This window comes from Phyllobates terribilis, unplaced genomic scaffold, assembly GCF_046119375.1.
Source record: "Phyllobates terribilis strain yellow unplaced genomic scaffold, ASM4611937v1 Scaffold_8__6_contigs__length_399053987, whole genome shotgun sequence".
Lineage (NCBI taxonomy): Eukaryota > Metazoa > Chordata > Amphibia > Anura > Dendrobatidae > Phyllobates > Phyllobates terribilis.
Window position 1 is genome coordinate 54,436,016 of NW_027362768.1, and position 288,358 is coordinate 54,724,373.

Sequence of the window (288,358 nt, forward strand, 5' to 3'; positions counted from 1 at the left end):
CACTTTTACATAAAAGCAATTTTATAGAAAAAAATATTTTTTAGCATAGCTTTATTCTGAGAGCTATAACTTTTTTATTTTTCGGCTGATGGAGCTGTATCGTGGCTTGTTTTTTGCGGGACGAGATGACGTATTCAGCGGTACCATTTTTATTTATATTTGTCATTTTGATCGCGTGTTATTCCATTTTTTGTTTGGCGGTATGGTGATAAAGCATTGTTTTTTGCTTCGTTTTTTTTTTTTTTTTTTTTTACCGTGTTCACTGAAGGGGTTAACTAGTGGGACAGTTTTATAGGTCAGGTTGTTCCGGACGCGGCGATACCAAATATGTGTACTTTTATTGTTTTTTTTGTTTTTTTTATAATAATATTTTATTGATGGGTACATTATATTTTTATTTTTGGTGGATTATTTTTTTTATTTTTTTTTAAATATTTTTACAATTTTTTTCATTTTTTTTTTCACTTTCTGATAGTATTAATACTTTATTACTTTGTCCCACTGTGGGACTTTCACTTTTTTTTCTCTGATCGCCTGCATGGCACAGGAATGCAGCACCATCCCTGTGTCATGCAGGCTGTCAGCGCTGGACAGGGAGAAGATTGTTTGAAGATGCACTGCGCATGTCCAAAAAATCTTCCTGCTGTCTGTTGACCCGGATGTTGTCATGACAACATCGGGTCATCATGGCAACATCCTGGATGCCACGGCAGTCAGCGCTGGAAGCCGGAAGAGGAGGTGAGTATCTGCGATCACATCCCCTTGCCACCGCAATGCTGCGATCGACTTCGATCGCAGCATCGCGGGGGTTAATGTGCTGGGAGCCGTGCAGGACCGCTCCCTGCACATAGTACCGGGTGTCAGCTGTGACAATCAGCTGACACCCGATGGCGATCACGCCCGCACAGCCTGTGTGCGCGCGCGATCGCCATAACATACTAATACAGGTCTGGCTCTTAAGTCTCAGGGCACAGACGCGTATTAGTACGTCAAATGTTGTTAAGGGGTTAATAATGGGAACAACAAAGCATAGCCGACTGCTGGCCCTTTAAGAATAGTAAAGGCCGCCTGATGGCCCTTTAAAAATAGTGTTTGTGACTTTCAGAGTCCTTCCTTCATAAATGAAACAGGATGTGTCTGATGATGTCTCACACACCACATTGCCAGATAAGGTAGTAAAATGTTAAAATGACATTTCCTGGTGAATGCATTTTTCACCATTGAAAGCAATGCAAAAGTGCCAAAAACGCATCAAAATCGCTACGTGTGAACATAGCCCAAGGTGTGCAGGAGCATTTTTGTTTTTGGTTATTTATTTTGCCTTATATACAAGTCATTACCCTGGAAAGGATGTTCCTTAACATTTTTCCCAGGAAAATCCATTTTAGTTTCGTTTTTGTATGTTTTATTTGGAGTCCATAAAAGTGGCGTAATACCTCTGACAACATTGTTGACAGCAGTGACCTGGGAGTCAGAGATGCTTCCAGGGGTTTTCCCCATGCAGTTCCCATGTCATTTGAGCACTGTTCCCATCGATTTGGCCATTTTTTTAGGCCCTCTGCAGACCGCCGGGGAAGGAGCTGCCTGAAAAATGCTAGAGTTTCCCATAGACTTACATTGGGCTCGTTACTCGGACCAAGCACTTGAGTATTCTAATTTTCTCGACTCGAGCAACGAGTATCCGAGCATTTTAGTGCTCGCTCATCACTAGTCATCACTCATTTGCGATTTTCAATCTTATGATCACGTGACAACTAACTTTGCTTCCTGCTTCTCTCAGTTTTTCACTATGAGAGAATTAAGGAGAGCAGCTTGTCGGCACGTGACTAAGTCTGCAAATCGCATATGTGCTTGGGGGAAGGGAGAGGGGGGTGGCATGAAAACGGGATTCTTGCCCTGGGTGCTGGAAAACCTAGATACTGTTATGATCTGCTACAAGCACTAAGGAAAGACAGGAGATATGTCCCTACAATAGAACTAAACTGGATCCCTACGATGTAAAGGGGAACCTGATCCTGCGATCAGACCCGCTAAAGTCCTCGGCTAGTCTGTACGAAGACCTATAGATGCAAGGGAGGGATCCCTACAAGAACTAGGGACTGGGATAAAGTTGGACACCTCCTAGCAGAAATTGTAGCAGTAAAAGACAAACACACAACATAGAACATAGAGATCAGAAGACTAGAGATGAGCATTGTTCTACTCGAACTGTTCGCCAATCTCAAATTCGAGCTGTTTTGGGCGGTGTTCGAGCCGGTCGGCGAACACGAACAATTTGAGAAAAATTCGGCTGTTCGAGGTTATGTTCGATAACTGTTCGTGCACCAAAATCATAACTGGATTTTTTCTCAGTAATGATGAAAATTAATGTTAATACGCAGTTTGAGTGTACAGCGGGGCGGGGGGAGGGGCAGGGGATGGATCTCTGCAGGAACAATGAAGATCTCCATTTTTTTTTCTCTTTCCCGCATTTGCAGTGGGGAGGTGCAATCTGTCAGCCTATCAGCAGCGCACACACGGAGCGAAGTGCTTTTTTTCACACAAGCAAGGGCATGTGTGATTGGCAGTGTATGTCACATGTCCTTGCCCTATAAGACCAAGCCATTTTCCCCGTCGCCACCATTTTCTCACTGCTGCAGCTGCGTGTTAGACGGCACCGCTGTTGCTGTGTGTGCTATACCTTGTTAATTTCAAGCCAATTTTCGCACAAATATACAGATAGCTTGGGAGTAGGGAATAGTTGTGATTGCAGTCCTTTTAAGGACTAGGTTACAGCATTTCCTACGACTTTTATCAGGGAGGTCTGTGCTCTTAAATAGATAGGTTGTGGGAGTAAAGACTAATTGTAATTGGAGTCCTTTTCAGGACTAGGTTACATCAGTTCCTATCAGTTTTTGCCAGGCAGGTCTGTGCCAGTGCTGTGCAAGTTTTTTTCACAGCATTTGGCTGAATCTAGCAAAGCTAATCCTTTTTGGCCTATTGCAGAGTGTGTTAGTCAGTGGAGTAGCCTATCTGTGTTGCAAGATATAACACCTGTGTATAGAATACCAATTTTTTTACTGCACCTAGTGAAGTAAAATCTTTTGGGCATAGCATCATTCTATTAGTCCATCTATACTGACCTCCATCAGGTTGCAAACTGAATATAATTTTTTTCTGCATCTAGCTCTGAAAAAATATTTGGGCTTCTAGCGGTGTGTGGGACTTGGTCTATTAGTCCATCTATACTGATCTCCATCAGGTTGCAAATTAAAAATAATATTTTTCTGCATCTACCTCTGAAAAAATATTTGGGCTTCTAGCAGTGTGTGGGACTTGGTCTATTAGTCCATCTATACTGACTTACATCAGGTTGCAAATTAAAAATAATTTTTTTCTGCATCTAGCTCTGAAAAAATATTTGGGCTTCTAGCGGTGTGTGGGACTTGGTCTATTAGTCCATCTATACTGACCTCCATCAGGTTGCAAATTAAAAATAATTTTTTTCTGCATCTAGCTCTGAAAAAATATTTGGGCTTCTAGCGGTGTGTGGGACTTGGTCTATTAGTCCATCTATACTGACCTCCATCAGGTTGCAAATTAAAAATAATTTTTTTCTGCATCTAGCTCTGAAAAAATATTTGGGCTTCTAGCAGTGTGTGGGACTTGGTCTATTAGTCCATCTATACTGACCTCCATCAGGTTGCAAATTAAAAATAATTTTTTTCTGCATCTAGCTCTGAAAAAATATTTGGGCTTCTAGCAGTGTGTGGGACTTGGTCTATTAGTCCATCTATACTGACCTCCATCAGGTTGCAAATTAAAAATAATTTTTTTCTGCATCTAGCTCTGAAAAAATATTTGGGCTTCTAGCGGTGTGTGGGACTTGGTCTATTAGTCCATCTATACTGACCTCCATCAGGTTGCAAATTAAAAATATTTTTTTTCTGCATCTAGCTCTGAAAAAATATTTGGGCTTCTAGCAGTGTGTGGGACTTGGTCTATTAGTCCATCTATACTGACCTACATCAGGTTGCAAATTAAAAATAATTTTTTTCTGCATCTAGCTCTGAAAAAATATTTGGGCTTCTAGCGGTGTGTGGGACTTGGTCTATTAGTCCATCTATACTGACCTCCATCAGGTTGCAAATTAAAAATAATTTTTTTCTGCATCTAGCTCTGAAAAAATATTTGGGCTTCTAGCAGTGTGTGGGACTTGGTCTATTAGTCCATCTATACTGACCTCCATCAGGTTGCAAATTAAAAATAATTTTTTTCTGCATCTAGCTCTGAAAAAATATTTGGGCTTCTAGCAGTGTGTGGGACTTGGTCTATTAGTCCATCTATACTGACCTCCATCAGGTTGCAAATTAAAAATAATTTTTTTCTGCATCTAGCTCTGAAAAAATATTTGGGCTTCTAGCAGTGTGTGGGACTTGGTCTATTAGTCCATCTATACTGACCTCCATCAGGTTGCAAATTGAATAAAAAAAATTTCTGCATCTAGCTCTGAAAAAATATTTGGGCTTCTAGCGGTGTGTGGGACTTGGTCTATTAGTCCATCTATACTGACCTCCATCAGGTTGCAAATTAAAAATAATTTTTTTCTGCATCTAGCTCTGAAAAAATATTTGGGCTTCTAGCAGTGTGTGGGACTTGGTCTATTAGTCCATCTATACTGACCTACATCAGGTTGCAAATTAAAAATATTTTTTTTCTGCATCTAGCTCTGAAAAAATATTTGGGCTTCTAGCAGTGTGTGGGACTTGGTCTATTAGTCCATCTATACTGACCTCCATCAGGTTGCAAATTAAAAATAATTTTTTTCTGCATCTAGCTCTGAAAAAATATTTGGGCTTCTAGCAGTGTGTGGGACTTGGTCTATTAGTCCATCTATACTGACCTCCATCAGGTTGCAAATTGAATAAAAAAATTTTCTGCATCTAGCTCTGAAAAAATATTTGGGCTTCTAGCGGTGTGTGGGACTTGGTCTATTAGTCCATCTATACTGACCTCCATCAGGTTGCAAATTAAAAATAATTTTTTTCTGCATCTAACCCAGCCAATAGTTTTGGCCTAATACCACAGTTTGGCCACTCAGCTCTGCTCGGTTACCATCCATTGTTTTTTTGTGCAAACAACTCCAGAGTTGTGAATTAGTTAACCACCAAAATGAGTGGAAAAAGGCCTGCTGCTGGTGGAAAGGGGAATAGGCGTGTTGGGAAGGGGAAAAAAGGTTGTGTCCGTGGGGTAGGTGCAGAAGAAAGACCATCTTCCAGCCAAACTAAAATGTCTACTTCTTTTAGCGGACAATGTGATAAGATCCCTTTCTTACAGCCACGCCAATCGCTACAAATTCCAGATGAGGCACAAAAACAGCAGGTGCTTCAACGGATATCAAGTGCTCCTTTAAGTGGGCTCTCCTCCACATCAACTTCAACATCACAAATACTCCAGTCCTCAAAGGTGTCACCCAAATCGCACTTGCTTCCTCACAGCTCCCAAATCTCCAGCTGCCCGTCTGAGTGTGAGGTAGAACAGATGGTTGAGTCTGCAGAGCTGTTTACTCATACTATAGCCTGGGAATCAGAGGTCGACTCCAGCGCTTCTGTGAATCCAGACGAGGAAATGATCTGCACTGATGCCCAGAATCTTTATGAGTCGGATCCAGGACCAGACGCAGAAGGTTCTGACCATAATATAGACCCTCATTCCCAAACTGTAACTCCTGTTGGTGGAGACAATGAGGAAGACGATGATAAGACTCAAATACCTGATTGGAGCGACAACTTTAGTTTTTTGTCAGGGCAGGAACAGGTTGGCTCTGAGGACGACGGGTGTGATAACGCACAGGGTGATGATGATGAGGTCGGAGATCCCACTTACTGTCAACCCACAGTCAGCCAAGAGATGAGGTCAACAGAGGAGGTGGAGGAAGATGCTAGTGACGACGAGGTCAGGTTGCGCCTTCCTGGACAGAGACGTAGTACTGGAAGCACGTCAACAACTGCATCCTCAAACACAACTCTGCCTCTCACCACAAGTCGTGGTGGCTCTTCAGGTCGCATGGGTGCTAAGCCTTGCATAGCCTGGGCATTTTTTCAGATCGATAAAGATGACCCAACTCGTGTTATCTGTAACATTTGTCAGCAAAAGCTAAGTAGAGGCCAAAAAATACATAGTTTGAGTACTTCATGCATGAACCGGCACATGGACATGAAGCATAAGTTGCAGTGGGAAGCTCAGTGTGCTACAATGCGGCCTAGCCGGCCGGGCCAATCACCGTCTGCCATATCTTGTGCATCCGCGGCCTCTTCATCCTCTGTGACTGGGGGAACAGCAGTCACACCTGTTTTGGGGCGCAGACCTGCCACCTCTTTACCCGCAACAGCCAGCGTGATTGGCAGGTCATCATTTTCTTTGGAGGTGGTAACACCAGCTGGTCTTGAGCGCTGTCCGACATCGATAGCACCACCTTTGGATCAAGGCAACCTAACATGTCCGCCTGCATCTTCCTCACAGACCGGCAGTTTGCCGGGGACACCCTTATCAACCCCGTCTAAGCACAATAGCCAGCCCTCAGTCCCTCAGATGTGGACAAGTAAAAGACCATTTCCTCCTAGCCATGAGAAAGCTAAGAGGTTGAATTTCACCATCTGCAAGCTCTTGGCTACAGAAATGCTGCCTTTCCGCCTGGTGGACACAGAGGATTTTCGAGACCTTATGTCCGTCGCAGTGCCCCAGTACCAGATGCCCAGTCGGCACTACTTCTCAAAGAAAGGTGTGCCTGCGCTCCACCAGCATGTCGCACACAACATCACCGCTTCTTTGAGAAACTCTGTGTGTGACAGGGTGCATTTCACCACAGACACTTGGACGAGTAGGCATGGACAGGGGCGTTACATGTCGCTGACTGGGCACTGGGTAACTATGGTGACAGCAGGACAAGGGGCTGCTGTCCAAGTCTTGCCGTCCCCACGAGTTGTGCGTCAATCCTCTTTATGTCAAAGTTCCTCCACTGCTTCTGCCTCCTCAACCTCCTCTCGGTCTTCCACCTGCACCCAAAGCCTGTCTGGTCATGCCACAAGCTTTCTAACTGCGCAGAAGTGATCCTGCACACCTCCTTACTATGCTGGCAGTAGGGCTCAACGTCATCAGGCGGTTTTTACATTGAAATGTCTGGGAAATGTGAGTCACACAGCTGAGGAGTTGTGGTCAGCTCTGGAGAACCAATTTCATGAATGGTTGTCTCCACTTGACCTGAAACCAGGGAAGGCCGTGTGCGACAATGCTGCAAACCTGGGTGCGGCCCTTCGCCGGGGCAATGTCACACACGTGCCTTGTATGGCTCACGTGTTGAACCTGGTTGTCCAGCAATTTTTAGCCCACTATCCCAGACTAGATGGCCTTCTGCAGAGGGCACGGTCGCTGTGTGCTCACTTCCGCCGTTCGCATCCCGCAGCTCAGCGACTTACATCTCTACAGAAGTCGTTGGGCCTGCCACTTCACCGGCTAAAATGCGATGTGCCTACCCGGTGGAATTCAACTCTGCACATGTTGCAGCGACTGTGGCAGCACCGACAAGCCCTGGTGCAATACGTTCTGACGTATAGCCTGGGCCAACGAGATTCAGAGGTGTGGCAAATCACGCTGGAGGAGTGGTCTCAGATCAGGGACCTATGCACCCTTCTGCACAGTTTTGAAATGGCGACGAAGATGTTTAGTGCTGACGATGCCATTATCAGCATGACTATTCCGGTGATTTACATGCTGGAGCACATGTTAAACAGAATTCGGAGTCAGGTGGTGGCACAAGAGGAGGTGGAGGAAGTAGAGGAGGAGGAGTTGTATGCGGAAGGGCTAACATCTGCAAGGTCCAGACGGTCGGCAGCACCAAGGCGGCAGGCATGTGAGGGTGGGGGAGATGATTTTACCAGGGCGCATGGTAGCAGCCAAACTAGTGAGGAAGGTGCAGGAGCCCAGGAAGAAGTGGAGGACGAACTGATGGAAGACTCATCAGATGAGGGAGACCTTGATCACATTTCTGTTGTGCGAGGTTGGGGGGAGAGGACAGAGGAAGGAAGCATGATTGCTACCTCGCCACCAACACAACAGGGACTTGGTGCTCCTGGATGCGCAACACACATGAGTGCCTTCTTGCTGCACTACCTGCAACATGACCCTCAAATTGTGAGAATTAGAAATAATCCTGACTACTGGGTTGCCACACTGTTAGATCCCCGGTACAAAAGTAAATTTGCAGAAATTATTCCTGCCATAGAAAGGGATGCACGCATGCAGGAGTATCAGCAGAGACTGTTGCAGAATCTTACATGTGCTTTTCCACAAAATACCAGTGGTGCACGTAGTGAATCTCACAGTTCCAACTTGCCAACCGTGGGACCGTCAAGTGTTCAGCACTCAAACCGTAACAGAACCACAGTATCTGCTGGTAACATCAATTTTGCGGAATCATTTCACCACTTTTTTAGCCCATCCTTTGCAAGGCCACAGGAGACAAGAAGTCTGACACATAGTCAACGCCTAGAGACGATGGTACAGGAGTATCTCCAAGTAAACATTGAAGCCACGACTGTGTCACTGGACCCTTGCTCTTTTTGGGCTTCCAATCTGGATAAATGGCCGGAGCTAGCCACTTACGCCTTGGAGATCTTGTCATGCCCCGCAGCCAGCGTTCTGTCTGAACGTGTGTTCAGCGCTGCTGGTGGTGTGCTGACAGATAAGCGCACGCGGCTCTCCACTGATAATGTAGACAGACTCACGTTCATAAAGATGAACAAATCATGGATCCGAAACGACTTTTCTACCCCTGTGTCATCCTGGGGAGAGTAAAAGCTTGATGATTGGTTAAAATCACCCTACCAACCGTTTTAAGCTTTCAAATTACTAATCATGTTTATCTGTATCTTGACTGGAAAATAATTTGGGCTTTGTAGCAGTGTGCAGCACTGATCCTATTAGGCCATCTATACTAAAGCTTCACCAGATTTAAAATTAAAAATAATTTTTAGCTGCATCTAGCCCGGAAAATAATTTTGGGGCTCCGAGATGCGCAAGGCACATAAGTGCCTTCTTGCTGCACTACCTGCAGCATGACCCTCATATTGTCAGAATTCGAAGTAATCATGACTACTGGGTTGCCACACTCTTAGATCCCCCAAACTTTTCGATCAACCTTTTCATTTTAATAAAGACCAAAAAAATGGTCATTTTTGAAATTATAAGCATTAGCAGGTTGTTAGAAACTGAAATCAAACAGTTTTCAACTCAAAACTTTATTCTAGGTGATGTTACATTTTCACATAGGACCCCTTGTTCGAAAGGAGCTTCTGAACTCTCTCGTCCATTGAATTTTTCAGGTTTTGGATGGTTTCTGCTTCAATTGTTTTGCATGAGGACAGAATACCCTCCCAGAGCTGTTGCTTAGATGTGAACTGCCTCCCGCCATCATAGACACTCCTTTTAATGATGCTCCAAAGGTTCTGAATGGGGTAGAGGTCAGGGGAGCATGGGGGTCACACCATAAGTTTGTCCCCTTTTATGCCCATATCAGCCAGAGATGCAGATGTTTTATGTGCAGCATGAGATGGTGCATTATCATGCAGAAAAATGATCTTGCTGTGAAATACACGGTTCTTCTTCTTGAACCATGGCAGGAAGTGCTGTTTGAGAAAATCCACATACATTATGGAGTTCATCTTTAGCGCCTTCAGGGATCCTAAAGGGGCCGACAATCTCTATCCCCATGATTCCAGCCCAAAACATTACTCCACCTCCTCCTTGTTGGCGCTGTAGCCGTGTTTGCGTGGGGTGTCCATCAACCAACCATCCTCCACTCCATCCATCTGGACCATCGAGCGCTGCACGGCACTCATCCGTGAACAAAACAGTTTTGAAATCAGTCTTCATGTAATGTTTGGCCCACTGGAGCCGTTTCTGCTTGTGTGAAGTGGATAGAGGAGGTCGACAGGATGGCGCATGCACAGCTGCAAACCTCTGAAGGACCCTGCATCTTGTTGTTCGGGGGACGTTGGAGGCACAAGCAGCTTCAAAAACTTGTCTGCTGCTATGACAAGGCTTTTTTGCCGCTGCTCTTTCAACCTGACGTAATTGCCTGTAGGAAAGAGTCCTCAATTTGCCCTTATCAGCACGCACACGTGTGTACTGTGAATCAGCTACATACTTCTTGATTGCCAGGACACTTCATCCTGATCATCGCACAATGTTGATTGTAGTCATGCCTTGACCTAAACACTCCACAATTTGTTGCTTCTCAGCAGCCGACACATCCTTTTTCTTTCCCATTTTGGCAGAAAATGTAGGCTGCTTAATAATGTGAGAGAGCCTTCTTAAGTAGTCTTGCCTTTCATTGGACACACCTGCCAAACTAATTAGCACAGGTGTCTGCAATTGCTTACAGTGATATAAAGAGCCCTGACACACATCACCATCAATGAGTTTAACTGACAAACAAACAAATTCTTCCCTTATCACTCCTAAACACTTTTTGTATAATAATTTGGAACGCAGTGTACATGTGCTTTTCCACAAAACACCAGTGGTTCACGTAGTGAATCTTACAGTTCTAACTTGCCAACCGTGGTCTGTATGGAGTTGTTCAATAAAGGGCCCAAAATTAAGATAACATAGATGGGAGAGGTCTCTATGAATAGGAATTCCTAAGTATTTGATACCCTGTGAGGGCCAGGCAAAGGGAAAGTTGGACTGGATGGAATCCTATATGGATTTGGGGAGGGAGACATCGAGGGCCTCAGACTTCGCTGCATTGATTTTAAAATTTTACCATGTAACAAAGTGATCTATTTCAGCCATAACAGCATGGATGGATATATGTGATTGAGTGATATATACTAGGACATCATCAGCAAATAGAGAGCACTTGTACTCGGTGCCTCCCACCTCAATCCACCTAATATTGGGGTTATGGCGAATTGATGAGAGCAGGTGCTCCGTCACTAGGATGTATAAGAGAGGGGACAGAGGACATCACTGCCTTGTCCCATTGGTGATTGTGAAAGGTGATGAAAATGTTCTGACGCACCCCCTGGGCCTTGGGACACCCGGAGCCGGACCCTTTTTGGTGGATGCTGGTGGTTGTAGTCTTCGTGGCGGCGACCCAGTTCCGTGGCTCAGGGCGGTCAAACCAGTGGCGGAACTATTTATGTGGTTTTCATGTTTAAATGTCCGACTACGCCACCCGTGGATTGCGGTCAGAGTAAACCGCCGCTACAGGGCAGACCACTGAGGCTGGTGTTGTGGGTGCAGCAGAGCGTAGCATAACTCCCCACGGGAGGAGTATAGCCTCAGGGCAGTGTATGCGGAGGATGGGGGTGATGGTGCAGGGCAGCAGCAGTAACGACACGGAGTCAGTGATGCAGTTCAGGGCCTTTACTCACAGTTCTTATTATCCAGACCACGTCTGCAGGTAACGGCTGCCCACGTCGTACTGTGCTCACCAGGTGAGGGGCTCAGACAACTCCCAGATAACTTTGGAGCACTTCACAGGACCCCCTTTGTGTGTCCTTTGTCTGGCCTTTCTTACCAACACTTCTGTCCGGCTGCCTCGGGCCTCCTCTTGGTAAACTTGGCGCCAGTTTCCCTGACCCTATGTGGTGCCTTCCTAGCGGGTGTAGCGAGGGGCTGCGCCACATAAAATGTCAGAGCCTCCGGTTTCTAGCTGAGGGTCGTTTCCTGCCTCCACTAGTTCGGGGACCGGTCTCCCCCTTTGGCCTGACCCCTCCACGCAGGTGGATTCGGGCGTGCGGTGGCGACTCGCCCGTCCGCACCCCTGGGATCCCTTCATTCCTCGTTCCTGGAGCCTTCTCCGCTCCTCTTCCTTCCTTCTCCCTCTTCCAGGCCTGGGCCTCTGTTACTAGGCCCGCCTCCGGAGCAGAGCTCATGCAGAGCCCCTGCTCCCTGCCACTTCTGCTCAGACTTCTCTGCACTGAACTAAGATGGTGCCCACCTTTTATACTCCCTTCTCAATGCACCCAGGAACTGCTTCCTCCCTGCTCCTGCACTACAGGGTTCCCCTTCCTCAGTGTTCCCTCCCCCCACTCCAGCCAGGGACAGGGACTGTCGTGCCCATCTCAGGGGCATATTGGTCGCCCTGCCCCACGGCAATGTGGTGTAATGCATGCAGGTGTCGGGTCCTGATCCACACTCCATCCTTACCTGAGAGTGAGATATCACACCTCTGGGTGAGGTGCAATACGTCTTTAGCAACCGAGCCCTCAGGGTGCTACAGTTCCATTTATCTTCAGCCTAGGTGACGTATTGCGATACAGGGCCGTGATTTTGGCTATAAAAGGGTCCCCTAGACCCCTACCCCAAGCTTTTTAAGAGAATCATATATGGCGTGCCAGGAGACTCTATGGAATGCTTTCTCAGCATCCAACGAGAGTATCTAATTATAAATTTTTAACTGCATCTAGCCCAGGAAATACTTTGTGCCTAGTAGCAGTGTCTGCTAGTAAGCGGATTATCCCGGCTGTTAAGCAAGCTGCACCACCTGTAGTTTAGACACTTAATTTTTTCAAAGGAAATGCTTCGGGACCATGGGATACTTAGTGAAGAGCATCAGGAGGCACCCCAAGGCATAGGGGCTGGGACTGGCAGTAGGATGCCTTGCGGTGGACAGCCGAGCTCGATCCTTATAAAAGCTTTTTAACTGCAGCAGCTTTAGTGGACGCTACTGGAGCTGGAATTACCGCGGCTGCTGGCATGAGACTTGCCCTCCAATAGATCCTTGTAAATGGATTTAAAGTGTATTCATTCAAATTAGAGAGACAATTTAAATTAAAAAGCTTAGAGCTGCCTCCACCACAGGGGGGCTCGCTCGACCCACCAGCGGACAGGCACCAGTATTGGGAGAGGGGGGCTGGCCGTCAGGGTTCACCGCGGCTCTGGCACAAACCCGGCGACACGGAGGTGGCACGGGCAGGAGCGGACTGGCCGTGTCGGCTTCTCACTTTTTGGATTTTAGAAGGGCATGACATGCCTATATCTGTGTCTCCCCCTCCTTTTACTCCTCCACCTCTTTTATTTTCGCATGACTATATGTACTTGTCACTTTTCCATGTGTTAGTTATGTCTTCTGAGCAGTTTGTCAGCTTTTGGACACCTTTGAAGGTGTTTTCTATGTGTTTCTATGTGTTTTTGTTTGCCTGCCATTGGTTTTAACGGTGTTCGAAGGTGTTCGACGAACAGTTCGGCGAACACACGGGTGTTCGACGAACCGAACCGAACTCGAACACTACGGGGGTGGCTCAACACTACAGAAGACCTAGCAAAACTAACAGAGAAAGGTAACAGAGTACCAAGCTAGCTCAGGAGTAGAAAATACAATGAAGTCCAGCAAGGCCAGGAGGGCGGAGCCGGATTAAATAGGCAAAAATGGTCATGTGACCAGCAAACTAGAAAAAACCTAACAGGAGAGTTCTAACAGTACCCCCTCTTCTAAGAGGATCCTCCGGATCCCCTAGGACCGGGCTTATCAGGAAACCTCCTGTGAAACGCTCTGACAAGTCTGGAAGCAGAAACATCATCCGCCCTCACCCATGAGTTATCCTCGGGTCCGAAACCCTTCCAAGCGACGAGATACTGCAAACTCCCTCTATACCGTCTAGAATTTAGGATGCGGGAAATTTCATATTCCCCATCCTCCACCACCGGAGGAACAGTGGCAGAGGTGTCACCAACCGACACATCAGCTTTTTTCAACAGAGAAACATGAAACACCGGATTAATCTTCCAGGAGGTAGGAACCTCCAACCTAACAGCAGATTGGTTAACTATCTGAAGCACCTTAAAGGGCCCTACAAACTTGGGACCCAATTTTTTCGAAGGAATCCTCAATCGCAGATTCTTAGAGGACAACCAAACCATGTCACCAATAGCAAACGAAACCTCTTGCCGTTTCCTATCAAAGTACTTCTTAGATTTTTTGTTAGCCTCCTGAAGATTATCACGCACATCCGTCCAAACTCTCTCTAAATCACCGGAAAAACTCTCCTCCTCAGGCACAGCCGATACCAATTTGGAGAATGACCCAAAAGACGGATGTCTCCCAGAACAACAAAAAAAAGGCGAACACCCAGCAGAAGAGGATGTATGGTTGTTAAGAGCAAATTCAGCAAGTGACAGAAACTCAGACCACCCCTCTTGATTGTCTGCCACAAAGCAACGCAAGAACTGCTCAACATCCTGGTTCTTTCTTTCTGTCTGGCCATTAGACTCAGGATGATATCCGGATGAAAACGACAAATGAACTCCCAACCTGTCACAAAAGGCACGCCAAAAACGACCCACGAACTGAGGTCCCCTATCAGAAACAATGTCAGTAGGAACGCCATGTAGTCTGACAATTTCCTTGACAAAGGCCTTAGCGAGTGTCTTAGCGCAAGGCAGTTTGATGAAGGGAACCAAGTGACACATCTTGCTAAAACGGTCCACGACCACCCAGATGACCGTGAAACCTTCAGAGGGGGGAAGGTCAGTAATAAAGTCCATAGCCAGATGTGTCCAAGGTGCACTAGGAACCTCCAGAGGGCAAAGCAACCCCGCAGCAGGAGCATGCGAAGACTTAGATCAAGCACACACAGTATATTGACGCACCCACTTAATGACTTCCTTCTGCCATCCAGGCCACCAAAAACTGCGACCCACAAGTCTCTTGGTCTCAGAAATTCCTGGATGACCTGCCAACCGAGACTCATGACACTCCACAAACAAATCTCTCCTAAAGGCACAAACAACCTCCCATGGGGAGTGTTAGATGGGGCATTCTCCTGAACTTTAAGAATCTCATCCTCCAAAACGGAGTCCAAAGCAGCAATCACAACACCTTCTTGTAAAATGCTCTCCTCCTCCTCCTCAGCACCGACCATGGGAGAAAAGCTGCGAGACAAAGCATCCGCTTTAACATTCTTGGTACCCGGGATGTAAGTAACGGAAAAATTAAACCGCGAGAAAAAAAGTGCCCACCTAGCCTGACGGGCATTCAAGCGCTTGGCAGCATCAAGATAGATCAGATTTTTATGATCAGTGAAAACCTGAATGGGAAATTCAGCACCTTCCAAGAGATGACGCCAGTGTTCAAATGCGAGTTTAATAGCCAGCAATTCCCGATTACCAATATCGTAATTAAGTTCAGTCTCAGAAAATTTTTTTGACAAAAAGGCACAGGGATGTACTCCATCCTTGCTTTCCTGAGACAACACCGCACCGACCCCCACAGAAGAAGCATCAACCTCAACCAAAAACGGCTTAGTCACATCAGGCTGCATAAGGATGGGAGCAGAGGTGAACCTCTCCTTTAGAAACACAAAAGCTTCAATGGCCTCAGAAGTCCACTGAACCGCATTAGCACCTTTCCTGGTGAGATCGGTCAGTGGTTTGGCAATAATAGAAATTTTTTTAATGAATTTTCTGTAATAATTGGTGAAACCCAAAAACCTCTGTATCGATTTCAAACCAATAGGCCTAGGCCATTCCTGAACCGCCTGAACCTTCACAGGGTCCATCTCAAAACCTTCACTGGAGATAATGTAACCCAAAAAACTAATTCTCTGTACAGCGAACTCACATTTCTCCAGCTTAGCAAAAAGCGAATTGTCCATTAATAACTGTAATACCTCACGTACGCTCCGCCAATGAGACTCCAGATCAGGCGAATAAATCAAAATGTCATCCAAATACACAACCACATTTTTGCCGATCAAAGGTCTCAGGATGTCATTAATAAGATTCTGAAAAAATGCTGGAGCATTGGTAAGACCAAAAGGCATAACCAGATTCTCAAAATGACCCACAGGAGTGTTAAAAGCAGTCTTCCATTCATCACCCTCCTTCATGCGCAACAAATTGTATGCCCCCCGGAGATCAATTTTAGAGAACCACTTGGCCCCCACTAACTGGTTAAACAAATCAGGAATCAATGGCAGTGGGTAAGGATTGCGTACAGTAATTTTATTAATCTCACGAAAGTCCAGACAAGGACGTAAACCGCCATCTTTTTTTTTTACAAAAAAAAAATCCAACAGCCACAGGAGACTTGGAAGGCCTAATGTGACCGGCGGCCAAGCTTGTCTGTATGTATTCCTCCAAAGCCTTTCTCTCAGGAATAGTAAGATTAAATAAACGACTTTTAGGAAGAGTCGCTCCAGAGACAAATTCAATGGTACAATCATAGTCTCTATGGGGAGGCAAAATTTGTGACTCCTCCTCAGAAAAAACTCTCCAAAAATCCTGAATAGGTACAGGTAATTCCCCTTTTTCCACCGCATCAATACGTCCGTTACAACACTTGTCATAACATTTAGGGCTCCAGGACTTAATTTCATTGGTAGACCAATCCAGTACAGGATTATGCAATTTTAACCAGGGCAACCCCAAAATTACTGGAGAAGGCAAATTATTCAATACTACCAAATCCAAATTCTCTTGATGAATACCATTAATAGTGAGGGGAAATTCACAGACCTTGTGAGTAACACTCTTCAAGGGAGAGCCATCAACAGAAACCACAGCAATAGGGGATGACAAAGGTTTAGGTTTTAATGTAAGTTTTTCCAAGAATCCCCCATCAATCACATTCAGAGTAGAACCACAATCCACAAATACCCGAAATTCAATTAATTCTTCCTGAGCAGCGGTAGTAGCAGATAGGAATACTCCCTTAGTATTTAAACAGGTTATACGGGCATAACTCACCATTTTTTTTTCTTTGTTCATACGAAGCACACAGTTCTTAATAAAATGACCAGAATTTCCGCAATAGAAGCACAAACCTTCAGAAAGCCTGCGGTCTTTTTCCTGAGAGCGGGGTGTCATCGCCCCAATCTCCATCGGCTCTCCTTTGTCAGCACAGACCCTCTCAAGACTCGGAGCTGACATAGCAGAGGATTTGCTCTCATTAACCCTTGCACGCAGTCTCCTGTCCACCCGTATAGCTAATTGCATAGCCTCCTGCAAGTTTCCAGGTGTGGGATAAGCAATCAACAAATCTTTAACCCTTTCACCTAGCCCCGCAAGAAACAAACTTTTCAAAGCTGAATCGTTCCACCCCACCTGGGCAGACCACCGACGGGAGTGAGAACAATATTTTTCCACATTACCTGGTCCCTGCCTCAAACGTCTCAATTCAGACTCAGCAGATGAGACACGATCAGGATCATCGTACAACAAACCCAAAGCAGAAAAAAAACTATCCACTGATCTAAAGCACGGATCACTCTGTTGGAGAGAAAAAGCCCATCCCTGAGGATCCTTGCGCAAAAGTGACATTATGAACCCTATGCGCTGTGATTCATCACCAGAGGATCCAGGTCTTAAACGAAAATACAATAAACAAGCATTTTTAAAAGAAAAAAAATCTTGTTGTTCACCAAAAAATAGATCAGGCAGACATACCTTTGGCTCCACAAAATGTGCTCCAGAACAGCTACTCACGTGTTGTTGGAGCTCGGCCACCTCCAGAGAGAGTCCCTGCAAGCGTTGAGCCAAATCTTGAACCGAGACCATGATGGAAACTGGAGGTCTTTCCTTAGAGAAATTTTTTGGGCTGGACTTACTGTTATGATCTGCTACAAGCACTAAGGAAAGACAGGAGATCTGTCCCTACAATAGAACTAAACTGGATTCCTACGATGTAACGGGGAACCTGATCCTGCGATCAGACTTGCTAAAGTCCTCGGCTAGTCTGTACGAAGACCTATAGATGCAAGGGAGGGATCCCTACAAGAACTAGGGACTGGGATAAAGTTGGACACCTCCTGGCAGAAATTGTAGCAGTAAAAGACAAACACACAACATAGAACATAGAGATCAGAAGACCTAGCAAAACTAACAGAGAAAGGTAACAGAGTACCAAGCTAGCTCAAGAGTAGAAAATACAATGAAGTCCAGCAAGGCCAGGAGGGCGGAGCTGGATTAAATAGGCAAAAATGGTCATGTGACCAGCAAACTAGAAAAAAACTAACAGGAGAGTTCTAACAGATACACCTCTGTACATATGTACATCAAGCTGGGGCAGATTAAGAGTAGTTAGGGCCCCGGACAGTTTAGAGAATGTGGACCTCCCCCTCCAGCTCCGATTTATCACTTGATTTGTCACATAATTCACTTGAGATATCATGTGATGTGTCATGTCAAAGATACACAGCTGGGGGGGAATCACAACGATCGCACCGCTGCCACCAATTTGTCACTAACAGTCTTCTGCTGCCCCCTGTCAGGACAATTACACAATTGACCAACTATTAACGGAGGAGGCCGCAGCTGTTTCCACTATTAAGCTGATTGGGGAACTCACAATGAGCGTATTGTATGTATACAGCCAATTGCTACACATGGAATACATATATACCTCGATACAGTCACTGCCAACTCCACAATAACCTATGTAAGATTATTAGCTGCCACCACCAATTGTTTTACAGGCCGATTGGACACCCATTACAAGTATGGTATGGTTTTGGGATGTGGTTTACAAGGCAAGAGGAATAGAGCTATTAAATTTTATATTTAATCCAGAAAGATAGGCAGTGTTTATGAACAAAAATATACAAAATATTTTACAAAGGGGACAAAACAATACAGCATATACAATTACATAAAATTAAAGGATAAACAAAAGAAAATTGCTAAACCTGAAATCACTGCTATGGCTTCAGATTTATGGAGGGAGGTACTCCAGAAAGAAAATGGACTGACAATGGCCAATAATTGGTATTTTGCCTTTTCTTAACACAAGTTACCTCCTATGTGGTGACTCATAACAGGGTGAGTCATGGGATTTGACTTCAGTTTCAGAAAATTATGAGATTCCCAACTTCCAAGATATCTCTGCTCCTGGTGGTCACAGACGGGAGATATTACCATCATCTTTCCTATCATGATTTTATCAGTTCATAGATAGCTGACAATAGCCATGATTCCTTTCTGGCCAATATTAATTTGAGGCTGATAGGCATGTCTCACAGTGCATGTGAACAATATGCAATATGCATGTTCTTCCCCTCTTAGTCCCAAAGTTGAAAATGTGTATCCCATCAATATCGGATCGATACAGAAGCCAATATTCCTATCTAGACAATGGAGTCGGGCTGGCTACCACAGATTCTTTCATGAATAGAAGCTCATCCTGGAGATCACAATTCTCCTCCCTGGAACAAAGGAACACTCTGCTTCTTGAATATACAAATTTTAGACTCTGTCTTTTCCCACAATAGATATCCTGTTTTAAGCACCTGTCCACAGCAAGGAGTCCCGTCTTCAAAGGGTGTTTTAATGAGTTTTTCTCACTTCCCAGCTAGACGTAATTTACTCTCTACCCCATTTGTCCAATGAGGTCTATTTCAAAGAGTTTGAAGTGTAAACTCTTGTCCTAGATGTTCTATGAAAGGCCGGGGTGAATACCCCTTCCCTGGAGATGTCTTATGGATTTTAATCCTTCTCTATGACAGGTCAATAGAGATGAGTGAACCCGAACTGTAAAGTTCAGAGTTCATACTGGACACCTAATATCCGATGCTGAATTCTGAACATGGACTTCTACTGGAAGTACGTTTTAGAGAGCGGTAGCGAGAGAGAGAGACTGTCGAACACAGCAAATCTGAACTTCCATGGGTCCACTCATCCCACATGACTATCACATAGGTGCTTTGGTGCACACCTGCAGATGAAGAACGACAGACAGCGTGGACAATTTTTTTAATAATATAAATAAATAATTAACATAGCACTATACCTAATAGAGGACACTATGTAATAAGAAATGGTACTATATAATATGGGACAAAGCATTCCCTTTTGTTATGTATAGCTATGTAATAAGGGACAGTGCCATATATAACAACAGGGGATGCTATATAATATGGGACAGATCTCTCAGTGAGTATCGTTTAAAGGTGTGGTTTGAAACAATTTCATTTTCATCCTAAATCTCTGTCTATTTAATGTCATAATCTTTTTTTCTATTGACAGGGATGATTATAGAAGCAGAGAGCTGGTGCTGCACTTACCTCTCCCACAGTTTCCATCACCCACGATCCAGGACCTCTTCAGAGGGGGCAGCGATGCAAGAAACTATTAAGTTCCTGCAGGGCTGCTTCCTGTGACATCTGTTCAAGAAGGGGCAGTGGATGCAGCAGAAAGTAAGTTTGACCCCAGCCTTCTGTGAAATCACAGGAAGTGCAGCAAAAAACTCTTTTATGTTTTGGGTAGATAGGGAGAAGTGTAGGGCATTGTGTAATAAAGCAAATGACAAAAGTGGTTACGGTGTAAAGATAGCTAGAAAACACATTGTAGGTGCGCATGCCTCAATGAATTTGTCACATATTACTCCAGTGCACAGTTTAGCGAATCTGTTGTGCAAAATGCCAGCATTGATAAATTGGGGCCACAGTTTTCTGTGTCTCCAAGTAAATTTAACAAATGTTTGCTAGAAACATTCTTTAGATAAACCGAGGGGCAGTGGCTCAAAAAGCCAAAGGATAAATCATCCCACTACTCTAAATTTACAATATGAACCGAAGACGGAGGTGGGGGGGCGCAAAACACTCTCAATAAAATATATATTTTTATCAAATCTCATTAAAAATGGCAAAATGTACACAGACACAAAAGCCAGGGTGGTGGGAGGGCCAAAAAAGTACATACAGAAGTGTATTGCACATAATAATGTAACTGTAAGGAATCACAGATAAAATTACATATGTACTGAAGATAAGCAATGTCAAGTCAGCCCATGTAGAGTACCAAATAGGTGAATGATGGGTGAGTCTATGCACACTTTTATTGCCCCTCTGGGCACCTCTTGGAATCCTCACATCATCAGGGCACTATTGTTTTTTGCCACAGTGACTTTATTAACTCTTCCTATTTGGTACTTGGATTTTTAGAATAAACATACCAGGTTTATACGGTCTAAGAGATTTATTAAATAATATATGCAGTTTGTATTGTGAAATTAGCCAACAGATCCACTTTAAAATTTATTGTAATTTATCAATCTTCTGATCATAGTATAACAGTAACATAAGCACAAAAAGAGTGAAATGGGTTGATATAAAACTGTATATGCGGCACAGACTTTCTGGCTCTATCAGTCACTTCATCCATTCACATTTTGAGAAGTAAACCTCAGCCTCTGTGCAATGTTCATTTGGACACATCATATTTGAGAAATAAAGCACAAAGTATAGCTTTAAAGAAATTTTTATTTTAAATGAACCCCTTTAAAACAAAATGGAGGAGCAATTACATTCGCTTTATAAAAGCAAAACACTTAAGTTTCTTAATGAGATTTTTCATAAGCAGGAACATTTTTAATACAATTACATATTTTACATATTGTCATCTCATTTGCCCGTGTTCATAAAAATCTATTAAATCAAGTATCACAGTGCAGTTTTACAATACATTTTGTACAATCTACATATGGAAGAAGATCAGAATACAAAATCTTACAAGAATAGATTTTGTTGTGAACAGAGTATACAAACTTAAGGTTTATGACCATAGTATATTATTCCTTTCACAGTGTTGTGAAGGGGGCATGAAATATTGACTATTGGTCCTTAAAGGGGCTGTCCACTTTCAGGAAAGTGGTTCCCAAAGGCTGTAAAATATCTAGAATGACAGACACGGCAGAGTCTCCCCCTTACTGGGTCCAGCTCCAGCTGTCCACCACTGCTCCAGCTGTCCACCACTGCTTTGGCTATCCACCACTGCTCAGGCTGTCCACCGCTGCTCTTATCTCCGTGTTTTGACTGCAGCAGTAACATCATGTCGACAGTTCACATCGGCCCTGTAGCTAATCACTACAGTTTCTGAGCCAAGGTTGAAGGCATGAGCAAATGAGTTAGTGATTGGTTACAGCAGTGATCTGCTCCATCAACAGGATGTCACCTCTGCAATCAATGCACTGAGACTGGAGCAATGGTTGAGATCCGTCACTGGATCAGGGAGGGCGAGTACTTTATGTTTGTTAGCTTAGTTAATTTACAGTACTTATTGTCCAATTTCCTGAAAGTGGACAACCCCTTTAATATTACAAGGAACCTGCAGAGACTGAATAATGTACATTTTGATTTACATATTATTCCATTCTCTATTTAGATCACATCTCTGTAGCGAAATCGGAATACTGTCCAATTTGATCATAGACTTAGATACTCATCGACTTGGGAGCGATTATGGTAACTAGTCTCTGTAGTCAGAAAGATAAACAATCAACAGCCCCAACAGTATACTGTATATACAGATGCCCTTATAAAGGATTAAAAAATCCATTTGAGTAAATATACACTTGAAATCATCCTATTAAAATTCACATACAGAATAAATAATTTCAATGCACTTTATTTAACTTTGTTGCAGTTTTTCTTGCTTTTCTACTTCATTTGACAGTATGAAATGTTTGAAAAAAAGTTTTGCTGGAACCTATAATCTAGGTAAAAAAATAGTTTTCAGAGACCATGGACTGTGTTACTTTGATAGGGCCAAGGTGCAATACCAGGCATAGCCTTTGGACAAGAATGGTAATGCGTCCAGGAAGGGAAAGAAAGCCGCCCTCTATACCACACATGTCAAACTCTGGGCCATGGGTCAAATTTGGCCCTCACGGTCATTATGTTTAGCTCGCGATGCCATATGGAGGACTATGTGGGACCATTATTCTGTGAGGCATCATACTAAGTTGGGGTCACCATACTTTCCCAGGTGAGTTGAGGGGTGGGTATATTAGGGTCATCATACCATATGTGTGGAGGGTACTGTGGAGGAATTCACTATCGGGGTTTCCTACTGAGTTTGGGGGGCACCCTTGTTGCTGAAAACATAGCAAATGCAAGAATAAGTTTTTTAAGAAACCTTGTTCACATGTTACATGTTTTAACAGCAAATTTGACATGAATTTACACTATAATCAGTTTCAAAATTCACAGGTAACAAATATGGATGAGTGATTTTAAAGGAAAGCTCCCTGTAATATAACACGTAGGACGTCTGAGAATTCTAGGTGGAGTATAGGTAACTGGGGATCTGATTGCATTAATACCAGACCATAGTTGTTATAACTTCTGTTAATTATTCTTGATATTTCCATCTTTCACAGCAGCTATATCACAATGAAAAAGGTCTGTTCAATTTGAATTGAAGTTTCTCCTATAAGTTATTTTATCATGTTACTTTAGCTTCTTTCCTGTCCTAACTGTCCTTTCTTCCTAAATATATTATCAGAACTCCCAAATGGCAATTCCCCAATTTGTCGATAAGTTGCTTCCATTATTTATTTATTTTACTCACTTATACAGCCCCATTAATTCCACAGTGCTTTACAAACATTATGGGTACTGTCCCCATTGGGGCTCACAATCTATATTCCCTATCAGTATGTCTTTGGAGTGTGGGAAGAAACCGGGGAACCTGGAGGAAACCCGTGCAAACACGGGGAGAACATACAAACTCCTTGCAGATGTTGTCCTTGGTGGAATTTGAACCCAGGACCCCAGCGCTGCAAGGCTGCAGTGCTGACCACTGACCCACCGTGCTGCCGTTATGAATGTTATCTGAAAATGTAGAAGTGCAGCAAAAGGAATTGTAACAGTTCCACAATTGCCACAATTTGTCAGCAAACTATAAGCTGCCACTAGTGGAGTCTTCAGCATTAAAGGGGTTATCCAGGATTATAATTTTTTTTTACTGTGGACCTAAGAAATAACAGGCAGGCAGTTGCTTTCTACCTGATTGTTGTGCGTAGTTGCCAATCTCTGCCGGCACAGAGCGGTCACTGACTGCTCCTGCCAGCAATCCTGTTGCTTTTTGCTGATGTCACGTCAAAAGAGCAGCAGCTTCTCTTCCGCTTTGCTCTGTTGTCTGGGTGTGAGGGGAAGCCGGCTGTCAATCAGCATGATGTCAGCACTCACGCCCGTCGACAGAGCTGCCTGGAAGAGAAAGAGCTGCTCGGTTGAGGTGAAGCAGCTGAATCACCTGCAGGAGCAGTCCATGACTGCTCTGAGCTGCCACCAGATAGAACAGGCAGGTAGTTAAAAAAAATAATTTCGTCCTGGCCAGCCCCTTTAATGGGGTGTCCGGTGCTGCTCACTTCTGCACACCCGATTTGGAAGTGAGCGGCATTGGACAACTCCTGTAACCATAACAACAGCAATTGTTTTCACTAAGAGCATGTCCATACTAGTCTAAAGATTGATTGCACTAGTCATACACTAGTCTAATGCACAGAAGATTTTCCATTTTTTATATTACATATTACAATGCCAGCATTTAGGATAACATTTTACAAAAACTCATCCACCCGCTGCTGCCGAGACAAGTCACAGCAGAAGTTTTTTAGCTCTGTGGATTTTAAATTTATCAATTTATGCTGCAGATTTTCACTGTGGATTTCACACTTTGGTTCACAAAAGTAAAGTTATATTCAACTTGCTAGAACTGAAAGGAACATATTTACAGATCTTGCCCAATAATTATTCAATGCAAACCGATCAACCTGAACATGCGCCAAATTTATCTAAGTGCCTCATGCTGCATGATACTTTTTTTTGCATCTTTAGACACTTTTGTTTAAGTTTACACAATCTATTGGCTTATTTTGGGCCACTTTTTGCCTATATTTAGGCACATGATGTCACATTTTAAGTCTAAATTGTCCAAGACTCACAATATAGATCTAAAACTTAATGAAACTTTAGGCACAAAGTACAACACATTTTTATGCACCACATTTCTCTCAAAGGTTTAGGAGCAAATTTATTAGTACATCTGCCCCAATGTTTGCAGACGGCTGGCTGGCAAATATTAATGGTTATTATGTCAGCAACAATAGGAGACTTCAAGCATATTGGAGACTGCAGAATACCTTAATAGAAGTCTGCGGTTTGTATTTATTGTAAGCTCGGATATTTTTTATAAAAATATATTCACCCTCATAATTATGTCTCTCGATTCTTAAACTCTTATACTAATAGATTTGGAAGTGTAATCGGAAAAAATATATACTCAGAACAAAAAAATAGCATTTTCATAGCCAAATTAAAAAACTATATAACCTATGATTTGTTTTCACAAAACCTCTGGCTTACATTGTACAATCTATTATACATAAATCTATATATTTGCATATTTCACAGCCCACATCATTGCAGTTCTTATTCTTCCCTAATTCATCTATGTATGTACTGTACATACAGAAGCTGGAAAATGAATTACTGTATAATATGGGGTGAGTGAGAGTTTGACATCTTGGGAAACGTTCTGTTCCAAAAGTACAGCATTTTAGAATGAAAAGCCTTAATTAACTCGACCATAGACATAAGCATTAATCTAATGTAGAACTTAATCAATATCATGAAAGTGAGTAATAATGGAGTACAACACCAGGCCGGGCTTCATCACAATGTACCGAGCTGTACCTGGCAAACAATGAAGAGACATGACACCTACTGGAAAGTTGCGGCCCCTTTATTAGCTAATCATCCATTGGGGGTCGTTTGTGGAGTGATTAATATTGGTGACATATCCCAAGGATCGATCATTATCAAAGTCCCAGAAATGTTAATGTAAATGGGAGCAATATATTTAAAGGGGATCATCTCTCAAAAAAGCTGCCACACTTTATAAGAAACTTGGATAACAGTTTTGCCTTTTAGTATAATGAGTATTCATTGGAGAAGAGTATGTACACGAAGACAGGACATTATCAAAAATGACGTATTAGGAGTAGCGGCTTCTTACAGCATGGGCTACTGGATACATGAGGATTGCACAGTCTACTTATTTGGGTATGTTCATGTGAAGTGGCCACATTTAGTTTTTCAAAAAAAACACAGCAAAACAGCATTACTTGAAGTATGTGACACAATTTCACAGGACTCATGGCAACAATAATCACAAATTAGTCACACTTTGTGACCATATCCATAACCCGGTTCACATGTCTGATTTTCACAAAAAAATAAAAAGTGGAGATGTTTCCGAGTTTGGTTCAATTTGCGAACCAAACTCATACATTTCACTTATTGGGTCCATAATATGAATGGACAGGACACTGATACTGTCCATGTTGCATCTTTGGGCTGTCAGCTACAAACAAGGATGTGTGAATTCAAGCAAATTCACAAGGTTGTAGTTAGAGACCAGATCAGGATTATATAAAATATTTTTTTTTTGTCAAAGAGCCGATTAGATTTCATAAAGTTCTGAAAAATCATCTATTGATTTAATATACACAGTGGATTACAGCTGTGAACACCCCCAAATGCTTCATCCTCCCCTGGGTTTCTCCATTGTGTTTTTATGGCATCAGCAGGAAGGGAAGTCATAAATGCCTATTGAACATTATTGCCTCCATACATACGTTATATCAGGTCCATGGTATGAGACAATGAGGTCCTCCTTTGGACATTTCATATTAGAACATGACTTGATATAACCATGCATGGCCTAACGTGCAGATGTAGCCATTCCAGATATGAAATAGGTTCTAAGTGATGTCAAGATCACCTGAGACTGTTTTCTTCGGCATTAGCAGTCTGGAGGCTACTAAACATTGGCAATTGATTTCTAATGCAAAATTTTCAGTGCACAATCATTGGTAAGATGGGGAAAGGTTCAGTATAAAGATAACCGAAAACCAACACAGGTAATATCGCATGGAGATCCAGTATTATACATGATTATATTGCATTTTATTATTTAGGTTTCCATTTTTTGCTTCAACAAGAGAGGAAGCCTAGGTTTAGGACATCAAGCCTCTAGCTCAGGACTTTGATAGTTGAGTATGGTGAAGAGGACAGTATGTATGGAGATCCCCGGTCTGTCAGGCTGTCACCATTTTATAACAAAACTGCAGCTAATTGGCAGTGATTTATAAATATGCAACATTCAAGAACAAGTCTTTCAGTACACAGCAAAAATGAAAATGCACAACAAACATAATACACAAATGTTTATTTTAGTAAAATAAAAATATTTATATATAAAAATGGGGAAAATATTAAAATGGATATGAACACTTATGTGCAACAAAGTCACCAAATTTTATTTGGAGAAGAGAGAACAGGCAGGTAATCCCCAAAACTGCTACCACGTGTGGAATAACATCACTTTTGCCACCTCTCAAGCAGTGCAGTGCCCTCTTACTGTTTTCTGGCCGAAAAGTGTCGAAATAACAATCTGGAAGGATAAGAATCTCCTGCTACAGAATATCAGCTTTTTCAGATGTCAAGAAGCCTTGTATATGAGAAATAAAAGCATTTGCTAGTTACAGAATTGTAGTCTTCATCATCAGAACTATAGGTCAATAGATCATTGTGAATTGCATTCTTCTTCCATATGATTTAGATCTCCTTGCCATAGCTTGTTTGGTAGAAAATATCCAGTGGGTTGTACGTCATAAAAGATATTTACACACTTTCTGCTGCATATGATATTCATGTAATGTCCTCCTCTTCTGAGCAATAATCTCGACCCTTGAAAACAACAAGAAGTTTACAAACGTGTTACTATGAGATACAATTTGCACTTACCATATTAAAGATCTACATCCCTTTAACAGCTGGAAATTAGACTACATACATTATATTCTATTATGTCGTGAATTTTCTAAGTCTAAGGCATCCTCCAGATCTTACATAACCTCGGTATTGTGTTTAATTTTAAACTAAAATTTAAAAGAAATATGGAGGTTTTTGCACTGTTCAAAAAGTTGTAACACAGCTGAAGATGGCTTTGGTAGCCGCTTAGATACACATGTGCAAAGGGTTTTAATATCAAAACAGAATAAGATTTATTATCTTAATAGCTTCATAGCTCCAAAAAGAAAAGATCCTTCCTTCAGTACAAATGCATAAAATTAGTCCTTTCTTCTGGTACAATGAACAAAGTAAATGCAATAGCCTCACCAATCTTAGTATTCCAAGCAGGATTAGCCCAAGTATTATTAAACACATTCACCAGACAAACACACCTCTGTTCTGCTCCAGCTCAAACTCCACACTGCTGAGCTAACCCAGCTGCTGTTATTAGGCCTGTCAGCCGAGGGCTGGAGTATGGAAATAATCTTTTCCACCAAGACTCTTTTGGTTGCTCCTAAATTCCAGACCCAAAATTCAGTCAAACTAAAACTCTTAGTAACCTGCTACTGGTACACACTTTACATTACCGAGGTCAACCATCTCGGTGACACATATCTGCCATCCAGGACCTTACCTCCTGCTTCTCCATTTACAATATATATATATAGAATACATGTATGTATATATATATATATATACGCACATAATATATACAGTACAGACCAAAAGTTTGGACACACCATTTAAAGATTTTTCTGTATTTTCATGACTTTGAAAATTGTACATTCACTCTGAAGGCATCAAAACTATGAATTAACACATGTGGAATTATATACTTAACAAAAAAGTGTGAAACAACTGAAAATATGTCTTATATTCTAGGTTCTTCAAAGTAGCCACCTTTTGCTTTGATGACTGCTTTGCACACTCTTGGCATTCTCTTGATGAGCTTCAAGAGGTAGTCACCGGAAATGGTGTTCACTTCACAGGTGTGCCCTGTCAGGTTTAATAAGTGGGATTTCTTGCCATATAAATGGGGTTGGGACCATCAGTTGTGTTGTGCAGAAGTCAGGTGGATACACAGCTGATAGTCCTACTGAATAGACTGTTAGAATTTGTATTATGGCAAGAAGAAAGCAGCTATATAAAGAAAAACGAGTGGCCATCATTACTTTAAGAAATGAAGGTCAGTCAGTCCAAAAAATTGGGCAAACTTTGAAAGTGTCCCCAAGTGCAGTTGCAAAAACCATCAAGCGCTACAAAGAAACTGGCTCACATGAGGACCGCCCCAGGAAAGGAAGACCAAGAGTCACCTCTGCTTCTGAGGATAAGTTTATCCGAGTCACCAGCCTCAGAAATTGCAGGTTAACAGCAGCTCAGATTAGAGACCAGGTCAATGCCACACAGAGTTCTAGCAGCAGACACATCTCTACAACAACTGTTAAGAAGAGTCTTTGTGCAGCAGGCCTTCATGGTAAAATAGCTGCTAGGAAACCACTGCTAAGGACAGGCAACAAGCAGAAGAGACTTGTTTGGGCTAAAGAACACAAGGAATGGACATTAGACCAGTGGAAATCTGTGCTTTGGTCTGATGAGTCCAAATTTGAGATCTTTGGTTCCAACCACCGTGTCTTTGTGCGACGCAGAAAAGGTGAACGGATGGACTCTACATGCCTGGTTCCCACCGTGAAGAATGGAGGAGGAGGTGTGATGGTGTGGGGGTGCTGGTGACACTGTTGGGGATTTATTCAAAATTGAAGGCATACTGAACCAGCATGGCTACCACAGCATCTTGCAGCGGCATGCTATTCCATCCGGTTTGCGTTTAGTTGGACCATCATTTATTTTTCAACAGGACAATGACCCCAAACACACCTCCAGGCTGTGTAAGGGCTATTTGACCAAGAAGGAGAGTGATGGGGTGCTACGCCAGATGACCTGACCTCCACAGTCACCAGACCTGAACCCAATCGAGATGGTTTGGGGTGAACTAGACGGCAAAGTGAAGGCAAAAGGGCCAACAAGTGCTAAGCATCTCTGGGAACTCCTTCAAGATTGTTGGAAGACCATTTCCATTGACTACCTCTTGAAGCTCATCAAGAGAATGCCAAGAGTGTGCAAAGCAGTAATCAAAGCAAAAGGTGACTACTTTGAAGAACCTAGAATATAAGACATATTTTCAGTTGTTTCACACTTTTTAGTAAAGTATATAATTCCACATGTGTTAATTCATAGTTTTGATGCCTTCAGTGTGAATGTACAATTTTCATAGCCATGAAAATACAGAAAAATCTTTAAATGAGAAGGTGTGTCCAAACTTTTGGTCTGTACTGTATATATATATATATATATATATATATATATATATATATATATGTTATGTATATACATATATATATATACACACACACACACATACACACACACACACACACAGAGTCATGGCCGAAAGTGTTGGCACCCTTAAAATTGTTCAAGAAAATGAAGTATTTTTCCCAGAAAATTATTGCAATTACACATGCTTGTTATACATATGTTTATTTCCTTTGTGTGTATTGGAGCAACAAAAAAAAAACTGTAAAAAAGGCAAATTGGACATAATTTTACAAAAAAGAGGGCTGGACAAAATTGCTGGCACTCTCAACTTAATATTTGCTTGCACACCCTTTGGAATAAATAACTGCAGTCACTTCCTATAACCATCAATAAGCTTCTTACACCTCTCAACTGGAATTTTGGACCTCTCTTCTTTTGCAAACTGCTCCAGGTCTTTCATATTTGAAGGGTGCCTTCTCCCAACAGCAATTTTAACAGCTTTCCACAGGTATTCAATGGGATATAGATCCGGACTCATTGCTGTCCACTTCAGAACTCTCCATTTCCATCCATTTCTGGGTGCTTCTTGAAGTATGTTTGGGGTTTTTGCCCTGCTTACATGACCTAGGACGCAAACCCAGCTCTCTGACACTGGGCACTACATTGCAACCCAAAATCCTTAGGTAATCTTCAAATTTTATGATGCCTTGCACACCGTCAAGGCACCCAGTGCCAGGGGCAGCAAAACAACCCCAAAACATCTTTGAACCGCCACCATATTTAATTGTAGGTACTGTGTTATTTTCTCTGTTTTCTGTTTTTGGTAAACAGTAGAATGATATGCTTTACCACAAAGCTCTATTTTGGTCTCATCTATCCATAAGACACTTTCCCAGAAGTATCTTGGCTTACACACGTACATTTTGGCAAACTGCAGTCTATCCATTTTATGTGTCTGTGTCAGCAGTGGTGTCCTTCTGGGTTTCTTGCCATAGCATTTCATTTCATTCAAATGTCGACAGATAGTTCGTGCTGACACTGATGCACCCTGAGCCAGCAGGACAGCTTGAATTTATTTGGAACTTGATTGGGGCTGCTTATCCACCATCTGGACTTTCCTGCATAGCAATTTTTCATCAATTTTTCTCTGTCATCCACGTCCAGTGAGATTATCTACAGTTGTAAACCTCTTGATTATGTTGTGCACTGTGGATAAAGGAACATCAAGATCTCTGAAGATTGATTTGTAACCTTGAGATTGTTGATATTTTTCAACAATTTTGGTTCTCAAGTCCTCAGACAGTTCTCTTCTCCTCTTTCTGTTCTCCATGCTTAGTGTGGCACACACATGCACACAATGCAAAGATTGAGTCAACTTCTCCCCTTTTTATCTGGTTTCAGGTGTGATTTTCATATTGCCCACACCTGTTACTTGCCACAGGTTGAACAAGCATCACATGCTTGAAACAAAGTTGTTTACCTACAATTTTGTAAAAGTGGCAACCATTTTGTCCAGCTCATTTTCATGGTTTTGTGTGAAATCAAGTCCAATTTGCCTATTTTTCTCAGTTTTTTTGTGTTGCTCCAATATACACAAAGGAAATAACCTTGTGTGTAATAAAACGTGTAATTGCAATAATTTTCTGGGAGAAATATTTCATTTTCCGGGAGAAATATTTCATTTTCTGGAACAATTAAAATTTCATGGGTGCCAACACTTTCAGCCATGACTATATATATATATATATATATATATATATATATATGTATAATAAATAAATACATATTTATATATACTACACACACATACATACACCCACACAGTATTTCAAAATGCTGCAAAGGAAGAATGCTTTCAAGAATACAAGTATTAATAGTTTAGTTTTTTTTTTATCAATAAACAAAATGGACAGTGAATGAATTAAAGAAAACTCTAATTCATATCAATGTTTGGTGTGACCATTTGTCTTTAAAACATCAAAGTACCAATTTTTCTAGATACACATGCACACAGATTTTGAAAGAGCTCAACAGGGAAGTTGTTCCACACATCTCGGAGATCTAACCACAGATCTTCTGTGTATGTGACGCGCCCCTGGGCCTGTGTCGCGCTGCGTTGCGCACGCGGGAGCCTACCCTGAGCCGGATCAGATGGGGGTAGTAGTCTCGTGGCGGTGACCCGGTCCGTGCCCAGGGAGTCAGACTAAGTGGCAGTCTATTAGCAGTAGATGGTGGATGACTACGCCACCCGTTGAATGCAGCTATGGAGCTGCCGCTGCAGGGCAGACCGCTGAGGCCGGTGGAAGGATGGTGCAGCGTGGATGGTATAACCCCCAACGGGAGGGGTATGGCCTCAGGGCAGCCGACGTGGATGATGGGGGTAGCAGGAATCACTCGGAGACGGTACTGTGTAGTTCAGGGTCTTTACTGGTGACAAAGATAGACCCTCCCGGAGTACTGGCTAGCGATTGGGGCCTGGTCAGTCCTTGAGCAGATGGGATCCCCCCTGGCCAGGCGGAGTTGTAGGCCTCCCAAACTAACGATACTCTTCTGGCTACCTTGCTAGAGGCGGGTATAAGTAGCCCACGTCCCTGAGTGTACCGTGTGGTGCTCACCCGTATGGCCGGTGACTCGGGGCCTTCGGGTTTCTGGGCCAGAGGACCTGCAATCCCCTGCCGGTCGGTTTCTGCTGCTGGATAGGAGTTAGTCCCCACAGCCTCGGACTCCGGGTCCGGTGATAACTTCTCAGTCAGGGCGAGCTCTGCAGCTGCCAGCCCCTGACTCCTTGTAACACTGCTCCCACAGAGCTCCTGTTGTTTCTTCCTATATTTGCTTCTCTTCTCTGCTTCTTCTCTACTCACTAACCCTGCCTCAGCCCCAGGTTTATATAGGGGAAGTCCTTCCCCTTCCAGGACTGGGCAGGAGGTGTGGCATGCATAGGATTCCTGACCAAGAGACCTCCCACCTCCTCTCAGACATAACATTGCTGTTACTGTGGAAACCAGACCCCTGGGGTGCCACATTCCCCCCTAGTGAAATTTAGTACTCCGGGACTAAACATATTTTAGAAAAACATAACAAGATATAACAATAACAATACAATAAAGAAACACATAAAGGTGGTCACGGCATGTCCGTAACCGGGTGCAGTCTTTGAAAAAAGCAAGGTGTCCATTTCACCAAAACAGGGAGACGTAACCAGGTAGGGGTCTGTCCTGCCCCGAGTCCTTAACAGTCTTTAGTCCATCCTGGGTTACGCTCCAACTATGTACAAAGGATTCCCGGTAAATCCACCAAGGACTCCTAAAAATAACTAGAAACACATAATTATTTACAAGTAACAAGAAAAACAGGTAACCAAAAATAAAACAATTTATACATTTCAAATCCTCCAACGTGCGGGTAACTGGCCTCTAGTGGCCCTAGTGGACCTACGGAGCTGACTATCTAGCCCTGAACTACAGGGTGTAGGAGCTGTCAAGGGTAAACTGGGCAGCTGTCTACCGGCTCTTTGGCTCACTAGGGGTACGGCAGGCTCACTATAAGCAGAGGGTTGATCCTCCTGTTCTGCTTGTGTGGAGTCTTCTGCCTCCTGGACCGGCTGCTCTTCCAGCTCTACCTGTCGCTCCGTAAGTGCTTGGGATGCTGGTTGGAGGAAGGCGAGTACGGGTACCACAACTGCGCCATTGACTTGAGTCCAAGACCGAGGGAAGTCTCCGAGCACAGTACTAACCATGTCTTCCCTTTCCTCTACGGGTCGAGGGTCTTCTTGTTCCTCTTCAGGGTTCCGTAGCTGTTCGGGACACTTCTTCAGGTGATCCCGGGATACAATGGTTGTGGTTTCCCCTCCGTCTTTACTGATGGTACAGACCTTTGGGTTGTCGTGGCTTGAGGGCAGTACGGTGTACGGGTCCTTCTCCCACTGGTCGTCCAACTTGTGGAGCCGTCTTTTTCTCTTCAAGACTTGCTCTCCGGGTACCAGGGGAACAGCGGGAGCATACTGGTTGTAAGTTTTCTCTTGCCTTTCCCTAGCCTGACAGAGACTTCGCTCCACGCTCTCCTGTACTCTCCGGTACTGCTGCTGCCTTTCTGTGTCCCAGTCTGCTTCTGGTGAAGTGTCCTCGGGTGTCAGGACTCCCATTTCCAGGTCAACAGGTAACTTACCAGGTCTCGCCCTCATTAGGTAAGCCGGGGTACAGTTGGTGGAACCTACCGGGATGTGGTTGTATAGGTCCACCAGATCGGGCAGCTTCTCAGGCCACAGACTGCGTTCTTCCAGGGGCAACGTTTTCAGAAGATCCATTACCACCTGGTTCATTTTCTCACAAAGTCCATTAGTTTGCGGATGATAGGGTGTTGTCCTTATATTCCGGCAGCCATACAGAGTGCAGAATTCTTGGAAGACCTCCGCTTCAAAGGCAGGTCCCTGGTCTGTCAACACTTGGTCCGGGTACCCGTGTGGACGGCAGAAATGCTGCTGGAAGGCTCTAGCTGCTGTTCGAGCTGTTAAGTCCTTGACAGGGACGACAACCAAGAACCGGGAGTAGTGATCCACGATGGTTAGTGCGTAGACGTAGCCACTTCTGCTTGGGGTCAGTTTTACATGATCCAAGGCTACCAGTTCCAACGGCTGCCGGGTGACGATGGACTGCAGGGGAGTCTTCTGGCTGGCACGGTCCTTCCTTCTTAGGTTGCACGGACCACAGTCTCTGCACCACCTCTCGATGGTTCCCCTCATGCCTACCCAGTGGAACCGCTCGCGCAGCAGGAACTCCAGCTTCTTCCATCCGAAGTGTCCAGCCCCGTCGTGGTATGCCTCCATCACCATGGCTGCGTCTCTTCGTGGCACCACTACTTGCCAGATTAGTTCATGCGTCCGGGAGTTAACCATTCTGCGGCACAACTTCCCCTTGTAAAGGAACAGTCGACTCTTCTCAGCCCACAGTTGCTTGGCTTCCTCCGGAGCGTCTGGGTCAAGGCGAGCCTCTGGCCGAGTCAGCATCTCCTTCACCAGCCGGACGGCAGGGTCACTGTCTTGCGTTTCCGCCCAGTTGTAGTGAGGTAAGGGGTTAAGCGTAGCGCCTTGCTTACTCCTTACCCGATGGGAATACTGGATAGTCCCATGACGGTGAAACGCGGGGAGTTCGACTTCTTCCAGTCCCTCTGGATCTTCTCCTACGTCCGGTAGGTTTGGCATCCTGGACAGGGCGTCCGCGTTGGTATTGGAGCGTCCTGCCCGGTATTTGATGGTGAACTCGTAGTTGGACAGGCGGGCCATCCATCTCTGCTCTAGGGCACCGAGTCTTGCCATGTCCAGGTGTGTCAACGGGTTGTTATCCGTGTACACGACGAACCGGGAAGAAGCGAGGTAGTGCTTAAAGCGTTCGGTGACTGCCCACACCACTGCCAGGAACTCTAGCTTAAATGAGCTGTAATTCTCAGGGTTTCTCTCGGTGGGTCGCAGTTTTCGGCTGGCGTAAGCGATTACTCGTTCTTTCCCCTGCTGGATCTGGGACAGCACGGCTCCTAGCCCGATGTTACTTGCGTCAGTGTAGAGGATAAAGGGCTGGTTGTAATCCGGGTACGCCAGGATTTCATCCCCCGTGAGGGCCATCTTCAGCTGGCGGAAGGACTCTTCTTCTAACTTCTCCCATTTGAAGGGCGGCTTCTGGTTCTTGGCCTTCCGGGACTGGCCTATCAGGAGGTCCTGCATAGGAGCTGCCTTCTTGGTGAAACCGGGTATGAACCTTCGGTAGTAGCCTACCAACCCGAGGAACTGCCGCACTTCCTTTACACTGGAGGGACTTGGCCATTCCTTAATTGCGGTGATCTTATCAGGATCGGGAGCCACTCCGTCAGCGCTCACCACGTGTCCCAGGTACTGCACCTTTGGTTTCAGGAGGTGACACTTGGAGGGTTTCACCTTTAGGCCGTAGCTTGCCAGGGCTTCGAACACTTCCGCCAGGTGTTTCAGGTGGTCCTCATAAGTCTTAGAATATACGATGACATCGTCCAGGTACAACAGGACCGTCTCGAAGTTTCTGTGGCCCAGACAGCACTCCATTAATCGTTGGAAGGTTCCTGGTGCGTTGCAGAGTCCGAACGGCATGCAGGTAAACTCGCTAAGTCCCATCGGGGTGGTGAATGCGGTCTTCTCCCGGTCCGCCTCTGCTACAGGAACCTGCCAGTACCCACTAGTGAGATCCAAGGTAGAGAAGAAGTTAGCAGATCTTAAAGCAGCCAAAGACTCCTCTATCCTTGGTAAGGGGTACGCATCCTTGTGTGTGATACGGTTGATTTTCCGGTAATCTACACACATCCTCATGGTGTTGTCTTTCTTTCTGACTAAGACTAGTGGAGCTGCCCAGGGGCTACAGCTATCCCTGATCACCCCAGCCTCCTTCATGTCTCTAAGCATCCCCTTGGCGTGTTGGTAGTGTGCAGGGGGTACGGGTCGATACCTCTCTTTTATGGGAGGATGGTCTCCCGTGGGGATGTGGTGTTCTACCCCCTTGACTCGCCCGAAGTCTAACGGGTGTTTACTAAACACTCTCTCATACTCTTGAACCACCCGATAGACTCCCTGTTTCTGGTGTGAGGGAGTGGAGTCAGTACCCAAATGTAGTTGCTGACACCAGTCCTCCATTGTTTTCTTAGAGCCGTTACCTTCCTCCGGGTGAGATGGAGGCAAGGGTTCCACAGATTGTATAGCATTTTGGTTAATGGTATATAATTTGGCTAGCGTGGCATACCGGGGCAGGTACACTTCCCTCTTCCCGATATTGATTATGCGAACGGGCACCCTCCCATGGCGTACATTAACCACCCCCCGTGCTGTCAAGATGGTGGGCCTACTGTCTGAGTAAACTGGTTCTACCATTGCCTGGTAATCTCTACCTCTCAGACCAATAGCTGCCCGGCACCAAATCATCATTTCACTTTTTGGGGGCATGGCAATAGGGAAAGGGTCACACATTCTCACGCTACCAATTTCACCGCCGGAGAGTTCCACCTGTTGCCGTCGCATCAGTGCCCGGATCTCTTTTTGGAGCACTCGCTGCTCGCCGGAGCTGGCGTTCTTGGCAACCTGCTGTAAAAGGAAAATCACCTCTGCAAGACAATTTTCAATTACATTAGTTCCTAGAGTTATCTTTGGGTGACTCTCGTGTTTGTCAATGTCTACAATGATCAGTCCCTGTGCTGCCAATTCGACTCTACCGATTTTAATGGTCACCTCTTTAAATCCAATCTGTGGCACGGGCTGACCATTGCTGGCGATGATACTCAAGTCGTCGTCAGGGTAGCGGGTGATATCCGAGTCATTCCAGTACTGCTTGAAGAGCACGTACGGGATGGTGGTGACCTGTGACCCGGTGTCCAGTAGGGCACTCATAGGAATGCCATCCAGTACCACGGGTAAGACTGGACGTCCTCCCACATATTTGTTGCGCCAGTTCGATGGGCCTGGTGATCTTTTTCCTGGGGGTTGGCCCTCTAACCCAGGTTGTGCCAGTTTAAAGGACAGTACCTTGCCATATGTCCGGGTTGATTGCAGCGGCGGCAGATGGGTCGTCCGTCCTCGTTGTATCGGTCGCTGGGTCTTCCTCTGGCCGGTGGGGTCCTCCTTGGTCGACGCCACGGGATGTCCTCCGGTCCGGATGCCAGCTGGATCTTCCCTGGAGTGGAAACCTGTAAAGACTGCACAGTTCGGGTTAGCGCAGCAACGCTTTTAGCTAGCTCTTGGACCTGATGGTGCAGGTCTGGAGCCGAGTCATTGTTCAAAGCCTGCGCATCAGCTCCCACAGGCACTGCCGACAAGGGCGCCGCCTCCTGGTGGTAGGTGGTAGTGGGGCGTCTGTGGGTCACAACGCCACCTGGTGCCGGTTCTCGGAGCACCCGGATGGCTCTGTCCTTGAACTGTGCAAATCCCAGATGAGGGTCCTGTAAGGCCATTGCCCGCAACTGGGTTCGGTGGGCATTGCAATATAAACCCTCTATAAATTGTTCAGTTAACAGCCTGTCCTCGTCTCCCACGCCGTCAGGGTCGGTCTGCTTAATGGCTCTCAGGGACTCTTGTAGGTTCAGGGCATAGTCCCTTATACTCTCATGTGCCCGCTGTTTGCACCCGTAGAATCTAAGCTTGATCTCGGCTGAGGTGCGGGTATCAAAGGTGTCCCTCAGCCGGGTTAGTATCCCTGCGACAGTCCTCCCCCCAGGTGGCCAGGACTTTACCTCCCTTTGGGCTGCCCCGGTTAATTGGGCCACCAGGATGCTTACTTTTTGCTCTTCTGTGAGGGGGTACACCTGGAAGAGGCTATCCAGTTTTTCTCTAAAGTCCTGCAGGGTATGTGACTCCCCTGAGTACTGGGGTAGCCAGGCTGCCCCCGGGATATAGGGCATGGTGAAAGGCATGACCGCAACAGCGGTGGCGCTGGCGGGGGTTGGAGCGGTGAAGCTGTCCTCCGTATCCGACATCCTTCTCCCCCCTAGTGGACCGTGGCCTACCTTGCGATGATCCTCTTCCGTAGGCCGCGGCTCCGCAGTGGATCGTCAGGGTTGAGGACCTTCCGTCGCGCTCCTGTGACGTCGGCGTCTGCTGGGCTCCTTCCAGGACCTTACGCAACGTCAGGACGTGAGGCGGGGCTTCAGTTCTCGCGCGTTTTCGGAGTCCACGCCCCTCTTCTTCCCGCGCGGCGTCCCCAAGATGGCGTCCAACGGCGGGAAAACTCCACGGATGGCGGGAAGAAGGCTGAAGATGGCGCCGGATGGCGGGAAAACTTCACGGATGGCGGGAAGAAGGCTGAAGATGGCGCCGGATGGCGGGAATCTTCACCGATGGCGGGAAGAAGGCCGAAGATGGCGCCGGATGGCGGGAATCTTCACCACAGGTAAGTTTTAAAAGTCTCTTTTTCAGGCACGCAGTACCCGGTGGTTGCGGGCACGAAATCCTGCCGACTACGCCAAAAGTTGACGCGCCCCTGGGCCTGTGTCGCGCTGCGTTGCGCACGCGGGAGCCTACCCGGAGCCGGATCAGATGGGGGTAGTAGTCTCGTGGCGGTGACCCGGTCCGTGCCCAGGGAGTCAGACTAAGTGGCAGTCTATTAGCAGTAGATGGTGGATGACTACGCCACCCGTTGAATGCAGCTATGGAGCTGCCGCTGCAGGGCAGACCGCTGAGGCCGGTGGAAGGATGGTGCAGCGTGGATGGTATAACCCCCAACGGGAGGGGTATGGCCTCAGGGCAGCCGACGTGGATGATGGGGGTAGCAGGAATCACTCGGAGACGGTACTGTGTAGTTCAGGGTCTTTACTGGTGACAAAGATAGACCCTCCCGGAGTACTGGCTAGCGATTGGGGCCTGGTCAGTCCTTGAGCAGATGGGATCCCCCCTGGCCAGGCGGAGTTGTAGGCCTCCCAAACTAACGATACTCTTCTGGCTACCTTCCTAGAGGCGGGTATAAGTAGCCCACGTCCCTGAGTGTACCGTGTGGTGCTCACCCGTATGGCCGGTGACTGCCGGTCAGTTTCTGCTGCTGGATAGGAGTTAGTCCCCACAGCCTCGGACTCCGGGTCCGGTGATAACTTCTCAGTCAGGGCGAGCTCTGCAGCTGCCAGCCCCTGACTCCTTGTAACACTGCTCCCACAGAGCTCCTGTTGTTTCTTCCTATATTTGCTTCTCTTCTCTGCTTCTTCTCTACTCACTAACCCTGCCTCAGCCCCAGGTTTATATAGGGGAAGTCCTTCCCCTTCCAGGACTGGGCAGGAGGTGTGGCATGCATAGGATTCCTGACCAAGAGACCTCCCACCTGCTCTCAGACATAACATTGCTGTTACTGTGGAAACCAGACCCCTGGGGTGCCACATATGTAGTTTTTGAAAATCCTTCTGTCTCTTCACAGACTCGATGATATTTAGATCAGGGCTGCGTGGGGCCATATCATCACTTCCAGGACTCCTTTTTCTTTTTACCCTGAAGATAGTCCATAATGACTGTATGTTTGGGGTAATTGTTCTGCTGTCAAATAAATTTAGAGCAAAACGTCTCCCTAAAGATGCAGCATGATGGATAAATATCTTTTTTGAATTTCTCTGCAATTATGACACCATTATCTTGACCAAATTCCCAACTCCATTTGCAGAAATGCAGCCACAATCCTGAAAGGAACTTCCATCATGATTCACTTTTGCTTGCAGACACTCATTATTGTACCACCCTCCATGCCTCCGACCTTCTATTACATTACAATGAAATACTTCCATTCAGCCCAGAGCACCTCCTGACTGCCATTTTTTCTGCACCCCAGTTTCTATGTTTTTGTACATAGATGAGCCACTTAGCCTTATTTCATGGTTAAAGGTATAGTTTTCGGCTGCAATTCTTTCATGAAGACCCCTTCTGGCCAGACTTCTCCGAACAATAGCTGGGTATAGCTGTGTCTCACTAGTTGCTGCCACTGAGCTGATTGCGTCACTGGACATCTTTGGATTTCAAAGTAAGCATTATCTGTCTCTCATATGCTATGCTAAGTTTCCTTGACTGACCACTGCATCTACGGTCCACAAGCTTTCAAGGCTGAGAACTATGGGCAGATACTTATCCATCATGCACTATCATCAGGTGGGCATTTCATTGGTTCCAAATTTATTTTGCAGCAGACCACTAACCCTAAACATGTAGCTAATGTCATTAGGAAATATCTTCAGGGTAATGAAGAGCAACATCCTGGAAGTAATGATATGGCCCCCACATATCAGACAGATTTACACAAGTCTATATCTACACAAGATCTGTGGTTAGTTCTCCAAAATTTTTAAGACAACCTCCCATCCATGTTCCTTCAAAAACTGTGCGCAAGTGTATCTAGAAGAATTGATGTTGTTTTGAAGGTAAACGGTTGTAACACCAAAAATTGATTTGTCTTTTGTTGATTGATAAATACAAATTTAACACTTCTGTTTTTGAAAGCATTCTTATTTTGCAGCATTTTTTACACATCTGTCTAAAACTTTCACACAATACTGTGCATACATATATATTGGACAGGCTTGAGAAATAAGTGAGAATAATTTTAACAATAGAAATATTAATAGTTTATTTTTATTAATGAAGAAAAATGCAAAGTGAATAAACAAAAAATAAATCTAGACGGCTGAACCCCAATAGTATGACCACAAAGTGGAAAGGCAGAAATAGATTCCAATAACAAAAAGAGGACCACTTGCTATTGAGAATAAATTGCTGCAATGTAAAATGCAAAGTATTTAGATGATAATACAACAATAAGGTTTAAATAGCTAGGAGACATTGCGGCAGGAGCACCCTGGTTTTCACCATTGACGTTGTTACTTAGGTATTGAAGGAGCTTTACTCCATGCATGAACTGTGCACCGGACCTTGGGGGTCCCCACAATTCAGCTTGTATACACCAGCAGGAGCATCTTTTGACACAGGACGTTCATCATCAAAAAGTGGATGCTGCCACACTATCTAGACTTTATTGTTTTGTATGCCGCCCAAGAAATGTCTCCAGGAATTTCAGGGACCCATACTGGGAAATTGTTCAGACCCCCTTGAGACTCTGTGCAGGCATCACCCCAGCTCCGTATTTACCCCTCAAACCTTTCACAGTCCCACCGCCCACTTTTGGAAAAACTCCACTTCTGCACCATGTCCTCATTAATCACACACTAACAGTTCCAATCGAACAACAGATCACATACATAGAAAGCAGCTTTTGTTTTGACCAAAAGATTTTTTAAGCCGCCACCACGACAAGGTAGAACCTTTTGACCGGGCGCTACAATAACCTATTAAAAATGGCAGGCAGCAGACAGAGATGGCCTCCAATTTCACACTGTACGAGCAGGGTGGGAGGCACAAGAAGAGTAGCGGGTGGGTGGGCCAGCAGGTGGGCGAATGGGAGGTCGGATGGGGGAATGAGAGGTCAGACGGGTGAGTGGGCAGGCAGGTGCGTGCACATCATCACTTTTGGGCTCTCAACTCCTGCATATAATGTGTTGCAAGGGCCCGGGATGCTTTGGCAGCTTAGAAACAGAGGGTGGGCCAGCAGCATCTGATGTCACTGGTGTCAGACACGGCCGACCCCCCTCTGCTGCGGCCATATAATGTAAGTAGCTGCGGCTGTGAGTGACTGGAGCCCTGGGGCTTAATAAAGCAAAGAAAAGTAATTAGCCCGGGCTCCAGTGTGCTACTCAGTCTGCCAAACCGTTTATACAGTGGCTCGGCTGTGCTGCCTTAGCGCAGGCTGCGCAGCGTATCTCACCCGATCCGGGTCCCCCTTCTTTGCTTCTGCACACCGGGAACCCATACAACAGTAATGGCAGTAATACACTGTTGGTGGCTTTGTCCCGCCCAATATGGATTCAATGTGTATTGATTCTATTTTGTGGACGTATCATCTGAGTATACATTGTATTTTACATTGCAGCAATTTATTTTTGTGCTAGTGGAATTTATTTCATCATTTCCATTCTGTGCTCATACTTATAGGGTACAGCCATCTCACTTAATCAGTCCAGTGTATTACTGTTACTACAGCAGTACCTATTTATTGAATCCTATTGTCAGCAAATTTTTACGAACCATCATACAGGGGTTGTTTAGTTTGCCTGCATCTTTTAGTGCTTTACATCCATATTCCAATCAGTGGGTGCTAGTGTCTAATATCTCGTAAAAAAAAAAAACCTAAATTTTAGGTGTTACTACCTTTGGGTATGCACACACTAAATCTTTTTGCTGAGTTTTTGGAGTGGAAACTTCAAAATCTTGAGTCAAGGATTTACAGAGCTTCCGCTTAGTTTCAGCTCCAAAAATGCCTCAAAAACTCACTATGAACAAACTGTACCATAGCTTCAAAATTATACCAATTCTTTTAGCACAAAGTCAAGGATTAAAATAGGATTATAGTCAGGTGAGAGCCCTGATCTCATCATCGAGTCTGGGATTACATGAAGAGTCAGTAGGATTTGCGAAGTCTAAATTCACAGAAGATCTGTGGCTATTTCTCCAAGATGTTTGGAACAACCTCCCTCCTGAGATCCTTCAAAAACTGTGCAAGCACCTAGAATTGTTGCTGTTTTTAAGGCAGATGGGTGGTCACACCAAATATTGATTTGATTTAGATTTCTCTTTTATTTCTTCAATTTGCATTATGTTATTTGATAAAAATGAACTATTAATATCAGAGAAAAGTTATCAATACTGGGAGGCGCTTGACCAGACGTTTATATTTCACTTTTGTGTTAAAGTCATTTACAATGAAATTAAGGCTAGTTTCAAGCATTAATTTTTGTTACTTGTACTATAATTACTTTAGAAAGTAGATCATGGACCCATTATAATCCATGTGCCTTTTCAGATGTTTGCTTTTTTGTGTGGACACATTGTCTGTAAAACAATAAAAAAACCAGAGACATTTCCTACTTGGGTCCACGCAGAGAATCAAACTCGCCAATGCAAGTCTGGCCAAGTGAAAAGAAAATGCATGTGCTGCCTGTATTTTACTGCTTAAAAGGCGTTGTCCAATACTTTTATATTGATAGGTCATCAATATTAGGTTGGTGGGGATGCGACACCCAGCACTCCCGCCAATCAGCTGTTCTTGGTGCTGGCTGGACGTGATCATTTACGGAGTGGAACAGAATAGCTCTATCAACTGTATAGTGACCTATCCTTAGGCTAAGCCATCAATATAAAAGTACTGGAAATCACCTTTAATGTGCAGAAAAAGCTAAGAGATTCTTTTTCACAAGTGTAAACCTGATGAAAAAAAACGGTTGTAAAAAAACCCTTTCAAACATAAAAAAAACAAATCAAACATGGGTTCAGCACACTGAAAAAAAACCAAACCATTATTCAGGTATGAAAGAGAAAAAGGATGCATGAAACTGGCCAAAGAGCATAAAAGCATTAATTTTGTAAAGAAAAGTTTTATGGAGGCAAATATATATATATATTTTTTTTCAATAGACAGAGTCAGGTGGATAACAACTACACAGAGCACAGATGGGTAGCCAGAACATTTCTCTATAGACACTGCCTGTAGGTCATTGAACTCATGATACACTTATATCTTATCAATAATTACTATTGGATGCATTCTATCCATTTTTTCACATACGGTACAAGGTAGTATACTTTGCAGAGCACCATTTACCTCTCAATATTAAAATCCCATCGTTCAATATTAGATCATTTTGTTTGCTTAAATTTACCTTTTCGATTTTTTCATCCAGCATTCTGAAAAATTCCTGCTGACTTTCAGAGATGTGTATGCTAAAAAAGAAAAAGATGTAATTTTATTAACTGTAATATATTAATAAAATTCAATTCTTTATTTCAAATTGAAGCAAGTAAGAAGATTTGGGCTGGTAACATTATATACACTGTACAAGGCAAAAAATATGTGAGTCTGTGCTTGATGTGTTCATCCGTTCAATAAAATCAAGCACAGAGCAGTAAAACCTCTGGAGACAAGTGGTAAGGTCATATTAATATCTGCTGAAATTATTATAGAGCTTATGTATAAAATAAATATAAAATATATGTGGATTGCTTCGGAAAATCTCAATCACAGCATGGTGCACGAGCCCTAAAAGGGAGCAACATGAAAAATGCTCCAAAACCACAACATTTAATGTAGTTCATTTCTTACTTTATTCGTTGTTGGTTCCCTGGTCCTGGAGCTTCAGTGCTATTTCTAGATTTAACGGTATGAGCGGCACTCTTCTCCTGCGATACAACAAACACACTTGTACTTATAGATATATAGCAGTTTGTACACTAATGTGTATCGAAATCATGTAGTAAATAGGGTTGAGCGAGTATGTTCTGTCCGAGTATGCTCGGGCCGAGCTCCGAGTATTTACAGCTGCTCGGTGATATGGTTGAATCACTCCCGTGTGCACGATTTGCAACTGTTTGACAGCTTTATTACATGTGAGGAATGTGTAAGAAATAGACATTCCTCAGATGTAATAAAACTGTCAAACAGTCACAAATCATGCACACGGGAGCGATTCAACCATATCACCGAGCATCTGTAAATACTTGGAGCTCGGCCCGAGCATACTCGCCGAAAGGGTTAATAGAACATACTCACTCAACACTAGTAGTAAGCATTACTGGCTCATAATTACATGCAAAAAGGTAGAAACCAAATTCACAAATAATTTAAAGTATAAAACGATTGTTTCACACAAACTAGAATTGGGTCAACCAAAGATAATAAAATAAACACATGAAAAAATGGTGATTATGAATATTTAACTGTGGAAAGCATGTTCTAATCTGCAATCATTGGATCTAATTTCCACGATCTACCCCCTGGCCCTCGCTCCCTTTTAAACACCACATTAAAAATACTAGGATTTGTTGCAATTAAACACAGAAATATTTTGGCTGCAGTTGATGCATTGCTATTAATAATGAAGGCTTTTCTGGAGATCTTTCTCTTTTCTTCCATCACAAATATAAAAGGAATGGTAAGAGACCACTATAACTCCCCCGAATCATCAAAAATGTGAAACATTTCTGTGATCAAATTCTTCATCATCTGACCAATGGATTTTTCATTCCTGTTAGGATATGTGCACACTTCAAGTATTTGTTTCAGACATTTCTGCATCAAAAAAAGGTTCTCTTGGCAGGAAAAATGCTGCATAAAAAACATGCATTTTTGCATGCATTTTTTGTGCTTTAATGCAGTTTTTTTGCACTCATTAGAATTGGTGAAAAATGCTGCAAAACACTGAAAGAATTGACATGCTGCAGATGTGAAACTGCATCAAATCTGCAAGGAAACAACAAGCAACGTGTGCATGAGATTACAAGAATCTTATTCACTTTGCTGGGACTAGGAAATGATTTCGTTTTTGTGAAAAAAGTGTACGGAATAAATGCGACAAAAACACAGGTAATTTTGACTCCTAATACTATCAATGTATCAGAGGAGGATTTTTCTACTGATCAAAAATGAATGAAGACACACCTAATAAGCTATATCATTGCTCACCAAAGTGCACTGGACAGTGAAGCTGAATGCGTGAGTTTACGTCCCTAACATTTTATTTTTTTATGAGCCAAATACTGTATGTATTAATGATTTTGGCATATGTTTTTGTGCAAAAAGTCAATATCTTTTTAAGCGTTTGCTATAGCTTAGCATACAAAAAATCTTAGGCTATGTGCCCACGTTGCATTTATGAAGCAGAAAATTTCTGCTGCATAAATGCAAGTCCTCTCCCGGAAAAACGCATGCGGAATTCCGCACGCGTTTATCGCGCGTTTTTCGCGCGTTTATCACGCGTTTTCCACATGCGGAATTGCCTTGCGTTTTTTATGCATTGAACAAAGGCAATTCTGCTTGCGGAAACGCAAAATTAAATGACATGCTGCGGATTTTTGAACGCAGCATAAACGCTGCGGAAAAATCCGCAGCATGTGCATAGAACTTGCGGAATCCCATTGGGGACCATGGGGTGCGTGTTACCAAGCGTTTTTCAAGCGTTTACGCTGCGGAAATTCCGCATCAAAAACGCTTGAAAAATGCTACGTGGGCACACAGCCTTATGCTATTACACTATACACAGTTGAAACCAGAAGTTTACATACACTATATAAAAAGACACATATTCATGTCTTTCTCAATATCTAACATGAAATCAGAATAAACCTTTCCCGTTTTAGGTCAATTAGGATTACCATCATTTTTAATAGTTGCCAAATGCCAGAATAATGAGAGAGAGAGAATGTTTTAAGGCATTTTTATTACTTACTACAAAGTCAAAAGTTTACATACATTTCATTAGTATTTGTTACCATTGCCCTTAAACTGAATGACTTGGGTCAAATGTTTGGGATATCCTTCCACAAGCTTCTCACAATACTTGGTCGGAATTTGGGCCCACTCCTCCTGACAAAACTGGTGTAACTGATCCAGGTTTGTAGGTTGCCTTGCTCGCACCTGCCTTTTCAGCTTTGCCCATAAATTTTCAATAGGATTGAGATCAGGGCTTTGTGATGGCCACTCCAAAACATTGACTTTGTTATCGTTAAGCAACTTTGTTACCATTTTGGCAGTATGCATCGGGTTATTGTCCATTTGGAAGACCCATTTCCGCCCAAGCTTTTACTTCCTTGCTGATGTCTTGAGATGTTGCTTCAGTATTGCCACATAATCTTCTTTTCTCATGATGTCATCTATTTTGTGAAGTGCACCAGTCCCTCCTGCAGCAAAACAACCCCACAACATGATGCTGCCACTCCCGTGTTTTACAGTTGGGATGGTGTTCTTAGGCTTCCAAGCTTCTCCCTTTTTCCTCCAAACGTAGGATGGTCATTATGCCAAAAAAGTTCAATTTTAGTTTCATCAGACCACAGAATATGTCTCCAAACATTAAATGTATTTGTTCCTGTGTGCATTTACATTAATCTGGCTTTTTTATGTTTTTTTGGAGCAATAGCTCCTCTAGCAAAACAACCTCACAACATGATGCTGCCACCCCCGTGTTTTACAGTTGGGATGGTGCTCTCAGGCTTCCAAGCTTCTCCCTTTTTGCTCCAAACGTAGCAATGGTCATTATGCCCAAAAAGTTCAATTTTAGTATCAGACGACAGAATATGTCTCCAAACATTAAATCTAGTTGTTCCTGTGTGCATTTACATTAATCTGTCTTTTTTATGTTTTTTTGGAGTAATGGCTTCTTCCTGGCAGTGTGGTCTTGAAGCCCATGTTGATACAGTACTTATTTCACTGTGAATATTCACACAGTCTTACTAGCTTCCGCCATCATCTTCACAAGGTCTTTTGCTTTTGTCCTTGGGTTGATATGCACCCGTCTCCTTTCTGAGTGGTATGATGGCTGGACATTCCCATCTTGTTTGTACTTGCGTATAAGTGTTTGTACAGATGAACGAGGCACCTTCAGTTATCTTGAAATTGTACCCAAAGATGAGCCAGACTTGTGCAAGTCCACAATTCTCTTCCTGATATCTTGGCTGATTTCTTTAGACTTTCCCATGATGCTACACAAAGAAGCAGTGTGTTTCAGGTGTGCATTAAAATACATCCACAGGTGTGTCTCTAATTAACGCAGATGTTGCCAAAAAAACTATCAGAAGCTTCCAAACACATGACATCATCATATGGGCAGTCCAGAATTGTTTAAATGCATAGTAATCTTTGTGTATGTAAACTTTTGACTTTGAGGTAAGTAATAAAAATGCCTTAAAACATTCTCTCTCTAATTATTCTGGCACTTGGCAAATATTAAAAATGATGGTAATTGTAATTGACCTCAAACGGGAAAGGTTTATTCTGATTTCATGTCAGATATTGAGAAAAACATCCATATGTGTCTTTTTATATAGTGTATGTAAACTTCTGGTTTCAACTGTAACCCACTGCTGTACATCTTTATATTTTTGTCCTGTTTTTTGTCTTTTCTTATTCTGAACTAAAAGCAGAAGCAAAGTCATCTGAAGTGGCATCTGTACATGTTTTCTATAAGTTTTGCAGTTCCCACAATAAATATAACCTATAAATATACGGTAGCTCTGTACCCATGTTCACCAACAATTTGAAATATGAAATATATTACAGTGCATTTTTTTCACATCTCCAAATTTGAACACACTTTATAAATTCTACTTAATATCTAAAATTAGACATTTTGAACACTGACTGGTCCATGTATCATTACCACTGTGCCACCTTGAGCATGAAGAGAAAAACTGACAGTCACCTTCACAAGGGAAAACCCTCTACATAGTACAAATAGACATACTAGGGAAGCACGGGAGGACATATCATTGGTGCAAGAGGTAAGGAAGCCACTGCCACCTCCAAAGCAGGTGGTATTGTGGATTATAATGAGATATAGAACTGAATGGGCATAATATACTATATCTCTTTCAAAACTTAAAAACAGCGCTATTCAGATGTTTAGGAGAGTCAGTATGCTTTCACATAGCATTTTGGCAAATGTTCAGTGGTCCCGTAGGGGCTTATGTCTGAACCCCCCGCAAAAGGGATTTGGACGTATGCGCAGACAGACTCATAGACTATAATGGTGCCGGCAGACCGAACGTGTGCTCTGACGTGCATAATTTTCATGCACGTCAGAGCACATGTTCACTCTGTCGGCACCATTATAGTCTACGGTCCCTTCATATGTCCGAATCCCATTTTGTGGGGGGTTCAGACATAAGCTCCTATGGGACCACTGAACGGGTGCCTGAATGCAGTGTCCAACCCTTTTTCTCTGGGAGGTCGCGACAACACATCGTGTGGGATAAGTCACCCAACAGAGGGAACCACAAACCTTCCATGTGGCAGCCCTCCCCAGCAAGCAAGGCCATCCATCTGACTGGTAACTGACTCTTACTATCTGCTTATGTCTTTTGCACCACTACTATTATGTTTGCATCTCTGACCATTATGTATGTATAACCCTTATGTATATAGTGTATTGTCTAGTGTGCACTTAAGGCGATTAAATATATAATTTAGCCTTGGGCTACTCTTTTGTCTCGAACCACTAATCCACACATGTTGTTTGGCTTAATTTCCATGCTACTGCGGCTGGTTTCTGGCCTGATATCATTCCCGTTACCTAATAGAAACTGGTGGTGGCTCTACCAGGCTGATAAGGTTCTGTTTCACTGGGGTCAGTGAGGGGGCCTCTCAGATGTGTGAGCAAGTGTGGTGCCTCATCAGTGACCGAGTGGGCCACCTCTTCTCACTCCCAGTACCTTCCTGTACCCGTGCGGACATGAGGTGTCTGTGTAGAACTGTACCAATCTGACCTTACGTGTCCCGGAGGTGGTGCGAAACGTCATGTTGGTGCAAAGTGCAGATCCGTATCACGTAATCCATCTGACGTAGTTGTGACGTTAGGCAGGTGGCGCGGTGGGGATCCTTCAGAGTTATATACTCTGTGTCCATACATATACTGTAACAACCATATGACAAATCAAGGGAAGTGCCACGAGCTTCATGTGAGAGAATGTTGTTTGCATGAATGCATTTTTGTAGGAGACATGCCCCAATAAAACATCTTCCCTCTGAATAAAATTATCTGCCTACAGTGTGCCCTAAATAAATCCTATGCTGTGTCCCTGAATAAATAATTGTCCCACTTTGTGCACCTTGCACAAAAAATGAACTATAATCACTCTGTCCCTTTTTGACTAATATTGTGCTCCCTTATGAACTACGACCTCCACACTATCCCCACTTCATGCTCTACTTTTCTTTACACTGTTTTCCTCCACGATGTCCCATATTCACATTGTCAACCCCACTGCTCCTCATACTGTGCCCTCACTCTCCATAGTGATCCCTCATACTCTCTACTAGTGTTGAGCCACCCCCATAGTGTTCAGGTTCGGTACCCGACAATTTACAACAGAAAGAACAGAGCTTAACACATAGATTAGATAGATAGAAACATGTCAGTCACATATATAAGAAGTACAGTGACAGCGTTGGCGACTGTACTTGTCATTTAGTGTTAAAATAAAGGATTTATTAAAAAAAAATTGGCGTGAGGTTCCCCGTGTTTTAGTCTCTAGCGGAGGTTAAGCAGACGGCTGGGGCAGATGTTTGAAGCCTGGGAAGGGAGTAATACCCACGGAGCTTCCCAGGCTACTAATATCAGCCCCCAGCTGAATACCTAGCCTTTACTAGCTATTAAAATGGGGGATCTCCCCAAAAAAATGACGTGGGTCCCCCTATTTTAATAGCTAGCAAAGGCTAGGCAGACAGCTGGGGGCTGATATTAATAGCCAAGGAAGGGTGCCATGAATATTGGCCCCCTCCCAGGCTAGAAACACCAGCCGTCAGCCGCCCCAGAAATGGCGCATCCATAGGATGCGCCAATTCTGGCACTTAGCCTCGCTCTTCCCACTGCCCTGTAGTGGTGGCAGTGGGGTAATAGGGTTGGGGTTGATGTCAGCTTATATTGCCAGCTGACATCAAGCCCAGGTTAGTAATGGAGAGGCGTCTATAAGACACCCCCATTACTAACCCCATAGTGAAAGTTAAAAAAAACACAAACACCCAGAATAAAGTCCTTTAATTGAAATAAAGACACAATTTTTATTGTTCTAAATTAAACCATACTTACCGTATCACCCATTCCAGCTGAAACCAACGATCTCCTGCAATAAAAGAAAAATAATAAAGCAACATCATCCTTACTTTTCCATGGTTCCCACGCAGCTTCAGCTCTGCTACATCGAAATGACAGGCTGGATCGCAGCAGAAAGCTGCCATCCAGCCTGTCATTCTGCAGACACTGAGAAGCACAGGCATGCTTGCGCTCCTCAGTGTCTCGCTGTGACGGCATCCAGATGAGCCGAGGTCATGTCCAATGAACTCGGCTTACCTCATGTACGTCACTGACAGCGTGGGAAAATTCTCCTGCACTCAGCGCTTCAGCGTGAGAATTTTCCCACGCTGTCAGTGACGTGCATGAGGTGAGCTCATGTCCAATGAACTCAGCTCACTTCATGCACGTCACTGACAGCATGGGAAAATTCTCCTACACTCAGCGCTTCAGCGTGAGAATTTTCCCACGCTGTCAGTGACGTGCATGAGGTGAGTTCATGTCCAATGATCTCAGCTCACCTCATGCACGTCACTGACAGCGTGGGAGAATTCTCACGCTGAAGCGCTGAGTGCAGGAGAATTCTCCCACGCTGTCAGTGACGTGCATGAGGTGAGCCGAGTTCATTGGACATGACCTCGGCTCATCTTTATGCCGTCACAGCGAGACACTGAGGAGCGCAAGCAAGCCTGCGCTTCTCAGTGTCTGCGGGATGACAGGCTGGATGGCAGCTTTCTGCTGCGGTCCAGCTTGTCATCTCGATGTAGCAGAGCTGAAGCTGCGTGGGAACCATGGAAAGGTAAGGATGATGTTGCTTTATTATTTTACTTTTATTGCAGGAGATCGTTGGCTTCAGCTGGAATGGGCGTGATGGTGAGTATGGTTTAATTTAGAACAATAAAAAATTGTGTGTTTATTTCAATTAAAGGACTTTATTCTGAGTGTTGTGTTTTTTTTTAAATACTTTACTAGAAATTCATGGCGGTCATGTCTAATATTGGCGTGACCCCATGAATTTCGGGCTTAGGGCCAGCTGATAATACCAAGCTGGCCCTAACCCCTTTATTACCCAGTGAGCCACCGCACCAGGGCCCTGGATGAACAATAAAGAATTGTGTGTTTATTTCAATTAAAGGACTTTATTCTGGGTGTTTGTGTTTTTTTAACTTTGACTATGGGGTTAGTAATAGGGGTGTCTTATAGACGCCTCTCCATTACTAACCTGGACTTGATGTCAGCTGGAATTATAAGCTGACATCAACCCCAGCCCTATTACCCCACTGCCACCACTACAGGGCAGTGGGAAGAGCGAGGCTAAGTGCCAGAATTGGCGCATCCTATGGATGCGCCATTTCTGGGGCGGCTGACGGCTGGTGTTTCTAGCCTGGGAGGGGGCCAATATTCATGGCACCCTTCCTGGGCTATTAATATCAGCCCCCAGCTGTCTGCCTAGCCTTTGCTAGTTATTAAAATAGGGGGGACCCCACGTCATTTTTTTGGGGGTCCCCCATTTTAATAGCTAGTAAAGGCTAGGTATTCAGTTGGGGGCTGATATTAGTAGCCTGGGAAGCTCCGTGGGTATTACCCCCTTCCCAGGCTTCAAACATCTGCCCCAGCCGTCTGCTTAACCTCCGCTAGAGCCTAAAATTATGGGGAACCCCACGCCAATTTTTTTTTTAATAAATCCTTTATTTAAACACTAAATGACAAGTACAGTAATCAACACTGTCACTGTACTTCTTATATATGTGACTGACATGTTTCTATCTATCTAATCTATGTGTGATTCTCTATTCCTTCTATTCTAAATTGTCGGGTACCGCTGCTGAATTGCCGGCCGGCTTTTTTAAAGAGACGGTGCATGAAAACACTATTATTTTTTTTTAATAAATCCTTTACACTAAATGACAAGTACAGTAAGCAACACTGTCACTGTACTTCATATATATGTGACTGACATGTTTCTATCTATCTAATCTATGTGTGATGCTCTATTCTTTCTGTTCTAATTTGTCGGGTACCGGTGTATGCCGCTGCTGAATTGCCGGCTTTTCATGTTTCACTGTGAGCACTGTTCCCATCGATTTGGACAATCACTGTAATGCCACAACCACCATGGCTGTGACATTACAGTGAGTGGCAGACAATCCCTGCATGATTGGTGCTCTAAATAGCGCCAGACATGCAGGACACGCTTTTGGTGCACGAACAGTTATCGAACATAATCTCGAACAGCCGAATTTTTTGCAAATTGTTCGGGTTCGTCGAACAACTCGAACACCGCCCCAAACAGCTCGAATTTGAGATTGGCGAACAGTTCTAGTCGAACACCGCTCATCTCTACTCTCTACACTGCCACCCATACTCTTTCTAGTGTTCTCACTATACTGTGCCCTCACTTTATACTGCCCCATACTGTGCCCTCACTCTGTATAGTATTCCCACTATACTGTGCCTTCACATTACTACCCCCAGACTGTGCCCTCACTCTATACTGCTCCCTTCATACTGTGTCCTCACTCTCTATAGTGTTCTCAATATACTGTGCCCTCACTCTCTATACTGCCCCCATACTGCACCCTCAATCTCTATACTGCCTCCTTCCATACTGTGCCCTCACTCTCTATACTGCCCCTATACTGTACCCTCACTCTATACTGCCCCCATACTGTGCCCTCACTCGCTATAGTGTTCTCACTATACTGTGCCCTCAGTCTATACTGCTACCATACTGTGTCCTCACTCGCTATACTGCCCCCTCCATATTGTGCCCTCACTCTCTATAGTGTTCCCACTATACTGTGTCCTCACTCTCTGTATGGCCCTTTCCATACTGTGCCCTCACTCTGTATAGTATTCCCACTATACTGTGCCTTCACATTACTGCCCCCAGACTGTGCCCTCACTCTATACTGCTCCCGTCATACTGTGTCATCACTCTCTATAGCGTTCTCAATATACTGTGCCCTCACTCTCTATACTGCCCCCATACTGTGCCCTCAATCTCTATACTGCCTCCATCCATACTGTGCCCTCACTCTCTATACTGCCCCTATATTGTACCCTCACTCTATACTTCCCCCATACTGTGCCCTCACTCTCTATAATGTTCTCACTATACTGTGTCCTCAGTCTATACTGCCACCATACTGTGTCCTCACTCGCTATACTGCCCCCTCAATATTGTGCCCTCACTCTCTATAGTGTTCCCACTATACTGTGTCCTCACTCTCTGTATAGCCCCTTCCATACTGTGCCCTCACTCTCTATACTGCCCCCATATTGTGCCCTCACTCTATACTGACCCTCTCGAATTGTTCTCACTATACTGTGTCATCACTCTATACTGCCCCCATACTGGGCCCTCATTCTCTAAAGTGGTCTCACTATACTGTGTCTCACTCTATACTGCTCCCATACTTTGCCCACACTCTGTATACTGTCCCTTCATAGTGTGCCCTCACTCTCTATACTGCTCCCATACTGTGCCTTCACTCTCTATAGTGTTCTCACTATACTGTGCCCACACTCTCTATACTGCCCCCATTCATACTGCGCCCTCACAGTCTATATTGCCCCCATACTGTGCCCTGACTCTATACTGACCCAATACTGTGCCTTCACTCTCTAGAGTGTTCTGACTATACTGTTCCCTAACTCTATATTGCCCCCATACTGTATCCTCACTCTCCATACTGCCCCACTTCACACTGTGCTCTCACTCTCTATTCTGTCCCCCTCCACACTGTGCTCTCACTCTCTATTCTGTCCCCCTCCATACTGTGTCCTCACTCTCTATTCTGTCCCCCTCCATACTGTGCCCTCACTCCCTATTCTGTCCCCCTCCATACTGTACCCTCACTCTCTTGCTGTATTTTAGGTTCTATCTTACCTGCTCCTGGTCCTGCATTTTTTCCTCCTCTGCTGCGTTACAGAATGGTGAGGTGACCACATCGCGCTGCAGCAATGTGCGCAGAGTGAGCACACCGCTGCATATTGGTGTAGGAGCTGATTGGCACTCCTCTGACCCTGGAAGAGCCAGCATGCCCAGAGATTCATTTTATAAAAGCAGAAGCAGCTAATGCAGCAGTCATTTTGTGGTGCAGCTGGATAGCGAAAGGACATCACAGCTCACAACTTAGCTTTGATCAGTATGGCTATAGAGCTCATGCAATTCAGTTACACATTTTTTTGCTTCTTCACTTTCCAAACAACAAACCTGTTCATTCTGAAAAAGAGAACACTTTTGGACAGTTTATTGAAAGCTAATATTTCTTTACGGGCCATTTTGCCTTTGTGCAATGGACAAGAAATTTTACACTTTGTACTACAATAATGTTATTGCTGCCAAACAAATGTTCAAGTTTGTCCCTATTGCTGAAATAAGTCACGATGACTTCTTCAACCTCTTGTATCGCCCATTAAAACACAAGTTTCCTCTTATTATTTTCAGTGAACCTGTTACCTCGCCCGCCCCCCAAAAGAAAGCATTATGATATATATGCCCTATGTTATAATTATGGCTATGTATATGAGCTGTGTGCTGTCTGTGTTGTCTGGGCCCCAGACTGGAGCTTCTTATTGCTTCTTTATTAGCTATGCTGCCGGTACCGTAGCATTTCACTATTGTTTATTCCACTTACAAACAAACATTAAACGTATTACTACTCAAAGGGGTAATTAATAATTTTATGTCGGCTAAAAGAAGCTAAATCATTGCTTCCTTAGTTTTCCAACACCAGACCTGTTGCTACACCCCAGAATGTGATAATTTTTGGACTTGTTGAAAAGCCATGGCATATTCTGTGAACACTGCATGTGTACAAGCAGCGGCCAGGCATCTGCTCTCAAAAAGGGATCAAATTTGGAACATATTTTAATTTTAAAAAGCATAAAAAGTCAAAAAGTTCAGTGTGTTATTAAATAGTGGTTAAACACTGTTTACCATCCATTTACCCATAGCCATATATGAGGAGTTCTCTTTGACATTAATAAGACTGCTTGCAGTAAAACGCTTTAAAAGGGGTTGGATACAGTCCTAGTAGTCCACTGAGTATCATACGCATCTTTTCAGGCAATTGGATGATTTTGAGCACTTTAAGGGAATCTGTCAACAAGTTTTTGCTATTTAATGTGAGAGCAGCATAATATAGGGGCATAGAGCCTGATTCCAACAATGTGTCACTAACTTGTTGCAGTTTCAATAAAATTTGTGTTTTATCAGCAGGAGATTATCACTAGAGAACTAGTTGTCTTGTGCCACGTAGTCCAGATAATTGGTATTATCCTGCCATGGGCAGAAAGCTGCCAATCAGTGGCGTGGGGGCGAGGTTATACAGAGCTGATCATTCTGATCACTGTTACATCTGCTGCAGAGAAAACAGGGATTTTATCAAAACTGCACCAAGCTGCCCAGTAAGGTTATGTGACCATGATGCAGAAATGCTTTGGTTTTTTTCTGAGCGTTTCTGCATCTCCCTGCGGCGCATGCGGATTTTACATGCGGATTGTACATGCGGATTTTACATGCGTTCTTCCTGCCAGGGACAAGCGGAAGAGAAGTGTTCTTCACATGCATTTCCGCATGCAGATTGACAAGCGCTTTCCAAGCGATTTTAGCATCACTTGGAAAGTGCTTGACAACTTGGTCACACTATATAAATCCATGCAAACGGCATGGATTTATATAGTCTGACCGTAAAGAATGGTAAAAAATAAAAAATAAATATTATACTTACCTTCTGATGGCCTCCGGTGTGCTCGTCTCGGCTTGCTGGCAGCTCGCGGTAGACTAAAGAACCCGCCGACGTCAGCGGTCGCGTGACCCGTCACATGACTAAATGACGTCCTTCCAGTCTACTGCGAGCTGCCGGCAAGCCGAGACAAGGACACCGGGGGCCATCAGAAGGTAAGTATAATATTTATTTTTTATTTTATTCTTTTTTTTACAGTTTCTATGGTACCCGGGTCCGGAGGAGAGTCTCCTCTTCTCCAAACCTGGGTACCATACGCACATTGAAACGCTTGGATTCCACATGTACAGATCCAGTGATGCTGAATCCAAGCGTTCCAATGCAAGTCAATGGCGACAAAAACGCAGTGCTTCCGCAAAATAATTGGTAGTGCTGCGGATTTTTTCGCAATGATAATCCGCAGCGGAAATTTCCACAGCATGTGCACAGCACATGTGGATTATCATTGGGGAACATGGCAGACCTTCTACCAAGCGTTTTTTAAGCGTTTCTGCGGCCTAAGTGACACATCGATGGAATCAGGGTCTCTGTGCTTACATTATGCTGCCCTTAGATTCCATAGCAAAAACCTGCTGAGTGCTGACAGAATCTTGAAAAAATAAATTTAAGCGTAGCTGGCGACTTTGAATTTCAGAGGATTTGCTCACCTCTAATCTTTAATAGTCTGAAGCCAAACTGCAGAAATCATTTATGAAGATTTTCACATTGAGAATTTTGATTATTATTTTTTCTTCATAGGACTATTGGGCTCATTTAATGTCATAAATGTTGATTGAAACCACTGAGTAATTTAGGTTAAGCTCAAAAGTGTGCAATCTATGCTTAGTCTGAATGCAAGCACATATGAATTTTTATAGCAGGCTTTTTTTTGAAACACAAAAAATACTGTGCTTGAGAAAAGGGTTTTAAAGAACATCCGCTCCAGGGTTAATACTTGACCTCAAGTACTATGTTTTCCATCTAACTTTAGATAGCAACTGACCATATCCCAATAAATACATCAAGGTCTCATTTCCTTTGATCTCTTTGTCTGTAAAGTTCTTTTCTCTGCCTGCCCTCAATTAACCTTCATGGGCTTTTTGGTGTCTCCTCACCATTTTCCTTGCTTCTTTTGATAAAACCACTATTGCTCCTAACCTTTTACTTGAATCACTAGAACCTAAGTGCAGTAAAAATGACAGAGATCCTGCTCCCCCGAGGAAGGAAGACGTGGCCAGATCGATGAAGAGTTTTTACATTCTAATGAAAATGAAAGCATAACCTCTCATGTAGTAATTTCAGACTCATTTAGACTGTGAATCCGTATATTTGGAAGTCAGCTAAAGCACCAAATAAATATGTTTTTGTGTTTGAGGTATGGATATAAGTTATTATGTAGCTCCCTACTGTCCTTATGTCTCTGTATTCCAAAGGCCATGACACATTACCACTTTTTAAAGGATTCTTTGGACAGTATTGAATCTGTCACCTACTCAGAAAAAATGAGCTGATTTAATTTTTGTTTTCTAGCATGGAAAGATTCACTTAAAATATAACCTTTAATAGTACATTTAAAATCAATAGTTATACCAGACCCTGGACATAATAATAGAAACAAATAGAATTTTTTTTCTCTAGGTCCAGAAATGGGTTTTAGAGACTCACATTAATAGTCAGAAGGACCTATAGGTACTAATTATAAAGTATAGACACTCCTAGTCCAAATAGCATATAGCAAAGAATCTTGCTTACAAATGAGGTCACCTTAACAATAAGTACCACAAATAAGTAGGACAAATAATAAAGTGTCACAGTGCATAAAGGAGTGCAAAAAAGTGTCAATCTCACCCATTTGGTCCATAGAGGGTTGTCATGTAGGACAGGTTCTTCTGGATACTCTGGGGCAGATGTGTAGGTCTATCCTCCGTGTCGTGCCCTCTGCAGATGCTCCCGACCTGACAAGGGCAGTACCCAAGTATGGCCCTCAAAAACTATGTCCCATAAATTTATTTCCCCGTCTTATTTCATTTTATCATTCATTGACCACTCTTCTCCTATGTAATGTTACATATAGCTAGTGATGGCTGTTGCTGGACCTTACTGGCATCAAGCAGAATAATTAGTTCCAACTGAATGAAGAAAGTGCGGTTAGACTCATAGGGCCCAATTCATCAAGCAGTTTTTACTTTAACTCTTACTTGAAATGTATTGAAATATTATACAATTGTTACGCAACTCAAAATTGTTTAAAAAGTTTGCAACTTTTGTGTTTTGTGACTGGAATAAAAAATACCAAAAGTTCACCACCGGCAAAAATGCTTGGAAAAAAAAATGTCTGGCCCAGAGTAAAATCAAAGCAAATTAAAGTCTCCAGCCATATTGGATTAAGACTTAGTCATTTTGTTGCAACAACTTCAAAATTTCCAGATACATTAAAAACGTGGCATCAAGTCATAAATCAACACATTTCGAACATGGCAGTGTCCTTACTCATGGCAAATTTCAATGTTACAAATCTGGCTTAAATAAAGAAACTATCTAAGGTCACGGCCCCACTATCAGTATTTGGTCAGTATTCGGTCAGTATTTTTTCTCAGGAGTTTGAACCAAAACTAGGTGAGGAACAATCAGAGAAAAGGTATAATAGAAACAAGTCACCAATTCTGCATTTATCATCCACTCCTGGTTTTGGCTCCCACTCCTGAGAAAAAATACTGACCGAATACTGATAGTGGTGCTGTGGCCTAAAAAGAAGACTCTTCACCTCCATTTGAAGCATCACAGATGCTTAGTTGCTCAAATGGTGTGATGAAGTGTGTACTTGGAAATCCACCCAGCATCGCATATAAAATATTTGCTTATAAATATAACTTGTCTTGATGCTCATCCTGATGTGACAGACGTACTGGAGCTACTCTCATCACTCAGTCTTTAGAAAGGTTTCTCAAACACCGCACTCATCACTGACACATTGTGCAAATGCCACGTAAGCCAGACACAAATGTAACCGCTGCTGCCAGTCACAATGTGGAGGATACATACTGTCCATTCTTATTTGCTGAACAATGCTGCTGGATCTAGCACATCACCCAGTACGGAGCTGTCTTGGCCGCTAATTCTAATTCTTGGCTGACATAGAAAAATCAGTAAAGGGCAAAGCCGAAATCTCCGAACATATACAGTAAAGACCAAAAGTTTGGACACACCTTCTCATTTAAAGATTTTTCTGTATTTTCATGACTTTGAAAATTGTACATTCACACTGAAGGCATCAAAACTATGAATTAACACATGTGGAATTATATACGTAACAAAAAAGTGTGAAACAACTGAAAATATGTCTTATATTCTAGGTTCTTCAAAGTAGCCACCTTTTGCTTTGATGACTGCTTTGGACACTCTTGGCATTCTCTTGATGAGCTTCAAGAGGTAGTCACCGGAAATGGTTGTCACTTCATAGGTGTGCCCTGTCAGGTTTAATAAGTGGGATTTCTTGCCTTATAAATGGGGTTGGGACCATCAGTTGTGTTGTGCAGAAGTCAGGTGGATACACAGCTGATAGTCCTACTGAATAGACTGTTAGAATTTGTATTATGGCAGCTAAGTAAAGAAAAAAGAGTGGCTATCATTACTTTAAGAAATGAAGGTCAGTCAGTCAGAAAAATTGGGCAAACTTTGAATGTGTTCCCAAGTGCAGTTGCAAAAACCATCAAGCGCTACAAAGAAACTGGCTCACATGAGGACCGCCCCAGGAAAGGAAGACCAAGAGTCACCTCTGCTTCTGAGGATAGGTTTATCCGAGTCACCAGCCTCAGAAATTGCAGGTTAACAGCAGCTCAGATTAGAGACCAGGTCAATGCCACACAGAGTTCTAGCAGCAGACACATCTCTACAACAACAGTTAAGAGGAGACTTTGTGCAGCAGGCCTTCATGGTAAAAGAGCTGCTAGGAAACCACTGATAAGGACAGGCAACAAGCAGAAGAGACTTGTTTGGGATAAAGAACACAAGGAGTGGACATTAGACCAGTGGAAATCTGTGCTTTAGTCTGATGAGTCCAAATTTGAGATCTTTGGTTCCAACCACCGTGTCTTTGTGCGACACAGAAAAGGTGAACGGATGGACTCTACATGCCTGGTTCCCACCGTGAAGCATGGAGGAGGAGGTGTGATGGTGTGGGGGTGCTTTGCTGGTGACACTGTTGGGGATTTATTCAAAATTGAAGGCATACTGAACCAGCATGACTACCACAGCATCTTGCAGAGGCATGCTATTCCATCTGGTTTGCGTTTAGTTGGACCATAATTTATTTTTCAACAGGACAATGACCCCAAACAATGCAACAGTGCAAGGCCCCCAAATAATTCTGCACACAGTGTACTGTCTTTACTTATGGATATCTGTTTGGGGGCCTTGCACCCGATATTTTGAAGATATGGTGCTGTTCCAATTTTGACTGTCTCTATATCTATAGATTTATATATATCGCAACTTTATGTAACTGCACATTATGGTTGAGCTCCAATGTCTATATAACACATATGCTTATATATACTGTGTGCAGAATTATTAGGCAAGTTCTATTTTAGAGGATTATTTTTATTATTGATCAACAACTATGTTCTCAATCAACCCAAAGGACTCATAAATATCCAAGCTTAATATTTTTGGAAGTTGGAGTGTTTTTTTTTTAGATTTGGCTATCTTAGGAGGATATCTGTTTGTGCAGGTAACTATTACTGTGCAGAATTATTAGGCAACTTAATAAAAACCAAATATAATCCCATCTCACTTGTTTATTTTCACCAGGTAAACCAATATCAGTGCACAAAATTTAAAAATAAACATTTCTGACATGAAAAAACAAAAGCAAAAAAAATTAGTGATGAATATAGCCACATTTCTTTACGATGACACTCAACAGCCTTCCATCCATAGATTCAGTCAGTTGCTTGATCTGTTTTCAATCAACATTGCATGCAGCAGCCACCACAGCCTCCCAGACACTGTTCCGAGAGGTGTACTGTTTTCCCTCCCTGTAGATCTCACATTTTATGATGGACCACAGGTTCTCTATGGGGTTCAGATCAGGTGAACAAGGGGGCCATGTCTTTATTTTTTCTTCTTTTAGACCTTTACTGGCCAGCCACGCTGTGGAGTAGTTGGATGCATGTGATGGAGCATTGTCCTGCATGAAAATCATGTTTTTCTTGAACGATACCGACTTCTTCCTGTACCACTGCTTGAAGAAGTTGTCTTCCAGAAACTGGCAGTAGGTCTGGGAGTTGAGCTTCACTCCATCCTCAACCCAAAAAGGTCCCACAAGTTCATCTTTGATGATACCAGCCCATACCAGTACCCCACCTCCACCTTGCTGGCGTCTGAGTCGGAATGGAGCTCTCTGCCCTTTACTGATCCAGCCTCTGGCCCATCTATCGGGCCCATCAAGAGTCACTTTCATTTCATCAGTCTATAAAACCTTTGAAAAATCAGTCTTAAGATATTTCTTGACCCATTCTTGACGTTTTATCTTTTGTTTCTTGTTCAAAGGTGGTCGTTTTTCAGCCTTCCTTACCTTGGCCATGTCCCTGAGTATCGCACACCTTGTGCTTTTTGATACTTCAGTAACGTTGCAGCTCTGAAATATGGCAAAACTGGTGGCGAATGGCATCTTGGCAGCTTCACGCTTGATTTTCCTCAATTCATGGGCAGTTATTTTACGCCTTTTTTGGCCAACACGCTTCTTGCAACCCTGTTGTCTATTTGCCATGAAACGCTTGATTGTTCGGTGATCACGCTTCAAAAGTTTGGAAATTTCAAGACTGCTGCATCCCTCTGCAAGACATCTCACAATTTTGGACTTTTCAGAGACCGTCAAATCTCTCTTCTGACCCATTTTGCCAAAGGAAAGGAAGTTGCCTAATAATTAAGCACACCTCATATAGGGTGTTGATGTCATTAGTCAACACCCCTCCTCATTACAGAGATGCACATCACCAGATTTACTTAATTGGTAGTTGGTTCTCAAGCCTATGCAGCTTGGAGTAGGACAACATGTATAAAAAGTATCATGTGATCAAAATACGCATTTGCCTAATAATTCTGCAAGCGGTGTATGTAGCACTTTCTCTTGCTATATATACTGTAAATATGTATGTGTACACAAATATACCTGTGTAATATATAGTAGTATATATATCTATGACATACACGAACATATATATATGCGTGTGTATATATATCAAGAGAGTGCTACATATAAATGTATTATGTAGACTGAGACCCAACCATACTGTGCAGTTACCTAAAAGACCACTATCTCTAGCTTTCTCTCTCTATATATAATGTATACACACACACACGCGCATATATCTATAATATAATGCTACAAGCGTCTCTCTGTCTGAAGCCTTTATAGACAGCGCAAGTGCGACACGCCTACGCAGTCTGGCTCCAGACAGAAGAACACATGGAGCCGTTACAGGTAAGAGGAGTGTATGGCGCCGGAGATCGCGGTATGCGTATGCACTCAACTCATACCGCTATCTCCGGCGCCATAATTACCTGACTGGGAGGAGCGTTGCCGCGGTGCCTCTCTTTTCGCCGGAGACTGGGGTAGCAGTGAAGGCGTCGGAATTGCCGCATGCGCACAGCGCTATCCGGCGCCATTTTACTGAAGACACATTTGCAGTGTGTCTTCAGCAAAATGGCATCGGACAGCGCGGCATGGACACGCGCATACTCCGGCGCCACACTCCTCCCCCGGCCTCCGGCAGAACAGGACGCAGCAGCGCTGGATCACAGGGAAGCAACGGTGAGTAAAAGTGTTTTTTTTTGTATGTGTGCAGCGTGAAATGGATGAGGGGTGCCATACATACCAGGATTGGGTGGTGAGGGGGCCACACATACCAGGATTGGAGGATGAGGGGGCCACACATAACAGGATTGAGGGGTGAGGGGACCATGCATACCAGGATTGGGGGGTGAGGGGTACCATGCATACCAGGATTGGGGGATGAGGGGTACCATGCATACCAGGATTGGGGGGTGAGGGGACCAAGCATACCAGGATTGGGGGTGAGGGGACTATGCATACCAGGATTGGGGATGAGGGGTGCCATGCATACCAGGATTGGGGATGAGGGGTGTCATGCATACCAGCATTGGGGATAAGGGGTACCATGCATAACAGAATAGGGATGAGGGGTACCATGCATACCAGGTTATGAATGTGGGGTACCATGCATACCAGGATGAGGGACGGGGTGCCATTCATACCAGAATAGGGATGAGGGGTACCATGCATACCAGGATTGGGGGATTAGGGTACCATGCATACCAGGATTGGGGAGTGAGGGGACCATGTATTCCAGGATTGGGGATGAGGGGTGCCATACATACCAGGATTAGGGGCTGAGGGGTGCCATGAATACCAGCATTGGGGATGAGGGGTACCATGCATACCAGAATAGAGATGAGGGGTACCATGCATACCAGGATAAGGGATGGGGTGCCATGCATACCAGGATAAGGGATGGGGTGCCATGCATATCATGATTGGGAGGGGTGAGGAGTGCCATGTATACCAGGATAGGGATGAGGGGGCCATGCATACCAGGACTGGGGATGAGGGGGCCATGCATACCAAGATGAGGGATTGGGTGCCATGCATACCAGGATTGGGAGATGAGAAGGTTATGCATACCAGAATTGGGATGAGGGGTGCCATGTATACCAGGATGAGGGATACCATACATACCAGAACAGGGATGCAGGGTACCATGCATACCAGCATGAGGGATGGGGTGCCATGCATACCAGGATGAGGGGTACCATACATACCAGGATGAGGGATGGGGTGCCATGCATACCAGGATTGGGGGATGAGTGGTGCCATGCATACCAGGATTGGGGATGAGGGGTGCCATGCATACCAGGATTGGGGATGAGGGGTGCCATGCATACCAGGATTGGGGAGGAGGGGTGCCATGCATACCCGGATTGGGGATGAGGGGTGCCATGCATACCCGCATTGGGGATGAGGGGTGCCATGCATACCAGGATTGGGGATGAGGGGTGCCATGCATACCAGGATTGGGGATTAGGGGTGCCATGCATACCAGGATTGGGATTAGGGGTGCCATGCATACCAGGATTGGGATGAGGGGTGCCATGCATACCAGGATAGGGATGAGGGGTACCATGCATACCAGGATAGGGATGTGGGGGTGCCATGCATACCAGGATAGGGATGTGGGGGTGCCATGCATACCAAGATTCGGATGAGGGGCCATGCATACCAGGATAGGGATGAGGCGTACCATGCATACCAGGATAGGGATGTGGGGGTGCCATGCATACCAGGATTCGGATGAGGGGCCATGCATACCAGGATAGGGATGAGGGGTACCATGCTTACCAGGATGAGGGATGGGGTGCCATGCATACCAGGACAGGATGGGGGGACAGGATGGGGGCAGCACAAATGCCAGGATGGGGGCAGCACATACCAGCATGGTAGACCATATACCAATAAAAATGCTCGCTAGAATGGGTTCAATAGCTATTATATATATATATATATATATATATATATATATATATATATATATATACACATACAGGGTGGTCCAAAAGTGGGTGGACAGAAAATAATATAATTTTATTTTTAAATCAAAATAAATGTTATTTACTAACACAAGCATAACATTGACAATTAAATTTTATTTGAACAATAATACAAAAGCCCTTAAATGTTATCAACGCAGGTGCTCAAACTGTTTTCCATTACAATTTGCACAGCTTTGAAGTCGCCTCTTACGCTTCGAAAAGCGTTTTTGCACAAGTCTCTTTGGGTATTAATTTCTTGAAATGCATCTCTTATGTAATTTTTCAAATCACTGACACTTTTTGGTTTTCAACTATAAACTTTGTCCTTGAGTACTCCCCAAAAGAAAAAATCCATTGGGGTAAAGTCTGGTGAACGTGCCGGCAAATCAAGTGGGCCTCTTCGGCCCATCCATTTAATAGGAAATGTTTCATCAAGATACTCGCGGACTACTCTTGAATAATGTGGAGGGGCCCCATCTTGTTGAAAATAAAGGTCATTTGAATTAGGCTGTTGCTGTAACTGGGGAACAACTTGATTCATTAGAATTTCGAGATACTTATCTCCTGTGACTGTTCCATCAAAAAATATTGGTCCTAAAACACCAAAACCTGAAATACCACCCCAAACATTGACACCAGGCTCTTTTAGTTGTTGCTCTAATGTTAAATGCATGTTCTCATTATACCAGTAAATACAATAATTTGAAAGAAGCTTCATCACTCCATATAATGTTATCTAAAATTACTGGATTTTCTTCAATTTCGTTAAGCATAATCTCACTAAATTGCAGGCGCTTGTCTGGATCATCCTCCAATAAACCATGAATTAGACGTGGACGATAAGCTTTCCACCCAATAGATATCAGGATTCGCATGATAGAAGCTCGTGAACTTCCCAATTCCAAAGAGGCTCTTCTGGACTCTGAACAAATGTTTCAACAACAAGTTGTTTATTATCTTCTGTACAGACTATTTTGGGTCGACCAGTTTTTGGAGCATTAAGGATTGAGCCAGTGACATTGAATTTGTCATGAATGCGGTAAATAGTTTGTCTCTTTGGGGCTTGAGTACCAAATGTTTCAACCCAATTTGCTCTAACGGTTCCAGCATTTTGAGATTTCCAATACTCTGTTAAAATCCATTTTCTTTTATCTGTATTTAAGTTATTTGCCATTATGTGTTATCTGAATTATCTGAAAAGAAAACAGATTTGGGGGAGATCTATCTGTGAAAACTAGATCTGTGAAACTGGCTCAGTTGCCCTTAGCAACCAATCAGATTCCACCTTTCATTTTCCAAAGAGTCTGTGAGGAATGAAAAGTGGAATCTGATTGGTTGCTAAGGGCAACTGAGCCAGTTTCACTTTACACCATGTTTGATAAATCTCCCCCTTCATAACATTATTAAACTTTCTGTCCGCCTACTTTTGGACCACCCTGTGTGTATATGTATATATATATATATATATATATATACACAGTATCAAAACTATGAATTAACACATGTGGAATTATATACTTAACAAAAAGTGTGAAACAACTGAAAATATGTCTTATATTCTAGGTTCTTCAAAGTAGCCACCTTTTGCTTTGATGACTGCTTTGCACACTCTTGGCATTCTCTTGATGAGCTTCAAGAGGTAGTCACCAGAAATGGTTTTCAATTCACAGATGTGCCCTGTCAGGTTTAATAAGTTGGATTTCTTGCCTTATAAATGGGGTTAGGACCATCAGTTGTGTTGTGCAGAAGTCAGGTGGATACACAGCTGATAGTCCTACTGAATAGACTGTTAGAATTTGTATTATGGCAAGAAAAAAGCAGCTAAGTAAAGAAAAACGAGTGGCCATCAGTACTTTAAGAAATGAAGGTCAGTCAGTGCGAAAAATTGGGAAAACTTTGAATGTGTTCCCAAGTGCAGTTGCAAAAACCATCAAGCGCTACTAAGAAACTGGCTCACATGAGGACCGCCCCAGGAAAGGAAGACCAAGAGTCACCTCTGCTTCTGAGGATAAGTTTATCCGAGTCACCAGCCTCAGAAATCGCAGGTTAACAGCAGCTCAGATTAGAGACCAGGTCAATGCCACACAGAGTTCTAGCAGCAGGCACATCTCTTCAACAACTGTTAAGAGGAGACTTTGTGCAGCAGGCCTTCATGGTAAAATAGCTGCTAGGAAACCACTGCTAAGGACAGGCAACAAGCAGAAGAGACTTGTTTGAGCTAAAGAACACAAGGAATGGACATTAGACCAGTGGAAATCTGTGCTTTGGTTTGATGAGTCCAAATTTGAGATCTTTGGTTCCAACCACTGTGTCTTTGTGCGACGCAGAAAAGGTGAACGGATGCACTCTATATGCCTGGTTCCCACCGTGAAGCATGGAGGAGGAGGTGTGATGATGTGGGGGTGCTTTGCTGGTGACACTGTTGGGGATTTATTCAAAATTGAAGGCATACTGAACCAGCATGGCTACCACAGCATCTTGCAGCAGCATGCTATTCCATCCGGTTTACGTTTAGTTGGACCATCATTTATTTCTCAACAGGACAATGACCCCAAACACACCTCCAGGCTGTGTAAGGGCTATTTGACCAAGGAGGAGAGTGATGGGGTGCTACACCAGATGACCTGGCCTCCACAGTCACCAGACCTGAACCCAATCAAGATGGTTTGGGATGAGCTGGACCGCAGAATGAAGGGAAAAGGGCCAACAAGTGCTAAGCATCTCTGGGAACTCCTTCAAAATTGTGGGAAGACCATTTCCGGTGACTACCTCTTGAAGCTCATCAAGAGAATGCCAAGAGTGTGCAAAGCATTCATCAAAGCAAAAGGTGGCTACTTTGAAGAACCTAGAATATAAGACATATTTTCAGTTGTTTCACACTTTTTTGTTAAATATATAATTCCACATGTGTTAATTCATAGTTTTGATGCCTTCAGTGTGAATGCACAGTTTTCATAGTCATGAAAATACAGAAAAATCTTTAAATGAGAAGGTGTGTTCAAACTTTTGGTCTGTACTGTATATATATATATATATATATATATATATATATATACACACGCATATATTATATATATACACACATACATATATATATGTGTGTATATATATATGCGTGTATGTGTGTATATACATATATATATATATATATATATATATATATACACACACACAATACATATATATATATATATATATATACACACACACATACATATACATGCACACACTGCATACAGGTATACAGATACATAAAAATACACACACTGCAGATATATATATACACTTACACTGCACACATATATACACATAGTGCATATATACACACAGCATATATGTTTACATGCAGTTCTCAAATGCACCATACACGCCTGCATGCACTTTTCACATCTATGCAGACATTTCACACATGTATACACACAATTATACATACACTGACCATATGAAGTAAATAACACCCCTCTTTTCTGGCACGTAACTTCCTCAGCGTTTAGTTTCTGTGGCTGGTAACATCTTTCTCCTTTCAAGGTGCTTGTGGTGACAGTGGGGGAGGGGCACAATCACTACTCCAGCAGGCTTCATTGCTGGACAGTGTGAGCAAGGGAACTGGGAGGTGAAGGAGGAAACCGGAGAGAAGCCTCCAGCTCACTGCCTGGTGAGTTATGGAGCACAGCACATACCCACATCCAGCTCAGTCACAGTGCTGCACGGGCTCAGGCAGACTGCGAGAGTGACGTCAGCACAGCAGAGAAGGGGGAATCGCCTGGCTCAGTTGAGTGGAGGCTCCTGCCAAGAAAGGGAGTTTTTCTCCCACTTGCTATATGCCTTGTTTATAATGTTTTGGTCAAATGATAAATGTTATTACATCTGTATTTAAGTTAAATAATAAAAAATTTAGTGATAGGTGCGCTTTAAGCTATATAAAAGTTAGTATTCCATTATGGCAACTTAAATCACAACTGTCACTTTACTATGTTGCTAAGAATTGCCCATATGCAAACAATGTGCCAATGTATTCTTTCAGCACTCCTAGTAGCCAAACAGCATATTAATTATCGTGCCATTTTTGCTGTAGGAGCATGAAACTGTAGCTGTAAGGGCCTGTGCACATGCTGCAGATGTGCGTTTTTTTCTGTGCAGATTTGTCGCAAACCCTGAAGGGTCTCCTGAAACCAACAAAGTGAATGAGAATCCTGAAGTCTCATGCACACGTTGCTTATTTTTTCCTGGTTGATTTGGTGCTGGTATAAATCTGTTCCATGTCATTTCTTTCACCCATAGTAATGAGTGGGGAAAAATCTGCACCAAAAATGCCAGTAAGGCTGCGTGCACGCGATGCGCTTTTCATGAGTTTCCGCAGCAGTTTCCGCTGCGGAATTTCCGCAGCGGAAACGCTTCAAAAACGCATGGTAATCCGCACCCCATGGTCCCCAATGGCATTCCGCAATGTCAATGCCCATGCTGCGGATTTTTCCACAGCGTTTCTGCAGCGCTCATAAATCCGCAGCATGTTCATTAATTTTGCGGAAGCGCAGCGGAAGCGCCGCCATTGACTTGCATTGAGACGCATAGAATCCGTGTCTGTACATTTGTACAAGCGGATAACATGTATCTCAATGTGCGGATGGTACCCAGTTCTGGAGGAGAGGAGACTCTCATCCAGACCTGGGTACCATTGTACCTGTAAAAAAAAAGAATAAAATAAAAAATAAAGTTTATATTCACCTGTCCGGCGGCCCCTGCAGCGCTTACCTTCCAGGACCTGAGATGACGTCGTGGTCATGTGACCGCAGGCTGTCTCGCGATGTGCCGGCAACCCGGAAGAAGCCAGGACGAGCGCTGCAGCACACGCCGGGGCATCGGGGGTGAGTATAGCTTTATTTTTTTTATTTTTACGGTCACACTATATAAATCCATGCCGTTTGCATGGATTTATACAGTGTGACCTAGTTGTCAAGCACTTTCCAAGTGATGCTATCGCCTGGAAAGTGCTTGTCAGTCCGCATGCGGAAACACATGCGTTAACGCATGTGGATACGCATGTGAATCCGCATGTATTCTGCAGGAAAAACGCATGCACAATCTGCATGCGTTTTTTCTGCCAGGGAGATGCAGAAATGCTGCAGAAATTTTCTGCTTCATTTCTGCATCGTGGGCACATAGCCTAAAAACGCAGCAAAAAGCATCTATTTTACACTGCATTTTTCCTGCCAAGAGATGTAGAAATGGTGCAGAAATGTCTGCATCAAATACTTGATGTGTGCACATACCTTAATACACTGCCCCTACATAGGTAAGCATTACTCTGACAGATAAGATTTATTTTTGCCATCCCATTTTCCCCTTACAGACATCCCCTGTACATGTACGGCGCGCGTCAGTAGTTGGTGAGCTCGCCCCATACCTAGCAGATAATGGCTGTGACACACAGTCAGGGTCTACCTCTAACAGCCACAGGTGGAGCAGAGCTCTGCCCACAACTGTTAACCTGTTAAATGCCACTATCAATCTTTGAGAGCAACATTAACAGCGTGCTGGCGTAGCGGCATGTCATTCTATGTGCCCATCAGCACCGATGGGTTGCTATGACAGCCAGGTGTGTTTTGAAGATCTTCGTGCCTGCCATCACTGAGCTCCTTTGAAACAAGGCCTGTGGTTGGTCTTCAAAGGAGACTGTTAGTTTTGCTATATGCTGCATAACTGTGGTCCTTAAGCGGACAAACAAATACAGTAAAAAGTAAAAAAAATAAAATAAATAACCTTAAATTCCAAATCACCCTGCTTTTCCCCCCATTAAAACTAAAGATAAAAAAAATAAAATTAGACACATATGTGGTATCGTTGCATCCAGAAAAATTTGTTGTATCAAACTGTAAAAATAATTAACCCAATTCCCCCCCAAAAAAAAAAAAAAATTCAATTTTTTTCATAATTTTACAGCTCATGGAATTTTTTTTCTCGCTTTCCAGTCCACTATGTGCTAAAATGAATGGTGTCAAAAAACATCACAGCAAAAGATAATGCCTTACCAACACCAAGTCAGATTACCAATGCACTGCAGGATGCAGCAAGCCTCCATGATAAAGGTGGGGGCAGCACATGTGCAAAATACTGATGCAGACAGCCACCCACCAACCTACCAATTCATGGAGGGGATGGCTGTGTAGACGTTAAGGGTCCTCATACTTCCGAGTCCTAACACATGAGGACCCTTGATGTTTGAGTTGCGAGCTTGTGTATTTTGGCCAAAATATTGACCAATACTTCATGTGGTGTATTTATCTTATTTTTCATCTTTTTTGCACATTTTTTTGCAGGATGTGGTGAGGCCTCTTTAGTGTTGGCTGGGTGAATTGGGGCGTCTGTCCTGTGGGTGTGCATGTATATAGTGCTGGGCAACCCACCTGATCTAATAGTATGGGCGTCATCAATAGGCTGCTAGCTAGACACTGTGCACCACACATATCTGTGTGACTGGTGCCCTATACAGACTCCATCGATGTGCATGTATAATACTACACAACCACCCCCTCCATGAATTGGTAGGTTAGTGAGTGGCTGTCTGCATCAGTATTTTGCACATGTGTTGCCCCCACCTTTATCATTGAGGCTTGCTGCATCCTGTAGTGCATTGGTAATCTGACCTGGTGCTGGTAAAGCATTATCTTTTACAGTGATGATTTTTGAAATTATGACCAATGTTCACCAAAATGAATGGTGTCATTCAAAAATACAAGTCATCCCGCAAAAAAAAACAGCTTTCATGTTTATGTTGACACAGAAATAAAGTTAAGGCTCTTGGAAGAAGAGTAGGAAATGCAAAAATGAAATTGGCCATGTCAGGAAGGGGCTATACATAAGTCAGAGATAATATCATGCTTCCATTAGAAATCATGCAGGTGGATAACAATTAGCGATGAGCGAGCATGCTCACTACTGCTTGGTGCTCGCCCGAGCATCTCACTGCTCGAGATGCTCGGCGCTCGCCAAGTATTTCCAGGTTTCTCGGGCGGGAACTCGGGTCCCCTCCCTGCATGTTTGGTGCTCTTTAGAGAGCCAATGAACATGCAGGTGTGGCACCCTGCTGTGCACAGGTACCACAGGACCAAGGGTGCATGGACGGACTTCTCCACAAGAGGCCCTCATTACATACAAACTCCTCCACCCTTCCACCTCATACCACCAGAGGGAGCCCTGATAGGGATATATATGGAGGGTGGAGCCAGGCAGCTCAGTTAGTTCAGTGAGAGTAGTCAGACAGAGGGAGTCTGAGAGTGTGCTGACGCTGAGAGCAGCGAAGATGCAGAGCGTCTGCTGCTGAGTTCTGAGGGCCCCGAGTGTGGCCGAAGGCAAGAAGAGAAAGGAGAGAGGAGTTGAGGGGGCAGAGGAGCATCATAGGCTCACCCCAGTATACAAACCGGACACCGGGTCCGCGCCTACAGGGTCCCTTTATACCCAGTAGGGACCACCGGCATTCCAGGAGGACTACAAGTCCCTGGCAGACCTGAAGCTAGACCCACACAGGACCAGGAACCACGAAGGCCCCAGCGTTACCAGGGATAGTGGTTGCCAGCAGAAGGTCCTACTACCGAGTGACTGGTGAAGGAACAGCACGACACATAAGCTAGGCCCAGTTGCAGGCTGGCCAGGAGCATACAGAGAGGCAGACACGGACCAGGAGGGCTTATACCCGCTCACTGGGGAGAAGTCCTGAAGTGCACCCATCCTACTGAGTACCCTGAACCGTACCTGACATCCGCACCAGTAAAGGTATTGAAGCGAATCCCCTGTCTCTGTCAATTACTCCTGCTGCGCCATCCGCTTGCACTACAAGTCCCAGCATCACCACCCACAAAACTCCACACTGCCCCCGGGGCCCCGCTCCACCTGTGGGGAGCAGAAACACCTCAACTGCTATCCCATCACCCCCTGGAGGTCTGCAGCAGCGCTGGTAAACCTTACCAGGCACCACAGGTGACGTCACAAACTATTTATTTTATTTTTCCTATCCAAGTTACAATCCCCCTTTTTGGTTGACCGCCCTGGGACACGGACCGGGCCAGCCACTGTGACATACGCCCCCACAAGCATCCATAGGCCCGGCTGCCGAGTACCCCATTGCCCCGGGGGCGCGTCACAGGGATTGCCTGCCATGCACTGTAATGCCATAGCCATGTTGGTTGTGGGCATTACAGTGATTGGCTGGCCGCACAGAGTCATCAGGTCTATGTCAGACCTGGCGCCGCCATGCTCGTCACAGTCACTCCGGATCAGACAATGTAGGGAGAGCTGCTGCTGAGCTAGGGAGAGATTTGATTGTGTATTAGGTAGTGTAGGGCGAAAAATCGTACATTACACATATCCATCTTAACAAACAGTCCTTCTGAGGACTAATCCATCTGCAGAGCTATCAGGCAGGCAGGGTGTATAGGCAGGCAGTATATATAGCAGACTGCAGTGCATATAGCACAAGAGGCTCCATTCTAATTCTGCCTTCTGCTGCTGTTAGATATTTTTATACAAAGGCCCAGGTCTCAGGGGCCAGGAATACTTTTCCTTGGATCTTAATCCTCATTATTTGGTTAAAAAGCAATCCAGAGAACACCATTTTTCTGCGCCATTTGCTTGTGTAGGGAGAGGTGCTGCTGCGTCAGGGACAGATTTGCTTGTGTATTAGGTAGTGTAGGGAGAAAAACCGTACATTACACATATCCATCTTAACAAACAGTCCTTCTGAGGACTAATCCATCTGCAGAGCTATCAGGCAGGCAGGGTGTATAGGCAGGCAGTATATATAGCAGACTGCAGTGCATATAGCACAAGAGGCTCCATTCTAATTCTGCCTTCTGCTGCTGTTAGATATTTCTATACAAAGGCCCAGGTCTCAGGGGCCAGGAATACTTTTCTTTGGATCTTAATCCTCATTATTTGCTTAAAAAGCAATCCAGAGAACACCATTTTTTCTGCGCCATTTGCTTGTTGGCACTAAGGAATACAGCCAGGTCCTTTCCATATTAGAGCGCTAGAAATCCAGCTACTTAAAACTATATTTTCTCCGTCAAACGGATCACATATACTTTGTCAGAAAATACTGCCATTTCTGGCCTCCATTAAAAATTTCCTTTAGTGTGTCAGTGAAGCAATTCACAACAGTTTGCTGTTCAAACTACTTACCTACAGGCCAGGTATTTAAAACTCAGTTTTCTCCATCACATGGATCACATATAAGTTCGCTCCAAACTCAGTCATTTGTAGTGAGCGTGGAAGATACTGTCCTCCATTTAAAGTGGGCAAGGCACGTGGCAAGGGACAAGGAACTGGACGTGATGGTAATGGTGCATGCAGAGGCCGAGGACAAGGCTGTGGGCAAGCCGAAATTGTGCCACAACAAACACCCACATCTTCTCGCCTGACCTTCCTATTCCCAATTTATAGGGGACCGCAGCACACCACTATTGAACCCAGAATAGTGTCAAAAGGTTGTTGGTTGGATAGTGGATAATGCTTCCAGTCACTTAGCCACCACCACCCTGTCTTCCACACGGTCAAGTCTCAGTAGCCGTAAGTCTGGATGGCATATTCCTCACCCTGATCCTCCTTCCTCCCACCGTGCCGAGTACCCAGAGACAACTGATCCAACACTTGGATACTCTGAAGAGCTGTTCACTTTTCCATTTATACATTCGGGCCTCTCGCCGAGTCCACTTGAAGCTGGGCAAGAGGAGATCGCGTGTAGCGATGCCCAAATATTTGAGCAGCCACGGTCACACGAAGGCGACGGTGGGAAAGTGTCACAAGAGGTGGATGATGATGAGACACAATTGCCAGAAAGTCAGGAGGAGGACCAGGGTGTGGAAGTGGAAGACGAGGTGGTGGATGATATAGTAACTGACCCAACCTGTCAGGAGGACATGCAGAGCGAGGACAGCAGCACACAGGGGGAGGAAGGCAGAGCACCCCAACAGGCAGGAAGAAGCAGTGTGGTGGCCGCAGACAGAAGGCAGGCAACCGTTCCCCGTAACACCAACACGAAGGAAGATGCCAGTACAACTGTTAGGTCTTCCCGAGTCTGGTTGTTTTTTAAAGACTCTGCCGATAACCCCAAAAAGGCCATTTGCACCACCTGCCAGGCCAGCATCAGCAGGGGTGGCAAAACGACCAGCTTGACCACCACCAGCATGATCAGACACATGGCAGCAAAGCACCCGACTTTGTGGGCCGAGCCCCAGGGTCCAGGAACAGTGTCTGCGGGTGGCACCATTGCTTCTTCCGCTGTTGTGCATGCAAGCCAATCCCCTGTCCATGGTGCTTGCGAAGACGCCTCCTGCCCTGCACCTGTCGTTGCACGCTCTCAAGTAGCAGCATCAGGAAGCACGTCCATGTCATTGTCCCAGCGCAGCGTTCAGTTGCCAATACCCCAGTCCTTGGAATGCAAGTGCAAATATGCAGCCAACGCCTCACAGGCCACACTACTAAATTCTCACATTTCACGACTGCTTGCGCTCGAAATGTTGCATTTTAGGCTCATGGAGACGGAAGCATTCCGCAACCTGATGGTGGCGGCCGTCCCTCGGTACTCTGTCCCCAGCCGCCACTATTTCTCCCGGTGTGCCGTCCCCGCATTACACAAGCACGTGTCCCAAAACATTAGCCGTGCCCTCAACAACGCAGTTACCGGGAAAGTCCACCTAACCACGGACATGTGGACAAGTGCTTGTGGGCAGGGACGGTACATCTTGCTGACGGCACACTGGGTTAACATAGTGGAAGCCGGGACGCAGTCGGGCCTTGGGACGGAACACGTCCTTACGACGCCAAGGATTGCGGGCCCTAGGTCAATCAGGGTTTCCCCCACGGTCTACAGCTCCTGCACCTCATCCTTCTCAGCCTCCTCCTCCTCTTCAGCCTCCATCTCCGAAATGACCACATCAGTCACAAGCTGGAAGCACTGCAGCACAGCCTCGGCCAAGCGGCAACAGGCTGTGCTGAAGCTAATATGCTTAGGTGAAAAACCGCACAATGCTGAAGAGTTGTGGACAGCTCTGAAAGATCAGGCAGATCTGTGGGTCACACCGCTGAACCTACAGCCAGGCATGGTCGTGTGTGACAATGGCCGGAACCTGGTGGCGGCTCTGAGGCGAGGCGAGCTCACACACGTACCATGCCTGGCCCATGTGCTTAACCTCATGGTTCAGCGGTTTCTCAAATCCTACCCGGAGCTGCCGGATCTTCTTGTTAAAGTACGCCGCCTGTGTGCCCATTTTAGAAAGTCAGCTACAGCTTCCGCCGCCCTTGCAGTGTTTCAGCAGCATTTGCAGCTTCCGGCTCACAGACTGGTGTGTGATGTCCCCATGCATTGGAACTCTACACTGCAGATGTTGGGAAGGATTTGTGAGCAGAAGAGGGCAGTTGTTGAGTACCAGCATCAACAAGGCCGTCGGTATTCAGTTCAGACTCCACACATAAGACCTCAGGAGTGGACATGGATGTCAGACATATGTACCATCCTCCAAAACTTTGAGGACTCCACCAAGATAGTGAGCGGCGATGACACCTTAATTAGCATCACCATCGCGCTTCTCTGTCTTCTGAAAAGCTCTCTGCTCACAATCAAAGAGGATGCATTGCAGGTGGAGCAAGATGAGATGGAGCAAGGAACCATACAGGGTGATTACACAAGCCAAGCCTCATCTCATCCCAATGTGGAATGGGTGACAATGAGGAAGAGGAGGAGGAGGAGGAGGAAGGACAGGAGCTAGTTTCATACACTATAGACGGTACTACCTGCACAGCTGTCATACCGTCTGTTTAGCGTGGATGGCCAGAGGACAGAGAGGAGGAGGAGAGCATGGTCAGTCATCCTCTTGGTGAGGACACGGAAGTCTTGCCTGTTCGTAGTCTGGCACGCATGGCAGAGTTTATGTTACGCTGCCTTTCCCATGACCCTCACGTTTTCAAAATTTTGGGTGACAGTCATTACTGGTTGGTGACACTTCTAGACCCATGTTTCAAGGAGAACTTTATATCTCTTATTCTTGAGGCTGACAGGTCTACAAAAAATAGGGCTGTACCAGAAGGCCCTTGTTGCGGAACTATTAAAAAAATTCCCATCTGAAAACGCTGGGGGCAGAGGGCACACTTCGTTGGACAACCAAGGAGTACAGGCGAGAGAAACACAACTTCAATCCAGCAGAGGCAGAGGAACACTGTCAAAGTTCTGGGAGAGTTTTCTCAGACCCTCCCATCGCACAGGCCCTGAGGCGCGGGGTACTCTTACAAGGAGTGCAAAGTTTGGGAAAATGCGGGAGTACCTTGCCGACTGTACCAACGTCCTCCGTGATTTCTCTGTGCCTTATAATTATTGGGTATCCAAGCTGGATACGTGGAATGAACTGTCTCTCTATGTCTTGGAAGTTCTGACCTGCCCTGCCGCCAGCGTTTTATCAGAGCGGGTTTTTAGTGCCGCTGGTGGAATTAGAACTGATAACCGCATCCGCCTGTCAACTGAAAATGCTGACAGTCTGACTCTTATAAAAATGAACAAGGGCTGGATTGGGCCAGACTTCTCAACACCACCGAATCATAGCAGTGTAACAGAAACTCAAATCTAGTGTCTTTTCTTGGGAGATGTATTCTCATGCACCTTTTCACATCCACACATGGGTATACGCTTCCTGCTTTTGGCTATTTGCTCTTGTCCTCCTCCTTCTCCTCATCCTCCACCACCATATCACCAGGGTGACCGTGGTCCGTGATGCAACACCCACATAATTTTTTTTAAAGGGTGTTTATGATGCCCGTAAAAAAAATTTTTTATACAGTATGTTCATGTATACCCCCCAGGGGTAAATGTTTGTCAGCCCATACACTTAGTGCATGGGCATTACAAGTATAGGAGGCCCGCTCCTTTCTAATGGGAACATTTTTTTATGAGGCCCTCCTCCCTCATCGAGGGCTGACTGCTGGCCTTTTAAGAATAGTAAGGGCCGTCTGATGGCCCTATAAAAATAGGCTTTATGACTTTCAGAGTCCTTCCATCATAAATAAAACAGGATGTGTCTGATGTGTCACACACCATCACATTGCCAGATAAGGTTGTAAAATGTTAAAATGACATTTCCCGGTGAATGCATTTGTCTTAAAAAATAACGTAAAAAAAACAAAACAATAGGATCTTTCTTTAGTATAAAAAACAGCGTCACCAATTTAACTTCAATGTAATCACATTGTTCAGCTCATGCACCTCCTCCCCCATCTCCACATCAGTCACAAGCTGACAGCACTGCAGCACTGCCTTGGCCAAGTGGCAACAGGCTGTGCTGAAGATAACATGCTTAATTGACAAACTGCCCAGCGCTGCAGAGTTGTTGAAAGCTGTAACACAGCAGCCTGATCTGTGGCTCTCACCGCTGAACATACAGCCAGGCATGGTCGTGTGTGACAATGGGCGGAACCTTGTGACGGAGAAATGACAGCCGGGATAGATACGGTTTCCCTCTATGCCAGTCCTTTCACCGAGCTAAAGAATATGGCTGTGGTGAAATACAACTCCCACTGAGAAGCTGTTTCAGATTGAAAAACATTGTGCTCACCAGAGGATTTGATTCTGAGGGATAACCTTTCTCACCCGCTCAAGAGCCCCATAGCAGCTGCAAAGTTAGTGCTATCATGAACTCTCCTGAGGTAGAAGCCAAGGCACACCAGAGGACTCTCTGGTGGGACCGTTCAACCCTGCCGAGAAGCAGTCCTTGCTAAGAAAAGTGTGTGGGACGGTACCCAGACACTCTATTTTTACTGAGGAGAAAACACACGCAAACATGGGGAGAACATACAAAGTCCTTGCAGATGTTGTCCTTGCTGGGATTTGAACCCAGGATCCCAGCGCTGCAAGGCTTCAGTGCTAACCACTGATCCAATGTGCTGCGGTTCACCCTCTAATATCTAAGAGGCTGGAGAAACTTGCACCTACTGCCACTCTATCTTCAGCTCCTTTGTGAGAAAATGTATTTGGGCTGCCACTCAGTCTACCAAATAAAATTCCTGAGAAGGAAATTGGGGATGGCTTCTCTACTGGTACTGGGGGCACTGCTAATACCATGGCGTCGTACCATAGTTTGCTGGAAATATTCCAGGCTGGTAGAAGGCAAGCAAATTCCCACAAAAAGTACCAGCAGTAATGTTCAGGCCACATTTCAAGTGCAAGCAGCTTTAGAGGACATCCTGGTAGAAATGACACACAGAGTAGATACGGTTTCCCTCTATGCCAGTCCTTTCACTGAGCTAAATACAACTCTCAGCAAAAAAAGTTGTGGACTGGCTCCATACCGTCCCTGGCCACATTCACCTGTCCACATGTTTGTGATTAGGCGGTCCTTCCCAGTAAGTGCATTGGGGAGGGCACGGGTAATGTTGTGGGACCCGTGCTTGTGGAAGGCGGAGGCGACACCGGGAGAAACAGTGGCGGCTGGGGACCGAGTATGGATTCCCGGCCGCCACCGGCATGAGGTTGTGAAAAGCTTCCGCCTCCAAGAGCTTAAAAGGCCATATTTCAAGTGCAAAGAGCTACCCAGAAATCTGGCAGTTTAGTGTTGCAGCCTGTGGGTGAGTGGGTGGCTGGCTGCATACTTGCACCTGCATTCCAAGTAACAGAAAACTAAGCAGATGGTGGCCTCTATCATCATCATGGCCTCACCTCGTCACTATGAACTCTCCTGAAGGAGAAGCCAGGGCCCGCCGGAGGAGTCTCCGGTTCTCTGGTGGGCCCGTCCATCCCTGCCGAAAAGCAGCCCTGGCTAAGAAAAGTGTGGGGGAAGGTTCCCGGACACTCTACACTCTATGGCTGCTTTTTTAATGTGGATCGGCCATGCTTATGCATGTTATTTCTCAAAACGCATTACAGATCAGGCCATTGACCAACTCTGTATACAAGAAATTAAATGCCCAAAGAAAGATGTGTGTGTGTGTCAAAGCAGCACCGACAAGTGCGAGTTGATGTTGGACGGGCTGCCATTGCTTCTGCAACAAGTTCAATTACAGGACTTCCTGGGAGAAATGACATGCAGGGTAGATACGGTTTCCCTCTATGCCAGTCCTTTCACCGAGCTAAGTGCAACTCTCAGCAAAAAAAGTTGTGGACTGGCTCCATACCGTCCCTGACCACATTCACCTGTCCACGTGTTTGTGGTTAGGCGGTCCTTCCCAGTAAGTGCATTGGGGAGGGCACAGGTAATGTTCTGGGACCCGTGCTTGTGGAAGGCGGAGGCGATACCGGGAAATATAGTTGCGGCTGGGGACCAAGTATGGACACCCGGCCGCCGCCGGCATGAGGTTGTGAAAAGCTTCCACCTCCACGAGCTTAAAAGGCCATATTTTAAGTGCAAAGAACTGCCCAGAAATCTGGCAGTTTAGTGTTGCGGCCTGTGAGTGGGTGGATGGCTGGCTGCATACTTGCACTTGCATTCCAAGTAACAGAAAACTAAGCAGATTGTGGCCTTTATCATCATCATCATGGCCTCACCTCGGCACTATGAACTTTCCTGACGGAGAAGCCAGGGCCCGCCAGAGGAGTCTCCGGTTCTCTGGTGGGCCCGTCCAACCCTGCCGAAAAGCAGCCCTGGCTAAGAAAAATGTGGTGGAAGGTTCCCGGACACTCTATGGCTGCTTTTTTAATGTGGATAGGCTATGCTTATGCATGTTATTTCTCAAAACGCATTACAGATCAGGCCATTGTCCAACTCTGTATACAAGAAATTAAATGTGCAAAGAAAGATGTGTGTGTGTCAAAGCACCACCGACAAGTGGATGTTGGACGGGCTGCAATTGCTTCTGCAACAAGCTCAATTACAGGACTTCCTGGGAGAAATGACACGCAGGGTAGATACGGTTTCCCTCTACGCCAGTCCTTTCACCGAGCTAAATACAACTCTCAGCAAAAAAAGTTGTGGACTGGCTCTATACCGTCCCTGGCCACATTCACCTGCATGAGGTTATGAAAAGCTTCTGCCTCCACGAGCCTAAAAGGCCACATTTCAAGTGCAAGCAGCTGTCAAAAATTTGGCAGTATAGTATTGCAGCCTGTGGGTGGGTGGCTGCCTGCATACTTGCGCTTGCATTCCAAGGAATGGGGTAGGGACAACTGAGCGCGGCAGTGGGACAAGGACGTGGACGGTGATTGTTGCAAGTCTGCAATGACAGGTGCATGGCGGGAGGCATCTTCGCATGCGCCAAGGATCACTTATGATGGGCACACTTTTAGGCAGTGACCTGGGAGTCAGAGATGCTTCCAGAGGTCTTCCCCATGCTGTTCCCATGTCTTTTCACACTGTATGCATGTGTCTGATGATGTGTCACACACCACATGGCCAGGTAAGGTTGTAAAATGTTAAAATGACATTTCCTGGTGAATGCATTTGTCTTGGTTGAAAGTAATGCAAAAATGCAAAAACGCATCAAAAACGCCACGTGTGAACATAGCCCAAGTTGTGGAGGACTATTTTTGTTTTTGGTTATTTATTTTGCCTCATATACAAGTCATTACCCAGGAAAGGATGTTCCTTAACATATTTCACAGGAAAATCCATTTTGGTTTCGTTTTTGTATGTTTTATTGTGAGTCCGTGAAAGTGGCGTAATACTCTGACCACGTTGTTGACAGCAATGATGTGGGAGTCTGAGATGCTTTCAGGGGTCTTCCCCATGCTGTTCCCATGTCATTTGAGCACTGTTCCCATCGATTTAGGAAATTTTTAGGCCCTCTGCAGACAACTGGGGGGAGCCGCCTGAAAAATGCTCGAGTTTCCCGTAGACTTACATTGGGCTCGTTGCTCGGGTCGAGCACCCGAGTATTCCAATTTGCTCGACCCGAGCAACAAGTACCCAAGTATTTTAGTGCTCGCTCATCACTAATAACAATCAATGGATAACCAACAATAAATGTCTACCAAATTTTCTTGGTTCTTTTGCACAATTTTCTGCTCTTCTTCCTCTCCATTTTTCATGTACTTGACTTCTTCAACTGGTTTGATCCTGTATTCATCTGTTAAGATAAATGAACAATAATTAGTTTGGTTCTATAAACATTGGGACACGGAATTATCATCTAGACATTGCATGGAAAGTGTAAAATTGCTTTGTAAATGCTTGAAATATGTTTTCATTGATCTCAAGCTAAACTCAGCTCTCAAGCTCTCATTTGTATCGTGTCTTCATATCAGAGACATGAAAGATGTTTTGAAGAGATTCCATTGATTTAAAATAGGTCCTGACAGGTTTCCATTGGAGTACTGCCATGTTTGGTGGAAAAAATAATGCTGCATACTATGTTATTATTGATATTAAAAAATCCATAATCCTGCTGAAAGAAAAACAAAACAAAACACCACAAGCTTCTCCAGGGGCATTTGTGAAATGAGTATTGTGTGTCTTTGGTGGGCAATAGTGATGAGCGAGTATGTATCATTAACTGTTTCGGCGAGCATGCTCGGGTGGGCGCCGAGTATTTTGGTGTGCTCGGCGTTTCATTCACTGTCGCTGTGCCTGTTAGACAGCTGTGACACTTGCAGAGATTGCTTGTTTGACAGGCGATTCCGGCAGCTAAACAGGAAAGGTCTGTACGATTTCCTCGATACACATAACATTGTGGGTTACAGTTAAATTAGACAAAATGTTACACCTATAGTAGTACGTTTAATACGGTAATTACATAACTAGTAATATAATTAGGTTTGATCCAGGGTTCTTGGACTGATCGCCTTTTGTTGGGGTCAAGAAGGAACTTTTCCCCTGTGACACAAATTGGTTGAAGGTGTCCTGGGATTTTTGTCTTATTCTGAATCATCAGTGTAGGCATAGGGATTTTAGTAATACCATTATTAGAATCACAAGAGTAATACAAAATATAAAATGAATTAAAACAATTTAATTATAAACGGGTATATTTTTAATTGTAATAGTGCAGCAATAATAAAAATTGTAATAATAATAATACTACATTGTGAGGCCTAGTCTCAGTTAGTTAGCAAGTTAGTGTAGTGTTAGTGTAGGGAGTACAATTGGGGGAGGAAGGTTGAACTTGATGGACCTAGGTCTTTATTCAACCTACATTACTATGGTTATATGGCCCTTCCCAGCATAATAAGACCAGCTCACAGCTATCTGCTTTCCCCTGGCTGGTTATTAAAAATAGGGGGAACCCCACGTAATTTTTTTCATTTGTTAGCTAAATACATGTACCAGGGTCGGACTGGGGTGTCTGGGGCCCACAGGGGAAATTGACTCTAGGGGCCCACTCTACAGCTATATGAAAATACCTATTAGCCATTATCCCTGTTATAGCGGAGCGTCGACTGTAAAACACAGGTGTCTCTTGCACATCTACTGTGCGCCACCATAATTGGGATGTACAATTATGCTAGTTTGCATTAAAGGGTTCTTTGATGAAAATAATATTAGGTAGGTGATATTTTATTTATCAGTGTAATCCGACCATTGGAAACTGCATCGATCGGAAGATTGGGGAACTCTTATCCCTGAAAGGGCACTTTTATCCCCATTTTAAAATAGAGCAGCAGATGGGATGTCTGACCACAGCTCCATTCATCCTCTTTAGGGACTTTAAGAAAAAGCCAAGTGCGATCCCTTAGGGAATGAATGGATCGGTGGTTGAATCGCACATGTCATTCCATACTAATGAAGATAAAAGTTGCACATTCTACAGATTGATGCAGGTCCCAGCAGTCGGACACCCACCAATCAATAACTTATCATTTATGCTTTGGCCACGTTCACACGTTCAGTATTTAGTCAGTATTTTACATCAGTATTTGTAAACCAAAACCAGGAGAGGAACAATCAGAGGAAAAGCATAATAAATAGTGTTGAGCGAGTATGTTCTGTTCCGAGTATGCTCGGGCGAATTCCGAGTATTTATAGCTGCTCGGTGATATGGTTGAATCGCTCCCGTGTCAAACAGTTGCAAATCATGCACACGAGAGTGATTCAACCATATCACCGAGCAGCTATAAATACTCGGAGCTCGGCCCGAGCATACTCGGCGAAAGGGTTGATAGAACATACTCGCTCAACACTAATAAAACATGTCACCACTTCTGCATTTATCACCCACTACTGGTCTTGGCTTACAAATACTGAGGAAAAATCCTGACCAAATACGGAATGTGTGAATATGGCTTTAGGATAGGTGATTAATTGTTTTCACCGTAGAACCCCTGTTTAAGTGCATATTTGCTAAGGTGTACTAGTCACATGACAGGGAGGGGTTAATCATTCAAGTATTTAATCTCTATTGGAAATCAATAATCTTCCCCTTATTGATATTAGAGAAAACAAGTGACCTCCATACACAACATAATCCACTATACCAAGACCAATAATACCACATACAAGGAACAAATACCGCCATAAAGTGACCAAATAATACCACATACAAGGGATAAATACTGTCTCACCATGACCAGATCACATATTAACACCACATAGTGACCGAATAATATCACTTACAAGGGATAAATACCGCCAGGCTGTGACCAGACCACATATTACCACCACATAGTGACCAAGTAATACCACATACAAGGGAGAAATACCACCACAAAGTGACCGAATAATACCACATACCAGGGATAAATACCACCACACCATAACCAGCTCACACATTACCACCAGATAGTGACCGAATAATACAATACTGATCATTAATAAAAATCACAAAGCTAATAACGCTAATATTACCACTGGTGACATTATACACAGGAGCTCTGTATATAGTTTCAGTGTAGAGGTAATGAAGTGATAACCAGTGACATTATACACAGGAGCTCTGTATATAGTGTCAGACTACAAGCAATACATTGATCATCGGTGACATTATACACAGGAGCTCTGTATATAGTGTCAGTGTACAGATAATACAGTGATCACCAGTGACATTACAGCATATACAGAGCTCCTGTGTATATAGTATACAGGTAATACAGTGATCACCAGTGCCATTATACACAGCAGCTCTGTATATTGTGTACATGAACAGGACCCCCATTTTGTTACCGCCATTAAAGACAGTATCTTCAAAAGTAAATTAAATTACAGCAGAAATAGCTCAGAAACCGACTAATTCTCGCAGTGCAGGGTGTGCCCTGGGGGACTCAAAAGTCTGCAGCCACACAGAGTAACTGCAGACTTATCATTTTAGATTGGACAGTATAGTCCTCCATACAGAATTATGGGCACCACATAGTTCTCCATACAGAATTATGGACCCCATATATTGCTCCAAACAGAATTATGGGCCCCATATATTGCTCTATACAGTATAATGGCCCCACATAGTGCTCCATACAGTATAGTGACCCCATGTAGTGCTCCATACAGAATAATGGGCCCCATATATTACTACATACAGTATAATGGCCCCATATAATGCTCCGTACAGTATTATGGGCCCCATATATTGCTCCATGCAGAATGATTGCCCCATATATTGCTCTACACAGTATTATGGGCCCCCATATTTTGCACCATACAGTATAATGGCTCCATATATTGCTCCATACAGTATATACTACGCCCCATAAATTGCTCCATCCAGTATAATGGCCCCATACAGTATATAATGGGCCCCATATATTGCTCCATACAGTATATACTGGGCCCCATATATTGCTCCATACAGTATAATGGCCTCATATAGTATATAATGGGCCCCATATTTTGCTCCGTACAGTATATACTGGACCCCATATATTGATCCATGCAGTATAATGGCCCCATATAGTATATAATGGGTCCCATATATTGCTCCATACAGTATAATGGCCCCATATAGTATATAATGGGCCCCATAAATTGCTCCAATGAGTATAATCATCACATATAGTGTAAGTGTATAATGGGCCCCATATATTGCTCCATACAGTATAATGGCCCCATATGCTATATAATGGCCTCATAAATTGCTCCATGCAATATAATGGCCCGATATAATGCTGCATACATAAAAAAAATCAAATACTCACCTGCCCCATTCCCCGCAGGTCTGGTATACTCAGTGCGTCTTCTTACTCTGCAGTGCTCAGTACAGAGGGTGCGCTGTAGTGACGTCATGGCGCCCTCTGCCCTGACATATCAGAGTCAGGAGATGCTGAAGACACTAGAGCTGCGGGGAACGAGCAAAGGTAAGTATTTGAGATGGGGGGAGGGGCCTAGGGTAGGGGTGACCCCAGTGGCAGAGCAGGCCAAATGGCGTGCTGTCACTCCATCCTCCCCAGGTCACACTACTTGTCTGCGTGCATGGCGTGGTGACGCCGACCATGGTCGTTGCGGCGGGTCAGGTCTTCGTGCTTCTGCATCCTCCTTTTTTGAATTACCCGTGCCCCTAAAAAAAAAATGTTTTCCCTTTTCCTTCTCCTCTCTGGGGCCCACCGTGCATTTCACTGATGCCCCGCCAGGCCAGTCCAGCCCTGACTTGTACAGTAAACTACACATGCACAGAACTAATTATATATTTCACGGACATCTATCGTATCTATCTATCTATCGTATCGTATCTATCTATCGTATCTATCTATTTATCTATCTATCTATATCTGTATATAAGATTGCTTTACTATTTTGAAAACTAGCTTTCAATTACATAGAGAATTACAGCAAGTAAAAGATGATGTGAAAAACCCATTGCATACAGATGTCATACGGATGATAGTTGAGAAAAATTGCATTGTAACTAGTGTTGAGCATTCCGATACTGAAATATCGGGTATCGGCCGATATTCACTGTATCGGAATTCCGATACTTAATTCCGATATTTTTACAATATCGAATACCGGAATCGGAAGTTCCCATAATGCCTGCGCTCTGCAGTGTCTCTGAAGGATGACAAGCTGGATGGCAGCGCTCAGCTGCGATTCAGCCTGTCATCAGAATGCCATCCCAGCGTGGGAGAATTCTCCTGATTGTTTAAAAGCCGGCGGGCGGTAAAAAGCCGCCGGCTTTTAAACAATCACACAGCCCCATACTGCTTCCCCGCAGCCTCCCACGCCGATCCTCCGCTCCCCCCATCCTGATCGTAAGTTAGGACCAGGCGGGGAGTGCAGCACCAAGGAGCGGGGAGCGAAGGACCCGGGCGGGGAAGCCGGCAGTGAAAAGACTTCACCGCCGGCTTTCTCGTTCTGTGCTGCGCTTTCCTGCCGGTTATTTCAAATGAACAGCTGAGGTATCAGGTGATGCCGATCAGCTGTTCATTTGAAGTAGCCGTGGTGCCCTCAGAGGGTTCATGTGAGTTCATTCTTGACTGCATTGCATGAACTCACATGAACTTTCCCACAGCCGCACAGGTCAGCCACACCTCGCAGACCATCAGCCCGTCATGATTAGTGTGTGCGCGGTGTGTGTGCGATGTCTGCCGGTGTGTGCGGGGTGTCTGTGCGATATCTGCGGGTGTGTGCGGTGTCTGTGCGATGTCTGTGGGGGTGTGCGCGGTGTCTGTGCGATGTCTGTGGGGGTGTGCGCGGTCTCTGTGCGATGTCTGCGAGTGTGTGCGGGTGTGCGCGGTGTCTGTGCGATGTCTGCGGGTGTGTGCGGTGTCTGTGCGATGTCTGCGGGGTGTCTGTGCGATGTCTGTGGGTGTGTGCGGTGTCTGTGCGATGTCTGCGAGTGTGTGCGGGTGTGTGCGTGCAGGCAGACATAGGCCGATGTGACACTACTACTCCCATCGGCCTATGTCTGTCCCCCGTCCACTCGTGCCAGCAGGATCATCTCGATGGGAGCAGTAGTTCCCATCAGCCTGATCCTGCTATTTAAATTGCCCTACTGTGTCCCCAATAAATTTTAAATACATGTCATTGGTGGCCAGTGGTTACCTAAAATAAATTAGTTCGTATATTACCTGTCCCCGCCGATCGCCACCTAAAATAAAGTAAAAAATAAAAAACTACACCTATACTCACCTAGACACCTAATTCCCCGAAGCCATCGATCTCCTGTAATAAAATGTAAAATAATAAACCACAACCTTATCCTTACCCCTCCGTAGTAGTCCACGAGTGTCCCACGATGATCTCCAGTTTAGAGCAGCCACATAGAATGTGACCGCTCTGAACCGCTGCCGCCGCTAGAATGATGGGGCCGTAAAGCAGCATGAGCGGGTTCGCCGGAGTTCAGGCAGCGCTTCTCCGGTTAGCTCTTTTACGGCCCTGCTGTACCGTGAGAAATTCCCACGGTACAGCAGTGCCGTAAAGGAGGTCTCCGGAGCATCGCTGACTGAATGCACTCCGGTGACCTCAGTCAGTGGCTCCCGCGGACGTGTTCCCGGCAGCGTGAGCTTACAGCAGCCATGCACAGCTGTCACCATCTCCAGATGTGACAGCTATGCATGGGAGATCAGCGCAGGAACGTGGACAGGTAACTATTTTTTTTTAGTAAACTAATAATTAAATAAAATGGTGTGTTTTATTTCAAATAAATTATTTTTTTCTGGTTGTACTGTGTATGTTTTCTTTTTAACACTTTGTAGGTTAGTAATGGGGGTGTCTTATAGACGCCCATCATTACTAACCTGGGCTTCATGGCAGCTGGCGCTGACATGAACCCCAACCCTATTACCCCCTGCCACCGCACCAGGGCAGCGTGGAAGAGCGAGGCTAAGTGACAGAATTGGCGCATCCTATGGATGCGCCATTTCTGGGGCGGCTGACAGCTGGTGTTTCTAGCCTGGGAGGGGGCCAATATTCATGGCACCCTTCCTGGGCTATTAATATCAGCCCCCAGCTGTCTGCCTAGCCTTTGCTAGCTATTAAAATAGGGGGGACCCCACGTCATTTCTTTGGGGGGGGGTCCCCCATTTTAATAGCTGGTAAAGGCTAGGTATTCAGCTGGGGGCTGATATTAGTAGCCTGGGAAGCTCCGTGGGTATTACCCCCTTCCCAGGCTTCAAACATCTGCCCCAGCCATCTGCTTAACCTCCGCTAGAGACTAAAATTATGGGGGATCCCACGCCAATTTTTTTTTAATAAATCCTTTATTTTAACACTAAATGACACTTGAGGAGTTAATAAAGATGCAGTCCCTAAATTATTATTTATTTTTTAATTAATTTTTCCCAAAAATGTTGACTTGGGCTTTGCCATATTTTTGTATGCCAGCCAGGTACAGCATCCAGGAACGGGCTGCCCCCAACTCCCAGCTGCCTAATTGTACCTGGCCGGACACAACAATATAGGGAAGCCCTTTTTTTATTATTATTTCATGAATTTCATGCAATAAGTTAAAAAAAAAAAAATATGTGGGGCTTCGCCCTATTTTTGTGTCCAGCCAGGTACAACTAAGCAGCTGGGGGCTGGAATCCACAGCTCAGGGAGGCCCAAGCTTTGTGGGCCCCCCCTGCTGCGAACTGCAGTCCGTAGCCACCCCAGAAAATGGCGCGTTCATAGAAGGGCCATCTTCTGGCGCTGTATCCAACTCATCCAGGGCCCTGGTGTGGTGGCTCACTGGGTAATAAAGGGGTTAGGGCCAGCTTTGTATTATCCGCTGGCCCTAAGCCCGAAATTCATGGGGTCATGCCAATATTAGACATGACCGCCATGAATTTCTAGTAAAGTATTTAAAAAAAACACAACACCCAGAATAAAGTCCTTTAATTGAAATAAACACACAATTCTTTAATGTTCTAAATTAAACCATATTTACCGTCACGCCCATTCCAGCTGAAGCCAACGATCTCCTGCAATAAAAGTAAAATAAAAACCAACATCATCCTTACCTTTCCATGATTCCCAGGACAGCTTCAGCTCTGCTACATCGAGATGACAGGCTGGATCGCAGCAGAAAGCTGCCATCCAGCCTGTCATCCTGCAGACACTGAGAAGCAGTGTCTGCTGAATTGCCGGCCGGCTTTTTTAAAGAGATGGTGCATGAAAACACTAATATTTTTTTAAATAAATCCTTTACACTAAATGACAAGTACAGTAAGCAACACTGTCACTGTACTTCATATATATGTGACTGACATGTTTCTATCTATCTAATCTATGTGTGAAGCTCTATTCTTTCTGTTATAAATTGTCGGGTACCGGTGTATGCCGCTGCTGAATTGCCGGCTTTTCATGTTTCACTGTGAGCACTGTTCCCATCGATTTGGGCAACCATCTCCCCCAATACATTCTACATTATTCTTAGTTGTTTTCCTTCATGTAGAATTAACCTACAAGGAAAGAAAGGGTTTATTTTCATTCCGATATTTGTGTCCCATTGACTTGCATTGGTTTCCGGTATTGGAATCGGCGATATCCGATACTTTTTGGGTATCGGCCCGATCCAATCCGATTCGATATTTCCTGATATTGGAAGGTATCGCTCAACACTAATTGTAACCGCATGACACTTGTCCTACTTTTCTAGATCAACATCAGACCGATTTTTTATACCCTAGTGTGACTCCAGCCTTCAAGTGACTGTAGGGTGATCTACATATTGGAAAACCCCGAAAAGTGATACCATGTAAGAATGTCACCCTTCAGTACTGTGTATATCTAAATGTGGGGAACAGAGTGCACAATAGGGTGATACCCTATGGAGGGAGAGTAAGAGAGTGCTGGTTACACTCACCTGATGGAGTTGTGACAGGCACAAGTCCTATGAAGGCATGAAGAAAAACAGCTGCTGCTGCCCCGTGGCTGGAAGATAAATCCTCCCGGAGATATTGGATCCAATTGGATAAACAGGTAAGAATATCACCCTTCAATACTGCTATCAGGTAGTTTGTTAACCCTTCAGGTACTTTTCATGAATTAATACAAGGTGCAATGACAGTAATGATAATGATATATTACTAAAATGTTGCAAACTTGTGACGTTCTGGCGCCTGCGCACAAGATCCCTGCAGTACAATGACCATAGACAGCAGGAATAAATGCGCCTTGTGTAAAAGGTGAAGTGCTCAGGTGCGGGATCTGGCCGCGGCGACTGCACGTTGAGGGGAACTGTGACGTGCAGGGGAGGGGGGAAACATTGTAATTACCATCAGAAACTTGATTGAGTAAAAAGACATTTCACAGCAGCCAGACTACTAATATGAGGTATACAGGTAGGTATAGATTTACATTTCTATCACCTGTATGCTCATATTACAGGTCAGATAGGTCCCAGGGGGTGACAGATTCTCTCTAAGGGGTTCATAGTCTTCGAATGGATAACGTCCTCCCAGGGTAGATAACAGGCAAAGACATCAATCCACATTGTTGTTTTTTTTTTTTTTACTTATGCCATATAGCGATGGTACAGCACAGCGCAGTGTAAGGACAGGATCGCACAGCAGTTTAAAAAATTGTTCAGTTTCATTCAGAAAAGTAGGACAATTTTTTTCTCACTTGTCAATGTAATCTGTGTATAGTCCGTATACAATCCGTTTTTTTACTGCAGCAATTATTAATCATTTACAAGACCATTTAAAGGGAATCTGTCACAAGCCTTTTCATCTGAGAGCAGCATAATGTAGGAAAAGAGACCCTGATTCCAGCGATGTGTCACTTAGTTTATTAGATGCAGCAGTTGTGACACAATCAGAGTTCTTAGATATGGAAGGCAGCAGAGCTGAAAAAGCTAACCCCGCGCACACTTTGTATGTATTCTGTATGTACATAGTCTATAGACAGTGAGCTGCTTATCACAGGATGGGACAGAGTTGGACAACTACTCACAGGTTCAGCAAACCTACAAAGAATACTTCCATACAAAAACCTTATTTAAATAGTTAATCTTTATTTGTATACAAAAACATTATAAAAACAGGTAAAAAAGATATACTGCAGAATGAAAACATCTGGTATACAAAACCTATTGTGTCACATGCATAGAATAAATTCAGATTAAATACCATATAAATATGTTCACTTATATGCAGAGAGACCTATATGCACACACATGCCCCCTTAATATATATAGGTAAATATAAATAAACCAATATAAATACGACATCAGTAGAGAAAAAGCATGTATATTAATGGAGATTGTAACTCTGCTATGCAGAAGAAGGTCACTTGAACATTTTGCCTAGGTATTTTAATTTAGTAAAAAAAAATGCAAATGTAAGTATAAATAAATTCTAAGGCAAACACAAGTGCTTCTTGGTAAAGCAGATAAATATATATGCACACATGTGAGGAGGTCCACACTATAGTTACCAGACATAGCCCTCTAACGTACGTTTCCCGTATACGCCCTTTCTCTCTGCATATAAGTGAACATATTTATATGGTATTTAATCTGAATTTAATCTATGTATGTGACACACATAGGTTTTGTATACCAGCTGTTTTCATTCTGCAGTATATCTTTTTTACCTGTTTTTATAACGTTTTTGTATACAAATAAAGATTAACTAAATAAGGTTTTTGTATGGAAGTATTCTTTGTAGGTTTGCTGTGTTTTGCGCTTCCAGCTAATATTTGACCGTTTAGGTTTATTTCACAGGTTCACCATCCTGGCAGTTAAAATGTCCTGGTGATAAAATGTTCATTGTATGGAAAACAGCACACAGCATAATACATGACACATCACTGAAATCTGTGTTTCAGCCCCTACCTCATGCTGTCCCCAGATTGAATAGCAAAAACCTGCTGACACATTACCTTGAGGCTATGGGCCCATGATGCAGAAATGCTCCGGATTTTTCCTGAGCGTTTCTGCATCTCCCTGGCAGAAAAAAACGCATGCAGATTGTACATGCGGATTGTACATGCGTTTTCCTGCCAGGGACATGCGGATGTGAAGCGTTCTTCACATGCATTTCCGCATGCGGGTTGTCAAGCGCTTTCCAAGCGATTTTAGCATCACTTGGAAAGTGCTTGACAACTTGGTCACACTATATAAATCCATGCAACCAGCATGGATTTATATAGTGTGACCATAAAGAATGGTAAAAAATAAAAAATAAATATATACTTACCTTCTGATGGCCCCCGGTGTCTTTATCCGATGCGTCCTGGCTTGCCGGCAGCTCGCGGTAGACTAAAGGACCTGCCGACGTCAGTGGTTGCGTGACCCATCACATGACTAAATGACGTCATGGCAGATCCTTAAGACCATCGCGAGCTGCCAGCAAGCCAAGACGCATCGCTAAGGACACCGGGGGCCATCAGAAGGTAAGTATAATGTATATTTTTTATTTTATTCTTTTATTTACAGGTACTATGGTACCCGGGTGCGGAGGAGAGTCTCCTCTTCTCCAAACCGGGTACCATCCGCACATTGAAACACATGGAATCCGCATCTTCAGATGCAGTGATGCAGATTACATGCGTTCCAATGCAAGTCAATGGCGGTGAAAACGCAGCGCTACCGCAAAATAATTGGTTGTGCTGCGGATTTTTCCGCAATGATAATCCTCAGCGGAAATTTCCGCAGCATGTGCACAGCACATGCGGATTATCATTGGGGAACATGGCAGGCCTTCTACCAAGCGGTTTTTAAGCGTTTCTGCAGCGGAATTGCCTTTGCAGAAACGCTTAAAAAAACGCATAGTGGGCACACAGCCTGAATGTTTCTTATGTTACAGAATTGAAATGTAACCATCAAAATCAGTTGCTATTCTGTGGCTCCATATGGCGTCCCATTTTTTTGTGCACCCATAGACTTGAATGTGTAACTCATCTGATTTATGGAGGAAACTTGCGCCTGCTGCGATTTTTTTTTTCACACACCTATTCGGTCAGTGAAAAAAAACGTTCATCTGCACTGCCCCATTGAATAACATTGGTCCGAGTGCCATGCATTTTTTTCACGGACATCACTCTGACCGAAAATACGGCCATGTACACAAGCCCTAAAGGACATTTTACACACACTGGCTGGCAGCACTAAATGACCACTGTTCAGCAAACAATTACAGATCGGTAGTCATTTAACAGCCTGAGTAACAGGCAGACCATGATAGAATATGTGCACTGAGCGATCTGTAATAGACAGTTCTGTGCACATAATCTGCCATTGTTCTTAGTAGCACGAGTCCTGAACAATTGTTTAAGCAGACTAATCACTGTTCAGTCAACGTAGGAGTATTTTACTAAATTACATATTGCCTTGGAAAAAAGAGCCCCTAAACTAAAGATCTAAATAAAAGTTAACATTTATTATATCAATTAATAAGAAAAAGTGCATATATTATTAAAAACACATGAACTTTGATAGGTGTCTTCCAATATAAATAGTCTTAAATTATAGAACATAAATCACCATTATATCTTCATAATATGTGGCCACAGACTACAACAGGATATATTAATCCCTAGTTCAAATGTATTTTCATAAATCTATCATCGCCTATGCAATTAAGGAACCATTAACCTAAACATGTTTTGCCAAACTGGCATCATCAGGGGTATGAGGTTATATTTAGCTTTAGTTTAGTTTTTTTTTTTGCCTAGGCAATATAGTAATTGTCGAAAGTGGTGGCACCCGTGAAATTGTTTCAGAAAATGAAGTATTTCTCCCAGAAAATTATTGTAATTACAATACACACAATGCAAAGATTGAGTCAACCTGTCTCCTTTTTTATCTGATTTCAGGTGTGATTTTCATATTGCCCACACCTGTTACTTGCCACAAGTGAGATTGAACAAGCATCACATGCTGGAAACAAAGTTGTTTACCCACAATTTTAGAAAGGTGCTAACAATTTTGCCTGGCCCATTTTTGAGGCTTTGTGTGAAATTATGTCCAATTTGCCTTTTTTTCTAATTTCTTTTGTGTTGCTCCAATACACACAAAGGAAATAAACATGTGTATAACAAAACACGTGTAAATGTAATAATTTTCTGGGAGAAATTGTTTATTTTCTGGAACAATTTCAAGGGTGCCAACACTTTCGGCCATGACTGTATGGAATTTTCTGAACGATTGTTTTGCTCATTCATCGGGTGATCGGCAGCCTGTTTACACTGAAACATTAGTGTGAAACAAGTGTTCTTAAGACTGCTTGTTCACCATAATCTTTCAGGTTAAATGCACCTTTACTGCTTCTGTGAATCAGTAAGATTTGCCAAACCTAGTATACAACTGTAAAATCAAGTCTTTATTTTCCAAAGTCATTTTTATACTCATAGCACCTTTAATAACACAAAAGTAAAATCTTGTGGCATACTTAGAGTCCTCTCTGATCCACGGTTTTGCCTTTTGGGCTTTTTCCAGAACATAAACAATAGTATGTTTTGGGAGACACACCTGTGTTACCGAGAGCACTGGTTATAGTGGTAGCATCCTTGTACCGAAATAAATTCAAAATACCAGAATAAAAGAAAAACCTGCTCTCTAGCACTAAAGCCTCCTCCACATGTCAGTGTTTCCAGTACATGTGTTTTCACACATACTGGAGACACTTACACACATAGACTCATTCAAATCAGTGGGTCTGCGCACATGTCAGTGTGTTTCCACGGACCGCGTGTCCGTGTGCAGAACACGATGATATGTTCGTCTTTTACCAACGGATCCGGCCGCAAACGTCCCACACACATGCACACTGATGACACACGGATCACATTCGTGTGTCATCAGTGTGACACATACCAGCACCTGGGAAAAAGCAGTACAGTCAGTGCTGTTCCCAGGCGCCTGGTGCTGAAGCCAGCTCTCATCATTATCGCCTGGTCTCCCTGCGATTTGCGCGACCAGGCGACGCTGATGGGAGTTGGAGCCTGCACCCGCTGTGTGTGTATATTGTATATTAAGTATATAAATTAATGAATCAATTAATTAATTTAAAAAAAATGGGGTGCGGTCTCTCTTTATTTTCCTAACCAGCTGAGGGAAAGACGATAGCTGAGGGCTGATGTTAATATTCTGCAAAGGGGACAATAGCCATAAAGGTTCTCACGGTGTGATTGGTGATGTCAGTAAGGTTACCATTGTTCATAGGCCAGCTCACACTGAGCTGACTGTGGGAAAGCGGCTGCTTGTGACCGGCGGTAGCCTCAATGACGTCACTGCTGGTCACTGAAGCTGCGTTTTCACGCTCAGCTCAGTGTATCCTGGATGCAGGGCTGAGCGGTCGCCTCATGTCACTGCTCAGCAATGCATCCTTACGTAGTTGGGCTCTTCGTGGGACATATGGATTATCGGCAAACAGGTGAGGATTTCTTTGTTTTTTTTAATTTTTATTTGAATAATAAATGGGTAAAAGAGGGTTGGGGAGTTTTATTTTTCAAATAAAAGACTGCTCTGTGTGTGTTTTTTTACTTAAACTTATGGGGTTAATAATGGGGGTGTCTGATAGACGCCTCTTCATTACTAACCCCTGGGCTTGATGTTAGCTTACATGACATCAAGCTGGAAACCCCACTTGCCACCGCACCAGGGCAAATGGGAAGAGCCAAGGCTTAACGCCAGATTTGTGCTTTTTGTTTTAATCATGTGTCAATAAAATATTATTATTAGTATTATGCTGTGAGATCCCCGTTTTGTTGCATAGCTTTCTCTTGTTGTTCAACTTTATGCAGGAGATAGCGGGCACAAAGTTTCTCACACGTTTCAGTTTCACTCAGCATTATCAGACACAGTTCAATTTCCCTCTGGGTCGCTTCAGATCTAATTGGGCTGGTGAGTCCCATTGCAACCCAGTTCAGCGTTAAAGCATACATCATGATGGTCACCGTCCTTCCCTGCAGTCCCATGTCCAGTCTCCCTTAAACAGGTCTACTTATATTGATATCTCATGAGCTGTACTTTTATCTCTGTGGTTTGTCCTGAGAAAGAAGAAGGTGTGCTTCGAAACGCGTTGAATAAAAACCGCATTTGAATTTCTGCGTTCTCTCTCTACATTTGATACTGTTGGCAGCGCGGATTTACCCCCACTTTTCCTCCAGCTTCTACATGGTATACTATTGTGGATCTGCAGCAGCCTATACCTTTCCAAACTTACACTGGGGTTGTGACTTTCACAACCCTGCCAGGTGAGCATTTCTTCTTCCTTTGATCTTCTTTTTAACCTGGCTAAGACCCTATTGCGCTCTTTATCTTTCCAGATTCCTTTATAATCGTTAAGAGCAAAAATTGACTCTACAGCCTTAAATTCCGCTGTTAGTTGACTAGCCTGGACATTTGTTTGAACACCCAATGCCACCCTCATGATATGATTGTGGGGTATCGATGGGTTGCTATGGCAGTGCAGCATGGTGCAGGGCAGTAGGCGTGGGTGAGGCACTCATCTCCTCCTGTTACACCCTGGTGCGCTACATGAGAGAGTGGGTCCTGGCTGGATTTTAGTGTTGCGAGAGTCTTGCGCCCGTGCAGGCTGGCTGTAGCTGGTGGTGTGGGCTGGCCAGGACCATAGGTTCCACAGTTCAGTAAAGGAGACTGTTGTTCAAACATAGAGGCTTTACTGAACTATATCTTGGCAAACAATATGTACAAGGCAAGGGCACACATACCACTGGTGAAGACGGTGCAGCTGCACCACAGATTGGAGGTGGAGGGGGGCCCTTGCAAGGTGGTAATAATGAGGGCAATCTGGCTTGTTTCTCAGAGCCAGAGTCTCTGGGGGACCCATGGCCAGATTGCCCTCATCATGTGCGGTGGGCAGGGAGCGATCTCTGCAGCTCTGCTGCCTACAAGAGAAAATGGCATCGGAGCGTCAGGAATCCATACTCTGTTTCCTGCCCGGCGCTTTCTCCCTGACACAGGCGTGCACAGCTTGATGACCTCAGCATGCAGCGAGTACCTATGTCAGAAAGAAAGTTGCTGGTGACAACGATGCTGGGGAGAGGTGAGTATTTTTCTTTTTACCAATACACTGGGGAGAGGTCCAGGACATTGAAGGGTAGTGGGAGAGAACAATGATGATGGACATGGGTGTGAACAATGATGGAGGTGGGGAGACAATGATGGGGATGAAGGAGAACAATCATGGGGTGGAAGAGAAAAATGATGGAGGTGAGGGAGAACAATGATGATGGAGGTGGGGGAGAACAAAGATCTAGGTGAGGGAGACAATGATGGGGATAGGAGAGAATAATGATGGAGGTGGGGGGAACAATGATGATGAAGGTGGGGGAGAACAATGATACAGGTGAGGGAGACAATGATGGGAATGGGGGAGAATAATGATGTAGGTGGGGGATAATAATGATTATGGAGATGTGGAGACCAATGATGACAGAGGTGGGACGAACAATGATGATGTAGGTGTGGGAGAACAATGATGGAGGTGGGGGAGACAAGGATGGGGATGAGGAGAACAATAATGGAGGTGGTAGAGAACAAAGATGGAGGTGGAGGAGAACAATGATGGAGGTGGGGAGAACAATGATGGAGGTGAGGAAGAACAATGATGGATGTGGGGGAGAGGACAATGATTGAGGTGGGGGAGAACAATGATGGGGATGGAGGAGAACAATGATGGGGATGGGTAAGAACAATGATGGGGATCGGGGAGATGACAATGATGAAGGTGAAGGAGAACAATGAAGGAGATGCGGGAGATAACAACGATGTAGGTGGGAGAGAGCAATGATGGAGGTGTGGGGGATGATAAATGATGGAGGTGGGAGTGAACAATGATGGGGATGGGGAGAACAATGATGGATGTGGGGGAGAGAACAATGATGTAGGTGGGGTATAACAATGATGGCGATGGGGGAGAACAATGATGGGGTTGGGGAGAACAATGATGGATGTGCGGGAGAAGACAATGATGGAGGTGGGGGAGAACAATGATGGGGATGGGGAGAACAGTGATGGAGGTGAGGAAGAACAATGATGGATGTGGGGGAGAGAACAATGATGGAGGTGGGGGAGAGGACAAAGATGGAGGTGGGGAGAACAATTATGGAGGTGGGGGAGAACAATGATTTAGATGAGGGAAAATAATTATGGAGGTGGGGGAGATTACAATGATGGAGGTGGGGGTTATTACAATGATGGGGATGTGGGAGAACAATGATGGAGGTGGGGGAGAGGACAATGATGGATATATTTTGATTGGTGCGTGGCTAATAGTATATTAATAGTGGGGTACATATCTGTATTCAGGGGTGCAGTGTAAGGGAGACACATGTATATATACAATATATGTGACCCTATTATTTTTAGGGCTGCGGTGATCATTGTGACAAGAAGAGTCGTGGCTGGGCGTTGTCGACATGAAGGTCTGACCAGATGGAGAGGAAGCAGCAGAACATGACTCTAAACAGATGAGACGTCAGCAGTAAGTTCCTGGAAGTAAATATTATTCTGTATTTGCACTGTGTGACTTGGAATGATAATGTTGTCTGTAAAATCCCTTAGGCTGCATTCTCAAATTTGTGTGAAATGTCCATGTCTGCCACACGGACTCAGAGTTTTGTAGATCCATTCACACATCTGTGAAAATCACAGATCTGAGAATGAGATCTGTGAGGGCCAGAGATTGTCCTATTCTGCTCCGATTTTGAGGATCAGAATAGGACATGTTCAATACATCTGTAAAAGCAGGCAGCACACCAACAATGCACACGGATACAGGAATGTAGCCTTATTATACTGTATATAGCACAATCCCTTAGTATATAGTGATCTCACTTATTATGTATAGCGCCGTCCCTAGTTACATAGTTTCCTCTTTTAATATGTATAACACCGTCCCTTATTACTTACCATCCTCTCTTTTTTTTCTAGTCTCATTTTTTTCTCTTCAATACACACACATATATATATTTTGGATGCATTATTTTATGAATTGTATTGTTATTTCAGTTTTTAAACAAATATATATTTAAATAAAAGTTGTATTTTTCAGGATGACTATGGACATATATATGTACAGTATATATATATATATATTTATATACATATATATCTATATATATATGTGTATATATATCTATATATATATGTGTATATATATCTATATATCTATATATCTATATATCTATATATATATATCTATATATCTATATATCTATATATCTATATATCTATATATATATATATATATATATATAGTAGGGTTTGATACTCACTCAGCCGCGTTAGAGGTAGACACAGGATACTGTTTTTTTTAAAAATGTCCAAGGCAGGTTTATTATGCTTGCATAAACCGCACTTTCAGAAGTAAACAAAAGTCAGGCTCGTCCGGAATAGTGTAACAAAACAGAAAATAAACAGTCCATACAATATGGCAGGATTGCCCATCCACGGTCAGTGTCCTTCAGCACAAACACTCTGGAGGTCTCCACACCTCAATCCAGAGACACTGAATGAGACACTCGGTCTCCATTTTATACACATGCCCTGGGGTGGGGATATGTGAGCAGCCGATCCCACCCATCTCTTATGACAGCTCGTAAAAACTGGCCCTGATACGCACAATTAACCCTCTCAGCACTATATGTTCTGGAGCATGCTTTCCCGGTTTCACATCACTGAAGCTACCAACCTCAGCGATACATATCTCCCCTCAAGGACATGTCCGGCAGCCATCTTACATACCCCCTCCTCTGCCCAAAGCCGGGTGCCTTGGCACCTTCTGTTAACATACAGTGGACCCTCGACAATGCGTCAGCATTGCCATGCAGTTTCCCAGGCCTAAAGTCCTGGAGGGTTAGGAACTCCCTGGTCACTGGGGCATTGTTCCCCTTCTTCTCTCTCATCCACCTTAGTGGGGTATGGTCTGATACCAGCCTGAACTTTCTGCCTAAGAGGTAGTATTTTAGAGTGTCCAATGCCCACTTGATGGCCAAATATTCCTTCTCCACTATGGAGTAATTCTTCTCACAAGATGTCAGCTTCCGACTAAAATACATTATGGGGTGCTCCTCCCTGTTCACCTCTTGTGATAAGACAGCCCTCAGTCCGACATCAGCCTGCTTTAGCGCCTGGAAAGCTGTCTCAGCTTCTGGCAACCACTTAGCCATAGCCGACTTTGTCCCTTTAAGGAGGTCTGTCAAAGGGGCGGCTATCATGGCGAAATTAGGCATGAATTGGCGGTAGTAGCCCACGATGCCCAGGAAGGCTCTGACCTGTTTTTTTGAGAGAGGTTGTGACCAACCTTGGATCGCTTCAATTTTATTTATTTGGGCCTTTATCACGCCTCTGCCTACAACATAGCCCAAATATCTGGCTTCCTCCATGCCCATGGCACATTTCTTCGGGTTGATGGAAAACCCTGCCTTCCGTAGAGCATTGAATATCGCGTTGACTTTGCTCAGATGGCTTCCCCAATCCTGGCTGTAGATCACAATATCATCCAGGTAAGCTGCTGCATACTTCTTGTGGGAAGCTAGAATCCGGTCCATGGCTCTCTGGAAGGTAGCAGGAGCTTCTTGCAACCCAAACGGCATCCTGGTGTATTGGAAACACCCATCCAGCGTTGCAAAGGCTGTCTTCTCCTTGGCCTCTTGGGACATAGGAATTTGCCAATACCCTTTTGTAAGGTCAAGGGTGGAAATGTACCTGGCCGGCCCTAGCTTTTCAATTAGTTCATCTACCCTTGGCATTGTGTACGCATCAAACTTAGAGACCTCATTTAGTTTCCTATAGTCATTGCAGAACCGCCATTTTCCATCTGGTTTCGGCACCAAGATTATGGGACTGGACCAGGCACTCTTGGACTCTTCAATGACACCTAGACTCAGCATGCGCTTCACCTCCTTTGAGATTACCTCTCGGTGGGCTTCAGGAATCCTATATGGCTTTAGGTTCACTCGGACATAAGGCTCCGTAAGCACCTCATGTTCTACGATCTGAGTACATCCCGGTAGATCCGAGAACAGGCCCTTGTTCCGTTGCAGCAACTCTTGGCATTGTTGCTTCTGGGCACGTGACAGCGATTCTGCCACCTTGACGTCTCCCACATCGGCTTCCGACTTCAACACCAAACACGGAGCTTCCACGGGCTCCCTATTTTGCCATGGCTTTATCAGGTTGACGTGGTACACCTGGTAGAGCTTTCTTCTCCCAGGTTGGTGAACCCTATAGTTGACATCGCCAACCTTTTCAACCACTTCATAGGGGCCCTGCCACTTGGCCAGGAATTTGCTCTCCACCGTAGGTACCAGCACCAGTACTCGATCCCCAGAGTTGTAGTGTCTCACCCTTGCCGACCTATTGTACACCCTCGACTGCGCCTCTTGTGCTTTGAAGAGGTGTTCTTTCACAATGGGCATCACCTCTGCAATCCTCTCTTGCATCTGGACCACATGTTCGATTACACTCCTGTAGGGTGTAGATTCCGCCTCCCAGGTCTCCTTTGCCACGTCCAGGAGTCCACGGGGGTGTCGGCCATACAACAGCTCGAAAGGTAAGAATCCAGTAGAGGCCTGTGGGACTTCTCTGATGGAAAATAGAAGGTATGACAGTCCTGGCCGTCTTTCTCTAGGACCTTCTTCAACGTGGCCTTCAACGTTTTATTAAACCTCTCCTCCAAGCCATCTGTCTTTGGGTGGTAGACTGAGGTCCTGAGTTCTGTGATCTGCAGGATCTTGCACAACTCCCTCATTACCTTTACATAAATGGAGTCCCTTGGTCTCTTAGAATCTCTTTAGGCAAACCCGTCCTGGAAAAGATATGGACCAACTACCGGGCTACACACTTGGAGGAGGAGTTTTGGAGTGGTACGGCCTCGGGATACCGTGTAGCATAGTCCAGTACCACCAGGATGTACTGATGTCCTCTGGTGGACTTGACCAGGGGTCCCACTAAATCCATGGCGATGCGATCGAACGGGACCTCAATGATAGGCAGAGGCACTAAAGGGCTACGGAAGTGACCCACCAGGGAGGTCAGTTGACAGGTGGGACAGGACCTATAATATTTCACTATCTCTTGGTGACATCCGGGCCAGTAGAACCTCTGAAAGATCCTTTCTTGTTTTTTTTCTACCCCCGGATGACCACCTAAGACATGTGCATGGGCCATATCTAACACCTTGCGTCTGTATGGCCTTGGCACTAGTAACTGCTCGCAAACCTCCCCTCTCAGCTTGGTGACCTGATATAACAGCTCCCCCCTTTACAGCAAAGTGTGGATATCGGGTGTCAGCCCCCGATTCTTGAGCAACACCATTAAGAACAGTCACATTATCAAATGCCCCTTTTAGGGTTAAATCACTGAGCTGGGTGGTTCCAAAGTTTCCTCCGGACACCTCCAGTTCAGGGAGGTTGGCCTCCAGGGATTCTGCCTCATCTTCATACTCAACCAGCACACAAAAAGGAAACCCGTCGGTGGCAGGCTGCGATGAGGTTTCTTCAGGAGCTATCTGGTTGTTGTCCGGACAACCTGGCTTCCTCCCTTTCTCCCACAAGTCCCAAAACAAGGCAAAGTCCTACCCTATTATAATGGGGCGCAACAGGTCCTTGACTACGCCCACCTCATGGGACTCTGTGCCACAGTTTGTGTCTATGACCACTCGGACCACAGGGTAGTCCTTAGCGTCCCCATGGATACAACGGATGCTGACCTTTTTTTCCCGGAACCAGCCGATGAGGAATTGTGACCCTCACTTGGGTTACCAAACTTCCCAAGTCTAATAGAGCAGTCACTTGCACCCCATTCACTGACACCAGGCATGCCTGTGGTCCCTCGCCTGGTTAAGGGACAGCACTGCAGGCAGGATATGCAAAATATAAGCAACGTCGTCCTGCGCTGCAGTTCATTGGCTCATTTGTCATGGGGCAACGGGTGGCTATGTGACCTGTGTTGTGACATCTCCAAAATACTATATTATGGGGCAGGACCTTTGGCAGCAACTCAGACCCCTCCGGGCTCTAGGATGCCCCCCAGATGTGGCTCTAGCTCCCCTCTTTTGGGTGTCCGCCCCCTTTTGGGAACCCCAGTATGGAGACACTACGACCCCTTGTTTCCCCAAGGAACTCTCAACCGCACCAACCCCACCAAGTCATTCACATTATGGGGATCTCACTGCGCAACCCAGGATTGCACCGACTTAAGAAGGGAGTGTATGAACCTGTCCATGACAACTTTCTCAACCATTTGTGCTGGGGAGGAAGATTCAGGTTGCAACCACTTTTGGACCAGGTGTAGGAAGTCAAACATTTGGGACCGGGGAGGTTTGTCATTGCACTAGGCCCAGTGGTGCACCCATTGCACCTTGACAGTTAGAGTCACTCCCAAGTGCGCCAAAATCTCAGTTTTCAATTTGGCGTACTCCTTTGCGTCCTGCAAGGAAAGGTCATAATAGTCCTTCTGTGGCTCCCCTGTTAAATTTGGCACCAGCACCTCCGCCCACTGCTCCGGAGGCAATTTCTCCGGTTCCGCCACCCTTTCAAATACAGTCAAGAACGTCTCAACGTCATCACCCGGAGTCATCTTTTGCAATGCTCTCCTTACCGTCTTTCTCACATGAGAGTCATCACCTGGAGTTGAGGGTGGAGCTCCACCTGCTTCTTGTGCTGTAGTTTCTGCATCGGCTGCTCCTGTTGCCACTGCTGCTGCTGCTGTTGATGCTACTGCTGATGTGCCTGCTGTTGCTGTTGCCACTGCTGTTGTTGATGCTGCTGGAGGTTAGCCTGCACCAGTTGCTTGATCAGCTCCTCCATGCTACTGAAAGTCCCTTGCTGGCTGGCGGCCTTCACCCAGGACATAAATGGTTTACTGTAGCAGTCACACTGCCCCTTAGTATTAGTGCCCGTGCTTCTAGCACCAATTGTAGGGTTTGGTACTCACTCACCCGCGTTAGAGGTAGACACAGAATACTGTTTCTTTAAAAACGTCCAAGGCAGGTTTATTATGCCTGCATAAACCGCACTTTCAGAAGTAAACAAAAGCCAGGCTTGTCCGGAATAGGGTAACAAAACAGAAAATAAACAGTCCATACAATTTGGCGGGTTTGCCCGTCCATGGTCAGTATCGTTCAGCACAAACACTCTGGAGGTCTCCACACCTCAAGCCAGAGACGCTGAATGAGACACTCGGTCTCCATTTTATACACACGCCCTGGGGGGGTTCGCGCTGCTGATTCCACGTGTGCAGCCGCCTCCTCATGCCCGTTCCCGTACGCCCGATACCGGACCCTGCTGACCTCGGACATTTATCTATACAAACTCAGTGAGTAAGCTGCACTCTATATCGGCAGCATATCCAACAGCATTTCTAAAGGTAATACGTGCAACCACCAATTTATTTCTTCTACTGCTAGCTGCTTCTTGAGGTGCAGTTTTTACCATTACTTGCGGTTTATGCAGAGTGCACGTGCACAACGAAGTACATTATCAGGACTTTATATGGACTAATTATTTTATGCATTCATGTAGTGTGCAAATTGGGACTTTTTTGGATCTATGAATTTTCTTTATTTTAAGAAACACCACAACAACTGAACATTAAAATATACACTGCTCAAAAAATAAAGGGAACACTTAAACAACAGAATATAACTCCAAGTAAATCAAACTTCTGTGAAATCAAACTGTCCACTTAGGAAGCAACACTGATTGACAATCAATTTCACATGCTGTTGTGCAAATGGAATAGACAATAGATGGAAATTATTGGCAATTACCAAGACATACTCAATAAAGGAGTGGTTCTGCAGGTGGGGACCACAGACCACATCTCAGTACCAATGCTTTCTGGCTGATTTTTTGGTCACTTTTGAATGTTGGTTGTGCTTTCACACTTGTGGTAACATGAGACGGACTCTACAACCTACAGAAGTTGCTCAGGTAGTGCAGCTCATTCAGGATGGCACATCAATGCGAGCTGTGGCAAGAAGGTTTGCTGTGTCTGTCAGCGTAGTGTCCAGAGGCTGGAGGCGCTACCAGGAGACAGGCCAGTAGAACAGGAGATGTGGAGGGGGCCGTAGGAGGGCAACAACCCAGCAGCAGGAACGCTACCTCTGCCTTTGTGCAAGGAGGAAGAGGAGGAGCACTACCAGAGCCCTGCAAAATGACCTCCAGCAGGCCACAAATGTGCATGTGTCTGCAAAAACAGTTAGAAATCGACTCCATGAGGGTGGTATGAGGGCCCGATGTCCACAGATGGGGGTTGTGCTCACAGCCCAACACCGTGCAGGACGCTTGGCATTTGCCACAGAACACCAGGATTGGCAAAGTTGCTACTGGCGCCCTGTGCTGTTCACAGATGAAAGCAGGTTCACACTGAGCACATGTGACAGACGTGACAGAGTCTGGAGATGCCATGGAGAGCGATCTGCTGCCTGCAACATCCGTTAGCATGACCGGTTTGGCAGTGGGTCAGTAATGGTGTGGGGTAGCATTTCTTTGGAGGGCCGCACAGCCCTCCATGTACTCGCCAGAGGTAGCCTGAATGCCATTAGGTACCGAGATGACCCCTTGTGAGACCATATGCTGGTGCAGTTGGCCCTGGGTTCCTCCTAATGCAGGACAATGCCAGACCTCATGTGGCTGGAGTGTGTCAGCAGTTCCTGCAAGGTGAAGGCATTGAAGCCATGGACTGGCCCACCCGTTCCCCAGACCTGAATCCGATTGAGCACATCTGGGACATCATGTCTCGCTCCATCCACCAACGTCACGTTGCACCACAGACTGTCCAGGAGTTGGCGGATGCTTTAGTCCAGGTCTGGGCGGAGATCCCAAAGGAGGCCATCCGCAACCTCATCAGGAGCATGCCCAGGCATTGTAGGGAGTTCGTACAGGCACGTGGAGGCCACACACAATACTGAGCCTCATTTTGACTTGTTTTAAGGACATTACATCAAAGTTGGATCAGCCTGTATTGGTTTTTCCACTTTAATTTTGGGGGTGACTCCAAATTCAGGCCTCCATTGGTTAATAAATTTGATTTCCATTGATGATTTTTGTGTGATTTTGTTGTCAGCACATTCACCTTTGTACAGAACAAAGTATTCAATGAGAATATTTCATTCATTCAGATCTAGGATGTGTTATTTGAGTGTTCCCTTTATTTTTTTGAGCAGTATATATATTTATTGTGTTCTTTATGTATTTCTGCCTTTGGTCTTTTTATTAAGAAACTTAATTTCTTTCTTTATTTAAATTTTGGTTCTTAGCGTGCTATGTGTTCAGCAGGGTGAATACATTTACATTACATTTAGTGAGTAAGCATGGCAGATACCCAAAAACACTTTCCATATATGGTGCAGTCCCTTATTATATAGCTTCCTCTGCTGTTATGTACAGTACTGTTCCTTACATAGCGTTTTCTTGTTATTTTTGTCAGTCACAACTCCCTCTTTTATTACATAGTGATATAAAATGACTGCTGATTGAGCAGCATCTGACCAGTCCATCAGCCGCTTCCATTAGAAAAGAAGCTTTCCCATTCTCCATCAGCCGTCATTGCATTATATATCTAACAAGAGAGGACAGTATGTAATAAAAAACAGGGCATCATATAATCTGATATGTAAGGGACGGTGCTATACATAACAAGATAGAGTCCTGTGTAATAAGGGACAGTAATATACATAATATATATATATTACACTGACGATTTTGCAAGTTTTCCCAACTACAAATAATGGAGAGGTCTGTATTTTTTATCGTAGGTACAATTCAACTGTGAGAGACAGAATCTAAGAAAAAAAAATAGAAAATCACATTGTATGATTTTCACATAATTAATTTGCATTTTATTGCATGAAATAAGTATTTGTTACAATAGAAAAACAGAACTTAATATTTGGTACAGAAAACTTTGTTTGCAATTATAGAGGTCAGACGTTTCCTTTAGTTCTTGACCAAGTTTTCCCACATTGCAGCAGGGATTTTGTCCCACTCCTCCATATAGATCTTCTTCAGATATTTCGTGGCTGTCGCTGGGCAACATTGAGTTTCAGCTCCCTCCAAAAATGTTCTATTGGGTTTGGATTTGGAGACTGGCTCGGCCACTCCAGAACCTTGAAATGCTTCTTACGGAGCCAATCCTTAGTTGTCCTGGCTGAGTGTTTCTGGTCATTGTCATGCTAGGAGACCCAGCCACCACCCATTTCCAATGCTCTTACTGAAGGAAGGAGATTGTTGGCCAAAATCTTGCGATACATGGCCCCATCCATCCTCCCTTCAATAAGTCACCCTGTCCCCTTTGCATAAAAGCACCGCCAAAGTATGATGTTTCCCCCACCATGCTTCACAGTTAGGATGGTGTTCTTGGGGTTGTACTCACCCTTTTATGTCCTCCAAACACATCGAGTGGAGTTGATACCAAAAATTTCTATTTTGGTCTCATCTGATCACATGACCTTCTCCCATGCCTCCTCTGGATCATCAAGATGGTCATTGGCAAACTTCAAATGGGCCTGAACATTTGTTGGCGTGAGTAGTGGGGCCTTGTGTGCCCTGTAGGATTTTAATCCATAACGGCGTAGTGTGTTACTAATGGTAATGTTTGAGACTGTGGTTCCAGCTTTCTTCAGGTCATTGACCAGGTCCTTCCGTGTAGTCCTGGGGATGATTCCTGACCTTTATCAAAATCATCCTTACCCCAGGTGAGATCTTGCATGGAGCCCCAGACTGAGGTTGACAATCATCTTGTGTTTCTACCATTATCTAATAATTGTGCCAACAGTTGTTGCCTTCTCACCAAGCTGCTTGCCTATTGTCCTGTAGCTCATCCCAGCCTTGTGCAGGTCTACAATTTTGTCCCTGGTGTCCTTAGACACTTCTTTGGTCTTGGCCATAGTGGAGAGGTTGAAGTGTGATTGATTAAGTGTGTGGACAGGTATCATTTATACAGATAACGAGTTCAAACAGGTGCAATTAATACAAGTAATGAGTGCAGAATAGGAGGGTTTCTTAAAGAAAAACTAACAGGTCAGTGAAAGCCAGAATTCTTCCTGGTTGGTAGGTGATCAAATACTTATTTAATACAATAAAATGCAATTTAATTATTTAAAAATCATACAATGTGATTTTCTGTTTTTTTTTTTTTTTTTTATATTCTGTCTTTCACAGTTGAAGTGTACCTACAATACAAATTAAAGATCTCTCCATTCTTTGTAGATGGGAAAATTTGCTAAATTGGTAGTGTATCAAATACTTATTTTCCAAACTCTGTATATATATATATATATATATATATATACACACGTGGTCAAAATTGTTGGTACCCCTTGTTTAATGAAAGAAAAACCCACAATGGTCACAGAAATAACTTGAATCTGACAAAAGTAATAATAAATTAAAAATCTATGAAAATGAACAAATGAAAGTCAGTCATTGCTTTTCAACCCTGCTTCCACAGAATTAAAAAAAAAATTAAACTCATCAAATAAGCCTGGACAGAAATGATGGTACCCCTGAAAATAATGTGACAAAAGGCATCACAGGTGTCTACAAGCTTGTAATCAGTCAGTGGGCTTGTATATAGGGCTTCAGATACGCACTGTGCTGTTTGGCAACATGGACCAGAAGAAGCAAAGGAAAGAGTTGTCTCAGGAGATTAGAAAGAAAATTATAGACAAGCATGTTAATGGTAAAGGCTATAAGACCACCTCCAAGCAGCTTGATGTTCCTGTGACTACAGTTGCACATATTATTCAGAAATTTAAGATCCATGGGACTGTAGCCAACCTCCCTGGACATGGCTGCAGGAGAAAAATTGCTGACAAATCAAAGAGACGGATAATACGAATGGTAACAAAAGAGCCCAGGATAACTTCTAAAGAGATTAAAGGTGAACTTCAAGCTCAAGGAACATCAGTGTCAGATCGAACCATCTGTCGTTGTTTGATCCAAAGTGGACATCATGGGAGACGACCAAGGAGAACACCATTGTTGAAAAAAAATCATAAAAAAGCCAGAATGGAATTTGCCAAACTACATGTTGACAAGCCACAAAGCTTCTGGGAGAATGTCCTATGGACAGATGAGACAAAAATGGAAGTTTTTGGCAAGGCACATCAGCTCTATGTTCACAGACGGAAATATGAAGCATATCAAGAAAAGAACACTGTCCATACTGTGAAACATGGAGGAGGCTCTGTTATTCTCTGGGGCTGCTTTGCTGCATCTGGCACAGGGTGTCTTGAATCTGTGCAGGGTACAATGAAATCTCAAGACTATCAAGGGATTCTAGAGAGAAATGTGCTGCCCAGTGTCAGAAAGCTTGGTCTCAGTAGCAGGTCATGGGTCTTGCAACAAGATAATGACCCAAAACACATAGCTAAAAACACCCCAGAATGGCTAAGAGGAAAACATTGAACAATTCTGAAGTGGCCTTCTATGAGCCCTGACCTAAATCCTAGTGAGCATCTTTGGAAAGAGCTGAAACATGCCGTCTGGAAAAGGCAACCTTCAAACACGAGACAACTGGAGCAGTTTGCTTACGAGGAGTGGGCCAAAATACCTGTCGAGAGGTGCAGAAGTCTCATTGACAGTTACAGGAATCGTTTGATTGCAGTGATTGCCTCAACAGGTTGTTCAGCAAAATATTAAGTTAAGAGTACCATCATTTCTGTCCAGGCCTATTTCATGAGTTTAATTTTTTTTTAAATTCTGTGGAAGCAGGGTTGAAAAACCAATGTCTGACTTTCATTTGTTCATTTTCAAAGATTTTTAATTTATTATTACTTTTGTCAGATTCAAGTTATGACCATTGTGGGCTTTTACAAGGGGTACCAACAATTTTGACCACGTGTGTATATATATATGTGTGTGGCTATATATATATATATATATATATATATATATATATATATATATACATACATATATTTGTAGCTTTGTCGCTATAAAAGGGGGGTTGGCCCAGACACATTTCTTGCACAGCATCCGCCCCTGGTACAGGGGTTAGCATGTACAAAGTCTTATGGATGTTTCCTCTACGGTATATAGCATTTTCCCTCACACCGTAACCTTCATCTGTAGTTCTACTCCTGGGCCATTCTACTTGCTCAGCGGTTCTGCATATTATTTCTTCCACTCCTGGCACCCTGGATCTACCGCCCGGGAACCTCACTAGTTCCACAAAACCCAGTCCTGTTTAGGCTTGTTACCTTCGGCGTTGTAAGACTCCTCCAGAAGGCCAATGTGACTAGTCAGTCACCTCTCTTTCTGGATCTCGCTATCCCTGTTATTAAGTCTCCTCTTAACTGTGGATCACCACAAGGGCAGCACTGCTTTCTTCACTCTCCAAACCCTAACTATATACAGGAAGCAGTCACTTGCCCTAACATTAACTCCCTCCCACTATGGGCTAATCCCGAACATTAACTCTATCCTTATCCTAATGTCACTTATCTAACTATAGTCACTAGTTTATACTACCTACCCTATGTCCTAAGCCCTAAACTATGTCTTACCCTATGCTGTACTATATGTCCTACACCATATATTACCAACATTACTACATCACACAGGAACATATCACATGTCTCAATATATGCAAAAGATGCATGGCACATTACACACAACGCGATTGGTGTCTTTATGGGTAGGAATGTGACAGTCCAGTCCACACCCCTTACAGCAGCTGAGGGCCTGCTGAAGTTTTTAAAAATATAAATAAAAACGTAAAAAATTGAATCAACCCATTTTACACCCCCTGATGAAGGCAGGAAGACAAAACGCGCGTCGGTGTGGGCGCCATGAAGGAGCGGAATTTGCACTTGCCTCACTGCGAGTATACATTTTCCCTCTATATGATTGTTATTTTGGCTGATGGTTTGACATTCTTAGCACCAGCACAGTCATAGTCTATGTATAATCACTGTGCATTATTGTGATATACATTTGATCCTTTTGGATATAGTTAATGATATTCTCTGCATAGCATGTCCTTATGCTATAACATTCAGTTGTCAACAATGGATATAGGATCTATTTATATCATATAGGCAGTTGCACTTTATTTAAGTACTGTATGTATCATGGATTATATATACAATGTATACAATCCTGTCTGAGTTTGTTTGCAAGTTAGTGCTGGAATAATCATGATCCAAATTCCTTAATTTAATTTAATTATTTTGTACTCCTGTTTTGGTGCCCCCTTTTCACATTGATTTTAATTTTCCCTTTTTCTTGTAATTCTTGTTCACATCTGATTAGTTAATAAAAATATTTTTTTTTCATTTATCTATTTGGACTTTTTTCAAACGTTTTTCCCCTCCCCCCTTCCATTTTACTACGTGTAGAGTAAAAAAATGGAATATATATATATTGTGGTAGATCGGTTCAATTGGTTGCACATAGAGGTACACAGGAACACTGTCTCTTTAAATTCTTCCCAGAATTATTACACAGGCAGCATAAACTATGGGGAAGTAAAACAAACACGGCCCTTTGGGCAAAAAAACAGGAAAAACAAAACAAAGTGGTGATACCAAACACAGTCTTTGTGGTAGAGGGGATCCACCTGTTCAGAGTCCAGTAAACACAGGGTTTAGATTGGCACAGGACACAAAACAGCTCTGGAGTTACTCTCTCCAGACCTACTGAACAACTAACGCCTCAGCAGGCCGTATATTTAAACCCCAGACCACACCCTGAGGTGGAGATATGGAGAACAACCTCCCGACCACTCTATGGTTGTTCTCATAAAAACACGCCTTTTACAAATGGATTAACCCCTCTCAGCAAATAACATGCTGGGGGAAACTTAACGGTTTTAATTCACTGAAGCTTATAACCTAAGGGAAACATATCTCCCCTCCAGCACTTTACCAGTGACTTTGTCACAATATCTACACATATACAAATATACACACACACACACACATATATATATATACATACATATTTGGTATTGCCAAATCCATAAGTCCAATTAAATGTAAAAATGGTTTACCCTATTTTGGAAATGTCATAAAGGGAAAAAATTACAGTTATTTTGGCACTGCATCTCCTGCAAAAAAATGCAGTAAAAAGCATAGTATGAACCCCAAAATAATATAAATAAAATCACCTTCTCGCTATGCAAAAATCAAGCCCTTGCACAGCTCCAGTGACCGAAAAATAAAGGGGGTCACAAATAAAACTTTTTTTTTAAGTTCAGAATTTTTTTAAGCCACTAAAATAGTTAAAATACAATACACATTTGGCATCAATGTAACTGTACTGACATGGAGAGTCATGTGGCCAAGTCAGTTGTCACCATTTCACCGCACTTGGAATTTTTTTCCCCTCTTTCCAATATACTATATGTAAAATTGGTAAACTGAAAGGTCACTCAAAAAACAATCAATCATACGTCTATTTTAACAGAAAAATAAAAAAGTTATGTTCCTTTGAAAAAGAAGAATAACAAATTAAAATGAAAAATGAAAAAGCAAGGGGGTGAGGAGTAGGATAGGTTTTGAGAATCATTCACTTTCAAGGAGATGCTACATGTCTAATAATAAAATAAAAATAATTTTATTTCTATTACGCCAACATATTTCATAGTATTTTACAATTAAGAGGGGACATGTACAGACAATAAAAACAATACAAAGTAACACATATTTCAACAGTTACAGGAGGAGTGAGGGTCCAGCTTGCAAGCTTACAAGCTATGAGGAAATAGGGGAGACACAATAGGTAAAAAGTGTTTGTCATGCATGGTCCGACCATCATTATAATAAACAAGGGTTTTCATATAAAGCTTCATGATTCGGTCATCAGCCAGGGTCTGTCTAAGTGCATTTTCCATGTGCTATTGGGTGGATGGAGAATGTGGAGACAGATGAATAGGAGGGAGCAGATTATGATTATGTAGCGCCCCTGAGGGTTCAGTCGCCACAGAGGTACTGCACCTCACCCAGAGGTGTGGTGTCTCCTTCTCTCAGGTGAGGAGGGAGTGCTGCCCGGAACCCCAACACCTGCATCCAACACTACACTGCTCCAGGCCGGCTGGAAGGACAAGATGCACTGTGTTTCCTGCTGAGCCCTGACCCTGGCTGGAGTGGGGGGAACCCAAAAGGTAGGGGGAACCAGTAGTGGGTGTGGGTGGAGGAAGCAGTTTAGTGGAGCACCATGATAGGAGGTATATAATGGGAAGCCATCTTAGGGTGGCAGGTTAGTCAGTGAAGAAGTGAGTGAGAACAGTCTGGGAGCAGAGTCTCTTTTGGAGCTCTGCTCCACAAGCAGGGCCCAGTCTTAGAGGCCCCGGAGGGGAGCAGAGGAGTAGGATCCGTGTTATTGAAGGGATCCCAGGGGGTACAGCGAGTGCGGGACGGCACACCTATGCCCCGAATCTGTCAGAAGACAGAGGGATCGTAGGCAGCAAGAAGGGGACCGGCCCCTGGTCCAGGCGTGTTACTCCAGGTCTCGGCTGGGAAAACCGGAGGCTTCTGGCTTATATAGTCAGTTACTGAAGCCTCATTCTAATCCCCGTGAGGGTCAAGCAGGTCCGGGAACTCCGACGAGACAGGGGGGACTTCAGAGCACCCGAACGGGATTGATAGTGGGAAGCGCAGGGCAGGAGGGAGAAAGACCCAGCGTGAAGACGGTCTAGCTAGGAACACAAGAAAGTGGGGTTCTGTCAAGTACTCCTAATCTGCCTGAGGAAGTGCTGAACCCCAGCCTGGTGAACGCAGTGTGACGTGGGAGGCTGGCACCCATACAGTGCACCAGCGGAACTGTCATAAGAACTGTGAGTAAAGTCTCGGATGACTGCACCATACTGCCTCCATCCATTCTTTCATCTGCGCCATCTTTCCCCCTGCACTACAACGCCCAGCGCAACCTACACTACCTACACTGCCCTGGAGCAAGCTCTACCTGTGGAGAGCCACACCATCCCTGCTGCCGTAACACTAGCTCCAGAGGACTGCTCCGCAGTGGCGGCTCCCTTTAGCCGCAATCCACAGGTGGCGTCACGAACTTTCCAAATCCCCTATAAATATTCCCCTTTTTAGTGACCGCCCTGGGCCACGGACCGGGTCAGCCACCGTGATATCCCCCAACTGGCATCCAGAGGCCCGGCTGCCGAGTACCCCACGGCCCTGGGGGCGCGTCAATTAACATTTAGAAGGAGGGAACAAGGGAGAGTTAGGTTAGTGAGCTGAGATGATAGGCTTGTCTACATGCCTAAAAACATGGGGGATAGATATTAGTCAGATAGTTTGGGGTAATGCATTCCAGAACATTGGCGCAGCACAAGAGAAGTGTTGAAGACAGAGGTGCAAGGTTCAGATTATGGAGAATATTAGTCTTAGATCAGTTTCAGAACAGAGGACACGGGTAGGGTAATAGACAGAAATGAGGGATGAGATATAGGGTGGTGAAGAACTATGGAGATCTTTGTAGATGAGAGATAAGTTGATATTGTACTCTTCAGCAGATGGGTAACCAGTGCAATGACTGGCATAAGGTGGAGGCATCGGTGAAGTGGCTCGACAGAAATACGACCCTGGTTGTCGCATTCAGGATGGATTGAAGAGGAGAAAGTTTTGGTAGAGGGAGGCTGATCAGTAGAAAGTTGCAGTAGACCAGACAAGAATGAATTTGAGCGACAATAAGTGCTTTTGCAGTTTCAAAGGTGAGAAAAGGTTGGATTCTGGAGTTGTTTTTAAGATGCAGGTAACATGAGCGAGTGAGTGATTGTATCGAGGGAATAAAGGAAAGTTCTGTGTGAAATATGATCCCAAGACAGCAAGCGTGCCGCTTGGGAGTTATGGTTCAACCACCCAATGTAATTGCAATATCGGGTATAGGTAGGTTAGTAGAGGGATGAAACAAGTGAAGTTCCATTTTGGAGAGATTCGGTTTCAGATATAAGGAGGCCATGATGTTAGAGACAGCAGACAGACAATCCCTGGTATTTTCTATTATGGTGGGAGTGATGTCAGGGGAAGAGGTGTATAATTGGGTGTCATCAGCATTTAGATTATATCGGAAACCAAATCTGCAGATGGTTTGCCCAATATGGGCAGTGTATAGAGAGAAAAGAAGAGGGCCTAGGACTGAGCCTTTAGGAACCCTGATAGTAAGGGGAAGAGAAGAGGAGTAAGAGCTGGCAAAAGATACAGTGAATGAGTGGTCAGAGAGGTAGGAGGAGAACCAGGAGAGAACGATGTCCTTGATGCCCATAGAGAGGAGCATGGTGAGGAGGAGCTGGTGATCCATAGTGTCGAATGCTGCAGAAAGATCAAGGAGAATCAGCAGGGAGTAGTGGCCATTGGATTTTGTTGTTAATAGGTCATTAGAGACTTTAGTAAAGGCAATTTCAGTAGAGTGTACAGAGCGTAAAAGAGATTGTAAAGGGTCAAGAAGAGAGTGATCTGAGAGATAGCAGATCAGATGAGAGTGGACCAAGCGTTCCAGGAGTTTAAAAGTAAATGGAAAATTTGAGACAGGTCTCTAGTTAGCAGTGCAGTTCTGGTCGACTGATGTTTTTTTAAATAAAAGGGTTATGATGGCATGTTTGAATGAAGAGGAAAAGATACCGGAAGAATGAGGTTATATATTTTAGTTAGGCATGTAGTGACAGCTGTGGAGAGGGACTGGAGGAGATGTGAGGGAATAGGGTGCAGGTTGTAGGGCGAGAAGAAGCAAGGAACCTGGTCATGTCTAAGATTTACTGCAATTCATTCAGTATAAAAAAGACTGGAGAGGAGGGATTATATTGCCAAAATATCAAGACTGGAAACAAGAAAAATCTATGAATTTGAGTCTTTACTACCATATGGCCTCAATTTGGAGATGGAAACATTTGGTTTTCTGAAGGAATATTAGAAGACGTGGATGATGGAGTGTATCTGACATGACCTGTCAGCGGTTGGGTGGTTTTATTCCAGCGTACTGACATTCCTGACACATGCCAACTATGTCTTACATTCATATACCAAGGTTCTTCCACGACATATAGGTATGCATCAAGAGTCGTCTAAATTAAGTAGCTACACATTATATCATTTTTTTTTTTTTTTTTTACACATAGTTCCAAAAATACACATATACATACAGCTAAAATAATTCCAATTTGCCTAACTAAAATTCACTTATTGCCCAGTTACCATTGATCAGAGCATAATGGAAGTTATAAAGAATGCTTCACACACATTCAGTTTATTAATTCAATCCAAGGTTCACCCAACATATAGGAGCTAAATAGAATACAGGGTGTATCAGGTATAAGATGGATAAAGCTGAAAATCTGAAAACCAGGGTCAGGGGTTGTACACTCTTGAAGAATGCCATCATGAGTGAAGAGGTAGTGAGTAGTCACTGGTGTGTGTATTCTGCTTACAATGTACAAACTACATTTTAAAACTAAATGAAAAATTAAATGTGTTTGAAGTTTACAGTGTGACAATTATTAGGTTTGTATTTTGACCATACCATCATATTTATGCAGATTTTCTAACTCCAAACTATAAACATTAATGCTTATTGGATGAAGCAGATCAGGTGATGTGTAATGAGGGAGGATGTGGCCTAAGGATATCAACACCCTTTATCAAGGTGTGCCGAATTATTAGGCAGCAACTCTTGAAATTTCTAAGATATTAGGTTGTGATCACAGAACCATAAAATGTTGCAAATAATCAACAGGGTCGCAAAAAATGTTTTTGAGAACAAAAAGATGCACATTAACTGAAAAAAGATTTGAGAAGAATCAAACGTGAAGTGACCAGGAAGCCATTATCCTCCAGTGCTGTCATATTCCAGACCTGCAGCCTCCCTGGAGGCCCAGAAGTACAAGGTGTTCTGTGCTCAGAGACATGGCCAAAGTAAGGAAGGCTGAAACCCAACCACCACTGAACAAGACACAGAAGTTGAAACACCAAGACTGGGTCAAGAAATAACTAAAGACAGGTTTTTCAAAGGTTTTATGTACTGATGAGATGAGAGTGACTCTTGACAGACAAAATGGAAGGCCCATGGATGGATCAGAAATGCACGCAAACCTCCACTTCCACAGCAAGGTGGAAGTGGGTACTGCTATGGGCTGGTTTTATTAAAAATGAGCCAGTTGGACCATTTGGGGTTGAATATGGACTCAAAATCAACTCCCAGACCTACTGCTTGTTTTTAGAAGATACTTTTTTCAAGCAGGACAATCATTTAGTCAAATACAGTTCCTTTTAGAACAGTTACTGCAATGAATGATATGGGACACCAGCTCACAGTACTAAAAAATTATAATACTGGATAGTCTCTATTAGCTGAACATTTCGAGAACAATATTGTGCTCTGAGTAGACATATGCAAGATAGCTAAGAGGAAGCCAACATTGTATTCTAATACTGTGAATAATGGCCAGCAAGGTTATCAACATAACATGTCCTCACCTTACATTTATATACCGCAGGGGTGATGCCTTTGTAAGGCGAGTATAGTTTATCCTTTCGTTTTTATAGCCTGCTGATTTTAAGCTTTTTTTGTTCTTTTTTGGGGGGAAAACCCGTTAACATGTATGACAACAGAGGGAAGCCAAAGCACATTAGATGTGGCCTCATCTGTGTCTTCATAGGATTTCTAATTATCAAAAAGCAGTACATTAGCTTTGGACAGAAGTAAATGTGAAATTTTTGGTGTCTCTCCTAAATGACAACATGCAAAATATTTCCAAAATGTTCCTATTAATCGTCTTTAAACAATAATTAAACTGTTAGATCTGAGAACAATTTTAATCCTGTCTACAGCTGACTAGAAGGCAGCCTATTTGTAGTCTCTCCAATTAAATGAATGTAATATATAGAAACAGCTGAATTAAATTGAACTAGTATGATGAATTTTGGAGGACCAACTGCGGAGTCAACAAGAAGTCAAAAAAACATTGGACTATAAAACTAGTTTAACTTCCTTAGACATTTCATACATAAATAAAATACTGTATATGATGGATATGATTGGTTCATTTCTCTTTATCAGTGCTTCAAACCAAAAGAAATGTCAGCTGGCAACAGTGGGCGACATCTACTGTAACTTTCACCTGCAGTCCCCAATTCATGAAAGTGTTTTCGCCAGATATCTGGCATAAAATACTTTGAAAGTTAGCAGCAAAATTTTTGCACAACTGGAAGTTACACAAAATGTAGCAAATTTTAGCCTTTTGCATATCAGTCCAAGCAATATCTCCCAAAATGGGCAGACCATGGGTGGGATGGTGCATGGAAAAACCCGCCTGACGAGTTCTTCAAAAGTTCTACCAATTTGTCCCTGTTAAAGATTCTTCTTGTAAAAGGCAATCATGGTATGAATACACATATATATTGTTCTGCGTTTTCAGAGATTTTATTGTCTACCGTAAATAATTAAGAAAAGTACAAATAGAAAGCATAGGCATAGTCACTAGTAAAGCCCCCAACTACTACAGAACTAAGAAGTAGAAACCACTCTCTAACCCAAATGAAAGTGTCTAAACACAATACACCAACATGCACATTTTTGATCCACATAGTCAGGTTTCTCATTTTCACCAGTCTCCTGAGTTTCACTCTTTACATCTTATAAAAGACAGATACATTTTTGCTCTAAATTCCATTCTAAAAATTTTTAGGAAACCACTAATGTAAGAACAAGTGTAACACAACTTTTTGACTTGGCTGAATGTTAAATTAATGTTTTAGATTGGGGGGGTTTATTAAATTGTAAAAATCTGTTACCTACGTGCTACATGAAAATCGAATCTCGGAAAGAAGAGGCTTTCGTGCTATGCTCATTTTTTCCCCAGTGTAAAGTGACAAAATATATTTCTTATTAACTGCAAGCCACATTGGGTGTCATCCACGAGTATCAATCATATGGTAAATATATTACCACAGCACAAAATGATAGAGACGTACTAAGACTGCTATATATTCACATCTGCTTTATGAGGGATAGTTTCTCATTGCAGATTTGTAATTTAAAAGGAAACCTGTCATATCCAAGGGCAGCATGCAACAAATACAGGTTCACTAGTTAGAAAAATCTGTATTTTATTCTGCAGCAGTGTTTCTGTGAACCAGAAATGGGCAGAAGAGTCTGGCTTCTCCACTTGATTGACAGTTTTGTCCTTTTTGTGACCATCCCACTTGGCTTGATTAACACATCTCCATTTGTGTATAAAAAGAGAAATGTCAATCAAGCAAAGTCAGGTAGGGAGAAGCCATTGGGAAGTCTTTTCATCGACTCTTCTTTCCCTTTTGAGATCATTCTTTTCTTTGACTTTAATATGCTGAAGTGTATTAAACATAACTCTTTACAAACAGGTCAAAAGGGCCTCATTTTATTTCTGCTGTTCCCTGGTATTTTATTTTTAAATCCATCATATGTTTTCAGAGACATGGTCCTTTTTAGTTAGTGTGCCCAATAAGCTAATTTTTATGGTATTTACCAAGAGGACATTGCTCATGAGATTCTCATGCATAATTACACTGTGAGCAATGCCCTTTTGGTAAAAAAAACACAAAAAGAAGCTTATTGGGCATACGAAATAAAAGGGACCATATCTCTAGAAACATACGGTTCTAGAAGCAAAATTGAATGCTTGGTGGAGCAGAAGAAATAAACTGGCCACATTAGACCTATTGACAGGTCTTCTTTAAGACATGGCTCCTTCAATATCTCAATGAAATATTGTTTTTAGATAGATACCAAACCACAAGCATTATTATTTTTTATTTTATTTTTGAGTGAGCTTGAAATTCCAGGCTATCCAAAAAGAAGAACAGAACAATTTAGAACAGTTTAGTACATCACTCACTAGAGCTATAAATGCAGTCAGTTGAATATTAAAGTAGTTCATCACAATTAAACATGTAACTGTACAAAATGACTTATTCTTCTTTATTCCTTTATAAGCTTTAGAAAAAGCATGTAATAAAACCTCTTCAGCAGAGAAGAAAAATGAGGGAGCACTTAAAAAGAAGTAGCAATAGCAAAGCAAACAGAGGACAAGCTGCAAAAAAATAAAATATAATAATATATATTTATTTACATATATATATATATATATATTTATATATATATATATATATATATATATGTATATACATACACACATATATATATACTGTATATATACACTGCTCAAAAAAATAAAGGGAACACTCAAATAACACATCCTAGATCTGAATGAATGAAATATTCTCATTGAATACATTGTTTTGTACAAAGTTGAATGTGCTGACAACAAAATCACACAAAATCATCAATAGAAATCAAATTTATTAACCAATGGAGGCCTGGATTTGGAGTCACCCCCAAAATTAAAGTGGAAAAACACACTACAGGCTGAACCAACTTTGATGTTATGTCCTTAAAACAAGTCAAAATGAGGCTTAGTATTGTGTGTGGCCTCCACGTGCCTGTATGACCTCCCTACAATGCCTGGGCATGCTCCTGATGAGGTTGCGGATGGTCTCCTGTGGGATCTCCTCCAGACCTGGACTAAAGCATCCGCCAACTCCTGGACAGTCTGTGGTGCTGTGGTTGGTGGATGGAGCGAGACATGATGTCCCAGATGTGCTCAATTGGATTCAGGTCTGGGGAACAGGCGGGCCAGTCCATAGCTTCAATGCCCTCATCTTGCAGGAACTGCTGACACACTCCAGCCACATGAGGTCTGGCATTGTCCTGCATTAGGAGGAACCCAGGGCCAACCGCACCAGCATATGGTCTCACAAGGGGTCTAAGGATCTTATCTCTGTACCTAATGGCAGTCAGGCTACCTCTGGCGAGCACATGGAGGGCTGTGCGGCCCTCCAAAGAAATGCCACCCCACACCATTACTGACCCACTGCCAAACCGGTCATGCTGGAGGATGTTGCAGGCAGCAGATCGCTCTCCACGGCGTCTCCAGACGCTAATTCTGATTGGAATACTAAGATTGGTGAGGCTATTGCATTTACTTTGTTCATTGTACCAGAAGAAAGGACTAATTTCATGCAGGGCGCCAGTGACGTCTTTGCCAATCCTGGTGTTCTGTGGCAAATGCCAAGCGTCCTGCACAGTGTTGGGCTGTGAGCACAACCCCCATCTTTGGACGTCAGGCCCTCATACCACCCTCATGGAGTCGGTTTCTAACCGTTTGTGCAGACACATGCACATTTGTGGCCTGCTGGAGGTCATTTTGCAGGGCTCTGGCAGTGCTCTTCCTGTTTCTCCTTGCACAAAAGCAGAGGTAGCGGTCCTGCTGCAGGGTTGTTGCCCTCCTATTGCCACCTCTACGTCTCCTGGTGTACTGTCCTGTCTCCTGATAGCGCCTCCAGCCTCTGGACACTACGCTGACAGACACAGCAAACCTTCTTGCCACAGCTCGCATTGATGTGTCATCCTGGATGAGCTGTACTACCTGAGCAACTTCTGTAGGTTGTAGAGTCCTTCTCATGTTACCACGAGTGTGAAAGCACAACCAACATTCAAAAGTGACCAAATCATCAGCCAGAAAGCATTGGTCCTGAGATGTGGTCTGTGGTCCCCACCTGTAGAATCACTCCTTTATTGAGAGTGTCTTGATAATTGCCAATAATTTCCATCTATTGTCTATTCCATTTGCACAACAGCATGTGAAATTGATTGTCAATCAGTGTTGCTTCCTAAGTGGACAGTTTGATTTCATAGAAGTTTGATTTACTTGGAGTTATATTCTGTTGTTTAAGTGTTACCCTTATTTTTTTGAGCAGTGTATATATATATATATATATATATATATATATATATATATATATATACACACACACAGTACAGACCAAAAGTTTGGACCTTCTCATTTAAAGATTTTTCTGTATTTTCATGACTATAAAAATTGTACATTCACACTGAAGGCATCAAAACTATGAATTAACACATGTGGAATTATATACTTAACAAAAAAGTGTGAAACAACTGAAAATATGTCTTATATTCTAGGTTCTTCAAAGTAGCCATCTTTTGTTTTGATGACTGCTTTGCACACTCTTGGCATTCTCTTGATGAGCTTCAAGAGGTAGTCTCCGGAAATGGTTTTCACTTCACAGGTGTGCCCTGTCAGTTTTAATAAGTGGGATTCCTTGCCTTATAAATGTAGTTGGGACCATCAGTTGTGTTCTGCAGAAGTCTGGTGGATACACAGCTGATAGTCCTACTGAATAGACTGTTAGAATTTGTATTATGGCAAGAAGAAAGCAGCTATATAAAGAAAAACGAGTGGCCATCATTACTTTAAGAAATGAAGGTCAGTCAGTGCGAAAAATTGGGAAAACTTTGAAAGTGTCCCCCAGTGCAGTTGCAAACACCATCAAGTGCTACAAAGAAACTGGCTCACATGAGGACCGCCCCAGGAATGGAAGACCAAGAATCACCTCTGCTTCTGAGGATAAGTTTATCCGAGTCACTAGCCTCAGAAATCGCAGGTTAACAGCAGCTCAGATTAGAGATCAGGTCAATGCCACACAGAGTTCTAGCAGCAGACACATCTCTTCAACGACTGTTAAGAGGAGACTTTGTGCAGCAGGCCTTCATGGTAAAATAGCTGCTAGGAAACCACTGCTAAGGACAGGCAACAAGCAGAAGAGACTTGTTTGGGCTAAAGAACATAAGGAATGGACATTAGACCAGTGGAAATCTGTGCTTTGGTCTGATGAGTCCAAATTTGAGATCTTTGGTTCCAACCACCGTGTCTTTGTGCGACGCAGAAAAGGTGAACGGATGGACTCTACATGCCTGGTTCCCACCGTGAAGCATGGAGGAGGAGGCGTGAATGTGTGGGGGTGCTTTGCTGGTGACACTGTTGGAGATGTATTAAAAATTGAAGGCATACTGAACCAGCATGGCTACCACAGCATCTTGCAGCGGCATGCTATTCCATCCGGTTTGCGTTTAGTTGGACCGGACAATGACCCCAAACACACCTCCAGGCTGTGTAAGGGCTATTTGACCAAGAAGGAGAGTGAGGGGTGCTACGCCAGATGACCTGGCCTCCACAGTCAACAGACCTGAAGCCAATCGAGATGGTTTGGGGTGAGCTGGATCGCAGAGTGAAGGCAAAAGGGCCAACAAGTGCTAAGCATCTCTGGGAACTCCTTCAAGAATGTTGGAAGACCATTTCCGGTGACCACCTCTTGAAGCTCATCAAGAGAATGCCAAGAGTGCGCAAAGCAGTCATCAAAGCAAAAGGTGGCTACTTTGAAAAACCTAGAATATAAGACATATTTTCAGTTGTTTCACACTTTTTTGTTAAGTATATAATTCCACATGTGTTAATTCATAGTTTTGATGCCTTCAGTGTGAATGTACAATTTTTATAGTCATGAAAATACAGAAAAGCAGGAAGTAAGGTCCTGGTTGGCAAATATTTGTCACCGAGGTGGTTGGCCTTGGTTATGTAAAGTCTGTACCAGTAACACTAGGTTACTGAGAAAGTTTTAATCTGACTGGATTTTGAATCCAGCATTTAGGCGCAACTAAAAGTATCTGGGTGGGAAAGGTTATTCCCATAATCCTGCCCGGAGTTTACAGGCCTAATAATAGCAGCTTGGTTATCTAAGCAGTGTGGAGTTGTGCTGGAGCAGAACAGAGGTGTGTTTGGTGAATATGTTTAATACTACTTGGGCTAATTTTGGAGCTAGAAAGTTTATGATGGACAATAAACCTTATGCAGTTTTAATATAAAAACCCTCTGCATGTGCATATTCAAGTGGCTACCAGAGAGCTTGAAACCCTACAATATGTATATTTTTTAACACACATACGCACATTATATGGATACAAATATAGGCGATTTTATGATATCTAATTCTAAATTCATAAGCATTCACATCAAGTTGGCCCACCTTTGCACTTATAAGGCTATGTGCCCATGATCAAGCTATAGCAGCACTTTGGACAAAGCGTATATTCGCTGTGTCCAATCGCGCAGGTAAATCCGCATGTATTCATTGCGTCTCCACAACAGAAATTGACATACTGCGGCTTGTGAACCAGCACCGCTGGTGAGTTTACACGGCATCAAATAAAAGCACAGTGGGCCTGGGATTTCTATAAATCCCATCCACTGTGCTTATACTGTACAACACAGCATTTTGGACGCAGCGCAAGTGAACTGCGTCCAATACGCTGCTATTACGGATCATGGGCCCATACCCTAACACCCTCCATTCTTCTGGGAAGAATTTCTACAAGATTTTAAAGGTGTCTCTGGGAATTTTGTCCATTCATAAAAAAGTGCATTTGTGAGGTCAGGTTCTGATATTGGAGGAGAGGGCTCACAATCTCTGGTCCAATTCATTCTAAAGCTGTGTGATGGGGTTGAGGTCAGGGCTCTATGCACAGCCAGTTAAGTTCTTCCACACCAAACTCATCCCCTGTATTTTTATGAACCTTTATTTGTGCACTGAGGCACAATCATGTGGGAATAGGACATTTTCTTCCCTAAATTGTTACCACAATGTTGGAAGCATACAATTTTCCAAAATATCTTAGTATGTTGAATCATTAAAATTTCCCATCACTAGAAAAAAGGGAGCTCGGACAAAACTTGGAAAACAACCACATAGCATTGTTATCCTTTCTCCACCAAACTTAATGGTTGGCACAATACAGTCAGGCAGGTAACATTCTCCTGGCATTCTACAAACCCAGGCTTGACAAATTTTCAAACTGCTATTTAGAAAAGAAAGATTCATCTCTCCACAGAAAAAGTTGCCACTACTCTAGAGGCAAGTGATGGTGTTCTTTACACCACTCCATCTGACACCTGGCATTGGGAATGTAAGTCTTGCATGCAGCTGCTCCACCATAGACACCTATGCCAAGAAGCTCCCAATTCACAGGTTTTGTGATGATGTTAAAGGGCAGGTGCAGACTGCCATAGATTCTCTCATTCGAGAGAATCGGGACGAATATGCAAATGACACTCTCTGATCAAACTCTGATTAGCGTTTAATCAGGGTGTCAGCATAGTATGATCCGATTCAGCTCTCTCCTCACTACTCCTCCACTTCTCCCCTCTGCAAATCCCTTCATTGGCTAGTAATTTCTCAGCTTATCCAGATCAAACTACTAACATTGACCTACATAGCCATCCGTAATCTGTTTCCTCCATATCTCTGAATAATCTCACAATATCTTCCCACATGTAATCTCTGGTCATCCCAAGACCTCCTTCTCTCCTCCACACTTACACGTTCCTCACCCAATCACCTCCAAGACTTCTCCCAAGTATCCCCAGTATTCTGTTCCCCAACACATCATATTATCCACCACATTCGGAAACTTTCAGACGGAACTTGAAAACCCAGTAAACATAAAACTCGTCACTCATCAATGATTTAAAAGATGATTTGATTTTTTAATGATGTCAGCAATCAAGACAACACAAGACATTTCAGTCTATAAAGTCGACCTTCATCAGTATTCGGAATGCTCAGGAAGACTGCTTAGTCAGAGCCTAGGGAATAGTGCGGTATCCACCGCTGCATAAAGAGAGCGCTGCTTGAGTACCCAACCCACCAGAAGTGCTGTGTTGTATCATTTATCAGAACTTCAAACCCATCCCTTCAAGAAAGCTTATAGCCTGCAATGACTCCGCTGCCACCTCACCACCACCGGAGCTGCTGCAACACCCCCAACCTACTCTCTTCTCCACCATTATGCTGTAGACTGTAAGCCCGCAAGGGCAGAGCCTTCTCCCCTCTCTACCAGTTTGTCGTTGTTAGTTTGTTCATTGTAGTTTATATTTGTATTTTGTATATAACCCCTTTTCACTTTCACATGTACAGCACCATGGAATCAATTGTGCTCTAATAATAAATAATAACATTTATATATCTAGTACTGTGAAAACGTTTTAGGCAAGTGTGAAAAAATGCTGCAAAATAAGAATGCTTTAAAAAATAAAAGTGTTATTAGTTTATTTTTATCAATGAACAAAATGCATAGTGAATGAACAGAAGAGATATCTAAAGCAAATCATCATTTGGTGTGACCATACTTTCTGCAAGTGTTTCTAGAAGAATTGATGTTGTTTTGAGTCAGGGATTTTGCAGGATGATAGTCAGGCGCACGAGTAACCAATGACACCAATCAGGCGATAATGATCATCAATTTCATATGATGGTTGAAACTTAAAACTTTGTGAGGTAAAGGTAAACTCTGCTTCAAAGGCGAGTTTGCAGAATACAGTTTTATGTCACAAGTCAAGATTGGGCACAGGGTAGTTACGCTGTGTTATAGATTGAATTTTGGATTAGATCAATTAAAATGTGAAATCCCTGGACACCTGGCAGCTTCTCCTTTGTGTAGATAAATCAAATTAGTGAGTAGCTGACAGCTTCTGGAAAGGCAAACTTTGACTGTGTACATCCCCATTATCAAATAGGTGCTAACAAAAATGCAAGTGGAGGTAATTGACCCTAAGGCAGTCGGTATGTCTTCCACTCAGACATCACATGGCACAAATAGAAATGCCGAGTAAAAAGAGGACAAGGGGTACAAGAAAGGCACCAAGCATCTTAAATGTGGAAAATATATATTAAATACCAATATACGAGAAAAAGGTATAACTTTTATTAGATTCACCAAACAGACACCATAGGTAAAAACATGATTAAAAAAAACAAAAATCCCCTAGAAAAAGCACATGTATATCATAATAAATACAATATATATAACATCATAAATATGGGTGGACACATACAAATAGACCCAGTAGGTCTGAATTATCACAAAGTGATCTGAACAGAATAATCAATAGATATTAAATATAACCAAAGAGATACCTATAATAATAATTTCCCATGGAAGTCCCTTAGCCCTATTCACAACATTACCTAAAATATAAAGTAGTTTCAAAGATTTTTAATCTCTTCCCTCCTACTAATACAGTATGTTTCGCTTTATTCTCTTTAGGGATTGACCGGCTTGAAACTTATTACTAAAATGTAATAAGTTTGTTCCTTGCTGCTCTACAACGTACCCATGAACCTGAAGAGGGAAAAGTATAGTATGGCTGGGAAACTTTATTGAAGCCAGAGATCAGTACTAGCGTATTACTATATTGTGTAGGCATCCCACTGGCCTATTAAAACGGTGAGTGGTGGCTGTGAAAAATGTGATGTGAATGCGTGAACTGGCTGTGGAGTGCACTTAGTTCATTGTCGGCGTATTGCAATAGGTGAGTGGATGAGTAAACCACATTCACACATTCAGTATCTGATCAGTATTTTACATCAGTATTTGTAAGCCAAAGTGAGGAGTGGAACAATCCGAGGAAAAGTATAATAGAAACACGTCACCACTTCTGTATTTATCACCCGCTCCTGGTTTTGGCTTCCAAACACTGAACAAATACTGAACTTGTTAATGTGTTCTAAGTGTAAGAAGCAGAGACACATCCGAGTCACATCTGAGTCACGTGTGCAGCGAGTGGTTGGTGTTCGTGACATACTGCATCAGCAAGGTCTCTCCCAGGCAAATATTTCAAAACAGATTGAGATTTCAAGATGTGCTGTTTAAGCACTTTAAAGAAGCATCAAGAACTGAGCAACTTTGAGCAGCGTAGACAAAGTGGTTGGCCATGGAAACTTAGTGCAGCAGATGAAAGGCACATTATGCTTACTTCCCTTCAAAATTGGAAGATGTCCAGCAGTGCCATCAGCTAAGAACTAGCAGCAATCAATGAGACCAGCTATACCCTTCTACTGTTCAGAGAAGTCAGGAAGGAAGTGGTCTTCCTGGAAGAAATTCAGGCAAAAGCCATACCTTCGCCATGGAAACAGGGTCAAAGGACTCAACTATGCACAAAAACATAGGAACTTGGGGGCATAAAAATGGAAAATAGCAAAAATGCAATAATAGTTACCAGCCAAAATGTCAAGGAAAATGCACAACAGGATGCAGCAAGCTCCCTTTTGTTAGAAGGAGGTAACACGAGTGCAGAATGCTGATGAACAATCACTCTCAACCTCTCACTCCATGGAGGGGATGATTGCATTTTTAGGGGCGTGTAATAGGATGCTGACTAAGCACAGTGCCGCATGTTTGTGACTTGCACTCTATTGCAAGCTTCATCTGTGTGCAGTTTTAATGCTAGGCAATCACCTCCTCCATGGAGTGAGAGGTTGAGAGTGATTGTTCATCAGCATTCTGCACCTGTGTTACCTCCTTCTAACAAAAAGGGGCTTGCTGCATCCTGTTGTGCATTTCCCTTGACATTTTGGCTGGTAACTATCATTGCCTTTTTGCTATTTTCTAATTGAATTTTGAAATTTTTTTAAAAATTATTTTTTTTGCTTTGACTGTGCTGTTTGTTTTAAAAATAGAGTAGGGACTCGCAAAACGGTGAGGACCTTTGGCGTGGGTTGCGAGCTTACGTATTTTGGCCAAAACATTAACTAATACCTCCTAATATATTTTTGCACTTTTTTATCTGACAGGGTGCAGCCAGGTCCATCAATGGTGACCTTGTGAATTAGGGACTTGCACCTCTGTGATGCATGGATATTGTACCGGGCATCCCGCCTAATTGAATAGTAGGGGCGTGTAATAGGTTGCTGGCTAGGCACGGTGCCGCATGTGTATGACTTGCACCCTATTGCAAGCTTCATCTGTGTGCAGTTTTAGTGCTAGGCAATCACCCCCTACATGGGTGAGAGGTTGAGAGTGATTGTTCATCAGCATTCTGCACCTTTGTTACATCTTTCTAACTAAAGGGGGCTTGCTGCATCCTGTTGTGCATTTTCCTTGACATTTTGGCTGGTAACTATCATTGCCTTTTTGCTATTTTCTAATTTAAATTTTGGATTTTTTTAAAAAAAATTACGTTTTTTGCTTTGGCTGTGGTGTGTGCAGAAAAATGGCAGCAGCAGCTCTGGACTGATGAGTCAAAGTTTGAAATGTATGGCTGTAACAGAAAGGAGTTTGTTCACTGAAGGGCTGGAGAATGGTACAATAATGAAAGTCTGCAGACAGCAGTGAAGCATGGTGGAGGTTCCTTTTAAGTTTGGGGCTGCATTTCAGCAAATTGAATTTTTTTTTTTAAGGATTAATGGTGTCCTCAATGCTGAGAAATACAGGCAGATACTTAACCATCATGTAATACCATAAAGGAGGAGTCTGATTGTCTCCAAATTTATTCTTCAGCAGACTGGTTCATTAAGAACAATCTTCAGAGTAAAGAAGAATAAGGAGTCCTGGAAGTGATGATATGATCCCCACAGAATCTTGATCTGTACATCTTCAAGTGTGAGAGTACATGAAGACACAGAACAATTTGCACAAGCGACTGCCACAGAGGATCTGAGGTTAGTTTTCCAAGATGTTTAGAACAATCTCCCAGCCAAGTTTCTTCAAATATCATGTGCAAGAAATTGATTCTTTGATGCAATTTTGAATGCAAAGGTCATATGAAATATTGGACTGATTTAGATTTCTCCTTTTCTCATCCACTTTGTTTTTTTGTGATTGATAAATATAAATTACTACCACTTCTAATTTTGAAAGAATTCTTACCGTGCAAACGTTTTAGCCATCTGCGGAAAAATGCTGCACAGTACTGTATATGTAATATATTAACATTTCTGGCTTTTTAGTTATTTTAAAGAGCCTAATATTATGACATTAACCCTGAAATTCCACTCAAACTAGCATACAATGCATAAATTATTATAGATTTTTCCTACTCACTTCTGTTCTGCTATATCAATAAAAGTATAAAATGTACATAGAAATCACAATCTATCACCACTGTCAGCATAGTACACATTGTATTGTACACTACAGATTTCAGATGGGCTGTGTATAGAAATGATCTGTCTTCAGAACACCTGCTATACATCCTGGAAATTAGATGGAGTGTGTGACTCAGAAGGAAAACCACAATTAATGCTGTAACTAAATACAATCTGAACCTCTTTCAGCACTGAGCCTCATTTATAATGTAAAGCAGTTGAGAGCATTGGACTGACAGCATTCTAAGAAACTATTATTACATGGCAGTATTACATAAAAAGCTGAGGCCTCCACCAGTCCAGACCCCTCACGACTCACTAGAACAGCTACTGTGATGCCAAACTGCTGTACAGTTTCTTTGATTGTATTAGAAGCGCTCTGACATACTCCATAATTACTGGATAATCACTGACTGCATGTGGCTGAGATGCGGCAATTTTTAAGGTGTTCTCTTATCAGTCAATCCAGTTAATATGAGTGACGCCACAGCTCCCAACAATGCAAAACAAAGCTCAGTTGGATGGCTATACATTTCTTCTCCATTGGTCGCTAACAGAAAAGTGTAGTATTACTTGATAGTGGCCATTCAGATACAAATCAATTATCTTAATTGAAAAATGTTGGAAAATCTTGACACCTAAATATCATCTGTGCTCCTGCAATAGCATTTCATGATCAATATGATCAATAAATTCATTATCATTTGGATTCATGTCACCTGCTTTGTACTCAAAGAGATTAAAAATGGACTTTAGAGTTCTTACCACAGAAAGCATCCCCATTTTGGTAACTCTTGCCATTTTGGGTATCGTCATCATTTTGTACTGTAGATACATGCTTAGCCGAAGCACATCCCATATTTATTCAGTCAGCTCCAGACTGACTGCTTAGAAAAATCATTTCTATTGAAACGCTTTTAAGTCTGGCCAAGTATTCAAAGATGTATCCACCATTGCTGAACCTGGGGAAAAAAACATAGAAATTTAGTGTTAACAGATTCTATTAAACACATTCAGTTATTAAACATATATCAGTTATTAAACACTTTTAATTTCCTTCTCATTCACCATTGCCCCCTCCGACCTCCCTCATTTCTGCCTCACATTTCAAAAACAAGATCGACCACATCAGACAAAGCTTTATTGTTCAACCACCACAAACCCTGTGCAATAACGGACTGATGCCCTTTTCCTACAACCTTCTTTTCCATCATAACTGAAAAAATGTACTAATTTTCTCTCCAAATTATATATCGCCACTTGTGCCCTTGACCCTAAAACATGTCACCTCTTCCCCAATCTCACCACAATGCTTATCACAACCCTAACGCATGTCTTCAAATTATCATTAGCCTTTGGTGTCTACTCTTCCAAATGCTTAACAATAACGCCAATTCCGAACAAGCCATCCCTTGACCCAACCTCGCGCCAGATCGCTATTCTCTTTCACTTCTAAACTCCTCGAAAAGCACGTTTACACTGAACTTTCCACATACTTCTCTTACAACCCTACTCTTTGACAACCTAAAATCTGACTTTTAGGTCAAATTCCACCTATTCCCACTATTCTACTGAAACTGCCGCAACCAAAGTTATTGACTACTTACTAACTAGCAAGCCAATAGACAATACTATGTACTTCTCCTTCTTGATCGGTCTTCTGGCTGTGACACAATTGAGCAGTACCGTCTACTACAGATAATTTTTTATTTTGGCATCATAGACCTTGCCCTCTCCTAGACATCCTACACTAACTACACTAACCAAACATTTACCTAACATTACAATACATCATCCAACTGTCCTTAACTCCTCTACCCAATTAATGCACCTTTCGCTTCGTGAGTCCTTGGCCAATCTCTTCACTGGCCTCCAATTCCCCAGCAATTCCAGTTTGAACTACTAAAAATAATTTACAAGGCCATCCATAATCTGTGGCCTCCATAGATCTCCAACTTAATCTCCTGATATCTTTGCACAAGAAATCTCCGGTCCTCACAAGACCTTTTTCTCTTCTCTGCCATTGTACGCTCCTCACATAATCGCCTCCAAGATTTTTCCAGAACATCCCCCATTCTCTGGAATTGAGTGGCTCAATACATCCAATTGTCTCCCACATTTAAAACCTTCAGATGGAAAATGAAAACTAATTTCTTTAGGAAATCCTACAGCCTACAATAATCCCACTGCCACCTTACTACAACAGGATCAGCTACAACCCCCCAACTTACTATGATCTCCCCATTACCATGTAGATTGTAAGCCTGTGAGGTTAGGGACTTCTCCCACTCTGTACCATTGCTTATGTTATTATATATGTAACCTTTTCCTATGTACAACACCCTGAATTTAGTGGTGCTTTAGAAATCAATAATAATAATCATGTTGTTTTTGTGATGAGTCCAAATGTCCCAAAATAATTCTTTGTATTAAATGAAAAAATGAATACAAAAAAATGAGTACACAATAATAGACAGTGACTGCTCTTCTGTGTAAATATTGCTGAGCCTTTAAAATTCTCTCTTTCGCAAATTATGTTTGAAATACAGATTTGTTTTTTACGAAGCCACAAGCATAAGGTAGAAAGGTACGACTTATATTAGGATACCAAAAATCTATTTGACTCCCAAAGACATAGTATAACCTAGTATGGCATCTATGGCTACTCCTTGTATGCCTGTGGCTCCGTTTACTCTGTCTAATTATTATATGATATGACATGTTTAGCTAACCATGAAGGGAAGCTGTAGAAATAGGACACACAGAAGTACTGGATGTCAATCAAAACACCCTATATCATCAGAAGAGCTCAACCAACTGTTATTAGGGCAGAAAGGACCTGTGCTTAGAAGAACTTTGTTGATTCGCAATGTCCAGTATAATTTATTTTGCAATTGTCCTCTGCTTGACAGAGTTTTAATGACATTGGATATAGTTGAATCTTGAGACAAGAAAGACAAAGTAGGCAAGGAAAAAAAGATCAATAAGAATTTGAAATATTGAGAGACCTGCTACACATTCTGATTTATTGTCTCCAACCTGTTCATGAATTATAATAATTGACCTACTAAAATATAAAGAGGGAGTTAAATTTGAAGCCACCATTTTCATGAAAAGTGATGTACAAGGTAGATTAGATCATGCCACATTGCTGTCAGCTTCTTGCAAATACAGATCCAAATTGGAATGGCAACTTCTCCCACTTAACCCCTTTCCACAATGGCCAAGTTTTAAATGTTTGCACTTTTGTTTTTGATTCTTCAATAGTCATCGATTTTTTATTTTTCCATCAACATAGCCATATGATGGCTTGTATTTTAAGGGATAAATTGTAATTTTGAATGGCACCATACATTTTCCCAAGTGAATTTATATGAGGAAAAAAATACTATTTTGGGGTTTTTTGATTTTATTACATTTATTGTGTGGCAACATGATTCTTCATCTCAGTATGATTACATCATTGCCAAATTTGTATGGGATTTTTTTTTATTTAGGAAGTGAAAAAAATTCTGTGGTTTGAATTTCCATTTCTCAGACCCATAACTTTGATTGCATTTTTTGAGGAAATGCGGTGACCAAAATATGCAATTCTGTTTTTTTTTTTTTTTTATTCTTTATTTAATTTACCATACAGTTTAAACAATGTTATATTTTCATAGTTCTGATTTTTGCAAATGTGGGGATACAAATTGTGTTTATATTTTTTTAATTCTTTATTTTGTATTGGAAAATAGGATCGATTCAAACTTTTTTTTTTAAACAATGATTTTATTAACTTTTAACATAATAAGAAAAAAATAAAGATAAGAAAAAGAAGAGCGGGGGGAAGGAAAATTGACACAATTTATTATCAGTATATTCATTATATAAAGTAAAAATACATATTTCAAGTTACTCATTAAATTACTAATTAATGTCATGCTCATGAATTGTGCCTGCTTACACATGTACATTTGTAGGAAGCTTATTCTGGAGACAAAATAAAGCCAAGAAAAACTAATGGTATGGCATTAACTGAACACACTCATTTGGCCACAGTTAACAGTGGGGTACCGCAGAGGTCAGAATTGTCCCATTTTCGTTTTAACATATTATTGACCATCTTGATGACATACATAGTAAAATTTCAATAATTTCAGATGATACTAAACTTTTCAAGGTAATCAACACAGAGGAGGATAATTTGATATTACAGAGAGATTTATGTAAGGTGGAGACTTGGGCTGAGAAATGGAAATTGCAGTGCAATATATATAAATGAAGATTATGCACTTGGGCTGAAGAAACAAAATGTACAGTTATGTACTAAATAGTAAACTGAAAACACAAACCTCACTTTTAGTGACCAGTGCCAGGCAGCTGTCGCCAAGGCAAATAAAATGATAGGAAACATTAAAAGAGACATATATACTCATGACAATAACATAGTTTTGCCTCTATACAAGTCACTAGTGTGGCCACATTTCAAAGAATGTGTAGTTTTGGTCACCAGAGTATAAGAAGGACATAGCTGAACTAGAGCGGGTGCAGAGAAGAACAACCAAGGTTATTAAGGGAATGAGTGGACTGCAGCACCAAGACAGGTTATCAAACTTGGGATTATTCAGTTGGGACATGGCTTAGTGACGGTCTTATTACAATGTACAAATACATGAAGAGACAGTAGAGAGAATTTACTAATGACCTTTTTTCCACCTAGGCCTGCAATGATGACAAGGGGCTTCCTCCAAGTCTAAAGAAAAGAAGGTATAAGGCGAACCTGACAGCAGGATTGTGCTCAGTAAACGATTTACACTGATTAAAGTGATAAGTTGGTTGATGAAATCCGCCCTGTGGTTGTTGTGTAATCTTTACTTTAAGTTTGGAGATAATGATATTCTGGTGCTCCAGAGTGGGCTGTGGGTGTCACGCAAGGTGTGTGAAAGACTAACTGCAACGCAAAGGAAAGGGGGAAAGGAAGCCCAGACTCTAGGGAAAGGGGGGAGTGGAGACCTCCTATGCTGATCTGATATCACCCTGTCTCCATTAACGTCCCTATATTGGTTCCTCACCAATCACTGCACATGAACCTAAACCCTGTATTTCCCTAGTGCTTGGCCCTGGATACATAAAGGGGGGATAAACACTAGTCGATCCCCACTAACGACTAAAGACAACAAGGGAGACAAACAAGGGGGAAAGTAGCTTAGCTTTAGCCTACTTCAGAGAGATAACTCCAAGCGTCCTCCTAGCACCACAGAGAAAGATAGCAGTCTGATATCTCCGAGCATTCACAAGGAAACATGTGAGTATCACCGGCCCCTTCCTGCTGCAAAGAGAAACTATTTAAGCACTCAGGCCAGGGTGTCAATTAGCAGAAAGGAGGTAGCTGCTGGGTCCTAGAGTGAAACAGCTAAGAAGGTGTCTGTAATGCCAAATGAAGAGATCTTCTGCAACCAACTGCAGGGCGACTGTCTGTCACATCTGACACACCCGTGACAGTACTCCCCCTCTACGAGTGGCCTCCGGACACTCAGGACCAGGTTTCTCAGGATAAGAGGTGTGAAATGAACGAACCAACCTGGGCATGTTCACCTCTGATACTGAAACCCACATCCTCTCCTCTGGACCATGACCCTTCCAGTTCACCAAGTATTGTAGAGAACGACGTTGGAGACGAGAATCTACAATCCTCAAATTCTGAAACTCAATATTACCATCAACCATTACTGGGGGTGGCGGTAGAGGTGAGGGCTCAAGAGGTTCCACATACGTCTTGAGTAAGGACCTGTGGAAAACATTGTGGACCTGAAGGGCCTGAGGAAGCTCAAGATGAAACGCTGCTGGGTTAATGATGGTGGTTATTTTATAGGGACCAATAAACCTAGGTCCCAGCTTCCAAGAAGGAACTTTCGATATTATATTCCTGGTAGACAACCACACAAAGTTATTCACATTCAGGTCCAGACCTGGTAAGCGTTTTCTGTCAGTCATATATTTATACCTGTCTCCCATGAACTTTAAATTACTCTGAACACCCTGCTATACCGAGGAGAGTGATGAAGCAAACCGTTCCTCCTCAGGAACTCCTGAAGCTCCTCCCCCACTAAAGGTACCAAACTGTGGGTGATAACCATATGCACCGAAGAACGATGACATGTCAGTGGATTCTTGCCAATGATTATTAATGGCAAATTCTGCCAGCGGTAAGTAGGATGTCCAATCCTTCTGATTTTCGTTGACGAAACACCTGAGGTAGGTCTCCAAATTCTGATTGACGCGCTCGGTCTGTCCATTCGACTGAGGGTGGAAGGCAGAGGAAAAGGACAGCTGCACCCCCAGTCAAGAACAGAATGCCTTCCGGAACTTGGAAACAAACTGGGTCCCCTGATCTGACACCACATCGGAGGGAACCCCGTGAAGCTAACGATCTCATTTATGAACACATGACAAATGTTTTGACATTTAGAAGTGCAGGTAATGCGACAAAGTGAACTATTTGACTGAACCTATCTACAACCGCCAAAATCACTGTTTTGCCTGCAGATACCGGTAGGTCAGTAATAAAATCCATGGACAAGTGTGTCCATGTCCTACTAAGGATAGGTTGCCGAAGAAGAGCACCAGACGAAAGAGTATGTTAAACCTTAGAACGCGCGCAAATACTAAAAGCAGATACGTGTTCAATCACATCCCGATGCAACCCCGGCCACCAAAAATGACAAGAGAGGAGGTCCCTGGTTGCCTTATGACCTGGATGACCAGCAAGCACAGAGTTATGATGTTCCTTAATTACCTTGCACCGCAGATTAGATGGTACAAATAACCTTCCGGAAGGGCAGGAGGCAGGGGCGTCCCCCTGAGCCTCCAACACCTCACCCTCCAGTTCAGGATACAATGCCAAAATGACTACCCCCTTCTGTAATATTGGGGCAGGGTTCTCTTGGTCACCGCCACCAGGGAAGCTCCGGAATAAAGCATCAGCCTTGACATTTTTGACCCCTGGAGGAAAAGTGACAACCGGGACAATCTTGGTTGCCTAGGGTTGAGACGTTTAGCTGACTGGAGATATGACAGGTTCTTATGGTCAGTAATAACAATAAATAGGATGGACAGCCCTCTACAACCATGATTGCCATTCTTCGAATGCCAATTTGATCGCCAAAAGTTCCCTATTACCCATGTCATAATTTCTCCCAGCCGAACACAATTTTTTATAAAAGAAGGCGCATGGACGCAATTTACCAGGGGACGGAACTCAACTCCCACATCCGACGCATCAACTTTCACAATTAAGGGTTGGGAAACATCAGGTTGACTGAGTATAGGTGCAGTGGCAAAATGATTCTTTAAGGGAGAAAAATCCTGGAGGGGAGGCAACTGACCATTTGGAAAAATTCATGTCAGTAACGGGTTTCACAATTACTGAGTAATTTTAGATGAATTTCCGGTAAAAATTAGTAAAGCCCAGAAAATGCTGTAGAGCCTTCAGGTTTTCGGGACGGTCCCAATCAAGGACTGCACGGATCTTTTCTGGATCCATCCGAAAATCAGAAGATGACAACAAGTACCCCAAAAACTGCACCCCCTGAACGACGAAAACACATTTTTCTAGTTTGGCATAAAGTTTGTTATCACTCAATATCTGGAGCACCTGTTTAACATGCCCCCGATGTGTCCCAAAATCAGGTGAGTAAATCAAAATATCGTCCAGATAGACCACCACAAACCTACCCACCAAATGATGGAAAATATAATTTATGAAATGCTTGAGTACCCCAGATGCCCTTCACCTTATAGACTGGGATAGTATCTTCAGTAATAGGAGCACGGATAGAAAATGGGAAATTTTCAAAACAGTCCTACATAGTCACTGTAGAAGGTACATACCTTATGGGAATAAAAGGGCTAGGAATAGGAGGAAGCCAATGTGGCTAAATAAGGAAGTCAAGAGGGCAATGAAAAACAAAAAAAGGGCTTTCGGTAAACTTAAACAAGAAGGCAGCGAGGAAGCGCTAATAACTTATAGGGAAAAAAACAAAATCTGTAAGAAACAAATAAGAATAGCAAAAGAGGAGACAGAGAGACTAATTGCCAAGGAAAGTAAAACGAATCCCAAACTGTTCTTTAACTATATAAACAGTAAAAGGATTAAAACTGATGGAGTTGGCCCATTGAAAAATAACATGGGTAAAATCATAGAGGGCGATGAGGGTAAAGCAAACCTACTCAATAGCTTCTTCTCCACTGTTTTCACAAAAGAAAACAATTTATCGGAGGAAATGCAAAGTGATAAAGTAAACCCTCCGCTAAATATCACCCACCTAACCCAGGAGGAAGTTCGGAAACGCATAAATAATATCAAAATAGACAAGTCACCAGGCCCAGATGGCATACACCCTCGGGTACTAAAAGAATTAAGTAATGTGATAGACAGACCGCTGTATCTTATATTCAAGCACTCTTTACGGACAGGGACTGTCCCACTAGACTGGCGCCAAGCAAATGTGGTACCAATATTCAAAAAGGGGTCTAAAAGTGACCCTGGGAACTATAGACCAGTCAGCTTAACGTCTGTTGTGGGTAAATTGTTTGAAGGATTTCTTAGAGATGCTATTGTAGAATATCTTAATGATAATAACTGTCTAACTCCATATCAACATGGATTCATGAGAGATCGCTCCTGCCAAACAAACCTGATTGCCTTCTACGAGGAGGTGAGCTCACAGCTGGACCGGGGAGAGTCAGTGGATGTTGTATACCTTGACTTCTCCAAAGCGTTTGATACCGTGCCACACAAAAGGTTGGTATATAAAATGAGAATGCTTGGTCTGGGGGATAATGTGTGCAAGTGGGTAAATAGCTGGCTGAGTGATAGAAAGCAGAGGGTGGTTATCAATGGAGTAAGCTCAGGGTGTGTCAGTGTTACTAGCGGGGTGCCTCAAGGGTCTGTCTTGGGCCCTATATTATTTAATATATTTATTAATGATCTAGTGGAAGGGTTGCATAGTAAAATAGCAATATTTGCAGATGATACTAAACTTTGTAAAGTAGTTAATACAGATGAGGATAGTGCACAGCTACAGGAGTATTTAGATAAATTGGGGAGTTGGGCCAAAAAATGGCAAATGGGGTTCAATGCCGATAAATGTAAGGTCATGCACATGGGAAAGAAAAACAGCAGTCACCCATACATATTAAATGGGAAAACGTTGGGGAAATCTGACATGGGGAAGGACCTGGGCGTCTTGGTTAATAGCAAATTAAATTGGAGTGCCCAGTGTCAGGCAGCAGCTGCGAAGGCAAATAGAGTCATGGCATGCATCAGAAGAGGAATAGGGGCATATGATGAGAACATTGTTCTTCCTCTGTATAAAGTGCTGGTAAGGCCGCACTTAGAATATTGTGCACAGTTCTGGGCTCCGGTGCTCAGGAAAGACATATTGGAGCTAGAGAGGGTACAAAGGAGGGCGACTAAGGTAATAAAGGGAATGGAGGGACTAGAATACCCAGAGAGGTTGTCAAAATTAGGCCTATTTATGTTGGAAAAGAGAAGGCTTAGGGGAGACCTCATAAACATGTATAAATACATCAGGGGGCAGTACAGAGATCTCTCCCATGACCTGTGTATACCAAGGATGGTGACAAAGACGAGGGGGCACACTATTCGCCTGGAGGAAAGGAGGTTCCTGCACCAGCATAGAAGGGGATTCTTTACGGTCAGAGCCGTGAGACTCTGGAACTCTCTGGGAGAGGAAGTAGTGATGTCCAACTCACTTAATGAGATCAAAAGAACAATAAAATTACATCTTATGCTTAGTGATAGTTAATTAATTCAGATTGGTGTCGGGAAGTGAATTTTTTCCTCAATGATGTAAATTGGCCTATACCGCATGGTTTTTTTTTTGCCTTCCCCTGGATCAACGCTGTGGAATAGCTGCAGTGCACAAGAAATAGGCTGAACTGGATGGACGCTTGTCTTTTTTCGGCCTTATAAACTATGTAACTATGTAACTATGAAACCGAAAGGCATAACCAGACTTTCGAAATGCCCTTCAGGGGTATTGAACGCTGTTTTCCATTTGTCCCCTTCTCTGATTCTAAATAGATTGTAGGCTCCACTTAAATCTAACTTGGAGAATACCTTAACTCCTACAACCTGGCTGAAAAAATCAGGAATCAGAGGAAGAGGGTATGGATCACGGATGGTAATTTGATTTAATTCCCGGAAATCTAAACAGAGACGTAGTCCGCCATCTTTTTTCTTCACAAAGAAGAATCCTGCCGCCACAGTCGAAAATGAAGGCCTAATGTGTCCCTTTTCCAGACTTTCCGCAATGAAATCCTTCATGGCTTGTCTCTCAGGGCCAGAAAGATTATACAGTCTGGACTTCGGTAGTTTAGCTCCGGGGGTCTGGTTAATAGGACAGTCATATGCACAATGAGGCGGTAAATCCTGACACCCCTTCACGGAATAAAACTTCCTCAAAACCAGACAGAAAAGCAGGAAATATTTCCGTAGAGACTGTAATAAGGGAAATATCTAAACAGTTCTCATGGCAGTAATCTCCCCATTTAATAATCTCCCCGGTTTGCCAGATTATGTTTCACCAACCAGGGAAGACCAAAAACAATTGGGGTGGGAAGACTGTCCAGGACATAGTAAGGGATTATTTCACAATGAACCGATCCCACCCTCAGTTTTACATTATGCACAATGCTTTCTGTGCAAGTGGCGCCGAGTCGATGGCGAAGGTGGAAATAGGCTTAGCTAAAGTACAGCAAGCAAGACCATGAGTTTTCACAAACTTAGCATCAATCATGCAGACTTTGGCTCCACTGTCAACAAACATAGAAATTTTCTCAGTTTTTGCTCTCTAGCACCACCTCTGCTGTCAGGACAAACCGGGAACTGCAGGTAGGTGACAAATGCACCCCTTGCTTATCCAACTCCAGACTACCAAGAGTTAATCGAGTCTCCTTTTGTTTGCTTTTGTCCATTGTAAATAAGCCCCTGTACTTTGTGTCACCCCCACCTCATTGTAGATCGTAAGCTCTTACGAGCAGGGTCGTCATTATTTTTGCTTTAATTATTGTATTATCTTTAGCTATGTTACTTATGACTGTTGTATATGAACCTCTGAACTGCAAAGCGCTGCGGAATATGTTGGTGCTATATAAATAAAGATTATTATCATTATTTAGGAATTGAAGAACAGGTCCCTTTTTCCCACAAAAAAAACATACGACTTTTTTCTTGCAAATCTCAGGGGAAATGTATGATGCAAAGGCACCCCCTAACTGCATGGGTTCCTCCACCTCCCCCAGTACGGATTCACCGCCAGACCGCTCCCCGGCAGAGGTACATAACACTGACAAGAAGGCCCCGGAGAAGGCAGTCTCACCTGTTTATCCCGAAGGAATCTATCAAGACGCATGGCTAATGACATGGCAGCCTCCAAGGACTGAGGGGTTTCGTATACTGCCAAGGCATCTTTCAACCTTTCAGAAAGACCCTCATAAAATTGGCTTCTAAGGGCTGAGTCATTCCATTTAGAATCCTTTGCCCATCTACGTAATTTAGAACTGTACGTCTCTACGACCGATTCTCCTGCTGAAGGCGACGTAGCCTAGACTCAGCCAAGGCGACTCTGTCAGGGTCATCATAGATGAGAGCCAGAGCCCCAAAAACCCCTCTACAGACTGGAGACAAGCTGAATCCTGCAGCAAAGAAAACGCCCAGGACTGAGGATCTCTCTACAGTAGAGAGATCACAATTCCTACTCGTTGCTCCTCACTTCCGGAGGAGTAAGTATGAAGTTTAAAATACAATTTGCAGGCCTCCTTGAATACAAAAAACTTGTCTCTATCTCATGAAAAGCTCTCTGGGAGGGCAACCTTGGGTTCAGGCTGGACAGGCCTACCTGCAGAGACCCCCACATTAGCGACCTGTAGCCGCTGATGCTGTTGCTGAACCTCACAGTGGAGGTCATTCAGAGACAGACTGTGAAGCCACTCTGTGAGCTCTGCAACCGAACCCATGCCAAGGAGAAAGGAAAATACAAAACACGCCCGAAAAAAACCTAAAAACACACAATTACATATATATATTTTTTCCCCTAAATGTGCACGGCCGGTGATAATGTCACGCAAGGTGTGTGAAAGACTAACTGCAACACAAAGGAAAGGGGGAAAGGGAGCCCAGACTCTAGGGAAAGGAGGGAGTGGAGACCTCCTAGGCTGATCTGATATCACCCTGTCTCCACTAACGTCCCTATATTGGTTCATCACCATTTGCCGCACGCAAACCTAAAACCTGTATTTCCCTAGCGCTTGGCCCTGGATAGGGAAGGGGGGTGAACACTAGTCAATCCCCAATAACGACTAAAGACAACAAGGGAGACAAACACGGGGGAAAGTAGCTTAGCTTTAGTCGACTTCAGAGAGATAACTCCAAGCATCCTCCTAGCACCAGAGAGGAAGATAGCAGTCTGAGAGCTCCAAGCATTCACAAGGAAACATGTGAGTATCACCGGCCCCTTCCTGTTGCAAAGTGAAACTATTTAAACACTCAGGCCAGGGTGTCAAATAGCAGTAAGGAGGTAGCTGCTGGGTCATAGAGTGAAACAGCTAAGAAGGTGTCTGTAATGCCAAATGAAGAAATCTTCTGCAACCAAATGCAGGGCGACTGTCTGTCACATCTGACACACCCGTAACAGTGGGGTGGGCTGTATCTGGTGCTCTGGCATTATCTTCACCATTGTGGTTAAATGATCCTATCGGCAAGCGATAGCTGCTACTGCGCATGTGGCGGGTGTCGGTGCCATTTTGCTGGAGTTAATTTTTTTTTTACAAGACCACAATATGAACTGCGCAAGCGCAGTATTTAAAATGGAAGGCCGTTGACTGAAGGATCAGTGACCTGTCATTTAAGCTCATAAGGATAAATATGAGAACAGAGCACCAAATAAAGCCCCGGAGCAAACTGCAATCAACTCAGGTTTCATTTTAATCAGTGTAACGGCACCAACGTGACACTGCCTGTAGTTTACTTAGCACAATCCTGCTGACAGGTTCCCTTTAATCATAATAATAGAAAGGCGATTTTTACTGTACGAGCAGTAAGATTATGGAACTCTCTGCCACATGATGTTGTGATTAGTGTTGAGCCACCCCCGTAGTGTTCGAGTTCGGTTCGGTTCGTCGAACACCCGTGTGTTCGCCGAACTGTTCGTCGAACTGTTCGTCGAACACCTTCGAACACCGTTAAAACCAATGGCAGGCAAACAAAAACACATAGAAACACATAGAAAACACCTTCAAAGGTGTCCAAAAGCTGACAAACTGCTCAGAAGACACAACTAACACATGGAAAAGTGACAAGTACATATAGTCATGCGAAAAGAAAAGAGGTGGAGGAGTAAAAGGAGGGGGAGACACAGATATAGGCATGTCATGCCCTTCTAAAATCCAAAAAGTGAGAAGCCGAGACGGCCAGTCCGCTCCTGCCCGTGCCACCTCCGTGTCGCCGGGTTTGTGCCAGAGCCGCGGTGAACCCTGACGGCCAGCCCCCCTCTCCCAATACTGGTGCCTGTCCGCTGGTGGGTCGAGAGAGCCCCCCTGTGGTGGAGGCAGCTCTAAGCTTTTTAATTTAAATTGTCCCTCTAATTTGAATGAATACACTTTAAATCCATTTACAAGGATCTATTGGAGGGCAAGGCTCATGCCAGCAGCCGCGTAATTCCAGCTCCAGTAGCGTCCACTAAAGCTGCTGCAGTTAAAAAGCTTTTATAAGGATCGAGCTCGGCTGTCCACCGCAAGGCATCCTAGTGCCAGTCCCAGCCCCTATGCCTTGGGGTGCCTCCTGATGCTCTTCACTAAGTATCCCGTGGTCCCGAATCATTTCCTTTGAAAAAATTAAGTGTCCAAACTACAGGTGGTGTAGCTTGCTTAACAGCCGGGATAATCCGCTGACTAGCAGACACTGCTACTAGGCACAAAGTATTTCCTGGGCTAGATGCAGTTAAAAATTTGTAAGTAGATACTCTCGTTGGATGCTGAGAAAGCATTCCATAGAGTCTCCTGGCACGCCATATATGATTCTCTTAAAAAGCTTGGGGTAGGGGTCTAGGGGACCCTTTTATAGCCAAAATCACGGCCCTGTATCACAATACGTCACCTAGGCTGAAGATAAATGGAACTGTAGCACCGAGGGCTCGGATGCTACAGACGTATTGCACCTCACCCAGAGGTGTGATATCTCACTCTCAGATAAGGATGGAGTGTGGATCAGGACCCGACACCTGCATGCATTACACCACATTGCCGTGGGGCAGGGCGACCAATATGCCCCTGAGATGGGCACGACAGTCCCTGTCCCTGGCTGGAGTGGGGGGAGGGAACACTGAGGAAGGGGAACCCTGCAGTGCAGGAGCAGGGAGGAAGCAGTTCCTGGGTGCATTGAGAAGGGAGTATAAAAGGTGGGCACCATCTTAGTTCAGTGCAGAGAAGTCTGAGCAGAAGTGGCAGGGAGCAGGGGCTCTGCATGAGCTCTGCTCCGGAGGCGGGCCTAGTAACAGAGGCCCAGGCCTGCAAGAGGGAGAAGGAAGGAAGAGGAGCGGAGAAGGCTCCAGGAACGAGGAATGAAGGGATCCCAGGGGTGCGGACGGGCGAGTCGCCACTGCACGCCCGAATCCACCTGCGTGGAGGGGTCAGGCCAAAGGGGGAGACCGGTCCCCGAACTAGTGGAGGCAGGAAACGACCCTCAGCTAGAAACCGGAGGCTCTGACATTTTATGTGGCGCAGCCCCTTGCTCCACCCGCTAGGATGGCACCACATAGGGTCAGGGAAACTGGCGCCAAGTTTACCAAGAGGAGGCCCGAGGCAGCCGGACAGAAGTGTTGGTAAGAAAGGCCAGACAAAGGACACTCAAAGGGGGTCCTGTGAAGCGCTCCAAAGTTATCTGGGAGTTGTCTGAGCCCCTCACCTGGTGAGCACAGTACGACGTGGGCAGCCGTTACCTGCAGACGTGGTCTGGATAATAAGAACTGTGAGTAAAGGCCCTGAACTGCATCACTGACTCCGTGTCGTTACTGCTGCTGCCCTGCACCATCACCCCCATCCTCCGCATACACTGCCCTGAGGCTATACTCCTCCCGTGGGGAGTTATGCTACGCTCTGCTGCACCCACAACACCAGCCTTAGCGGTCTGCCCTGTAGCGGCGGTTCACTCTGACCGCAATCCACGGGTGGCGTAGTCGGACATTTAAACATCAAAACCACATAAATAGTTCCGCCACTGGTTTGACCGCCCTGAGCCACGGAACCGGATCGCCGCCACGAAGACTACAACCACCAGCATCCACCAAAAAGGGTTCGGCTCCGGATGTCCCAAGGCCCAGGGGGTGCGTCAGAACATTTTCATCACCTTTCACAATCACCAATGGGACAAGGCAGGGATGTCCTCTGTCCCCTCTCTTATACATCCTAGTGACGGAGCACCTGCTCTCATCAATTCGCCATAACCCCAATATTAGGTGGATTGAGGTGGGAGGCACCGAGTACAAGTGCTCTCTATTTGCTGATGATGTCCTAGTATATATCACTCAATCACATATATCCATCCCTGCTGTTATGGCTGAAATAGATCACTTTGTTACATGGTAAAATTTTAAAATCAATGCAGCGAAGTCTGAGGCCCTCGATGTCTCCCTCCCTAAATCCATATAGGATTCCATCCAGTCCAACTTTCCCTTTGCCTGGCCCTCACAGGGTATCAAATACTTAGGAATTCCTATTCATAGAGACCTCTCCCATCTATGTTATCTTAATTTTGGGCCCTTTATTGAACAATTCCATACAGACCACGGTTGGCAAGTTAGAACTGTAAGATTCACTACGTGAACCACTGGTGTTTTGTGGAAAAGCACATGTACACCGCGTTCCAAATTATTATGCAAAATGTGTTTAGGAGTGATAAGGGAAGAATTTGTTTGTTTGTCAGTTAAACTCATTGATGGTGATGTGTGTCAGGGCTCTTTATATCACTGTAAGCAATTGCAGACACCTGTGCTAATTAGTTTGGCAGGTGTGTCCAATGAAAGGCAAGACTACTTAAGAAGGCTCTCTCACATTATTAAGCAGCCTACATTTTCTGCCAAAATGGGAAAGAAAAAGGATGTGTCGGCTGCTGAGAAGCAACAAATTGTGGAGTGTTTAGGTCAAGGCATGACTACAATCAACATTGTGCGATGATCAGGATGAAGTGTCTTGGCAATCAAGAAGTATGTAGCTGATTCACAGTACACACGTGTGCGTGCTGATAAGGGCAAATTGAGGACTCTTTCCTACAGGCAATTACGTCAGGTTGAAAGAGCAGCGGCAAAAAAGCCTTGTCATAGCAGCAGACAAGTTTTTGAAGCTGCTTGTGCCTCCAACGTCCCCCGAACAACAAGATGCAGGGTCCTTCAGAGGTTTGCAGCTGTGCATATGCCATCCTGTCGACCTCCTCTATCCACTTCACACAAGCAGAAACGGCTCCAGTGGGCCAAACATTACATGAAGACTGATTTCAAAACTGTTTTGTTCACGGATGAGTGCCGTGCAGCGCTCGATGGTCCAGATGAATGGAGTGGAGGATGGCTGGTTGATGGACACCCCACGCAAACACGGCTACAGCGCCAACAAGGAGGAGGTGGAGTAATGTTTTGGGCTGGAATCATGGGGAGAGAGATTGTCGGCCCCTTTAGGATCCCTGAAGGCGCTAAAGATGAACTCCATAATGTATGTGGATTTTCTCAAACAGCACTTCCTGCCATGGTTCAAGAAGAAGAACCGTGTATTTCACAGCAAGATCATTTTTCTGCATGATAATGCACCATCTCATGCTGCACATAAAACATCTCCATCTCTGGCTGATATGGGCATAAAAGGGGACAAACTTATGGTGTGACCCCCATGCTCCCCTGACCTCTACCCCATTCAGAACCTTTGGAGCATCATTAAAAGGAGTGTCTATGATGGCGGGAGGCAGTTCACATCTAAGCAACAGCTCTGGGAGGGTATTCTGTCCTCATGCAAAACAATTGAAGCAGAAACCATCCAAAACCTGACAAATTCAATGGACGAGAGAGTTCAGAAGCTCCTTTCGAACAAGGGGTCCTATGTGAAAATGTAACATCACCTAGAATAAAGTTTTGAGTTGAAAACTGTTTGATTTCAGTTTCTAACAACCTGCTAATGCTTATAATTTCAAAAATGACCATTTTTTTGGTCTTTATTAAAATGAAAAGGTTGATCGAAAAGTTTGGGGGATCTAAGAGTGTGGCAACCCAGTAGTCATGATTACTTCGAATTCTGACAATATGAGGGTCATGCTGCAGGTAGTGCAGCAAGAAGGCACTTATGTGTCTTGCGCATCTCGGAGCCCCAAAATTATTTTCCGGGCTAGATGCAGCTAAAAATTATTTTTAATTTTAAATCTGGTGAAGCTTATTATAGATGGCCTAATAGGATCAGTGCTGCACACTGCTACAAAACCCAAATTATTTTCCAGTCAAGATACAGATAAACATGATTAGTAATTTGAAAGCTTAAAACGGTTGGTAGGGTGATTTTAACCAATCATCAAGCTTTTACTCTCCCCAGGATGACACAGGGGTAGAAAAGTCATTTCGGATCCATGATTTGTTCATCTTTATGAACGTGAGTCTGTCTACATTATCAGTGGAGAGCCGCGTGCGCTTATCTGTCAGCACACCACCAGCAGCGCTGAACACACGTTCAGACAGAACGCTGGCTGCGGGGCATGACAAGATCTCCAAGGCGTAAGTGGCTAGCTCCGGCCATTTATCCAGATTGGAAGCCCAAAAAGAGCAAGGGTCCAGTGACACAGTCGTGGCTTCAATGTTTACTTGGAGATACTCCTGTACCATCGTCTCTAGGCGTTGACTATGTGTCAGACTTCTTGTCTCCTGTGGCCTTGCAAAGGATGGGCTAAAAAAGTGGTGAAATGATTCCGCAAAATTGATGTTACCAGCAGATACTGTGGTTCTGTTACGGTTTGAGTGCTGAACACTTGACGGTCCCACGGTTGGCAAGTTGGAACTGTGAGATTCACTACGTGCACCACTGGTATTTTGTGGAAAAGCACATGTAAGATTCTGCAACAGTCTCTGCTGATACTCCTGCATGCGTGCATCCCTTTCTATGGCAGGAATAATTTCTGCAAATTTACTTTTGTACCGGGGATCTAACAGTGTGGCAACCCAGTAGTCAGGATTATTTCTAATTCTCACAATTTGAGGGTCATGTTGCAGGTAGTGCAGCAAGAAGGCACTCATGTGTGTTGCGCATCCAGGAGCACCAAGTCCCTGTTGTGTTGGTGGCGAGGTAGCAATCATGCTTCCTTCCTCTGTCCTCTCCCCCCAACCTCGCACAACAGAAATGTGATCAAGGTCTCCCTCATCTGATGAGTCTTCCATCAGTTCGTCCTCCACTTCTTCCTGGGCTCCTGCACCTTCCTCACTAGTTTGGCTGCTACCATGCGCCCTGGTAAAATCATCTCCCCCACCCTCACATGCCTGCCGCCTTGGTGCTGCCGACCGTCTGGACCTTGCAGATGTTAGCCCTTCCGCATACAACTCCTCCTCCTCTACTTCCTCCACCTCCTCTTGTGCCACCACCTGACTCCGAATTCTGTTTAACATGTGCTCCAGCATGTAAATCACCGGAATAGTCATGCTGATAATGGCATCGTCAGCACTAAACATCTTCGTCGCCATTTCAAAACTGTGCAGAAGGGTGCATAGGTCCCTGATCTGAGACCACTCCTCCAGCGTGATTTGCCCCACCTCTGAATCTCGTTGGCCCAGACTATACGTCAGAACGTATTGCACCAGGGCTTGTCGGTGCTGCCACAGTCGCTGCAACATGTGCAGAGTTGAATTCCACCGGGTAGGCACATCGCATTTTAGCCGGTGAAGTGGCAGGCCCAACGACTTCTGTAGAGATGTAAGTCGCTGAGCTGCGGGATGCGAACGGCGGAAGTGAGCACACAGCGACCGTGCCCTCTGCAGAAGGCCATCTAGTCTGGGATAGTGGGCTAAAAATTGCTGGACAACCAGGTTCAACACGTGAGCCATACAAGGCACGTGTGTGACATTGCCCCGGCGAAGGGCCGCACCCAGGTTTGCAGCATTGTCGCACACGGCCTTCCCTGGTTTCAGGTCCAGTGGAGACAACCATTCATGAAATTGGTTCTCCAGAGCTGACCACAACTCCTCAGCTGTGTGACTCACATTTCCCAGACATTTTAATGTAAAAACCGCCTGATGACGTTGAGCCCTACTGCCAGCATAGTAAGGAGGTGTGCAGGATCCCTTCTGCGCAGTTAGAAAGCTTGTGGCATGACCAGACAGGCTTTGGGTGCAGGTGGAAGACCGAGAGGAGGTTGAGGAGGCAGAAGCAGTGGAGGAACTTTGACATAAAGAGGATTGACGCACAACTCGTGGGGACGGCAAGACTTGGACAGCAGCCCCTTGTCCTGCTGTCACCATAGTTACCCAGTGCCCAGTCAGCGACATGTAACGCCCCTGTCCATGCCTACTCGTCCAAGTGTCTGTGGTGAAATGCACCCTGTCACACACAGAGTTTCTCAAAGAAGCGGTGATGTTGTGTGCGACATGCTGGTGGAGCGCAGGCACACCTTTCTTTGAGAAGTAGTGCCGACTGGGCATCTGGTACTGGGGCACTGCGACGGACATAAGGTCTCGAAAATCCTCTGTGTCCACCAGGCGGAAAGGCAGCATTTCTGTAGCCAAGAGCTTGCAGATGGTGAAATTCAACCTCTTAGCTTTCTCATGGCTAGGAGGAAATGGTCTTTTACTTGTCCACATCTGAGGGACCGAGGGCTGGCTATTGTGCTTAGACGGGTTTGATAAGGGTGTCCCCGGCAAACTGCCAGTCTGTGAGGAAGATGCAGGCGGACATGTTAGGTTGCCTTGATCCAAAGGTGGTGCTATCGATGTCGGACAGCGCTCAAGACCAGCTGGTGTTACCACCTCCAAAGAAAATGATGACCTGCCAATCACGCTGGCTGTTGCGGGTAAAGAGGTGGCAGGTCTGCGCCCCAAAACAGGTGTGACTGCTGTCCCCCCAGTCACAGAGGATGAAGAGGCCGCGGATGCACAAGATATGGCAGACGGTGGTTGGCCCGGCCGGCTAGACCGCATTGTAGCACACTGAGCTTCCCACTGCAACTTATGCTTCATGTCCATGTGCCGGTTCATGCATGAAGTACTCAAACTATGTATTTTTTGGCCTCTACTTAGCTTTTGCTGACAAATGTTACAGATAACACGAGTTGGGTCATCTTTATCGATCTGAAAAAATGCCCAGGCTATGCAAGGCTTAGCACCCATGCGACCTGAAGAGCCACCACGACTTGTGGTGAGAGGCAGAGTTGTGTTTGAGGATGCAGTTGTTGACGTGCTTCCAGTACTACGTCTCTGTCCAGGAAGGCGCAACCTGACCTCGTCGTCACTAGCATCTTCCTCCACCTCCTCTGCTGACCTCATCTCTTGGCTGACTGTGGGTTGACAGTAAGTGGGATCTCCGACCTCATCATCATCACCCTGTGCGTTATCACACCCGTCGTCCTCAGAGCCAACCTGTTCCTGCCCTGACAAAAAACTAAAGTTGTCGCTCCAATCAGGTATTTGAGTCTTATCATCGTCTTCCTCATTGTCTCCACCAACAGGAGTTACAGTTTGGGAATGAGGGTCTACATTATGGTCAGAACCTTCTGCGTCTGGTCCTGGATCCGACTCATAAAGATTCTGGGCATCAGTGCAGATCATTTCCTCGTCTGGATTCACAGAAGCGCTGGAGTCGACCTCTGATTCCCAGGCTATAGTATGAGTAAACAGCTCTGCAGACTCAACCATCTGTTCTACCTCATACTCAGACGGGCAGCTGGAGATTTGGGAGCTGTGAGGAAGCAAGTGCGATTTGGGTGACACCTTTGAGGACTGGAGTATTTGTGATGTTGAAGTTGATGTGGAGGAGAGCCCACTTAAAGGAGCACTTGATATCCGTTGAAGCACCTGCTGTTTTTGTGCCTCATCTGGAATTTGTAGCGATTGGCGTGGCCGTAAGAAAGGGATCTTATCACATTGTCCGCTAAAAGAAGTAGACATTTTAGTTTGGCTGGAAGATGGTCTTTCTTCTGCACCTACCCCACGGACACAACCTTTTTTCCCCTTCCCAACACGCCTATTCCCCTTTCCACCAGCAGCAGGCCTTTTTCCACTCATTTTGGTGGTTAACTAATTCACAACTCTGGAGTTGTTTGCACAAAAAAACAATGGATGGTAACCGAGCAGAGCTGAGTGGCCAAACTGTGGTATTAGGCCAAAACTATTGGCTGGGTTAGATGCAGAAAAAAATTATTTTTAATTTGCAACCTGATGGAGGTCAGTATAGATGGACTAATAGACCAAGTCCCACACACCGCTAGAAGCCCAAATATTTTTTCAGAGCTAGATGCAGAAAAATTTTTTATTCAATTTGCAACCTGATGGAGGTCAGTATAGATGGACTAATAGACCAAGTCCCACACACTGCTAGAAGCCCAAATATTTTTTCAGAGCTAGATGCAGAAAAAAATTATTTTTAATTTGCAACCTGATGGAGGTCAGTATAGATGGACTAATAGACCAAGTCCCACACACCGCTAGAAGCCCAAATATTTTTTCAGAGCTAGATGCAGAAATTTTTTTTATTCAATTTGCAACCTGATGGAGGTCAGTATAGATGGACTAATAGACCAAGTCCCACACACTGCTAGAAGCCCAAATAGTTTTTCAGAGCTAGATGCAGAAAAAAATTATTTTTAATTTGCAACCTGATGGAGGTCAGTATAGATGGACTAATAGACCAAGTCCCACACACTGCTAGAAGCCCAAATATTTTTTCAGAGCTAGATGCAGAAAAAAATTATTTTTAATTTGCAACCTGATGGAGGTCAGTATAGATGGACTAATAGACCAAGTCCCACACACCGCTAGAAGCCCAAATATTTTTTCAGAGCTAGATGCAGAAAAAAATTATATTCAATTTGCAACCTGCTGGAGGTCAGTATAGAAGGACTAATAGAACAAGTCCCAAACACTGCTAGAAGCCCAAATATTTTTTCAGAGCTAAATGAAGAAAAAAATTATTTTTAATTTGCAACCTGATGGAGGTCAGTATAGATGGACTAATAGACCAAGTCCCACACACCGCTAGAAGCCCAAATATTTTTTCAGAGCTAGATGCAGAAATTTTTTTTATTCAATTTGCAACCTGATGGAGGTCAGTATAGATGGACTAATAGACCAAGTCCCACACACTGCTAGAAGCCCAAATATTTTTTCAGAGCTAGATGCAGAAAAAAATTATTTTTAATTTGCAACCTGATGGAGGTCAGTATAGATGGACTAATAGAACAAGTCCCACACGCTGCTAGAAGCCCAAATATTTTTTCAGAGATAAATGAAGAAAAAAATTATTTTTAATTTGCAACCTGATGGAGGTCAGTATAGATGGACTAATAGACCAAGTCCCACACACCGCTAGAAGCCCAAATATTTTTTCAGAGCTAGATGCAGAAAAAAATTATATTCAATTTGCAACCTGCTGGAGGTCAGTATAGAAGGACTAATAGAACAAGTCCCACACACTGCTAGAAGCCCAAATATTTTTTCAGAGCTAAATGAAGAAAAAAATTATTTTTAATTTGCAACCTGATGGAGGTCAGTATAGATGGACTAATAGACCAAGTCCCACACACTGCTAGAAGCCCAAATATTTTTTCAGAGCTAGATGCAGAAAAAAATTATATTCAGTTTGCAACCTGATGGAGGTCAGTATAGATGGACTAATAGAATGATGCTATGCCCAAAAGATTTTACTTCACTAGGTGCAGTAAAAAAATTGGTATTCTATACACAGGTGGTATATCTTGCAACACAGATAGGCTACTCCACTGACTAACACACTCTGCAATAGGCCAAAAAGGATTAGCTTTGCTAGATTCAGCCAAATGCTGTGAAAAAAACTTGCACAGCACTGGCACAGACCTGCCTGGCAAAAACTGATAGGAACTGATGTAACCTAGTCCTGAAAAGGACTCCAATTACAATTAGTCTTTACTCCCACAATCTATCTATTTAAGAGCACAGACCTGCCTGATAAAAGTCGTAGGAAATGCTGTAACCTAGTCCTTAAAAGGACTGCAATCACAACTATTCCCTACTTCCAAGCTATCTGTATATTTGTGCGAAAATTGGCTTGAAATTAACAAGGTATAGCGCACACAGCAACAGCGGTGCCGTCTAACACGCAGCTGCAGCAGTGAGAAAATGGTGGCGACGGGGAAAATGGCTTGGTCTTATAGGGCAAGGACATGTGACATACACTGCCAATCACACATGCCCTTGCTTGTGTGAAAAAAAGCACTTCGCTCCGTGTGTGCGCTGCTGATAGGCTGACAGATTGCACCTCCCCACTGCAAATGCGGGAAAGAGAAAAAAAAATGGAGATCTTCATTGTTCCTGCAGAGATCCATCCCCTGCCCCTCCCCCCGCCCCGCTGTACACTCAAACTGCGTATTAACATTAATTTTCATCATTACTGAGAAAAAATCCAGTTATGATTTTGGTGCACGAACAGTTATCGAACATAACCTCGAACAGCCGAATTTTTCTCAAATTGTTCGTGTTCGCCGACCGGCTCGAACACCGCCCAAAACAGCTCGAATTTGAGATTGGCGAACAGTTCGAGTAGAACAACGCTCATCTCTAGTTGTGATAGTCAATTCAATTAAGGCCAAGGAGGACCTGGATGCTTTTTTGTGAAAGATACAATATTACAGGGCATGAGTTTTAGATTTCCTGAAAGGACGTCGATTCAGGGAACTAGTCTAATTGCTGTATGTACAGTCGGGAAATAATTTTTTCCCTGATATGGGGCAATGAGTATCTGTCTCATGGGGTTTTTACTTTCCTCTGGTTCAAATTGTAAAGTTATAGACTGAACACATGGACATACAGTAGATCACAAAAGTGAGTACACCCCTCACATTTTTGTAAATATTTTATTATATCTTTTCATGGGACAATATTGAAGACATGACTCTTTGATACAATGTAAAATAATCATTGTACAGCTTGTATAATAATGTAAATTTGGTATGCCCTCTAAATAACTCACAGCCATTAATGTTTAATCCCTTCACGACATATGACGTATAAGTACGTTATATGTCGTGTCTCCCTCTTTGATGCGGACTTTGTCGTTGAACCCGCATCGTTTCCAGCACGACAGCCGAGCTGATCATCTGTCATGTGCCCCTAACAGCCGCGGGTGGAATCGCGATCCACGCGAGGCTGTTAACATGTTAAATACCTCTGTCAATCTCTGACAGCGGCATTTAACATGAGTGCGCCAGAAGCGTGTCACAAACCATGCCCATCATGCCTGTCACATGATCGTGGGGCGCTGATGGGTTGGCATGACAACCCGGGGTCTGCAGGAGACCGCTGAGGTTGTCATTGATGATCTGGCAGCTCCGTGGCTGGGGCTCATAGCAAATGAGCATTTTTGCTACACAATGTTACACAAGTTCAAATCATCCCCTTTTGCCCCATTCAAATAAAACAATTAACAAAAAACTAAAAAATACACACATTTGGTATTGCAGAGTTCAGAAACGCCCGATCTATCAATATATAAAAATAATTAATCCAATCAGTAAACGCCGTAACGAGAAAAAAGATCAAACAGCCAGAATTATGTTTTGTTTTCAACAAAATTCAATAACGGGCGATCAAAACATTGCTTTTACTCCAAAATGGCATCAATAAAAACGTCAAGTCGGCTCGCAAAAATAAGCCCTCAACCAGCCCGAGGTCCAGAAAAATAGAGACCCTACGGGTTTCGGAAAATGGGGCCATATGTTGTTTTTTTTACAAACTTTGGATTTTTTTCACCACTTAAATAAAAAAGAACCTATACATGTTTGGTATCTACAAACTTTTAATGACCTGGAGAATCATAATGGCAAGCATTTAATGAACTTGGTAAATAAAAAAAAAAAACAATTGTGGAATTGCACTTTTTTTGCAATTTTACCGCACTTGGAATTTTTTCCAGTACATTATATAGTAAAATCAACGGTGTCGTTTAAAAGTACAACTCATCCCGCAAAAAACAAGCTCCACAACCACAGTGACAGAAAAATAAAAAAGTTATGCCTCTGGGAAGAAGGGGAGCAAAATGCAAAAGCGCAAAAATGGAAAATGGCCCGGGTGAGAAGGGGTTAAACTGCTGACAACAAAAGTGAGTACACCCCTAACTGAAAATGGCCAACTTGTGCCCAAAGTGTGAATATTTTGTGTGGCCTCCATTATTTTCACTGCCTTAGCTCTCTTAGGCATGCAGTTCACTAGAGCCTCACAGGTTGCCATTGGACGACATCACGGAGCTGGTGGATGTTACAGACCTTGTGCTCCTTCATCTTCCATTTGAGGATGCTCCACAGATGTTCAATAGGGTTTAGATCTGGAGACATGCTTGGCCAGTCCAGCAACTATAGGGTTTAGATCTGGAGACATGCTTGGCCAGTCCAGCACCTATACAATTCACACATGAGATCTTGTAACATTAATGAGTCACATGACACCGGGGAGGGAAAATGGCTAATTGTGCACAGTTTGGCCATTTTCACTTAGAGGTGTACTCACTTGCCAGCAGTTTAGACATTAGCGGCTGTGTGTTGGGTTATTTAGAGGGCACACCACATTTACACTGTTATATAAGCTGTACACTGACTACTTTACATTGTATCAAAGTGTCATATCTTCAGTGTTGTCCCATGAAAAGACATAAAATATTTACAAAAATGTGAGGGGTGTACTCACTTTTGTGATATACTATATGTGCTCTTTCAATCTAAAAACTATGATAAGAAAGTACAGCATCAATGGCAGAAAGTTAATATAAAGAGGTATAAAATAAACTATCATGCTATCAATTAAGCATGATACACAGTTACAAACATTTTAACAAATAAATTCATAAATCCTAGAGGCACAACCTCACAACATGACAGCACATCTCCTTAAAGACTAGTCTCCTTAAAGACACATTTACAGATGATACAGGTATAGATTATGTACCGGGTTGGTCTCTCCCAGAATACAGTGAGCCGAGGACTAAGAACACGACCAGACAATTTGTTAAGAAACAAATTTTTACTAACAACAAAAACAGTGTTACCCCAGAAATGCAAGAAAAAAACACAGTTAACTTTCACATACACCTAGCTCAGATCAGCTAGGACCTCTGCGTTGCACAACCGATAGGCCCAGTATGATCAGATACACTATAATTTGCCTGACCTGTGGTTATGCCTAATGCGGTAACTAGGAGTTTCCCAGAGCAAGGGTGTAATTAGATGAGTGCAAGAGGCGGCCCCTGCAGTGGTGCAGCACAGAGATTCACAAACTTAATTCTCTAAAATTACAATTCAGTTATGCTCTCTATACACAAGCTCACCCACTGAGGGGAGTATCTAGCTAATATTCACACAGCCCTATTAGCAAACAATGTCTCTAACTGAGAATCTATGTTTGGCACCAAACTCTCTCTATAGACTGCATGCATACGCCCACCGGGATCCCTGTGGTGGGGCCTGAGCTCAGGACTTACTGGCCGTTAACTGATCACTGAAAAGGCTGTCTGATTGTCCGAACGGCCGTTTAGCTGGGAAACCGTGGAATGGATCTTGAGCTTGTCACCTGAAGCGCAGTTTTAGCCTGACAGGCTAGCAGAAGACCATTCACGCCACAGCCGATGCTTTTGGGGGAAATACAACTCTGCATCCAATCGTAGTCGTCCCCCCAACGTGTTTCTTCTTCTCTGACAGGAATAACAGGAATTGTCTGTCTCTGACAGAAACCCTCTCACTTCTTTCTCTATTCACTGTCTATTACAACTGCGCTCTAAGATGGCCACCTTCAACCCTCAGAAATCCTACAGTTTTCAACTGTCGCTTCGAGCGGCTCAAACTGGTTGTATCCCTGTGTGCCAACTGACACACAGGTGACAGTGGTATGAATGTGCAAACCACTGCCATCTAATGGCCAAAACCCAAATAACATCTCTTATTGTTTATACATGTAATACATATCTGCTAAACACCAATAACATCTTTTATGTTTACACAGGTAATCATATCTACTAAAACAGCTTTAGATGGGAGTGGAGTGGGAATCTTCAACCACCCCCTCACACAGGCAATAATAGGAAATTGGTGAACAGAGCAGCGAGCTGCACAAATGAAGTAGTTCTGTAGATGGCCCCCAGTGCTGGGCAAAATTGACAGGACACCTGTTGAGCTAGGGGGTGAAATGTAAATTGCAATATAGAAGAGTATAGTGTTCCATATAGCGGAGAGAGAGGTTTTGTTATTTTGGGGTTTATGGCAAAACATGAAATGGGGTCCAATAACAATTATTATTTTCGATTTGAATCCAAGCTGTATAGAACAGAGGCCAAAGAGACATTTTTTTGGACAGAGTTGTCTGAGACATGTTTTCTAATGAAAGCGTGGAGGGAAAAAGTTAATAGAAACAAGTTACTAGAGCCACTTTAGGCCTTATTCACATGTATGTGATTTTTCTTGTATGTAAAAACATAGATCATTGTTCATCAGTACCCGGATCAGGGTTTCATCACTGTTTGGTCCATGTTTCAGTTTTTACCATCAGTCTTTCATCAGCGCGTTTTCAGTAAAAAAAGCCCAGCTTCTCCTATGCGTTGCACTGTTAATCATGGCCAGCACACACACGACACATGGATGCCATCAGTGTGCAGACTGTGATTTTCATGGACCCGTAGACTTGTAATAAGTATTTTTGATTTGTGACTCAAAAGCATTTCACCGAAAAGGACCTAACACTCAATATGTGTGACTGGCACAATATGCAAGCCCTATCTGTGGGCATATATAATACTAGGCAGCCACCCCCTCCATGAATTGGTCGGTGTGTGAGTGGTTGCTCCATCAGTATTTTGCACCTGTGCTGCCTCAGCCTCTATTATGGGGACTGCTGCATTCTGTAATGATTTGTTATTGTGACCTGCTGTTGGCGAGTAAGACTGCTTTTTTTTCTGTCATTTTTAAAAAAAAATTAGGTCTTTTTTATTGAATTGCTTTTGATTTTAGTGTAGGGACTCCCAAAATTATTAGGACTCTGGACGTGGGTTGCAAGCTTCTGTATTTAGCCAAAGTGCTGACCAATACCCCATGTATTTTATACATTTTTTTATTGCAGATTTTTTCAACACTTTAGTGATGGCTGGGTAAATTGTGGTGTCTATCCTTGTGGGGTGCACTTATATAGTTCTGGGCAGCCGACCTGGTCTAATAGTATGGGCGTTACTCATTCAGACATGTACATGATAGAACATGTACCCATTATAGTCTATAAAGCTGTACACATAACCATCATGGGCACATGTTCATTTTTGATCTGAGTCACAGATCACAGGAAAAAAGGCAGCCTTCTTTACCAAAACCAGGTCACAAAACTAAAGCATTACAGGATGCAGCAGACCCCATGATAAAGGTGGGGGCAGCACAGATGTAAAATACTGATAAAACAACAGCTCACACACCTACCGTGAATGTAGGGGGTGGTTACCTGATATTATAAATGCACACAGATGAGGCTTGTATAGGGTAGCATTCACACATATATGTGTGGTGCCCAGTGTCTGGCTTACAGCATATGGCCTCATTCACATGTCCATGTTTAAACACATGTGTGAAAAATGTTACAGGTGTCATGAGTGGTTTGGATCAGTGTGTTCTTTTTTACCATCAGTGTGTCATCAGTGTTTTTTTAGATGAATAAATAAAATACAAAGCTTCTTCTATACCTTACAATGTTAAAGGAAACCTGTCAGTAGAAATATCCATGTTAAACTAGAGGTATGGGTAGTATGGCACTGCCATACTGATTTAATAAATACCTTTAGGCTAAGTGCCCACGATGCAGAAATGCTGCAGATTTTTTCCGCATCTCCCTGGCAGGAAAAGCGCATGCGGATTTTACATGCGTTTTTCCTGCCAGGTAGAAGCGTTTGTCAAGCGTTTTTGCATGCATTTCTGCATGTGGGTTATCAAGCGCTTTTCCAAGCGATTTTAGCATCACTTGGAAAGTGCTTGACAACTTGGTCACACTATGTAAATCCATGCAACCGGCATGGATTTATATAGTGTGACCAAGTTAATAGTTAAAAAAAAGAATAACAATGGTAAAAAATAAAGACTATACTTACCTTATGATGGCCCGTGGTCTTTTCTCCGCTGTGACCGGTCTCTTGTACGGCTCACGGTGGTGTGAAAGGACCTTTCATGACGTCATTTAGTCATGTGACCTGTGTACCTGCATTGACTTGCATTGAATCGCATAATATGTGACCTGTCACATGACTAAATGACGTCATGAAAGGTCCTTTAACACCACCGTGAGCCGTACAAGAGACCGGACGCAGCGGAGAAAAGACCGGGGGCCATCAGAAGGTAAGCATAATCTTTATTTTTTATTTTAAATTCTTTTTTTAACAGGTTCTATGGTACCCGAGTCTGGAGGAGAGTCTCCTCTTCTCCAGACCTGGGTACCATCCGCACATTGAATCACTTAATATCCGCATGTGCACATGTAGTCATGCGGATAGTATGTGATTCAATGCAAGTCAATGGCGGCGATTACGCTGTGTGTCTGGAAAATTAATGGACATCCTGCGTATTTCTCCGCAATGATAATCCGCAGCGAAATTTCCGCAGCATGTGCACACACATGCGGATTATCATTGTGGACCATGGGACACGTATTACCAAGCGTTTTTTAAGCGTTTTCGCTGCGGAAATTCCACAGCAAAAACGCTTGAAAAACGCATAGTGGGAACGCAGCCTTAGTGTAAAAAGACTTACAACGTGACTCATGTCTGAAAGAGGCCTTAGAAATATAGTTAATCACATCATCATAGTTATTAAAAACAGTTTATTGTCATCTGCAATTTTAAGAACATCACTTTTATTTGAAATTCAGTTTTGGGATAGAAAGTTTGTGTGCAATATATTAATAAATGGTTTTTATTTAATCAACTAACTAATATTTTTCAGATCCCTATTATGCCACCAAAACATGATATGTTGAACATACTGACCAGCTTATCTGGACTCAATGTTTCAACTTTCAATTTATCAGTTTCGTAGGGTCCATTATCTCACTGAATGAGATCACTACAACTAAAAATACCATTGACATGAAGGGGTGAACTTCATCAGCAACAATGCTTAAATCTGTGGTAAATGTAAAAGTGATTATGTCCCCCCCCCCCCACAGTCCTCCCACAGAGTGTATTGCCCGCATAGTCCATACCACACAGTATGATGGCACCCATAGTTCATACCTGTCGTAACTCGGTTTGGGGATTTAATTCGCTGACCTATTGCTGCGTGGTCGATTCCCATTTTTGCTGAACTATTGCCGTATTGACTTTTCTTCCCTATCCAAATGCTGATGGCTTCAATTGTCTTTTTCCCACTTCATGGTTTGCTCCTCTCCAGGTGTTTTCCATTTTCTCATTTTGGCCTGCCCTATCACATTCTGGTTAGGTTTTATTTGTTCACCCTTCACTGCATTTCCTTGCTGACTATACCTCTAGGTGGACTTGGGTTTAGGACTTCCATCCCTTCAGCCGAGGGGTTTACCTTGCATGGTAAACTCCAGTTGAATTCCTGCAGTGAGTCTGTTTTACTTCCCAGTTCTTCTTCCTTTCACCTCTTCATGTTTCTGAGAGGTCATTTTTGTTCTGTTTACTTTTTGGCTCTCCTTAGCTTTCCCTTTCCACTCTATATGAATGTGTTTTCATTTTTTCATCATGGTTTTTCATATCTTCCTGCACACTTTCCTCTCCCCTTGTTGGTAGGGTTTTGCAGTCTCCTCTTTTTTTCCTCAGAAGGTACGAGAAACCCCTTGATGGCCTTTTAGGAAGCCAAGTCTGTGGTGGTGTTTTCAGAGTTGTGGTGACCAGTTGGGTGTGGGGGCGGCATGTCCCTGTAGTAGGTCTTCCCTTTTTCTGTTACCCGTGAGTGAGTGTGTGTTACGCTCATAAAAATACCACACAGTATTATGGCCCCCACAGTCCTCCCACACAGTATACAGACCACATAGTCCATACCACACAGTATGGTCATCCCCATAGTCCATATCACACAGTATGATGCCCCCAATATATTTCCCCCAAACCTTATAATGTCCCCACACAAACATCAGCCTATCCAGTCTCTGCTCGCTGCAGCTATGTTGCTGAACTTTACTCCAGCCTACTTACTACATGAAAACTTGCCAAGACTCTCAAGGTATATGACATTCTCACATCACGTGACCTGAATGTCCTTGAAAGACTGTCAGGCTCTACATAGACAGAATGGTGAAGCAAGGACCTGTTGGTTCCTTGCTGCACCATTGTATTCAACTGTATCTGTGTTCTGAGAACATAGATATAGTTGAATAACATAGATGTAGTTGACATAACCGGGACAGTTCCATAATTTTGAGACTGTCACTCTGGATCCGGAATATTTGGTAGGTATGAGTAAGGGAAGCACATGGACAGGGCTGATCATGTTATGTAAAAAAAAAATACAAACATGCTTTATCAGATCAGGCAATTGAGCATTTTTTCCTGCTTTCAATACGTCAACCTGAAGATCCGATTGGTAAGTTGATACTTAATATCTACCATCCACTAACAGGTGCCCATTTCTACTAGACAATAAATGTTATTCACATCACAGTTTTTATAATGTTATGGCTGATTAGTATGTATAATATATTTATTAATTAGGCTGCACTGAGGACAAGGGGAAGATATGCGAGGAGGGAAGATATCCATACAGGATAGTATTCTTTAGTTAGTGAAATTATTGTTCACCACAATATATAGTAATAAGTTACAAAGATGTCATAGGGATTCTCATACAGAGGCACAAAGCGTAGGAAGTCTCTAGTGGGACTCATGAACATAGCTGTTTTGTTAGTGATGGCTTTCCTTTTACTAACCCTGTAATGTGCTGGAGCTTTACCTTGGGTTGGCTGGGCTCAATATCAAGATATTTTTCTCAGGTTTCTCTCTTTCACTATGGCCTGAGGAGACTCCTTTCCTCATACAAGAGTGGATTCCTACCAATGACTGTCACAGCAGCTTATATAGCTACTAGTGATGAGCGAGCACTAAAATGCTCGGGTGCTCGAAGCTCGGGTCGAGCACATTGGAATACTCGGGTGCTCGACCCGAGCAACGAGTCCAATGTAAGTCTATGGGAAACTCGAGCATTTTTCTGGCGGTCCCCCCCCGGCAGTCTGGAGAAGGTCAAAAATTGCCCAAATCGATGGGAACAGTGCTCAATTAAACGTCAGGCGGGTGGAATATATAGGCAGACAGGCAGGCAGGGTATATAGGAGGGTGCATGAAAAACATTGCAGGGCACTTGGAACACACTAGTGCCCTCTGATTTTCATGCACCAGTCTCTTTAAAAAAGCCTGCCGGCAATTCATCAGCGGCATACACCGGTACCCGACAATTTAGAACAGAAAGAATAGAGCATCACACATAGATTAGATAGATAGAAACATGTCAGTCACATATATAAGAAGTACAGTGACAATGTTGGTTACTGTACTTTATTTAGTGTTAAAATAAAGGATTTATTAAAAAAAAAATAATAGTGTTTTTGTCTCTTTAAAAAAGCCTGCCAGCAATTCATCAGCGACATACATCGGTACCCGACAATTTAGAACAGAAAGAATAGAGCATCACACATAGATTAGATAGATAGAAACATGTCAGTCACATATATAAGAAGTACAGTGACAGTGTTGGTTACTGTACTTGTCATTTAGTGTTAAAATAAAGGATTTATTGAAAAAAAAATTGGCGTGGGGTTCCTCGTAATTTTAGTCTCTAGCGGAGGTTAAGCAGATGGCTGGGGCAGATGTTTGAAGACGGGGAAGGGGGTAATACCAACGGAGCTTCCCAGGCTACTAATATCAGCCCCCAGCTGAAAACCTAGCCTTTACTAGCTATTAAAATGGGGGACCCAAAAAAAAATGACGTGGGGTCCCCCCTATTTTAATAGCTAGCAAAGGCTAGGCACACAGCTGGGGGCTGATATTAATAGCCCAGGAAAGGTGCCATGAATATTGACCCTCTCCCAGGCTAGAAACACCAGCCGTCAGCCACCCCAGAAATGGCGCATCCATAGGATGCTCCAATTCTGGCACTTAGCCTCGCTCTTCCCACTGCCCTGTAGCGGTGGCAGTGGGGTAATAGGGTTGGGGTTGATGTCAGCTTATAATGCCAGCTGACATCAAGCCCAGGTTAGTAATGGAGAGGCGTCTATAAGACACCCCCTTTACTAACCCCATAGTGAAAGCTAAAAAAAACACAAACACCCAGAATAAAGTCCTTTAATTGAAATAAAAGCACAATTCTTTAATGTTCTAAATTAAACTCTACTTACCGTCACGGCCATTCCAGCTGAAGCCAACGATCTCCTGCAATAAAAGTAAAATAATAAACCAACATCATCCTTACCTTTCCATGGTTCCCAGGACGGCTTCAGCTCTGCTACATTGACATGACAGGCTGGACCGCAGCAGAACGCTGCCATCCAGCTTGCCATGCTGCAGACACTGAGAAGCTCCTCAGTGTCTCGCTGTGATGGCATCCAGATGAGCCGAGTTCATGTCCAATGAACTCAGCTCACCTCATGCACGTCATTGACAGCATGGGAGAATTCTCCTGCGCATGCAGTGCCGGCAAATGACGTCACCGCTTGAGCAGGAGAATTCTCCCATGCTGGGACGGCATTGAGATGGCAGGCTCGATGGTAGCAGAACGCCAAGAGTGTGCAAAGCAGTCATCAAAGCAAAAGGTTGCTACTTTGAAGAACCTAGAATATAAGACATATTTTCAGTTGTTTCACACTTTTTTGTTAAGTATCTAATTCCACATGTGTTAATTCATAGTTTTGATGCCTTCAGTGTGAATGTACAATTTCATAGTCATGAAAATACAGAAAAATCTTAAAATGAGAAGGTGTGTCCAAACTTTTGGTCTGTACTGTATGTGACTGACATGTTTCTATCTATCTAATCTATGTGTGATGCTCTATTCTTTCTGTTCTAAATTGTCGGGTACCGATGTATGCCGCTTAGGAATTGCCGGCCGACTTTTTTAAAGAGACAAAAACACTATTATTTTTTTTAAATAAATCCTTTATTTTAACACTAAATAACAAGTACAGTAACCAACACTGTCACTGTACTTATTATATATGTGACTGACACGTTTCTATCTATCTGCTCTATGTGTGATGCTCTATTCTTTCTGTTCTAAATTGTCGGGTACCGATGTATGCCACTGATGAATTGCTGGCTTTTCATGTTTCACTGAGCACTGTTCCCATCGATTTGGGCAATCACTGTAATGCCACAACCACCATGGCTGTGACATTACAGTGAGTGGCAGACAATCCCTGCATGATTGGTGCTCTAAATAGCACCAAACATGCAGGACGGGGACTCGAGCTCCCGCCCGAGCATCGCGCAAGTACTCGGCGAGCTCCGAGCATCTCGAGTAATGAGATGCTCGGGCGAGTACCGAGCAGTGGCGAGCATGCTCGCTCATCACTAATAGCTACCCTAGCAGCATTAGCCAGTGCCTTATCTCTGTGTCAATGAGTACTTGAAAAGAGCCACTACACACAACCCACACTTGTCTGGAAAATTAACTGTATAGGTACGGTCCTTATTATGTGTATGCATACTTCTCAATTTAACATGGTGGCAGTATTTCTGGGTGGGCCTTGTAATCTTTTTCTGACACAGTCCTTATTCAATATGTCACATAGGGAGACTTTCCAATCACCCACTCCTAATCTCTGCTCTCTTGTTTCTAGCTCCTCTCTCCCACCCAAAGCATTTCCAGCAGCCAGTCTTTAGAAATACAGCGCCCCTCGTATGTCCGTGGCCTAAGTCGCTCAGACTCTGGGGCTCTATAACCATCATAGTGCTCACTATGTCCTTCTTGCCGCCTTCTCTGCTTGCACCCTTACTCCTTCAGTTTTGTACATCCGTATGTAGCCTGTATTTTTCATTTTTATGTTCTCTCTGGGCTGGCAGTCTTCAGGTCATTCTGTGGCTAACTGCAGCCGTTGGCTTCTGCATCAACACAGTTCCTCCAGCCATGCAAGCGCCAACTCTTTAGGTGCCTCTGCGTCCTCCCACTGTGGTCTTCTATTCAACTTCTTCCCAAATTGTCATATCTGGTGTCACACTGTCTTTATATCCTGGCTTCTGCTACTACTGTGTTGTGGTGCTCACTCCTTGGCTCCCTATAGTGAGAGTCCTTTTAATGGGACCGCATCCCTCCGCGGTGCTCCATACAAAAGGGGGATCAGAGCACTTTCCATAAAGGGACCTGATCTGTGAAAACTTTAAAAATATTTAATAGCTATAAAATACTGAATATACATTATATTTTGCCTAGCACAGAACATTTCTCCAAGTGCCAGGGGATATGTTACTTTTAATATTCTTTTCCATATTTGTTATGCTTTTCAATATTTGAAGTACTACCAAAAAGCTGACATTTGTGTCATTTCATATCACCAGTGACAATTATTTTTAGCAGCAAAATGCTAATTCATTTCTTCAAACTCCCAGCTGTCTTTGCAGTTTTAAACAGTGTTCTTCATACTCCTCCTGATACGCCCACACAGTGACGCAGCCCATGGGAGCTAAAATCAGTTTACATTCTGTCTTAAAGTCTGTGCCAATACATGTTGTTATGGTAACATCTAATTCATGGCTACTTATCAGCAGCACGCCCATGCATATAGCAGCCATCTAGAAGCAGAAGAAAGGCATTCTTATATCAGGGTTACAAATAGTTTGTTTGTGTAATGACCACACGATAGCATACTACAACATTGTACATTCTTAAATCCAACATCAAAGTCTTACAATTTTGCTTGTCCTGGCCAATATCCCCAACAATGTTCCATGAACCCCATCTGTAAGGATACTCAATGGAAAATTGGAGATGCTGTATACCTGAGTTTTTAGGTTTGCCTAGACAGTCTGCTTTTTGGATTTTGGCCAGAGATGAAATCTCAGATGTGAATTCTAAGGATGTGTCCAAAATGCAAAATGCCTCTTCAAAGAGGAAGAGGACTAGACTCTAGTGCCACCTCCAGTGCTAATTCCAATAGTTGGCGCTAGAGTTCTGAAGAAGCAATTTGCATATTTAATTTCCCAGAGGAGCATTGCAGGGCTTATAAGTCTCCCTAAACTGGCATGCCAGTCATGTCCCACTCCACAAGGAGAAACGTTACCCCTTAGATCTGAGGGTGTGTTCATAAATTCATTATTGGTTTAAAGAGGTTCCACAGCTGATAATTGTTTTTATCAGACTGGCTTCTTCTAAAGGAGTTGTCCACAAGAAAATCAGTTTTTTTCTCAATGAAAGTTCATTCCCATAATCATCTGGACTAAATTCAATGCAGTCAAATTGCTGGGGGTTCATGTTTAATTGTGATCACGATATGAACGCTAAAATAAGCCCACAACACTCAACAGGTTAAGACTGTAGGTATTGTGTGTGCAAAAAAAGAAAAAATCAGCATATGAAAAAAGTACATGAGCCAAGTGGTACATTTAGTTTATTAGAAGTGCATAATGTCGCTTAGATTTATAGCATGTTGAAAATCTTAATGGTTTTAATGGATCTCAATCTATAGCTCATAAAATTGCGAATGACTTCCCTACCCATGTGCTGCCAACATGGCAAAAGGGGGTCCGTGAGTGGGCTGGTGTCTCGCTGACTTCGAGGTATCTATAGCCAGCTACCCAATTATAAAGACGGGTATATTTTGTAGTAGGAAGTTAAAATCAATTGCACTTGTTCAGAAATATTGAAAGCTGTTTACTTCTCAAGCAGTTGGTTCATCAAAGATTGGCATTTGTCTTCTTCTCAAGTAAAAGTAAATTAGTTTCTTTATGAGAAAGAAATAAAATAAAGATAGAAACCATAGTCGGATGCTATAAAAGTTAATTTTTTAGGTCAACAAGAAGTTTTTAGAAATGTTAAAGACCTTTCATCTTAAAGTCTTTCCAAAATAGGTACACAACTGATCTGATATTGATCATCAAACTTCTGGCAGCCGCATGGATCAGCTGACTGAAGATACAGGGCAGTCTGGCAGCAGACAGACCCCACAATCTGATATTTATGGACAATACCAACAAAAGGGAGAGGGTAAGCTATCAAAATCACAGTCTCAGAAACCCCTTTTAGTTTGGCCATACACACACAAAATAATTGATGACAGAACACTCATTTGACCAACAACCATTTTCCCCAACCTCTCACTTGGCCTCCAAGCACTCTCGGTATCTCCTCGGCATTTACACTCATGTGATCAATGCAATAATATAATACAGCCATAAAGGTCACGCGAATCAGGCTGTCAGGCCATATTTGTCCCATCTGTCTAAGGCTGTCTGTGTTTCCAGTAAGAGTGATAACCATTTTTTGACACGAATACCATGTGTACCATTATAACCTATGCTGCTATACACATGGCTGTGTTTTTACAAAACACATGGAGACACGTTCATTTTTTCTGGCAGAACAGATGACAAAGGCCAATACAAGTCTATGGGTCCGTGAAAAACACGTACAGCACACGGATGACATAAGGATTCCATCTGTGTGCTGTACGTCTGCTGTAAGTCTGCTATACATGTGCTGTACGTGTGCTGTACGTGTGCTGTACGTGTGCTGTACGTCTGCTGTACGTCTGCTGTACGTGTGTTATGATCTGCTACAAGCACTAAGGAAAGACAGGAGATCTGTCCCTACAATACAACTAAACTGGATCCCTACGATGTAACGGGGAACCTGATCCTGCGATCAGACCCACTAAAGTCCTCAGCTAGTCTGTACGAAGACCTATACATGCAAGGGAGGGATCCCTACAAGAACTAGGGACTGGGATAAAGTTGGACACCTCCTAGCAGAAATTGTAGCAGTAAAAGACAAACACACAACAAAGAACATAGAGGTCAGAAGACCTAGCAAAACCTTAGAGAAAGGTAACAGAGCACCAAGCTAGCTCAAGAGTAGTAATTACAAAGAAGTCCAGCAAGGCCAGGAGGGCGGAGCCGGATTAAATAGGCAAAAAAGGTCATGTGACCAGCAAACTAGAAAAAAACCAACAGGAGAGTTCTAACAGTACCCCCTCTTCTAAGAGGATCCTCCGGATCCCCTAGGCCCTGGCTTGTCAGGAAACCTCCTGTGAAACGCTCTGACAAGTCTGGAAGCAGAAACATCATCCGCCCTCACCCATGAGTTATCCTCGGGTCCGAAACCCTTCCAAGCGACGAGATACTGCAAACTCCCTCTATACCGTCTAGAATTTAGGATGCGGGAAATTTCATATTCCCCGTCCTCCACCACCGGAGGAACAGTGGCAGAGGCGTCACCAACCGACACATCAGCTCTTTTCAACAGAGAAACATGAAACACCGGATTAATCTTCCAGGAGGTAGGAACCTCCAACCTAACAGCAGATTGGTTAACTATCTGAAGCACCTTAAAGGGCCCTACAAACTTGGGACCCAATTTTTTAGAAGGAATCCTCAATCGCAGATTCTTAGAGGACAACCAAACCATGTCACCAATAGCAAATCAAACCTCTTGCCGTTTCCTATCAAAGTACCTCTTAGATTTTTTTGTTAGCCTCCTGAAGATTATCACGTACATCCGTCCAAACTGTCTCCAAATCACCGGAAAAACTCTCCTCCTCAGGCACAGCCGATACCAATTTGGAGAATGACCCAAAAGACGGATGTCTCCCAGAACAACAAAAAAAAGGCGAACACCCAGCAGAAGAGGATGTATGATTGTTAAGAGCAAATTCAGCAAGTGGCAGAAACTCAGACCACCCCTCTTGATTGTCTGCCACAAAGCAACGCAAGAACTGCTCAACATCCTGGTTCTTTCTTTCTGTCTGGCCATTAGACTCAGGATGATATCCGGATGAAAACGACAAATGAACTCCCAACCTGTCACAAAAGGCACGCCAAAAACGACCCACGAACTGAGGTCCCCTATCAGAAACAATGTCAGTAGGAACGCCATGTAGTCTGACAATTTCCTTGACAAAGGCCTTAGCGAGTGTCTTAGCGCAAGGCAGTTTGATGAAGGGAACCAAGTGACACATCTTGCTAAAACGGTCCACGACCACCCAGATGACCGTGAAACCTTCAGAGGGGGGAAGGTCAGTAATAAAGTCCATAGCCAGATGTGTCCAAGGTGCACTAGGAACCTCCAGAGGGCAAGCAACCCCTCAGCAGGAGCATGCGAAGACTTAGATCTAGCACACACAGTACATTGACGCACCCACTTAATGACTTCCTTCTGCCATCCAGGCCACCAAAAACTGCGACCCACAAGTCTCTTGGTCTCAGAAATTCCTGGATGACCTGCCAACCGAGACTCATGACACTCAACAAACAAATCTCTCCTAAAGGTACTAGGCACAAACAACCTCCCATGGGGAGTGTTAGATGGGGCATTCTCCTGAGCTTTAAGAATCTCATCCTCCAAAACGGAGTCCAAAGCAGCAATCACAACACCTTCTTGTAAAATGCTCTCCTCCTCCTCCTCAGCACCGACCATGGGAGAAAAGCTGCGAGACAAAGCATCCGCTTTAACATTCTTGGTACCCGGGATGTAAGTAACGGAAAAATTAAACCGCGAGAAAAAAAGTGCCCACCTAGCCTGACGGGCATTCAAGCGCTTGGCAGCATCAAGATAGATCAGATTTTTATGATCAGTGAAAACCTGAATGGGAAATTCAGCACCTTCCAAGAGATGACGCCAGTGTTCAAATGCGAGTTTAATAGCCAGCAATTCCCGATTACCAATATCGTAATTAAGTTCAGTCTCAGAAAAAATTTTTGAAAAAAAGGCACAGGGATGTACTCCATCCTTGCTTTCCTGAGACAACACTGCACCGACCCCCACAGAAGAAGCATCAACCTCAACCAAAAACGGCTTAGTCACATCAGGCTGCATAAGGATGGGGGCAGAGCTGAACCTCTCCTTTAGAAACACAAAAGCTTCAATGGCCTCAGAAGTCCACTGAACCGCATTAGCACCTTTCCTGGTGAGATCGGTCAGCGGTTTGACAATAATAGAAAAATTTTTTATGAATTTTCTGTAATAATTGGCGAAACCAAAAAACCTCTGTATCGATTTCAAACCAATAGGCCTAGGCCATTCCTGCACAGCTTGAACTTTAACCGGGTCCATCTCAAAACCCTCGCTGGAGATAATGTAACCCAAAAAACGAATTCTCTGTACAGCGAACTCACATTTCTCTAGCTTAGCAAAAAGTGAATTGTCCATTAATAACTGTAAAACCTCACGTACATTCCGCCAATGAGACTCCAGATCAGGCGAATAAATCAGAATGTCATCCAAATACACAACCACATTTTTGCCGATCAAAGGTCTAAGGATGTCATTAATAAGATTCTGAAAAAATGCTGGAGCATTGGTAAGACCAAAAGGCATAACCAGATTCTCAAAATGACCCACAGGAGTGTTAAAAGCAGTCTTCCATTCATCACCCTCCTTCATGCGCAACAAATTGTATGCCCCCCGGAGATCAATTTTAGAGAACCACTTGGCCCCCACTAACTGGTTAAACAAATCAGGAATCAATGGCAGTGGGTAAGGATTGCGTACAGTAATTTTATTAATCTCACGAAAGTCCAGACAAGTACATAAACCGCCATCTTTTTTTTTTACAAAAAAAAATCCAACAGCCACAGGAGACTTGGAAGGCCTAATGTGACCGGCGGCCAAGCTTGTCTGTATGTATTCCTCCAAAGCCTTTCTCTCAGGAATAGTAAGATTAAATAAACGACTTTTAGGAAGAGTCGCTCCAGGGACAAACTCAATGGTACAATCATAGTCTCTATGGGGAGGCAAAATTTGTGACTCCTCCTCAGAAAAAACTCTCCAAAAACCCTGAATAGGTACAGGTAATTCCCCTTTTTCCACCGCAGCAATACGTCCGTTACAACACTTGTCATAACATTTAGGGCTCCAGGACTTAATTTCATTGGTAGACTAATCCAGTACAGGATTGTGCAATTTTAACCAGGGCAACCCCAAAATTAGTGGAGAAGGCAAATTATTTAATACTACCAAATTCAAATTCTCTTGATGAATACCATTAATAGTGAGGGGAAATTCACAGACCTTGTGAGTAACACTCTTCAAGGGAGAGCCATCGACAGAAACCACAGCAATAGGGGATGACAAAGGTTTAGGTTTTAATTTAAGTTTTTCCAAGAATCCCCCATCAATCACATTCAGAGTAGAACCACAATCCACAAATACCCGAAATTCAATTAATTCTTCCTGAGCAGCGGTAGTAGCAGATAGGAATACTCCCTTAGTATTTAAACAGGCAATACGGGCGTAACTGACCTTTTTTTTTTCTTTGTTCATACGAAGCACACAGTTCTTAAGAAAATGATCAGATTTTCCGCAATAGAAGCACAAACCTTCAGAAAGCCTGCGGTCTTTTTCCTGAGAGCGGGGTGCCATCGCCCCAATCTCCATCGGCTCTCCTTTGTCAGCACAGACCCTCTTAGGACTCGGAGCTGATATAGCAGAGGATTTGCTCTCATTAACCCTTGCACGCAGTCTCCTGTCCACCCGTATAGCTAATTGCATTGCCTCCTGCAAGTTTCCAGGTGTGGGATAAGCAATCAGCAAATCCTTAACCCTTTCACCTAGCCCTGCAAGAAACAAGCTTTTCAAAGCTGAATCGTTCCACCCCACCTGGGCAGACCACCGACGGAAGTGAGAATAATATTTTTACACATTACCTGATCCCTGCCTCAGATGTCTCAATTCAGACTCAGCAGATGAGACACGATCAGGATCATCGTACAACAAACCCAAAGCAGAAAAAAAACTATCCACTGATCTAAAGCACGGATCACTAGGTTGGAGAGAGAAGGCCCATCCCTGAGGATCTTTGCGCAAAAGTGACATTATGAACCCTATGCGCTGTGATTCATCACCAGAGGATCTGGGTCTTAAACGAAAATACAATAAACATGCATTTTTAAAAGAAAAAAAATCTTGTTGTTCACCAAAAAATAGATCAGGCAGACGTACCTTTGGCTCCACAAAATGTGCTCCAGAACAGCTACTCACGTGTTGTTGGAGCTCGGCCACCTCCAGAGAGAGTCCCTGCAAGCGTTGACCCAAATGTTGAACCGAGACCATGATGGAAAACTGGAGGTCTTTCCTTAGAGAAATTTTTTCTTTTTTGGGCTGGACTTACTGTTATGATCTGCTACAAGCACTAAGGAAAGACAGGAGATCTGTCCCTACAATACAACTAAACTGGATCCCTACGATGTAACGGGGAACCTGATCCTGCGATCAGACCCGCTAAAGTCCTCAGCTAGTCTGTACGAAGACCTATAGATGCAAGGGAGGGATCCCTACAAGAACTAGGGACTGGGATAAAGTTGGACACCTCCTAGCAGAAATTGTAGCAGTAAAAGACAAACACACAACAAAGAACATAGAGGTCAGAAGACCTAGCAAAACCTTAGAGAAAGGTAACAGAGCACCAAGCTAGCTCAAGAGTAGTAATTACAAAGAAGTCCAGCAAGGCCAGGAGGGCGGAGCCGGATTAAATAGGCAAAAAAGGTCATGTGACCAGCAAACTAGATAAAAACCAACAGGAGAGTTCTAACAACGTGTGCTGTATGTGTGCTGTACGTGTGCTATACGTGTGCTGTATGTATGCTGTACGTGTGTTGTACGTGTGCTGTACGTCTGCTATACGTGTGCTATACGTGTGCTATACGTGTGCTGTACGTGTGCTGTACGTCTGCTGCACGTCTGCTGCACGTCTGCTGTACGTGTGCTATACGTGCGCTATACGTGTGCTGTACATCCTGTACGTGTGCTATACGTGTGCTGTACGTGTGCTGTACATCCTGTACGTGTGCTATACGTGTGCTGTACATCCTGTACGTGTGCTGTACGTGTGCTGCACGTGCTCTACATGCTCTACGTGTGCTGTACGTATGCTGTACGTGGGCTGTACGTGTGCTGTACATGTGCTGTACATGCTGTACGCGTACTGTACGTGTGCTGTACATGCTGTACGTGTGCTGTACGTGTGCGGTACGTGTGCTGTATGTGTGCTGTACGTGTGCTATACATGTGCTCTACGTGTGCTGTACATGCTGTACGTGTGCTGTACATGTGCTCTACGTGTGCTGTACGTGTACTGTACATATGCTGTACATGCTGTACGTGTACTGTACGTGTGCTGTACATGCTGTACGTGGGCTGTACACGTGCTGTACGTGTGCTGTACATGCTCTACATGTGCTGTACGAGTACTGTATGTGTGCTCTACGTGTGCTGTACATGCTGTACGTGAGCTGTACATGCTCTACGTGGGCTGTACATGCTGTACGAGTACTGTATGTGTGCTATACGTGTGCTGTACATGATGTACGTGTGCTGTACATGCTGTATGTGAGCTGTACATGCTCTACGTGGGCTGTACATGCTGTACAAGTACTGTATGTGTGCTATACGTGTGCTGTACATGCTGTACGTGTGCTGTACATGCTGTACGTGAGCTGTACATGCTTTAAATGTAACCATTTTTCATTGGAATACGTTTATCTATGACAAAAAATGTATTTATAAAGGGTTGTAAGTGATTATGTGACCAGGAAAACACAGTCAGCTTTTTTCCCCAGTTATCAATGTCCTGCGAGAGATCACTCACTACTTATCCTCATTCAGTTGTTGATTTTTATTTGGAAAATCAAAGACATTGTCTAAGGTTTATTTTTGAACCAAAGATTTAGGATTCCAGGGTATAAGTTTGTCAGGGCCGTAACAATCACAGTCCCAGAGAGTGTGACTATGACCGGGCCAGTGGAGGAGGGGGCTTGCTGGTGGCCAGTGCATTAAGGAATGCACCACCAATTAAACTGTTGCAGATGAGAGAGACACTGGCTCCCTGCTCCACATTACCTATAAATGCTGCAGACCTATCAGAGATCTGCATCACTAGCATATGACATCAGCCCCCATCACAGGGCGATGAAATGATGTCACTGCACTGCAGCACCTGCTCTGGGGGTGGGGGAAGGTGCGCCCTGTAAGAAGAACACCTGGCGTGCAGAGACCAGCACTGACCCTGCAAGTGACTTCACTTGGGTTGGCGCTGGTCTCTGCACACCGGTTATTCTTCCAACATGCACTGACTGCTGGTTCATTACTGCTGATCAGAGCCGGTGAGAGAGTGCAATATCACTGTGACAAGATCATACTGAGCATCTGTCAGAATTGACAATTGACGTATGCTCAGTAAAGCAGGGACTAGCCCAGACCCTGAAATGACACTTCGCCACAGGGAGGGGGCAGTGGTAGTGGCATTGACCCCTTTAATGATCAGACACTATGAGGTGGTTATATGTGGATGGTGTGGCGGTATTTATCCCTTGTATATGGTACTATTAGTTTAATGGTCTTGGTATAGTGGTTTCTGTTCAATAACAGGAGGATGATGATAATCAGATACTATGTTGTGGTGATATATGGTCATAGTGTGGGGTATTATTTTGCCCTTGTATAGTGGTCCTATTTTGTAACCTCTATGTATACTGGTAAGCTGTTGGTAATACTGGTCTTGGTATAGTGATAATATTTAATATATGTTAACTGAATATCTGTATTATTCAGAAGTATTAATTAGAAAATTATCATATTGCTGCATTTTCTGTGTGATTTATACATTTTATTTTTTTATGGGAGGTGCAAACATTGGTCTTTATTGACTCTAGCAACACTATTAAGACCAATGTATCTGAGCACAAGCTGATGGTTGTGGGGGGTCCAAGACCTAATTTGGCCCTGAAGCCCATAAGACTCTAGTTACGCCACTGAATTTTGTCCTACATTTTTAATTACATTAGAGAGCGGAAACCAGACAGATCACTATATGTAATAAAGATAACAGAATGCAATTTAAAATCATAATGATAATTTTCCTTTCATGAACAGTAACGGAACATGTCCTACAGAGGATGCATTGTAAAGAGCATTACGTAAAATGTCTACATGTTGTTTCCTGTCCAGCCTTGCCCTCCACAATCAGATCATAGTACATAAACTGCGGCCTCACGAAACGGCTTTCTTACGGGCAGAAAATATGCCAGACATTATTCCACAAGACATCGGCGTCATATGTTTGATTGCCTTTTCTTGCGAGGGTCATGCTGGATCTGCAGAGCCATGTGAATCTTTCTGCTCACATAGTAAATGTTTACCGCCCCATTCTCCTTCTGGATGCCGGCCAGGAGACATGGGCTCGACACAGCTCAGCATTCATTTCTATAAATAGGCTTCTCCCTCATCTACCATCCTGTTTAGTGTATGATTTGCTGAATACAGGATGAAACAAAGTTAACTACCCTGCTCAGATGAAAATTGTTCAAGGTTACTCAATAAGTTCATAATAGATATTATTGGTAAAGTGAATTTCTGTAATGTAATAGGACATAAAATGATTCACTCCCACCCATTCTCTGCCTCTTCGTAATCAGACTGCTCTTTGTCTTCATAGCATCTCGCTAATATATCTGAGACATTAGATTTTCTGCACATCCTTTCAAATATGTTCATGTAGAAAGCAACACATTAGCATTTTTGCAGTCTAGGATGTAAAGATTTTCATACTCGATAGACCAACCAAACTAAATGATTCTACTAGAAAGAAAAATCCATAAATGTTGCTCCAGAATCAACCAGGATACCCCAAAGCCCAACCCGTTCACAAATACAGAAAACTATAATCCAGTACAACTATGGCTACAATAGTCAAAAGCCACCAGCTTATCATATGGTCACAGCTTATCTATGGTCACAAATTGTTGTGCCCTAAAGTATTAAATGTGATCCTTCACTAAAGAAGAAGTTTTACCAACAAGATATATAAACTAAGGCTTATTAGTGATGCAGGGTAGAACATGTAACCCATCTGGCTACAAAACAATCAAAGCGTCATGGCAGGATGCTAGGTTGGAGTGGCTATTTGAGGGTCTTCATTTGTGGCTACCTATAAGGCCATTAAAGTACTGCGGAATTAGTATAAACATTTGCATACAGTTCCTGTGTTTTCCAGGTATTTGGGGTTTTGTTACAAATATACGATGCATCATTTTGCTTCTTATGAACTTGGCTGTAGGATACAATGTGTCATTGTGAAGTCAGGATTGGGAGATGTCAACAATAATATTCTTTAACAAGATTATTGATGGGAAAAAGTCTGCCATTTTGACCACCAGTTCAAAATATCAGTATCGTGAGTCAGGTTTTTAAATACTATAGACAAATTTTAGTTTACACAAAGTTTACTTTGCTTTTACAATTATAAGTATTTAGTAAGTTTTTAACTTTTATCAACAAATACATCAAGTTTATGCAAAGACTCAAACTTTAGTGCTAACCCTTAGTTTTCAAGACTTTTTGCTTTGGTAGCTGGATATCGGCTCCTGGGCCAAATCCTAACTCATGGCAAACTTTGTGAAAACTCAAATATGTCCACAGTCAATTGTTTGGTTATTACTGTAGTGGTGGCTTAATATTTTATTTTAGATTCTGCACTAGATGTCTATACTTTCTAAACAATTAAACTCAATTTTAATGTTATAAAAAAAATGTAATAGTAATTTAGGTCACTTTTATACCGCTTCACTGACCGTAGACTTGGCATTTTGTAAGACTTTATACTTCGCACACAATGGTGAGCTTCCTGTCAGACAATTAATCTTTGATTTTTATTTTTTTTATTGTAAATTAATTTGGGTGTTACCAGAAAACAAGCTTCCTTAGGAAACAACACTGAACTTATACCATTTTAAGTAGACATTTTGAAAATACTCTTAGATTAAGCCCAAATTAATTGTGATTACTACTTGTCTCTGCTTTTATTCTCGGCTTTTAGCACTGAAGCCCGGTTACACATTTAGTCTTGTCTACAGTTAGGGAAAATGGTTTCTGCAACTTTCTAAGATCATTATGAAAACATTTTCCACCCATATTCATACCCCCAAACACAGATCAGCTATACTAGTATCATGCAGGTCCACCTCTTGGTGCCAAAAAAGCCATAAACGAAGGTAAAATACCAGCAACCGCAAGGAATAAATTCAATGAAATCTAAAACATCACATTTATTTGATTCATTTAAAATCAGAGAAAATGAATTTAAAAATACATGAAAAAAACTGAAAACGACACCGGGTCTATGCGTTTCGAGATGTCATGGCTCTTAGTCCTGACAAAGTGTGTCTGAAAGGATGAAGGTTATAGCAAATGCCCTGAAAAAAATACCCACTATTATCAATGAGGAAACATCACCCTGATGTCTATTAAGGAAATGCCTAGATAATCCTGACATAGAGCGTCTATTTCTCAAAGGATCGGGGACAGCATCCTGTATGTGTTCTGCTATCCTCATTTTGAGTTTGCGTGTAACATGCAATTTATAGGCTGCACTACATACAAACTGAAGGTTTGAAAGGGTTAACTAACCGCCCTGTCAGGGGTGGTAACCGGGCTCAGCTCCTTTTAAGATGTGAAGCAGATTGGATTCTGAAACTAGGCACCTGATCCTCAATGGTCTCAACTTTAAAAATGATCTCATGTATTTTTATTAGTATAAAAACATGAATATATTACATATAAGTTATTGTTCATTTTCATAAATGGTTTATATTCAGATGTCATACAATATTATGTAAGCATTTTTGTGTTTCATACAGATTATTTACAGCATACTTAATGATTTGTTATTTTTCTAATTCTAATTTATTTACAGGTAACGTGATTATATTGCAGGATTTATCGGATGTATTTCAAGTTAATTATAAATTCATTACATACAGTTAATATTTAAGGAACATATGGGTGTCTCCTATACGCCCTTTTTTTTCTTTTTCAGGGCAATTGCTATAAAACCTTTATCCCTTCACACACACTTTGTTATGCCTAAGAGCTGTGACAGCTTGAAACGCATAGACCTGGTGTCGGTTTCAGTTTTTTTTCATGTTATTTTAAATTCACTTTCCATCATTTTAAATGGATTAAATAAATGTGATATTTCAGATTCAATTGAATTTTTTCCTTGTGGTTGCTGGTATTTTTCCTTCGTTCCTTGCTTTTGCTGCTCAGAAACCGGCTTGACTCTTCCATACACCACACCCCAATCTATGGCTGTTATGATCTGCTACATTGCTACAAGAACTAAGGAAAGATAGGAAAACTGTCCCTACAATAGGACTAAGCTGATTCCCTACGATGCAGAGGGCAACCTGTTCCTTGTGAACAGACCCGCCTTTGTTTTTAGCTAGTCTGAACGCAGACCTATAGATATAAGGGAGGGGTCCCTAAAAGTACTAAGGACTGGGACAAAAAGACAAACAGACAAAAATACTTAGAGGTCCAAGGACCAAGCAAACTATAGAGATAGGTACAAAGCACCTGGCTAGATTAAGAGTCAAAGTAACACTGAAGTCCAGCAAAGCCAGAAGGGCGGAGCTGGAATAAATAGGCAGCAGGTCACGTGACCACAAAATAGAAAAAAAACTAACAGGAGGGTTCTAACAGTACCCCCTCTTCTATGAGGATCCTCCAGATCCTCCAGGCCCAGGCCTATCATGAAACCTCCTGTGAAACGCTCTGATAAGTCTAGGAGCAGAGACATCATCTGCCCTTACCCAGGAGTTATCCTCAGGACCGAAACCTTTCCAAGCGACGAGATACTGCAATCTCCCTCTATGCCTTCTGGAATTCAGGATACGAGAAATTTCATATTCACCGTCTTCCACCACCGGAGGAACTGTGACAGTGGCATCCCTATCCGATACATCAGCTTTTTTCAACAAGGAAACATGAAACACCGGATTAATCTTCCAGGAGGAGGGAACCTTCAACCTAACAGCAGACTGGTTAACCAGTACAACAGAAAAACGGAGAACACCCAGCAGAAGAGGATGTATGGTTGTTAAGAGCAAATTCAGCAAGTGGCAGAAACTCAGACCACCCCTCTTGATTGTCTGCCACAAAGCAACGCAAAAACTGCCCAAAATCCTGGTTCTTTCTTTCTGTCTGTCCATTAGACTCAGGATGATACCCAGATGAAAATGACAAATGGACTCCCAACCTGTCACAAAAAGCACGCCAAAAACGAGCCACAAACTGAGATCCCCTATCAGAAACAATGTCGGTGGGAACGCCATGGAGTCTGACAATTTCCTTGACAAAAGCCTTAGCGAGTGTCTTTGTAATAGTGGGGAAGGACGTAGCCTTCCCTAGGCACTGAAGTAGTTAAGGAAAGTGTTCCCTTAATTAATCCTCTCTGAACTGTGGTAGGCCAAGCTAAGGGGTTAGCTCTGGCATAGTTCCTTGTGGGCTGCAGTACCTGTAATCAGCCACAAGATGCCACTGTCCTGGGTGCAGATGTCAGGTTGAGTCTGCCAGCAGTGTTACAGACAGTGATGGGTTAATACTGAGTGATGACAGCTCACAGAGGGTGGGCACTTTAGGAAAATCCCGGCTTAGTTTCCAGAAGCAGGAAGAGAAGTTCAGTTAGAGATAGGACAGTGACCATTACGGGCAGCCTGAATATATGTGGCTGCTAGGGTAGACGGGAGCTCCATACCCTCAGACAGTGGGATCAATAGTGCAAAAGTCTCCCTACGCAAGAGCAAGAGTCCTGTTAGCCGGCCGGAGAAACTCAAAGGAAGTGTTGAGGACCCGGGGCACTTCTAGTCTGCAGGAAGCAGAAGAAGATAAATAGGACTCCAGGCTAAGACGTGGGGGAGAGATTGGATCCAGATCACTGTTAGTATTACAGAAGAGTCTCTTAGGCTAGAGATAGAGTCACAGAGATGCTTCACTCAAAGAGGGAACCAGGGCTGAAGATGTTGCCAGCGCCTGTGAGAGAGATGATAACCTGTCGGGCCTTATCCATTATATCTGCCTGTAAATATTGTATATATTCCTCTTCCCCAAGTAAAGTTCAAGTTCTGGTTAAGAACCTCGTGTCCTCTGAATTTATTGCTGCCCTGGTCCCAGAAGAGAAATGCCTGGAGACAGCCGCGATCGGATGGCTTGAAGTAAGTGAAGAGCACCACATACACAGCCACACTTCAGAGGGAGGACACGTATTGTCTGTAGGGTGCCAAAGCGAGATGGGGCTACAGCTCGCCCACAACTACCTCGCTGGGGCACCTAGCGCAGGGTAGTTTAATGAAAGGAACCAAGTGACACATCTTGCTAAAACGGTCCACGACCACCCAGATGACAGTGAAACCCTCGGACACAGGAAGGTCAGTAATAAAATCCATAGCAAGATGCGTCCAAGGTGCACTAGGAACCTCCAGAGGGCAAAGCAACCCCGCAGCAGGAGCATGTGAAGCCTTTGATCTAGCACACACCGTACATTGATGCACCCATTTAATGATTTCCTTCTGCCACCCAGGCCACCAAAAACTGCGACCAACCAGTCTCTTAAGGCCCCGTCACACTTAGCGACGCTGCAACGATCCCGACAACGATACGACCTGTCAGGGATCGTTGCTGTGTCGCTATGTGGTCGCTGGTGAGCTGTCAAACAGGCAGGCTCACCAACGATCAGGGGAGCAGCGACATCGTGGAAAGAATCTTTCCACGATGTCCTGCTCCTGGTTACCAGTCTGCTGAAGCAGGAGCAGGCTGGTAACCATGATAAACATCAGGTTACTAGGGCACACGCGCACCTAGTAACCCGTTGTTTATCATGGTTACCACTCTGCTACGGTGAGCGGGAGGTTACCGCTCACTTTAGCAGGCTCGTAACCATGATAAACAGCGGGTTACTAAGTGCACGTGTGCCCTAGTAACCCGATGTTTATCATGGTTACCAGCCTGATCGCTGCTCCCGCTGGTCACACACAGCGATGTGTGCTGACCAGCGGGAGGGCAACGACCAAAAAATGGTCCAGGACACTTTGCAGCGATCAGCGACCTCACAGCATGGGCCTGATCGCAGCAAAGTGTCACACATAGCGACATCGCTGGTGAGGTCGCTGTTGCGTCACCAAAACCGTGACAAAGCAGCGATCTCGCTAGCGATCTTGCTATGTGAGACGGGGGCTTTAGTCTCAGAAATTCCTGGATGACCTGCCAACTGAGACTCATGATACTCCACAAACAACTCTCTCCTAAAGGTTCTAGGTACAAATAACCTCCCATGGGGAGTGTTAGATGGGGCATCCTCCTGGGCTTTCAGAATCCCATCTTCCAAAACGGAGTCCAATGCTGCTATCACAACTCCTTCCTGTAAAATGCTCTACTCCTCCTCGGTACCAGCCATGGGAGAAAAGCTGCGAGATAAAGCATCAGCTTTAACATTCTTAGTACCCGGGATGTAAGTAACAGAAAAATTAAACCGCGAAAAAAAAAGAGCCCACCTAGCCTGACGGGAATTCAAGAACTTGGCAGCATCTAGATAGATCAGATTCTTATGATCAGTGAAAACCTGAATGGGAAATTTAGCACCTTCCAAGAAATGATGCCAATGTTCAAATGCGAGTTTGATAGCCAGCAATTCCCGATTACCAACATCGTAATTAAGTTCGGTTTCAGAATTTTTTTTCGAAAAAAAAGCACAGGGATGAACCTCATCCTTGTTCTCCTGAGACAAAACCGCACCGACCCCCACCGAAGAAGCATCAACCTCAGCCAAAAAAGGCTTGGTCTCATCAGGCTGCATAAGGACGGGGGCAGAACTGAACCTCTCCTTGAGATACACAAAAGCTTCAATGGCCTCAGTAGTCCACTGGACCGTATTCGCACCTTTCCTGGTGAGATCGGTCAGCGGCTTAACAATTATAGAAAAATTCTTAAAGAATTTTCTGTAATAATTGGCGAAACCCAAAAATCTCTGTATCGATTTTAAACCAATAGGCCTAGGCCATTCTTGCACAGCCTGAACCTTCACCGGGTCCATCTCAAAGCCCTCACTGGAGATAATGTAGCCCAAAAAACTAATTCTCTGCACAGCGAACTCGCATTTCTCCAGCTTAGTAAAAAGTGAATTGTCACTTAATAACTGCAATACCTCACGTACGCTCTGCCAATGAGACTCCAGATCTGGCGAATAAATCAAAATGTCATCCAAATACACCACCACATTCTTACCAATCAAAGGTCTCAGGATGTCTTTAATAAGGTTCTGAAAAAAATGCTGGTGCATTGGTAAGACCAAAAGGCATAACCAGATTCTCAAAATGACCCACCAGGTGTTAAAAGCAGTCTTCCATTCATCACCCTCCTTCATTCGCAACAAATTGTATGCCCCCCGGAGATCAATTTTAGAGAACCACTTGGCCCCCACTAACTGGGTAAACAAGTCAGGAATTAACGGCAGTGGGTAGGAATTGCTTACGGTAATTTTATTAATTTCGCGAAAGTCCAGACATGGACGTAAACCGCCGTCCTTTTTTTTTACAAAAAAAAATCCAACAGCCACAGGTGACTTAGAAGGTCTAATGTGACGAGCAGCCAAACTCGTCTGTATGTATTCCTCCAAGGCATCTCTTTCAGGGATAGTAAGATTAAATAAGCGACTCTTGGGAAGAGTAGCACCAGGAACAAACTCAATGGTGTAATCATAGTCCCTATGAGGAGGTAGAATTTGCGACTCCTCCTCTGAAAAAACCTTCCAAAAATCCTGAATAGGTACAGGTAATTCCCCTCTTTCCACAGCAGCAATGTGACCGTTACAACATTTATCATAACACTTAGGACTCCAAGACTTAATCTCATTAGTAGACCAGTCCAGTAAAGGATTGTGCAGTTTTAACCAAGGCAAACCTAAAACTACTGGAGAATGTAAATTATTTAATACCACTAAATCCAAATTCTCTTGGTGAATACCATTAATAGTGAGGGGAAATTCAAAAACCTTGTGAGTAACACATTTCAAAGGAGTGTTATCAACAGCAACCACAGAAATAGGGGATGACAAAGGTTTGGGTTCCAATTTAAGTTTTTCCAAAAAAAACCCTTATCTATCACATTCAGTGTAGAACCACAATCCACAAATACCTGAAATTCAATCAACTCCTCCTGCAATGAGGTACTCCCTGAAAGAAATACTCCCTTAGAGTTTAAACAAGCAATACGGGCGTAACTGACCTTTTTTATTTCTTTGTTCAACAGAAGCTCACAGTTCTTAACAAAATGGTCAGATTTACCACAATAAAAACACAATCCTTTGGAAAACCTGCGGTCTTTTTCCTGAGAGCAGAGTGATATCGCCCCAATCTCCATCCGTTCTCAGTCGTCCGAGCAGACCCTCTGATGACTAGGAGCTGCCATAGCAGGAGTTTTCTCCTCATTAACCCTGGCACGCAGTCTCCTGTCCACCCGTATAGCTAATTGCATGGCTTCTTGCAAGTTTCCAGGTGCAGGGAAAGCAATCAGAAGATCCTTAACCCTTTCACTTAAACCAGCAAGAAACAAACATCTTAATACCAAATCATTCCATCTCACTTCAGAAGACCACCTTCTGAAGTGTGTACAATAATTTTCAACATCACCTGACCCCTGCTTTAAACGTCTCAGTTGTGTCTCAGCAGAAGAGACTCGATCAGGATCGTCATACAACAACCCCATAGCAGAAAAAAAATCTTCCACTGATCTAAAACACGGATCATTAGGTTGGAGAGAAAAGGCCCATCCCTGTGGTTCCCTGTGCAAAAGTGATAGGATAAACCCAATGCGCTGTGATTCATTCCCAGAGGACCTGGGTCTCAAACGAAAATATAATAAGCAAGCATTTTTAAAGGAAAAAAAATCTTGTTGTTTACCATAAAAAAAATCAGGCAGTCCTACCTTCGGTTCAACAAAATGCACTCCAGGACAGCTACTCACGTGTTGCTGGAGCTCGGCCACCTCAAGAGACAATCCCTGCAGGCGTTGAGCCAATTCCTGAACAGACACCATGCTGATCTCTGGATCTTTTTCCTAGGATATTTTTTTTATTTATTTTTTTTATTTTGGGCTGGACTTACTGTTATGATCTGCTACAAGAACTAAGGAAAGATAGGAAAACTGTCCCTACAATAGGACTAAGCTGATTCCCTACGATGCAGTGGTCCAACCTGTTCCTTGTGAACAGACCCGCCTTCGTCCTCAGCTAGTCTGAACGCAAACCTATAGATATAAGGGAGGGGTCCCTAAAAGTACTAAGGACTGGGACAAAATTGGACACCTCCTAGCAGAAGTTGTAGTGGAGCAAAAAGATAAACAGACAAAAATACTTAGGAGGTCCAAGGACCAAGCAAACTATAGAGATAGGTACAAAGCACCTGGCTAGATTAAGAGTCAAAGTGACACTGAAGTCCAGCAAAGCCAGAAGGGTGGAGCTGGAATAAATAGGCAGCAGGTCACGTGACCACAAAATAGAAAAAAACTAACAGGAGGGTTCTAACAATGGCATTTCCAACACCGGTGAGCTGATCTCGGTTTGTTTTCTCACTCCACATCTCAATGGTAAAATATCTCTGACCACTTGAGGTATGAGCTTCAAAAGACATCTGAACATGCCCAGTTATATCAGGCATCAAGACATTAGTAACAAATGCTTTAAATCTCGTAAGTCAAGAAATGGGGCCAAAGACCGGCGTTTTTCTCTAGCTCATCCCATATATGCTTTATTGGATTGAGACCTTGGAAATTAGGAGAAAAAGTCAATTGCAGGGCGTTGAAAGAGGCGACTGTATTAGCAAATACTTTTTCCATAAAGGGATATACTGAATCTACAACAATGTTTAGGTCAGTGGTATATGTCACAGTAGCAATTTTGCATGAATGCCATGATCACCCAACATTTCTAAGAAAAACATTGGCCAGCACATGACACCACCTCCTCTTGCTCTCTCCATTCATTGCTATGGGATTTGAGAATAAAGCTGGGTGTATTTGTACAGCAGTGTTGTGTTCAGAGCTACTATAGCAATGAATAGAGCTGGTGCATGTGCCGCCACCTCTCCACTGACTGGCAGCCAGATGCTGGCTGGAGTGGGGTGATAAGTGAACCCCTCATTCTGGAGTTAGGTGAGGCTCCCAGAGGTGGGGCCCACATATAGCAAAGATTTATGGTACATGCTATTAATATGCTTCAAGTATCTTCCCTTTAACCAAGCAAACCTTTGCGCCTGGGCTCTGGCTCGGATAGAAACTCTCAGGACCTCTCCTTTGAGCCACAATCTCAAAAAGTGTCTCTTACTACATAGTAAATTGCCACCCTTTTATTTAAATGGCCATCCTTGAGGGGAAATAAATGTCTGGCTCAGCTTTAATTTTAAAAAGGGCCATCTTCACTTGACAGGTAAGTTAACAACAGACTTGACCTACTGTCATTTGGATTTTTAGAGGTATATATTGGATTCTTTATTACTTGCAACAAATCCTATGGGACAGGAAGAGTTATGGATGAAGTTACACAACTGGGGTCATATTCTGATAAACTCTATGTACTTCTATAATAAAGACTCCTACAATCGTTCTGCTTATATTCAGGTACATTAGACCTCGCCTCAGGCTTCTTTGTGAGGCTATACTTCTTACAGAAGAATCAAGAGACTAGGTCATTCAATGTGCAAGTGTCAGCAGATGATAACTTACCAGTCCAGCTCTTCTCAAGCAAACACAGCAAACGGAGAAGAGGACTTCATGATACAGCAAGATACCAGATTTTGTCTACACATTAAGCCTCAGGTTTGTGTTTTGCAGCTTAAAAATAAAATCAAACTATTCAGGAATGTTCCAAAATAAAAACTGATGACTTACAGGGAAAAGATTGGTGATACACCGTATGTGAGAAGAAGATTACGCATCGGGAAAGGAAGGACGTGCCCTGATCTATGCTAAGATGAAGCAAGCACTGGAGATCATTATGCTGCAGAAAGAACCACAAATCTACATTTCTAGATAAAAAGATAAGGGGTGTATTTTCGAAGTCCAGCCTTACAGCCATTAGAGATTCTGGTTTGACTTATATCCTAAGTCATGAGCTAAGGCTGGTTAAAGGGTCAATAGTGACTCTTAGAATCGCTGCTTCCTGTAGGTGGCGCTAGAGTTCTAGTCCTCTTCCTCTCTGAAGAGACAATTTGCATATTTAACCTAGAAGTACAAATACCATGCTTGAAGAGAGACTTTGTAGAGGGTCATGGGTGTCACCAATAAAAATAAAGTACGCCTACTTCATTATTGAGGAAACATGCTGCATTCTAAATGACTGCCCATTAGTTGTTAAAGAAATCCTTCTGCTAATGAAGCGCTTCTGTAAATAGTAATGCCTTTGGGATCAACCACTTCTCTCTGACATTCACCCTGGTAGAGATGTCTGGGGCATGTCAGGGGACTTAAAATGGTGTTTGGTCCTAGAAATTCACTAGGTAAGCAAATTAAGTACATACCAAAGGGAGCTGCAAAGTGAATGCGCTCACCAGAGACAGCAGTGGCAGGCATTCATTGGCGAGTGTATCTTCATACAATGTTCAGGCAGCAGGAGAACTCTAATCAGGGCAGGTGCAGACGACCGTTTTCTCTCCATCTAAGAAAATCAGCAGGATTATGCTAATCAGACTCTGATCACAATTTGATCAGCGTGGGATCCAATTTTCTCAGAGGTGAAGAAAGAAAAAAAGTTTCTCCTCCTTCTCCATTCTGTCAGTCTGTGAAAATCGGACTGCACTCAATTGCTATCCAAGTGCAGTCCAATGTTTTTTTTTATGGACCCATAGGCATGAATGGGAGAGTGCCAATCGATTCTCGTAGGCATATAGTGCATGCTGCGATTTTTTCCCTCGGACCACTCGGTGCACAGCCCCATAGAGTAACATGGATACGAGCTCTATCTGTCGAGTTATACGGTCGTCTGTATGAGCCCTTATACATTCACGATCATTTGTTCTCAGGAGAGTTAAGCCACCAATGGGGATGTCCGGAGTGTTTTATTCCTGTCTCCCCACTGATAACACATACACACATGGTCACTGAATTGTAGGTGCAGGGTCTGGGAAAGTGGCCATCAATCGAACAAAACTCGCACATATCTATTCAACTTTAATAATAGGAGTTTACGTGTGTAATTGAGACTTTAAGAACATTTTTATCATCTACAATTAGATGCAAATAGGAGAGGACATGTAGAGCACGAATTAAAGCAAAGCCTTTCCGTCGTTACAGGAATTTATACTTCATGGGACATTATAAGGAGTCATTAACATCTACCTTTAGCATAAGTAACAGTCTCTCGGGCAGTCTCAACCCAACCATGCATGACATTGTCATTCACAGAAGGTGAAGGCTATAATGCTACATTCACATGATCTGAAGGTAATTGTGCAGCAGGATGACGCTTCTGTACCATAGACAACTGACCCCCTGACTGCAGAGAACCCAGACGTACAGAAAAAATGAGAGAAATAACATTTTATATATATATATATATATATATATATATATATATATATATATATATATATATGTTTATATATAGATTTATTTGTGCAATTAAATATCTTTACGTGGAAAGGTGTTAGTGTGTCCTGATAATGTGCCCATAGAGTGGCTGACAGCTTTTTCTTGTATGACTTTGTAATCCTGTAGAGCTGTCAATGACCCCTGAGTCAGCTGGGTGGGCAGGACTCTTCAGTGGGCTTGTCCAGCTTTCCAACAGTTTAAAACAATCACAATTTTATAAACAATATACATTTATTCTATTATTTTTAAAAGTAGTTGGGCGTTTAAAAACAAATAGCTCAGAGGCGGGACAACTTCTCATTTAGGCTTGACAGCATTCAAACAGCATTTTACATGGAAATATTGAATCAAGTGATAGAGAAATATATACCACAAGCTCAGTATCTCCTCTATATGTCTCTCTTGGCTTATGTAGGGTATCTGACAGATTGGTTTTAAAGAGCATCTGTCACCAGGTCAGAAATGACCAGTTTTTCTTGTTTTATTCTCGCTGCTCCCCAAAATATTTTTATTTGTTTATCTTAATCCGCCATACGATATCAGAGAAATGTGCTTTTCATTTAGTGAGTCACAAGGCTCCTTCTTATGGTCTTTACCAAAAGGACCCTTCTCACAGGGTAATTATACAGAGTAGCCTAGAGACACAACCCCAGAAGATCCTGCGAGCCACCCCCTCCCCCCTTGTATTGGTCACACTAAATAATAAGCTAATATCTCTAGTACCACATGGGGGATTCAAAAAAATACTCAGCAGTGGGAATAAAATTACAGCAACAAAAAATGATCACTTAGGACCTGATGACCGGTTCCCTAACAGCAATAAAAAGACCACACCTATGACACGGCTATATCAGCAGTATTCTAGGATTGCTGCATTATCATTTCAAGATATAAATTAGATAGAATAAAATCTCTAAAGTTTTATATTTTGCTGCCTGATGTGGTGCAAAGCAAACAATCAGACAATATATGCATATCTATTTTTGATGCATAGATTCAGAATACTTTTTGTATGTAAGCGAATAAATGCCAGTCTTATACACATATACATGGGGGAATATATTAAAGGTAGCGTTTCATGCCTTTTTTTTGCATAAAAGGCTGCCGAAATAAGATGTGGCAATGTTATTAAAAAGGTGCACACTTAATAAGTTTGGCACATCATTAGGCTGTGTGTGAGCAACACGCTGAATTATAGGCCTTTTTTAGAATTCTACTGTAATTCATACCAATTATAGTAAATCTTTTGGGCGGAAGTTGGTTATACAAGGCCCCACGAGCACCGATCCGCTTTTTTGAAAAATGGCAATACCGAAAAAAAGTCTCTTGAGTTTTGCTCTAGGAGTCAGGCCTACAAGCAATGATGTATTCTGCTCACAAGTATCGCTCATATACCATTGCCCAAACCAACAGATCAGAGCGCAGCTCTGCAAAACTGCACTGGGGATTAGGAGCTGCACTGTTTACCATTGCAGACAATTACAGAGATCATTTTTCCTTTACAAAGTTTGGATAAATCTCCAGAGAATTCAGAATTATTAAAATCAAAAGTGTTCCAGCCACCAGAGTGCAGCAAGGAGGTTGTGACCATTCTCACATATGACCTTCTCAATCATTACATAAAAAGTTAGGTCAATGTCTGAAGCCTGGTGTACGTGAATGGGCAATAGAGAGGAGGTACAGTATTTCAATCAGTAAGCGGGTTAACATCTTTACTTACATGGCACAGATTACAAGGACTCAATGATCAAAGACAATTAGTTCAGACGTTAAGAAAGTGAAGGATAATAGGATGAGCTGCACATGGGGTTTAGAGGATAAATTGCATCCAGTGACAGAATACAATCATTTAGCATTGCCGTCATTCCAGATATTGCAGTTGAAGTAGCAGCTTAGTGATAAGAACACTTCAATCTCAGAAAATGTTCATGAAATAACACACAATAAAGGAGCAGGATGTTTTCTCAAATCTACTTTGCAAATATTTTTCCATCTATCGATCCACAGATTTCATCGGAGGCCATCATTTACAAAATATAAATGCCTCAATACCGTGGTATAGCAGTTTATAGAACAAGTGAGTCAAATGAATGCAGGTTCAAATCCCCTATGGGGACTAAAACAAGCAAAGTGAAAAAGTAAAAGGTTTAAAAAAAATTGCAAAAAAATAAAAACTTAAGGTCTTCGCCTCCCTTTTCCCAGTTTAAAAATAAATACAAAATATACCTGTGCTACAATGGCTCTTTTTTGGTCTCCATAAAAAGAATTCAAAATTTGTTTGTACCTCAAAATTATATCAATAAAGCCATCAGTTCACCACTCTGAAAACAAGCCCCCACACAGTTATATCAACCCAAAAAAATTAAAAATCTCTGAAAATTATGAGAGAAAATATCACATTTTTTTTAATACAAAGTTCTGATATATTTTTTAAAGATTTTAGGGGCTGTATAAAATTATACGGATTTGGAATTACAGCAGCCACAGTTAAGAATCATGTCGCCAGGTCATTTTACAATGGCAATTTTTTACTTTCTCACCAATTCAATCTACTTAGAATTTTTGATCAATGAATGATATCACTGAAAACTCCAACTCATCCTGCAAAAAAATCAGCTATTGGAAGAAGAGGAGGAAAAATTCAAAGCGCAAAAATGAAAAGTTGCCCAGTCAAGAAAGGATTAAAGTGGTATTCCCATCTCCAAGATCCTATCCCAATATTTAGTAGATGTAATAATAATAATATTAGCAAATATCTCCAATTAGAAATGTAGTAAAGTATTTTTGACTCACTATCTCTCTTTCCTCATGTGCAGGTATGGCAGGACCTTAGGTATCCATGGTTACGTCCACTGATAAAGTCACAGTTAGTTAGCTAGTTGCTGGTGGTCGTAACCGTGGATACCTAAGGTCCTGCCATACCTGCACATGAAGAAAGAGAGATAGTGAGTCAAAAATACTTTACTACATTTCTAATTGGAGGTATTTGCTAATATTATTATTATTACATCTACTACATATTGGGATAGGATCTTGGAGATGGGAATACCCCTTTAAGGCTGTGTGCCCACGATGTGTTTTTAAGCGTTTCCTCGGCGGCAATTCCGCTGCAGAAACGCTTAAAAAACGCATGGTAGAAGGCCTGCCATGTTCCCCAATGATAATCCACATGTGCTGTGCACATGCTGCGGAAATTTCCGCTGCGGATTATCATTGCGGAAAACTACGCAGCACTACCAATTATTTTGCGGAAGTGCTGCGTTTTCGCCGCCATTGACTTGCATTGGAACGCATGGAATCCGCATCACTGGATCTGTACATGCAGATTCCATGTGTTCCAATGTGCGGATGGTACCCGGGTCTGGAGAACAGGAGACTCTCCTCCGGACCTGGGTACAATAGAACCTGTAAAAAAAATAATAAAATAAAAAATAGATATTATACTTACCTTCTGATGGCCCCCAGTGTCTTTGTCCTGGCTTGCCGGCAGATCGCGGTGGACTCAAGTACCTGCCATGATGTCATTTAGTTATGTGACGGGTCACGCGACCGCTGACGTCGGCAGGTCCTTTAGTGTACCAGGAGCTGCTGGCAAGCCGAGACACATCGGATAAAAACACCGGGGGCCATCAGAAGGTAAGTATATATTTATTTTTTACCATTCTTTCGGACACACTATATAAATCCATGCCGGTTGCATGGATTTATATAGTGTGACCAAGTTGTCATGCACTTTCCAAGTGATGCTAAAATCGCTTGGAAATTGACTTGACAACTCGCATGCGGAAATGCATGTGAAGAACGCTTCACTTCCGCATGTCGCTGGCAGGAAAAACGCATGTACAATCTGCATACGTTTTTTCTGCCAGGGAGATGCAGAAACGCTCAGGAAAAAATCCTGAGCATTTCAGCATCGTGGGCACATAGCCTAAAACTGAACAAGGTAAGGGGAAATCTTCAAAGCCCTAGTACTAGCTCAGTCTCACAATCTGTAGATCTTAGTTGCTATTCTAGCTTGGTCCTTTAAATGGGTCATCTCAAGATGTATGTTCAGTAGGGCACTCATGAAGATTGACAGCTCAGACAACCAAGGTAGCACTCTTGCAGCCTACCCGAAGAGACAACTTTGACTCTGCAACATGGGAGAATTGCAGATAGGATCCAGTAATATGGTCAGCTTCGGAATGACGTGAGCAGGCTGTAAAGCATAGAGCCTATGCATACTGTGCACACCTTGCCTAGATAACTGGCCAGGCTGGGATTGCAAGAGTTGTTGGACACCTAGGTTCTGAAGTGTACACAATAAAATTAAAGATCCCTCTGTTCTCGCCCAATCCTCTGAATAACATCACATGCACAAGAGCATATTTGCGGCCCTGTGATTACTGTACTTTATCTTGTGGAACTATGCATACACCCATATTCCAAATATAGTGTGCATAGAAAAATAAAAGTAACTGCATGCCCCATTGTATGTAGTATTATGGTCTGTGTTTAACCAACACTACACTGGAGTTCTTCTTGGGAGAGAAAATATGGTTCAATATGCACCAAACAATGCAGAAAATTTGTGTAAAATTTTCGCATTAATCTGCTTCTCATCATAATTTAACTTTTTAGATTCATGACAACTTTATAATTTTTGAGTTCACCCACTTTTACTGCCTTTAGAAAAAGCAGATACATGCAGCTCACAGGTAAAGTCCAAAAAGGTGCATTTTATTTTTCAAGGTATATGAAGCAAAGATTAAAATTGCGTGTTCACAGAAAAGAGAATGCAGGAATCTTTTGACGCATTTCAAGAGACAAGTGGTCTTTATCAAGATCTCTTTGATAAAAAGCACTTGTCGCTTGAAACGCGTCAAAAGATTCCTGCATTCTCTTTTCTGTGAACACGCAATTTTAATCTTTGCTTCATGTACCTTGAAAAATAAAATGCACCTTTTTGGACTTTACCTGTGAGTTGGATTTTTCTGCTTCTTCTATTGGATGTTGCATCCTGCCCAGGTGCTATCCATGCTCCAGAAGTGTGGGACTGCAGATGGTGAGCTGGATTTACTTCTGTGACTTTTACTGGCTACCAGGGCTTAAAGGGGTTGTCCACTATCAGGATAACCACTTCTTAAACTAAATGTTTGGCCCTGATAAAATAAAAAACCCTTTACTCACCTCCCGTGCTGGTTCCGTTCCAGAAGTGTTGGCATTCGTAGTCCCGGGGCTGTGATGCAGTGGAATGACACATGAGGCCGGTGCCCAATCAGCGCTGGCGTCACTGTCTCCACCTATGTAAAAACTGAACATGAAAATGAAGTCTGGGATCAGCTACAGCTCTGGCTTCCTCTGATGCCCAGTGCTGATTGGGCGCCGGGCACCACATGTCATTCCACCACATCACAGCCCCATGACCACGAGTGCTGACACCGCTGGAATGGCACCAGCACAAGAGGTGAATATAGTTTTTTTATTTTAACACGGCTGAACATTTAGTTTTAGAAGGGGTTGTCCTAGTAGTGGACAACCCCTTTAAAGGGAATCTGTCACCAAGTTTTTGCCACCTAATCAGAGAGCAGCATAATCAATCTAGAGACAGAAACCTTGATTCCAGCGATGTGTCACGTACTGGGCTGCTTGCTATAGTCTTGATGAAATCACTTTTAATCAGCAGGAGATCATCATTAGAGGGCTAATAAACCTGCTGCCAGTTAGTCCTTCATATTCATGAGCTCCGTATAATTCCACCCCCTAATTGGCAGCTTTCTGTGTAGACTGTACATATGCAGAAAGCTGTCAATCAGTGATGTGGGCGGGGTTATTCAGGGCTCAGCATTCAGAGAACTGGTAGATCTGCAGCAGATAAAACTGTGATTTTATCAAAATGACATCAAGCAGACCAGTAAGTGACACATCACTGGAATCAGGGTCGCTACCCCTACATCATGCTGCTCTTACATAGGGTAGCAAAAACCTGGTGACAGACTCCCTTTAAGGGACTGCAGTTGCCCTCAGTCCCAAAGACCCCTTTGCCAAACAAGATACATTAAGGGGGTGTTCCCATCTCCAAGATCCTATCCCAATATGTTGTAGATGTAGTAATAATAATAATAATACCTACAATTAGAAATGTAGTATAGTATTTCTGATTCGCTATGTCTCATTCCTCATGTGCAGGCATTGCAGGACCTTAGGTATCTATGGTTACGTCCACTGATATAGTGAGTGACAGTTAGTTAGCTAGCTGCTAGTGGTCGTAACCGTGGATACCTAAGGTCCTGTATTGCCTGCACATGAGGTAAGTGACATACTAAATCAAAAATACTATACTACATTTCTAATTGTAGGTATTTGCTAATATTATTATTATTACCCTTCTACATATTGGGATAGGATCTTGGAGATGGGAATACCCCTTTAATGCTCTAAACAGCACTTGGTATGTCGAAGGTCTTGCTACAGATTTATGCATAGAGGCCCAGGAGCTTCAAGTTAAGACTCTGATGGGTCAGATAACCTAAGCCTTGCTTACTAGTTTTTACATTTTCTCATGTTTTGTTAATTGTATGACTTGCCTCTGCTGAAATAAAATAATGATAGAAACAGCTGACTGAGAAACAAAGTAACATAATACTGCATGTTGACTCTTGTGATTCTCCTGAGGGCTTAAATTCCATTGAGTATCTGATTCCATTCTGCTAGATCACTGACGGCAGGTAAATACAGAGGGTGTGAAAATATAAGTGAAAGGTAAAGATATCCCAGCCTCAGGAGCACTGGGAGGTGAGTTGTACTTTGCCTTCATTTTAAGACTCATAATCGTGTAAAATAGTTGTCAGTATATAGCTTTAACCTCTACGAATTGGATATTTCACACTATATGTGTGTGTGTATATACAGTACAGACCAAAAGTTTGGACACACCTTCTCGTTTAAAGCTTTTTCTGTATTTTCATGACTATGAAAATTGTACATTCACACTGAAGGCATCAAAACTATGAATTAACACATGTGGAATTATATACTTAACAAAAAGTGTGAAACAACTGAAAATATGTCTTATATTCTAGGTTCTTCAAAGTAGCCACTTTTTGCGTTGATGACTGCTTTGCACACTCTTGGCATTCTCTTGATGAGCTTCAAGAGGTAGTCACCGGAAATGGTTTTCACTTTACAGGTGTGCCCTGTCAGGTTTAAGAAGTGGGATTTGCTTCCTTATAAATGGGGTTGGGACCATCAGTTGTGTTGTGCAGAAGTCTGTTGGATACACAGCTGATAGTCCTACTGAATAGACTGTTAGAATTTGTGTTATGGCAAGAAAAAAGCAGCTAAGTAAAGAAAAACGAGTGGCCATCATTACTTTAAGAAATGAAGGTCAGTCAGTGCGAAAAATTGGGCAAACTTTGAAAGTGTCCCCAAGTGCAGTTGCAAAAACCATCAAGCGCTACAAAGAAACTGGCTCACATGAGGACCGCCCCAGGAAAGGAAGACCAAGAGTCACCTCTGCTTCTGAGGATAAGTTTATCCGAGTCACCAGCCTCAGAAATCGCAGGTTAACAGCAGCTCAGATTAGAGATCAGGTCAATGCCACACAGAGTTCTAGCAGCCGACACATCTCTACAACAACTGTTAAGAGGAGACTTTGTGCAGCAGGCCTTCATGGTAAAATAGCTGCTAGGAAACCACTGCTAAGGACAGGCAACAAGCAGAAGAGACTTGTTTGGGCTAAAGAACACAAGGAATGGACATTAGACCAGTGGAAATCTGTGCTTTGGTCTGATGAGTCCAAATTTGACATCTTTGGTTCCAACCACCGTGTCTTTGTGCGACGCAGAAAAGGTGAACGGATGGACTCTACATGCCTGGTTCCCACCGTGAAGCATGGAGGAGGAGGTGTGATGGTGTAGGGGTGCTTTGCTGGTGACACTGTTGGGGATTTATTCAAAATTGAAGGCATATTGAACCAGCATGGCTACCACAGCATCTTGCAGCGCCATGCTATTTCATCCGGTTTACGTTTAGTTGGACCATCATTTATTTTTCAACAGGACAATGACCCCAAACACACCCCCAGGCTGTGTAAGGGCTATTTGACCAAGAAGGTGAGTGATGGGGTGCTACACCAGATGTCCTGGTCTCCACAGTCACCAGACCTGAACCTAATCGAGATGGTTTGGGGTGAGCTGGACCGCAGAGTGAAGGCAAAAGGGCCAACAAGTGCTAAGCATCTCTGGGAACTCCTTCAAGATTGTTGGAAGACCATTTCCGGTGACTACCTCTTGAAGCTCATCAAGAAAATGCCAAGAGTGTGCAAAGCAGTCATCAAAGCAAAAGGTGGCTACTTTGAAGAACCTAGAATATAAGATATATTTTCAGTTGTTTCACACTTTTTTAAGTATATAATTCCACATGTGTTAATTCATAGTTTTGATGCCTTCAGTGTGAATGTACAATTTTCATAGTAATGAAAATACAGAAAAATCTTTAAATGAGAAGGTGTGTCCAAACTTTTAGTCTATACTGTGTATGTAGATATATATATATCTACATATATACATACATACATATACACGCACAAAAACAAAAGAATACAGCAGCACTCTGTAAGTGCTTAGATGTATGCCAACACTGAAAACATGAAATTTGGACGTCATTATTGCTATATAATTTATGTGAGCCCACCAGCCACAAGAAGGCGTACGGCAAGGTTCCCAACACCTCTCATTCCACCCACCCCTGTAGTCTGTGACATTTACTATATGTACTATATGTCATTGGCTTCCCTTTTAGAGTACACTTCCAGTAGTATTGTGCGTTAAGCACACAGTCGGATTATGGCTGTTTTCTAGAGAGTCATCCATTATGGGGCTTCATACAGGATACATGCAGAAATCCAGATGTTAAATACATGTACACTATATGTACAGAGCGTCACCCCTTAGAAGTTTTGCTTCTCACCCAACAGATACCATACGGTAGTACATAGAGCTACGTGCATGGAGATTCCTATCTGCTCATTTAGCCTAGTACAAATATCAAGAGCTAGAAATTTGTGATAAGAAATGAATACAGTCCAAATATCATCTTGACATCATGCAGATTTCCATATGGCATTATAATCCCATAAAGCGTTGCAGGTGAGAATATGTTTACGGAGGCAGCTCAGTAAAGGCCATGTGGGCTCGCCAACGTGTGTGCTCTCGGCATGCAAGCATAAGCATATGCATGTGGCTACATTAGAATATATGCATTCATAGCATCCATAGTTACTCAGGAATAAATCCCCCACCATAACATCTTGGAATAACATACAGAATGTGTCCATTCTGAAAGCATGTGGGCTGCCGCAGCAACCTAGCATTACCAGGCAAATATAGACTACAGCGAAGGCTCCAAACTTTAACTATGGCATTTTTTGAAAAGCTGCAATTAACTGAAGGAGGAAGATCTGAAAAAAATGGTGTTAGAACGTGGAATAAAGTGATCCCCACTGGGAAATATACGGCTATGTGACGTCTGCCTGACATTTTGTGCCCACATAAGAGCAGAAGGTTGCAGAGTCTGAAGAAGCAAGAGGTGGAATCCAGAAATAACAGCTCTAGACATTGGAAGCAGTTTTATTACCATCTCTTATAACAAGTGCATGCACCGCAAATCTCTGGCTCCATGAAGAACGACACTCTGTTCCCTTGCTATCAGAGAATATCAGAGAACATGGTTTCAGGGTCAAGGCTATTCTTAGAATGATTGTTCCTGGACAAGGTCATTTATCGCTCACCTCTTAGGATTATCTTGTCTATTTGACCTGTTATTGGCAAAATTGTTATATGGTATACTGCTCTTTAAACATCGTGTCTTGGAGAACTCCCTGAAAAGAATGGCAAGTAGCATTTCATAGATGGAGGCATGTATTGGTAGGACTATTCGGTAACTGACCTAATAAATCAGTCGGTGAGGCCAAAAATAGAAAAACATGCATTACAATCTTGTGTTCAAAGAGAATCATTGCAAGGAAGATTGGTAAATGTGGTTGAAAATGATCCTTAAAAGCCCTTGTAGACAAGTGCACAAGGTTATTTTCCATCCTGCCCAAACTGGCTGCTGGCTGCTGTGATTGGACGGTTATCAGGTCACTCAGTTCTGTCATCAAGTCACAACATTAATCCATATCAGTGTAGCTTCAGTAGACAGAAAATCCCTATGCAGAGTCTATTAAGGGCATGTGCAGAACTGATTCATTTGAATGGGGCATGCAAAGATATATTTCCTGACAAAAAACAAGCTTTTTTCTAATAAAACTAAAGACAAAAAAGTGACGTTCCACCGTGTAGAGGCTTTGGGTAAAAAAAGTGACTATGAGGCTGTGTGCCCACGATAAGTTTTTGACGCTGCATAAAAATGTAGCATCTTACAGTTCCAGCAACGTTTATGGGATTTATAGAAATCTCATGCTCAAAGTGCTTCTTTTTCACTCAGTGTAAACTGAGTAGAAAAGGGATTTTTTACAGGGCACACTAGGGTTAGCCATCGTTGAGCGGGGGTGCCATTTGCGCTATATTTGTAGGGTGCCATCCCCTGTGGCTAGGCAGGATTACATCTAGGGTTGAAATAGGTGTATTTTCACTTATACTGATGTATTGTGTTGACCTACATTATCTTTAAGAAATGCTCACCTTAACTGGATGTGCCAAGGGGAGTTTGTTCCAGCTCTTTCCAGAAGCTACTGCATACCAAGCAGAGCTGGGTCACATGAACAAGCCTCTGTGGGGAAGATTAATCCTTTTTGTGCTGCCTGTCAGCAGGTCTCACAATATGTTACAACACACAGTTTACACAGAAATCACAGCATTTGCATGGAACACACTATACATCCAGTTTCCCATGTGGATGGCCAATTTCTGGGATACCACAAAAGGGCCATCTTTAGTCTGTGTCAGCCAGTGCCTTATCGGAAAGTGGACAACCCCTTCAAGTCACACTTAAATAATAAAAAAAAAACACTCCAAATTGCTTTACAATACTGTTGTTAATTTCTGCCCAAAACCCTGGGTAATCATTAGGCTTGGTTACATGCCTGTTTTTGGTCACAACTTAAAGAAGACATAGTAAAACTTCATCCATCTATAGATGATAATCTTCGTTTTATAACAGCAATCCTGAATGAACTTCTTCAAGAAAAAGAGATCTGAAGATGAATTGGCCACACAATCGAATGTAATTAAAACAATGATTTGACTTTAACTATTTTCTTGCCCGTTCAGCAGGTGAGAATAATGCAGCGGTCAAACAATGCCGGCTGCCGCCTCCTCACACTGTGAGGTAATGGAACCACTTCAAATCCCACAGATTTATTCACAATCATTAATTATCGTCTAAAATTGTATTTTCTGGATAATCCCACACAATAAGGCTATTTATAAAAAATAAACAGATTTTTCTTTAACACAACAAAAGCCATTTTATCTTCCGCTGTTGAATGATCCATTAAAATACACTTGGCTACATAAAAATATTAAGTGAGCAGCATTTCCTGACCTACATTTCAGACGTGGCATCTGCGCCCAGCAGTTAACTCCACACATAATTCAATATCAATGAATAATTTAGTCTGCTATATTGAACCTTTCATAAACAAGAAGCCTTTTCATTAAGTTAATAAATATAAGCATTTCATTTTACTCTACTATTCCAACGGCATCAGCAGAAGAGGATGCATATAGAAAGTTTAATTATTGAATATATTGCCCATTTTAGGATCATTAATATGTCCACTCTAGAGCAGGAGGACTGAATATCTCCATGCTCTCCTGATGACAATTGTAAGATACTCCTTGGAGTGGTGGTGACATTCTTACATTGTGATGTCTGCTCTGTATCCTTATGCCAAACATTCTCCCACTCCCCTTACTACCAATGTAGTGGGAGACACGGGCTACATTATCTTTTCCCAGGGCCGGCGTCAGCACCCGGTGCACCTGGGCAAATGCCGGGGCCCTGAGCAGGCAGAGGGGCCCACTGGCGGTCGCGCACCGCGCTGGGCTATGGGCGGAGGAGAGCGGTGTCAGCGCCCGCCCTTCTCCGCCGCTTGCTCAGGGCCCCGGCAGCTAGATACTTAACTCTCCCCGTGCCTCCGCAGATCCGCTGTCTTCCTGCTCTGAGCTCCCTGTGACGTCTCAGGTCAGAGGGCGCGGTGACGTCTTTTCACCGCGCCCTCCCCTGGCCGTCACAGGGAGCGCTGAGCGGGAAGACACCGACAACGCTGGCGTTCGGACCCGAGCAGCGGGCAGCAGATAGCAGGTGAGGAGAAGGGAGGTGAGTATTTGATTTTTTTTTTTTTAATGTATGGAGGCATGGGGCAGTATAAAGAGAAGGGGGGGGGGCATCCTGCATGGGGCATTATAAAGAGAGGGGGTGACCATCCTGCATGGGGCATTATAAGGTGGGGAACAGCCTGCATGGAGCATTATAAGGGGGGGCAGCCTGTATGGGGCATTATGTTGGGGGGTAACAGCCTGCATGGAGCATTAAAAGGGGGGGGGCATCCTGCATGGGGCATTATATAGAGGGGGTGACATCCTGCATGGGGCATTATAAGGTGGGGAACAGCCTGCATGGAGCATTATAAGGGGGGGGGCATCCTGCATGGGGCATTATAAAGAGGGGGGGCATCCTGCATGGGGCATTATAAAGAGGGGGGGGACATCCTGCATGGGGCATTATATAGAGGGGGGGTGACATCCTGCATGGGGCATTATAAGGTGGGGAACAGCCTGCATGGGGCATTATAAAGGGGGGGGCAGCCTGCATAGTGCATTATGTGGGGGGGAACAGCCTGCATGGAGCATTATAAGGGGGGGCAGCCTGTATGGGGCATTATGTGGAGGGTAACAGCCTGCATGGAGCATTAAAAGGGGGGAGCCGGTATGGGGCATTATGTGGGGGGTAACAGCCTGCATGGAGCATTATAAGGGGGGGACAGCCTGTATGGGGCATTATATGGGGGGTAACAGCCTGCATGCAACATTATATAGGGGCCAGTATCCTGTATGGAGCGCTATAAGGGGACCGGTATCCTGTATGGAGCTCTTATAAGGGGACCGGTATCCTGTATGGAGCGTTATAAGGGGACCAGTATCCTGTATGGAGCCAGTAATCTGTATGGAGTTTTATAAGGGGACCAGTATCCTGTATGGAACGTTATATGGGGGCCAGTATCCTGTATGGAGTTTTATAAGGGGACCAGTATCCTGTATGGAGCGTTATATGGGGGCCAGTATTCCGTATGGAGCGTTATATGGGGGCCAGTATTCCGTATGGAGCGTTATATGGGGGCCAGTATTCCGTATGGAGCGTTATATGGGGGCCAGTATTCCGTATGGAGCCTTATATGGGGGCCAGTATTCCGTATGGAGCCTTATATGGAGGCCAGTATTCCGTATGGAGCCTTATATGGGGGCCAGTATTCCGTATGGGGCATAATATGGGGGCCAGTATTCCGTATGGAGCCTTATATGGGGGCCAGTATTCCGTATGGAGCCTTATATGGGGGCCAGTATTCCGTATGGAGCCTTATATGGGGGCCAGTATTCCGTATGGAGCCTTATATGGGGGCCAGTATTCCGTATGGAGCCTTATATGGGGGGCCAGTATTCCGTATGGAGCCTTATATGGAGGCCAGTATTCCGTATGGGGCCTTATATGGGGGCCAGTATTCCGTATGGGGCCTTATATGGGGGCCAGTATTCCGTATGGGGCCTTACATGGGGGCCAGTATTCTGTATGGAGCCTTACATGGGGGCCAGTATTCCGTATGGGGCCTTACATGGGGGCCAGTATTCCGTATGGAGCCTTATATGGGGGCCAGTATTCCGTATGGAGCCTTATATGGGGGCCAGTATTCCGTATGGAGCCTTATATGGGGGCCAGTATTCCGTATGGAGCCTTATATGGGGGCCAGTATTCCGTATGGAGCCTTATATGGGGGCCAGTATTCCGTATGGAGCCTTATATGGGGGCCAGTATTCCGTATGAAGAGTTATATGGGGGCCAGTATTCCGTATGGAGCCTTATATGGGGGCCAGTATTCTGTGTGGAGCGATTCACCGGTTTCTGAGCTATTGTGGAAGTTACAATAGATATCACTCATGTAATGTAAGAAGTGAAATCTTTGCATTGTACTATATATTTCTCCGCTGTATCTCTGCATCATGAATCGTGGTATGTGTTAAAGGGGCCCACTGAGACTCTTTCGCCCGGGGCCCAGAAAAACCTGGAGCCGGCCCTGTCTTTTCCTAATCTTTTTTTTTATTTTTTATTGATATCATGAGTTTGTTATTTTGCTCTTTATTAAATCTTGTTTTATTAAGTCATATATTTGGTATAGTCGAAAGACTAAGGCCTCATTGTGCTGCTCATATGTTTTGCCTTGTGACCCAATCTCAACTTACTTTGGGACAAGTTTGCATTTGGGACCGGCTTGGAACAAGTGCAATAATGCGCACTGTGCGATATTAATTATTATGTACATTAAACACAATATCAGATATAGAAGTGTAAGGTTAAAGAATAACCGTCGTTTTAGTATATAAATCAATAGTACATACAGTATGAAAACAAGAAACTTTGTATCTTATCAGAAAAATCTGCTTCTTTCTCCTCCAGGATTGATCGATCATTCTCAGAATTCTCAATTCCCAGGTAAAATCTGTATTCAGTGAATACAGAATGTTCCTATTACTGAGATAGAATATTATCAGTAGGAGCCACCATCTCCTATGTAAAAGGGAGGAGGAGAATCCTATCAGTAGCAAAGGTCATCTATGCAGAGGAGGGAGGAGAAGAGGGAGGAGCTCTGCCTCTAGCTCCTCCTTCTTCACCCTCCACTCTACATATAATCATAACGAACAAGAATTCACCCGGTATATATTTTCAACCTTGGCAAAAACTTAGAAGTAACCACAATATTATCTCATAAAAAATTTTTTTTTATTACAGTTTATTTAAAATATCATTAAAATCAGGAAAGGGTACTAGAAGGAATGAAGAGCTGGAGCTCTAGTACCCTTTTGTGATTTTAATGTTTTGGTTAATGTGGATATATTGGTTCCACCGTGGAAAACATATGGCCATGTTCACATAAGGTGTAAACATTCCATTTCTTCTGCTACATTTTTTTGTGTGCAGCAAATATGCTGTGTTTGAGAGTTCAGAGTGGATATAATTTCATGAACTCTCATGCACACTATGCATAATTTTTTTCCCAGTAGGGTTTTACGCAGTGCCCGAAAAAACAAAACAAAAAAAAACTTAAATTGCATTTTTAAATGCAAAATTCCAGCAATTCTGTGCTAAAAAAAAGATAATTTAAAAAATTCAGCATCAAATCTGCACTCAAAACAAATCAGAAAAGGAAAAAGAAACATCCAAATAACACAGCAATAAATGAAATAATCAAGGTAGATTACATTTGGATGTTTTGATGTGGACACCGTCAGAAAAAAGCAACAGAAAAAAGCATTGTTTTCACACATGGGAACATAGCCTATAAGGTTATGTGCCCACGTTGCAGAAATGAAGCAGAAAATTTCTGCTTCATTTCCGCATGTCCTCTCCCGGAAAAACGCTTGCGTAATTTTGCAAGCGTTTTTCGTGCGTTTATGATGCGTTTGGGACATGCGGAATTGCCTTGCGTTTTTTATTGCATTGACAAGGCATTTCCGCATGCGTGTCCGCAAAATTAATGGACATGCTGCGAATTTTTGAGCGCAGCATAAACGCTGCAGAAAAATCTGCAGCATGGGCATTGAAATTGCGGATTCTCATTGGGGACCATGGGGGGCGGATTAACAAGCGTTTCACAAGCGTTTACGCTGCGGAAATTCCACAGCATATACGCTTGTAAAACGCTACGTGGGCACACAGCCTAAATGTTATCCGAGAAGTCTGAAAAAGCCTTTCTAGGCGGACTTTTTCCTGGTAGTTGGCGGTTTAATATGACATACAAAATAATTGAAACAAAATATTAAGCTAAAGGTTTATGGTGAAGGCTAAACAAAAAGTCTGTAAAACACAAAATAATATACTAAAAAAATCCAGGATATAACATGTAAATGTTTGTTAAAAGTTTCTGTGACTTTTGTATTTTTTTCTTGTGGAGCTTAGAGCTTACAGTCAGGTAGCTGCCTGTTCTGCCAGGTGTCAATCTCTGCTGGCAATTCTGCTGCTTTATTTGACCTCATGTCAATAGAGCAGACCTTCTTATTCCTGTCTGTTCTGTCAACAGGGCATCACTGCTGATATCATGCTAATTGACAGCCAGTTTCCTGCAGTTAGGCAGCGGGGAGCCGGTTGTCAATCAGCATGACATCGGCAGAGACCCCTTGTCAACAGAGCATTGCAGAAGAGAAGAAGCTACTCTGTTGACATAATGTCAAGTAAAGTCACAGAATCGCCAGCAGGAGCAGTCCATGCCCTCTTTGAGCCGGCAGAGATTGTCACCAACCAGAATAGGCAGATAGTTATTACATACCTGTCTGTAAGATCTTAGCCCTATAAGGAAAAAAATACAAAAGTCCCTGATAGACTCTTTAAGAATGTGGAAAACAAAATAAAAACAATTTGGAAATTATAGGCTTTGGACAAATATGACAAAAAAAAAGCTTCACTCTGGGTGTGATTTACCCTCTTACGGCTCATAAGTCATGTGCTTTTCTCTCTAGTTATAGCTAGTGTGTGCTGCCCTTCCTAATGATTTTAATGCTATTCCCCCTCTCCATACACTGTTCTGCCATGTACAAACCCCTCACTGTTACAATCTTCAACACTGACAGGAGGGAGAGCAGAGCCATCAAAGCAAGGAGCAGAGCTTTAATTGCAGCAAAAAAGTAATTATGATGCCAGCTGAAAACCAAGCCTAAAAAGGAAATTCATTCTAGAAATTTTTCAGTTTTTTTTCAGTTTTGAGACCTCCACCTAGAAGACATTTGTCGTAGAGAAAAATTGTAAAATCCATAAAGGCATCTCAGAGGAGGGGACATATCACCTTCACATTGAACATATGGTATTAATTATAACTGGGAAAGTGAGAAAAATTGCTGACACTTCAACCTGCAGTTGAAGTAGGACCTACTGCTGTGAACAGGTAATTACAGTAGGGGATCTGTTGAGAGCCAGCCACCTAGTCTAGGATTTGTATACTCAGAGGCGGAGAAGTACACTTCTCAAGGCAGGGGCTTCCTCTGCTCAAAAGAATTATCTCAGACACTCTGGAGCCAGTGATCAGTGATAAATATTGGGGTTTGCATCAATATGATATTTATGGGAGATATATTTTAGCGTCGTTGTGAAGTGACAAACATAACACATTTACTCATATCACCGTAAGGCCGGCCTAACACCTACAACTTAATATCGAATAGATGAGTGATGCTATCCATACCGTGTTTCACCTCTATAGAAAGGTAAAATCGTGATAGGAAACGTGACAACAATATCTCCAGCCTGGGACCTCCAAGGGTGAAGATATCCTGAAAGTTGGTGATCTCATAATCGTCTATTGACCTAGCATATCCCACGACCAAACGCTTCATATGAGCTCAACAAGAGGAGGTATGTGGGAGTAAATTTATTCTAATAAAATCAGAGTTTAGGCTTTTGTCATTTGTCAGTTCTGGAAGACACAGTGCTCTGTGGTTCTGTCTGTTGCTCTAAGGAATTCCTCCAAGGAGTGCTTCCTTCTGCTAAGCTTTGAGCCATTTCCATGACACAGGTTTAGTACTTTTACTTTTGTTATCCCTTTTATCCTATGTGATTGTGTATACCATATTGTTTTGTTCCCATTTGTGCAGACACATGCACATTTGTGGCCTGCTGGAGGTCATTTTGTAGGGCTCTGGCAGTGCTCCTCCTGTTCCTCCTTGCACAAAGGCGGAGGTAGCGGTCCTGCTGCTGGGTTGTTGCCTTCTTACGGCCCCCTCCACGTCTCCTGGTGTACTGGCCTGTCTCCTGGTAGCGCCTCCAGCCTCTGGACACTACGCTGATGGACACAGCAAACCTTTTTGCCACAGCTCGCATTGATGTGCCATCCTGGATGAGCTGCACTACCTAAGCAACTTCTGTGGGTTGTAGAGTCCGTCTCATGCTACCACGAGTGTGAAAGCACAACCAGCATTCAAAAGTGCCCAAAACATCAGCCAGAAAGCATTGGTACTGAGATGTGGTCTGTGGTCCCCACCTGCAGAACCACTCCTTTATTGAGTGTGTCTTGATAATTGCCAATAATTTCCATCTATAGTCTATTCCATTTGCACAACAGCATGTGAAATTGATTGTCAATCAGTGTTGCTTCCTAAGTGGACAGTTTGATTTCAGAGAAGTTTGATCTACTTGGAGTTATATTCTGTTGTTTAAGTGTTCCCTTTATTTTTTTGAGCAGTGTATATATATATATAAACACATATCTACAGTGGAGAAAATAAATATTTGATAAACTGCCGATTTTGCAAGTTTTCCCAACACATTGTATGATTTTTAAATAATTAAATTGCATTTTATTGCATGCAATAAGTATTTGATCACCTAACAACCAGCAAGAATTCTGTCTCTCACAGACCTGTTAGATTTTCTTTAAGAAGCCCTCCTACTCTGCACTCATTACCTGTACTAACCCTTTTACAACATTGGACATATGATTACGTCCAAGGTCGCATCCCCCTGTTTGGCGCCGGCTACGTCGATGAACCCACACCTTTCCGGGGACATGACAGCTGATCAATGGAGACTATTGAAGCAAGTGAAAAGTTATAAAAAAAGGTTTTTAAAATTTTTTAAATATTTTTAGAAATATAAAAGTTCAAATCACCCCCCTTTCGCCCCATTCAAAATAAAACAATTAAAAAACAATCAGAATACACAAATTGCCCGATCTATCAATATAAATAAAGAATTCATCTGAACGGTACAGCGAAAAAAAATCAAAACGCCAAAATTAAGTTTTTTTGGTCGCCACAACATTGCATTAAAATGCAATAACGGGTGATCAAAACATCATATCTACCCCAAAATGATGTCAATAAAAACGTCAACTCAGCGCACAAAAAATACGCCCTCACCCAGATCAAGAAAAATGGAGACGCTACGGGTTCTTGGAAAATGGTGCCATTTTTTTAAAAAAACTTTGGATTTTTTTTTCACCACTTATGGTAAATAAAAAAGAACCTATACATGTTTGGTATTAATGAACTCATAATGACCTGGAGAATCACAATGGCAGGTCAGTTTTAGCTTTTAGTGTACTTGGTAAAAAAAAGAAAATTGTGGAATTGCACTTTTTTTGCAATTTCACTGCATTCGGAATTTTTTCCCTGTTTTCTAGTACACGATATGGTAAAACCAATGGTGTCGTTCATAAGTAAGACTTATCCCGCAAAAAATAAGCCCTCACACGGCCATAATAACGAAAAAATAAAAAAAAGTTATGGCTCTGAGAAGAAGGGAAGAAAAAAACTAAAACGCAAAAATGGAAAAACCCAAGGTGGTAAAGGGGTTAATTGCAGCTGTTTGAACTCGTTACTGGTATAAAAGATCAATCACAGTCCAACCTCTCCACCATGGCCAAGACCAAAGAACTGTCTAAGGACACCAGGAACAAAATTGTAGACCTGCACAAGGCTGGGATGGGCTACAGGACAATAGGCAAGCAGCTTGTTCAGAAGGCAACAACTGTTAGCACAATTATTAGAAAATGGAAGAAACACAAGATGACTGTCAATCTTTCTCGGTCTGGGACTTCGTGCAAGATCTCGCCTCGTGGGGTAAGGATGATCTGAGAAAGGTCAGGAATCAGCCCAGAACTACACGGGAGGACCTGGTCAATGACCTGAAGAGAGCTGGGACGACAGTCTTAAACATTACCGTTAGTATCACATTATGGCATCATGGATTAAAATCCTGCAGGGCACGTAAGGTCCCCCTGCTCACGCCAGCACGTCTTTGTAGGGAGCTAAAACTGAATGTTGCCCTGCAACCCCCACGAAACCTGAAAGATCTGGAGACAATCTATATGGAGGAGTGGACCAAAATCCCCGATGAAGTGTGTGCAAACTTGATCAAGAACTACAGGAAATGTCTGACGTCTGTAATTGCAAACAAAGGTTTCTGTACCAAATATTAAGTTCCGTTTTTCTATTGTATTAAAAACTTATTTTATGCAATAAAAAGGAAAATTAATTAGGTAAAAATCATACAATGTGATTTTCTAGATTTTTTTTAAGATTCTGTCTATCACAGTCTAAGTATACCTACGATAAAAATTACACACCTCTCCATTCTTTGTAGGTGGGAAAACTTGTAAAATCTGCAGTGTATCAAATACTTATTTTCCCCACTGTATGGAGAAAAAAGAATAAATAAATAAATAATAATAAAATATATACGATATATATACGAGATATATATATATATATATATATATATATATATATATATATATATATATATATATATTCCATCCGTTGGAATCTGAGGTGTATACCAAGCATAAGCATTTAAATAATCTATCATTTAAACAAGTTTCTAAATAGTTCAATAGAATAGTTCAAGAAGTCAAATTTTTGTTCTGATTTTAGATGTAGAAGAGCAAGTCAGTGGACATTCTCCATTCTTTACATGTTCTTGTATCTATTCTTTACTAAATCATTTCACTCATTATAACTGCGTTACCAGGGCGTGGACTGCCGTCATTGATTCCAAGTCAATTATATTAAAATGTTTATTAGTGGATATTTTAGTCATTTCTATAGCAAAACCACTGATCTACCAGCACAATGATCCTGGGTTCAAAACTGAAATCTGTATATTTTCCTTGAGTTTGTGCTGGTTTCTTATTGGTTCTCCAGTTTCTCTCTACATGCCAAAAATTACCTAGGTCATTTGGATTTCCACAAGACAGGAAAGATAGGTTGTGAGCCCCATTAGTGATATGGACTGATGTGCATGATGATAATGTCTTTACAGGGCTGTAGAATAGTCAGTGCTTAGAGCAGATTGCATGGGTTTGAGAAATAATCCAATAGGATTCCCCATTTTCATTGCATAAGCTTTCATCAATGCAAACAATTGGGGTTAGACTATCCTTCCCCATGGCAGCATTTCCCAGAATGCCATGACCAAATTGGCTAGAGAGAAGTATTTGACCCCCATTGACACGGCTCTGCATTGTAAATAGTATAATTTATGAAATGAGAAAAAAATAAGGAAATGGTAACAAATAGTATACATCTGTAAATCAGCAGAAAATTACTGTAATGGGATAAATGAAATTCCAATGCTCTAATTGCAATGTCATGTGGTATGCAAGTATATAGTGATTTGACATCACAACTGAACCACAAAAAATCTTTAGACCAAGTTTTGGAAAAAAAAATGTTACAAAATATCACAGGAATCTTTCAAAAAAGCCGGTGTTGTTTGGGCCAAAGGTTGAAGAATTGAATTTATCCATTTACTGAGATGTTCAAAGATAGATCCAGTCCCTGAGATTATGGGTCTCATGATCGTGATGTCACCAAAGGTCCAGAAGTCCCACAGAGTACAAGATCTGTGATGACATCACGGTCACATGACCTTTCTCATGATCGTGATGTCACCAAAGGTCCAGAAGTCCCACAGAGTACAAGATCTGTGATGACATCATGGTCACATGACCTTTCTCATGATCGTGATGTCACCAAAGGTCCAAAAGCAGCCTCCACATTGGAAGCGTCACTAATAATGCTATTATCATTGAAGCTCCTGCTGTTAATGTTGGGGGCTCCCAATGGGACGGGCCCTGGGAAATTTCCCAGTCTGCCTCCTAAAGCTGGACCTGCCTCCACCAGCAGCTATTGTATGGATAAGAGCCTGGCGCAGTCCACGAGGAAAGGTGAAGTAAAGAGTGCACTACTGTACTACTTATATATTAGTAAGTGCTACAAAATGTCCCCAACACAGTTGTTAAAATAAAGGTAAAGTGTCTAAACAAAAAAAAACGTACTAGTGACAAAAAAACCAACAAACAACTTGTGTTTGCAAACAAGTGCTAAGCCCTATCTGCTGATACAAGTACAAGGATAGGTGTTATAATGACATATTGTCCATTTCCATTACTACACAATAATGTTGTTACAGAGCTTTCTGTTCTGATCATCTTTAGAAACTTGTACACAACATGGTTTACTAAGAAAATATGTAGCAATGTGTCAGAACTATTTTTGTACTGGTATTCTCATAATAAAGGCCAAAGGAAAACAAAATATATTTTTTCTGTATTGTATTGTAGTGCCATGCTTGTATATCTGCACCAAGAGGGGTCATATTGCCATGCTTGTATATCTGCACCAAGAGGGGTCATAGTGCCATGCTTGTATATCTGCACCAGGAGGGGTTGTAGTGCCATGCTTGTATATCTGCACCAAGAGGGGTCATAGTGCCATGCTTGTATATCTGCACCAAGAGGGGTTGTAGTGCCATGCTTGTATATCTGACCCAAGAGGGGTCATAGTGCCATGCTTGTATATCTGCACCAAGAGGGGCAGTAGTGCCATGCTTGTATATCTGCACCAAGAGGAGTCATAGTGCCATGCTTGTATATCTGCACCAGGAGGGGCAGTAGTGCCATGCTTGTATATCTGCACCAAGAGGGGTCGTAGTGCCATGCTTGTATATCTGACCCAAGAGGGGTCATAGTGCCATGCTTGTATATCTGCACCAAGAGGGGCGGTAGTGCCATGCTTGTATATCTACACCAGGAGGGGCAGTAGTGCCATGCTTGTATATCTGCACCAAGAGGGGCGGTAGTGCCATGCTTGTATATCTGCACCATATCTATTAGCTGAAGCATTGTTTGGCCGACACCCATCTAATATTTATGGCCAAGGCAATGCTGACCGATCATTATAAAGAGCCCTTAAGGCAAGAATCCGCAACCCGTGGCTCATATCCATCTCCTGCGGAAGACATGTGAAAGTGGTCTGTAAAATACAGTGAAGGAGGAGGAACCATGAAAAGACACTAGTGATGCTGCGGCTTTCTTCTAATCCTCCTTGCCGGTGATGTCACCCAACTCTCCCCTGTGGCTGACTCCTCTAACTGCATTGCTCCCATGACACTTGTTCCTGCTGCTCCTGCTCTCCTGTCATCAAGTCCTGGCCACCTACTTGGTATAGTTATTTATAGTATACCTCAGCCCACAATGTTCCCCAACTGTGAGTCCAACCATAAAAGCCTGTCTGGGGACATTTGGGAAGCATTAAACTACTAATGGTACACCGAATGACGTATATGACATGGTTAGACTGTTCTACGAATGCACTGTACTAAGATAACAATGTGTGCAGCTCATGTTTATTTTGGTGATGTACCATATTTTTCAGACTTTAAGACGCACCCCAAATTTTGTGGTGGAAAATAGGAAAAAAATATTTTTTTATAAGATGGAGGTCCATCTTATAGTCTGAATAGGTATCTTACCTGGGGAGGGGGGTGGTGGAGCGGGGGTCACAGGAGGCAGGGTCCTTCAGGAAGCCGGCAGAAGTGGATGAATGCTGCCGACCCTGGATGCGAGAAGCCGATGCTCCAGCAGCGGGGAGTTGTGGTGGTAATGGACCAGGATCGCAGGACCCTCAGTTCCTTCCCTCGGGAACCTGGCGGCTGCAGCAGAAGAGGTGAGATGCTGCAGGGCCTAGGGCCTGTGGTGGGACCTGGGGCTTGTGGTGGGGCCTGGGGCCTGTGTTGGGGCCTGTAGTCTGGCTGGGGCCTGTGGTGGGGCCTGGGCCTGTGGTCTGGCTGGGGCCTGTGGTGGGGCCTGTGTTGGGGCCTGTAGTCTGGCTGGGGCCTGTGGTGGGGCCTGGGGTCTGGCTGGGGTCTGTGGTCTGGCTGGGGCCTGGGCCTGTGGTGAGGCCTGGGGTGTGGGTCTGTAGTGGGGCCGGGGCCTGTGGTGGGATCTGGGGCCTCTAGTGGGGCCGGGGCCAGTGGTGGGGCTGGAGCCTGGATGGGGCCTGTGGTGAGCTGGAGCCTGGCTTGGGCCTGTGGTCTAGATGGGGCCGAGGCCTGTGAGTGTTGTGCTGCCATCTTCATGAAGCTGTGATCCACAGAAAAATGGCCGCCCGCGCTCCCAGATGGCGCATGAGCCATTTTCCTGTAAATCACGGTGGACTCTCGCAGCTGTGCCTCGCCGCCGCACCACTGCACAGCAGCTCTGCCTCGCCGCCGCACAGATGATGACTGTTCTTTACGCTACAGGCAGCTGACTTCCAAAGTCACTTGAAGATTTTATTTTAGCAGCACCCACCACCGCTCTGCCTCACAGCTGCACCGCCACTCTGCTGCATCGGCCCTGCGATCCCGCTACACCACCACCGCAAGTATCTGGTAAGGTTCGGAACCATAAGACGCACCCCCCATTTTCCTCTCAAATTTGGGGGGAAAAAGAGTGCATCTTATGGTCCGAAAAATATGGTAATAACATCCATAATTAATTGAATAGGTTTTCAAGATTAGGAAAAAAGGTTGCTGCCTTTTTTTGTAGAAACAGTGATTTCAGATGAGCATATTTCCAACACCGTATATGGACCGCAATGCATGGACAGGCAGTAGGTATCCTGACCCTAAGGCCAAGACCCCACTATCAGTATTTGGTCATTATTCAGTCAGTATTTTTTCTCAGCAGTGGGAGCCAAAACCAAGTGATGAACAATCAAAGAAAAGGTATAATAGAAACAAGTCACCAGTTCTGCATTTATCACCCACTCCTGGTTTTGTCTCCCACTCCTGAGAAAAAATACTAACCGAATACTGACCAAATACTGAGGGCTGTGGCCTTAGGCTGTAAAAAATGCAGCCAAACACAAATTTTGTTTTTCACAAAGGTTGATTCTTTAGAATTTTTAGATCTTTCAGGGAACATTCACAAATCCTTATGATTGTTTGTATACTGAATGATTTTTTTAATGGACAGCCCTAAAACACACTGACTATGCTGCCATTGCTGAGCAAGCTCTGCACTGGTGTGGAACTGACCCCATAGCCAAATGCTCTTTAGGTGATGGTACTGGTACACTTTCTTGGGCGTTGTGAACCCTTTTTCATAGCAATTTGAACGTTTCTGTTTAAAGTTCTTGATAATCCAATACATGGTAGCAATGTTCTTGTCTGTAAATCTCTTGAAACAAAGCAATGATGACTGCTCACATTTCTTTGGAGATAATCATGGTAACCAGAAGAAGACAATGAGTTTAAACACTCTTTTAAAACAAACTGCGTACTCTTATAATGTGATCAACATGACAGAGTCAAATCAGCTGCCTTGTTCTCATTACCACTTTCTCCTGAACTAACGAAAAGATCACTGAGATAATGTAAGCAGGTCATTTTGTGGCAGTGCTGAAATTAGGGTTTTTAGTCATTAAGTTTAATTTCATGACAACGAAAGATTTTGCAATTTATCTGATCACTCTTCATAACAAGGTGGGTTAAAGGGGTTTTCCCACAAATAAAGATTGTGGTATAATAATAATTTTCACAATTGGATGTGTTTAAAAAAATATTCCTGTGCTGAGATGATCTTATAAATGTGCCCCTGCTGTGTACTGTGTAATGACTGTGTCTGACCGTACAGGAACATGGGCTGATCATACCACATCTTCTGGGCAGGGGAGGAAGAAAAAAGGTATTCAGGCATTACAGCTCGGGATGGCAAATAATTCTTTCTTTGAGGTAAAACATTTTTTAGAAACAGACAGGGACATGCTTTACCTCATAAAAAGAATCAGCTGTGATCCCGGGCTGTAATATCTGTATTGTTTTTTGCTCCATCCCTGTCCAGGAGCTGTGGTCTGATCAGACCATGTTCCTGTACGGTCAGACACAGTCATTACACAGTACACAGCAGGGGCACAATAATAAGATTATCTCAGCACATTATTTTTAAACACATCCAATGTGGAAGTTATTATTATTCCAAGATCTATTGATTAAAATCAACTTTAAAATTAACTTTGTTCCTGGGAAAACCCCTTTAATGCAAATTGCCACTATAAAAACTGGAGAAGGAAACTTTGTGTCAACCTTTTGGCCACAACAGTACATAGTAATCTTTAGGCATCATCTAACTCTTTCCTTACACAGACTCTGGATATGCTTCATATAAAGGCGCTTAGTACATAGTTTCTCCTGTTTGAACATGTATTCAGAAACCAACACAGTAGGAAAATACTAAACTCTTTTTACATGCAGCAATGTTATAAATGAAATATTTCCAAGCACTTATAGTAACCCAATGTAAATGGTCAAAACCATCACAACAAAATGATTGCTTATTAATAGTAAAAATATATTTCCATTCAAAACGTTTGATATTGGAATTGAATCGTTGCATTGGGGAACATTATTCTGTGCATGTGCCAGCTTAATATGCTGTTGCATCTGAGGTATGTATATTACAGCTACAAGATTGTACTTCCAGTAGCCAAAATGGCATGCTTGGCTAAACTGAGTGCTATAGCTTATCAGATAATTCTGCCTCTCTCTCCACTTTTGAGCCACTTGCCCCCTTCCATCTGAACTCACCATCCACTCTAAAAAACAGCTCAGGCACACCCTGGTCAAACCATGATGAAGCACCAGCACAGTGAGGGGTCTGGTTACATATCCTATACAGTGTCCATTTTAGGAACTGATCAGATATCAAAATCAAACATCAGAATGATGTCAGTTTGAGGCTAAATACCCTGTCTGAGAACTGATTTTGATAAGTAATTCTGACGAGTGATTCTGACAAGTGATTCTGACAAGTGATTTTGACAAGTGATTTTGATGAGTGATTCTGACAAGTGATTTTGACGAGTGATTCTGATGAGTGATTTTGACGAGTGATTCTGACAAGTGATTTTGACAAATGATTCTGACAAGTGATTTTGATGAGTGGTTCTGACAAGTTATTTTGACAAGTGATTCAGACAAGTGATTTTGACAAGAGATTCTGACGAGTGATTTTGACAAGTGACTTCTACAACTGTAATAATAATAAAAAGCTGATCACTGATGGGACTTGAACCCAAAATTCTATATCCCAAAGCCAGTGCACTAACCACTCAGCTATAAACTCAGTTGTGAAGTTCTAAGAGTTCTATTTGGTTTTATGATTTTCAGTGCAAACTTGTCTAAAACTCATTGTGACCTATGCACAGACTTCAAGCAAGCCAAATTCAAATGATGTTTGATTTTGATGTGTGAGTCTGATGTGTGACTTTCTTCAAACATCAGAATCAGAATCACAATGACTTTTAGTCGCCCTGAATATTTTCATGGTTGATCTCATAAGACAAGAAAAGCTATCAGTTGGTATCAGTTGACTGAATAGCTTAAAGGTAAGGCATCAGTTTCTGAAACTAGAGTGTTAGAGTTCAAATCCTGTTAGGAATAAGATTTTTTAATTATGACTATTTAGCACACAAACTACAGGGGTGTTTTACTTTTAATAACTGACACTCTGATTGTCATCCTGACGTGTTAAGAGTTTCAGACACGCTGTCTATTTGCATAGTAAATTATATAGCAAAAGTAAATTGGTAGTTTGCAGCCAGTACTTGGGTGGATGGAAATAAAAATTTACAATAAAGACATTTTATCATTAGACCCCTTTAAGAAATTATGCAAATATAAAGTCACTTGGAAATAGATATGTAGTAAATGATTGCCTCCCAATTTACTTTTTCTATGTAATTTACCATGCAAATAGACAGCGTGTCTGAAACTCTTACATCAGGATGACAATCAGAGTGTCAGATAATAAAAGTAAAACACCCCTGTAGTTTGTGTGCTAAACAGTCATAACTAACCATTTTTTTTTTTTTTATTCCTAACAGGATTTGAACTCTTAACACTGTAGTTTCAGAGGTTGATGCCTTACCATTGCACTATCTAGTCAAGTAATACTAGCCAATAGCTTTTCTTGTCTTATGAGATAAACCATGAAAATACTCAGGGTGACTAAAAGTCATTGTGATTCTGATGTTTGAAGAAAGTCACACATCAGACTCACACATCAAAATCAAACATCATTTGAATTTGGCTTGCTTGAAGTCTGTGCATAAGTCCCAATGAGTTATAGACAAGTTTGCACTGAAAATCATATAACCAAATAGAACTCCTGGGTGTTTACAACTGAGTTTATAGCTCAGTGGTTAGTGCACTGGCTTTGGGATATAGAATTTTGGTTTCGGGTCCAATCAGCAAACAGTTACTCTTTTTTTTATTATTATTACAGTTGTAAAAGTCACTTGTCAGAGTCACTTGTCAGAATCGCTAATCAAAATCACTCGTCGGAATCACTCGTCAGAATCACTCGTCAGAATTACTTATCAAAATCAGTTCTCAGACTGGGTATTTAGCCTCAAACTGACATCATTCTGATGTTTGATTTTGATATCTGATCAGTTCCTAAAATGGACACTGTAATCCTACTATACTCTATGGAGAGGGGCACATGATGAGAAAGAAGCAGAAGTCAAAACAGGTAGATTGTGTTGAAGTTAGTGAATGATTTAGCTTATCAGAGTTGGATTCACAGCCATACAGCTTAGTACTGCTGTATAATGTCTTCCACGCTGCTGCTGCTTCTGAAATTGTGCTATACAGAAAAAGATGCTTTTGTGCAGCCAGTCTACACCCACTGTGTAGACTGGCTGGAACTGAAAATTCAAAATAGTGCCAGCATAGCGGAAAACTGTGTTAGCGTAAACATTTTGAATTATTATATTTTACAGTACAGACCAAAAGTCTGTACTACCTCTTGAAGCTCATCAAGAGAATGCCAAGAGTGTGCAAAGCAGTCATCAAAGCAAAAGGTGGCTACTTTGAAGAACCTAGAATATAAGACATATTTTCAGCTGTTTCACACTTTTTTGTTAAGTATATAATTCAACATGTGTTAATTCATAGTTTTGATGCCTTCAGTGTGAATGTACAATTTTCATAGTCAGGAAAATACAGAAAAATCTTTAAATGAGAAGGTGTGTCCAAACTTTTGGTCTGTACTGTACATGTTAGCTTAAGAAAGGGAACAGCTGTACAACTCAACTCATATAATAACTAGACACGGTGTTATATCTCATGTACACACATAATAACCTATACTGAAGAATTACCTGAAATGACAGGTATGCTTTCAGCATAGAGTCATGGCCAAAAGTGTTTACACCCTTGAAATTGTTCCAGTCAATTAAGTATTTCTCCCAAAAAATTAGTGTAATTGCACATGTTTTGTTATACATATGTTTATTTCCTTTGTATGTATTGCAACATCACAAAAAAAACAGAGAAAAAAGGCAAATTGGACATAATTTCGCACAAAAACCCAAAAATGAGCTGAACAAAATTGTTGGCACCTTTCTAAAATTGTGGGTGAACAACTTTGTTTCAAGAATGTGATACTCATTCAAACTCACTTGTGGCAAGTAACAGGTGAGGGCAATATGGAAATCACACCGGAAACCAGATAAAAAGGGGAGAAGTTAATTCAATCTTTGCATTGTGTGTCTGTGTGTGCCACACTAAGCATGGAGAACAGAAAGAGGAGAAAATAACTGTCTGAGGACTTGAGAACCAAAGTTGTTCAACAATATCAACAAATCTCAAGGTTACAAGTCCATTTCCAGAGATATTGATGTTTCTTTGTCCACAGTGCACAACATAATCAAGAGGTTTACAATCCATGGCATTGTAGCTAATCTCACTGGATGTGGATGGCAGAGAAAAATTGATGAAAGGTTGCAACACAAGATAGTCCAGATGGTGGATTAGCAGCCTAAATCAAGTTCCAAAGACATTCAAGCTTAGGGTACATCAGTGTCAGCGAGAAACTTCCATCGACATTTGGATGAAATGAAACGCCATGGCAGAAGACCCAGGAGGACCCCACTACTGACATAGAGACATAAAAAAGCTAGACTGCAGTTTGCCAAAATGTACATGAGTAAGCCAAAATCCTACAGGGAAAGCATTTTGTGGACAGATGAGGCTACAATAGAGCTTTTTGGTAAAACACATCATTTTACTGTTTACCAAAAAAGGAATAAGGCCTACAAAGAAAAGAACACAGTACCTACAGTCAAACATGGTCAAAGTTCAAAGACATTTTGGTGTTGTTTTGCTGCCTCTGGCACTGGGTGCCTTGACTGTGTGAAAGCCAGCATGAAATCTGAAGATTACCAAAGGATTTGGGGTCGCAAAATAGTGCCTAGTGTCAGAAAGCTAGGTTTGTGTTCTAGTTCATGGGTCTTCCAGCAGTACAATGACACCAAACATACTTCAAGAAGCACCCAATGGATGGAAACAAAGTGCTGGAGACTTCTGAAGTGGCCAGCAATGAGTCTGGATCTAAATCCCATTGCACACCTGTGAAGAGATCTTAAAATCCTGGAGCAGTTTGCAAAAGAAGAGTGGTCCAAAATTCAAGTTGAGAGATGTAAGACACTTGTTGATGGTTATAGGAAGCGATTGATTGCAGTTATTTATTCCAAAGGGTGTGCAACCAAATATTAAGTTGAGGGTGAAAACTATTTTGGCCGGCCCATTTTAGGGGGTTTTGTGTGAAATTATGTCCAATTTGCCTTTTTTTCCTCTGTTCTTTTCTTTTGTTCCAATACACACAAAAGAAAGAAACATGTGTATAGCAAAACATGTGTAATTGCAATAATTTTCTGGGAGAAAAAATACTTCATTTTTTGGAACAATTTTAAGGATGCCAACACTGTCGGCCACAACCGTAAGTAGACAAGAAGAGGCTTGTAAAGCTGGGGTGGGGTAAATATTATCCTCCCCAAAAAAAGACTTAAGGAGTTTTCTGGAATAATAATATTGATCATAAATTTTTAAGATATGCCATAAATATCAGATCGGTGGGGGTTCAACTCTCAATATCCCTGACGGTCACCTATTTTAAGGGGCTGTGGGTCTTGTGTGATCACTGCAGCCTTATAAATGTTACATTGCTCTTTTTACCTGCACACCATTTAGTTAGTTACGTCTGTGCAGGGTAATGCAACATTGCCCCATTCAATTATATTGTACAATTCTGCTATACCCTGCAATGCTGCTGCAGCTGCTACTACAGTGGCTTGAAAAAGTATTCATCCCCTTGGCATTTTTCGTATCTTGCTACCTCACAACTTGGAATTTCACTTGTTTTTTAAAGGGTTTGCTTCAGTTCATGTAAACAACATGACTACAACTGTGATCATTTTGGTTTTATTTTTATTGTGAAGCAAACAACAAATGAGACAAAGTTACTGAAAACTTCAGTGTGCATAACTATATACCTGTAACTTGCCTTCTTTAGCGGCAATTACAGCTGCAAGTTGCTTTGGATAAGTCTCTATGCGCTTTCCACATCTTGCACTGGAATTTTTGCCCATTTGTCAAATAAAACTGCTCCAGCTCCTTCAAGTTAAATTGTTTTCCTCTTGTGTGCAGCAATATGCAAGTCTGACCACAGATTCTCAACTGGACTAAAGTCTGGGCTTTCACTGGGCCATTCCAAAACATTTACATGTTTCCTCTTAAACCACTTAATGTATTGTTTTAGCAGTATGCTTTGGGTCATTGTCTTGTTGGAAGGTGAACCTCTGTCCCAGTCTCACATCACTGACAGACTGAAACAGGTTTTGCTCAAAAATCCCCACATCATGATGCTGCCACCACCATATTTCACTGTCGGAATTGTGTTCTTGGGGTGAGGAGCTATGTTGGTTTGGCGCCAAACATAGTTTACCTTGGTGGCCAAAAAGTTAAATTTTGGTCTCAACAGACCACAGCACCTTCCTCCATACATTTGGGGAGTCTCTCACATGTCTTTTGGCAAACTCAAAAGGAGCCTTATAATTTTTGTAAGTAAAAGCTTTTTTCTGCCCACTCTTCCATAAAGGCCACCTCTATGGAGTGTATGGCTTATTGTGGTTGTATGGACAGATATTTCAGTCTCTGCTTGGGAACTCTGCAGCTCCTTCAGGGTTACGTTTGGTCTCTGTCCTGCCTCTCTGATTAATGCCCTCCTTGCACAGGCTGAGAGTTTTGGTGGGCAGCCCTCTCTTGACAGGTTTTTTGTGGTACGATGTTCTTTCCATTTGATGATAATGGATTTGATGGTGCGCCGGGGGATCATCAGAGATTTGGATATTTTTTAGGCAGGTAAAAGAAATAGATCCAGCTTTGGCAATATAAAGTCATGAAGTCTTTATTTGATCCATTAAAACAAAGGCAATTGTTGTGACATATCGTCTAGATATAGTTTATAGTTGAGGTGTGGGAGATGTAGGAAGATGAATAACTGAACGCGTTTCAAACACCTGGCGTGTTTTGGATTCAGTCTTTGAGATATATATATATATATATATATATATATATTTATAACTCATCCCCCACTTTTAATTCTCAACAACTTTGTTTCTGACTTATTCGGAGATCTCCTTGGTCTTCATATTGTTGTTTGGTTAGTGGTGCCTTTTGCTTAATGGTGTTGCAGCCTCTGTGGCCTTTCAGAAAAGGTGTGTATATACTGACAGACATTTGACACTTAGATTGGACACAGGTGAACTTCCTTTCCCTAAGCATGTGATGTATGAAGAAAGTAATTGCTTGCACCAGAAGTTTTTAGGAGGCTTCATCGCAAAAGGGGTGAATAAATATGCACGTCAATTTTTAGTTATTTAATCTCATAAATTAAATTTATGCCTATACTTTTTTTCACTTCACCAACTTAGACTATTTAGTGCTGATGCATCACACACAAAAATCATATTACAAAAATATTTAAACACAGGTCGTAATGTAATGTAATAAAATAGGTAAAAGGCCAAAGAGGTGAATACTTTTGCAAGCCACTGTAAATAGACGAAATGGAAGTAATTAGAGCACTGCATGTTTTAAGAGGTTGCAGTACTTGTATGAATGACAAAGTTCCATAAACTATTTAATCTGCTGGAGGGTTTACAATCGGGTCTCCTCTAATTAATATTGATTGCTTAAGAATAGGTCATTAATATTTAATCCAGGGAAACACTGTTAAGGTATGTTTCTTTATGGATATATATATATTAGCTAAGCATTGAATATGAATATACTTTAGTGTATATACAGTGTTATTGTGTGTCAGAGGCCCAGATGCTGGGGGGATTCCTAAAAACACTGGCTTGGACAAGGTATTTAGATACAGGGCTAGGACAGTCACCTGAACTTTCTACCCTGGAGAAAGTTCACCTAGCCAATTCAGTTCTCATACTTTGCACTGACGAGGGCCAACAGCTCGAAGCACCGTGTCTGTAAATTGAGATTCTGATTAGGCTATTATCCTAAGTCATATTGCAAGACTCATTAAAGGGTCGATTATGACTTGTAGGATTGCTGCTTCCAATAGGTGGCACTATAAAATTCAAGTCCTGTTCCTCTCTGAAGAGGCAATTTGCATATTAAATTTTCCAGAGGAGCATTGCACGATGAATAAGCCTCCTTACCTTGGCATGCCAGAGCCGGTATGTCACTCTCTACAAGGAGAAACATTACCCTTTAGACCTCTACCCTGGAGAAGGAAACCTTAGCTAAGTATACAAGCTGTACTGGTCTGTCAATTAAAACTATGCAGCATCATTGACCCCTGGCCGAGTAGTTGAGCAGCAGGGCTGGCTGTCAACTTACAGGAGGAGGTACCAGTGTCACCATAGGTCCAGAAAACGATTGATGCCAATGTAGGCCCTAAAGTGGGTGCAGTGGTTAAAGTTACGCCTGGGCAATGGAGTTTACAAGGTAAAAAATATCCCTTTGGCCAATATTATTGTAGACGATTTTGGTTTTGAGAAAATAGCATTGTTGTGCACTGCTGGACAATCCATTTAATTATTTAACAGCTCCTAAATATTTACTTTCTCTAAAACTATAAGCTTTTTCAAGTTGTACTGATGCATCACAAGGCCTATTAGTCTACGACTAGGCATCCTGCACTTGTACACCAGGCAGCAGCAATGGAACCCATATGTTGGATATAAATGATGTAGCTACCCAAAAATAGGTGAATATACCCTCATTGACTCCAATATTGTTATGTTGATCCAACCCGATTACATGAGGCATCGACCTCCTTTTTTTTGCTCTCTTCCTAACTTAATCCTATTAAAGACCTGTGATAGTTAGGGGCCGTGTTGAAGACCTTGCTTTGGGGAGGAGAGGCTTGAATGTACACCATTGACGTAGATGTGAGCCATGTGGCACTGACATGTTGTGCAACAAAGCAGAAGAGGTGAGAAGATGAAAGCTATTTAGGGGCAGCGTTTGGTGTCAGTTTTGAAGCATGGAACCCTAACTGAGAGACCAATGTGGCACCCTGCTGTACACAGGTACCACAGGACCCAGGGTGCATGGACGGACTTCTCCACAAGAGGCCCTCATTACATACAAACACCTCCACCCTTCCACCTCATACCACCAGAGGGAGCCCGTCAGGGATATATATATGGAGGGTGGAGGCAGGCAGTTCAGTCAGAGTTAGTTGTTGGGGAGCGTGCTGACGCTGAGAACAGCGAAGACGCAGCTCGTCTGCTGCTGAGTTCTGAGGGCCCCGAGTGTGGCCGACGGCAAAGAGGAGAAAGGAGAGAGGAGTTAAGGGGGCAGAGGAGCATCATAGGCTCACCCCGATATACAAACCGGACACCGGGTCCGCACCTACAGGGTCCCTTTATACCCAGTAGGGATCACCGGCATCCCAGGAAAACCACAAGTCCCTGGATGACCTGAAGCTAGACCCATTACAGGACCAGTAACCACAAGGCCCCAGCGTCCAGGGAGAGTGGTTGCTAACAGAAGGTCCTACTACCGAGTGACAGGTGAAGGAACAACACGACACATAAGCTAGGCCCAGTTGCAGGCTGGCCAGGAGCATACAGAGAGGCAGACACGGACCAGGAGGCCTTATACCCGCTCACTGGGGAGAAGTCCTGAAGTGCACCCATCCTACTGAGTACCCTGGACCGTACCTGACATCCGCACCAGTAAAGGTATTGAAGCGAATCCCCTGTCTCTGTCAGTTACTCCTGCTGCGCCATCCGCCTGCACTACAAGTCCCAGCATCACCACCATCAAACTTCACACTGCCCCGGGGGCCCGCTCCACCTGTGGGGAGCAGAAACATCCCAGCTGCCTTCCCATCACCCCCCGGAGGTCTGCAGCAGCGCTGGTAATCCTTACCAGATACGACAGGTGGCGTCACAAACTATTTATTTTATTTTTCCTATCCAAGTTACAATCCCCCTTTTTGGTTGACCGCCCTGGGCCACGAACCAGGCCAGCCACGGTGACCTATCCCCCACCAGCATCCATAGGCCCGGCTGCCGAGTACCCCATTGCCCTGGGGTCGCGTCACCTACTATGGCCTATGAAAGAGAGACTATGAAGTTCATAGTTTGCTGAAACGTGCGACCTTCCTATGATTACCATGTCGCAAGGTATTGAAGGCATTCATAGGGGCTTATCTATTTATTCACATAGATGATTCTTTGAATTTTTGTGACTATCCATATTGCAGCTGATTATAATAAGCTATTCTTATTCTGCATAATTAATTAAATAAACAGTGATACTCAGTGGTTTATGTATTTTAGGCCTTCATATTTTACATACAGTACTATATATATGTATTATACAATCCATATTGTCTATTAATGTGCAGTCTATTTTAGGTGCTAGATTTTGATTTGCCTCTTTGGATAATATGGTTTTTGGGTATTTGTTATTGGCTTATGGAATAAATAGTATTATATGTTCATACTGGATTTTGCTCTTGAAGATTGGTATTAGTACTTAGGGTGCTGTAGCCTTTATAGTGAGGGATTTTTTGGTGAGTGACCATGCTTTCATCTTGGTTGATCTCCCATTTGTAATTTTTTATTTGGTAATCTCATACAATTTGCTCATATGACTCCTTTTCTATGTATATTTATATGTATAATTGTAATAAATTCATTATTTTGATACATTTAAATAAATTATATGTATTTAATTAGGCTTCCTCTTTTTATTGGCTGGGTCTATGACTGATATCCTGAGCCTTTTGGCCCAACTGCGAGCGAGACTAAGCTTGTACTTGACTGTTGGTAGTTGAGTGGAGTGATAATGTGCTGGGATAACAGAGACGGAGCAGTGCCAGAGATGTACGACACAGCAAGACCTAAGTATTGCCCCAGATGGGCAGTTGAGTTGGTGGAGCAAACTGTCCCGTGTAGAGCTCAACTGTGCACGACTTTTATTCCCGTGGGAAGATTCAATGGGACAAGAACAAGGTGTTCATGTTAATTTAAGGAGGTTAGAGAAGTAAACCCTTTTCTGTGAAGGCCTTCTGAGCTGTGTCCTTTGTTAGCAACAAGAACTATGACCACATGGTGGTCTGAGATTTGGCGACCCGCTGTCAGCACAATCACTGCTGAGGGTGTTTGGAATCAATTCTGAAATAAGCAGTGACTTCATTACCACACGGAGTGGCTAGCGAAACCAAACAAATGCCTCTTAGGTATAGCATCCTGAGAGTAGGATGTAAACCCCTGAGGATTTAAATTGAGTTTGTCAGCACAAAATAACTGCTCAAACCAAGGACAGGCACTCTTTGAGTGACCATGCAAAATAGTGCACCTTCCCAACTACTTGTTTTCCATCTATCCCTGTCATTCTCTGCCTCCTGTAAAGCCATAGATGCCAATCAAGAAAGAAGGGGCAGAGATGTATGGAAAATAAGGAGGTGGGAAGTAGCACTGAGCTGGACACAGCATGGGTGCACCAAGTGCTTGTGCTTGATTTCAACAGTCATATTGTCCTGAAAGACTTCCTTTAAAGAAACCCTGAAAGATAAGCAAAAGCCAACAGCTAAGCCACCTAGATTATTCGATTATTGAATGGTCCCTGACCCTGATATAAACCTACTTGACAAAAGAACAGAAAGTTTAAGTTTAGCTCCATTCATGAACTGTGCCACTATGGGCATTTCTAATGATCTTTGCGCCTTTTATTTAGTGCATTTGCAAAATAATGATGAGAGGGAGTGGGAATTTATCAAGGCATTTTCTGGCATCAAAAAGTCACAATTTGTCATAGGTTGCTTTTGCACCCAAAATTAGGATGTTTTTCAATTTTACACCACTCTTGCCTTTTATAAAGCGGGCATGGTAGAGCAAATTTATGAATTGCGGCTTTTTAAAAAGTTGCAGTTCTCACTTCTGTATTGAGATGTTTTTCCACTTTCCTTACTGAAGAGTTATATTTGAAGAGATGTTAAATTTATAAAACAATTTGTGACACAGATAAATTTGGCACAATTAATGGCAACACAAACTCCAGCAACTTCAAAAAGTTCACTATTTTGCTGTTAGGGGCACATTTCATAACCATTTGCTCCATGCAATCTCGATTTGTTAAGTTGGAGTGAAGAGTCGCCAGTGACTGAGCTGTATGAGAGTCTAATCAGCCTGGTGGGTCCCAGGCTGCTCTCTCTACCAGCTCCCTTCCAGTGACAGGTCTCTCCCTGCATGCATAGGGAGAGACCTGTTACTCACTGGCAGTGGGCGGAGAGAACTAGCCAGGGATCCGCCTGTGCATCAAGTCCACAATGCGACTTGGTCCCCGGAGGATTCCGGATATCAGCTGTCAGTTTCCCTTTAACATTCATGAATCCGAACTTTTTAAAATGTTGCTAAGTTTTTGCATTCTCAGTCCAGTAGGTGGGCATAACAATTAAAGAAACATCTGCAGATGTATTAAAAGATGAGGCAAATTTGTCAACCTCCATTCAACATTTGATACATTTGCCAGAAATTATGGCAATATTGTGTCTGGCAAAACTGACTTAAAAAAATGCCACATACTGTATGATAAATTTCCCCCAAAGGAATACTATTAATCACTACATTCTCTAACTATTCTTTACAGAAATTCTGTAAGCACCTTGTATATATTCCCTTGTTCCCAGAAGTTGTAAAGGTATCTCGCATCATATTTATCACATAGCTAAAAAATAGTGCACTTTATCCTTCAGGAACAATGTTGTGGTCAAAGTGCCACCCAAGTCATTATAGCCTAAAAATATTATTAAGTGGGCATTTAATATTAATATCTCATAGAATGGGAAAGCATTTTTTGACCGGTACAATTAAACCTAACCTGGCAGACACATATATTTCCCCTTGTCCACGTTTCCCCCTTTCCCGAAAGGTGATGATTTATATATTATATTGCACTAGGTCACAGACGGCCTTATAAATTGGACCAAGATCGGACCACAGTACATGGACTGGCCGGCGGCTCTCCTGACCTGAGCGTGACAGCCTCATATATTTCTATGCAGGTGTCATGCTTGGGTCGGGAGAGCCACAGCCAGTCTGAGTACTGCGGCCCGATCTTGGTCCGATTTATATGGCTGTCTGGCTGCGTCCTTATAGTAACTCATCATCGATCAATTTCTGCATTTCTTATAAAACAACCTTGTGCTAAATTCTATTGTATTAACACCCCTGCATACGTGCAGTGGTCATTCAGTGGCTGTATATTGCATTGACAGCCATCAGAGAGTGTTGTTGGTAATCAGCCCTCACAGAGGAAGAGTTCATTAGTGTTCACCTTCTGCCCTATTGTACTGTAGTCAATAAAAGACAATTCATCTTAGGAAATGCCAGAGGGTTCAGAAGTAGAAGCCATGTCCCAAGCTCGAAGAATAACATCCATGGACCGCTGTCCACCGTCACCACTACTTCCACAACGCAGCTTATTATTTCCCAACACAATTTACACTGCTATTGTCATGCACATAAAAAAACAATATATTACCCCACAGGAAATTCCCATTATTCATTAGTAGTCATGCTGCCAATCCAGGAAGAGGGGAGTCTAGGATTTATCATAAAGAATAAAGGAAAGGGGAAGTTATGGAGCTACTCATGGCCCCTGGCAATAATACAGTTAACTCATCATCCACACCCAGAATATGATAACATTATACTATACAATTCACCAGAGCAGACAGAAAGCACAAAGTTCAACTATCAACTATCTGGAGAAAGGTGGAGGTGCAAGAACACCAAAGTGAAAATGGAACTCAGATCCCTGGAAAGTGCAGAGAAAATTCTAGAGTAACAGATACAAGCGCTGTGGGGGAAATTACATTCCTGTATGAACATAATTGTTAAAGCAAATATGGAAAAAAACATATTGACCAGCAAAATAATTCCCAACAGTTCAGGTAAATAAAGTGCATAATAAATATGGATGCTACGAAACAAGCTGCTATAAATAGGCAAAGCAGGGCTACGCAAGGAACCCAATCTCCGTCTGACAGCAGACTGCAGGCCTGTTAGCTCCTGTAACCCACATAGACATAAACAGCATGCAATTGAAATCTCAGCAGGAATTATTTTTGTCTTCCCATTGACAGTGACTTCAGCTCTACCTCCCCTACCTTTCAGCGATGATGATGATGCTGCTGCTGCTGCGTTAAACGATTTAGTGCTTTTTTGATTCCAGAGCGCAAAAAAAAAGGAAGCAATGACGTTGGGATGAATACACGGTTAGGGCGAATGCAGCTGAACAGAAGCCTAAAAGCTCCTTTTTGCAGTCGCTCAGCAGGAAAAGAGAAGAGAAAAAAAAGAACAGGAGAGAGGAAAAAAGGGAGGGGATGGGAGGGGTGAGAGACAGCTACTCATTTAGACAGCCGGTCTAGCAGGCCTTCATAATGCTCAGGCACAAACACAGCTGTGGCTTAAGGCAGAAATTCTCCTTATCCTTGCCTGCCGGCAGTAGCATTGTCGCTGATATCTGGAGCCTTTCATTTTAGTTGCTGCCATCCAGCATCCGCACATTTACACCAGACATAGAACCTTTGCAATATTGCATTAGTTAGATATGCAGATGTGAATCGCTTCTGGTATTGCAAGTGTTACAGCTAAAGGCACCGTATGGGCTAAAGATCATTGAAAATTGTCACGTCTGCGTTTTGTGACTAATATGATGTATTATTGACACCAGTCTTCACTGACAGTATGTTTAATGAGCGAGGCAATGGAACCGAACTGTTCCATTATTATCTCTGCACTTGATCTGATGTAGTTAATGGTGGACAGGCAAAAATTACAAAATAATCTCCCACGATAATTGCTTTTAAGGCCAGGGTCCCCCGAGCGAATATATTCTGTCATCCAAGTGAATAGAGCCGGTTATGCTAATCACACTCTGATCAGAGTGGCAGCATAATGTGATCAGATTCTCTCGGATGAGGAAAAGATAGAGAAAAAAATGTCTCTATGTTACACGCACGCCGCCTAAGTTCAGATAGGAGCGAGACCGGATACATGAATTCGTTGGAATCCTGGGGGAACTGTTACTCAGGGCGACCATAGGCTACAGCTTCTCTCAGGCACACGATAGATTCAGTTGCTGACCAGACACATCTGACAAGAGTCTTCATAAATGGTAGAACAGTAACATTACTGAGGCACGGCCAGTGCAATTCAAATGTCTCTTTAAGCAACAGGCTTCAGTAATAACAGTACAGTCTCCTTTGCAGCACAGCAGTACACAGTCTATTATCCGTTAGCACAGTACAGCACAGTTTTAATGCATACACAACCACAAGCTTTTCCTTCATAAGGACTCAATAGTACACAGCATTCTTTAAGCTGCATGGAGATGGAGGGGGAAGAAGGGTGTGATGAGGGAGATGATCTCTATGACAGGCTTCCTTCCAGTTTTTATCTTCCTAGCCAATAATACTCCACACTGTTAGCTCAGGGAGTCTAACTGACCTTTGTTTAGCTTCCCTCCTGACCTGAATTCTGTTCCCTTGACTTCTGTGAGATACAGATCATAAGCCACCTTTCTCTTCAGCTCAGGCTAGACAGTAAACAACTTCTCCATAATCCCCCTGGGGCTCTGCTAAAACACTCCCCTTTCTCCTGTGACTGTGTTACTTCTAATAGTTGCTGAATGCTTTTAAAGCAACAGCACTACCTCTGCATGTCACACACTGCATCAGCACTACTTCTGCATGTCACACTCGTCCCTCCTTTTTGAATGTCATCCTCAACATTCGTCTTAATTGGTCAATCTGACCAATTCTAAAACAGTGGTGAAAGTTGGATAACTTTATATAAAAATTGGCATAGTGAAATTGGTATAACATTTATAAACATTGATGAAAACATTTTTCTTGTAGGATTCCTGTAAGAAATAAACAATTAACACAATTAAAACAATCAGCATCTCTTTAGCTGGAGCTTTTCATACATCTTCAACCAGCTCTCTCTCTCTATGCTTTAACAGTTCTTTGTTTCTACAAAGTCTTTTAAGGAAAATCAAAGCATGAAAACAAGTCTTTCCACCAGGCAACATCTTCCATGCTGCCTCTTGGTGGTGAATACCAATCAAGTGGGCTTACCTGTACCGCAGGCAGAGATACCTGTTTCCAGTCGACAGTCCTTGGCACTTGACTCGGTTCACCATGTGACTCATACATCAGCATCAAGGGCCTCCTCACTTCTCGTGTCGACATTCTCCTGGTGGGTTGTTCCTCAAAGACCACGGGTTCTTCAGTCATAGAAGTTTCTTCCACCACATTCATTTCCCTTTCTTCCTCAGATGCTCTTGGAGCTGCCTCTGTAAGTTCCTGTACTTCTCCTGAGTCACCTGTTTCCACACGGTCTGGTAATTCCGCTCCTTTTGAGTGTCGATCGGTCTCTTCAGGGACTGGTGTTCGATCATCAGATCTGAATTGGACTTCATCCGTATGCCTTGGTATGAACTCTGGAGCCTCAGGACTTAGTTCACTCTCCTGAGGATGGTACATCCCTCTCCTTACCGGTCCGAGAAATACATCTGTGTGTTCTTCTCCATCGGAACTTTCAAGGTCACTATCCACTTCTGGAGCTTCAGTCTGTGGTGGTCCCTTAGTCAATCTTGGACCATGTCGGTCTACTTCTGGGAAGTCTTGTTGTGGTGGGAGATAATCACAGGGTAGTAGTAAATTCCAATGGACTATTCTGGTTTTCTTGTCTTCCGTTTCCAATTAGATTTCATACACTGGGCTCAGTTCAGATCCAGCAGAATTCCAGAGGAGCATGGAGACATACTTCTGCATGTCACATCTATCTTCTCCATTCTGGCAATCCGTGAAAAACGGACTGCAGTCACATGTCATCTGTGTGCAGTCCGATATATCCCACGCACTCATTGACTTGTATGGCTGAGTGCTATCCGGATATCGGATAAAACTCGGGCATGCTGCAATTTTTTCCCCAAACCAGCTCTGTTCATGGAAAAAAAATAGTGAACATGTAATCCCTCTAAAATAATGTTTATTATTTAAGTATTAAAAACACTAATACACCTGTGTAACATATATTATTAAAAGGTATAATTATACTGTCAATTGCAATGGGCCCTTTCAACTAAAATTAGTCAACAATGTGAATAGGTCCCTTCATGTCGATATATGTGCATTATTGTAAACCCGACAACACCAGAGTCCTGCAATTCCCTAATAGGATACATAAACTGGTACTGCCTAGCTGCAGAGCTTTGCATCCTTAAGAAAGCAAGATATTGAGCCTCCGCTCATCGGTGGCTTTCCCTAACTCTCCCTAATATGCCCTATTATAATAAAAATAAAGGACAAAAAAGGTAGGAGTAAAGGTTAGGTTATAGAGATGAAAAGAGACATAACTATTATTTGTAAAGCTGAGATCCTTTAATAGTGAGATAACTGACAATGATAGCAGCGATCTCAATTGTGACAAAACAGCTTCTTATCTTAATCAGCCAGACGTATAGCTTTGTTAGGTCAAGAGAAATACACTATTGTGTTTGTACAAAATCATACTCATAAGGATTCCAAAATGTTATATTAAACTCCAACTATTTGACTAAACCAAAGAGAGAGCCCCAAAATAAGAGAGCCCAAATGACCAGAGTTTTTTTTACACAATATTACTTTATTTGAACATTTATTACATAATTAAAACATCATAGTGCTCCAATGTTCATTTGATCACAGTCGGACATGATTAGGGTACATGTAAAATATATATTATAAATAATCAACTCAGACCACTACTTCTCAATCCTATTCAAACTAAAGTGACAAGTGCATAGTGCAAGAAAGATCTTTTATCAATTCCCTGTTGGATCCATAAAATATCCATCCAACATTAATGTATAAGGAAGTATTTATATAGCCAATATATACCGTATTTTTCGAACTATAAGACGCACCGGACCATAAGACGCACCTAGGTTTTAGAGGAGGAAAGTAAAAAAAAAAAAAAATTTAAGCAAAAAATGTGTTCATGATGCACTTTTAAGGGGGAGGGGGTCTTCTACTGACACTGGTATAGGGGTAATATTCCCCAATTCTGACAATATCCCCTATCCTGGTATATATGCCCCCCCTTCCTTTTATACGTGGTCCCCATCCCCATCCTGGTATGCCTGGCATCCCTCCATCCTGGTATGCATGGAACCCCTCCATCCTGGTATGCATGGCACCCCTCATCCTTATCCTGGTATGCATGGCACCCCTCATCCCTGTCCTGGTATGCATGGCACCGCTCAGCCCTATTCTGGTATGCATAGCACCCCTCATCCCTATCCTGGTATGCATGGCACCCCTAATCCCTATCCTGGTATGCATGGCACAGCAATCCCCATCCTGGTATGCATGGCACCCCTAATCCCCATCCTCGTATGCATGGCACCCCTAATCCCCATCCTGGTATGCATGGCACCCCTAATCCCCATCCTGGTATGCATGGCACCACTCATCCCCGTCCTGGTATGCATGGCACCCCTAATCCCCATCCTGGTATGCATGGCACCCCTAATCCCCATCCTGGTATGCATGGCACCCCTAATTCCTATCCTGATATGCATGGCACCCCTAATCCCTATCCTGGTATGTATGGCCCCTTCATCTTTATCCTGTTATGTATGCCCCCCTCAGAGTTATCCTGTTATGTATGGCCCCCTCATCTTTATCCTGTTATGTATGGCCCCCTCAGCGTTACCCTGGTATGTATGGTCCCCTCATCCTTACCCTGGTATGTATGGCCCCCTCATCCTTATCCTAGTATGCATGGTCCCCCTAATCCCCATCAGGCTGCACATAAAAAATAAAAAAACACTCCTACTCACCTTTCTTCTCTCCTCCAGCGCTGCGTCCTGTCTGCCCGCACTAATCTCTACATGTGAGCCGCGCACGTCACTGCCATGCGCGGCTCACATGGACAGATCAGCTGCCAGAAGTCACTGCTCCCCACGCTGGGACTGTGTGCATGGGGAGCAGTGACTTCACTCTCCTTCATAACCCGCACACAGTGTAGCCGAGCTGTGGCTCCCGCTGCTGCCGGGCTATCGTGTGTGCCCGCTTATTAAAGGGCATGAATATTCACCCCTCTCCACTCCCATGGGCGTGGAAAGAGGTTGAATATTCATGCCCTTTAACAGCGGGCACACGCGATTCCGGCAGCAGCAGGAGCCGCGCTGCTGATACACTGTGTGCTGCTTTTAAGGAGCATGAATATTCAGTGCTCCCTACGCAGTGAATATTCATTTTCTTTCGTAGCGGGGACAGTGTAGGCTGCAGCGGGCGGCTGCTGCCTCCTGTACCCTGCTCCTCCACCGCTACCGCTCCCCCCACACCCCACATATATATACACCCCCCAACATTCGGACTATAAGACGCACCCCCCATTTTCCTCCAAAATTTTGGAGGAAAAAAGTGCGTCTTATAGTCCGAAAAATACGGTACTTAACCATCCAATGGGGTGGCCCTAATGTGGCTAGGAATGGTGTACCCCCACTGGGTGCCTATCCCTGTAAGACCCATATATATAAAGCCTTCTAATAGATGATTATCCGTACTTACATATGGGAGCAATACCCGTGTCCTCGCGCCCCTACGCGCATTTTGCCCTTGCTTCGTTGGGGGGCGTCAATTGCAATGGGCCCTTTCAACTAAAATTAGTCAACAATGTGAATAGGTCCCTTCATGTCGATATATGTGTGTTATTGTAAACCAGAAAACACCAGAGTCCTGCAATTCCCTAATAGAATACATAAACTGGTACTGCCTAGCTGCAGAGCTTTGCACCCTTAAGAAAACAAGATATTGAGCCTCCCCTCGTCGGTGGCTTTCCCTAACTCTCCCTATTATGCCCTATTATAATAAAAATAAAGGACAATAAAGGTAGGAGTAAAGGTTAGGTTATAGAGATAAAAAGAGACATAACTATTATTTGTAAAGCTGAGATCCTTTAATAGTGAGATAACTGACAATGATAGCAGAGATATCAGTTGTGACAAAACAGCTTCATATCTTAATCAGCCAGACGTATAGCTTTGTGAGGTCAAGAGAAATACACTATTGTGTTTGTGTAGACTTATTAATGTACTGTATGTGTGTTTCTTTGGCTGGTCAAGGACAGTGACTCCGGGTGAAACAATGATGTTTGTTACTATGGTACTTGTATATTATACTAAAGCCAGTTAGATGTTGATTTAAAGAGTCCCCCTGCTATACCAACTATGTAAACTGATTAAATGCACAAACAATGAGTCCTGAACCCTGTGTAATAATTCCCTCCCTAATACTTGCCCTATGGATGTGTATTTCAAAGGATAATTGTAACTATTTTTAAGGAACATATGCCTCTTTAGCAGGCAGAATTGAAAGAGACTTTACAAGGAGAATCAAAAATCAGACTCTCTTCAGACCATCAGCTTGGTAGCATGGCTTTATCGAAAGAGACACAGATTTGGATTCTACATGATTCCAGCCTAAGGGTATATGGCCCTGACTGGAAAGATACAGATCTGCTCCATTGACCATGAATGTTTTAATGTATAAAAATACATTAAAACATTCTCTCTCTCATTATTCTGGCATTTGGCAAATATTAAAAATTATGGTAATCCTAATTGACCTAAAGCGGGAAAGGTTTATTCTGATTTCATGTCAGATATTGAGAAAAACAAGCATATGTGTCTTTTTATATAGTGAACAGTATGTAAACTTCTGGTTTCAACTGTAGTTAAAGGACATATTCCAGTATGGAATATGGTTCATATAGATGCACTGTGTCTGCCTAGACATTCTACCAACTATCACATGAAGACAATCCACACAAAAGTGCCACTTTGAGGTTCATTTTTACTAATAGGGTGTAACAGGAGATGTCATATGCCTTGCCCCCAAAAGACAATGTCTACAAGGAGTATATTTAAATATGTATTGTGATGTGGTATGATTGTATTTTGTAAGTAATGTGAATTGGGAATCTGCATAGAGTTCTATAGGCACTGATATGGGTAATGTAATGTATTGTACCTAATATATAGTGTTGTAAGGTACTGATGCTACTGTGTAAATACTGTAAAGGTAATGCCTATTGTGAGTAACATGCACTCAGCTCAGTTGTAGGGAAAGTATAGGATATAGTTTAGAGTTTAAGACATAGAACAGATTAGACAGTGATAAGCATTGCAAGTGTAAGTGACTGTAGATAATATGTGAAAGGTTAAACTTTTCCCAGCAACTGACTACTGGGGCAGACAAAGTAAAGAGACAGTTAATGATTGGTCCAGCCCAAAGTGGGAGGGGTTAGGGTCGGTAAAAGACAACCACTGCCTGGTTTAGTCAGTTAGTGAAAGAGTTTGTTGGTGACAGTTACTAGAGGAAGTTCAAGGTGCAGTGGGCTGCTAGCAGAAGCAAGTACAAGTTGTGCTGGGCAGTATGAGGGTATACCAAACTCCTTGCAGATATTCCTGCAATGCCCAGAACTCAAGGCTCAAGTCGGTGGCTATGGAGAGCACCGACACCCCTTCCATACAGATAAAGTTGGACGTGTAACAGCGTGAGGGAAAGGTTATGGAAAATCAGCAAGGATAGTTCAGGCGGAAAGGAAAGTAAAGCGGGAAATGTACTGTGTTGCTGAAACAAGAAATGGAGGGTGGCGTGCCCGATACTGCTTGATACAATCTCATGTACTGTGACTTTCAAGTAAACTGTTAAATGTTGAAACGAGCTGAGGGTCCCCTGAGTTGTGTGCAGCCGTTCCTGAGTATGCCGAACTGAAGACAGCGAAGGCCTATGGCCAGCAAGTGAGTGTAATGCAGCTGTAGACCGTGTAATGGGGCGGTCTCTCCCAGAATACAGCAGGATGAGTACAAAGAACACGACAAGGTAATTTGTTAAGGAACTACTTTTTATTAAAAACAGAAACTGAGTTACACTGACAACGCATGAAAGAAACACAGTCAAATTTCACACACACACCTAGCCCGGGTCGGCTAGAACCCCTGGGCTACACAACCGATAGGCTCAGGATGTTTTATCGAATACACTATAAATTTGCCTGACCTGTGTTTCCGCCTAATGTGGTAACCGGTGATAACCAAGGGTAAACATGTAATTACACTACTCAAAAAAATAAAGGGAACACTCAAATAACTCATCCTAGCTCTGAATGAATGAAATATTCTCATTGAATACTTTGTTCTGTACAAAGTTGAATGTGCTAACAACAAAATCACACAAAAATTATCAATGGAAATCAAATTTATTAACCAACGGAGTCCTGAATTTGGAGTCACCCCCAAAATTAAAGTGGGAAAAAGCACACTACAGGCTGATCCAACTTTGATGTAATCTCCTTAAAACAAGTCAAAATGAGGCTCAGTATTGTGTGTGGCCTCCACGTGCCTGTATCACCTCCCTACAACGCCTGGGCATGCTCCTGATGAGGTTGCGGATGGTCTCCTGTGGGATCTCCTCACAGACCTGGAATAAAGCATCCGCCAACTCCTGAACAGTCTGTGGTGCAACGTGACATTGGTGGATGGAGCGATGCATGATGTCCCAGATGTGCTCAATCGGATTCAGGTCTGGGGAACCTGCGGGCCAGTCCATAGCTTCAATGCCTTCATCTTGCAGGAACTGCTGACACACTCTAGCCACATGAGGTCTGGCATTGTCCTGCATTAGAAGGAACCCAGGGCCAACCGTACCAGCATATGGTCTCACTAGGGGTCTGAGGATCTCACCTCGGTACCTAATGGCAGTCAGGCTACCTCTGGCAAGCACATGGAGTCCTGTGCGTTCCTCCAAAGAAATGTCACCCCACACCATTACTGACCCACTGCCAAACCAGTCATGCTGAAGGATGTTGCAGGCAGCAGATCGCTCTCCACGGTGTCTCCAGACTCTGTCACATCTGTCACATGTGCTCAGTGTGAACCTGCTTACATCTGTGTAGAGCACAGGGCGCCAGTGGCGACTTTGCCAATCCTAGTGTTCTCTGGCAAATGCCAAGCATCCTGCACAGTGTTGGGCTATGAGCACAACCCCCATCTGTGGACATCGGGCCCTCATACCACCCTCATGGAGTCAGTTTCTAACTGTTTGCGCAGACACATGCACATTTGTGGCCTGCTAGAGGTCATTTAGCAGAGCTCTGGCAGTGCTCCTCCTGTTCCTCCTTGCACAAAGGCGGAGGTAGCGGGCCTGCTGCTGGGTTGTCACCCTCCTACGGCCCCCTCCATATCTACTGGTGTACTGGCCTGTCTCCTGGTAAAGCCTCCAGCCTCTGGACACTATGCTGACAGACACAGCAAACCTTCTTGCCACAGCTCGCATTGATGTGCCATCCTGGATGAGCTGCACTACTTGAGCAACTTCTGTGGGTTGTAGAATCCGTCTCATGCTACCACGAGTGTGAAAGCACAACCAACATTCAAAAGTGCCCAGAACATCAGCCAGAAAGCATTGGTACTGAGATGTGGTCTGTGGTCCCCACCTGCAGAACCACTCCTTTATTGAGGATGTCTTGTTAATTGCCAATAATTTCCATCTATTGTCTATTCAATTTGCACAACAGTATGTGAAATTGATTGTTAATCAGTGTTGCTTTCTAAGTGGACAGTTTGATTTCACAGAAGTTTGATTTACTTGGAGTTATATTCTGTTGTTTAAGTGTTCCCTTTATTTTTTTTGAGCAGTGTAGATTGGTGCAAGAGGTGGCCCCTGCAGTGGTGCGGCCCAGAGATTCACAAATTTAGCAATTCTCTAAGATTACAACTGTGTTATTCTATCTTATCCCCCTTGAAGAAGCACATTGCAAAACGCGCGTCGGGGCCAGTGATTCATCTCTCAGCTCATATATGCTACTGCTATCGATTTATTGATCACTCACTATCAGCATTTTATGTTTATCTACCGCTTAACCCTTTATACTTGCCTACTTGATCTGCAGGTTCCCTGCATTTTGCACTATATTAGGCACTTTTTTGTTACTATGTGATCCTATTCCAATCTGATATACTTCCGCAGTATGTTAGGCCCCCTGGCCACCATGTTATTTGGGCTCTTTGTGAACTGGATTGGTAATACAATCACTTTGAGGTGGACTATTGATTGTTTTGACTATCATTGTCATTTCTGACACTAACACTGGAGTTAAGTATGTGAGGAGTATATTTTTCTCCTTCTTTGTACCCATTAAGCACATATTTACTTTAGTTGTCTTACTCAGATACAGATTGACTTTGTCATCAATTGTCTTTTAAACTTGCTGAATTTGATATACTATGATGAGAGTTTACATTTATTACTATGGAATGGAGCATGAGCGCCCTCATGTGGAGTAACCTGGTATGACGAGTGAATGAATTTATTTCTGCTAGTTTCCCCATTTTTTTTATTGTTTTTATAAAGAAATATTCTTGACAATAAAGATTGATTTGTTTCTAATATAATGATTTTTACTTCCCATTCTTTGTAGGTTGTTGTTATTTAAATGAAAGTTCCATAGGATTGATTTGGCTACATTTAGGTTGATTCTGTTATGCTATCTGTACACAAGCTCACCCTAATAAGGTAAGTATCTAGCTCTGGTTCACACAGTCTCTAACTGAGAATCTATGTTTGGCGCCAAACTCCCTCTAAGTCTGCGTGCACACTCCCACCAGGATCCCTGTTGTGGGGCCTGAGCTCAGGACTTAACAACAAAAACTAATCGTAGAATAGGGCAGCTAATTATCTGTTCACCCGTTAGCTCGGTGGCCGAGGAGTGGATCCTGGATGTGTTAGTTGGAGTGCAGTTTCTGCCTGATCCGCCAGAGGGGGGCCCTCCACGTCACAGCAGATGCCTTGGAGGGGATCCAACTTTGCTTTCAACCGTAATCATCCCCCCAAAGTAATTCTTCCTCTTGCAGGAACACAGGAGTTGCAGGAACAGATGCACTTTTCTCTAGTACCCTGTTCAGTCTCTAGCAAACAGCGAACTCTCAGCTCCCAGAAAAATGACAATTGAAAATCTCTTTCTTCAGTCAGCTGTCTGCTCCAACTGCCAAGAACACCATGAGGTCTGCAATAGAGTATATTCAAGATGCAACAGAGACCTCTTGTGGCCGGAGTTCGATACTGCAGCAATGTCTATTCATTATCATCTCACATGCCACCCCATGCCATGGCATCCTCAACACACCTTCCCAGATGAAATCATCCTGGGCATAGTGTTTTGGGCCCAAGTGGTCCTTCACAGGACTGGAGCTGTCGACTCCCCCGGTATACTATCACTGGGGACAGCCCAAGGTTGAACTTGGGCAGTCGTCTCTTCCTGTATATCGTCTCTGAGAGGAACCACAGATTGTGAAATAGTCTCTCAGGGGGTAATATTGCAACAGACGGGCCCTCAGTCTATAAGGGAGCAGGTACAGCCCACCAATCAATGTCTATGGGTGTATCAGCTCTCCTTGACTGAGGTTTAGGTGTTGCCTCAATGACCGCTGGTTCTTCAAACTGGCACCATCACAGCATGTTGTGATGGAGATTCCTAGATGTCCCCCCAGTCTCCACCAGTTCCACCTCATAAGCAGGGATTTTGGGCCCCACTCTCCTTTTCACCACATACTGTTCTGCCTCCAACCGGTCATCTAACTTCCCAGACCGCCTTTTGACTCTGACTAGCACTCTTTCCCCTGGAGCAAACACTTCCTTCTGCACCAGTCTCTGGTCATGATGTGTCCCCTGTCTCAACCGATCACCCACCACTCTGTGCACCATTCTCAAGTGCCGCCGGTGCTCCTGGGCCCATGCGTTAGTTGTCTGAGGAGAATCAGCCATGGGATCAGGCATGTGTAGGTTTTCAATTTCCTTACCTGCCCTCCCAAACAACAGCATGTGGGGCGAGTACCCTGTCATGCTGGGCACCCTATTACTATAGGCCCACATCAGTTAAGGCAGGTACTCAGGCTACCGCGCTTTTTGATCATTTTCCAGGGTCCGCAGCATTTGCAGGAGGGTGCGGTTGAAACATTCACACACACCGTTGACTTACGCATCATCCTACACTGCTCAATACCATACAGGCTATAAAGTTCCTTCATTAAGGCACCCTGTAAGCACACTCTCTAATTGGAATGAATCCTCCGTGGACACCCAAACACTTCAATGAAGTGGCGACATACCACCTCAGCGGCTGATTCTGTGGTCTGGTCTCTGTTAGGTACAGCCACTGCATATTTAGTGAAATGATCAGTCATCACCAAACAATATGAATGTCCTGAACTGGAGTACCCTATTTGCACATAGTCTATCATGAGTATCTAACAGAGCGGACGTCCCGATGGTCTAAACAGGAGCTTGCTGTTCCAGACTCTTGCTCAACCCACATGCTAGATATTTTTCACACGCTTCAATTAGCATCTTTTCCAGGTCTGGCAGTATATTATTCTCTGCAACCACTTCTAATTCTTTTCAGACCAAAAATGAGCCCCTCTCTCATGGGCCTCTCGAGCAGCTACTGGACCCAACATCATGGGAATCATCACCTGTTGGCAGTGCTGCAACTCTGAGTTTATGTAAATCTTATGACACAAGAGACCTTGGATCACATTCAGCTTATCCCATTGACGCAGAAGTTTTTCCCCCTCCGAAGTCAGTCTTGACCCAGCGTTTCACATGCCCCACATCTCTGTTCTCATTCTGGGCCCGCTCCTAATCTGCAGGGATTTATCTGAGCAGTATAGACATTCCAGAAGCTACCCCACTTGAATGTACCATGCTCTGGAAGACAGGCAGCTGTACCAGGTCGGGGGTCTCAGTGTCCAAGTTCATCATCAATACTCCGAACCGGCGATCCCATTGGAACCTGAGATAATGCTTCTGCGTTTCCATTCTCCCTTTCTGATCGGAACTTGATATGGTAGTCGAAGTTAGTCAGCCATGCCACCCCCCTCTGCTCCAGCACCCCCAGTTTGGTGTTTTCCAAGTGGGCCAATGGATTGTTATCCGTCATTACTACCACTTTAGCTCCTGTTAGGTATTCTGCAAATCATTCAGTCATAGCCCAAACCAAAGCCAGTAGCTCTAGCCTGAATGAACTATAGTTTGTGGGGTTACGCTCTGTCTCTCTTAGAGAACGGCTTCCATAGGCGTCCACTCTCTCCTGGCCATCCTGTACCTGTGATAACACTGGCCCCAGACCATGCAGGCTTCCGTCTGTGTAGAGCAGGAACGGAGTATCAAACCGGGTGCAAGCCAGAATCGGTGCGCTGGTTAGGGTAGCTTTCACTTCCTCAAAGGCCTTCTGTTGTTGAGGACCCCAATGAATGGAACAATTTTTGGGCCCTTGAGATGTGCCTCTCAGCAGCTTGTTTAAAGGACCGACCAGATGGGCGAACTTTGGGATAAACCACCAGTAATATCCCGCCAGTCCCAAAAAGGCTCTCACGTCTCACAACATTCTCGGCTGAGGACACTTCTGGACGGCCTCAACATTGCTGGCAGCTTGCTGTACTCCTTCGGGAGTCATCACATGACCCAGGCATTCTATACGGTCTCTGAACAGTTGGCATTTCTTGAAATTGATCTTCAATCCATGGTCTCGAAGTCACTGCAGGACTTGCCGTAGTTTCTGAAAATGATCCTCGAATGATGTCCTGAACACCACCACATCGTCCAGGCAGATCAACTTGGACTCGAAGTTCAGGTTGCCCAGGCAATGTTCCATTAGCTGCTGAAATGTCCCAGATGCATTTGAAAGACCAAATGGCGTTTTGTTGAACTTGTCGAGTCCCATCGGGAGGATGAACGTCGTCTTCGCCTTATCTTTCTCTGCTACTGCAACTTGCCAGTATATGCTGGCCACTTCAAGGGTGGAGAAGTACATTGCCTGACCCAGAGCAGATAGTGATTCATCAATCCAGGGGAGAGGATAGGCGTCACGTACTGGGTGAGCATTAAATTTTCTGTAGTCGACACAGAAGCGGAGGGACCAGTCTTTCTCATGTACCAATACCACTGGTACCACCCAAGGACTCGGGTTCTCTCTCGTATGACCTGGTTGTACAAAATGCTGACCACCATGTTCTTTACTTCTTGGTACACTATGGGAGGAATCTGATGGTAGCGTTCCCGGATTGGAGCGGTATTCCTGGTTGGAATCTCATGCTCGAAGGTAGAGGAACATCCAAAATCTTCTCCATGATGAGAGAATGCCTCCTGAAATTCCCATACGTTATCTTTCAGAAGCCTCTGCTGAACAGGGGTCAGTGTCTTGCGATCCACCCCCATTCGATCTATTATTATTCGGCCCTTCCACTCAGCAGTTGGGTTTTCTTTACTGGACACTTCAACAGCATAAGTCCAGGCTGAATTCCGATTGGGTTAGAAGTTGAACCCTGTTCTTCAGAGTATCTCTCCATTCGGCACATAGACTTCAGCCAACAGCGTAGCTATCCAACATGAAAATGCAACAGATGGGCACACAGCTATCTTTCACAGTTGCTAGCCCACGGGCCACCAGAGGTCTTGTCTGAGAACCCTCCTCGAATATCGGCACAGTTAGCACCTCCAGTCCATTCAGCCTCCGATAGGCCCCCATAGGTAACATCAGCAGTTGTTTTCTCTTCGGTGCGATCACCACTGGTATACGTGAGGGAACTCTGACCAAGCCCATGGGACGACCGGATGAGGGACTTTTCTGAAAGCTGCAGATTCCCACCACCAGTTGCTGGACCCTCTGGGTTGGCTGGTGGATTGTTGGGCATTGCCAGTACCGCGGTCCTTCCTTAGAGAACATACGGTGATCCAGATCCCGTAATATGTTAATTCCCAAGGTCATGTCCATTCCCCTTCGTGGGGGGTGATCCACCAAAACCACTCCTTTCATGCCGATGTCTTGGCCACAAAGCTTCACTCTCAGCCACATGATTCCCTTCAGAAGTAGTGTTGAGCCACCCCCGTAGTGTTCGAGTTCGGTTCGGTTCGTCGAACACCCGTGTGTTCGCTGAACAGTTCGTCGAACTGTTCGTCGAACACCTTCGAACACCGTTAAAACCAATGGCAGGCAAACAAAAACACATAGAAACACATAGAAAACACCTTCAAAGGTGTCCAAAAGCTGACAAACTGCTCAGAAGACACAACTAACACATGGAAAAGTGACAAGTACATATAGTCATGCGGAAAGAAAAGAGGTGGAGGAGTAAAAGGAGGGGGAGACACAGATATAGGCATGTCATGCCCTTCTAAAATCCAAAAAGTGAGAAGCCGACACATTCAGTCCGCTCCTGCCCATGCCACCTCCGTGTCGCCGGGTTTGTGCCAGAGCCGCGGTGAACCCTGACGGCCAGCCCCCCTCTCCCAATACTGGTGCCTGTCCGCTGGTGGGTCGAGCGAGCCCCCCTGTGGTGGAGGCAGCTCTAAGCTTTTTAATTTAAATTGTCTCTCTAATTTGAATGAATACATTTTAAATCCATTTACAAGGATCTATTGGAGGGCAAGTCTCATGCCAGCAGCCGCGTAATTCCAGCTCCAGTAGCGTCCACTAAAGCTGCTGCAGTTAAAAAGCTTTTATAAGGATCGAGCTCGGCTGTCCACCGCAAGGCATCCTACTGCCAGTCCCAGCCCCTATGCCTTGGGGTGCCTCCTGATGCTCTTCACTGAGTATCCCGTGGTCCCGAAGCATTTCCTTTGAAAAAATTAAGTGTCCAAACTACAGGTGGTGTAGCTTGCTTAACAGCCGGGATAATCCGCTGACTAGCAGACACTGCTACTAGGCACAAAGTATTTCCTGGGCTAGATGCAGTTAAAAATTTGTAATTAGATACTCTCGTTGGATGCTGAGAAAGCATTCCATAGAGTCTCCTGGCACGCCATATATGATACTCTTAAAAAGCTTGGGGTAGAGGTCTAGGGGACCCTTTTATAGCCCAAATCACGGCCCTGTATCACAATACGTCGCCTAGGCTGAAGATAAATGGAACTGTAGCACCCTGAGGGCTCGGTTGCTACAGAGGAATTGCACCTCACCCAGAGGTGTGATATCTCACTCTCAGGTAAGGATGGAGTGTGGATCAGGACCCGACACCTGCATGCATTACACCACATTGCCGTGGGGCAGGGCGACCAATATGCCTCTGAGATGGGCACGACAGTCCCTGTCCCTGGCTGGAGTGGGGGGAGGGAACACTGAGGAAGGGGAACCCTGTAGTGCAAGAGCAGGGAGGAAGCAGTTCCTGGGTGCATTGAGAAGGGAGTATAAAAGGTGGGCACCATCTTAGTTCAGTGCAGAGAAGTATGAGCAGAAGTGGCAGGGAGCAAGGGCTCTGCATGAGCTCTGCTCCGGAGGCGGGCCTAGTAACAGAGGCCCAGGCCTGGAAGAGGGAGAAGAAAGGAAGAGGAGCGGAGAAGGCTCCAGGAACGAGGAATGAAGGGATCCCAGGGGTGCGGACGGGCGAGTCGCCACCGCACGCCCGAATCCACCTGCGTGGAGGGGTCAGGCCAAAGGGGGAGACCGGTCCCCGAAACTAGTGGAGGCAGGAAACGACCCTCAGCTAGAAACCGGAGGCTGTGACATTTTATGTGGTGCAGCCCCTCGCTACACCCGCTAGAAAGGCACCACATAGGGTCAGGGAAACTGGCGCCAAGTTTACCAAGAGGAGGCCCGAGGCAGCCGGACAGAAGGGTTGGTAAGAAAGGCCAGACAAAGGACACACAAAGGGGTTCCTGTGAAGTGCTCCAAAGTTATCTGGGAGTTGTCTGAGCCCCTTACCTGGTGAGCACAGTACGACGTGCGCAGCCGTTACCTGACAAATATCAAGGATAATTATCTCTCCCAACTAGTGCAGGAACCAACGAGAGGGAAGGCAGTGTTGGACTTAATATTGACTAATAGGCCTGATAGAATAACTGAGGTACAGATAGGGGGGCACCTAGGTAATAGCGACCATAATATTATCGACTTCAAAATGCCCTTCAGTAGGGTTATCAATAAGGGAACAACTAAAACATTAAACTTTAGGAGGGCGAAGTTTGATCAGCTGAAAGAAAACCTTCAACTTATAGACTGGGACAAAGTTCTTAATCAAGGAAATATGAATAGTAAATGGGAAACCTTCAAAAGAATTCTGAATACTCAGTGCGAGAGGTATATACCGTATGGGAATAAAAGGGCCAGAAATAAGAGGAAACCAATATGGTTGAATAAGAACGTAAAAGGGGCGTTAAATAGCAAAAAAGAGGCATTCAAGAGATTAAAACAGGAAAACAGCAAGGAGGCACTAATGTGTTACAAGGAAAAAACGAGAACCTGCAAAAAACAAATAAAAATAGCAAAGGAGGAAACAGAGAGACGTATTGCTAGGGAAAGTAGATCAAATCCCAAACTGTTCTTTACGTATATAAATAGTAAAAGGATTAAATCGAATAATATTGGACCGATAAAAAGTGATGAAGGCAAAATCATAGAGAAAGATGAGGATAAAGCTAATCTATTATATAAATTTTTTTCGTCAACTTTCACAAAGGAAAAAGAACTAACAGGCGAAATGAGAAGTGACAAGCTTAATCCTCCACTAAGTATGACAAATCTAACCCAAGCTGGGGTACAGAAACGCCTCAGTAACATTAAAATAAACAAATCACCAGGCCCTGATGGCATACACCCACGGGTACTAAGGGAACTAAGTAATGTGATAGACAGACCGTTATATCTTATATTTAAGGACTCTGTTGAGACTGGGTCTGTACCACTTGATTGGCGACAGGCGAATGTAGTGCCAATATTCAAAAAGGGAGCAAAAAGTAACACCGGAAACTATCGGCCGGTGAGTCTGACGTCCGTTGTGGGCAAAATTTTTGAAGGCTTTATTAATGAGGCAATCATGGAGCATCTTGATGCTAATAATCTATTAACCCCGAACCAACATGGATTCATGAGGAATCGCTCCTGCCAAACAAACCTGATTGACTTCTACGAGGAGGTTAGCTCTCGAGTAGATCAGGGGGAACCAGTGGATGTCGTGTATCTCGACTTCTCAAAAGCGTTCGATAGCGTGCCACATAATAGGTTGGTATACAAAATGAGAATGATGGGGCTGGGGGAAAATGTCTGCAAGTGGGTAGCTAACTGGCTAAAGGATAGAAGGCAGAGGGTGGTTATAAATGGAATATACTCAGATTGGGTAAGTGTCACTAGTGGGGTACCACAGGGGTCTGTACTAGGCCCAATGTTATTTAATATCTTTATTAACGACATAGTCAACGGGATAAATAGTAAAATATCAATATTTGCAGATGACACAAAGTTATGTAAAACAATTAATACAAAAGAGGATAGTGAAGACCTACAGAGGGATTTGGATAAGCTGGGTAGGTGGAGCATTAAATGGCAAATGAGGTTTAACGAGGAGAAATGTAAGGTCATACATATGGGAAGGAAAAATGGAAGTCACCAGTACTCACTGAATGGAAAATCATTGGGGAATTCAGAGATGGAGAAGGACTTGGGCATCTTGATTGATAGCAAACTAAATTGGAGTGCCCAAAGTCAGGCCGCTGCTGTAAGGGCAAACAGGGTAATGGGATGTATCAGAAGAGGTATAGCTGCAAAGGATGAGAACATTGTTCTTCCACTGTACAAAGCACTGGTCAGACCACACTTGGAATACTGTGCTCAGTTATGGGCCCCAATATATAGAATGGATATAAATGAGCTTGAAAAGGTACAAAGGAGGGCAACAAAATTAATAAGGGGAATGGAGGGACTGCAATACCCAGAGAGGTTGGCAAAACTAGGACTATTCAGCCTGGAAAAGAGAAGGTTGAGGGGGGACATAATAAATGTGTACAAATATGTTAGGGGACAGTATAGAGACCTTGCCCGGGATTTGTTCAAAAGGAGGGATATTACGGTAACAAGAGGGCATTCACTAAGACTGGAAGAGAAAAGGTTTCAGCACCAGCATAGGAAGGGGTTCTTTACGGTAAGAGCAGTGAGAATATGGAATTCACTGAGTGAGGAGACGGTAATGTCGGATTCACTAAACCAGTTCAAGCGGGGACTGGATGCTTTTCTAGATACCAGGCAGATTTCTGCATATACTTAAAAATAGAATAAAATAGTAGGTTGATACAGGGATTTATTCTGACTGCTGGTTTCAGAGTCGGGAGGGAATTTTTCCTCAGGTGAAGATTGGCCAAATCATTTGGGGTTTTTGCCCTCCTCTGGATCAACTTTAGCAATTACAGAACTAACAGGTCGAACTTGATGGACGCAAGTCTTTATTCGGCTTTACTAACTATGTAACTATGTAACTACCTGCAGACGTTGTCTGGATAATAAGAACTGTGAGTAAAGGCCCTGGACTGCATCACTGACTCCGTGTCGTTACTGCTGCTGCCCTGCACCATCACCCCCATCCTCCGCATACACTGCCCTGAGGCTATACTCCTCCCGTGGGGAGTTATGCTACGCTCTGCTGCACCCACAACACCAGCCTCAGCGGTCTGCCCTGCAGCGGCGGTTCACTCTGACCGCAATCCACGGGTGGCGTAGTCGGACATTTAAACATCAAAACCACATAAATAGTTCCGCCACTGGTTTGACCACCCTGAGCCACGGAACCGGGTCGCCGCCACGAAGACTACAACCACCAGCATCCACCAAAAAGGGTCCGGCTCCGGGTGTCCCAAGGCTCAGGGGGTGCATCAGAACATTTTCATCACCTTTCACAATCACCAATGGGACAAGGCAGGGATGTCCTCTGTCCCCTCTCTTATACATCCTAGTGACGGAGCACCTGCTCTCATCAATTCGCCATAACCCCAATATTAGGTGGATTGAGGTGGGAGGCACCGAGTACAAGTGCTCTCTATTTGCTGATGATGTCCTAGTATATATCACTCAATCACATATATCCATCCATGCTGTTATGGCTGAAATAGATCACTTTGTTACATGATCAAATTTTAAAATCAATGCAGCGAAGTCTGAGGCCCTCGATGTCTCCCTCCCCAAATCCATATAGGATTCCATCCAGTCCAACTTTCCCTTTGCCTGGCCCTCACAGGGTATCAAATACTTAGGAATTCATATTCATAGAGACCTCTCCCATCTATGTTATCTTAATTTTGGGCCCTTTATTGAACAACTCCATACAGACCACGGTTGGCAAGTTAGAACTGTAAGATTCACTACGTGAACCACTGGTGTTTTGTGGAAAAGCACATGTACACTGTGTTCCAAATTATTATGCAAAAAGTGTTTAGGAATGATAAGGGAAGAATTTGTTTGTTTGTCAGTTAAACTCATTGATGGTGATGTGTGTCAGGGCTCTTTATATCACTGTAAGCAATTGCAGACACCTGTGCTAATTAGTTTGGCAGGTGTGTCCAATGAAAGGCAAGACTACTTAAGAAGGCTGTCTCACATTATTAAGCAGCCTACATTTTCTGCTAAAATGGGAAAGAAAAAGGATGTGTCGGCTGCTGAGAAGCAACAAATTGTGGAGTGTTTAGGTCAAGGCATGACTACAATCAACATTGTGCGATGATCAGGATGAAGTGTCTTGGCAATCAAGAAGTATGTAGCTGATTCACAGTACACACGTGTGCGTGCTGATAAGGGCAAATTGAGGACTCTTTCCTACAGGCAATTACGTCAGGTTAAAAGAGCAGCGGCAAAAAAGCCTTGTCATAGCAGCAGACAAGTTTTTGAAGCTGCTGGTGCCTCCAACGTCCCCCGAACAACAAGATGCAGGGTCCTTCAGAGGTTTGCAGCTGTGCATACGCCATCCTGTCGACCTCCTCTATCCACTTCACACAAGCAGAAACGGCTCCAGTGGGCCAAACATTACATGAAGACTGATTTCAAAACTGTTTTGTTCACGGATGAGTGCCGTGCAGCGCTCGATGGTCCAGATGGATGGAGTGGAGGATGGCTGGTTGATGGACACCCCACGCAAACACGGCTACAGCGCCAACAAGGAGGAGGTGGAGTAATGTTTCGGGCTGGAATCATGGGGAGAGAGATTGTCGGCCTCTTTAGGATCCCTGAAGGCGCTAAAGATGAACTCCATAATGTATGTGGATTTTCTCAAACAGCACTTCCTGCCATGGTTCAAGAAGAAGAACCGTGTATTTCACAGCAAGATCATTTTTTTGCATGATAATGCACCATCTCATGCTGCACATAAAACATCTGCATCTCTGGCTGATATGGGCATAAAAGGGGACAAACTTATGGTGTGACCCCCATGCTCCCCTGACCTCTACCCCATTCAGAACCTCTGGAGCATAATCAAAAGGAGTGTCTAAGATGGCGGGAGGCAGTTCACATCTAAGCAACAGCTCTGGGAGGGTATTCTGTCCTCATGCAAAACAATTGAAGCAGAAACCATCCAAAACCTGACAAATTCAATGGACGAGAGAGTTCAGAAGCTCCTTTCGAACAAGGGGTCCTATGTGAAAATGTAACATCACCTAGAATAAAGTTTTGAGTTGAAAACTGTTTGATTTCAGTTTCTAATAACCTGCTAATGCTTATAATTTCAAAAATGACCATTTTTTTGGTCTTTATTAAAATGAAAAGGTTGATCGAAAAGTTTGGGGGATCTAAGAGTGTGGCAACCCAGTAGTCATGATTACTTCGAATTCTGACAATATGAGGGTCATGTTGCAGGTAGTGCAGCAAGAAGGCACTTATGTGTCTTGCGCATCTCGGAGCCCCAAAATTATTTTCCGGGCTAGATGCAGCTAAAAATTATTATTAATTTTAAATCTGGTGGAGCTTAGTATAGATGGCCTAATAGGATCAGTGCTGCACACTGCTACAAAGCCCAAATTATTTTCCAGTCAAGATACAGATAAACATGATTAGTAATTTGAAAGCTTAAAACGGTTGGTAGGGTGATTTTAACCAATCATCAAGCTTTTACTCTCCCCAGGATGACACAGGGGTAGAAAAGTCGTTTCGGATCCATGATTTGTTCATCTTTATGAACGTGAGTCTGTCTACATTATCAGTGGAGAGCCGCGTGCGCTTATCTGTCAGCACACCACCAGCAGCGCTGAACACACGTTCAGACAGAACGCTGGCTGCGGGGCATGACAAGATCTCCAAGGCGTAAGTGGCTAGCTCCGGCCATTTATCCAGATTGGAAGCCCAAAAAGAGCAAGGGTCCAGTGACACAGTTATGGCTTCAATGTTTACTTGGAGATACTCCTGTACCATCGTCTCTAGGCGTTGACTATGTGACAGACTTCTTGTCTCCTGTGGCCTTGCAAAGAATGGGCTAAAATAGTGGTGAAATGATTCCGCAAAATTGATGTTACCAGCAGATACTGTGGTTCTGTTACGGTTTGAGTGCTGAACACTTGACGGTCCCACGGTTGGCAAGTTGGAACTGTGAGATTCACTACGTGCACCACTGGTGTTTTGTGGAAAAGCACATGTAAGATTCTGCAACAGTCTCTGCTGATACTCCTCCATGCGTACATCCCTTTCTATGGCAGGAATAATTTCTGCAAATTTACTTTTGTACCGGGGATCTAACAGTGTGGCAACCCAGTAGTCAGGATTATTTCTAATTCTCACAATTCGAGGGTCATGTTGCAGGTAGTGCAGCAAGAAGGCACTCATGTGTGTTACGCATCCAGGAGCACCAAGTCCCTGTTGTGTTGGTGGCGAGGTAACAATCATGCTTCCTTTCTCTGTCCTCTCCCCCCAACCTCGCACAACAGAAATGTGATCAAGGTCTCCCTCATCTGATGAGTCTTCCATCAGTTCGTCCTCCACTTCTTCCTGGGCTCCTGCACCTTCCTCACTAGTTTGGCTGCTACCATGCGCCCTGGTAAAACCATCTCCCCCACCCTCACATGCCTGCCGCCTTGGTGCTGCCGACCGTCTGGACCTTGCAGATGTTAGCCCTTCCGCATACAACTCCTCCTCCTCTACTTCCTCCACCTCTGAATTCTGTTTAACATGTGCTCCAGCATGTAAATCACCGGAATATTCATGCTGATAATGGCATCGTCAGCACTAAACATCTTCGTCGCCATTTCAAAACTGTGCAGAAGGGTGCATAGGTCCCTGATCTGAGACCACTCCTCCAGCGTGATTTGCCCCACCTCCGGATCTCGTTGGCCCAGGCTATACGTCAGAACGTATTGCACCAGGGCTTGTCGGTGCTGCCACAGTCGCTGCAACATGTGCAGAGTTGAATTCCACCGGGTAGGCACATCGCATTTTAGCCGGTGAAGTGGCAGGCCCAACGACTTCTGTAGAGATGTAAGTCGCTGAGCTGCGGGATGCGAACGGCGGAAGTGAGCACACAGCGACCGTGCCCTCTGCAGAAGGCCATCTAGTCTGGGATAGTGGGCTAAAAATTGCTGGACAACCAGGTTCAACACGTGAGCCAAACAAGGCACGTGTGTGACATTGCCCCGGCGAAGGGCCGCACCCAGGTTTGCAGCATTGTCGCACACGGCCTTCCCTGGTTTCAGGTCCAGTGGAGACAACCATTCATGAAATTGGTTCTCCAGAGCTGACCACAACTCCTCAGCTGTGTGACTCACATTTCCCAGACATTTCAAAGTAAAAACCGCCTGATGACGTTGAGCCCTACTGCCAGCATAGTAAGGAGGTGTGCAGGATCCCCTCTGCGCAGTTAGAAAGCTTGTGGCATGACCAGACAGGCTTTGGGTGCAGGTGGAAGACCGAGAGGAGGTTGAGGAGGCAGAAGGAGTGGAGGAACTTTGACATAAAGAGGATTGACGCACAACTCGTGGGGACGGCAAGACTTGGACAGCAGCCCCTTGTCCTGCTGTCACCATAGTTACCCAGTGCCCAGTCAGCGACATGTAACGCCCCTGTCCATGCCTACTCGTCCAAGTGTCTGTGGTGAAATGCACCCTGTCACACACAGAGTTTCTCAAAGAAGCGGTGATGTTGTGTGCGACATGCTGGTGGAGCGCAGGCACACCTTTCTTTGAGAAGTAGTGCCGACTGGGCATCTGGTACTGGGGCACTGCGACGGACATAAGGTCTCGAAAATCCTCTGTGTCCACCAGGCGGAAAGGCAGCATTTCTGTAGCCAAGAGCTTGCAGATGGTGAAATTCAACCTCTTAGCTTTCTCATGGCTAGGAGGAAATGGTCTTTTACTTGTCCACATCTGAGGGACCGAGGGCTGGCTATTGTGCTTAGACGGGGTTCATAAGGGTGTCCCCGGCAAACTGCCAGTCTGTGAGGAAGATGCAGGCGGACATGTTAGGTTGCCTTGATCCAAAGGTGGTGCTATCGATGTCGGACAGCGCTCAACACCAGCTGGTGTTACCACCTCCAAAGAAAATGATGACAGTCCAATCACGCTGGCTGTTGCGGGTAAAGAGGTGGCAAGTCTGCGCCCCAAAACAGGTTTGACTGCTGTCCCCCCAGTCACAGAGGATGAAGAGGCCGCGGATGCACAACATATGGCAGACGGTGGTTGGCCCGGCCGGCTAGGCCGCATTGTAGCACACTGAGCTTCCCACTGCAACTTATGCTTCATGTCCATGTGCCGGTTCATGCATGAAGTACTCAAACTATGTATTTTTTGGCCTCTACTTAGCTTTTGCTGACAAATGTTACAGATAACACGAGTTGGGTCATCTTTATCGATCTGAAAAAATGCCCAGGCTATGCAAGGCTTAGCACCCATGCGACCTGAAGAGCCACCACGACTTGTGGTGAGAGGCAGAGTTGTGTTTGAGGATGCAGCTGTTGACGTGCTTCCAGTACTACGTCTCTGTCCAGGAAGGCGCAACCTGACCTCGTCGTCACTAGCATCTTCCTCCACCTCCTCTGCTGACCTCATCTCTTGGCTGACTGTGGGTTGACAGTAAGTGGGATCTCCAACCTCATCATCATCAAACTGTGCGTTATCACACCCGTCGTCCTCAGAGCCAACCTGTTCCTGCCCTGACAAAAAACTAAAGTTGTCGCTCCAATCAGGTATTTGAGTCTCATCATCATCTTCCTCATTGTCTCCACCAACAGGAGTTACAGTTTGGGAATGAGGGTCTACATTATGGTCAGAACCTTCTGCGTCTGGTCCTGGATCCGATTCATAAAGATTCTGGGCATCAGTGCAGATCATTTCCTCGTCTGGATTCACAGAAGCGCTGGAGTCGACCTCTAATTCCCAGGCTATAGTATGAGTAAACAGCTCTGCAGACTCAACCATCTGTTCTACCTCATACTCAGACGGGCAGCTGGAGATTTGGGAGCTGTGAGGAAGCAAGTGCGATTGGGGTGACACCTTTGAGGACTGGAGTATTTGTGATGTTGAAGTTGATGTGGAGGAGAGCCCACTTAAAGGAGCACTTGATATCCGTTGAAGCACCTGCTGTTTTTGTGCCTCATCTGGAATTTGTAGCGATTGGCGTGGCCGTAAGAAAGGGATCTTATCACATTGTCCGCTAAAAGAAGTAGATATTTTAGTTTGGCTGGAAGATGGTCTTTCTTCTGCAGATGTTACTGTTGCTTTAACACCTACCCCACGGACACAACCTTTTTTCCCCTTCCCAACACGCCTATTCCCCTTTCCACCAGCAGCAGGCCTTTTTCCACTCATTTTGGTGGTTAACTAATTCACAACTCTGGAGTTGTTTGCACAAAAAAACAATGGATGGGAACCGAGCAGAGCTGAGTGGCCAAACTGTGGTATTAGGCCAAAACTATTGGCTGGGTTAGATGCAGAAAAAAATTATATTCAATTTGCAACCTGATGGAGGTCAGTATAGATGGACTAATAGAGAAAGTCCCACACACAGCTAGAAGCCCAAATATTTTTTCAGAGGTAGATGCAGAAAAAATATATATTCAGTTTGCAACCTGATGGAGGTCAGTATAGATGGACTAATAGAAAAAGTCCCACACACTGCTGGAAGGCCAAATATTTTTTCAGAGCTAGATACAGACAAAAAATTATTTTTAATTTGCAACCTGATGGAGTTCAGTATATATGGACTAATAGAGAAAGTCCCACACACTGCTAGAAGGCCAAATATTTTTTCAGAGCTGGATGCAGATAAAAATTATTTTTAATTTGCAACCTGATGGAGGTCAGTATAGATGGACTAATAGAGAAAGTCCCACACACTGCTAGAAGGCCAAATATTTTTTCAGAGCTAGATGCAAAAAAAAATTATATTCAGTTTGCAACCTGATGGAGGTCAGTATAGATGGACTAATAGAACAAGTCCCACACACAGCTAGAAGCCCAAATATTTTTTCAGAGGTAGATGCAGATAAAATTTTTTTTTAATTTGCAACCTGATGGAGGTCAGTATAGATGGACTAATAGAGAAAGTCCCACACACTGCTAGAAGGCCAAATATTTTTTCAGAGCTAGATGCAGACAAAAAATTATTTTCAGTTTGCAACCTGATGGAGGTCAGTATAGATGGACTAATAGAACAAGTCCCACACACAGCTAGAAGCCCAAATATTTTTTCAGAGGTAGATGCAGAAAAAAATTATATTCAGTTTGCAACCTGATGGAGGTCTGTATAGATGGATTAATAGAACAAGTCCCACACACAGCTAGAAGCCCAATATTTTTTCAGAGGTAGATGCAGAAAAAAAATATATTCAGTTTGCAACCTGATGGAGGTCAGTATAGATGGACTAATAGAACAAGTCCCACACAATGCTAGAAGCCCAAATATTTTTTCAGAGGTAGATGCAGAAAAAAATTATATTCAGTTTGCAACCTGATGGAGGTCTGTATAGATGGATTAATAGAAGAAGTCCCACACACAGCTAGAAGCCCAATATTTTTTCAGAGGTAGATGCAGAAAAAAAATATATTCAGTTTGCAACCTGATGGAGGTCTGTATAGATGGACTAATAGAACAAGTCCCACACACTGCTAGAAGCCCAAATATTTTTTCAGAGGTAGATGCAGAAAAAAATTATATTCAGTTTGCAACCTGATGGAGGTCTGTATAGATGGATTAATAGAACAAGTCCCACACACAGCTAGAAGCCCAATATTTTTTCAGAGGTAGATGCAGAAAAAAAATATATTCAGTTTGCAACCTGATGGAGGTCAGTATAGATGGACTAATAGAGAAAGTCCCACACATTGCTAGAAGGCCAAATATTTTTTCAGAGCTAGATGCAGAAAAAAATTATATTCAGTTTGCAACCTGATGGAGGTCAGTATAGATGGACTAATAGAACAAGTCCCACACACTGCTAGAAGCCCAAATATTTTTTCAGAGCTAGATGCAGAAAAAATTATATTCAATTTGCAACCTGATGGAGGTCAGTATAGATGGACTAATAGAATGATGCTATGCCCAACAGATTTTACTTCACTAGGTGCAGTAAAAAAATTGGTATTCTATACACAGGTGGTATATCTTGCAACACAGATAGGCTACTCCACTGACTAACACACTCTGCAATAGGCCAAAAAGGATTAGCTTTTCTAGATTCAGCCAAATGCTGTGAAAAAAACTTGCACAGCACTGGCTCAGACCTGCCTGGCAAAAACTGATAGGAACTGATGTAACCTAGTCCTGAAAAGGACTGCAATTACAATTAGTCTTTACTCCCACAATCTATCTATTTAAGAGCACAGACCTGCCTGATAAAAGTCGTAGGAAATGCTGTAACCTAGTCCTTAAAAGGACTGCAATCACAACTATTCCCTACTCCCAAGCTATCTGTAGATTTGTGCGAAAATTGGCTTGAAATTAACAAGGTATAGCGCACACAGCAACAGCGGTGCCGTCTAACACGCAGCTGCAGCAGTGAGAAAATGGTGGCGACGGGGAAAATGGCTTGGTCTTATAGGGCAAGGACATGTGACATACACTGCCAATGACACATGCCCTTGCTTGTGTGAAAAAAGCACTTCGCTCCGTGTGTGCGCTGCTGATAGGCTGACAGATTGCACCTCCCCACTGTAAATGTGGGAAAGAGAAAAAAAAATGGAGATCTTCATTATTCCTGCAGAGATCCATCCCCTGCCCCTCCCCCCACCCCGCTGTACACTCAAACTGCGTATTAACATTAATTTTCATCATTACTGAGAAAAAATCCAGTTATGATTTTGGTGCACGAACAGTTATCGAACATAACCTCGAGCAGCCGAATTTTTCTCAAATCGTTCGTGTTCGCCGAACGGCTCGAACACCGCCCAAAACAGCTCGAATTTGAGATTGGCTAACAGTTCGAGTAGAACAACGCTCATCTCTAACCAGCAGATACTGTGGTTCTGTTACGGTTTGAGTGCTGAACACTTGACGGTACCACGGTTGGCAAGTTGGAACTGTGAGATTCACTACGTGCACCACTGGTGTTTTGTGGAAAAGCACATGTAAGATTCTGCAACAGTCTCTGCTGATACTCCTGCATGCGTGCATCCCTTTCTATGGCAGGAATAATTTCTGCAAATTTACTTTTGTACCGGGGATCTAACAGTGTGGCAACCCAGTAGTCAGGATTATTTCTAATTCTCACAATTCGAGGGTCATGTTGCAGGTAGTGCAGCAAGAAGGCACTCATATGTGTTGCGCATCCAGGAGCACCAAGTCCCTGTTGTGTTGTTGGCGAGGTAACAATCATGCTTCCTTCCTCTGTCCTCTCCCCCCAACCTCGCACAACAGAAATGTGATCAAGGTCTCCCTCATCTGATGAGTCTTCCATCAGTTCGTCCTCCACTTCTTCCTGGGCTCCTGCACCTTCCTCACTAGTTTCGCTGCTACCATGCGCCCTGGTAAAACCATCTCCCCCACCCTCACATGCCTGCCGCCTTGGTGCTGCCGACCGTCTGGACCTTGCAGATGTTAGCCCTTCCGCATACAACTCCTCCTCCTCTACTTCCTCCACCTCCTCTTGTGCCACCACCCGACTCCGAATTCTGTTTAACATGTGCTCCAGCATGTAAATCACCGGAATAGTCATGCTAATAATGGCATCGTCAGCACTAAACATCTTCGTCGCCATTTCAAAACTGTGCAGAAGGGTGCATAGGTCCCTGATCTGAGACCACTCCTCCAGCGTGATTTGCCCCACCTCTGGATCTCGTTGGCCCAGGCTATATGTCAGAACGTATTGCACCAGGGCTTGTCGGTGCTGCCACAGTCGCTGCAACATGTGCAGAGTTGAATTCCACCGGGTAGGCACATCGCATTTTAGCCGGTGAAGTGGCAGGCCCAACGACTTCTGTAGAGATGTAAGTCGCTGAGCTGCGGGATGCGAATGGCGGAAGTGAGCACACAGTGACCGTGCCCTCTGCAGAAGGCCATCTAGTCTGGGATAGTGGGCTAAAAATTGCTGGACAACCAGGTTCAACACGTGAGCCATACAAGCCACGTGTGTGACATTGCCCCCGGCGAAGGGCCGCACCCAGGTTTGCAGCATTGTCGCACACGGCCTTCCCTGGTTTCAGGTCCAGTGGAGACAACCATTCATGAAATTGGTTCTCCAGAGCTGACCACAACTCCTCAGCTGTGTGACTCACATTTCCCAGACATTTCAAAGTAAAAACCGCCTGATGACGTTGAGCCCTACTGCCAGCATAGTAAGGAGGTGTGCAGGATCCCTTCTGCGCAGTTAGAAAGCTTGTGGCATGACCAGACAGGCTTTGGGTGCAGGTGGAAGACCGAGAGAAGGTTGAGGAGGCAGAAGCAGTGGAGGAACTTTGACATAAAGAGGATTGACGCACAACTCGTGGGGACGGCAAGACTTGGACAGCAGCCCCTTGTCCTGCTGTCACCATAATTACCCAGTGCCCAGTCAGCGACATGTAACGCCCCTGTCCATGCCTACTCGTCCAAGTGTCTGTGGTGAAATGCACTCTGTCACACACAGAGTTTCTCAAAGAAGCGGTGATGTTGTGTGCGACATGCTGGTGGAGCGCAGGCACACCTTTCTTTGAGAAGTAGTGCCGACTGGGCATCTGGTACTGGGTCACTGCGACGGACATAAGGTCTCGAAAATCCTCTGTGTCCACCAGGCGGAAAGGCAGCATTTCTGTAGCCAAGAGCTTGCAGATGGTGAAATTCAACCTCTTAGCTTTCTCATGGCTAGCAGGAAATGGTCTTTTACGTGTCCACATCTGAGGGACCGAGGGCTGGCTATTGTGCTTAGACGGGGTTGATAAGGGTGTCCCCGGCAAACTTCCGGTCTGTGAGGAAGATGCAGGCGGACGTGTTAGGTTGCCTTGATCCAAAGGTGGTGCTATCGATGTCGGACAGCGCTCAACACCAGCTGGTGTTACCACCTCCAAAGAAAATGATGACCTTCCAATCATGCTGGCTGTTGCGGGTAAAGAGGTGGCAGGTCTGTGCCCCAAAACAGGTTTGACTGCTGTCCCCCCAGTCACAGAGGATGAAGAGGCCGCGGATGCACAAGATATGGCAGACGGTGGTTGGCCCGGCCGGCTAGGCCGCATTGTAGCACACTGAGCTTCCCACTGCAACTTATGCTTCATGTCCATGTGCCGGTTCATGCATGAAGTACTCAAACTATGTATTTTTTGGCCTCTACTTAGCTTTTGCTGACAAATGTTACAGATAACACGAGTTGGGTCATCTTTATCGATCTGAAAAAATGCCCAGGCTATGCAAGGCTTAGCACCCATGCGACCTGAAGAGCCACCACGACTTGTGGTGAGAGGCAGAGTTGTGTTTGAGGATGCAGTTGTTGACGTGCTTCCAGTACTACGTCTCTGTCCAGGAAGGCGCAACCTGACCTCGTCGTCACTAGCATCTTCCTCCACCTCCTCTGCTGACCTCATCTCTTGGCTGACTGTGGGTTGACAGTAAGTGGGATCTCCAACCTCATCATCATCACCCTGTGCGTTATCACACCCGTCGTCCTCAGAGCCAACCTGTTCCTGCCCTGACAAAAAACTAAAGTTGTCGCTCCAATCAGGTATTTGAGTCTCATCATCGTCTTCCTCATTGTCTCCACCAACAGGAGTTACAGTTTGGGAATGAGGGTCTACATTATGGTCAGAACCTTCTGCGTCTGGTCCTGGATCCGACTCATAAAGATTCTGGGCATCAGTGCAGATCATTTCCTCGTCTGGATTCACAGAAGCGCTGGAGTCGACCTCTGATTCCCAGGCTATAGTATGAGTAAACAGCTCTGCAGACTCAACCATCTGTTCTACCTCATACTCAGACGGGCAGCTGGAGATTTGGGAGCTGTGAGGAAGCAAGTGCGATTGGGGTGACACCTTTGAGGACTGGAGTATTTGTGATGTTGAAGTTGATGTGGAGGAGAGCCCACTTAAAGGAGCACTTGATATCCGTTGAAGCACCTGCTGTTTTTGTGCCTCATCTGGAATTTGTAGCGATTGGCGTGGCCGTAAGAAAGGGATCTTATCACATTGTCCGCTAAAAGAAGTAGACATTTTAGTTTGGCTGGAAGATGGTCTTTCTTCTGCAGATGTTACTGTTGCTTTAGCATCTACCCCACGGACACAACCTTTTTTCCCCTTCCCAACATGCCTATTCCCCTTTCCACCAGCAGCAGGCCTTTTTCCACTCATTTTGGTGGTTAACTAATTCACAACTCTGGAGTTGTTTGCACAAAAAAACAATGGATGGGAACCAAGCAGAGCTGAGTGGCCAAACTGTGGTATTAGGCCAAAATTATTGGCTGGGTTAGATGCAGAAAAAAATTATATTCAATTTGCAACCTGATGGAGGTCAGTATAGATGGACTAATAGAACAAGTCCCACACACAGCTAGAAGCCCAAATATTTTTTCAGAGGTAGATGCAGAAAAAAATTGTATTCAGTTTGCAATCTGATGGAGGTCAGTATAGATGGACTAATAGAACAAGTCCTACACACTGCTAGAAGCCCAAATATTTTTTAAGAGGTAGATGCAGAAAAAAAATATATTCAGTTTGCAACCTGATGGAGGTCAGTATAGATGGACTAATAGAGAAAGTCCCACACACTGCTAGAAGGCCAAATATTTTTTCAGAGCTAGATGCAGACAAACAATTATTTTTAATTTGCAACCTGATGGAGGTCAGTATAGATGGACTAATAGAGAAAGTCCCACACACTGCTAGAAGGCCAAATATTTTTTGAAAGCTAGATGCAGATATAAATTATTTTTAATTTGCAACCTGATGGAGGTCAGTATAGATGGACTAATAGAGAAAGTCCCACACACTGCTAGAAGGCCAAATATTTTTTCAGAGCTAGATGCAGACAAAAAATTATTTTTAATTTGCAACCTGATGGAGGTCAGTATAGATGGACTAATAGAGAAAGTCCCACACACTGCTAGAAGGCCAAATATTTTTTCAGAGCTAGATGCAGAAAAAAATTATATTCAGTTTGCAACCTGATGGAGGTCAGTATAGATGGACTAATAGAACAAGTCCCACACACAGCTAGAAGGCCAAATATTTTTTCAGAGTTAGATGCAGATAAAAATTATTTTTAATTTGCAGCCTGATGGAGGTCAGTATAGATGGACTAATAGAGAAAGTCCCACACACTGCTAGAAGGCCAAATATTTTTTCAGAGCTAGATGCAGACAAAAAGTTATTTTTAATTTGCAAACTGATGGAGGTCAGTATAGATGGACTAATAGAGAAAGTCCCACACACTGCTAGAAGGCCAAATATTTTTTCAGAGCTAGATGCAGATAAAAATTATTTTTAATTTGCAACCTGATGGAGGTCAGTATAGATGGACTAATAGAGAAAGTCCCACACACTGCTAGAAGGCCAAATATTTTTTCAGAGCTAGATGCAGAAAAAAATTATATTCAGTTTGCAACCTGATGGAGGTCAGTATAGATGGACTAATAGAACAAGTCCCACACACAGCTAGAAGCCCAAATATTTTTTCAGAGGTAGATGCAGATAAAAATTATTTTTAATTTGCAACCTGATGGAGGTCAGTATAGATGGACTAATAGAGAAAGTCCCACACACTGCTAGAAGGCCAAATATTTTTTCAGAGCTAGATGCAGACAAAAAATTATTTTGAATTTGCAGCGTGATGGAGGTCAGTATAGATGGACTAATAGAACAAGTCCCACACACTGCTAGAAGGCCAAATATTTTTTCAGAGCTAGATGCAGAAAAAAATTATATTCAGTTTGCAACCTGATGGAGGTCAGTATAGATGGACTAATAGAACAAGTCCCACACACTGCTAGAAGCCCAAATATTTTTTCAGAGGTAGATGCAGATAAAAATTATTTTTAATTTGCAACCTGATGGAGGTCAGTATAGATGGACTAATAGAGAAAGTCCCACACACTGCTAGAAGGCCAAATATTTTTTCAGAGCTAGATGCAGACAAAAAATTATTTTGAATTTGCAGCGTGATGGAGGTCAGTATAGATGGACTAATAGAACAAGTCCCACACACTGCTAGAAGGCCAAATATTTTTTCAGAGCTAGATGCAGAAAAAAATTATATTCAGTTTGCAACCTGATGGAGGTCAGTATAGATGGACTAATAGAACAAGTCCCACACACTGCTAGAAGCCCAAATATTTTTTCAGAGCTAGATGCAGAAAAAAATTATATTCAATTTGCAACCTGATGGAGGTCAGTATAGATGGACTAATAGAATGATGCTATGCCCAAAAGATTTTACTTCACTAGGTGCAGTAAAAAAATTGGTATTCTATACACAGGTGGTATATCTTGCAACACAGATAGGCTACTCCACTGACTAACACACTCTGCAATAGGCCAAAAAGGATTAGCTTTGCTAGATTCAGCCAAATGCTGTGAAAAAAACTTGCACAGCACTAGCACAGACCTGCCTGGCAAAAACTGATAGGAACTGATGTAACCTAGTCCTGAAAAGGACTGCAATTACAATTAGTCTTTACTTCCACAATCTATCTATTTAAGCGCACAGACCTGCCTGATAAAAGTCGTAGGAAATGCTGTAACCTAGTCCTTAAAAGGACTGCAATCACAACTATTCCCTACTCCCAAGCTATCTGTAGATTTGTGCGAAAATTGGCTTGAAATTAACAAGGTATAGCGCACACAGCAACAGCGGTGCCGTCTAACACGCAGCTGCAGCAGTGAGAAAATGGTGGCGACGGGGAAAATGGCTTGGTCTTATAGGGCAAGGACATGTGACATACACTGCCAATGACACATGCCATTGCTTGTGTGAAAAAAAGCACTTCGCTCCGTGTGTGCGCTGCTGATAGGCTGACAGATTGCACCTCCCCACTGTAAATGCGGGAAAGAGAAAAAAAAATGGAGATCTTCATTATTCCTGCAGAGATCCATCCCCTGCCCCTCCCCCCACCCCGCTGTACCCTCAAACTGCGTATTAACATTAATTTTCATCATTACTGAGAAAAAATCCAGTTATGATTTTGGTGCACGAACAGCTATCGAACATAACCTCGAACAGCCGAATTTTTCTCAAATCGTTCGTGTTCGCCGAATGGCTCGAACACCGCCCAAAACAGCTCGAATTTGAGATTGGCGAACAGTTCGAGTCGAACAACGCTCATCTCTATTCAGAAGCAGCTGGCCATTGTTAGCTGCTGTAAGACGAATAACACTCGCATCTTTAGGTTCCATCATATGGCCTAAAAACCTCTCGAAGATCTCTAAGGGCATAATGGTGCATTCAGACCTGGTATCCACCATACACTTCAATTTCTGTCCTTCAAAATTAGCCTATAGCACCGTACTGCATGAATATAAATTGCATTCTCCACATTGTTGACTTTGAAAATCGGAGACCGCTGCGGGGCGACCAGCTACTTCATTGGTTGGCAGTTTAAAATTGGCGCCATTATCTCGAGGTCAGTCCCAGCATCGTAATCCCTGGCAAGGTGGCCAAATCATCGACAATTTCCGCAGAGAGGCCTCCTGAGTCTCTGAACACCAGATACGCTTCTTCCGTTTTGCCTCCACACCTGAGTTGGAACAGACAGAGGAGCTCGGGGAGCCGAAGCTGTCTCCAGAGGTTGGACTGGTCTAAATCACATCTGGGACACTTCCAGGCGAAGATCTTTTAGTTCTGTCCGCAGAACCTGAACCATATCCTTCAGAGTCTCCGAGTCTTTGGACCTCGCCCAGCTTCCCATGACTTGAGCGCTACTCACTACTTTCTCGACCACAGGCATGGACTACTCCTCCCTTTCTATTGTGGAAAGGTAAACATTTTAAAACATCAGATCAGCAGTCATCCAGGTCATCTCTTGCAACTTTACAACTGTAGGAATTTGTTGGCTAACCCAGCTATGAACTGATCTTGCAACAGCCTATCCACCTCCTGGAAAACTCCCATAGCCTTGGGATCACACCTCTGTACTTCATTCAATGTTTCTTGCAAAACATTGGAGTATTGCATTAGAGCTTTGCCTTCCTGCTGCGGCCTGTTGGAAAAGAAACTCCGCAGTTAAGTCACTTTGGCACGTTCCCCCATGGGTTCCTTCCAGCAGCGAGAGTATTTTGTCTAAGGTGTCCCTTTCAGACTCAGGCCATACCATTACTGTCCGTTTGGCATCGCCTTCTAGAGCATTCAGTGCTATTTCTGCTCGCAACTCCGGGACCAAGTTGAACATTTTAATAACACTCCGTGCCCTTTCTGTCCTGTCTTGCAATGTCATGTTTTTACCATTATATTTTGGTAAATGCTGCAATAGTGCCCTGGCCGAAAGGTACCCCGCTGGAACCAAGTCTGTGGCAGGCAGGCTCGGCACCATGAGCCAGGGCCACTGGCAATAAGGGATTGTTTCCCTCCATGTTGCTGTCCAAGGCAATCGCTGCATTCTGCCAACTACGACAAGTCGTAGGCCTAGTACCAGGGTGGTCGCTCCCAGAATACAGCGGTCCGAGGACAAAGAACACAACCAAGCAATTTGTTAAGGAACTACTTTTTACTAACAATGGAAAATGAGTTACCCAGACAACGCAAGAAAGAAACATAGTGAAATTTTGTTTCATGTACACATTATATGTACAGTATCTATGGTTTTTATGGATTGAACACATACCCATTATAATCTATGGGTCTGCAAACAAATTCCAGAGATGAGTCTTTTTGTTTGAAGCATAAGTTTGTGCCTGGAGAAACTGAGCCTATGGCAGCCTGGCAGGGTGGCGACTTCCGTTGGAAACCAGACTGTGTCACGGTAGTCGCCACCCTGCGGGCTGCCATAGGCTCAGCTTCTCCAGGCACAAGCTTATGCTTGAAATAAAAAGAGCTGGATACGCATATACTATATGTTTGAATCTCTCTGAACCCATTTGAACCACTTAGTGTATAACTAATGAAGGTCTGACGACCAAAACGTTTTGTACACTTGCTTCACACTGTAAATAAACTTACCAAAAAGAGTGCTGGATTCTTGGACTTTCTGTAATGTTCTATGGCCTTTTTTCACATATGTGTTTTTCTATGGTCCGTACTTGGATCTCTCTTCATGTATCGGCCTGACCTATCCTGATCTTGACAGCCACACAAGCATATAAGAGATTTTGGAGTTTGGATCAGGAGACCACCAGCCAATCCGTGCATTGTGTCCCAGGTATGGACCACAAAACACAAATGTGTGAGACCGACCCAACTTTGATTCTGAAGAACTGCAGAAGGTCCATGGTATTACATCAGTAATGTGGGCATAAAAATACCTTTGTATAGCCAGTTTTACACAAGTGTAAGAAAATAGTCAGAATTTCATCCACAAAACTTGGACAATTTTTTTCTCACTTTTCATCCATATACAATCTGTTTTTTTACAGCAGCAGCTATTATTTATTTACAAAATCATTTACAGTTTCCCATTTTACAGAATTGCACTGTATCCATAAAAATCAGCTGCTATATGTATGAGATCCATATTGTTTTGCACACCGATAAACTTGATTGGGCGGGTCTGACTTGACATAAGGAAGAGTCTTGCGCATGCTGCGATTTTTCTTTTTTCACATGGAGATTCGGTCAGTGGAAAAAAAGTTCATCTGACAGCACAATTGAATAACAATCATCCTAGTACCATCTGAGGACTGTATCAGACCAAAAATACACCAGGGTAAACTTACCCTATCACAGCAGAATGTAAAGAGCAAATCCTAAGAATTTCACTTATATACTAGCCTAAGGGCATCAAAAACACAAATGTTTTACCATGGGACACATTTATTTTACTTCTATGTGTACAGTCAAAAATGTCTCTTCTGGACATACAGTGGGGAAAATAAGTGTTTGATACACTGCTGATTTTGCAAATTTATCTTAAAAAAAAATCCAGAAAATCACATTCTATGATTTTTCCATAATTAATTTGCATTTTATTGCATGAAATAAGTATTTGATACAATAGAAAATAGAACTTAATATTTGATAGAGAAACCTTTGTTTGCAATTACAGAGGTCAGAGTGATATAATTGTGTAAATCTGTATCCACACCAGTATAACACTGTGCTTGTAAATAGAATTGCTTCTTTACAAAAATGTTGCTGTTGTCTAAGTATTGTTGAAAGAATGTGCATATATGCATATATTTTGATGTAAGGTTTTAACCTTGTGAATGATTTAAAATGCCTTGTATCACATGATTATATAGGGATGTAAGAATAAACAGTTAATATATTGATGATAGGGAGTTCAGTGCATTCTGTTAGAGGGTAGTATCGGTGAAAATTGCCCAACAACCAAAGGAGAGTTCGTGATTTGTCTAGCTCGAGAGTGGGAGGGGCTTAGTTAATGTGCTCAGGGGAAGGTACATGACAGGAAGAAGTGGAGCGGCCAACTTGGGGGTAGTATAGAATATGTCCTGAACAGGAGAGGACGTGCTCGAAGGGAATTCAGCAGCATCTGCTTGTGAGACCACCCCATTGACACCAGAGAAGTGGCATAATGGAGCTGAGCTTGCTCGCGACCGGAACCTGTCCAGGTTTGAGGAGATTCCTGTCAGAAACGCTGTTAAATGATGATAAAGGCTGGGACCTACAGTGAAGGGGTGTTGGACACCACTGAGGAATTAAGACACGAGCATCAATGGTACCACTCACTGGATGAAGGGGCCCCGCAGTGAGTTCAAGCATCACATAACATTTTCGAGCCAAAATATATAAGGCTGAAATATAGCCTGTAGTTAGTTAGTTAGTTGACTGCTTCACATAACGTTTGTTGCCAATACCAACGTCCAGAACTTTCAGATTCGCTACCATGGTTTCTGTTTGTTTAATAACTAAAATTCCCAATCTACTTTGAGGTGCCGACACGGCACACAACGGACTCTGGACCACACTTCAACTCCATTTTGTTACAGGAGAAAGTTTCTATGGAGCATTTTAGGACTGAACAGTTATTCAACTGCGTAAGACTTTATTTACGGCTAAACTGCCATCACCATAGTTTTTTTGGGGGGTATCTTCGATACAGTTGAGGACGGACTGTTCATCTGAGTTTGCTGTAGACACCAAGGGAAGGGAAAGGGAAATTTGGTTGGGGAAATAGAGGAAATATTTGTAAGATTGTAAACTACAGTGCTGTACCGCAGGCTAGCCTTTACTTTACACGGATACAATTAATCCAATTCTCAGGGTGTAAAACGGTAATAGGCGGCCAGTTTAAACTGGCATGCCAACAGGCAAATCTATAGAGAAATCTGCAGAAAAATCGTAAACACAGATTGCTTAGGTGCCATGCTGTAAAGCACAGAGGTTCCAGTCGTTGGCTAATGTCTGCATAATGTTTAAGTGTTTTCTATTGTCTGGGTAAAAATATTCACTTAAATAAGTAAAATAGTTATTTTGGGAACAAACTGTGTTAGAGTTGTTTTTTTTGCCCGTGGCTCCTGAAGAACACTCCCAGTACATGACTTACAACTGTATTCACTGACTAAATGTCTAGAATTTTTTACATATTAGTGTTTGCGATTAAGCACAGGCTAAGTATGTTAGGGACATAAAGCAGGGTGTGGTGGAGGTTTTGTTTGTACAATGTCATACAGAAGCTGTGGGTACGGAAAGTATTCAGACCCCTTTAAATTTTTCACTCTTTGTTTCATTGCAGCCATTTGGTAAATTCTAAAAAGTTCATTTTTTTTCTCATTAAAGTACACTCTGCACCCCATCTTGACTGAAAAAAAACATAAATGTAGACACAGGGGCAGACACAGACTGTAGTGGGCCCCTGTGCAAGACATTTTTGGGGGCCCCCCCTGCCCTTCATAAGGCAACAAAATTATGTAAACATAACCCCCCCATGTGCATCTCTCACCCCCCCATGTGCATCTCTCATCCCCCCGTGCATCTCTCATCCCCCCGTGCATCTCTCATCCCCCCCATGTGCATCTCTCATCCCCCCATGTGCATCTCTCATCCCCCCATGTGCATCTCTCATCCCCCCCATGTGCATCTCTCATCCCCCCATGTGCATCTCTCATCCCCCCATGTGCATCTCTCATCCCCCCATGTGCATCTCTCATCCCCCCATGTGCATCTCTCATCCCCCCATGTGCATCTCTCATCCCCCCATGTGCATCTCTCATCCCCCCCATGTGCATTTCTCATCCCCCCCATGTGCATCTCTCATCCCCCTGTGCATCTCTCATCCCCCCCGTGCATCTCTGATTCCCCCCACTCCTAGTTAATTAATTGTATTTAAAAAAAATAAAACTTGTTATACTTACCCCCATGCGATCCCTGCAGAATCCTGGCGCTCGTCCACGTCGCTGCCACCAGGTTCTCCTGACGTTCGGCCATGTGACGGCGCCACATACATAGCCAGCAGCTTTTGTTTTGGCCAAAAGATTTTTAAAGCCGCCACCACGATAAGGTAGACTCTTCTGGCCGGGCCCTACTCTAACCTATTAAAATTTTCTTAAAATATCCAATACTCTTTTTAGATATATTTTTATTTAGTTTTCTTTAAGGGAATGTGTCATATACATTTTTTTTTAAAATGACCAATAATACCACATACAGGGAATACTGCCACACCATGACCAGACCACATATTACCACAACATAGTGACCGAATAATACCACACAGAAGGGAGAAAAACTGCCACACCATGACCAGACCACATATTACCACCACATTACTAATATTACCACCACATTACTAATATTACCATAAGTGTCATTATACACGGGAGCTCTATACATGGTATGTATAATGTAAGTGTCCAGGTAATCTAGTGATCACCAGTGACATTATACACAGGAGCTCTGTATATAGTGTCAGTGTACAGGTAATACAGTGATCACCAGTGACATTATACACAGGAGCTCTGTATATAGTGTACAGGTAATGCAGTGATCACCAGTGACATTATACACAGGAGCTCTGTATATAGTGTACAGGTAATACAGTGATCACCAGTGACATTATACACAGGAGCTCTGTATATAGTGTACAGGTAATACAGTGATCACCAGTGACATTATACACAGGAGCCCGGTACATAGTATATAGTGTAAGTGTACATGTAATACACTGACTCACTGGTGACGTCTCTAGGTGAAGTCCTTCAGCTACGCTTTTCTCCTTCAACCAGCACAGACCGCCATCACGTCTTCCAGCCAGGACTCGTCTCTGCTTAAAATAACAGTTATCTAGAGCACATTCCCCAACTTCTACATTACGCAGCTGAATACAGACGTGCATCCACCATCAATATATGGTTAGTTATTATGCAACCTACCATTCCAAATATAAATTGTAATCCACCACGGTGCCCCCATTAACTGTAAATAGGCACTTAATATATAATTTAATTAGAACCTCTACTCTTTCCGCCAATTTGTTACCAGTTACACTCCTGCATGCGCAATGCCCCCTACTCTATACTTCCTTCTCCCCACATTCATTATTTACATGCACCCCCTGCGCCAATTCATTATATCATGTCCGTGCTCTCCCCACCCCATCATCATTTACTCTCCACCACCCCACATTCATTATGTGCAGCTCATTATCCCCCTACTCCCAATTCCCCCATGTGCAGCTCATTTTCTCCCAATTCCCCCATGTGCAGCTCTCATCCCCCCCATGTGCAGCTCTCAAACCCCCCCATGTGCAGCTCTCACCCCCCATGTGCACATCTCTCATCCCCCCATGTGCACATCTCTCATCCCCCTCCCCCACATGTGCCCCTATCTCATCCCCCCACATGTGCAGCTCTCACCACCCCCCCATGTGCACCTCTCTCATCCCCCCCATGTGCACATCTCTCACCCCCCCATGAGCACCTCTCTCATCCCCCTCCCCCCCATGTGCACCTCTCTCACCCCCCTCCCCCACATGTGCACCTCTCTCATCCCCCTCCCCCACAATTGCACCTCTCTCATCCCCCTCCCCCACATGTGCACCTCTCTCATCCCCCTCCCCCACATGTGCACCTCTCTCATCCCCCTCCCCCACATGTGCACCTCTCTCATCCCCCTCCCCCACATGTGCACCTCTCTCATCCCCCTCCACCACATGTGCACCTCTCTCATCCCCCTCCCCCACATGTGCACCTCTCTCATCCCCCTCCACCACATGTGCATCTCTCATCCCCCTCCCCCACATGTGCACCTCTCTCATCCCCCTCCACCACATGTGCACCTCTCTCATCCCCCTCCCCCACATGTGCACCTCTCTCATCCCCCTCCCCCACATGTGCACCTCTCTCACCCCCCCGCATGTGCATCTCTCACCCCCCCCCACATGTGCATCTCTCAACCCCCACATGTGCATCTCTCACCCCCCCACGTGTGCATCTCTCACCCCCCCACATGTGCATCTCTCACCCCCCCCACATGTGCACCTCTCTCATCCCCCTCCCCCACATGTGCACCTCTCTCATCCCCCTCCACCACATGTGCACCTCTCTCATCCCCCTCCCCCACATGTGCACCTCTCTCATCCCCCTCCACCACATGTGCATCTCTCATCCCCCTCCCCCACATGTGCACCTCTCTCATCCCCCTCCACCACATGTGCACCTCTCTCATCCCCCTCCCCCACATGTGCACCTCTCTCATCCCCCTCCCCCACATGTGCACCTCTCTCACCCCCCCCGCATGTGCATCTCTCACCCCCCCACATGTGCATCTCTCATCCCCCCCACATGTGTATCTCTCACCCCCCCCACATGTGCATCTCTCACCCCCCCCACATGTGCATCTCTCATCCCCCCCACATGTGCATCTCTCATCCCCCCCACATGTGCATCTCTAATCCCCCCCACATGTGCATCTCTCACCTCCCCCACATGTGCATCTCTCACCCCCCCCACATGTACATCTCTCACCCCCCCCACATGTGCATCTCTCACCCCCCCCCACATGTGCATCTCTCACCCCCCCACATGTGCATCTCTCATCCCCCCCCACATATGCATCTCTCATCCCCCCCACATGTGCATCTCTCATCCCCCCCACATGTGCATCTCTCATCTCCCATCCCCCCCACATGTGCATCTCTCATCTCCCCCCCACATGTGCATCTCTCATCTCCCCCCCACATGTGCATCTCTCATCCCCCCCCACAGGTGCATCTCTCATCTCCCCCCCCACAGGTGCATCTCTCATCTCCCCCCCACATGTGCATCTCTCATCTACCCCCCACATGTGCACCTCTCTCATCCCCCTCCACCACATGTGCATCTCTCATCCCCCTCCCCCACATGTGCACCTCTCTCATCCCCCTCCACCACATGTGCACCTCTCTCATCCCCCTCCCCCACATGTGCACCTCTCTCATCCCCCTCCCCCACATGTGCACCTCTCTCACCCCCCCCGCATGTGCATCTCTCACCCCCCCACATGTGCATCTCTCATCCCCCCCACATGTGTATCTCTCACCCCCCCCACATGTGCATCTCTCACCCCCCCCACATGTGCATCTCTCATCCCCCCCACATGTGCATCTCTCATCCCCCCCACATGTGCATCTCTAATCCCCCCCACATGTGCATCTCTCACCTCCCCCACATGTGCATCTCTCACCCCCCCCACATGTACATCTCTCACCCCCCCCACATGTGCATCTCTCACCCCCCCCCACATGTGCATCTCTCACCCCCCCACATGTGCATCTCTCATCCCCCCCCACATATGCATCTCTCATCCCCCCCACATGTGCATCTCTCATCCCCCCCACATGTGCATCTCTCATCCCCCCCACATGTGCATCTCTCATCCCCCCCACATGTGCATCTCTCATCTCCCATCCCCCCCACATGTGCATCTCTCATCTCCCCCCCACATGTGCATCTCTCATCTCCCCCCCACATGTGCATCTCTCATCCCCCCCCACAGGTGCATCTCTCATCTCCCCCCCCACAGGTGCATCTCTCATCTCCCCCCCACATGTGCATCTCTCATCTACCCCCCCACATGTGCATCTCTCATCTCCCCCCCCACATGTGCATCTCCCATTCCCCCCACTCCTAGTTAATTGTATTTAAAAAAATAAAACTTGTTATACTTACCCCTATGCGATCCCTGCAGAATCCTGGCGCTCGTCCAAATCACTGACACCAGGTTCTCCTGACTTTCGGCCATGTGACGGCGCCGTCACATGACCGGAAGTCAGGGGAATCATGAAGGCGCTGCCGCAGCAGCGCAGCGCAGCGCTGAGATGTCCCGGACCCGGCGCTTAGCATGGGGCCGGGGGCCCCATGAGGAGAGAGACGCACAAGAGGGGGGCCCCCAACGGGGCTCCGAGGGGGCCCCTACCGGCCGGGCCCCATACTGGAGTCAGGGCAGTCATGCCCTGATGGCGGCCCTGCTGGAGGCTGGAGGGGCCCCCTCTCCCTCGGGGCCCCCGTTCAATGAACGGGCTGCACGGGCGGTAGTTCCACCCCTGTGTAGACATTTTTGCACATTTATTAAAAAAGAAAAACTGAAATATCACATGGTCATAAGTATTCAGACCCTTTGCTCAGACACTCATATTTAAGTCACATGCTGTCCATTTCCTTGTGATCCTCCTTGAGATGGTTCTAGTCCTTCGTTATGGTCCAGCTGTGTTTAATTAAACTGATAGGACTTGATTTGGAAAGGCACACACTTGTCTTTATAAGACCTCACAGCTCACAGTGCATGTCAGACCAAATGAGAATCATGAGCTCAAAGGAACTACCCAAGGAGCTCAGAGACAGAATTGTGGCAAGGCACAGATCTGGGCAAGATTACAAAAGAATTTCTGCATTACTCAAGGTTCCTAAGAGCACAGTGGCCTTCATAATGCTTAAATGGAAGAAGTTTGGGACCACCAGAAGTCTTCCTAGACCTGGCCATCCAGCCAAACTGAGCAATTGTGGGAGAAGAGCCTTTGTGGGAGAAGAGCCTTGGTGAGAGAAGTAAAGAAGAATCCCAAGGTCACTGTGGCTGAGCTCCAGAGATGCAGTAGAGAGTAGAGATGAGCGTTGTTCTACTCGAACTGTTCGCCAATCTCAAATTCGAGCTGTTTTGGGCGGTGTTCGAGCCGGTCGGCGAACAAGAACAATTTGAGAAAAATTCGGCTGTTCGAGGTTATGTTCGATAACTGTTCGTGCACCAAAATCATAACTGGATTTTTTCTCAGTAATGATGAAAATTAATGTTAATACGCAGTTTGAGTGTACAGCGGGGCGGGGGGAGGGGCAGGGGATGGATCTCTGCAGGAACAATGAAGATCTCCATTTTTTTTTCTCTTTCCCGCATTTGCAGTGGGGAGGTGCAATCTGTCAGCCTATCAGCAGCGCACACACGGAGCGAAGTGCTTTTTTTCACACAAGCAAGTGCATGTGTGATTGGCAGTGTATGTCACATGTCCTTGCCCTATAAGACCAAGCCATTTTCCCCGTCGCCACCATTTTCTCACTGCTGCAGCTGCGTGTTAGACGGCACCGCTGTTGCTGTGTGCGCTATACCTTGTTAATTTCAAGCCAATTTTCGCACAAATATACAGATAGCTTGGGAGTAGGGAATAGTTGTGATTGCAGTCCTTTTAAGGACGAGGTTACAGCATTTCCTACGACTTTTATCAAGCAGGTCTGTGCTCTTAAATAGATAGATTGTGGGAGTAAAGACTAATTGTAATTGGAGTCCTTTTCAGGACTAGGTTACATCAGTTCCTATCAGTTTTTGCCAGGCAGGTCTGTGCCAGTGCTGTGCAAGTTTTTTTCACAGCATTTGGCTGAATCTAGCAAAGCTAATCCTTTTTGGCCTATTGCAGAGTGTGTTAGTCAGTGGAGTAGCCTATCTGTGTTGCAAGATATAACACCTGTGTATAGAATACCAATTTTTTTACTGCACCTAGTGAAGTAAAATCTTTTGGGCATAGCATCATTCTATTAGTCCATCTATACTGACCTCCATCAGGTTGCAAACTGAATATATTTTTTTTCTGCATCTAGCTCTGAAAAAATATTTGGGCTTCTAGCAGTGTGTGGGACTTGGTCTATTAGTCCATCTATACTGACCTCCATCAGGTTGCAAATTAAAAATAATTTTTTTCTTCATTTAGCTCTGAAAAAATATTTGGGCTTCTAGCAGTGTGTGGGACTTGTTCTATTAGTCCTTCTATACTGACCTCCAGCAGGTTGCAAATTGAATATAATTTTTTTCTGCATCTAGCTCTGAAAAAATATTTGGGCTTCTAGCGGTGTGTGGGACTTGGTCTATTAGTCCATCTATACTGACCTCCATCAGGTTGCAAATTAAAAATAATTATTTTCTGCATCTAGCTCTGAAAAAATATTTGGGCTTCTAGCAGTGTGTGGGACTTGGTCTATTAGTCCATCTATACTGACCTCCATCAGGTTGCAAATTAAAAATAATTTTTTTCTTCATTTATCTCTGAAAAAATATTTGGGCTTCTAGCAGCGTGTGGGACTTGTTCTATTAGTCCATCTATACTGACCTCCATCAGGTTGCAAATTAAAAATAATTTTTTCTGCATCTAGCTCTGAAAAAATATTTGGGCTTCTAGCAGTGTGTGGGACTTGGTCTATTAGTCCATCTATACTGACCTCCATCAGGTTGCAAATTAAAAATAATTTTTTTCTGCATCTAGCTCTGAAAAAATATTTGGGCTTCTAGCAGTGTGTGGGACTTGTTCTATTAGTCCTTCTATACTGACCTCCAGCAGGTTGCAAATTGAATATAATTTTTTCTGCATCTAGCTCTGAAAAAATATTTGGGCTTCTAGCGGTGTTTGGGACTTGGTCTATTAGTCCATCTATACTGACCTCCATCAGGTTGCAAATTAAAAATAATTTTTTTCTGCATCTAGCTCTGAAAAAATATTTGGGCTTCTAGCAGTGTGTGGGACTTGGTCTATTAGTCCATCTATACTGACCTCCATCAGGTTGCAAATTAAAAATAATTTTTTTCTTCATTTATCTCTGAAAAAATATTTGGGCTTCTAGCAGCGTGTGGGACTTGTTCTATTAGTCCATCTATACTGACCTCCATCAGGTTGCAAATTAAAAATAATTTTTTTCTGCATCTAGCTCTGAAAAAATATTTGGGCTTCTAGCAGTGTGTGGGACTTGGTCTATTAGCCAATCTATACTGACCTCCATCAGGTTGCAAATTAAAAATATTTTTTTTCTGCATCTAGCTCTGAAAAAATATTTGGGCTTCTAGCAGTGTGTGGGACTTGGTCTATTAGTCCATCTATACTGACCTCCATCAGGTTGCAAATTGAATAAAAAAATTTTCTGCATCTAGCTCTGAAAAAATATTTGGGCTTCTAGCGGTGTGTGGGACTTGGTCTATTAGTCCATCTATACTGACCTCCATCAGGTTGCAAATTAAAAATAATTTTTTTCTGCATCTAACCCAGCCAATAGTTTTGGCCTAATACCACAGTTTGGCCACTCAGCTCTGCTCGGTTACCATCCATTGTTTTTTTGTGCAAACAACTCCAGAGTTGTGAATTAGTTAACCACCAAAATGAGTGGAAAAAGGCCTGCTGCTGGTGGAAAGGGGAATAGGCGTGTTGGGAAGGGGAAAAAAGGTTGTGTCCGTGGGGTAGGTGCAGAAGAAAGACCATCTTCCAGCCAAACTAAAATGTCTACTTCTTTTAGCGGACAATGTGATAAGATCCCTTTCTTACGGCCACGCCAATCGCTACAAATTCCAGATGAGGCACAAAAACAGCAGGTGCTTCAACGGATATCAAGTGCTCTTTTAAGTGGGCTCTCCTCCACATCAACTTCAACATCACAAATACTCCAGTCCTCAAAGGTGTCACCCAAATCGCACTTGCTTCCTCACAGCTCCCAAATCTCCAGCTGCCCGTCTGAGTATGAGGTAGAACAGATGGTTGAGTCTGCAGAGCTGTTTACTCATACTATAGCCTGGGAATCAGAGGTCGACTCCAGCGCTTCTGTGAATCCAGACGAGGAAATGATCTGCACTGATGCCCAGAATCTTTATGAGTCGGATCCAGGACCAGACGCAGAAGGTTCTGACCATAATGTAGACCCTCATTCCCAAACTCCTGTTGGTGGAGACAATGAGGAAGACGATGATAAGACTCAAATACCTGATTGGAGCGACAACTTTAGTTTTTTGTCAGGGCAGGAACAGGTTGGCTCTGAGGACGACGGGTGTGATAACGCACAGGGTGATGATGATGAGGTCGGAGATCCCACTTACTGTCAACCCACAGTCAGCCAAGAGATGAGGTCAGCAGAGGAGGTGGAGGAAGATGCTAGTGACGACGAGGTCAAGTTGTGCCTTCCTGGACAGAGACGTAGTACTGGAAGCACGTCAACAACTGCATCCTCAAACACAACTCTGCCTCTCACCACAAGTCGTGGTGGCTCTTCAGGTCGCATGGGTGCTAAGCCTTGCATAGCCTGGGCATTTTTTCAGATCGATAAAGATAACCCAACTCGTGTTATCTGTAACATTTGTCAGCAAAAGCTAAGTAGAGGCCAAAAAATACATAGTCTGAGTACTTCATGCATGAACCGGCACATGGACATGAAGCATAAGTTGCAGTGGGAAGCTCAGTGTGCTACAATGCGGCCTAGCCGGCCGGGCCAACCACCGTCTGCCATATCTTGTGCATCCGCGGCCTCTTCATCCTCTGTGACTGGGGGGACAGCAGTCACACCTGTTTTGGGGCGCAGACCTGCCACCTCTTTACCCGCAACAGCCAGCGTGATTGGCAGGTCATCATTTTCTTTGGAGGTGGTAACACCAGCTGGTCTTGAGCGCTGTCCGACATCGATAGCACCACCTTTGGATCAAGGCAACCTAACATGTCCGCCTGCATCTTCCTCACAGACCGGCAGTTTGCCGGGGACACCCTTATCAACCCCGTCTAAGCACAATAGCCAGCCCTCGGTCCCTCAGATGTGGACAAGTAAAAGACCATTTCCTCCTAGCCATGAGAAAGCTAAGAGGTTGAATTTCACCATCTGCAAGCTCTTGGCTACAGAAATGCTGCCTTTCCGCCTGGTGGACACAGAGGATTTTTGAGACCTTATGTCCGTCGCAGTGCCCCAGTACCAGATGCCCAGTCGGCACTACTTCTCAAAGAAAGGTGTGCCTGCGCTCCACCAGCATGTCGCACACAACATCACCGCTTCTTTGAGAAACTCTGTGTGTGACAGGGTGCATTTCACCACAGACACTTGGACGAGTAGGCATGGACAGGGGCGTTACATGTCGCTGACTGGGCACTGGGTAACTATGGTGACAGCAGGACAAGGGGCTGCTGTCCAAGTCTTGCCGTCCCCACGAGTTGTGCGTCAATCCTCTTTATGTCAAAGTTCCTCCACTGCTTCTGCCTCCTCAACCTCCTCTCGGTCTTCCACCTGCACCCAAAGCCTGTCTGGTCATGCCACAAGCTTTCTAACTGCGCAGAAGGGATCCTGCACACCTCCTTACTATGCTGGCAGTAGGGCTCAACGTCATCAGGCGGTTTTTACATTGAAATGTCTGGGAAATGTGAGTCACACAGCTGAGGAGTTGTGGTCAGCTCTGGAGAACCAATTTCATGAATGGTTGTCTCCACTGGACCTGAAACCAGGGAAGGCCGTGTGCGACAATGCTGCAAACCTGGGTGCGGCCCTTCGCCGGGGCAATGTCACACACGTGCCTTGTATGGCTCACGTGTTGAACCTGGTTGTCCAGCAATTTTTAGCCCACTATCCCAGACTAGATGGCCTTCTGCAGAGGGCACGGTCGCTGTGTGCTCACTTCCGCCGTTCGCATCCCGCAGCTCAGCGACTTACATCTCTACAGAAGTCGTTGGGCCTGCCACTTCACCGGCTAAAATGCGATGTGCCTACCCGGTGGAATTCAACTCTGCACATGTTGCAGCGACTATGGCAGCACCGACAAGCCCTGGTGCAATACGTTCTGACGTATAGCCTGGGCCAACGAGATTCAGAGGTGGGGCAAATCACGCTGGAGGAGTGGTCTCAGATCAGGGACCTATGCACCCTTCTGCACAGTTTTGAAATGGCGACGAAGATGTTTAGTGCTGACGATGCCATTATCAGCATGACTATTCCGGTGATTTACATGCTGGAGCACATGTTAAACAGAATTCGGAGTCAGGTGGTGGCACAAGAGGAGGTGGAGGAAGTAGAGGAGGAGGAGTTGTATGCGGAAGGGCTAACATCTGCAAGGTCCAGACGGTCGGCAGCACCAAGGCGGCAGGCATGTGAGGGTGGGGGAGATGGTTTTACCAGGGCGCATGGTAGCAGCCAAACTAGTGAGGAAGGTGCAGGAGCCCAGGAAGAAGTGGAGGACGAACTGATGGAAGACTCATCAGATGAGGGAGACCTTGATCACATTTCTGTTGTGTGAGGTTGGGGGGAGAGGACAGAGGAAGGAAGCATGATTGTTACCTCGCCACCAACACAACAGGGACTTGGTGCTCCTGGATGCGCAACACACATGAGTGCCTTCTTGCTGCACTACCTGCAACATGACCCTCGAATTGTGAGAATTAGAAATAATCCTGACTACTGGGTTGCCACACTGTTAGATCCCCGGTACAAAAGTAAATTTGCCGAAATTATTCCTGCCATAGAAAGGGATGCACGCATGCAGGAGTATCAGCAGAGACTGTTGCAGAATCTTCCATGTGCTTTTTCACAAAATACCAGTGGTGCACGTAGTGAATCTCACAGTTCCAACTTGCCAACCGTGGGACCGTCAAGTGTTCAGCACTCAAACCGTAACAGAACCACAGTATCTGCTGGTAACATCAATTTTGCGGAATCATTTCACCACTTTTTTAGCCCATCCTTTGCAAGGCCACAGGAGACAAGAAGTCTGACACATAGTCAACGCCTAGAGACGATGGTACAGGAGTATCTCCAAGTAAACATTGAAGCCACGACTGTGTCACTGGACCCTTGCTCTTTTTGGGCTTCCAATCTGGATAAATGGCCGGAGCTAGCCACTTACGCCTTGGAGATCTTGTCATGCCCCGCAGCCAGCGTTCTGTCTGAACGTGTGTTCAGCGCTGCTGGTGGTGTGCTGACAGATAAGCGCACGCGGCTCTCCACTGATAATGTAGACAGACTCACGTTCATAAAGATGAACAAATCATGGATCCGAAACGACTTTTCTACCCCTGTGTCATCCTGGGGAGAGTAAAAGCTTGATGATTGGTTAAAATCACCCTACCAACCGTTTTAAGCTTTCAAATTACTAATCATGTTTATCTGTATCTTGACTGGAAAATAATTTGGGCTTTGTAGCAGTGTGCAGCACTGATCCTATTAGGCCATCTATAATAAGCTTCACCAGATTTAAAATTAAAAATAATTTTTAGCTGCATCTAGCCCGGAAAATAATTTTGGGGCTCCGAGATGCGCAAGACACATAAGTGCCTTCTTGCTGCACTACCTGCAGCATGACCCTCATATTGTCAGAATTCGAAGTAATCATGACTACTGGGTTGCCACACTCTTAGATCCCCCAAACTTTTCGATCAACCTTTTCATTTTAATAAAGACCAAAAAAATGGTCATTTTTGAAATTATAAGCATTAGCAGGTTGTTAGAAACTGAAATCAAACAGTTTTCAACTCAAAACTTTATTCTAGGTGATGTTACATTTTCACATAGGACCCCTTGTTCGAAAGGAGCTTCTGAACTCTCTCGTCCATTGAATTTGTCAGGTTTTGGATGGTTTCTGCTTCAATTGTTTTGCATGAGGACAGAATACCCTCCCAGAGCTGTTGCTTAGATGTGAACTGCCTCCCGCCATCATAGACACTCCTTTTAATGATGCTCCAAAGGTTCTGAATGGGGTAGAGGTCAGGGGAGCATGGGGGTCACACCATAAGTTTGTCCCCTTTTATGCCCATATCAGCCAGAGATGCAGATGTTTTATGTGCAGCATGAGATGGTGCATTATCATGCAGAAAAATGATCTTGCTGTGAAATACACGGTTCTTCTACTTGAACCATGGCAGGAAGTGCTGTTTGAGAAAATCCACATACATTATGGAGTTCATCTTTAGCGCCTTCAGGGATCCTAAAGGGGCCGACAATCTCTCTCCCCATGATTCCAGCCCAAAACATTACTCCACCTCCTCCTTGTTGGCGCTGTAGCCGTGTTTGCGTGGGGTGTCCATCAACCAGCCATCCTCCACTCCATTCATCTGGACCATCGAGCGCTGCACGGCACTCATCCGTGAACAAAACAGTTTTGAAATCAGTCTTCATGTAATGTTTGGCCCACTGGAGCCGTTTCTGCTTGTGTGAAGTGGATAGAGGAGGTCGACAGGATGGCGTATGCACAGCTGCAAACCTCTGAAGGACCCTGCATCTTGTTGTTCGGGGGACGTTGGAGGCACAAGCAGCTTCAAAAACTTGTCTGCTGCTATGACAAGGCTTTTTTGCCGCTGCTCTTTCAACCTGACGTAATTGCCTGTAGGAAAGAGTCCTCAATTTGCCCTTATCAGCACGCACACGTGTGTACTGTGAATCAGCTACATACTTCTTGATTGCCAAGACACTTCATCCTGATCATCGCACAAGGTTGATTGTAGTCATGCCTTGACCTAAACACTCCACAATTTGTTGCTTCTCAGCAGCCGACACATCCTTTTTCTTTCCCATTTTGGCAGAAAATGTAGGCTGCTTAATAATGTGAGAGAGCCTTCTTTAGTAGTCTTGCCTTTCATTGGACACACCTGCCAAACTAATTAGCACAGGTGTCTGCAATTGCTTACAGTGATATAAAGAGCCCTGACACACATCACCATCAATGAGTTTAACTGACAAACAAACAAATTCTTCCCTTATCACTCCTAAACACTTTTTGCATAATAATTTGGAACGCGGTGTACATGTGCTTTTCCACAAAACACCAGTGGTTCACGTAGTGAATCTTACAGTTCTAACTTGCCAACCGTGGTCTGTATGGAATTGTTCAATAAAGGGCCCAAAATTAAAATAACATAGATGGGAGAGGTCTCTATGAATAGGAATTCCTAAGTATTTGATACCCTGTGAGGGCCAGGCAAAGGGAAAGTTGGACTGGATGGAATCCTATATGGATTTAGGGAGGGAGACATCGAGGGCCTCAGACTTCGCTGCATTGATTTTAAAATTTTACCATGTAACAAAGTGATCTATTTCAGCCATAACAGCAGGGATGGATATATGTGATTGAGTGATATATACTAGGACATCATCAGCAAATAGAGAGCACTTGTACTCGGTGCCTCCCACCTCAATCCACCTAATATTGGGGTTATGGCGAATTGATGAGAGCAGGTGCTCCGTCACTAGGATGTATAAGAGAGGGGACAGAGGACATCCCTGCCTTGTCCCATTGGTGATTGTGAAAGGTGATGAAAATGTTCTGACGCACCCCCTGGGCCTTGGGACACCCGGAGCCGGACCCTTTTTGGTGGATGCTGGTGGTTGTAGTCTTCGTGGCGGCGATCCGGTTCCGTGGCTCAGGGCGGTCAAACCAGTGGCGGAACTATTTATGTGGTTTTGATGTTTAAATGTCCGACTACGCCACCCGTGGATTGCGGTCAGAGTGAACCGCCGCTACAGGGCAGACCGCTAAGGCTGGTGTTGTGGGTGCAGCAGAGCGTAGCATAACTCCCCACGGGAGGAGTATAACCTCAGGGCAGTGTATGCGGAGGATGGGGGTGATGGTGCAGGGCAGCAGCAGTAACGACACGGAGTCAGTGATGCAGTTCAGGGCCTTTACTCACAGTTCTTATTATCCAGACCACGTCTGCAGGTAACGGCTGCCCACGTCGTACTGTGCTCACCAGGTGAGGGGCTCAGACAACTCCCAGATAACTTTGGAGCGCTTCACAGGACCCCCTTTGTGTGTCCTTTGTCTGGCCTTTCTTACCAACACTTCTGTCCGGCTGCCTCGGGCCTCCTCTTGGTAAACTTGGCGCCAATTTCCCTGACCCTATGTGGTGCCTTCCTAGCGGGTGGAGCGAGGGGCTGCGCCACATAAAATGTCAGAGCCTCCGGTTTCTAGCTGAGGGTCGTTTCCTGCCTCCACTAGTTCGGGGACCGGTCTCCCCCTTTGGCCTTCTCCGCTCCTCTTCCTTCCTTCTCCCTCTTCCAGGCCTGGGCCTCTGTTACTAGGCCCGCCTCCGGAGCAGAGCTCATGCAGAGCCCCTGCTCCCTGCCACTTCTGCTCAGACTTCTCTGCACTGAACTAAGATGGTGCCCACCTTTTATACTCCCTTCTCAATGCACCCAGGAACTGCTTCCTCCCTGCTCCTGCACTGCAGGGTTCCCCTTCCTCAGTGTTCCCTCCCCCCACTCCAGCCAGGGACAGGGACTGTCGTGCCCATCTCAGGGGCATATTGGTCGCCCTGCCCCACGGCAATGTGGTGTAATGCATGCAGGTGTCGGGTCCTGATCCACACTCCATCCTTATCTGAGAGTGAGATATCACACCTCTGGGTGAGGTGCAATACGTCTGTAGCAACCGAGCCCTCGGTGCTACAGTTCCATTTATCTTCAGCCTAGGTGACGTATTGTGATACAGGACCGTGATTTTGGCTATAAAAGGGTCCCCTAGACCCCTACCCCAAGCTTTTTAAGAGAATCATATATGGCGTGCCAGGAGACTCTATGGAATGCTTTCTCAGCATCCAACGAGAGTATCTACTTACAAATTTTTAACTGCATCTAGCCCAGGAAATACTTTGTGCCTAGTAGCAGTGTCTGCTAGTCAGCGGATTATCCCGGCTGTTAAGCAAGCTACACCACCTGTAGTTTGGACACTTAATTTTTTCAAAGGAAATGCTTCGGGACCACGGGATACTCAGTGAAGAGCATCAGGAGGCACCCCAAGGCATAGGGGCTGGGACTGGCACTAGGATGCCTTGCAGTGGACAGCCGAGCTCGATCCTTATAAAAGCTTTTTAACTGCAGCAGCTTTAGTGGACGCTACTGGAGCTGGAATTACGCGGCTGCTGGCATGAGACTTGCCCTCCAATAGATCCTTGTAAATGGATTTAAAGTGTATTCATTCAAATTAGAGGGACAATTTAAATTAAAAAGCTTAGAGCTGCCTCCACCACAGGGGGGCTCTCTCGACCCACCAGCGGACAGGCACCAGTATTGGGAGAGGGGGGCTGGCCGTCAGGGTTCACCGCGGCTCTGGCACAAACCCGGCGACACGGAGGTGGCACGGGCAGGAGCGGACTGGCCGTCTCGGCTTCTCACTTTTTGGATTTTAGAAGGGCATGACATGCCTATATCTGTGTCTCCCCCTCCTTTTACTCCTCCACCTCTTTTCTTTTCGCATGACTATATGTACTTGTCACTTTTCCATGTGTTAGTTGTGTCTTCTGAGCAGTTTGTCAGCTTTTGGACACCTTTGAAGGTGTTTTCTATGTGTTTCTATGTGTTTTTGTTTGCCTGCCATTGGTTTTAATGGTGTTCGAAGGTGTTCGACGAACAGTTCGGCGAACACACGGGTGTTCGACGAACCGAACCGAACTCGAACACTACGGGGGTGGCTCAACACTAGTAGAGAGATGGGAGAAAGTTCCGCAAAGTCAACTATCACTGCAGCCCTCCACCAGTCGGGCCTTTATGGCAGAGTGGCCCGACGGAAGCCTCTCCTCAGTGCAAGACATATGAAAGCCTGCATAGAGTTTGCTCAAAAACACATGAAGGACTCCCAGACTATGAGAGATAAGATTCTCTGGTCTGATGAGACGAAGATAGAACTTTTTGGTGATAATTCTAAGTGGTATGTGTGGAGAAAACCAGGCACTGCTCATCACCTGTCCAATACAATCCCAACAGTGAAACATGGTAGTGGCAGCATCATGGGGGTGTTTTTCAGCTGCAGGGACAGGATGACTGGTTGCAATTGAAGGAAATATGAATGCGGCCAAGTACTGAGATATCCTGGATGAAAACCTCTTCCAGAGTGCTCTGGACCTCAGACTTGGCTGAAGGTTCACCTTCCAACAAGACAATGACCCTAAGTACACAGCTAAAATAACAAAGGAGTGGCTTCAGAACAACTCTGTGACCATTCTTGACTGGCCCAGCCAGAGCCCTGACCTAAACCCAATTGAGCATCTCTGGAGAGACCTGAAAATGGCTGTCCACCAACGTTCACCATCCAATCTGACGGAACTGGAGAGGATCTGCAAGGAAGAATGGGAGAGGATCCCCAAATCCAGGTGTGAAAACTTGTTGCCTCATTCCCAAGAAGACTTATAGCTGTACTAGCTAGAAAGGGTGCTTCTACTCAATACTGAGCAAATGGTCTGAATACTTATAACCATGTGATATTTCAGTTTTTCTTTTTTAATAAATTTGCAAAAATTTCTACATTTCTGTTTTTTTTTCAGTCAAGATGGGGTGCAGAGTGTACATTAATGAGAAAAAAATGAACTTTTTAGAATTTACCAAATGGCAAAAATGAAACAAAGAGTGAAAAATTTAACCCCTTTACGACATAGGGCCTATTAATACGTATCTGTGCCCTGGGCCTTATGGACCAGATACGTATTAATACGCCCTATCCTTAATGTGGCACCGCGACCGAAGTCGCTGTGATAGCATTAAAATTCCAGTGCCATCTTACCTCTGGGTAGATGGCGCCGGCATCTCGGGGGGTGTTGCCGCCCCTTCACACCCACGATCGCTGTGATTGGCTGTTCAATTCTGAACAGCCAATCACAGCATTTCTCACTGTTTCCCGCAATCAGATTGCCGGAAACAGTGATGTGCAGCCTAGGATCGGTGCTCCTAAGAGCACCGATCCTAGGCTGTTGCCTAGTAACCCCAGCCCTCTCCCCAAACTGCTAGGATCGGTGCGATCGCCGATCAAATCGATCGCACCGATCACAGCGGGACCGCGCGGTAACCGGGCGGTCACGGGGCGGTGACCGGCTTGTGACCTGCCTGTCACCTCCCCATGACCCCCTCTGATGTCATAGAAGCCCCAGCCAGCTCTGATTGGAGCGATCGATGATGACATCGATCGCTCCAATCAGAGTACCTGAACACAGGTGACAGGGCGGTCACAGGGCGGTGACCGGCTTGTGACCTGCCTGTCTCCTCCCTGTGACCCCCTGTGGTGCGTGCCCAGGCCCCAGCCATCTCTGATTGGTGCGATCGATGTCATCATCGATCGCACCAATCAGAGTACCTGACCGGGAGGTGACCGGGTGGTGACCGGCCTGTGACCTGCGTGTCACCACCCTGTCACCTCTCTGTGACCGCCCTGCAGATCCTCACACTTGGTGAGAATTTCTACAGCGCGGTCATGTCTGATCTGCGCTGTGCTGGGCCTTGTAGTGCCACAGAATCTTCTGTTACACTACAAGACCTTTCTCCTATCTGCTCCAGTCGCTGCTGCTGCTCTGGCATCCTGCTGCGGTCTCCAGGGTCCTGGATCTTCTGCTCCGGCGTCCTGCTGCTGTCTCCAGGGTCCTGGGTCTCCAGCTCCTTATCCTGCTGCTGCGGATCCTGCTCCAGAGCCTCTTCCAGAACCTGCTGCTGATCCTGATGAAAGAAGAACAGAGAAGACTTTGGTAAGTCCATCTCTGTTCTCCCCTCATCCACCCCTCCCCCACCTCCTCCTCTCCCCCCTACTTTTACCCTCCCCTCCTCCTCTCCCCCCCTCCTTTTACCCCTCAATTCTCCTCCCCCCAGTTTTTTTTTTTTTCGTGCGTCCTGCAGCGGCCGAGCGCTGAGCAGTGTCTACGTCACTGATCAACGTCCGTGCTCGCTGCTTTTCAGGACTTTTTCTTGTCCCTGTCAATTCTCCCCCCCACCTTTGCACCACATCCGCACACACACCCAGCATCTGCCGAGAGTTAAGTGGTGACATAGTTCACCGATCCACACTCGTGCTCGCTGTTTGCACCACCTACGGTAGTTCCTTTTTTTTTCAGAAAAAAAAAGTTCACACCAAGCACACAGACACACACACACTCTAAATAAAGTACTGACACACACGCACCACATAGACGAGAAAAAAAAAATGTCCGGCTCATCCCAAACTCGCTATTCAGCGGAGGAGGCATACGCTATTGTTGCCTCCGACACTGAGACTGACAGCGAGGGCGAGGATCCCACATTTCTTTACTTTTCCGACGCCTCATCGTCCTCCTCTTCCTCCTCTTCTTCCTCCTCTTCCTCCTCAGGTGCTGCTGGACCGCCCCGCAGTCGTCGCAGGAGAGAAGATGTTCCAGCGCCCCCCACTACTGACCCCATATGGACCTCGCCCCCCAAAAATTTTGAGCCACTGATTCCTGATTTCGTGGCGGAATCAGGAATCAAGTTTGATACCACCGGCGTCACAGAAATAGACTTTTTCAAAATCTTTTTCTCTGAGGATTTTATAAACCTCATGGTGAGCCAAACTAATTTGTATGCTCATCAATTTTTGGAACAAAACCCCTCTTCATCATTTTCTAGCTGGTCTCCTGTAGACACAGAAGAAATGATGAAGTTTTGGGTCCTGGTCCTTCATATGGGGATCCTGAAAAAACAAGAGGTTCGGCAATACTGGAGTGTTGACGTTTTGTATAACACTCCAGTGTTCCGAATGGTCATGACCCGGACACGTTTTGAGGCTAACCGCTAGTTGGAGCAGCTCATTCTCCCCGGCTCCTTGGCGTCAGCAGTCAGAGGATTACAGCGGGGGACATCTCCGGACAGGTGAGTATAAGGATTTTATTATTGTATTCTTATTTTTACACAGGGACAGAGCAGGAGTAGACTACTACTCCCAGCATTGTCTCTTGCTGATCACAGAGCGAGCAAGGAACAATGATGAGGGCACCGTTCAACACCCGGTACTTGGGCACAGCACTAACTGTATCGCTGGTATGTGTATCGCTGGTAAGTGTGATCCTGATGCGGCACACGGTTGCCACACGTGTAACACACACGGACACACGGGACACGGATATCTCCGGTACCAGAAATATATGGACGTGTGAAACCGCCCTAAGGCTACGCTCTCACAATTAACTTTTTGGTGTGTTTTTGATGTTGCGGATTTTTCACACCATTTCTTTACCCATTATTTAAGTTAGGTTACTTTGCGTTTTTTCATTGTGTTTTTGAGTGTGTTTTGTTAACGTGTTTTTATTGCCTTTATGACTCTGCGTTTTTGCCTCTTGTTTGTATGTCATGTTTTAAATAAAGCTGCTTTGCTTTTGATACTTGCTGGCATTTGGCTTTGACAAACCTTTATTAACATAGTCATGTGAGGATTACATACGTTTTTTATGTGTTTCCGCCACAGAAATGCACTAAAAACACACATGCATTTTTTATCTGCGGATTTTCTTAATGCAAGCCTTTGGGAAAAATCCACACATAAAACTTAATATACCTGAAAAAGAAATTGACATGCTGCGGATTTGAAACACGCACCGCGGGTCAGTTTACACTGAGTTAAAAAAGCACGGTGGGCAGGAGATTTCTATAAGTACTCTGCTGGAACTGTAAGACGCTGTGTATTTAATGCAGAAAAATACACAGCGTCAAAAACTCATTGTGGGCACACAGACTAAGGCCTCATTCAGACATTACAATTATTCTCGTACACTGGCTGTTTTGGGTCTGAGTTTCACCAGTGTTTGGTCCATGTGTCAGTTTTTATCATCAGACTTAGGGCTCGCTCTCACTTGTGATGCAATCGGACGAGTGAAATCCGATAAAAAATCGGATTGCACTCGCCCCAATGTTACCCTATGGGGCAGCGCACATCTGCGATTATTTTCTTATGCTGATTTGGCATGCGAAAACTATCGCTGCATCCTGAAATCTGATTGCAAGCACCCATATAACCCTATGGGTGCATATGAAGCATCGCACTGCACTCGAATAACACCCTAGTGCAGTGTGATTCCCGCCGATGCCAGAAACAGAGGAGATGGAAAAATTGATTTTTCCGTCCCCTCTGCAGCTGTGCTGCGATCCTTTCTGTGCGAGAGGATCGGAGCACGGAGCACTGACATTCAGCTCTCACTCTCAGCAGACCAGGAGCCGAGTGTCATTTGCATATGGCATCCGATGCTATCGCATTGGTTGCAATACGCTAGTGGGACCCCGAACTTACATGGTCCCTTTTTCATGAGTTTCCGCAGTGGGAACTCAATAAAACTACATGGAATCAGCACATGACTGTATCACTTGAGTTTTATCATAGTTAAGTAACTGGAAATATCCAAAAGAAAGCAGTTTTATTTAAAACATGACGTACCAAAATGAGACACAAAACACAGCTGAGAAATGTGAATAAAAACGTATGTAAAAAATCCCATTCAAAAGCACAGTAAAAAACATAAATAACCTAATTAACTTATAGGTGCAGAAATGCTGCAATATCAAACGCGCAACAAATACTCATTGCAAGAACTTACATACAAATGTTTTTCTTTTTTGTGCTGACTTCACAATCTGCATGATTCTATAATTTCCAGAAGTATCATATGAGTTGAATTTGCAAATATGGACATATACCCCATGATGCTCAAACATGATCACCTGTCCGTTAAATGATAACTGCATGGAATTTAAAGTTGTTAAAGGGATATTTTGATCCCAAAATGTGATATTGTAATAGGCAGCAGTTCCAGAGATTGCACAGGGGAGCTCCCAGGCACTCTTGAGTCAGGCAAATCTAATGGTTATAATAACATGTCACCTTAGGGTATGTTCACAAGTTTCATTTTTGTATAGTTTTTTTCTGCACCAAAAAACAGAGAGAGTGGTGACAGAAAAAAGCTGCTTACAATACTCACAGTTTTGTTGCCTTTTTACATGTGT

The 288,358-nt window shown here is 43.8% G+C and overlaps 1 protein-coding gene across 2 annotated transcripts; it reads right to left on the minus strand.

Moving 5' to 3' along the window:
• Window positions 1–26,979: 26,979 nt before the first annotated feature.
• CUNH1orf21 (chromosome unknown C1orf21 homolog) lies at window positions 26,980–228,453 on the minus strand. Of its 2 annotated transcripts, none has more exons than XM_073642971.1 (6): window positions 228,251–228,453; window positions 131,673–131,869; window positions 82,350–82,444; window positions 44,612–44,688; window positions 44,172–44,232; window positions 26,980–27,515 (listed from the first exon to the last, which is right to left on the minus strand). In XM_073642971.1, the coding sequence occupies exons 2-6, from the start codon at window positions 131,764–131,766 to the stop codon at window positions 27,477–27,479; spliced, it is 366 nt and encodes a 121-aa protein (XP_073499072.1). In that variant the 5' UTR covers window positions 131,767–131,869; window positions 228,251–228,453; the 3' UTR covers window positions 26,980–27,476. The 2 variants fall into 2 exon arrangements, with proteins under 2 accessions (XP_073499072.1, XP_073499073.1); XM_073642972.1 differs by lacking the exon at window positions 228,251–228,453 and adding an exon at window positions 227,623–227,643.
• Between the last annotated feature and the right edge of the window lie 59,905 nt (window positions 228,454–288,358).

Bases quoted from the DNA above. Each gene is read 5' to 3' on its own strand.
- CUNH1orf21 (XM_073642971.1), bottom strand. From the start codon at position 131,766: ATGGGATGTGCTTCGGCTAAGCATGTATCTACAGTACAAAATGATGAC. The intron at 44,233-44,611 runs GTAAGAAATGAA...TTTCTTTTTTAG, and splicing joins GGGAACCAACAACGAATAAA to CATACACATCTCTGAAAGTC. The intron at 27,516-44,171 runs GTAAATTTAAGC...GTTGTTTTCAAG, and splicing joins TGGATGAAAAAATCGAAAAG to GGTCGAGATTATTGCTCAGA.